The following is a 286,640-nucleotide window of genomic DNA, read 5'->3' as shown; positions in this document are numbered from 1 at the left end:
TTTGGTCTTGTTTAAAAGAGACAGAGATGGACTCTGGGGCAAGTTAAGCAGCAGAGCCTTGAGGTTCTCTCAGACTCAAGTGGGAACCTGACGCTGGCCTCAGACACGGGCAGAACTCAGGGGTGGCAGGCCAGGAGGAAGGGAGTGTGCGCTCGGGCCGGGACAGGGCGGGGTGGGCAGCTGGGACCCAGGCCACTCTCCAGCAGTCCTCTCTCGCTCCTGGTGTCCCTCCAAGAGAGAGATGCTCTCATCCTGCTCTCTGTTCCCCAAATCCAGGTGATATTAGGAACTGGGTCTTGGGTAATCAATACCCCACAAATGCTCATTGTGGCTCTTAGAAGGCCCACAGAGGAGAGGCACCTTCCCACTGTCACTAGTGACCCTAGTGCTTCAGCCCGGGCTCAGGATTTAATGACATGTCTCCCTTCCTAAGGGTCTGAGAGAAGGCACGGGTTGGGTGTGGACTGGTTTTGGATGAGCTGCCTTCCCTCAGAGGCTGTGCTGCTCATTGCATGTCCTCTCTTCCCTCCTCTCAAGGTCTCCTGGAAGAAGTCCTTTCTACATGGGGACTGGGTGGCCTAGCTTTGCCGTGGACCCTTGGGTGCCCCAGGCAGCCTGGGGGTAGCAGCAGCAGGGGCTCAGCTGTGGAAAGAGGTAGTCACCCAAAGTCTGGACTGGGCAGAGAGGACAGGTGGGAGGGAGATAGGAGGCACTGACTGGGGCTCCTTGAGCCTGCCCTGGTTCCCTGGAGCCCCCTCCCCTCTGAGCCCTGGTCCTGGTCCTGGAGCTGTCCTCTTGCCTCCCACCCTCCTGCTCTCCCTCTTCTCCCAAGGGCACAGGGTTTCATTTAAGCTACAGCAATATCTGCTCAGGCAATCATCTCTCCCTGTCTGCTTTCCTCTGGCAGCTTGTCGCTGTTCACTCTGTAGCCAGGACATATTTAAAAAAGAGAAACTTTAAATAAGTTTGGGAGAGTTAAATGAAAAAAGAAAAAAAAAACCCCACAAAACCAAAACAACAAACCCTCGCTAATATCACAGGTAAGAAAAAAAGCTTCTGGCTCCTGGTGGAGAATGCAGGCTTTCCTTCATCTTGGAGCTAGGAAGAAATTCATGAAGTTTTCTTCCTTCCCTCACCCCTGTCCACCAAGTGCCAGGTTAATCGAAGAGGAAGACTGTCTATCTCAAAGAGGATGAGTACTGGCCCAGCTCGGGAGGACAGGGCTCAGAGGCTCTGCAGGGTGAGAGGGAAGGGGATTCTTTCATTTCAGCATCCAGGCCTCTCCTTATGGGGAGGGGAGGTGGGCTTGGGAAGGAAGGAAGAAGGAGGCAAGCCCGGCATCAACTTGTAGGCTACAAGGGCCTGGGAGGGAGGGGCTGTCCTGATGGTGACCCCAGGTAAGGGATCTGCTGGGATTAGCCAGGCTCTAATAGGTCTTCCCCTGTGCTCAGCCCTGTCCAGGGTGCTGCTGAGGGAGCATGAAGGAAGCGGATAGATTGTATGGCTCACTCAATTTCTTCCTGTACCCACTGCCTTCCCCCTTCCCAGGGTGGGTGGGTGGGTACTGGAATACGGCAAAGACATTTAGCAGCTGGGATATGGAGCTTGACCAGGCCAGGGATCGAGCTTCAAGTCTGCCCCTTCCTCCCTTGGTTCTAGGTCTTTGGGAGCACACATCTCTTGGGCTCATCTCGGATGGGCGTCTATAGAGCATCCAATGAGGTAAGGTGAGTCTGGGGGCTGCCTTGTACTCAGGTACTGCCTCTCCCAGGAAAGCCCGGGGTGGGTAGTCAGGCTGGGTCTCCTCCAGGCATTGGGACAACGCTTATTCTCCTCTTCTTTCCTTGCCTCTTTTCCTGCCTGTGGTGAGATTTAGAGGGTAAGGATTTGGGGCATGCATGGGGCAAAACGTGCTAAACGTGCTGTTGGGCCAGGTCACTCTTGTGAGCCTGGGATGCGGACTGAGCCCCCGGAATCCCTCGTGTTCCACCAGGACGGGGTTTAGGGCTGAAGTTTTAGTCCTCGGGGAAGCGCCTCTGCACCCCCTCTTGCCAATCCTATGGCGGCAGCTGGCAGCTCGGGGTTTAGAGGTGGTAAACCTGCATTCTGTCTGAGACATTAACTCCCCAACACGAGCACTTGTGATGGGCTAGCTCAGGACTATGAGCTTCACTGATGTTGTCTCTCTCTTTTTTATCGAAGTGAAGTTTATGAAACATAAAACCTGCGATGATATATACCTCCTATCCTTTTGTCTAATATATGTCTAGTTTATTTTAAAGATGACTTTTAATTCATCTGAAGTTGGTTTTGTGCGTGATATGAGGTAAGAATCTACATTTATTATTTTCTGGATGGTGATCCAATTCTTCTTTATTTAAATGGCCATCTTTATCTTACACTAAACTCACATATCCCTTAATGTAATATACATTTATTGAATTCCTGCTCTTTGCCAGGCACTGTTCTAGGCATTGAAGATACAACAGGGGACAAGACAGAAAAAAGAAAACAGAAGAAAAGCATAAATAGTACGAGAATGCAAAATTCTGTGATCAGTTTTGACAACAAATACAACTAGATTCAATTTCCCTGATGCAAAACAAAAAACTCTTGGCTTGGATAAAAAAATGTCGATTTATTTAGTCTATAAAACTAAATAGTCAAATAAACCGGAGGAATCAAAGAGAAAGCCCAGACGTAGATCCTAGCACTTAAATTGTTGGAAAAATGCTCTTTCGAGTGTGCGGTTAAGAATGGATTAGTTACCATGTGACATTGGGGCAACTGGTTGACTATTGGAAGGGAAAAAAGTTAGATCCTCTCCCTCAGCGTCATCAAAATAAATTCTAGATGGATGAATTGTTTAAACTATTAAATTTTAGAAGAATCAGGAGGAAATATGGGCAAATAGCTATCTGATTTTGTAGGGAGGAAAGTATTTCTGAGCACAGTGTTTTGAAGAACACACAAAGAGAAAGAATGACAAATCTGAAAACATAAAAATCAAACCATAACGTAGATCAAAATAACATAAACAAAATTAAAAATCAAACAACAAACTAAGAAATAATATTTATAACATATATGATAGTTGAGGTGAAGAACTCTTACAGATCAATAAGAAAATCCAAAACTCTATTAGAAAAAAGAGCAAAGGACATAAATCAGAAATTTATAATAGAAAATGACACAGGCCAATAAATATATGAAAAATTTCAGCATCGTTAGCAATAAAAGAAGTTCAAATTAGAGAGGCAAAGTGGGAGGGTGTAGGGGGTTGGGAAGTTAAAAATGAAACAAGATGGGATCGAGAGGGAGACAAACCATAAGAGATTCTTAATCTCACAAAACAAACTGAGGGTTGCCAGGGACAGGGGGGTATGAGAGGGGTGGTTGGGTTATGGACATTGGGGAGGGTATGTGCTATGGTGGTGCTGTGAAGTGTGTAAGCCTGATGATCCACAGACCTGTACCCCTGGGGCAAATAATATATTAAATGTTAATAAAAAAAAGAAGTTCAAATTAAAACAATGAGACATATAGCTTGATTGTCATCTTAGCTAAGCTTTTAAAAAAATCGTAGCACTTTGGGCTGGCAAAGGTTTGAAGGAAAGGAAATTCCTCTGTCCTACGGTGGAAGTGTGAATTGTCACAACTCTTCAGTCAGGCAATTTATTTACATGGATCAAAGGCTTTAAAATGTCTAGACCCTTTGATAAAACAACTCCATTTATAACCATTTCTCCTAAGGAAATAATTAGACATGTGCGTAAAGATTTATTTCCAAGTTGGTTCCTGGTGGCACAGTACACAACAACAAAGAATAAAAATAAACAGAAAACGAAGAAAATTTACTTAGGATCCCCTACACTTGGGGATAAATTATGTGAGATTCATATGACAGAATGTTATGAGGTCATCAAAAATCAGGTTTCCAATCATATTTAATTTTCAGGTAGATGCCCAAGATATAAAGTCAAATGGAAATAGACTACTGGACTATACTGTTGTATGGGAGATAAATGTCCAAGTAAGTCTGCTCAATTACATGACCTGTCTCTACTTCCCCCCACCCCCCCCCCCCCACTTGTCTCCGCAGCTCTGCCTTCCCTCCTGGGGTCTCTGCCTTTCCCCAGGACAACATCAGCTTTGCTGGGCACCGCCCCTTTCACAGGTACCCTTCCCCTCCATGGGCTTCCAGCATCTCCAGCCAGACCCACTGTCAGTGCATTGGAATCACCCAGTACCAAAGCATAGCTGGGACTGTCAAGTTCAAGAATCCCAACCTGAAACATCTAGATGAGAAGTTATTAGTTCACAATCCATGGGGAGTAGAGAGATGTAGAAAGTTCAGAGTTCAGAAATGACCAGAGCGAGGAGTTTGATGTCCTCCAAAAACTCCCACTTCATTTCTCACCTCTGCTTCTCTTGATGTGTTGGCTCTGTTGTCTCTACTCAGACTGATCTCTCCCACAGGGTGGGAGGGGTTGTCACTAATAATTTCAAGGATCATGTCTCATGATTTGCCTTCAGAGAAAGATTGGCCCTTTCCCTTTGGTTCTGATTTGAAATTCTCAGAGAAGATGTCTGATTGGCCAGACCTGTGTGAGGCCCTCTCCCGTGTGGCCATAAGGTTCACTCCTGTGATTGTCAGCTCCCCCTTGAACCACAGGGTTGAAGGAGCAGATGAAGAAGCTCCCCAGAAGAAGGGAAGGGAACAGACAGGCAGGCAGGCAGGTCAAATTTCTCTTTCTCAGTCGAATGCCAAAGGATGATGTTAATGTCTCCCAGCTCTTAGAGGGATTTTAGTCAAATTGGTCTTTTTATTTTTGCGCAATGTCCCGGTCTCCTTCCCAGGAAGACAGATGGGAGTCCAGGGGTGGGGCCCAAGAGAACCACTCTTCAGGCTGAGGCTCAAAACTCACACACTGTTACTTCCATGCACCTACATTAGCTGGAGCTGCCCATTTGCCCAAAGCCAAAATCAGCTGAAAGGAGCATTATAAAATCACTTTTTTGTCACTTGTTTTAAAGAATCAACTCATAAAATGACTACCATATACTACTATACTCCTATTAGAATGGCTAAAGCCAAAAAACAAAACAAAACAAAAAAAAGCCCAACAAACCAAAACTGATGATACCAAGTGCTGGTGAGCACGTGGAGAAACTGGAACTCTCCTGAGTTGTCAATAGGAAAGCAAACTGATAGAGTACCTTTGGAAAACCGTCCAACAGATTTTTATAAAACTAAACATACATGGACCATGTGACCCAGCAAGTCTACCGCCCAAGACATTCACCCAAGAGAAATGAAAACTTACACTAAGCTAAAGAAGCCAGATTCAGGGGTGCGTGGGTGGCTTAGTCGTTGGACGTCTGCCTTTGGCTCAGGTCATGATACCAGGGTCCTGGGATCAAGCCCACATTGGGAACAGGGAGCCTACTTCTCCCTCTTCCACTTCCCCTGCTTGTGTTCCCTCTCTTGCTGTATCTCTCTGCAAATAAATAAATAAATAAAATCTTTTAAAAAAAGAAAAAGAAAAAAAAAGACTAAGCAAGCATGGGTTGGGGGAGTAGTAAAGCACCTGCAGCAGAGAAGCTCAGGGGTAGACATGGCTTCTGTCATGGTGGGGCCCAGGACTCAGTCAATGTCACTGGGGGCTCATACTCTCTCCCAGCACCATCTCCTGGAAGCTCTAGCTCTTATACTTCCAGCTCAGCCATTAGCCCCAAAAGAGAATATCTATTAACTCTTTGGTCCTCATAAGTCCTGGGCTGAGTCTCTGGACCGGCTAGTGTCCCTGAATCAGATACCGAAGGTGGGGAGACAACACAGTGCCTCAGTTGGCCTGGATCTTGGGTCACACACCTACTCCTGGAGGCTGGAGGTGTTGTCCATCCAAGCCAGTAGACCAAGAGAGAGGGAAGGGGGCTTCCCAAGGGAAAACTGAGGTTTTATTCACAGATGCTGCCCAGTAAGCCCCACGATGTCCACTCCTAGCAGGGACATTTCTAACCCTCTCAGTGTTCCATCAAAGCTTATTTAAGTAATCACTCAGTGGCTGTGGAGCAGAGGGCCAAGGAAGCCTAGAAATCCTCTAGAGAATCCTTTGCTACAGATGGAAACCCTCTCCAAGCCAGGAACATGGCCAGGCTCTGTTCTAGGCCCAGGGGGCACTGCCTACAGAGAGTGTCCATCTATGCGGGGGGTACACGGTCAGAGTCAGTGGGTCACAGCCCATGGGTACTTGGGCCTGCATGGTGGGGGGACATGTGGGGAAAGAATTCATGGTGACTTTATGCAGGGTGGCTAGAGGCTCCAGGGGCCGAGATAAAGGAAAAGAATGGGGAGGGATGGCCTTGCCAAGGGCTTAGACTTGACCTTGGGCAACAGGAAGCCAGTCAGGACTCTGAGTGGGAGAGTGATTCACACAGATGCATGTCTTCGCCTGCTCAGGATGCTGAGACAAAGGCCACAGACTGGCTGTTTAAACAGTGGAGGGTCTCATGGTTCTGGAGTCTAGGAAGTCCCAATTCAAGGTATGGCCAATTTGGGTTCTGATGAGAGTCCCCTCTTCCTGGCTTGTAAACGGCCGACTTCTCACTGAGACCTCACATGGCCTCTCCTTGGTGTGTGCACAAGGAGGCAGAGATCTCCCTGAGAGATCTCTCTCTCTTCATCTTCTTATAAGGCCACTACTCCCATAATGAGGCCCTCATACTCATCCACCTCTAATTACCTCCCAAAGGCCTTGCCTTCAAAGAGCATCACAGTGAAGGGATGGGCTTTGAACTAGGAACTTTATGGGGCACAGACATTTAGTCCCTAACAGGTGGTTTGGGCATGGGTGGAGCAACTGATGATCTGTGGAAGGTGAAGAGTACTCACAGGGCCACATCCCTGTCTTCCCCCACGTCTCCCCCTCCCGTGTCTGTCCTGTCCCCAACTGCCCCCCTTCCTCTCTCTCCTGCCTTCCCCCTTCTTCCCTCTTCCTTTTGTCTCCTTGGAAGATGGGGAGCTGCCTTCCCAGAAATAGAAGTTTATGGGGAAGTTTATCCTTGGCATGAGAGACATTCGCCTCACTCCAGAAAACCCCCGGTAAAATAAATCTAATTAAATCTGTTACTGTTCACAGAGACTAGTTTTGTGGGCAATTGACCTGTTTTATTTATTATGTAAACCATCATGAAACCCAAGCTCCATATTATTTATGCTAATGGAAGGGACTAGGTAATAAATCCCGCCTGAGGATATGGGCAGACCAGATGGTGTGGTGGCACTTTGATGGCTTGTCCCAGAGGAACCCGTGCCAGACATCTCTCCCAACCCTGGGAGGAGGGTTGGGGGCATGGGGAGGGGGCGGCATGGAGTCCTGAGGACAGCCTCACTCTCAACAAATTGCAAAGTGCTAATGAGAAGCGGGGGGCTTTCTGGGTCATCTCCCTCTCAGAGGAAACTCCAATCTGTGTTCTATCCCTTGGGGAGACAGGAATAAAAATAGATGGTGTTCCTCCCGTGTGCCAACGTCCTAGGGCAGGAACTGCCATCTCTGTAATCACATCAGAGTTGCACAATAGCCCCGAGAAGTGGGTCTTTTTTGTCCTATTTCACAGGCAAGAAAAGTGAAGCTTAGTGTCAGAACCGAGGTTTGAACCCAATGTGTTTGACTTGCAAGCCTCGGATCATCTGGGGAATGTGGCCTTGGATAAAACAGATCCAGGGAGGAAGGAAAAGCATGAACCTAGAGGGGAGAGAGGAAGAGAGGAGGAAAACAAAGAGGGGAGGGCAAGAGAAGGGGAGAGAGGAAAGATTGGAAAGGGGGCAGGGCAGACCGGAGTGGAGCAAAGGAAGGCAGGGAGATGGGGCTGAGTGCAGGCGGGGGAGGGCAAGGGACAAGGGACAAGGAAGAGGGGGAAGAGCCAGAGGTACTTTCTTCTGCCTTCAGAGTGAGAGCTGGCTCTAGATCTTCAGGGGAGACAGAGTTGGCTACATGAGGACGAGTGCAGGGACAATCCACGTACTGGGGGACTGTTTCTAGTTGGCAGGGCAGCTGCCTCTTAGAGAAAAAAGCAGAGAGCCTATTTACAGCTGAAGGCTGAGAGGATCAGCCCTTCAAAGAAAGGAAGAAAAGAACACAGTTCAGGGGGCAATGAAGAAGGATCTGAGTTTCCAAGAGCCTTGCAAGTAAGCAGAGCGAGCAACTGGCCCACAGCTCCTCCTCCCCCGCCTGCCTCCCCAACCTGCTGCAGGAGGTGTTGTTCTCTCCAACGCAGGACAGGTACAGATTCTTGTTTTCCCTGCTTGTTGTGGGTCAAGGGGACGAAAAAGAGGAATTTCATCCCCAAAATGTCTTGATTTATTTTCAAACAGTAAGGCACAATTAGAGCAACGCAGAGAGGAATAAAATCAGAGAAGAAAAACATCGGGGCTACCGTGGGGAGCAGTTTGCCCTGGCCACTCGAACTTGAACAAGTTACTTTGGTTCCGCAAGCCTTCAATTTCTCAGGGGACAGCAACGCCCACCCCCAGTGTTGTTGATGAGGACGGAACAGGGCAAGGCATGTGCCATCATGGTGCCCAGCACAGGGGAGGTGCTCTCCGAGGTGGGAGAACTAGGAAATTTACTTCACACTCTGCTTCAGAGTGGGGCGTTGCATGCAGACAATTGAGTTGGGGCTCTGGGGGAGGGCAGGACACTGGACTGGGAGGAAGAAGGAGCTGGGGAGTGATGATCTTACACCCAAGGTCTTGGCTCACAGGGAGCTCTGCGGCTCTGATGAACTTGCATCAAAGGGTGACCAACTGACCCAGTTTGCCCGGGATCTGCAGGGTTCCCAGGATACAGGACTCTTAGTGCTAAGGCCGGAAGAGTCCTAGGTGAACTGGGACACAGGTGTCGTCCTTTGGTGCTGAGTTGTCGTGCCTTTGTGGCACAGGGGCTGGACCATTGTATTCCAATGGATGTGGATTATCTTCAGGAAGGGGACTTAACCGTGGCCAAGGTGACTCTCTTTGACTGAGATCAATCCCTGGAGAGGGACGTGGCTGGGAGCCGTCAGTTGTCAACACTGCGGGCTGACGGGAATGTGGAATGTCTGGGAAGGCGGAATCTGAGCGGCACACTGTAGTGTCCACTGCAGTGGCTTGGTAAATGTGAATTTTCTCCTCGCTGCTCTGATGGAGGTCAGGGAATTTATAAAAAGCAAGTTCTTGGGGCGCCTGGGTGGCTCAATGGGTTAAGCCTCTGCCTTCAGCTCAGGTCATGATCTCAGGGTTTTGGGATTGAGCCCTGCATCCTGTTCCCTGCTCAGTGGGGAGCCTGCTTCTCCTGCTCCCTCTGTGCCTTCTCTCTTTCCTCTCAAGTAAATAAATACAAAATCTTTTAAGAAAATTATAAAAAGAAAGTTCTCTAAGGAGTCAAGACTGGTGTCAGCTACTGCCATAGCTTTTCTTTCTTTTAAAAGATCTCTTTCTTCCAGATTGTCCCATCTGTTGGCATGTAATTTTTCAGAATGTTTTCTTATAATCCTTTGTATTTCTCCTCCATTTCTCATTTTATCTGACTTCTCTTTCTCCCTCTCTCTCTTTTGATGAGTCTGCCTAGAGGTTTATCATTTTCTCTTTTCAGAGGACCAGATCCTGGTTTCATTGATCTCTTCTGTTGTTCTTTAAGTCTCTATTTCATTGATTTCTGCTCTGATCATTATTGTTTCCTTCCTTCTACGGTTTTAGGCTTCCATCGTTCTTCTTTTTCCAGTTTCTTTAAGTTTAATGTTGCGCTGTTTGAAGATTTTTTTTTCTTTGTTTCTTGAGGTCAGCCTGTATTGCTATCATCTTCCCTCTTAGGATAGCCTTTGCTGCATCCAAAAGGTTTTGGACCACTGTATTTTCATTTTTGTTTGTCTCCATGTATTTTATTTTTTGATTTCTTCTTTGATTTCTTGGTTGGCTCATTCACTGTTTAGTAACATGTTATTTAGCCTCCATGTATATGTGCTCTTTTGATGGTTTTCCCTTGTGATTGATTTCCAGTTTAATATTGCTGTGGTCAGAAAAGATGCATGATATGATTTCAGCCTTCTTGGATTTATTGAGACTTGTTTTGTGGCCTAACGTGAACTATTGTGGAGAATGTTCTACGTGTGCTTGAAAAGAATGATATTCCACTGTTTGGGGATGGAATGTTCCAAATGTATCTGCTATGTCCATCTGGTCCAATGTGTCATTCGAAGCCACTGTTTCCTTGCTGATTTCTATCTGGAAGATCTGTCCATTGATGTGGGTGGGGTAAGCCACCGCCATTTTTAAGACCCCAGGGGGACTCCTCCAGACCTAGGTCTTGGCTTATTTGAAAGGTAAGACCTTGTGCTTCTGCCATGATGTAGATCCTCTGAGGGTCTGCACACCAGAGCTCTGGGAGGTTCCCGTCACTGGGACAATATCATGGCAAGTCAACTTGGGGCAGTGGAATGAGCAGATTTCTCAGCAAGAGATCCTTTCACTTTTCTCATGGTGATTATTTTTTCTATCCTCTAGTCTGGGAGTCCCAGACCATCTTCAACTCAGCTCATTAAAAGAATTAGAAATAATAACAGCTGATAGCTGTAGAACCCTTTCTAGTGCCAGGCACTCTTCTAAGTGCTCTGCAGGTAGTACATAATTTTATCTTCCCAGCCATCCCGTGAGGTAGATACAGTGATCCCTATTTACCTGTGCAGACTCTTAAAGCCCAGACAGGTTAAGAACCAGCTGAAGGTCACACAGCTCAGAGACAGTAAAATGAAGATGTAGACACAAGTAGTTTGCTTTCAGGACCTGTGCTCTTATGCACTGAACAATGACACTGCTAGATTGAGACTGCCACATGAATTCAGACTGAGTCTATTCCTGCTGACAGCCTTATCCCTGCAACCTTTAATAAAATACTATTTTTTAAAATATAGGTGCAATTTGCCAGGCACTAATTCTGTATCAGAAATCATGCTAACTGCTTCACCTTCATCACCTCTTTAATTATACTCCCAAACCTATGATTCAGTTCTTATTCTCCACATTGTATACATGACGGTCACTTACCCAAGGGCACAAAGCCGGTGGGGCGTTCTGGTTACTTACTTCTGGGTAAAAGACTCTCACAAAGTTGGTGGCTTAAAAGAGTCAACCTTCTCTTTGTTTTATTTTGCAAAAATTTGTTGTATCTGGTCATTTTTAATATGAGAGATTTAGCTGGGTGTCTCTGGGTGATGTATCGAAACCATGTGCCATTGCCTGGGGTCCCTTGGTGGTATTCGACTGATTGCTAGGCCGGGCTGGAGGGTCCACGGAGGCTTCTCTCATTTGTCTGGTATATCGGTGGGCTCCGCTGGACCCCCTTCCTGAACCCGGAGTCTCCCTGTGTGGTCTCTCCATGCCAGGCAGATGCACTCCTGATGTGGCAGTTGAGGGCTCAAGAATGAGTGTTCCAGGGGGCAGGGCTGGAAACTTCTAGAATGCTCTATTAGATCTATCCCAGCTCACCCAGATGCTGGGGGAGGGGACTAGGACACCCCCATGGGAGGCAAGCCAAGGAGTTTACTGCCACCTGAATCTACCACAGGGAGCAGGTCTGTCCATCTCCAGAACTCTGCACACCCATGTCTCACTGCCTTCCTTTATTTGCTTCTCCTTTCCCTATGATCCCCCCACTTTGAAATGTTCAGCAACCAGCGGACTCTCCTCAGCCTCCAGGCCTCTGAGAGTGACCTGTAGGAGAGAATTGTTTGGCTGTCTGAGCCCGTCCCCCCATAACCTCCTCTTCCCAAGGCCAGCCCCGGTGGTGGCAGAGCTGGTCTGGGCCAGTGCTGATGCTGGCTAGGGGAAGCTCCACCCCAGTCCAGCCATGGTCATTCCCTGGTTGCCTCAGGATAAAGAGCTGCAAGTTCTGAGGGTCCTGCCCTGCAGGCTCATCCCTCAGCTCCTCTGCCTTGTCCTGACCTTTCCAGTTGCGCTTCCTTTGACCTGGGAGGCCATAGGGCTTGGAGCTACTGTGGCCATCTGGAAACCCTGAGAAACCTGGGGAGGGGAGCTACTGGGGACAAAGTGGAGCTAAAGAAAGAGAGAGGTATGCAGAAAGGCTTCTGGAGAGGCAAGCTCACGCATAAAGGGAGTGAGGCCTCTGGACTTCAGCCCCGTGGTCCCTCTACCACTCAAGATGCCTCAGCAGGGATGAGATTCCACGGCTAGGGCAGCCTCCTGAGGCCTCCATGTGTCAGTACAGAAGGCTGGAGGGCCACAAGGCTGAGGCCGATTAAGGGGGTTGGACAGCTCCTTTTCCTGTTTAGCTCACTATAGTCCAGCCACACGGGCCTACTCAGTTTCTGGAATGTGCCATCAGATTTTGTCTCAGGGCTTTTGTACATGCTGTTCCATCTGCATAGAATGCTTTTTCTACCCTCTCCCTTTTTGCTTTGCTATTCCTTTCTTATTTCTCAGACTTTAGTTTAAATATCACTTTCTCAGGGAAACCTTTTCTTATCTGCCTTCGAGGTTCAATAAACATTTATTGAGCCCCTAATAGATGCTAGCCACTTTTCTGGAGGCCAGTGGTGAATGAGATCAGTTAGAGATGGGTGAGTGGAACACCCCCCCCCCCAAATACACACACACACACACACACACACACACACACACACACTCTGAAGGAAAATGAAACAGGATAAGAGTAATGAATGCCTGGGGAAGGGGATGAGAAATTTCAGATTGTATGGTTAGAGAAACGACTCTCTGAGGTTACATCTGGGCACAAACTTGTAAAATGAAGAATGAGCCATTCAGAAATCCAAGGGTGGAGAGTTCCAGGCAGAGGGTGGGGATGCTGGCTTGAGGTCCAGGGGGAGCCAGGGTGGGGGGAGAGCACCCAGGGAAGGGGGGGCAGTAGGTGTAGATAGAGGAGCGGGTCAGGGAGGGCCTTGGAGGTCTCAGGATGGCCTTGAGATTCTATTGGGTTTTGCAATAAGAGCCACTGAGGGCTTTTAAGCAGGGGCTGATATGATCTGATCCCCATTTTTACAGGCTCCCTCTGGCTGGTGTGTGGACGATGGGCTGTGGGCAGCAGAGTGCGGACGCAGGAGACCAGCAGGGGCCATGCGGGTAGCCTCAGCAGATAGGACCCCGCTGGGGCCAGGATAATAGTTGCATCCACGGGGCCCGGGCTTGGATTCTGGATGTGGTATCAAGGTCGACCCAGGGGCATCTGCCAACAGACTGGATAGGGGGTATGTGAGCAAAGCAAGCAATGGCTTTGGCCTGAGCAGCTGGTTAGCACTAATGAGATGTGGAAGACCTTGGGAGGCAGGTTTTTGGGGAAGACCGAGAGTGGCAATGAGGTTATATAAAACTTGGAATGCCTCTCTGGCCAATGCGGGGAGGGTTCCAGTAGGCAGCTGTATATATGAGTTTGCTGTTCAAGGAGGGGGTTAGCTCTGGACATAAACACTGGGGTATCTTCTGTTTATAGGAGGCATCTAGGGCCATGTCCTTGGGTGAGGTGGCTGAGGGTGGAGGCAGGAGAGGGAACGTCCAAGGTCCGAGCCCCGGGACCCACCAGTGCTGAAGGCCAGGGCTAGTGGGGGCATGCATTAGCTTCCTGGGTGGCTTAAAATAATGGAAAGCTTCTCTCACAGGCACAAGTCCGAGGTCAGGGTGTCTGCAGGGCCGTGCAGAGGACCTGCTGTGTGCCTCCTCCAGGCTCTGGGGGCTCTGTCTTCACACAGTCTTCCTTCCTTCTGCCCTGCGTGGCCTCTTCCGTCTCTCTTCAAGACACTTACTGGATTTATCCACCCACTAGATAATGCAGGACGATCTCATCTTGAGGTCCTTAACTTCCTTTCATCAGCAAAGACCCTGTTTCCAAATAAGTACACACTCACAGCTTCTGGAATGTGGACCATTCGATCGTTTTGGAGGCCACCATTCGATCTACGCCAGGGGCACGGGGCACAGAGAAGGGGGTGACCAGAAAGGGGAGATCAGGTGAGAGTGACTTCCGGGAAGCAAGCAGAGAAGACTCTGGGGGGAATGGGGAAGTGACTACTGGGTCCACTGCTCCAGAGGGTTCAGGTTTAGGATGAGGCCCCAGAACTGACCAGTAGGTTTGGCCCATGGAAGTCATCCAGGGCCCAAGATGGGTGAGTGCAACACACCCACACCCACCTACCCACACACACACAAATACACAGACAGACACACACACACACACACAAAACTATTAAGGAAAATGCAACAAGATAAGGGTAATGAATGCCTGGGGAATTCATGCTCACAAAGCCGCCTTCACTATCCCTTTGTACCAGGCCCAAAACGACAGGGTTACTTGTCAGTGCCTACCTCCCCTACCAGACTGAAACCTCCAAAGGGACAGGAACAGCCTGTGGATTCTCAGGGCCTAGTTCAGTGCCTGGCACGTGATAGAGGCTCTATAGCACTTTTAATGGATTCGATAGGAGGAGGAGACTGGGAAGACTGACACCACAACTGAGAGCTGAAAAGGCAAGGCCAGCCCACCATTTTGCACAACATCTCCCTGTTTCTAAGTGATCTGACCTAAGGAACCTGCTCCCAGGGCGCTGAGAGTCAAGGATCATGGACCCTAAGGAACATTCAAGGGACATCTGGGATTCCCCAGAGACCCCAGACCATGGTTTTCAAAACTCCCCTGGAGCAAGACTAGGGCCTCAAAGGTGTGAGCTGCGGTGTGAGGCATGAGCTGACTTCCCTGCCCCCTGAGATGAGGGTATAGAGACAAACACAAGTCTCACTGGCACCCAGGGCAGGAGTGGGCTCCTGAGACAGAAGGGATGTAGGTGTGAGGGAGCTGGAGGGCTCCGTGCGGCAAGCTGCTCACCAGGTGGGGGGCGGTGGGAGGAGAGCTCTGGGCTCTTCCTCTTTCTGGATGGAAATTCACCCTAAATCCTTCCCTCACACCTGGGGAACGCTGCCCACCCTCTTCAGTCAGGGTGCCAAATGCTAATCCTGGTCTGGGCCGGGATAAGCTGCTATTTAAATAGTCAGAGATTAGTTTTCAAATTGACAAATAAAGCCCATCTGGAGTACTTGGAGGCAGCCCCTCCAGGGCCTGGCTGAGCAAACCCAGTTTAATTATCGTGGTGCTCAGCCTGCCAGGGGTGGGGACAGATTGGGGCAGGACAGATTGGGGCGTTCGTGGGAGGGGGTAGCTGCTGCTACCTGAGCCGCCAGGCTAGTCCCTGCCTGTCTGTCCTAGCCCTTCTCTCACTGCACTGAGCCATCAAGGGTCAAAGGACAGGACTGGGGTGAGCAGAACTCACTCTGCTTCTCCTTAAGGGAGGACGACTGTGACGTCCCTCTGTGCGTGGTGCATGGTTGGGTCCAGCAGCAGGGGACCACCTGCCGTGCCTTCCCTGCTTCCTGCTTCCACCTGTGCTGGAGCGAGCAAGCCTTTCCACTCATCTGCTCACTCATCCCGGCATCTGTCAGAGGGGCACCGAGCACCTCCTGTTTGCCGGGCATGGTTCTTGGCACGAAGGAGGTGAAGGCTCTGCCTCCCCGAGTTTTAGTCTAGAGGTGGGCAACAGGTACTGGCCAGATGATCCCGCAGATGGGTATTTAGTCACTGACGGCGAGATGTGCTCAGAGAGAGACGGGCGGTGTTGGGGCTTGATGTGGTTGGCAGGGCTGAGAGGAGGGTCCCGAGGAAATGGCATTTGAGCTGAGATTTGAAGGACAATGGGGAGTCAGCTGGGGCAGGGATGGGTGTGTGAGTGTGAGTGCACGTGCGCGTGCGTTTGTGGGAGCACGCATGCATGTCAGTGGTATTCTGAGCAGAGGGAACACCAGCACCCAGGTCCTGAGCGGAGGGAGCGCAGCACCCTTGTGCACCTGAAAGAAGGCCTTTGTCTGGGGTTGGGGAAGGAGTTAGCCTGAGAAGAGGTGGGGGCTGGAGGCAGGGCGGCCATCCCCAGCTCTGATCCAAAACTCTGGGAACGCTTGCAGGCTTCCAGCAGGTGCATGATACTTATATTTTTAAAAGATGGCCTGGCTGCTTCGTGGAGACCACCTTTCCCTCTGCTGGAATGCTGCCCCCACCCACTTGGCCCAGGGTGGGAAGGGCTCATTTAGAGTCAGCTGGGCTCTCCCCTCCCCTGTCTTCGCCTGCCGGCTGCCCACCATGGAGGCTACCTGGCTGCCGCTTGTTCCCACATCTGTGGCTCCCCTTGCACGTGGTCTCACTTTGTAGGGCCCGCATAGGAACGAATGAACGAATGAAGTCTTGGGTTCTGTTTTGCTTGCTCTTTCCTTCCTTCACTCACTGACCCTGCACAGACATCTGTCCTCTCCCCCACCCTCTGTGAACTGGGGGTGGCCTGGCAAACATTTACCAAAGGGCTCTTCAGGGAAGGAAAAGAACGCCTGGTCTGTGACATTTGCTGATTTCCATCAACAGACCCTCCATGGCCAGCTTCACTGGAGGCAGAGTCAGGAGGGATGGCCACCTCCAGAAGCTGTCTGAGTCCCTCCCTCCCGCCGCTGCCTGGGCACTCCCCTGGCATGGGAGCCTGGTGCATGGTCTGCTTGGGCCACCTTTGGCCCAGCTGAGCCTCAGGCCGATGTCTTCTGGGCCTAATGGGCAACTTGGCTCTTCTGACTCCCCCTGGCAAGTTTAAGCCCTATGCCCTGCTCTTCCCCCTCCCTGCTTCAGCTGTGCGGTTGTCCCCCTCCCCCATTTCATGCCCCTTTGACATTCTGAACCTGGACTCAGGTTCTGTGCAGCAGGAAGGCTGGAATTTGGGGAACACAATGGGCTGCCTTGTCCTCCTTCCAAGTTTGCTGCAAGTCCCGCTGGGCAGGAAGGTGGTGGGGGCTGGCTGGAGGGCTGTCACCCACCAGCCTGTCCTCTGCAAACGGACCTGGGCTGGGCTGGGACGCACACGTGCCCAGCTGACTGGCATGCCAATGGCCTGCAGGACACAGAGGGGAGGTGGCCTGTGAGCTGAGAAGGTGGCAGTTGGCACAACAAAAGTAGGGCCAGGCTGGGCGGAGGCCAGGGCTCCCTGACGGGTTTGCTTTCTGCCTGGTGATTACCCATTACCTCCCGTCAGTGCCTGATAAACCGTTATCATGGAATTATCCACCGCAGGCTCCGGCATCAGCATGAAATCCATTACTGTCCGTCAAGCCCTCTGGCTAATGGGAAAAACCCGGCAGCTGCCCGGTGCTCCAGGCGGGGCTCGGACAGATCTGTTATCTGTCTATTACTTCAGCAATCACGCCTCGTAATGGAATCTTGGATGGGAAATGACAAGAAGTCCCAGGATGTGTCATTCTGAAGGGCGGCTGGTGGGTGGGGCTGCCTGACTGGCTTGGAGTGAGGAGTGTGGCCGGGAGGTGACCCGAGGGGTCAGCCCTAATTCCAGCCCCTGAGCGGGAAGGAAGCCCTCAAGGCTGGGTGCAGGTGCCCATTATGGAGATACAGAGTTGGCTAAACACGGTGGATGGAAGGCTGAGTGGACAGACAGATGGACAGATGGCAGGGTTCCAGGCCTAATCCCAACAGGCTGGAGTCTGTGCTTCGTTCTGTCCCTACTAGCCCCCCTCTTCCTGGACTGGGGGCTGCCCTTGCCCATGATCCAGGATCAACCTCTGAACAGCTGGTGGGAGTAGGGCACTAGAGTTAGGCAGATGGGCTGGAAGCCCAACGCTGGCGCTCTCTGGCAGCATGGCCTCAGGCAACTGACCACCACTCTTGGCCTCAGTCTCCTAATCTATAAAATGGGGCCAATTCTAAAGTAATAGCAGCTGGCTGATATTCTGGGTGGCCGGGGGTCATCCCTCATCTTGTCCCTCCCCGTGTATGACAGCCAGCGAGGGCAGCAGCATGTCCTTGTTAAGTGCACTGACTTTGGAACGAGCCAGGGTTGAAATCTGGCACCACACAACCTGACCACAGCCCAGCACTTCATTCGTCTGCTCCTCCCGTGCCTCATCTGTGAGTGGGGTTAACGCTAAGTTCCTGGCAGCTTCGCAGAGGGGATTCCGAGAGGCACCATCACTTCCGTGACCTCATTTCCTCTTCTCACGCTGGTCTCTCTGGATCTGCCTTCCTGGCCTCACAAATCCTCAAACACAACAAGTTCTCTCCCACCTCAGGGCCTTTGCACTTCCTGTTCTTTCTGCTACAATGTCCTTCCCAGAGCTCCTTCAGCTGATGCAGCTTTTCAACCTGTGTCATCATCTCTGTGAGGCTTTTTCCAGCCAACTGATCTAAAACAACAACCTCTCCCTGTGCCCATTCCCCATCCTGCCTCTCTACTTTGTTTTCCTCCCCAGCACCCACTGCCACCTGACAGTCTACACATTTGGAGAAACCCTCCCTCCCTGTAGAATGGAATCTGCCTCAGGGCAGGGAGCTTTGTCTCTTTGGTTTGTTGCTGTACCGTCAGCACCAGGGACAGCAGCTCCATCCTAAGCACTCGCTAAATGTGAATAGCGATGAATGAGAGATGGATACAACTCCATAGCTCATAGGGAGATATTAGAACTGCCATCTTCTTGGTGACCACTCTTTGTTCACGTATCTCCCCAATTTTCCTTCCCTCCTCCTGTCCCTTTTGTAGGCCACCAGCCTCTCTCTTCCCTGGGATGGACCAGGACCTCCCCTCTTCCCCTTCCACTTCCTCTTCTTGCCCCCCAGGGTCCATTGTCTACACAGCAGTTGGAGTGGATTTCTTAAAATACAAATCAAAATACAAATCATATTTTTCCCTGATTAAGACCCTTCAGTGGATTCCCATTGTAACTAGAATCAATTCCAGCTCCTTCTAGGCCCTTCATGCTCTAGCCCTGGTAACCTCCCAAGTCCTCTCCTTCCTTCTCACTCAAGCACGCTGCCCTGTTTGCACCCTCTGCCTGGAATGCTCTTCCTCCAGATCCCTCCATGGCTGGCTCCTTCCCATCACTGGCTTCCTGCGCAGGGAGATATTCCCTGGACTCTCAGTCGAATCTCTTTCTCATTTTCTTTAGGGACTTATCACTAATTGGACGTGTTTTTATTTATTTTTTCACATTATCTCTCCCCCACCAAAATATGAGTGCCTCAAGGGGAGGGGACAATTTATCTAGTTCTGCTGGAATCCCAGTGCTCAGTAAATATTGGGTTATAGGAAGAGAGAAAGAATGGGAGAAAGGAAGTGAAGGAAGAAGGAAGAAAAGGATGGGAGGGAATCTCCTGATGACTTTGGCATCTGATCCTTGCCCTCCTCTTCTGTGAGTCCTGCTATCATCCCGGGGGCTCAGTGGCCACACGGGCAGGCAGTCCGGTGCCTGGGCTCTCAGTCACAGGTGTTGCCTGGACACTCTCCTTGCTCAAAGCAGATGCAGTCATCATTGCTGTTCCCTGTCTTTGTCTACAACCTCTCAGTCTTTCAGTGTCCTTTTTAGTAACTCAGTGGAATTAGCTGTGTGATCCCAGGAAAGTCCCTCTTTCCCTCCCTCTGAGCCTCCTCTTCTGTACCTCTGAAATGGATTGGCTGCCAGTAGCACTGAGGGTGTTCATGCAAATGAAGTGCTTAGTGCAGTGCCTATGCTGGGTCCTGCCCCTGGTGAGGCTGCAGCCACGGGCTCTGCAGTTCTGAGGGGTGTGAGCCAGCAGGATGGTTCAGACCCCTGGAGGAGGCCCAAAAATACTTGCAGGAAAACTGAAGCCCAAGACTAGGCTGGGGGCAGGGCCAGCAGTGTAGGCCCGAGGGTAGAGTTCACAGCCATGGAGCTCTGTACAAGGATCAAGTACCAGCAGTTGTGGTTTAAGGTTCATACCGTGATTCTCATTTCCACTTTACAAAGGAGGGAACTGAGACCTGAAGGTTAAGGGACTGGTGTAGGGCTGTAGGGAGCTGAGAAGGGAACCCACGTGGCCTGGCCCCAGAGCCTGATTCCACAGCCACTTCCTATCCAGGCGGCACACGTGTGTACTGGGGGCACGCCCACATGCACACCTAGACCCAAGCGTGTGCTTGGACCTGCCCCAATGCCTTTGGTCCTAACTCTCCGTCCTCCTCCCTGCCCCCACCAAGCGTCAAGCTGGGTGAATTCACAGCCACAGAGCAGGTTCAGTGTCGGGGGGGGGGATGGGGGAACACTAAGCAGCCCACAGCCTCCGCCAGGCCCCGTGGAGACACCCAAACCCAATTAGCGGTTTTATTAAGGACAATTGGATTAGACGTGTCTGCAGCAAACGTTTGCTTGGCTTGAGCTGAGGGAGTTTATTCATTTTTCATTAATGTGTCTGCTCTCCGCTCCACTGTCGGTCCTTGGAGCACACAGCTGGCTGGCTGGACACCCGCCCCAGCCCCCGCCACCTGCCTCTCTCCTCTTCCTTCACCTCACCCTCTTCTGCTGCTGCCTGCCCTTCCCTGCCTCTCTCTAGCTCTCCAGGACAGTGCCTTGCTTCTCTGTGTCCCTAACCAGCAGAGAGGGCCCCTGGCAGGTCTGGGGCTGGACCCAGGAGTGGAGAGCCTGAGGGACTGGACTCTTTCCACTGTCCCCAGTCCTTGTCCCTTGAAGCAAAGAGAGGACTCCACATCCTTTTGTCCCCACTCCCTGCAGGAAAATGGGCTGTGCCCATGACCACATCACCTTTATTACTCCCTCTTCTGGGCTTTTGCCCTTGCAGATCCTTCCACTTGGAAGCTCCTTCCCCAGCTCTTTGCACAGCTGCTTCTCACCCTCCAGCTCTAAACTCCTATGTCCCCTCTTCAGAGACCCTCCCTGACAACCTGACCACAAGTGACCTCCCCAAGTCATTCTTTAAACCATCATCCTGCTTTTTGCCTTCGAAGCTCTTATCCAGTCGGGAATCATGTTATTTCGTGTCTCTTGGGTAAGTAAATAATCCTCACGGCAACCCTACAATGTTCATTATTAACCCCACTTAACTGCTTGAGAAACAGAGGCGCAGAGAGGTTAAGTAACTTTCCAAGGTCACCCAGAAGGTTGGTGGTGGAGCAGGGAGTGAACCCAAGTTCAGTGAATGCAAAGATGTTACTCTTTCCCTGCCATTCCTGGGGAGTCTCTTCTTAATGAATATAGGGTCCCGAGGTGACACTCCTGCATGGACAACCGCATTCCCAGGGTCCCTGATAGCTGAATGAGTATGCCAGCAGGTGAGCCTCTAGGACCTCAGCCTTCCCACTGCTCCAAAGCAGAGGTCAGGCAGGCCATGGACCCCGATGCAGGAGGGGCAGCTCTAGGCCCCATGTCCTCGAAGCCCCAGCCCAGCAGGGCCAGAAGATTTGACCACATCCAGCAGCAGTATATTCCCTCCCCCTGCAGATATTAATTTGGGGGTTTATAGAAAAATCCATACAATGTGAGTTACCCAGGGCGGCGGTTGCGGGAAGAGGCACAAAATCAATAGTGAGAGATTGTCTTATTTCACGGCTTCTGTAAACGGGGCTGGCGGGCCACTCAGGGGTAGGGGCGGGCCAGGGAAGGTCAGTGGGCCGCCCGGCCCCGCACTGCTGGAGCCTGTGGCTACCAGACCCCGGGGGAGGCTCGTTTCAGCGCCTGCTGGGGCTGATTTGTATTCTCCCTCGGCACTGTCAAAGGGCTCGGTAAATATTTATTAACACTTCTCCACAGGCAAGAGCGCCTTCTTGGCTGCCGGCTCCTTGGGCACCAGACAGTGGCAGTGAAGCTCTGTGCCACACCCAACAGCTTGCCCGTGTTAAACAGCAAGGAGGCCCCCAGGCGGGCCAGGAAATGAGGTCCTCCCTCCCCCCCAAACCAGGGCTGGAGTAGAGGCTTCATGTCATCACGGAAGGCTCATGAAGAACCTTGTGGCTGAGCCACCCTACCCTCCAGCTCCCTCCTCCTTGGCTCCCTCCCCTCTCTTGGCCAGGCCACTTGACTTCATTTGTAAGCGAAGTCCTGCTCTTGGCCACATCCTTAGCTGAGATAAGGCATTGTAGAGCAGCACTGTCCAATAGAAACCCAACATGAGCCACAAATGTCCTCCATGCAAGTAGTTTAAAATCTTCTGGTAGTCTCGTTAAAAAGGCAAAAAGAAAACAGATAAAATTAAATTTAATAATATATTTTATTTAACTCCCTAGATCCTGAACAGCAACAGGTCATCAAAATTGAAATTACGAAAGAGACGATTTTAAATTCCCTCTGTCACAGGAGGTCTTTGAATGTGGCCACCTTTCAAGATGTGGCCGCCATGTTGGATAGTGCCGGTCTAGATAGTGCTGTTGGGATTCATGTCTATGTCCGGCGCCTGCATAGAGCGAGGTCTAGGGTGGGTATCCTGAACTGACTGGATGGTGGTCGTTAGTGTTGTCCATCAGCTATTTCCAGTTCTGGGCACAGGATAGGACTCTGCTTGGGTAGAGGTGACGACATGACTTGCTTTGGCCCATGCAGTTGAGTGGATGTGTCTCCAGGAAGAAGCTTGTAGAGCAAGCATGGGATTCACAATGCTGTTCTGTCCTCTGCATAGTGACCATAATGCTCCAGATGGTGGCTGCTCTGCCACCCTGAGTCTCAGAGGGAAAGGCCAAGGACCCAGATGATTTGTAATGAACTTACAGCATGACCAAGAAGTAGACTTTTGTGGCAGGCCCCTGACGCCCTGGGGTTGTTTGTTACTGTGTCATGTCCCGACCAATCCTTACTGGCATAGATGGATGGTGGAACGGAAGACTCCATTCATCCATCATCTAGCAACACTGATTGAGCATGTCCTAGAGCCAATGGCCCAGGGATGCCACAAAGACGCAGCCAAGTGAGGACCCTGCCCTCCTCACAGGGGGTCCCAGGCATTAAAGAAGCGCTTTCTCAGTTGTGTGTCTAATAAGAATTGAGATCCCTGATCTAAGGAGAATGTGGGGAGCAATGAGACACATTACGGGGGAATCAGGAAGGCTCCTGGGAGCAAGAGATGCTTAAGCTGGGTACTTGAGCTCGAGGGGGAAGGAGACAGGTAAGGGGTTTTGGGTGCAAGCACTTTGGTGGGTGTGGGAATAGCATGTGTGACCTCCCCAGGGTCCCAGGGAGAACCCTATTCCCCTGCTAGGGAATGGAGAGGAAATGTCTACTTGGGGGGAAGTAACCTTGTTCTTCCATCCCCCTGTTCCTCCCTCGTTGCTCGCGTCTAGGGAACTTGAGACACTCCTGTGTTTGGGAGACTGAGTGCTCCGTTAAGCCCTTTCTCACAAAGGAATCTGAGTCTGGACATGGAAAGAAAGACAATGTTATTTGTTCTCTTCTCAAACCTCGATGGTGTGTTTGGCGAGGTGGCCCAGTGCTGGGGGGCAGGTTGTAGAGATGAGGGTAAAGGGGCAGACACAGCTCGGATTCTGCTAAGCCTGGTAACCATGGTGAGGGTTTTAAAACATGATCATATTTGTGTTTTTAAATGTCCTTTAAGAAGGAGAAGGGGTTGGAGTATAAGCACAGAGAACAGTTGGGGGCCGAGGTAGGCAGGCAAGCATCCCGGCAAGAGAGCGCGGTGACCTGAGCAGGGGGAGCCTGTGGGGTTGGGGAGAGGCAGCTGACCTGGGAGATGTATTAGGAGGTATGGTCAACAGGACTTGTTGGTGGGTGGCATGTAGGGTAAGGGACAGAGAGGAGCCCCGAAAACATAGGTTCTATGCAGGGGACTCATCTTGAAAGGCCAGCTGGCTCTTCTACCCACACTGCCTTCTCTAAGAACTAAAGCTTGTGTTTTGGTCTCTGTCTAATTCTGGTGGGAGGAGGTGGTTGTCACTTATCAGGCATTCCTAAGCCTCATTGGTGTCCAAAAAATATCCCGTTAGAAAATGTAAAAAGGAAATGGTTATATATGTTGTAACGTCAGGGAGTTTCTGCAAAATGCTTGGTTTCAGAGCTAGTGCCCAGTGCCCAGTGTCCCCGATGCTTCACATAAGATACCCCATGGCAGTGGCCAAGGAAACTTTATCACAGTATGATAAGGCACAATAAAAAGAGCCTGAATTGGGGTGCCTGGGTGGCTCAGTTCGTTGGGTGTCTGCCTTTGCCTCAGGTCATGATCCAGGGTCCTGGGATCCAGCCCCACATCTGGCTCCTTGCTTAGCGGGGAGCCTGCTTCTTCCTCTGCCTCTACCTGCCGCTCCCCCTGCTTGTGCTCTCTCTCTCTCTGTATCAAATAAATAAATAAAATCTTTTTTAAAAAGTGCCTGACTCTGCTGAGCCATACATGTCACACAGCTTACAATTCACTCTCACATGACCTTGGACTAAGCACCTAAATGAAAGGGTGGGATGTGGACTTGGAGTCACAAAACCTGGGGTTGGACTGTGACTTCCCTACGCTCTGTGTGGTCTTAGAAAAATCACTCAACCCCTCTGAGCCTCAGTTTCCCTATCTACCAAATGAGAATAACAAGGGTTCTCCCTCAGCAGGATCAGCTAGCATCTCGTGGTGCTAGGCATGCCCCAGGATGGGTGGTGACCTTCACCGCTGGTACCAGAAGGGTCAGATGGATGGAGGTAACCCAGAGACATGGGCCGCGGACAAAGCTGGAAGCTCCAGAAATGGGCTTGTTTTTTCTTCCCCTCTCCTTCTCTTGCTTATCTGCTTAATATCCTTTCCAAAACCCACCCCACCACCCTCCACAGGGGCACGGAATATGTTCCACAGAGAACGATCAACCTCTAACTCAGTGTTTCGGGCTGATTCCGTGCCAACACGTCTTGGCGTTTTGACACCACCAGATCGAACCTCTCTATTTCATTGCGGAATTGTGGGTTTTTCTCATAAAGTGTTTACTGGGTATGTAAAATATAATCACGGCTTTATGAATATGAACTAGATTATTTTAATGATTGCAGGTAATTTAAAACTTAAGGGCAATCACATTTCCCAGCCATCTTCTGGTGCTTTAAAAGCACAAGCGAGTGGTTCTGAAGAGCCGTGGTCTCGCACGCCCGCTCTTTGCATCATCCCAGCTCCAGCCTGGTGTTACGGTTATCTGATTATTGTAATTGATGACATTAGGAATAAGGAATGCGCGTGGAATAATACTGGCGCCTGTCATGCCAGAGTGGTTTTATTCATTGTCAGAGAAGTTCATAAAGTTGAAAGAAGCATCCGTGTGGGCTAGGGCAGCACGAAACAGGTTTCATCCTTTCCTAATTTGTAAACAAGATGATTAATTCCGAAGCCCACGTTAATGGACAAGCGGAGGTAGCCCTGCGCAGCCCCTCCCTCCTGCGCTGCAGCCCTCTGGGAGTTCCTGGCTGTCCCTCCAGCATCTGCAGGAAGCCTCTGCCCTGCTTGCCCCTGGCCAGCTCTGGGGCCCCTAGCTTTCTTTGTCCCAAGACCCCCAGCTACCGCATTCCTTGTCTTTGATACTGCTGTCATCGTCTCTCCCTTGGGGTTCCCTCTCCCTGGTTTGGCTGCAGCACCAGCGCCTTTTGGGTCTGACTGCTAGTAACAGACACAGGAATCTGGAAGCTCTAGAACCCCAGGCTCTCTTTTCTAGGGGGCAACCGTAATCACCATAGATGTCTGGTGACCATTTTAGAGTTAAATGAGTACCCATCCTTTACTGCATGTGGCCACATGCGGGTGTGGTATATAAGGGAGTGTGGATCACTCAGTGTAATGCTCCACAGCCACCTCGTGGTGAGGATTCTATGGTGCCCATTTTACAGATAAGGGCACTGAGGTTCAGAGAGACTAACTTACTTGACTTACAAAGGGTGCTTTAGTTGGTGGCCATGACAAGATTCAATCCCAGCTTTCTTTTACTCTTACTTGCTCTAAGCAGTTTTTCCTTAGAGGGGTGAGGGAGGAGAGGTGGAGGGAGCGTGCATGCAGGAGGGTGGGGGTCCAGGGCTATAGAAGAGTGGGGATTTGGGGGCCCTCCTAACAGCTTATGACTTTTCTGGGAACTGGGAGGCAGGTTCTTGGCTGAGCAAGAGAGAAGGAATTTGTTGAATGATGGACTAGAGATTTGCAGAGAGCAGAGGCATTTTAAAAGGGGGGTGGGGTGGAGGAGGGTGAGAGAGTTTCTTGATCAGAAGCACAGAAAAGGAGTTGAGAGTGGAGGTGAGGGGAGAGGCCAGGCGCAATGGCTGTGTGGTGGCCTGCGGCTGTGCCGGTAACCACAGAGATGGAGAGGGGGTGGACAGCAGCGAGAAGACCAGGTATCAGGCCCCCCTCGTGTCCCTCACCTTGAGAGGCGGGAGCGAGAGTCACATGGGTCCAGCCCAGTGACCCTAGGGGACCATACCCAGGCTGCTCCCACACTCCCCTCCTCCGCCTCCCTGATCCACCCAGAGCCCCCGTTCTTCAAGATGAATGCAGACTCTAAGCTCGGGGACACTGTTAAGGTAGGATGATTTTCCTCTCATTCCTGCTAATTTGCTGCTTCTGCTTAAGCTCATAAAAAGTTTCCTAGCAAAACCATTCCGGCCTGAGTTCCTGCTGGAGCCCGCTGAGCTGCTGTAATTAAGCTTTGATTAGCCAGCTATAAATTCCCTTTCGGAAGCCAGCACTGCCCTTGGAGGGCCTCAGCAGAGCGATCAATGCCTGTGTGCCCTAGAACTTGGGTCAGTTTGCCCAACCTCAGTGGTCAGTGAGAAGGGGGCCAGGGATGGAGGCAGGGGGTGTTCTGCTGGGGCTGAGACAGGGACGTTCAGGGAAAAGACTCAGGCCTGCCGGAAGCCTGCCAGAAGTGGGAAAGCGACGGGCTGTGGGGTTCCAGGAGCCAAGGATGGCAACTCCAAACAAGAGGCCCTGGCCAAATATATTTTTCTACCATCACAGGTTTGTTGCAAAGTCAGTTTTATGGATGCACTAAACCTGCCTTTTAAATTATCGTCAAGTGTAATAAAACGGCAGAAATCATCAATTTTCCTGAGAATGTGAGTAAAGTGAGAGTTAGTTACATGTCGGTGTGGGAGCTGCGGTCCAGCTGTGTCTATGATCGGAAAGAAAACCCTGAAAGCTTTGTGGAAACAGCTGTTTTGGGAGACAGCAACCAGGCTTAGACCTTATTCTTCGAGATGAGGAGGAGGAGAACCGAGTCCTACGCGTCTGTACACTCATCGAGGCCAAAAAGGTGGGAATGGGGAGGGAGCGAGTGGAATGTTCCCCTGCCAAGGTCCCCACCTCCCACCAACCCCAGACCACCGACGTCCAGCTCTGAGCCAAGAAGGTCTAAGTTAGTCTGACGGTGTGATGGGGAACGGGCCGGGGTGGGGGGCTGCATTCAGGCACTGGTCCCTAAACCAAACCAAACCAGACCAACCCCTGATGTGCAGCATTTCACAAGTTCCATGGTAGAAATACTCCCAATTTCAAAGCACCAGTGTGATGCCATTGAGCTCAGAATTGGGAAGACAAGCTCAGCCACACACCATTGTATAGTCCTTTCCAGATTTGGTACATGCAAATAAGTTCAAGGTCATAAATAATGGTAAAGTAATGAAGGCATGGTGAGTTTTGAGCATTGATTACCTGTACTCGTAATATAGTTTATTTAGTTGTTAGTTTACATCATTCAATTTTTGGTGAGGGCTGGGTTTAACAGTGGGCTTAAAATTCTGAGCAAAATTAATTACAAGCCCTGGGTGGCGGCCCAAGCCCATTGCTGCACACCACAGGGGACAGGTCTGGGAGCATCCTGCTGGATCAAAGTCCCCAGGCAGGGCCACCTCCGTCTAGGGTCTTGGTTTTACTCACTGTTGGATCCTTGCCACTGAGCTCAGTGTTCGGCGCCCAATAAATGATTCTAAAATTTATGAATAACAGGTGGCAGGAAATGTTCCTTGAAAACGCGTTTCGTGGTGGCAGGACTGATTCAAATCCAAACAGCTCTTCGCACATCCTTGGCTGGGGGGTCGGCTCCTCTCACGGCAGCTAATGCTATGGAAAGAGAGTGGACTTTGGAGCCACATCACTGGGGCTCAAGTCCTGGCCCCCAGCTCTGCCCTGCTGTAGGACTTTGAGCAGGTCAGCTTAATTTCCCCGGGACACATCAGATAAACAGAAATAATATCTTCTTCCTTCAATGAATATTTATGGAGCACCTACTAGGTGCCAAGCACTGCCATAACTGCTGCAGGCACTCGGAAGAACAGAGCAAAAGGAAAGGTGGACGCACACACTTAGCAACCACTTATAAAAAGCATCATAAATTGTGATCATGCTATGGAGGCAAAGGAAATGGTTTATGAGAGAATGATGGGGAGCATGACACAAGGGGGTCAGGGACCTCTAGGGAGGAAACAGCACGCAGGAGGCTAGGAGTTTGTCCAATGGCAAAGGAATGGAAGAACGTTCCAGGCAGAGGGAGCGTCGAAGACACAGGTGGGTCAGAGAGGTTGGGAGGTCTACATCAGTAATGTGGATACCTGGCATACAGTAGGTGCTCAGTAAATGTGCCTTCCTTTCTCTCCTTTCCTCTTCTGGTTCTCAGACAGCGACTGCCCAGGATGAGAGGAACCAGTCCTCTCTGCTGGGCACCAGCTAGAAGGTCCAGGGAGGGATGCTGAACCTCTGGGGACAAGACCCAGGGCCTGGATCCCCGCCATCTCTCCAGCGAGGGGGTCGGGCTTCAGAGCGAGAGAGCACTCACTGCCAGCTCCCAGAGTCTGGGCGGGGATTTGAGGGTGGGATTTTGAAGCGGGTTCTTGTTGAGAGCATCCAGACCTAGAAACACTGTGCAGCCCGTTTGCTTGTATTCCGAGGACCCCCCAAAACCAGTGACTGATCCCATGTCCTTCTGCTTTGGCCTGGAGCCGAATTCTTTCTAGTGACTTACGGTTTGTATGTTCTATCCCGACCCCTGTGCTCTGAATTTTCTCATTTCTCCTTCCTTCAATGTTCATTTAATGTGTGTATTGTTTCAAGCTGTCTTAGATTCTTAACTTGAATGTGGGGGGGAGAGATGGGGTAGGGAAGGAAGGAAGAAGGGAGAGAGGGAGGGAGGGAAAGGGGAGGGAGAAGAGAAAGAGACAGAGAGGGACAGAAAGAGGGAAAGATTGAAAAATGGAGACACGCAGACCCTACATTGTAAAGTGTGGGGTGTCTTGAAGACACAGGGTGCGGTAGTCAGGGCTGCCCCCATACCCACAGGAACACCCCCATCCCTCCCAGGCTGGCTCAGCATTCCTGGACCAGCAGCTGATTCCTTTTTTTTTTTTTTTTAAAGATTTTATTTGTTTAGGGGCGCCTGGGTGGCTCAGTGAGTTAAGCCTCTGCCTTTGGCTCAGGTCATGATCTCAGGGTCCTGGGATCGAGCCCCACATCAGGCTTTCTGCTCAGCAGGGAGCCTGCTTCCTCCTCCTGTCTCTCTGTCTGCCTGCCTCTCTGCCTACTTGTGATCTCTCTCTGTCAAATAAATAAATAAAATATTAAAAAAAAGATTTTGTTTATTTGAGAGAGAGTGAGCACACAAGCTAGGAGAGGGACAGAGGGAGAAACAGGCTCCCCACTGAGCAGGGAGCCCGATGCAGGACTCGGTCCCAGGACCCCAGGATCATGATCATGAGCCGAAGGCAGATGCTTAACCGACTGAGCCCCCCGGGCACCTCCAGCAGCAGACTCTTGAGCACACTGGCCATTCCTGGTGCCAGGAGCAGGTGGGCAGCCTGGGCTGGGCATGGGCGTGGAAACCTGTGGACTGAGCCTCTGTGGCCCCGTCCTCACCTCCCCTGTGCCCCATGGTGCCTCTGAGACCCTATGGGCAAAGCCAGCCCTGCAACCTCGGCCTGCTAAAGCAGCCACTGGGCATAACTGGGCCCTGCCTGCTGCGTTGGCTACCTGGTCATCTCCTCACCTCCTGGGCTTGACCACCACCTCCTCGGGCCCTGCTTGAGCCCAAGTCCTGGCCTTGTGGTCCTGCACAGACCCCAACCCCGAGGACTGTGTCCTGGGTGCGGCACTGTGCTCTCTCCTCCCTGAGGGATCCCATTTGCTAGAGATCTGTAAATGCTAAGGCTCTCAGCCGATCTCCCACCTCCTGTAGTAGGTGAATAACGGCTTCTCAGGGATGACTGTGTCCTAATCCCTGAACCTGTGGATATTACCTTGTGTGACCAAGCCAGCTCTGTGCATGTGATCAAGTTAAGGGTGTTGAGTTAGGGATATTATCTTGGCTTATCTGGGTGGGCCCGAGGTAATCAGGGTGGTCCTCATAAGACGGAGACAGGAAGAGTCAGTGTCGGACAGGAGAGGATGACAACAGAGCGAAGGGACAGAGAGGAAGGGTTTGAGGAGGCCCCCATGCTAAAGACGGAGGAAGGGGACACAGGCTGAAGGATGTGGATAGCCACTGGAAGCCGGAAAAGGCAAAGAAATGGATTCCCCCCTAGAGTGACCAGATGGAACCAGCCCTGCTGAGACTTTGATTTTAGCCCCGTGAAACTCATATCCGACTTCCGGCCTCCAGATCTGTAAGAAAATGCAGTTGGTATTTTAAAGACCCTAAGTTCGTTATAGCAGTATTAGGAAACTCAGAGAACATGAGACACACAGGCAGCATCTCACTGCCCCCTCTGGCCTCTGAGCCAGACATGCCAAGGCTCACCTCCAACAGCTGGGCTCTGGGGGGCCCTGGAAGCTCTCCTTTCTAGGGCCCTCCACCAGCTCTGCCTGCTCAAGAGTCATTTCTGACCTCGGATCCTTGAAGCTCCTCTCTGACATCGTACCCCACCCCAAAAATGCACCTCTGATCTCTACCTCCTGAGGTCCACTTCCAAACTCTGACTTGCCCCTATTCATGCCAGCTTCGTACCCCAACATCAGGTCTTCGGGGCAGTCCTCTAGCCTCTCATGTCCTGCACTTACCTGGGGCCTCCCTGACCTGGACCTCCCCCAGGTGTCCTGTGGGCCAGCATGGGCAGAGCTTCTTATGTGTGAATGACTCTCAACCCCTTCTGCGAGGATGGGTGGAGGAGGTGGTGACCTCTGGTGACCTCTGTCTTCCCAAGGTCAGTATATGGTCTAGGAGCTGTCATCCACATAAGACCAGAGCAAGTGGCCCGAGGGGCCTTTTCACCAACCAGGAGAAAAGAAGTGGCTTATTTTGACTTGATAATGAATTCAACCATGTGGTCTGTAAGTATTGAGCTGAATTGACCTGAATAATCTAATAATAATCAAAGCTACAGTATATTGAGGAACTAATAGGTCTGACGTGTCAGTTACATTTTTCATGTAATTCCCATAGTAACCTCTGGGAGAAGTATTATTATTTGTCTTGTATTACAGGTGGGAAAATGAGGTCCAGAGAGGTCATGGGACTTGCCCAAAGACACACAGCTAGAAAATGGAAGATCCAGGATTTGGACCACCCAGGGTGGTCCAGTGCCCACATTTTTCACCCCACTCAACTATTTCTGCTCATCTGAGCCTCAGTCTCCCCAGCTGTAGAGAGGGGATAATGACAGTCCCAACCAACCTCACGGCCTGGCATGGTGGTTCCTGGAATTTCTCCAGGCTCTCGAAGAGAAAGGGGATGAGGGCAATGCTCTCTTGGTCTTTGATGCCAGGCCCCAGCCTGGGGTGGGCACTGATGGCCTCTGGATCCCCAGGGACCCCACTCGCCTTGTCCGGAACATGCCTTTCCCGGGAAGCAGCTACTCGTCTCCCACATCGCCCTGTGGGATTTTCTTTCAAGGGCCGCTCTGCCCCTAGACCATGTTCCCTGTGAGAGGCCATTTGTCTCAGAGCTCAGAGGAACCCGGCTGCCTGCAGAATGGGAGCTGGCCCACTAATCCCTGAGCACCAACCGTTCTCTCTCTCGTTCTCTCTGCACTCCACTCCCGCTGCCTCTGCACTTCTCAGAAATGCTTTTAAAGTGGCAAGTCCGCGTTTGTATTTCCAGTGCCAGCAGGCCCCGGGAGTACTCACAGTCCACACCACAGCCATCCTGGGATGCGGAGGCTACCTCCTTGGTCCTGGGAGATGCGAGTGAGTGCTTCGGGCAGAGCTCTCGCTGGGGGGAGTCAGGGACGAGATCAGGGAGGGGTCCCTGCTGATAAGCTGAGCTCTATGGGGACTGAAGGGCCCCACCTTGCCAAAATGCTCTCCCCATCCCAGTCTGATCCAATGCTTTTCTCCCTCCCTCCCCCACCTTAGTGCCCTTACAGTAAAGGGCTCCATTCCAGAAGGCAAGTCAGAATATGAATGGGGAATCTAAAATGGGTGAGATTGGCAGAGCAGGACCTGGCTCCTTTTGGGTCCTCCCAGGACTGGAAAGGCCGTGAGTCCCATCGAGGGAGACACTGAGGTAATGTCCAGAGCCCTGGCTTAGAGTCAGAAGTGACCCAAGCATAACAAGAGTCTGCCTCCCCCCAGCCGGTGACCGGGGGCAGCATCTTACTGCTGGCCTCCCCTCTCATAGGGAGCCACAGATGGAAACCATCTCAAAGAAGGTTGGGAAGATCTCGTGGGAGAATGTATGTCGTCACCTGCTTAGTGCCATGCCTGTCTCCTCCCGCAGGCTGAGACCCTGGGACCTCTGGCCCAGGGCCCCTGGGTTCTCTTCTGCCGGGACAGCCCAGCCCAGGGCAGAGTGGCCTGTCTGCCTCTGCTCATCTCTCTTGGCTCCAGGCCCTGCTCTGGCCGCTTTCCCTATAGCACAGGGGTTCCGCAGCCTTCCTGGCCCTCTTCTGAACTTGTAGCTCACCTCTCTGTCCTGCTGCCCCGTCCTGCTTCTTGTGCTTTCTTCATACTCAGTCCAGCGCAGGCCTGTACCCAACTCCCTTGCCCTTGGCCTTCAGGTCCTGACTCACTGCTGGGTCCCCAGCATCTCGTGGTGCCTACACCTCCCACCCCAGGGATTGGGGGTGTGGAATTCACATTCCACCTGCCTGAGGAGGCCCAGGAGTGCCCGGCCACTGATTTTCTTAGAAAGAGTCTTTGAGTATCAGAGCTGGAGAGGGCACTGTGCCCCGAGATCAGCAGGCTCAACTGGCTCATTGTCAGAGGGGCACGCTGGGGGCCTGGACAGGACAGGGACTCTCCCCAGGCTCTGCAAAGAGCCAGGACACAGCCTGGATCCCCTGCCTCCTTTATTTACAGGCAGAAGGCGTGGTTTGGGGGTTAGGCAGGGAGGGTATCTGAGAGGGACCTGGGCCTCCAGAGGAACTGCCCGGAGAATGAAGGAGTCTGGTGACTCTTTGGGGCCCCTGCCTCTAACGATGAGATTTCCTGGCAATCTCAGTAAGAAACTCTGCCTTCATTATTCCAGTTAGCCTCCAAGGAAATAAAAATATTTCACTCCTTTGACACGGTTTTTGTGCTATTTCACTTTTACAACTATTCCCTTTTAAGTGCATTTAGTTTTAAGCTCCTCAAATCCTTTTTAAGGACATGGGATAAGTCTGCAATGAATGAAGCAATAAATAGAAAAATCGGAAGGGTTGTGAGTTTCCTTTTCTTCCCTGCTTTGCCCCTTGTTGTCCCCAAAGCTCAACCAAGTACCCCAACCTCCACCAGATCTGGGCCAATACCAGATCCCCAGATAGGGGATCAAGTTTGACCCCAGAAGACATAGCTGTGTCTGGGCACAGGGCCTGTCTGGCTGCTCAGCCTGGGACAGCCCCTGGTCACGGCCAGATCCAACCCCCCCTCCCCCGCCAGGACCTTAGATCTCATTTCTTGCACCTCTGCTATGTGTCTGTCTGCTTCGGATTTTCTAGAAGCAGAGCATGTGATGGGGATCCCAGTGTGTATGATGGGCTGAGGGAATGCTCTCCGGGCAAGGCCTGTCTCCCTCTCACCAGGCTTCCACTTATCTTTGATTGAGGTCTTGCTGTGGGCCAGACCCCGTGCTGAACATTCCATATTCATCTCACTGCCCTTTTTAATAAGACACTCACAAGGCACGGCTTCTGAACGCTTATTCACTGAGGAGGCTCAGAGAGGTTGAGCAATGAATCCAAGGTCACACAGCTGTTGGATGGTAGAACTAGGATTCCAGTTTAATTTCCAAAATCTTGTTGGCACTGCGTTCTAGTCCCTGTGCTTGTTAGCTCTTCGGAACTCCACTCTGGGGGACCTTCACAGTCTCCCGCAGCCCCACTGTTCAGCCTCTTCTAAGTGGCTTCCCTTCTAGTTTGCTGGCTCCATTTCATCCACCGTCCTTCTTCCCCCAGAAGCCACTCATTTATGGTTTCTGGTTCCCCCTCCTGCAGCTTTGAATATCTGCCCCTCTCCCCTGGATCCTACCTCCTCCATCTCCAGAGCCCCGCGTTCTGCCAGAAGCTGGAAATACCTGACTTGCCCACAAATGACATCTCACTGGGGAGGGATCCCATTCTGTCACCACCATCTCTGCTGGCACCTCCATCAGCATAGATCTTCCTAAAGACAACAGACATTTATCCCTGACAGTCAGAGGTGCCACTGTAATCAGATGCTGGAAGCCCAGATTTTGTGCTGTCAACAAATTGACCAGGGCTCTTCCATCAGTGTGGAAAGGGGCCAGGGGAGAGGGGTGGGGTGTCGGTCAGAGATCGCCTGTGCTCGGCAAAAGCCACTTCCCCGGGGGCCAGGGCTGAGCGTCGGCAGCAGGGGCAGCAAGCTGGCTCACCAGACACATGACAGAAACGAAGGAGGGGCTCTGGCATCCTGACTGGCGTGTCACCGCTGGGTCCTGGGTCCAGGCGAAGGAAGACGGACATGGGGGCCGGAAAGGGGACAGTAACAAGTGTGGTGGAGGCCTGACAGGCGCTCATGAGGACTGTTCTTTCCTCCATCCAGGCTCCATGGGAGACGCACCATGACCCCTTCTGGTGGGTGGGTATGGTTAGGTCTCAGGTCTACCAGATGCCACTGGTATCCAGATGCATCTACCAGATGCGTCACTTCTGGGCTGAGGCAGTGAAAAGCCATGTCTCCCTCTGCTGAGCCAATGATAGGGAAGGACGCCTTCTCTTTGGAGGAGATGGTGGGGCCACACTCCTTCAGCAATTTTCACAGTGGAGCACAGCTGTCTCAGGGGGTGGCCGGACTGCAGAAAAAGAGACGTTGTTGGCCGACTCACCATGACGTTGGGGCCATTGCTCGTCACAGCAGAGTCTAGCCCAGCCTGGCCAATGCAGTTCCAGTCTGACGATTACACACCGAGTGCTGAGTGTGCGGGAAGTGCTGGACTCGGATCCTCTCACTACGTCCAGCGGCGCCCCCTCCAGGAAGGACCCGTTATTTACTCTCGTCTGATGGATGAGGGGAAACTGAGGCATGGAGAGAGTAAGTGATTCCCACGAGCTGTCACACAGCTTGTAGATGGCAAGCTGGAAGTCCAGCCCCAGATCTGTGCAGATTCCACAACTGGAATTCTTGACCCAAAAGCTCCAGAGAGGTCACCCTGATTCTTCTGTCCTTCCTGGGCTCCCCATACCAGGGCTTGGTAGGACCTGGGGGAGCATGTGAAAGCCATCTTCAGATTATCTTATCGCCAGCATTAGTGGAGTCTCTGATCCGGGCAGTCAAGGGCCACATGCACACCAGTCTCTGCTCCCATGGAGCTGGAGGTCCGGCAGAGGCATGAGCCAGGCACAGTGTGGAGGCTGGAGTGAGTAATGTGAGCGTGTGTGTATGTGTGTGAACATGAGCGAAGGTGGGACGGAATGTGTTTAGCAAGCAGATGGGCCTGGCTAGCCTGCTAGAGGAGGCTGTGTGGGATGGGGTGGGACGAGGGTGGAGCCCAGGCCAGAGACCAGACAGAACCCCCTGGCCTCCACTTGAGCTGTAGGTCTGCCCTCTATCCTTCAGTCCCTCCCAAGGGGACCCGGTCCCCACCCGGCCTTGTGTTTAAGAGGCAGGGGACTGTACAAGTGTACCTCTTCCTATTTCTTGGACTATAGAGTGGGGCTCATGACAAACCTGGGTGTGGATCATGGCCTACCTACACTCTTAGAAGCAGTGAGCAGCGGTGTGTGGCTCAGTTTTAGCTTTTGATGAAAAGATGGCTGAGCTCTGGGCTGGGGGGACGACAGCACGTAGAATAGAAAGAAGCAGATGGATGTGGGTATAAACCCAGCTTCCACTGCTTGCCCTCGAGTGACCTTGAACAGGTCTTATTTATCTCATTTCCCATCATCAGTATCTGCATCTGATAAGCAGGAATAATCGCTTTTCCCTTGGAGGCCACCCGTGAGGACTAGCCGGCATAAGGTGAGTTTCTTTCCCTTCCTCCTTTCCTACCCTTTCCACAATGTTCCCTCCAGCAGCCCCTAGATGACAGGGGCCAGGCCACTGGTCCTCTCCAGCTGGGAGCTCACCTAGGACCCTTTTCTGGACCATGCAGGAGGCCTGCCCCAGAAGGCCACCTGGGGCCCAGCGGCAGGTGGCCCCTGCCTTCATCTGGAAAAGAAAGATCAACTTGAACGTAAAGTACCCCCAACATCTCCAAGCATTATGTCCCCAGAGGGAGTTTGCAAGCAGAGTAATGTATGGCTCCATTTTTAGATGTTGCTGAATTCCATTTGCCGGAGATCTGTGTTTTATTGCCATATCAGTGTTTCTAAATTGCACTATATTTTCTTAGCTTGATGGGAATTTACAGCACCCGGATTGGAGCAAAATTTGGCTCTCCCCGAGGCTTGGAAATCACTGGGGTCGATTGCTATGGCTGCTGCCTCCCCCCTTGGACTGTTTCTGCTAATTATTTATATTAAGAAGAATCAGAATCTGAGAAAGGACACCCAGGAGATTCGCTTGGTGAGACAGTTTTGAAGACTGGGAGGTCCGCGGCTGCTGCCTATGGGGGATCTGGGGTGTCTTGGATGAGGTGGGAGGTTTGTGGCACGGGGTGCAGAGGCAGATGTGGATGGGAGGCTGGGGAGCTGGGAGGACCCAGCCAGCAGCCAGCCATGGGTCTGGCATTTCCCAGGAGGCACTAGACATAAGGTTTGACAACCAAGAACCCAGGCGCTATAAAGCTGCTCACCCAACATTCCTTCGGTGGCCTCAAAGCACTGTCGTGTCTTCTTGATTCTCCTGTGAGGAGAGGAGGACAGGGATGATCAGCCCCATACTACAGATGAAGAAACTGAGGGCTTAGGGGACCGAGGCGCATAATAGAGCTGGGATTGGAATCCAGGGCTGTTTGACCAAGAGGGTGTTTTCTCCCTGGCACAGGTGGCAGGTTGGTCCCCGTCTCTGTCCACTCTGGAGACTTGGGAGGGGTGCCGTCATTTACTGAGCCTGCTAGGTGGCAGGCACTGCACTCGCCATTCCTGGCATCCACTCATCAGACCCTCCTCGAGGTGGGTATTACTCAGCCCACTTCATAGAATGGCTTCAGGATGTGAAACCGTGTTTGCAAGCTCACACTGCACCTCGTAAATGGCAGAGCGGGAGATTCAGCCCCAGAAATCTGCATCCAAAGCTCATTTTTAGCCACCTTGCTTCACTGCTTCTGGTGACACCAGCTCACGCAGCTCCTGCTGAGAGAGGAACGACTGCCCGGACTCCGGGGTGGGAATCCTGATGCATTCTGGGAGTCAGATGGTGCCTGTCTGGCACGGCCGTTCTGTAGGCTGCAGGCTCCCGCGAGGGAGGCCAGGGTGCTCAGGCTGCACCTGCATTCGCAAATCAGTTTTCCCTGCCCCAGCCTCCCCTCGGGATGCCATAGCGCCTGGGGCACGGGGCAGGGAGAGGATGGAGTCCCGAGGACCCAGCTGGGGACAGCAGAAAGTTCTGGCTTGTTCCTCTGGCAGGTCCTGGCAGTTTGTCTCACTTGGCAGTGATCCTCTGTCTAAAAGCACGTCCGACGTTTTGTGCAATAAAGTTAATGGACTTCTCCATCTTAGAGCAGCTGAATTCTCTTGGAGCAGATGCTGAGGGTTATGGATGTCCTAATTAGGAAGCTGCCTTTGGCATCGAGGAAAGGAGGGGAGGCTCATGACGTTGCACGTCCTGCGAAGACCCCCTGCCAAACCGCTTTCCCGGAGCCTGCCAGGGCAGGCACACTGCGGCAGAGGAGAGAGATGGTTCTTTCTTCTCCCGTCTCTCACTTCCCTTCCAGCACCAACAGCTCTCCTCGTTTCCAGAAGGGACCAACAGGTCCAGGCAGGGTGGCCACGGCCTCCTGAGTCCGAGGGACTGCAAACAGGGTTTAGCATTGCAATCAAATAAAATGTACAACCAAGTTAATCTGACACATTTATTGATGTGCATAATTGTTATTGGACTGCACTGCAATTAGGCATAAATGGTAGGTCGTTCCTGTGAGTGACTGTAATTAGTAATTCTCATTTTTGGCCCAATCAAGTTCGGCTTTTTTTTTTTTTTTTTCTCCTATAAGTATAGATGTTCCCCAGTGTCTGTAAACAGCATTGGTTATCAACTGTTTTCCTATTCACTCGTTCATTTATTCACTTCCCAGTTATCAAATCTCTGAAATGGAGATCCTGGTCTGGAGGTCTCATTCTGATGCTTCCTGGGCGATTGTGGATGAGTTGTTCTACTTTTCTTAGCCTCTGTTTCTATATCTGTAAAAAGGGCATATGGTGTCCTCTAGCCCAGAGGGTTATGGGGAGAATGCTGGGAGTTGAGGTGAGCACACCACTCACAGAGTTGGGTCTGGACTTGCCACTCAGTTGGCTGGAAGCTAGTATTATGATGGCGATGATTTTATTACTGGCACCTTCTCCTCAAAGAGAAAGAGACCAGTGCGAAGAGCTCTCAAGCTTTCGGCCCTCTGATCAGAGGGGGATTCTGAGTGCGGAGCAAGCCTGTCCCTTGGACTTTACAGGCACCTGGAAGCAGGTTATGAAAGAGTGCCCAGAGCCGGTGACGTTTGGGTGACGGCACCTGCTGTGACCCCTCAGGCTCACCCACAGGTGAACGGGGCTGGGAAACTTTTAGTTTTCCACATTTGTGGTCTCACCACGGCCAAGAACTTGGGAAATGTGGGACCGAGTCAGACTTCCCCAAGGAGGAAAGTACCTGCAGACGGCAGAAGGCCTTTACTAAATGCTGGGGTCTGAGGCTGGACTGGGGAGAAACTGGTTCTTGGGGCAGAATAAAAGTAAAGGCTTTGGGCCAGAGGGGTTGGACAGAGGGAAACATTCTCTTGGAGGAAAATCTGGGAGCCTGTGGACGCCTGAGGGGGAACCTGAGCTTTAGCAACACGCTTCACCCTGGGAGAGATGGCCTAGGGGACAGGCTGGAGCGGGCTGGGACTGTGGGGCTCTTGGCCAGGCCAGAGCTGGGGTAAGGAGCATGGGAGAGGCCAGGGCAGGATGCCAGGAGGTCGCAAGGCAATGGTGGCTCCTTGAGCTGGCAAGGCAAACAGCCCTGGATTAGCTCTGGCCTGCCGCTTACCCCCTGGAACTTGGGGAAGTTACTTGGCTTCTCTGAACCCTAGGCTGCTCATCTCTACAAGGGGGTCAGTGCCCTCCACGTCCCCTGTCCTTACCACTTCCCCACAAATGGCCACATTTCCTACTGCCACCACTTGCCTTGCTGTCCCTGAGGCCTCATCCTGCCCCAGATCCCGCCTTGCCACCTGTGGCATTCCAGAAGTACTGGGAATTGACAACCTCTGGGGACTTGCCTGGACAAAAGATTGGTGTATACATACCCCTGCTCTCTCTCTGCTTGGATGAGAAACCAAGTAGCATCTTATAAGCTGCTCCCAGAGGTCCTTGGGGGGGGGAGGGATGAAGCTTCCTTTGTTCCCCTCCTTTTCCCTTATATCCTACTGGATACTGACAACTCAGTCTCCAAGGAGCTCCGATTGAGGAAAATCAGGGACAGTGGCCCGAACCAAGCTGAGCTGACACTTGGATCTTTGGAAATAAAGGATATGGGACTGAGGCAGGATGCGGGGGGGCTGGTCTGGCAGGCCCTGTGTGTTCTGGGCAGGTCGAATACTCTGGAAGTCATCTCCACAGGACCTCCTCATTCCAGATCTTGTCTGGAGGCCGAGGCAGGCAATAAATCCCCTGGTGGAGCTGGTCCAGCATGGGCCACCCTGCAGAAAGGCTTCATCAGCGGCCTCATTTGCATAAGATAATGAAACCGCAGTAAAAATAGTAAAAGAAAAAATGGCCTGGCAACTTGTTTCTATAATGACAGATGCTTCTTATACACTCGGCTTCTGTTTCTCAAGGAAGTGCCATCAAGGCCCCAGGGGAGCCATGTGTCCCTGCCGCCTGATTCACGGAATGGCGACCGGAAGCCCCAGGAGTGCCCAGCCCCTGGGCTCCTCCTGCTCCTTGCTCACTCTGGAGGGACCCGGAAGGGACAGACATGGAGAAGGGGAGTGAGCGAAAGGCAGAGAGGGACCCTCGCAAACAGTAAGCTGGCTCCATGACACTAGGTGTGTGCTTTCACGGAAGATCTTCCTTTCCTCTTGCCATGAGCTCCCTGAGGCACAGGACAGTGAACCAAGGCAGTGAGCAGACTAAGGCTGCCTGCTTCAACTAAGGGGGAACTTGAGGCTTGTCTCCAGTTCTGGTGCTTGTCTCCTGCCACGAGTGACAGGAGGACTGTGCCACGCGAGATGGCAGGAGGGAGAGCTGGGCCATGACCTCGAGGGGAGTGCGGTGAGAGCCAGCTCAACAGGTCTCAGATCCTGGTGCTCCAAGGGGTGAGACGACCAAGGTCAAAGGAAAGGGACCCTTTGACCTCAAGAGTATAGTTTTCTGGGATGGGGCTTCCAGGGAGAAGGAGCTAAAAGAGCCCAACCAGAATCTGCTTCGAGACTGTCTGGGCCGACCATCTCCAAGCCACCAGGACTCCACAGGGACTGCATAATGACAGAAATAACAACCACAACAGCAATGACGATGACGACGACGATGATGATGATGAATAAAATAAAGAAGGGGCTTGTTCCTCCAGCTCAGAGGGAATGTCCTAGAGCGGTCCCACTTGGCTAGGGGTGTGTGTGTGTGTGTTTCTTGCCACACCACCACCTTCCCTCTATGTGTTCAGGACAGGGGCCTGGTCCTGACTCTATGTGGGAGGGTGTGGCCACAGAGGGTGTAGGGGGACGGGGTCTGAGGGAATTCCCAGGGTACAGGGGCGCTTCAATCAAGCAAGCCGACCAGCAGGAGTCATCTGGCTGCTGCGGAAGTTGTCCTTATGGGGGCCCTAAGAAGGATGTCTAGGGGATGCATCTGCCCTGGACTCCTGCCACCAGAGGCTGGGATCCACTCCCTGGAGCTCTCTGGGGCCGGCATCTGAACGTGGACACTCAGGAAGGACCCAAGGGCTCCCTAGCACCTGACTCTGTTTCTCTCTGGCGGTTCTTCTCCAGGTTCCCTCCTCATCTGTGGAGTCTTTGGCCAGATTTGGTTGTTGGTGGCAGGGGTACAGGATCATGCATCCTTCCAGATGTGTTGGGTCTTGGACTGGGACCCAGACCTTTGAACTTAGAAACTGAGTATTTGGGCATCTTTGTTTCCTCTGTGCCTGGGCTCTGGGCCTGCGATGGGAGAGGGCTCCACTCATTCATTACTTTCCTCCACAATAAAAACTATCATCGGGGGCACCTGGGGGGCTCAGTGGGTTAAGCGTCTGCCTTCAGCTCAGGTCATAATTTCAGGGTCTGGGATCGAGCCACGCATCGGGCTCCTGCTCAGCGAGGGAGCCTGCTTCTCCCTCTCCTTCTGCCTGCCACTCCCCCTGATTGTGCTCTTTCTCGGTCAAATGAATAAATAAAATCTTCAAAAAATATCAATTGAACTGTATGAGTACCAGGTAATATGGGCTCCACTGCCTTCCACTGGGGGAGAGAGCAGCAAGAACCCTCTCTGAAGGAGGAGAACACCACCTCTTGTGCTTGGGATTGAGGTGGGGAGGGAGAGGCAAGGCCTAGGATCCTTTCCTTGGCTCCTTAAGACAGGGCCATGCAGAGATTTGTGCTGGGAAAGCCAGCCAGATAGAGACAGGCTCTGAGAAGTAGAGTCAGGGGCTCTCAGAGATGATGGGAGACTGGGGAGTTTCTGTCCTCTCCCTGTCCAATCCAGAGACAATCAGAGCCATCTCAGTACTCTGAGAGGCCTGGCTGGCCCTCATTGAGAGCCCCGAGTGTCAAACGGATCTCAGGGCCAAGCCCTAAGCCCCAGCGGGAAGGAGGCTTGTCTCACCACTCACCAGACTATCTCCTGAGGATGCTCAGTGTATAGTAGGCCCTAATTCTTTCCTTCCTTTCTTCCTTTTTCTTAATGAAAATTCCTGTCACTTCTTGTTGGCTTATGGCGTGCCCAGCCCATGTTAAGTACTTACCGTGCATTTTCTCATTTAGCCCGCATGATTATTCCACAAGGGTGGGTTTCATGACAACGCGTTTTAGATGAGGAAACCAAGGCTCCAGGACATGAAGTTGCTTGTTCAAGGTTACATAGCTAATAGGTAGTAGAGCTGGACTCACATACAAAATGTTCAAGTCTATGAGTGGATGGATGGATGGATTGAGGGTAGGCAGACAGATAAATGGATAGACAGTTGGGTGGAGAGTTTGATGAATCTGTAGCTGGTAGCCCTTTCCCCTGAGCATCTGAGGAAGATGCTCAGGGGAAAGGGGACGGATTAGTGGATGGATAGATGGATGGATGGATGAGAGGATGGATGGATGGAAAGATGAGTGAATGGATAGATGGGTCGGTAGATGGATGTATGGATGGATGGATGAGTGGGTAATATACCTGTTCTTTCATCTGTAATGTGGGCCTCATTCCTACCAGGTCTCTTTCCTCTCTCTTCTCCCACATTATCCTACTCCCTGCTGGACCTAGAGTCCATCCTGGACCCTAGTGTGCTCACTCCTTGGTGACGGACTTCACCTCTGCCTCCCAATGGCAGGCAGATGTCCTTCAACCCAGGGCCTCTACCTGCCTCTTCCCTGGCTTAAACCCAAAGCCTCTTCCTGGGTTTTGGCTTCAGGCTAGACCAGAGTTCTCAGACACTATAATCCCCTGGGTCCTGGCCTCCTCTCCCTTCTATAGGGATTTCTGGGGCCTTGACTTGGCACTTGCACTGATGGAATAAGAGGGTGGATATTTTAGAAGACCTGCTCAACCCACATAGCTTTCTTTGGAATTTGGGTTTTCTCAATCTTCCTAAAGTAAAGAGCCTGGGTACCATGATTGTATTATGTGATCCTTCACTCTCACTGGCCACAGCTTCACTCTCACTGGCTCACAGGTGACAAACTAACCAGAATTGGTCCAATAATAGTCACTCTCCAGGGAATGAGAATGGGGACATTGGGATACTGAATCAATGATGGTGGAGATTTGGACTAAAAGATCATAGAGATCTGGGTGTGAGCTGTGTCACATTCTGAGGCAAGCAGTAAAGGAGATAATGTATGTCAAGAGTTTAGCATAGTGCCTGCCATGTAGGAAGGCTCAATAAATGCTATGACTCATTATGATTATGATGGTGTCATAGGGGGGCATGGAAGCTTCTGGATGCAAATTAGCCTCTACCAAGCCAATGTTGCATGAGATCTAGAAGGCAGATGAGAGGCAGAGGCCATCTTTCTGCCCCTGTTTTGGGCTGTCTCTGTCATGGAAACATGAAGATTTTCAGCAGGATTGCTTCCAGGGTGATGAGAAGCAACATGATGGGGGTAATGGTGGCAGCAGCTTCCTGACCCAGGCAGACTGAACCCCGAATTGCAGCCCTGGGGTGTGCTTTTGCCTCTCAGCTCTTGTCCAAGACTCTTGGAGGTGGCTACTCCCTGGGTGGGTCAGCTCTGTGAGCCACTGGAGGCCTGGTTGGGCCTTGCTCCCTCATACCTTCCACTGTTTTGTAAGCATTGGTGTTCCATCCCTTCCTGCTTAAAGTGCCCTGTCCTGAGCCCTGGTTATGTGTACAGTTTCTGGCTCCCAGGAAAAACAGACTTAGAGCTCCCTTATTTCTACTTAGAAAAAGCTAAGGTAAGATCTCTGATCGGTCAAGCTTGGAGAAGAGACCCACCTGACATCCCCAGCTGTGGCCAAAAGGACAGGGTCACATAGGATGTGACAATCAGTAGGGTAGCTATGTGGATGATGAGGCACTGGGGACAGATGTGCCCATGAGAAGACAGAGATCAAGACAATGTCAAGGATAGACGCCTCACCCTTGATATCTGAAATGAGAATCGGGGACCTGAGCTGGAGCCCCCCACGACCCGCCCATCACCAGGGTCCCCTGCCTGGGGCACAGTCAGCCAGATGTGACTCAGCTGCCCAGCCTCCTCTGGTTCAAAGGAGAGAGAAGCGAAACAGAAAACGCACCTTAAGCGGACACTGTTTTCTAGAAACATTTCTTTATTTAAAATTTAAAACCATATTACTTCATACAGCAAACTGTGCACTTTGATATATCACAGTGTCTTAAAAAGGAAAATAATCAGATTTGTTTGGAAAGTTATTTACATCAGCCTAGAATGATTGGCAAGTAACACAGTTACTATGAAACCCAAATTGTTACAAAATGTTTACAAAAAACTATATTCATAGAAATTCTGCATGTCCACAAAGGGCATCCCCTGAATGGCCCAGAGGACCAGGTGTGGGAACCATGTCGAGGGGAGTGGGGGACATCCAGGCACTCTGGTCTGGGTGGGGGACAGGCCAGGGGTCTCACATGGCGCTGTCTGGGGCTCAGCCCTGGGGCTGGGAACCCAAGTCCCTGACAAGGGAGGCCCAGGCAGAGATGGGGTGGGGGATTGGAGCACAGTGGTGTGAGGGCCCCAGGAGCCAGGACAGACCCCTCCTCAGGAGGCTGGATTCAAATGTGCTCTGGCAGCAGGGGTAGGGGGTGCCCAGAGGCAGATCAAATGCACACCAGCCTGATGCATGGGGCCCAAGCAGAAGGCAGGCTGTCGACTACACAGAAGCTCACTCCAGGTGTCCTCTCCCCTGCAAGACTCCAGAGGTGCTCTGACCAATGACAGGGGCCAGACCACTAACTAAAGGACTGGGGTGGTGAAGACAGGAGGAGAGGGGCAGGGCAGGGCCCCGGGGTCAGCAGGGAAGGTGGGGGTGCTCCCTGCCCACTGCCCCTGCTGGGGGAGATGGAGCGGGGGAGGAAAGGCAGACAGATGGCTTGGGCTGTGCTAGGGCGGGAGGGGCCTTGCTGGCTTCTCCTCTTTCCCCCTGGTGTAACTGTGCCCTTCACATTTCTGGCTCCTCCGTCACTCACTAACAGCTGGCCTCTGGGTCAGATGGGCCTGGGGAGGTCATCTGCAGTGGGATGAGCCTGCTGGCGTTAGTGCAGCTGCTGCCCTGTAGCTGGAGGCCCCAGAGAAAAATAGAGACACACTGCAGGGTGACTGGATGTCTTCTAGAAGGCAGGCAACAGGGCCAGTAAGTAGGGCACGGGACATTGCACTGGCATGCGGACAATGCCTTTGGGGCAGTTCTCTTTAAAAAAAGCATTTCCCTAGCTGTGAACTGTGGCTTTGTGTGTGGGTGAGAATCTGAGATCTCTGCCACCTAGAATGTTCCAGACTTTTACAATATTCCAAGGGAAGCCTGACACCTACCTGGCCATTGTGACAAATACAGGTCTTGGAGCCCAGCGCCAGCATGACATAACTCCCTAGACACAGGCCCTGCTTGCTGTCCTGCCTCAGATGCTCTCAGATGGAGATACGGCCCCTGGATCTCTCCTGTCCTTCTCCAGGAGGCACCAGCTGGGCAAGGCCTGTCCACCAGCCCCCATGGTTCAGTCCAGAGCTCTGATGTGTGCCCCATCCCCACAGGGCCCCTGCCTCAGGTGGCCTCCACTCCAGATTTGGCTGCTGTCGCCCGATCCCTCACCTGGTCCCCACCCACACTGGCTGGGTTATGTACACTCTGTGTGCAGACGTGCGGGGGTGGGGGTGCGTATACACATGGGACTACAGGTCATATATACACTGTGCATATATATATATACAGCATATATATATATATATCTTTTTACATTCATATATATATTGTACAGAACATTAACCTTCCACCAAAAACAGTTTTGTGACTTCACGGATGGCCTCAGCTCTGAAATTTTAACTCCAGGGCAAATCCAGGACTGAAAAATGAGAGCTTGATCCAGACTAGCATGGGGACACAGGGCAGGGCCCTCCTGCTGTGGCGTGCAGCTGGGCCCGTTCCAGCTGTGTCCGTCCCGTCTGGGAGACTCTTCCAGATGTGTCTGTTCAAGTCCTGTCAACAGAATTGGGCTCATTCCTTCCATCTGGCCACGGGGCTGGGCCCATCCCGGACGTTTAAGTCCATCCAGCTGTTTGTCCAGACCACGAGGCCCTTCCAGATGGCCATCCACACGGGACCAGTCCAGACATGGGCGAGAGTTTGGCCAATTTCCAGATGTTTGTGCAGACAGCTGAGAATGGCTTGGGAAGGGCCCTGCTTCATGCCGAGTGACGAAGCAGCAGCTTGTACCCATCCACAATGCACCCCTGGAAAAGAAGGCTGGGAGGGAGCCTCTGTGCTCAGCGAGCACGCGCCCGGCTCGGACTCATGCTCCCCTCCAGAGTAAGGAGGGCAGGGACTTCTCCCTGTGTGGAACCTTCTTCCAACCCTGCCAGACCCTTCCCCATCCTCAGCCAGCACTTCTGTCTGCAAGTGCGTTGGGGAGGGGCCAGGATGTGCTCTTCTAGTTGAGGCTGTCTTGGCTGGGAGGTGGGGGGTGGCCCTCCAACCCCTCCAAGATTCGGCGTCAGCTCACCCCCCCATGAGAGCTTGATTCCTCTTGAGAGACACTCGCAGAGCGGGGCCACCTGAATGGTGACCAAGCAGTCAGGGTTTTCTTATCTGTCCTTAGCAGAGAGACCACTAACAGGTCAAGGGGAGAGAGGGAGGAGGAAGGTTCATCGTCCGAAAGCCTCAGGGCCTTGGTGACTGGCGGGGTGTGTATGTGTGGGGGGTGTCCTCACTGTTGCCCCTCAACTTGGCCAGTCTGAGCCGGCTGAGAGGAGGCACTGGCATTTCAGGTGGGAGATGGGGGTGAGAGGCGGGGGCGATCTTCTGTTAAGGGAAGGCATGTGGGGTCAGACAAGGACAATCCAGCACCTGCTCGGGCGAGTCCCATCTTCTGTTCCATTGAAACCAACTCTGATGGTTCCACAACCAACCTCGGTGCCACTGTGGTGGGTGTGCCCTTGTGCACCCCCCGCAGCTCAGGTGTACACCTGCTGGCACGGTTGACTTAGCCTTTAATTCCTCTTAATCTGCCAGGATGCAAACACCTTCCCCCTTGCTGGGGAGAGAGACAGCTCCTGTTTGGGCAGAAGCAATCTCCACTGCACTTGGAACACCAGGCTGGTCTCGAAAGCAAACCAAGGACACCAACCAGAGTTTGAACATGAGCCACACACATGGACATAAGGCTTGAGTGGATGGGGGGGGAGGTCAGGCAGCATGCCACCCCACTTTCATTTAGAAGTCTAAAAATCATTTTAGTACCTGTTGGGGGATTACCCTATTTGAATAGTGCCTCCAATTGCCACTAATCTTCATTCCACTGATGCAACATCTTCCCCAAACCATGCCACTGCCTTCTCCCCCATCAGCCTCTGTGCATGTACAACTTCAGTTGAACACGACTCGCTCACGGAGTGTCATACACAAAAGCACCCTGTCTCGACAAAGCCTTGTGACAAATGATCTCTCCCTACAACAGATACGCAAACAGACCCCGATTCCCTGCTGTCCTGATTGTCCATCTCTGCGCCTGCTGTGAGCTGGAACACAGGGGTGAGTTTGCACACCCGTGTGTGAGCATGCCTTCCCCCAAAAAAACGCCAGTGCCACATGGCTCCTTGTACACATGCACTGACCTGTACTGCACAGCTCTCTGGCTCTGTCCTCCGTCCTGCTCTCCGCTGCAGACGCACTCCCCCACATACAGGTGCACACATGCTCACATGTGGACCCCTCGATGACATGGCTTCTTCTTTTAAACATTTGGCAACACTGTGGGTTTTCTCTTGTCCTCCGCCCTCTGCCATTGGTGCATAAATATGCACCCCTGCATGCACACACACACGCATGCACACATAAACATACACACTTGTTCATGGGTGTATACATGTGTATACTCCCCAGGACCCTAGTAAGACATGGCTTCTCCTGTTTTCCTGTGTGTGGGGCTCTGCTGCTTGTCTAGATTTGTCTCTCTCATCCCAGATTCACACACGTGTGTGCACACACCTCAGAATCCAAAGGCTTCTATTATTGCATGTCTTGGACTCTCTTTCATGTCCAAATCTGTTCCTGACCCCCAGCCCCAGAACTCACACACACACAGATACACATATGTGCATCCACACGCACTCCCACACACAAGCTCACGACAACATGGCTTCTCCTGTCATTAAGTGTGTTGGCGAGGCTGCGCGTCCAGCTCTCTTTTCCCACCTCCCCAGCACACAGCCTGCTGGCGCTGCTGGGAGGATGGGAACCAGCTGGTTTGGTCCTGCAGCTCACAGTTTGGAGGAGGAATGGTATTTATCACATGAGCCTACTGCGCTCTCCTGCTTTGGGAGCCCCTGGAGTGGGGGAGCTAGAGATTATCCTTCACCCCAGCTGAGAAGGTCCTTGAGATCTAAATGTAGCTCTTCCCTAACCAGACTCCCCGGGCAGAAACAGGAGAGAGGTGGAAGGGGGATACAAGTGTCTTCTGGGTCCCTGTCCAGAATCTTCGGCCTTCCCTCTGCTGCTCCAAGACTGCCCTCTGCCCTTGGCTGTGGGAAGCCCTGCTGGTCCTGTAGTATTCTCTTTAAGGACACTTTGCTCCTAACCCTTCCATGTCTCATTCTTTTTCCAGAATCTTAGTCACAGACTTCTAGAGCATCCATTCTACCTAGCTAGAACCCACAGGTTATCTGGTCTGGCCTTCACTGGTACCTCATCTGGTACTATTTCTTTGCTGTACCCCCAAACCCCACTAGGTCCAAGCTGCTCTGGACAAGAGATCGGGACCTAGATGGCCTGTGTCTCTATGTGGGGTCTTTGGTTAATTCTCCAGGAGGCAGCTTTTCTTTCCCCATCCTTGGGGCCTCTATGAGCTCTGATATCCTGTCCCTGAAAATTTTCCTTTCTGGGGAACGTCTTCAGGTTTGGTAAGTCCAGGAGGCCAAGAGTTCTTTAGGGCCCCTCTGGCCTTCCCCATCTACCCACCAAATTATCCTGTGCAGTAGGACCTGGATCCTTCTTTGAGGAGGGGTGATGACTTTCACTTCAATCTTGGCTTTTCCTCTCCTTCCAAGGTGACAGAAGGAAGTCAAGGTCAACTGGCCAGGAATAGGGAGTTGTTGATGAGTAGATGGCAAAGAACCCAAGCTCTCAAATGCCACTAGGGTTTAGAAAACAGCTCAGTAACCGGCAAAATAAGACCCAATGGCTCAAGGGCCTACAGGATTTCCATGGAATCCACCATTCCTCTGGCTTCAAATATCGGCAAATCTCTGGTCATCCTTTGTGGCAGATTCAGGGGGTCTTTATCCTCTGTCCAGAAAATAGAAAATTTGCTCTGACCACTCCTCCACTTTATACTCCTGAAGACCTCCTTGAGGAATGGGAGCCACTGGGACATCATCTATAAGAATTCAAAATGGCGGCCTTTGGGCGTTTTCCTCTCTCCCATACCCCAGACTCCTCTTTTCTTCTATGGGGCTCTCTGCCTACAATTTTGCCAAGATGAAGGCTGCCACACATGGTGCCAAGTCCAAGAGACCAGGGTTACATGAGAAGCCCCTAAGGGATGAAGTCTTTCTTCTGCCCAAGACAAGTGGGGTGGCCATGCCCCATCTTCAGCTTCCACTGGCAGCCACACTACAATCCTTAAGGTGCCCAAGGTTTGTGTCTCTGGTCTCACGGCCATGGTCCAGGAGGCTTGGGCTTGTGGGGGAGGGAGAGACAACATATAAGCTGTTTCCCATTTTCTTTGGCCTCTGCAAGGCCATGGCAGAAACTTCTGACTGTTGAGGAGAGTTGAGGGGCAGGTGAGTTTGGCCTGAGAGAGGCATGTGCTTCCTTTGGCCTTGGCTGTCTCGACTGGCAGCTTTAGAAACCCACAGAAGAAACGAGAGGTGAGTGAAACCCAAGCAGCTGGCCTAGGGGCCTGCTGGTTTTCTGGGAGGTAAGGGCAGAGGGCTCCTGGCCCAGTAGGCAGGCAGCAGCTCTGGCCCCCAAGCACAGTGTGGGCACAGGGGAGGTGCCTTCCCGTCTTCTTGCTTTCCTCTGCCCTGCTCCCAGGCCTTTGGTCCCCACCCCACCTGTGCCTAGGGGAACACGGGGGCCAATGATGTGCTGCAGGCCATGCTGTCCTTGCCCGGAAGCCGGCGGTCATTGAATGTGTGCATGTTGATGACAGCGTCAGTCTTGACCATCATGGGAGGCTGTGGCTTGTGCTTGACCCGACGCTGGCAGGTAAGGGAGAAACGGATCTCATCGGCTACGGTGCTGCAGAAGGAACGCTGGGGCAGGATGGGAGGGCAAGGGGCACATGGGTGAGGCCCGGCCTTGCAACGCCAGCCAGCTCCTCCCCTTCCTCCCAAGGCTGATGCCAAGGCTGCCTGTCTTGCTCTCACCTTTAGGCCACCCACCCTCTGCCCACGTAAGATGACTAGTATGTGAAGCAGCCTATAGAGCGTTATGTTCTTGTTAGGAGACTAAGGTAGACAGGGCAGGTAGTAGCATCCTGTCCCCATTTCACAGATGAGGCATGCACATTATAGTTTGAGGAGGTGACCTATCTGATTTTTCTCCACTAGATGCTAAGGGTAGGAACTGGTCAGTTTCATTCCTGTAAGCCCAGCTCCCAGCACTAGGTCTGGCCCAGGGTCTGGCTTAAGAAACACCTGATAAATGTATGACTAACCTTTCCCCTGGAAGGGCTTCCCACTAAGGGCAGACTCCCCACGCTCCCACCCAGGACAGTCCGGCGTGTTTCTCAAGGTGTGCTAGTGGGAGGCAGTTCCCTGTAGGGCAGCTGGGTGGCAACAGCTTCTGGCCTGGGTCTCTACAGGTATCAGAAAGGGATAGCAAAATATAGCTTTGCTGGCTGGTATATGACGGCAGGGGCTCCTAGGAGACCCATGGCCAGAGGCTGTCCTGCAGCTTGTCTGGAAGGCAGTGGGGGCTCTTGACAGCCTCATTTACACAGTGAGGCTGGAGTAGGAGCACCCAGCTGCCGTGTGCAGGCTGTGCAGGGCGAGGGAGTTCTCAATTCTGGCTCTGCCCCCTACCCACTTCCCCTCTGAGCTTCCCCTTGTCTGCCCACTCAACGCAGAATGGCATCCCTCCTCACCTGCCATTATTCATTCTGAAAATATTTACGGAGGCCCTACTATGTGCCATGCACTGACCTAAGTGTCAGGCATACAGACGTGGAAAAGGCAGATAGGTCCCAGCCTTCAGGGAGCTCATGGTCTATGATGTGACAGAGACAGGTAATAAACATGCGAACAAATAAGGCATTTCTGAGCACAAACTGTTATTAAGAGAATAAAGCAGTGGAATGAGATAGAGAGGCATTGGGCATGGGGGCAGTTGGGGATGGCTACTTGAGAGGTGGCATTTCAGCTGAAACCTGAATGACCAGAACATGCCAATAATATGGTACTCAGGGAGGAAAAGCATTGCAGGGGCATGGAAGAGCATGTGCAAAAGGCCTGGGGCTGAAATGTTTTTGGTGCATTAAGGATCGAAGAGGAGGCCAGTGTGTGTGGAGGAGAGTGAGGGAGGGAAGTGTGGGAAGGAGGAATTCAGACTAGTGGGACGGGACCAGATTTTGTTGTAGGCTTTTGGGTGGATTGTGGAGCTCATTCCAATTGTAATGGCAATTCCTAAAGAAACTGGTTGTTCTTTTTTAAATGTATTGTAATTTTTTTTTACTCTTCTTTCTTACTGGACCCTGAGAGGGGTGTTCCCCTCCATTTTTCATGCACTCATTATCACTTCGGTGAATATCCTTGTTGGTAAAACTGTATCTGTTCTCGGCCACTTCCTAAAGGCAGAAATTCACTGTCAAAAATGTGTGGCCAATTTTAAGACTCTGTCCACACGGCAAAGTTGCCTTCTAGAAACGTTCACATGGACAGCTCCCACCGAGACAGGAGGCGTGTTCCTTTCCTCAAGCCCGTGAGAACTATGACACCAAGAATGATCTTTGCTGACTCTTTGCTGACTCTGGCTTACCTATTACAAAGGGCCCTATTTCATTTCCGATGGATGGAAAAAGTGCCTGTTTTGAACAGTCCCCTCCACATAGGACATACCTTCAATCTCCTGGCCCTGTGTCCCTTTGACCTTCTCCGTGAGAGGCACCTCCCTCCAGCCCAGTGGCCCTCGACTCACGTGCACATTGATCTTTTTAATTTTTATTTTTTAAAAAAGATTTTATTTATTCATTTGACAGAGAGAGAGAGAGAGAGAGCACAAGCAGGGGGAGCAGCAGGCAGAGGGAGAGGGAGAAGCAGGCTCCCCGCGGAGCAGGGAGCCCGATGTGGGGCTCGATCCCAGGACCCCAGGATCACGACCTGAGCCGAAGGCAGACGCTTAACCGACTGAGCCACCCAGGTGCCCTCATGTGCACATTTAAATCACCCTGTAAGTACACTTTCTTAAGATACCAATGCCAGGCTCTGCCACAGACCAATTAAAACGGTCTCTGGGCGTGAGGTCAGGGCATTAGCACTTAAAAAACTCTCTCCCTGTGATTCTAATTTGCTACCAGGACCCAGAACCACCGCTCAACCACACTGGAATTAATCAGATGGGTTGAGTAGAGTTCTACCGTCTGGATGCTTGGGCCAGACCTCTTAACATTCCTTTCTTTTTTTAAACTTTTGATTATGGAAATTTCCAACTATATGCAGAAGTAGAGAGAGCTGTATAATGAACCCCCACGTAACCGTCACCCAGCTTCAACAATTACCCTGAAGGGTTTTGTGCAGGGGACTGGCATGGTTTGAATGAAGTGTTAATCAGGGCACTGGCTGTGTTTGGGGAGCGTATGGGGTAGATGAGGCAGGAAGACCAGAGTAGAAGCTGTGGCATGGGCCAGCTGGAGAGGAGGGGTTTTGGCCTGGCCTGGAGCCACAGTGGCGGGAATGTGTGCTCAGAGTTGGAGCAAAGGTGTGGCAGGCAGCCCTCCTGCTGGAGCAGAGGCAGGGTGGGCTCCGACACCACGTGTGCCTGGGAGGTGGGCCCCCGGCTCACGCCCTGTTTTCCCCACTCCCTCCCTTCCCCACGTGGGCTCCAGTTCTTGAGGCTTACCTGCTCTCGCTCTGCTGTTTTGCGGAGCTTGTACACAAACTCGCCCACAGCCACCAGCACGGACAGGACCAGCCCGGCGGCCAGGACGATGAAGATGCCTCCAATCTTCTGGATACCCAGGGCACTGGCCTCTTTGTTCTCCTCCTCAGGACACCCGCTGCCTCTCCACCACTTCTCCTTCATGATGTGCAGCTTGTCTTCCTCCTGAAGCTGCAGGATGGCGATGGTGATCTTGTCCCGGTACGGGGAGCCTGAGTGGGGGAGCGGGGGTCTGGCTGGCAAGGGCATTCAGTCCCTGCGCATGTGCCCCTACCAGCACCCTGGACAGCGCCGGCCACCCTCACTCACCTCTCCAATAGCTCCCAAAGGCCCCTCTTTGAATCTTTGTATGGTGTCTGGGTGAGAGCAAGGTCCTAATTGGGGGTGGGGAATCTTGTCTAGGAGTCCCTGTCTCCATCAGCCCCTGGAAGGCTCTGTGTGTTGGGGCTGCATCAGCAGGGGTGAGGTCAGAGAGAGCAGGCATGACTTCTGAACTGACCCCCCCATCTCTGTGTTGGCCTCAGATCTCCACTGCTTAGGCCCAGGCTGATCTCTCAAGGTTGTGACTCTACTCCTTTGTCTCTGGGTTGAAGAGATGCCACATTTTGAGGCTCAGTGGGATGAGCTGGGAGAGGGAGCAGGAGACGGTGTGCATGAGTGGCTGTGGGGGCCCCGGCCATCCTCTGTCCCCCAATCTCCCCACCTGCCCGCAGCCCCTTGCTCACCCATGGGCGTGCCAATGCCGTAGCCCTTGGAGTCGATGAGGCCCCCGATCTGGGTAAGGTTGCAGTTCCTCTGGGTGACGTACTCGATGGTCGTGGACTCCATGAGCAGGGCGTAGTCGGCTGTCAGGGTCCTCTGGATGCCCTCCTCATTGTTCTTCACCAGTGCCGATGGCTTGCTGCTCATGAAGGCCCACATCTTCTCAAAGGTGGAGATCTTGGATTTCTGGGCCATGAGGGGAAGGGTGATGCACATGGTCACTGAGGACACCAGGGTGCCAAGCACCCCACACCCCACTTAACAGGGCTCTGGTCACCAATCTCTGTCTCCAACCCTCTGAGGGAGGGAAGGCCACCCCTGGCTCAGCTGTGGAAACTGAGGCCCTGGGAGGGGAAATCCCAAAACACACAGTTGGTAAGGGATGAAGCCAGGATTCAGACACCCCTGGCTCTTTGCCATGGCATGGTGGTTTTCAGACTGATTAAAAAAAAAAAATTGCATTCTCTTTCTTTCTCTAACATTTGTTAAAGGTTTCCATGTGCTGGCCTTGTTCTAAGAACTTTATTTTCATTAACTCCCTGATTCTTCACAACAATCATAGCAGCTGGGGGATTACCCTTAGCTCCATTTTATGGAAACTGAAGCCATGGCTAAGTCACTCACCCGAGGTTTACTCAGACACTAAGTAGCAAAGTTAGGCTTCCAACCCAGGCCATCTGGTTCTAGAGCTCATGTTCCCAACCATTTAGCTGCACTGCCTCCCAGGAAACTGTGAGCATAGAAAGGGAGAGGTGGATGCCAATGAAGGCAAAGCTCGGTGGGTTCTGGGACCCCACTCCCACTTCAACCAAAGAAGGGCCCATCCCGTGTACTGTGTTCCAAGGGAAGACAAACGTTTTTCTCTATTGGACTTCATTAACAAGAGAGGTGAGAAGTGGGGGCTGTCACAGCACGTGGTCTGCAGGCCCCTTATCTCCTTACTGTGATTGTCCCCAAAGCATCCTGGGCTGGGCACTGCTGGATGAGCAGAACTGTAAGATGAGGCTTAGGGGGTGGGCTGCTGGGCATGTTCTGCCTGGCTGGGGAGACTCAGAGGTGTTGGGGCTGGGACAGGGACAAGTGAGGGTGTATGGCATTCATGAGATTTCTCTGGAAATGATAGCCAGCCAGCTACCTGCTCCCAGCAGGGAATGACCCTGTCCCCACAGATCCCAGGGGAGCAGGTGGCTCTGCAGGCCCCATTGTACCCGGCTGCTTCCAAGTCTAGCTATGCCTGTCTGTGATGTCAGCCTGTCTGACTGGCACCCGGCCCAGCTCCGGTGTGCGTGACAGCATGGATGTGTTGAACAGGATGGTGCAGGGCTGGGGGATGGGTAGGGGATGGGGAAGAAGCTGTGTCTGCCAGGAGTCCCGGTGGTGGGGGCAGTGGCCAGGAGGAAAGTGTATCTACTATTCTCCAGGGTCTTCTCAGCTCTCTAAGCTTCAACAATTCACCCTCACCCATAGAATCTTTTACTAAGCTCTCTAAGGGTTGTCCTCTCTAAAACTGGCTCCTGGAGACCCAGGCATGACTGGGGGAGCAGGGAGCCCTGAAGCAGCAGGTAAGATCCCAGTTGGAATTTTATCAGGACCCAGAATCCATCAAGGGCCAGTGATGCCTCCTCTGGGTTTGGGGCACCTTCACAGACAAGCAGCTACTGTCCCACCTGCAAATTTATCTGTCTCGAAGCTGAAGGTCTGTAAGAGCTCAGATGCTTCCAGCTCCTCCCTCTTCTCATCCTACTTTCTGCCAGGTCTGTGTCCAACTAGTCTACCACCGGTTACTCCTGCCTCTTTAGGTCTTACCGTCAAACCTCTGCTTGCCAGCTACTCCTTCTTGACAGCTACTCTTCCCAGCCCAGCTCCTCCTCTAGCCCCGGACATGCTCCCCCCACTAACTACTCTTGCTTTTTTTTTTTTTAAATTTTTTCATTTTTTCAGCATAACAGTATTCATTATTTTTGCACCACACCCAGTGCTCCATGCAATCCGTGCCCTCTACAATACCCACCACCTGGTGCCCCCAACCTCCCACCCCCCACCCCTTCAAAATTCTCAGATCGTTTTTCAGAGTCCATAGTCTCTCATGGTTCACCTCCCCTTCCAATTTCCCTCAACTCCCTTCTCCTCTCCATCTCCCCTTGTCCTCCATGCTATTTGTTATGCTCCACAAATAAGTGAAACCATATGATAATTGACTCTCTCTGCTTGACTTATTTCACTCAGCATAATCTCTTCCAGTCCCATCCATGTTGCTACAAAACTTGGGTATTCATCCTTTCTTTTTTCATTTTTTTTTTTTACAGCTTTATAAACATATATATATATATATATATTTATTTGACAGAGAGAGATCACAAGTAGATGGAGAGGAAGGCAGAGAGAGAGAGAGAGAGAGAGGGAAGCAGGCTTCTTGCTGAGCAGAGAGCCCGATGTGGGACTCGATCTCAGGACCCTGATATCATGACCTGAGCCGAAGGCAGCGGCTTAACCCACTGAGCCACCCAGGCGCCCCATAAACATATATTTTTATCCCCAGGGGTACAGGTCTGCGAATCGCCAGGTTTACACACTTCACAGCACTCACCATAGCACATACCCTCCCCAATATCCATAACCCCACCCCCCTCTCCCAACCCCCTCCCCCCATCAACCCTCAGTTTGTTTTGTGAGATTAAGAGTCACTTATGGTTTGTCTCCCTCCCAATCCCATCTTGTTTCATTTACTCTTCTCCTACCCCCTCAACCCCCCATATTGCATCTCCTCTCCCTCATATACTACTCTTGCTTTTAAAAACATTCTGGATTTCCAGCTTTTCTGACCCCTCAGACATTTTCTAGATAATTTTCTAGATAATTTTTGACATCCAGACTCTCCTTCCCTGGCTCCTTTTATCCCTCAGTGCCTTTCTCACGCTGTGACTGTTCCTGCCTAGATGCAGGAAGCTTCTATCCAATTTTCCATCCTGCTCCAATGATGCCTGTCCCTGGTACTCCTGCCCTTATGTAATCCCCTCCCCTTGAGTGTGGGCTAGTCTAGAGACTTGTTTTTAACTGCCCCCTAGGAGTGATCAGATGTCACTTCTGAGATGAGGTTACAAGAGACTGCAGCGCTTGCTTACACTCTCTCTGGCTCTTCTTACTGGCTGCTCTGATGGCGCCCGGTCACCGTGCTGTGAGTCACCCCATGGAGAGGCCCACATGGCCAGGAACAGAGGGCATGCCTCCAGCCAACAGGGAGAGAGAACTGAAGCCCGTGGTCCAACATGCAGGAGGAACTGAACGCTGTCCACAAGCACGTGAGCGAGCTCGGAAGCAGAGCCCTGAGATGACTACAGGCTTAGCTAATACCTTGACTGCAGCCTGTCCCAGACCTTGTGCATAGCACCCAGCTAAGCGGTGCCGCTTCCCGACCCAGTTGGTGATATCAGAATGCTGTTGTTTTAAGACACTAAGTTTTGGGTAATCTGTTATGCAGCAAGAGGTAGCTAGTATATTCTCTTACCCACGTACACATACAAGCTACTTCTCTGCTCCCAAATGATTGTTTTTCAGATAATTGATTCCAATGATTCCTCTAATCAGATCATCCAAGTCCAATATTCCCTGGTGCCAGGGACGCATGCTCCTCAGATACTCAGCCCTCGTGGTCACTACAACTAAGTACTATGGCCCCATGGGTGGCTCCAGCACCTGAGCCCTTTTCCATCCCAGTCTCTCCTGCCTTCCAAATTCTCCAATGGGAACTAAGGATTGATGAGACTATCAGGGCTCCCCTTAGATCTTCTAGTGCACATATCATATAACCTTCCAGCCATCCATCCACCCATCTTCTTACTCATCATGTTCATGTTCTCACCCACATACTACCTACACACTAATGCATTCAGCTAACTACTCAACTATCCACCCAGACTTTTACTTATCCATCCATCCATCCATCCATCCATCCATCCATCCATCCATCCATACATTCTTTCATACATCATGTTCATGTTCTCACCCATACACTACCTACACACTAATGCATTCAACTAAGTTCTCAATTATCCATCTAGACTTTTACTTATCCATCCATCCATCCATCCATCCATCCATCCATCCATCCATCCATCCAACCATGCATCCACCCAGACTCTCCTTCTCTGGCTCCATTTATCCTTCAGAACTTTCTCACTCTGTGACTGTTCCTGCCCAGACTCACTGTAGTAGGAACCTTCTATCCTGCTCCTGCTTCTATCCAAACATCCATCCAACCATGCATCCATGCATCCAACTGTCCATCTTCTCATTCATTATGTTCATGTTCTCATACTACTTACGCACTACTTACACATATTACTTACACACTAATTTATTCAACTGACCACTCAACTGTCCAACTAGCCTTTTACTTATCCATCCATCCATCCATCCATCCATCCATCCATCCATCCATCCAACCATGCATCCACCCAGACTCTCCTTCTCTGGCTCCATTTATCCTTCAGAACTTTCTTGCTCTGTGATTGTTCCTGCCCAGACTCACTGTGGTAGGAGCCTTCTATCCTGATACTGCTTCTATCCAAGCATCCATCCAACCATGCATCTGTGCATCCATCTGTCCATCTTCTCATTCATTATGTTCATGTTCTCATACTACTTGTGCACTACTTACACACACTACTTACACACTAATTCATTCAACTGACCACTCAACTGTCCACCTAGCCTTTTACTTATTTATCCATCCATCCATCCCATTCCTCCATCCATCCATCCATCCATATCCTTTCATACATCATGTTCATGTTCTCACCCATATACTACCTACGCACTAATTGATTCAACTAACTTCTCAATTATCCATCTAAGCTTTTACTTATCCATCCATCCATCCATCCATCCATCCATCCATCCATCCATCCAACCATCTATCCTTCCATTCCTCCATCCATCCATATACCCACCCATCTATCCTCTCATACGTCATATCCATGTTCGCACCCATATACTACCTATGCACTAATTCATTCAACTAACTACTCAACTATCCATCTAGCCCTTTACTTATTTATCCATCCATTCATCCATGTGTCCAACCACCCATCTATCTGTTCTCTTACCCTTCTATCAGTCACCTAACCATCCATCCACTTGGCCACTTCACCCATCTTACCCACTCACTCTCCCATGAAGCCAGTCATCCATCAGTAAACCTCAAACACTGGCATAAGTAACTCGAAAATGAACCACTCAGGAAGCCCTGCCCCACTACTTCTGCCTCAGAAAGGGATGCAAACTCCTCCCTGTATCCTTTCCTAACACCCCATTCCTCCTTTACACAAGCATGTTGAGCAGAAACAGGGTTCCGACATTAAAACATAGGTTCTTTCCAGTAACACCCCACCATAAATGGAGACAGAAATTTCTTTTGGGGGTTGGGGAGCTATGGAGGCTGATGGGCTTTGAGGAAGACACATAAAAGCATCCAGAGGGTGAAGCAATGCCATGAGGAAGACGGAAGAACACCAGAGAGCTCGGGCCAGTTGACAGAAGAGTGTGAAGCTGGCTGTGATGCTGATTCCAAGAGGTTCTGCTCTCCCAGCTCTAGTGCCAACAAAGTCACACCTCCACCAACTTTAGGCAGGTGGCTCTGAAATCCACATTCCTAGAATGGCCACAGACAGTGCATATTCTGTATCTTGGGGATCCCATGCTCAACCACATCCATTCATGGTCGCTGCTTCCCTTTAAGTTCCCTCCTGTTTTCCAGTGATGCTGTGATTCTAGAACACAGCCCCAAAAATCTCCCCTCTAGCAGCGCTGGTCTGAGACAGGGAGGGATATAGCCAGGGCCCTGCCTGGAGCCTCGGGTCCCTCTCCCAACTCCTAGGCCTAGTCACCAGAGTTCTGAGTTCCTGTCACTGGACTGAGCTCTAATCACCACTCCAGGGAACGGAGTCCCACAGATCTGTGGCTCCCAAGTCATCCTGCCTGTCCCAGCTCCACTGGGAACCTTAATAAGCATTGCTTCAGGGCCAGTCACCCAAATCAATTAATGGAATCGTCTGGAGCAGCCAATACAGGGTGATGTGCCAGGATGGAGAGGCTTTTTTTATCAGTAAAATTGGCAAGAAAGTAAGTTTCAGGCTCACGACTTTCAATTCCAGCCTCCTCAAAGAAGTAAATTGATTTTCCCCAACTGAAGATACTTAATCTTGCGAATTTAACATTTCTGTACAAGAAAAATGTATATAGGTATATATATAAATATATATCAATTTCAAAGGGAGCTGAATCGCAGGGAATGTGTGCAGAGAGGCAGTGGCAATGTGATTCCATGCGAGACCTTGGGTATCTTCCATGGTGGAAAGGAGACTTTTCCTCAAATTAATTGGCTTGCTTATCCCGGGGTGTGGAGGTTTTGGCCTTATCAGATCCACATACTCAAGCAGTTAACCATGTCTCGGATTATTTCCATGGGGACCGGCAGCCTCCCTGAGCCTGCTGCCTCTGCCTGCCCTTGCAGCCCACCTTGCCAGGACAGACTCACCGACTCTCCAGTCCAGCAGTAACGCCTGCTATTGGCAGGTGCCCCTTGAGGCTTGTGTGTGTGCATGGGCGGGGGCAGGTGGGGACTGCGGACTGGCCTGTGCAGGCGAGTCTGGAGGTGAGGGCTGCAGGCTGGGGCTGGAAGCAGCCAGAGAGGTCAGCTCTGCTACTCGGACCCTGGTGTCATGCCAACCTGGGTTCAAAGGTCAGCTCCTTCTGCAACCGCAGGCCAGTGACATCCCATCTCTGAGCCTCATTTTCTGCATCTGTAAAATGGGCATTAGCTGAGCACAGAGCTCTGTCCTTAAGAAGTGCAGGACAAGTGGCTGGCATTGTTATTTCTCTCAAAGGCTCTGTTTTCTCACTTGGAAACTGGGCATAATCATTTCTACAGGACAGAGTTTCTACAGAAATTAAATGATACAATGCCCTGAGTAGAATGCCTGGGTAGTGTTGACAGGGGCTGGGGAGGGCGCCATAAATATGGAAGGAGAGATCACTGAGTAGAATTCTGAGAGCCTGGGGAAGCTGTTGCCTCTTGGCTTCCACAACTGTTGCTCAGCGGGAGAGCAGCTCCGTGATGCCAGATCCTTCACATTTTCAAGAAGCTGGAAATATGAATTTTTTAAAATGCAAAAATCTCTCAATTTTAAAAAGCTGGCAACTCACATAAGAAAATGTAAGCAATGTATGGTCCCCAAAACCGTGTCTGGGGGCTGAGCAGGCCTATGTATCACCACTTTCAACAACAAACAACAAGAATGGTTAACACTTCCTACAGTGTGTACTCTGTGTCAGGTGCTCGGCTGTGACTCTGTTAAGCTGTTTATGCGAATTATCCCACTTTGCCATCTTGATAACTCTGCGAGGTGGGTACTATTGTCAGACCCATTCCATAGAAAGGCACAGAAAGGTCCGCAGTCATTCCAATGTTCAGTCGCTTCCCCTCACTCCTGGCCCAGCCCTGCACCTATCCCTGCCCCTCTGCCTGCCCTCTCGGGGTCTCTTTTATTCTGAGGATCTCGGGGCTCCTCCCGAGTTTTTAGTTCTGTGCAGAAGTAGATGGTCATCCTATGAGAGGCACCAAGGTCCCTTCCAAAGCCCCTGGTCTCCCTCTAGAGAGACTCAGAGGACGGGACATTCTCCAGGTGTCTACTGGTTGGTCCCTCTCCAAAGTGCTCTAGTTAAGTCCTCTGGAGACTACTGGGTAAAAGAGAAAATAGTTCAGACTACTTCCTAGTCTTCTGGGTCCACCAACTGGAGAGGTATGGGAATCGAGTGCTCCTGTGTGCCTGGCACTGGGCTAACCACCTTACATCCAGCAGTGGGCTGGGTCCTCTCGCTGACTGCCGTGTGGTGGGAATCCATATCCGTATCATACAGGGGAACAAACTGAGGCTCAGAGAAATAAAGGGACTTACCCTAGTCACTCAGCAGAGCCAACACCCAGGACTCAAGTCCTGGTCTGACTTTTAAGACCGGTGTGACCTGACCGTGCCAGGCTACATGGCACTGAATATTACCCAGTCCCTGCATTTCAGGGGTCCTACTTCTCCTTGAAGTCGGGGGGTTCAAGGCTGGATTGGCCAGCAGATGTGCCAGGAGAAACTGGAAGCTGAGATGGGGTGAGTCTTCCTGCTCAGGCAAGAGTCTGCCGAGCACCTAGAAGGTGGAGTGTCGGACTGGAAGGCCTCTCCAGGCATCTTCCAGGCTCCGTCGCTAGGGCCTGACAAAGTTGCACAAGGGAATGGGGGGTTTGATGATGCCGGAGCCCTGGGGAGCCTGGGATCCTTGGGCCCCAGCTCTGGTCTCTTCCCTGAGCGGGGCTCCCCTCACCCACAGTCCCTCCCACTGTATTGGGCCCCCACCCCCACTGCAACAGAGAAGGGGGCTAAATCCTGAGAAGCCATCCTCCGACCTCTCTCCCCTTCAAACGCTGCCCACTGAACACACTTTCCCAATGTTCTCCTTTACATTTTGCTACATATTTTTTACAACCAAACAAGTGCTTTCAAAGACTTCCCTTTTCATCTCCTAATTAATTTTTTATCTTCCCGAACGGAGGAGGACAGCACAGGAGACGCTGTTTGTGATGTCGCTGCTCCCCGACAACTCTTCAAATGAAATTTCCTTTGAGCACCGGTGCTCCTGACGTTGTGCATCTCCAGGCTGCAGGGTGGCGTGAGGCTCTGGTCCACCTGACCCCCATGCCCGCCCTCCTCTGAGCCTGACATCCCCCTTCCCGCCGCTGCCTCTGGATGGAGTGGGTTCTCTCCCTCGAGTTCTCCTCTCAGCCAGGGACTCTGCCTGAGGGGCTGCAGCCCAGCCAGGAACACACGCTAACCACAGGACCGAGGTACCCTGCCATGCCCTCCAGGATGCTCAGGCCTCAGCCTGCTCGCTTCCTGTCCTTAACACACCTCCTGCATCTGCTCCCCTTGGCTCCTCCCACCTCTTGGTTCATCCTTTGATTCAGAGAAGGTGGCCACTGGACGGAATCCCTCGAGTGGCTACGTCCTAGGTGGCAGGACGGCTTCGGGTTGGGGCGACAGTGCACTGGCTGCGTGGCTTGGCTCTTCCCCCACTGACTCCCAGACCGTGGTTGACTCCTTCCCAGAAGCCACAGGCACACAGGGACAGAGAGCATGGGCACCGGTGCCAGACGGCGGGGGTTCGAATTCCAGCTCTGCATTTCACTAGCTGTTGATGGCAGGAAAGTCCATGGAAATCAGGTCCCTTCGGAGCCCACCTTCCTCAGGTGTCGAGGGAGATGAGTGATAATAACGGTCTCTAGCCAACCAATGTTGTGAAGATGAGATGCGTGAATGCGGGTCAAGTGCCCCAACGTGGCTGGCCCCGAGTCAAGTGCTGACAAAGATTACTATGACCGTTGACCTGGCCAATGTCTCCCGGACATCCTGTGGCTACTTCTGAAGCTGATCCCTTTCAATCCCAGTGCCATATCCACTCACAGGCTGCGGGAGGACTAGCCCTCAGAACCCCTAGATGGGTTGGCGAAGGGTGCTGCGTGTGCACACGGAATTATCTGTCCTTGCATCCATGCTCCCAACCACTGATCTGCTGTGTGATACATGGGCAGCTCACCCACCTTCTCTGTTTCTCTAGGTTAACCTCAAGGTTCCTTCCAGCTCTAATTAGAAAATGATAATGAGAGGCTACCACCTCGCTGGGGAGAAGGGCTGGGAGTGGAGGGGAAGTATGACTGGAAAGCCCAGCATGGAGGACCGGGGTGCGTGGGGAGGGTGGGGAGTAAGGAAGCTCGTCCAGGAACTTCTGGCAGGTTCCGTGCTTGTAGCTCATGATCTGAGGTATCCCCCAAATTCAAGCCCCTCTCTGCTTATGAAGCGGTCCCATTGCTGCGGTCCCTGAAAGGGAACCTGGCCTAGAAGAACGTCACTTGAATTCAAGCGGAGACATGGTGGCCAGAACTTCCAGGAAAATTAACTGCTGATTGGGAGAGCTGGAAAGTGGGGTGGTTCTGCAGCGGGATGAAGAGTGCTGATTCTGGCCAGAAGCCCTTGTGAGCAGGGGCCCTGTTTTCCCACATCCCAGCGGGTGACGCACTCCATTGTCCCTCCTCTGCCCTCCTTGCTTGCACTGTTTGCAGGGAAGGCGCGTGAGGGCGGAGCATCCGCTGAGGTGCTGCCTGATACTGAGGACAGCAGCTCAGTGGGGAGCTGGAAGCAGGCTCCTGGAAGCCATCTGAGCATCTTAGCGTGGAGGGAGGCAAGGGCATCCAATCCGCGGCAATGAGCCTGCACTGGGCTTATTTATGCTGCTTCCCTTTGATCGGGAGCCCTGCCTTGAGATGGGCCTCATGTGTAATGCATGAGATGCTCTGGCTCAGGTCAAAGGGCTGGGCCACAGCCTGGGGACAGGCACGAGCAGTCACACTCGCACCAGCGTGCGTGCGCACCACACGAACCGAACCATCACACCTGCAAACAATGCATGCACGGGCCATCACACACCACACACACACACACACCACACACACACGCATGTGCTATACACATATACATGCATGGGCTACGACACCCACGGATGCCCATCCCCCCCATATTCACTTGTTTAGATACACCCATGGGGACATTCAGGCAGATAGACACACATACAGTCTCCATGCACACATGCATTTAACCTGTGTACACTCACAGGCATATACCCATATGCCCAGAGCACAGAGACGCCCACACACACATGCTTGCTAGCACACATGTAGATTTTTGCAAATACTCCTGTCCCAAGCACAAAGACCACACACCCTCCCCGCACAGGGCAGACTTTGCACACGGGTCCCTGTGTGTACACATACACACCTAAATGCATGTTTCTGTGGATTCTATCCTGTGACATACACACACATGTCCATACACATACTGACATACTGCTCACACTCATGAACACACACCCAGGGTCCCGGAGAGCTCCTACCGTGCCCATGACAGTGCTTCTATCCGCCCCAAATGCATCACAGTGACCTCTCAGGAAGGCCACATTGGCTACTTCTCGGTGGAAGCAGCAATGTCATAGGAGGGTGCCCCTTTCCTCTCTCTCTCCTCTTCACTAAACATCTGCTTCCACCCTCCAGGAGGGTTACAGGGGAGGGGAGAATGCTGGTGGGGCTCTGGTGCTCAGGAGGGAGAGGCTTTCCCTCCCGGTCCTCTCCTCTCCCCTCTCCTCCATCAGGCCCAGCTGGAGGCTCCGTCCTTCCCTCCGAGGCTTAGCTGGAAGGAGACCAGAGCTGGGGGTTCAGAACCAGGGCCCCAGGCTTCCAAGTGACTAATAAATAATAAAGGGATGAGGGACCCACAGCCCCAAGTCCCTGAATCCTGACCATTTTGGATAAACCATGAGAGCCGAGGTTCTCAGGGTGGGCCCCGGGACCAGCAGCAGCAGCGGCAGCAGCAGCAGCGGCAGCAGCAGCACCTGGAACTCCCTAGAAACTTGCTTTCTTGGCCCTGTCCCAGACCTACTAAACCTGAACCCTGGAAGGTGGGGGCCCAGGAATCTGGGTTTCTCAAGCTTCCCAGGTGGATTGGGATGCACACTCAAGTCTGAGAACCCATGGCCTAGAACATGGGGCTTTGGGGGAAAGCAGGCCTTGGGCCCTTTCAGCTGTGAGTGCTTGGGACAATCTGCTTCATCACTCCGAGCCTCAGTTTCCCAAATGTGTCACGTGGAAATAATCACAGTGCGTACCTCACAGGACTGGTCTGAAGATTCAGTGAGGCCAAGCTAGTATGGGCCACTGTGAGCTCTTGGTGGTGGCTCTTGTGATTTTTACTTTCATTTCCAGAAGGACATTTACCGGTTCTCAGGGTCTGTCAGTCTCCTAACCTTAGCTACCCAACTGGTTGGGAAACCTTGGGGACCTGAGTCAGGACATTATAAAGCAGGAGGAGCAAGAAAGCCATGGCCAGATCCTCGTTGAAACAGTGACCTGAGCAGTGACGGGGGCTATATCCAGACACCAGCAGTCCAAGAGCGTAACATGTGAAGAAATGCTCTTAAAATGCTTGTTTAAGTTTAACCTCCTCCCTTCCTTGAAGGATGTGCTCCCTGCTGCCCTCTCAGTGATGGAGAGGTCCCGGCCAAGGGCAGGTCAGGCTCTTGGGACAACAGATGCCATTGAGACCTTAAGCCAAGGGTAGAGAGCCCCCTGGCTCCCACACCTGTCTGTGTGTGTGGCCATGCTTCCCCTTCCCTCTTTTCCAAGCCTCATCTTTCCACCTGTCCTCCTCTGAGGATTGAAGAAAACAGCACATTCACCCTGCCTGTCCCAGGTATGAAGATTTGTGCTGGGACCAAAATCAGGTGGCCACATCCTCATCAAAGCTCTCTAAAGCCAATTGTCTCAAACAGGGAGGGATGGCCTGAGCCCTGGGGATTCCTGGCCCATTGATGCTGTGAAATGAGGGGTGGACAGCGAAGGGCATGGGAGGGTCAGCTTGGGGGCACTGCAAGGGAGGGAGAGGCTCTCACCTTGAAGAAGGTCATGGTGGCCCCATCCTTCACAGCCCCATACTCGATTTTGGTTTGCTTGGCCAGGTCATCAGCAGAGTCGATGGTGATTCCTATGCGCTCCACGGTCAGAAAGGCAGCCAGGTTGGACAGTGTAGGACGAGATGATGATGAGTGTGAAGAACCACCAGATGCCCCCGATGATGCGGGTTGATAGGGCTTTGGGCATCAGTTCCGACCCTGGGAGAATGGAAAAGGCAGGTGGTCCCTGATGTGCGGTCTAGGGCTGCAGCGCCTGGGATCTTGTTAACAATGCACCTTCTCAGGCCCCCTCCCGGGGCCCCCCTGAACTGGTCCCTTGAGGGGTGGGGCCCAGCAATCTGGGTTTGGGAAGCCCTCCAGGTGGTTCTGATGCAGGCTGAAATGGAAAAACCACTGCTCTAGGACCACACATGTGCACATGTTTCACAGGCTGGTCAGCCCCGGTCACCCGCAGTTCAGAACACAGGGGAGTCGAAACCATGGGGCTCTGGAGGGATTCCTGCTCCCAGCCCTGTGTGATCGCCCCAGATGCTCTCCCTCTCTGGGACCCCACGAAGCCCGGAGAGTCGTCCTTCCTCCATCCCAGCCTCACACAAATACCGTGAGGCTGCCAAGGCATAATTGCAGGAGAAAGTGTGTTGCAAACACAGGCGGTATACAAACACGACATTGCCTGCTGGTGCTTTACAAGAGGAGAAAAAATCAACATTTTTGGAAGCTCGTTGCCGAAACAGATCCCTCTTCCTCCCCGACCTTGGGGTGTGGAGCACAATTTAGATGAAACCTTCTAACTGAAGTAATTACTAGGCGGCTTTCAAGAGATTTAAATAGCAAGTGACTCCTGAACTTTCCAGAATATTTGGACCTGCAATCTGAAAAGTGTCTGCTTTGATATGGATGATTTTTTTTTCCCTCAAAGAAATCACTCAAAGGAGAGTTTTTCAAATACAGAACTATTTTTCTCCCTCCTAATCAAACCTCGTGGGGGAATACATCAGGGGCCGGGGCTTTGAATATAGCAGCTGGAGGAGGCGAGGAGAAGCGATTCCTGAACTGGGGGGCTGTCAGGTCTTTCCCTACTGTCACTGAAAAAGGAAAATGTACGAAGAAGCAAGGTGAGCCTTCGGGACACTCATTAATAGAGGGGACAGAAAGAAACACTTCTGTTGAAAGCTGCCTGTCGCTTCCCAGCTCTGGAGACCATGGAGGCTCCTCAGGCTCCCCTCCCTCTCCAACCACATGCAACCTCATCTATCTGCCCCACCACCCCACTGCTACCTCCCAGATTCCTCCAAGCTAGGGCTAGAGCTGTCCCCCCCTCCCCCGCAGGGGAGAATGACTTGTTGGCCTGGTGGACTGTGCCAGCCTCTGCTGGACCCCTACCCAGGCTCCTGCCCTGGCCTCTGTCATGACTGGGAGATAACTTGAGTTGGGGGCAGCTCTCTCTCTCTCTCTCTCCTCTTCCTTCTTCATTCAAGTGCCCAGCCCAGGGCTTGGGATATAGTGGTCACTCAGGATGTTGGATAATAGCATTCATTTGGCATTTGCTGATGGATGTCTACTGAGGGCCAGGGTTTGGACTGGGCCTTGAGAACACACACAGGTGAGTGAGGGACAGGGAGTTTTTGCCTCCTGGCTCCCCTTCCCTTCCTTGTCCCCTTGTCACCCACTGCCCCTTAGCGGGATCCTAAGGGAGGCAGAGACTTTGGTTCCGTCCCCATCCCCCTATCCCATTCCCCAAGTTAAGAGGCTCTGGACATGTGACTCGACAGGCAGAAACAATGAGCTTTTGGCTCCTGATCAGCAAGGCTGGGGAGGAAGGGTCCTCCCTCGGCGGAGGTCTCCTCTCCTGGTACCTGTCCTTCAGCCCATGGTGTCTCTGCACCCAGTGCAGGTGCTCTGCTCCCTGAGACATTTGAACAGCTGCGGACTGGGCCAAAGGGCAGGCCAACTGGTTAGAGGCAGGTGCAGTATACCTGCCCTCCCTCTGCAGGTTGTAAGACAGCGCTGTCCTTCTGTGCATACCATCCCTGAAGCACGCATCCCCTTGAACATGACCCTTCTCGCTCCCACTCCCCCCATGGCCAGATGGTCACTGAGTCCTATTCCTGCTACACCCTGAAGCTCTCGGAGTCCATCTCTGTCCTTTACCCCCATGGCCACCACCCCTGTTCAGGTCTCATCCTCTCATTTCTGCAACGGCCTCCCACCCAGCCTCCCTGCCTCCAGTCTCCCCCTTCCTCTGTTCAACCTGACCCCGCTGGCATCTAAGGTGATGGAGCCAACAGTGGGGTTGGCCCCAGCAAGCAGGATGTTGTCCACCCACCGCAGCTGTAGCAGGAGAGGTTAGGGATAGAGCCCTGCCCGGCACGGGTGGGATGGCTTCTCTGTTTTAGCCTCAGACCCTGAGGCCAGTCCAGCCCCAGGACCGGTGGAGGACAGGGACCTGGGACAAGGGTACACACCCAAGTCCCCAGGTGTCTCCAACCCGCTGGCAGCTCCGCAGGTCTGAGGCTGTCCTGGAGGCTGGGTAGGCTCTGCCGACTCAGGAAAGGAGGCACCCCCAACGCTCTGAAGAGGGGATCCCTGGGGAGAGAGGGCACCCACCTTGCTGCATCAAGGACCCCATCCCGAACCAGAAGCTGTTCAGCAGAGTGAAGTTGTTTTCCACCACCTCGGAGCCGGGATTGCAGGGGTGAGCATCGTACCACTCGTAAGGGCTGAACCTGCAACAGGGAGAGGGGAGCGGTGGGGTGGAGCTGCGGGGGGCCGGGAGGGAAGGGGCGCCCATGCCGGGGGGAGCTGCCTGCTTAGCCAACATTGCTGGGCCATCACTTTAGCATCAATGTACTCAGTGCTCTGCTGGGGAGGCAGGGGATGGAAAATCAGGGCCATTTTGCTTCTTGTTCTTTATTGTTAGTGCCCTTTTCTGGTTGTAAAAGTAATTCAGCAGCATCTCTTAAAATTAAAAGTGCGCATGCCCTTCAACCTAGCAGTTCTGAGACTCATTATCCAGCCTAGAAAAAAAGCCCATACAGGAGCATAAAGCGAAGCGCGCAAGGGTGTTTATCAAAGCATTGTTTGTAATAGCGAAAAACTGGAAACAGCCTAAATGTCCTTCAACAACAAAATGATTAAGTAAACTCCATCAGAAGTGGGTTCTGCAATGTCATACGGCTCAGAGAGGAGAATGAGAGATGTCCAGAGGTCCTGACAGGGAAAGATTTTCTACCCGTACTGTTTGCTTAAAAAAAAAAAAAAAGTGATAAAAGATAAGAATGATATGATCACATTTATATAAATAGATTCCTAAAGATAAAGTGCTATGTCTCTTTAGATACATGCGTATACAAATACATTGGAAGAGTCTGGAAAGAGTCCTAATTTAAAAAATATCAGCGTTTGCCTCTGGGGAAGGGAGTTAGGAGGGCGGCAGGAATTTCTGGGCATCCTGTTGCTTTAGGCGGATTAGAGGAATTTTTAAAAAATGAGAATGGGCTTTTCAATTACTTGTATACTTAAAATGAAAAAAAAAAAAGCAAAACATATGCTTCATAAAATATTCCAGCAGTATAGAAGAATACAATGAAAAAACAAAAGTACTCCAGGATCCCACCCCTGGCGAGAACAACGTGTTACATAATTGTTCTGATTTTTCTCTCTGAATATACAAATACCTGTATGACAGGGAAAGATGGTTACTTAAAGCACCCCCACTGACTTCTAAGGAAGAGAAGTCCTGATAACTAGAGGGATCTTTGTTTGCTGCCTGAATTCCAGGAGGGGACATGGAAGCTGGAGGAAGCTAGAGCGCTCTGGGGGAGACGGGGAGACCCTGGAAAGAGCCCCCCGAGAGGCCCACGTGGCCGGCATGGCTGACGTGGCTGGCATGGCTGGTGTGGGGTAGGATGCTGACATGAGAGGCCCAGAAGGAGAGGCATGTCCAGTGGAATTTTGTTTTGTTTTTTAACGTATGACACGCTTTAAGTGTGATGTTGGGACTCTTCCATCCCCCTTTAAAAAGCTTTAATAAATTATACATTGATCATCAAAGCCCACGTGAGAAGAATTTTGTTTTCACAAAGTGGGAAGATTCTACACATATGAAATTTTAAAGTGAGGCTTCCAACCAAGACGGGGATATTCAAAGGGAGTGACCATGAACTGGCTCGAGGCTCTGCAAATCCATAGGCAAGAGATAAAGGCTGAAGAGAGGAGAGGCGGAGGCTGCTACGGGAAGCTTCTGGAGAAAGCCTCAGGAGAGCGGTGCATTTTGGTGGTCTCCACATTCCCCCTGTGATGTCCTGGGAGAGGAGTGTCCGTGGGACTGCTGAGGGAGCTGGCGGGCGGCTCTGTAACAAAGTGGGCCCCGCCTGGGGGTCCGGAGGGCAGGGGTTGGGCTTATACATGCCTCCCAGGTGCACGCAGGAGGGGGAGTCCCTGTCGCAGGGTACTGGCCTGCATGCCCAGATGCAGCCAGGTGGGAGGACACCAGGACCACAGTATTTCCCTGGACCGGATGGGCCCAAGCAGCAGAGAGATGCAGCCCAGCTCTACCCTGTGTCCTGTCCGAGAAGGGCAACGGGAATGTGACAGGGGAGACCATGGGGCAGGTCCTGATGAAGTGGGCCCCTGAGCAGGCCAGGTAAGAGGTCCGATGTGCGACCAAAGGCAGAAATGTTGAGGACTCTACTGAACTCAACCTTCTCATTTCTGAATGGAAATAGTGTTTGTGATTAGAGAGACCCCTGGGGTTTCTGTGATCTGGATATGAGCCAAAAAGTGACAGACCCCAGGCTGAGCTTTTACGGGGCAAGGAGAGCCTCAGCCCTGAGCACACTGGGAGGCTGGGGGAGGGGGAGACCCAGTGAAAATGATTCCGGATGAGACCTCACCGGTCCTGAGTGTCTTACACACGCACATAGCCACGATACCTGTGATGGTGTTTAAACACAAGAAGATATCACACCATAGTGCTACCTAGGACTTGGGACTTTCCTCATACTAAGTCACCAGCCTCTTTCCAGAGCGGTTCTTCCGGATCTCCTTGCTCTCTGCAACTACTTCAGAGGTGTTTTCAACCACTCCTCTGTTTCTGGGGCTTGGCCTGCCCCTGTCCCCCACTGTCTCATACTGTGCTGGAAGAAATAGCCCTGGGGACCCCTCCATGGGCACCCATGCCGAAGGGCGGCCCTATCCTCAGAGGAGAGACTTTCTAGATTTGGGGGCACTATAACGTGGGCTCAGTGGTGATTTCAATAGGCTTTATTCCCAGGGGTGGACCTGCTTCTCATGCTCAAACCACCCAGCTCTAGAAGGAGCCTCTTGGTCATCAAGTAATATAAGGGGCCCGGCTCTTCGCTGCCCCCTGAGGTGGACAGCGCAACGGGGACCCATTTTACAGATGGGGAGGTGGTTTGGAGCAGTCAGGGGAGGGCGCCCCTGCCATCCGGGAGCTGTAAGGTCTGGATTCTAACCCCCAGGCCACAGGAGAGAACAGGAGTGGGCTGGACGCTGGACAGTAAAGAAGGTGTCCCCGAAGTTAGTGATGGTTTTGGGTTAATGGCTTGCAGCTGCAAAGGACTGTCACCGTCTTGCACAACGGTAGGAGCTAGTGGAGGCTGACCTAGCGATACTCGGTCTCCACTCCTGGGAGAAGATGATGTCCAGCCCCAGTGACAGAGGTGTAGACGGAGCACCGGCTGGCTGGGACCATCTCTTCCCCGGATGTGACTGGAATGGGGCACTCAGGGCTGGACCTGCTGGCAGTTCACCCTTGTTCCTGCCTCCGATTTTAGGCATGTAGGGTTATCTTCTTGCCCCAAGTACCAGCTCTCCTGCCCTCTGTGGTGAGAAGGCACCCTCCCTCCCTTCCTCTCTCCTTCTATGTGTCCAGGCGTAAAGCAGACCATCCCGGTGGTAGAGAAAGGCCTTAGTCAAGGCATGGACCCCTGGTGCTGGATAGACACAGGCCAGGCCAGGCGAGTCTGTAAGACAGACAGCCCTGGACCATGCCACAACCACCCTGCAGGGAGTCTGGGGCTCTGCCCATGCTTCACGGACCCCAGCTCTCGGGCAGCGGTGTCCAGCTCTCCCGCTGCCAGCACTAGCGGTCTGAAGGACACATACCACATGGAGGGGGGACAGAGGGCCACGGCCACCCTAGAGATGTGTCGTGCTTGATCTTGACAGTCTTGGAAAAAAATCGAGTTAGTGGCTACCTATAAAAACCATGAGGTGTCACATAAAAAAATCTGAGTCTGTCTATCTAAACACCACGAACGCTGCTGTGCTGGGCCTGCATTCCAGCCCAGAGCAGTCTGTTGGGGGTGACAAGCTGCTGTCCCTCTGGCCAAGTGTGTGTCCTTTGGGCCGCTGCGGCCTCTCCCCTTCCCCAACTCCCCTCCTTCAAGCTTCCTGTCCAGCCCCATGGGCACCGGTGTTTGCCACCCCCATTTAAAATGGACGGGTCTTCCTCGGGGTCTGACTCTGTAAAAAAAAGCTTTCGGACCTCGGGCACTGGCTGAGCCTCCCTGAGCCTGATTTGCTGCTTCTGCAAAGTGGGGAGAATTATCCCCCCCTCACAGGCCCTTCGTAAGGATCAGGCGGGGTAGGTGTGAATTAAGTGACTGTTACATAATGGGATAATTGTACTGTGACGTGGTTCATGGCCCTGTGGCTACGTCCCTTGTCCCTCTCCTGTCCCCTCAGGTGTCCTGCGTCATTCCAGCAGCTGCAGAGGTCTCATCTCTTCCAGAAAGTCTCCCCAGGTAGGGGGCGAAGTGTTCCCCCTACAGGGGACAAAAAGCAGGCTGAACGACCGGGGGCTGGAGGGGGACTGGGCGCACATCGGAGTCATGTTGGAGAAGCCGGGGCTGTTTTCTAGGGGTAGGGAGCCCAGAGGGGGCTGGAGTTGCTAAAACTATGGTGAGAGCTCTGGAGAGTGTCTCCTGCTTTCTAAGTCTTGTTAGGCCGTTAGAGGAAGCTGCGTAATACAGGCCTCTCCTGTAGGCTGGCCGGCTGGGCTGGGTGGACAGGCGGCACCCGCCAGCTGGCAGCCGAGGGTTTCGGATGCAGGACAATTTCATCCCTCACATCCTTTCCTTTGGTCTCTCTCTGTGTGGGAGGGGGGAGCGAAAGGGAACAGGGTGGGAGGAAGGCTTTCAAAGAAGACTTAGGAGGAGAAAAGGCCCAAACACGAAGTCCTTGGATCTCAAATTGCCTCTCCAGAGAAGTCTCTCTTCATATCTTGTTAGGGTTTAGAGAAGAAAGAACCAGGGCAGGGGCGGGAGCTTGGAAGGAGGGGGTAGAGGGTCCAGGGCCCAGGAGCCACCCACTTGGGGCCGCGGCAAAGGACAAATGTCCAGGTGGCCAGGGATGTGGATTACAGACAGAATCCTAGGTGGTGAGAGTTCAAATGCCAGTCACTTGTCGCTAAGATGGCTTCAGTGACCCTCAGATGTCTTCCCTTCCTAGGGGTGGAGGGATGAGATAATTATGTCACATAATGCCTCTAAAGCACAGAGCACAGTGCTTGGCAAACACTAGGTGCTCAGCAAACACCGAGCTAAACCTGTGCCCTAGTCAGCTCCTCCCACCATCCACCAGCAAGTATGTGCTGTGTCTCCTTTGTGTGAACGACTGAACGCGTAAGGGGGTGGCCTGCATGTGTTACGGACGGGGGTGTACGTGCCAAATTTTTGCACATGTGCCCGCGTGTGCTTATGTGACACGATTCCTCCTGCTGTGTGGACCAGGAGAACACAGTCTGCCTTGCACATTTCAGTCCACTTGTTGGACCATCCAACACACCTAAGTCTGCTGTCCTGGGTGCCTGGCCAGGCGGTGCAGCTCTGGGCAATGGCTTAGCCTCTCCAAGGTTGCTCACAGGGCTGGGATAGCACTGCTGCCTCCCGGTCATGGACACAGACCAGGGGAAGGCCTGAGGAATACAAGCTTGGCATGGGGGGGGCGGTGATCTGTGGAATATTCCTCGAAGGATACAAAGGGATCTGAGCCTCAGTGAGGGAGAGAGGAGCAGGCACAGCAGTGGCCTGAACCTTAGCCAGTGGCTAAGGACTGCTGAGGTGGGGACCAGTCTGGCTCCCTGAAACCCTGACCTTGGGCCAGAGCTCTGGCCAAAGCATGGCCCTTACCTGGCAATGACAAAGAGGACACAGCTGACCCCTAGATAGGCGAGGAGCACGTACATCCAGATGTCTGGGGACAGGGGGTTGAGGAAGGAGAAGACACTGGGGTTGGTGCCATTGGGCTTTCGATACAAGATGCTCACACCGAGGGTCATGAAGGGCTTGGAGAAGTCGATGGCTTTCTCCCGGACATGGGTGATGGTCAGGGGGGCCACAGCCAGATCTGCCTTCTGCAATGAGAGAGAGAGACACACACACAGACAGATGTGAGTAAAGCTTCAGACTAGCAGGGGACAGGCACCTCTTCTCGGAGGAGGGGGGAAGGAAGGGAGTGAAGTGGAGTCATTTCCAAAGCCTTAGAGTCACCTGACTACAATGTTTATAAGTCCTTCTCCTGGGCCGGACCACCCACAGCGAGCTGCGGAGACAGTGATGAATTAGATGGAACCCCTGTCCTCCACGAGCCTCATGGCCTTCAGGAAGAGGACAGTGGCATCAACATGCAGAGAGGAATTCTAGGAAAGCTATACCCTCAAAATGGTGTGGTTCATCCTCAAAATGGTGCTCCGTCAAACAGATACAGTTCAGCAATCTACAAACATTTAAAAATAGCTCATGTTCTTTATTGGTGACTTTCAAACATCATGAAGAGGACACAGAATCCGGAACAGACCTTGCTTGAATCTGCTTTCCTCTCCTAGCCACTTCTTGACTGCTTCTCCCTATTTTGGATATTCTATACTTCCTAAAAACCTTAAAATCCAGTTGGACAAAAATAATACCCTCTTTGGAGGCAGAAGTGAGTCCAGAGCCCTCTTTAATTGGTGAGGGGAGGGAAGAGGGCAAAGAAGAGGAAGAAAGGAAGGGGGTGGGGAAGGCTAGGAATGTTCCTGTGCTGGTCAATTTTAGCTCATCTCAATTTTAATGAGGGTCTAATTAAAGGTCTATTATCTCCTTGGTCTGAGCTTTTCCTGATGAACAGTCTATAATCCCTCATTCCCACCATTTCAGCCTCCTCCCCACTGTTCTCCCGCTCCATGAGGCCCCATTTAATGGCTTCCTTTTCCCCACATTCCCTTTTTCACCTCCATGCTTTGCACACCCATGCCCTATTGAGAATGCCCTCTCCCTGTTGGCTCTTATCAGCTTTCCGTATTTCTTTGCACATGCTACTTCCTCCAAGAAGCCCTCCCTGATAACCTCCAGTGCTAAACCCCCATGAAGCTTGCTCTGCCCCACAGTAAGGTCCTAACTGGCTCAGTTGGAATTCAGGATGTGTGGCCATGTGACTTTCTGTCTTACCTGCCTATTTGCCTGTGTCTTCCTAAGGGCAGTCAGGGCATAGCTGATGCACTGCTTTGTCCATTCCCAACCCCCATCTCAGCTCTGTAATATTTGTTAATAGAGTTTCCTCTGAGATGGCTTCTGTGGATATTCACATATCAAAATGTGAACTGAGTTATCACTTCCCGGTGTCGGGGATGGGCTGGACAGAAAGAGAGGCCAGGTCCTGAAGACCAGCACTAAAGACCCTGTTGCAAAGGTGGGATGGCTGCTCTGAGACCCCTTTCCAAGGCAACAGTCTCTAGGCAGCTACCCAATGTCTTGGTCCAGATTCATTCATTCATTCATTCATTCATTCATTCATTTTATGAGCTTTGCTGAGTACTAGGGATACAGAGCTGAGCCATGAAGACATGGTTTCTGCCCCAGGGCTTGCAATCTAGTTGGGGAAACGGACACTAATCAAACCATTTACTAAATGGTAGCTGTTAATGCCAACTCTGACTTCACCAATCCTAGATTAGGAAACAGCAACCAACTGAAATCAGACTTTAAGGAAGGGAAGCCTGATCTGGGTAGACTCCGCAAGTGCCCCAGGCTGGGGGTGGGGGATGCTGGCAAACACACAACTTTGACATTGCCAAGCCAATGTTTTTCCTTTTAATAGAAGCCCCCACAGTTGATTATTGACATTCAGAGCCTAAGCGTTCAGTGAACCTTAGGACCTGGGATGGATGGGGAGGGGGAGCCTATTAAAAAGCATGCATCACACTGGGACCTTCCGTTTGTCAATTTCTGAATGTGGGCATTGGAAATTGCCTATCTTTGAAGGCAGAGGAAGGAGAATGCCCAGCTGCTGCCACCCTGGCCCCCTGGGGTCCTCAGGGTGTGTACAAAGGAAAGCAACAAAAAGAAGGGAACTATCAGGAAAGACGCAGAGAGAGTAACGTGTACCTGCTTGATACCAACTGTGCTCCAGTCTGGGACACAGGGCTGAGCAGGAGACCCAGCTCCTGCTCTTACAGACTTTCCAGTCAAGTGAGCCCCCACTGGGGGGTGCCCATAGGACTCAGTGGGGTGGGGACCTGGCTGGGATATCCTGGAAGGTTCTTTTGATTCCTGAGTTCTAGGATCCTCTATAATGTTGGCATTAGAGGGGTGTAGTGGGCTTTTGTTCTAGAACATGGCCTCCCCTGGTCCTGTCCCTTCAAAGCACATTGCTTTGGGAGAACCTCAAAGTCAATATGCCAATCTTCCTCTGGCTTTGACAGCAGGTTGGATGAAAGGACTAGCGACGGGAGGATCTTGGTGTCTGCAGCCACGTTTGTTTCATGAGAAGCGGTCCAGGACTGGCGAGGAAGCCAACTAACTGCAGGGCTGTGGGACCTCCTTCTTCACCAGCACTGTCCTGGAACCTTCTGAATCTTCCCACCCTCATCCTTCTCTCCGGTTCTCACAGGTCAGGAGGTCTCACAGGTCGGGAGGTGGGCGTCCATGGCATTCTGTACCTACAGCAGCGAGTCAGCTGGTCAACCTGCCCTTCTTCATGGGGAGCTTTGGTGCATCTTCTCCCTTAGGGTTCAGGAAGGCTGGCGTTCTCCACTTTGATTTGGGTTTAGGCAGGAAACACTGCATTTCACCGTTGGTTACGATTTCTCTGAAAAAGGCATTATTTTTTCCAGCTTTCCTTGAAAGAGCAGAATAGATGTCAAGTCTCTGCTGTGTCAGTTCATTACTCAGAATGAAAGGCCCAACCTTGGCAGGGTCTTCCCACTTGAGCAACTTTTCTCTGAGGACGACTCATGAAATCAGAGGCTATCAGACCTGGGCGAGAGGTCTTTAAGAACATCTCTTCCAACCCTCTATTTCTTATGGCAGGAAACTGAGGCTCAGAGAAGAGCCAAGGCCTTTGCTCTCATATTCACAGTAATCATGTCCTTGAACAAACTAAACTTCTCACCTGTCCAACACATTCATGGGTCTTACAGATGATCTGTTGGCCCTGTCAGCCTGAGGACCTTTCCATACCTTTTCTAAACCTCTCAACTGGGCAGGGCAATCCTTCCAGGACCTTACTTTATCCCCATAAGCAGATTTCCACTTCCCAAGAATCTGTCTGGACCCACCTGGCACCAGCCTCTCTTACTAAACTCCATACTTGCCTGGGGCCCCTTGAAGCCACCATGTCTCCAGGAACCAGAATGAAGGCGAGAAGGACTTAACCAGCTGCAACTCTGTATTTCAGCCCAGAGGTCCAGCCACCTTGACTTCTGGCTGGACACTAGCCTTGTCCCAGAAAGTGAAACCAGGAAAACCTCCTCTCAGATTCTAAGAGTGGACTTGTGACCATGGTCCCACTTCTGGCCACTTACCACCTATCAGCCTTCTCTTAAGCCTTCTCTCTCTCTCTCTCTCTCTCTCTCTCTCTTTTAAAAGATTTTATTTATTTATCTGACAGAGAAATCACAAGTAGGCAGAGGCAGGCAGAGAGAGAGAGGAGGAAGCAGACTCCCTGCTGAGCAGAGAGCCCGATGCGGGGCTCGATCCCAGGACCCTGGGATCATAACCTGAGCTGAAGGCAGAGGCTTTAACCCACTGAGCCACCAAGGCACCCTCTTAACCCTGCTCTTAAGCCAGAGGTCCTCCCTGAGAAAAAGTCTAAGCCCTGAACCCCAGCTTGCTACCTGAGTCTGGTGTCCCTGTTGGCCCCTGCCTACTTGCATTCTAGGCATAGTCTTTACCAGATTCCCCATCTCTGTGCTCTGCCTCTTGGCTGGGATTCCCCAGGGTGTCCCGTTGCTCAGACCGGGACCTGCTGCAGTTACAATAGTAAGAAGCATGGTCATTGCTGGATGAGTCCCATATGCCAAGCATGGTTAAGCATGCTAATGTACACCGTCACAGACGATCCTTCCAGCAGCCCTGTGTGGCATTAAGTGTTACCATCACATTCTAGATGAGGGTACCATGACTCAATCAGGCCAGGATGTTTGTTCAAGCTCTACTCCTTTGGGTGACAAGTGTGGGTGGCATAGGAGTGAGCATAGCTGCCTTCCATGTTGGTGAATGGCTGAGCCAATACTCGGACCCACTTCACCATGACCTCAAACCTGCCATGCAAGCCACACGTATGGGGTTGAATTGTGTGCCCCCTCCAAACAAGTTCAAGTCCTAACTCCCTAGGAGCTGTGAACGTGACCTTACTTAGAAATAGGCTCGGGGCGCCTGGGTGGCTCAGTGGGTTAAGCCTCTGCCTTCGGCTCAGGTCATGATCCCAGGGTCCTGGGATCGAGCCCCGAGTCGGGCTCTTTGCTCAGCGGGGAGCCTGCTTCCTCCTCTCTTTGCCTGCCTCTTTGCCTACTTGTGATCTCTGTCTGTCAAATAAATAAAATAAAATCTTTAAAAAAGAAAGAAAGAAATAGGCTCTTTTTCTCCCCCCACTAAAACAGTCTTTGATCCTTGCCACTGAGATTAAACAGCGTCAGATAGATTGCTGGGAGAATATCCTGGGCTGTGCAGAGGGAGGACACAGCCTATCTTCAGTGGGCGTGTTCACCTCCCCAAAGATCAGGCTCTCTCTGGCTCCTGCTGAGTGCCCCGAAATTCATCAGTGAGCTCACGGCCGCTCCTGGGCGTGCAGCACTGCGGGTTCTGACCGTGCGATGGCTCCCGGCGGGAGCCCGTGTGCATCTGGTCTCCGTGTCACAGTTGTTCCCTCACGTGTCCCCAGCAACACTCCCCAGGTGGTTTCAAATTCCCGTAATACCATTGCACACCTATCCCAGCAGCCAAAATTTTAGAAAAGGTACGGATAATACCAAGTGCTGATAAGGGTGTGGAGCGACGGGGTCTCTCCTGGGTTGTGGGCGGGAATGTAAAACGGTGCAACCCCTCAGGTCGCCGGCTTTTAGAGAAGAATGGAGCTCAGGACAGCTGCAAGGAAGTGGTGCATCAGGCAAGCTATGTGGGAAGGAGCACGAAGCTCCCATGTCCTCTCTCTCGGGGCGTGCCACCCCTCTCATTTCCATGGGTTCACCAACCCAGAAGCTCTACAAAAATGGTCTTTGCAGAAGTAATCAAGCTAAGATGGAAGTCATGCTAGATTTGGGTGAACCCTACATCCTAGGCCTGGGCTACTCATAAGCAGAGAAGAGGACACACAGGGACACACTGAGAAGGCCCTGTGATGCTGGAGACAGAGACCAGAGTAAGGCAGGATCAAACCAAGGAGCACCAAGGATGCCGGCTGCACTGGAAGCCAGGGGAGAGGCGTGGGACACATTCTCCTTCAAAAGGGACCAATCCTGCCAGCACCTTGATTTCCAATTTCTGGCCTCCAGAACTGAGAGAGAAGACATTTCTGTTGTTTTAAGCCACCTAGCTTGTAGTCATTTGCTGTGACAGCCCTGGGTCACTCCTACACCTGCCACTTAGGGCCAGGACAGGATGCTTGGAGTTCCTTCCACCACCCCATTCAGATGAGCAGGCTCTATGGCCAGGCCCGCTCTGCCTGCCCTGAACCTGGGCTGCATTCCCAGAGACATGAACCTGACTCTGGCTGCCCACCAAGGGTGCCACAGGATCTCCCCAGCATACACTTCGTATTATCTGGCTGGGCTGTTGAGCTCTACGGCTGCAGAAACATACACATTTACTCTCACTTCCCTCCAGATCCTTCTGCTTCTGTTTCCACAGTCCCCCAAAACCAGTCTCACTCCTGCTGCACATGCAGGACTTCTCCCCGGGGCTCTGTCTGCTGGCTCTCTGCCCACGTACATGCTATCCTGGAATTCCCCTTCCAGTCTTTTCTCAAAGTGGTGTTGCTCCAGCTAGAATCCCCCCCACTCCCAACCCTGCTTCATATACAGAAATTGCTCTTAGGATAAAACATTCTTATTAGGGGTTCCTTAGCCTTTCATGATCTACGAGAACTTTCTGTCCCAGAGAACGTTCTGTAACGGTGGGAATGTTCTCTATTTGCATTGTCCAATATGGTAACCATTAGCCACATGTGGCCAAGAGCTTGAGACGTGGCTATGTAATTGAGGAACTGAGTTCATACTTTAATTAATTTCACATGAAAGAATTTGAAAAAATATTTTTATTTAAGTTTTAAATTTAAATAACCCCCATGACCAGTGGCTACTGAGCTGGCAAGTGCAGACCTGGCCCTGCCCACCTCTCCAGGCTTTCCTTACCTCACGTCCCCTTGCTTGCTTTCATCTAGCTTCTTTCAGACTCCCTAACTCCAGCTCTCTCTCACCTCAGGACCTTTGCACGTGTGAGCTCCTCTACCTGGAACTTGTTCCTCCACAGACGCTTTGTCTAGCTAATGCCTACTTCTCTTTCAGATCTCAGCTCAATTAAATCAATTATTTAAAATCTTCAGGTGACGTCAGGTCTCCCTGGTGATTCATCTCATGGCACAAGTATTTTCGCTCCTAATACTGACCACAGTTGGGTTTTTAGAGGGGCTTGGTGATTTCTCCTTCACTGGACCATAAGCTCATGGGAGCAGGGTCTGAGCCCGTGTCTTTCCACCACCATGCGCCCTGGGCCTGGCACAGTGCCTGGCTCACAGCCTGCCATCTGTAGACTCTGGGACTGGATGAATGGGGATGTGTAGGGGAGATACCCAGTAAGCACATCTGCAGAGCTGCCTGGCTGAGCATGTGGTAGTTTACAGGGGGACAAAGCAAGTCACGGGGCGGGGCGGGGTGGGTGTCTGCCGATGACTCCCAGACTCCACCCTTAAGAAAACACAGTGCTCCTGGAAAGCCCATGGACACTGACCTGACAACCAGCAGCCTCAACGACCCACACATTACAACAGAGGGGAAGCGGTGCTGGTAAATTCCTCAGTGTCCACAGATGGGTCACCTCCCAACACCTGTAATCCACACACTGCCTTCCTGAGCAGTAGTGGCCTCACTACCCACCAGTGAGGAAGGATGCCCGCGCCTCTCTCTGGCCCAGGAGAGCTGCTGAGCCTCTCTCCTTCAGGAAGGAAGGGCGGGTGTTCCCTGCTTCAGGACTCCAGGGGCCCCAGGAGGGACAGGCCACAGCTCCATCTCCAACCACCTGCCCCTTTTCCCACCTCATGGGAGGAAGGTGGCATCAGCCTAGACAGGCCCTGCTCAGCAGGTTGCTGGGGGTAGTGACCCCCCTCTCCTTCCACATGCCACGAGGCCCTGGTGATACGTTCCCATAGCTCCCCTTGCACTGTTCCTCCGTGTCCTTATCACAATTAAATTCTTATTTGTAAGTCACTGTTTAATACCTCCCTTGCTCCTCTGCTGGTGTGTGAGCTCTAGAAGGGGGGGTACTGACCTGGATCTCACACTGATGCATCCCTCGGGTAAGCTCAAAAGCTGGCCCCAACAAGGGGCTCAGTAAAGTTCTTTTGCAAGACTGAGCAACGAAGTAGGCCCAAGGGTCCCTACCAACCCTGACCACAGCCTAAGGGGACTGAGCTCTGGCCTCCGTTTCCCTGCTCAGCACCCCCGTTCTCCCCGAAGCCACGTGACCCATGCCAATCTGCCTGGGTCCTGCACTCCCCGCAACCCAGGCCTGTCTCTCACCAGCGTTCTTCCAGAGTTAGGCCTCCGCTCCTTGTACCCTGGCCCTTGATGGGCCCCTTACTTCTGGTCTGTTCACTGAAAGCCCTCACCTGTCCTCATGGCTGTCCTTAGGTGGGTCCTGGTGACGTCTTTAGCTCCATATCCCTCCCCGGTCGTTGCCCGGGCTGCTTGGCCACCCTGGGGAGGGTCTACCCTTTGGGTTCATCTGTGGTCCCCCCAAGCCTGTCCTGCTCCATCGAGGGCTCTGCCCCACCCCAGGTGAGCTCCCAGCTGGCCTAGCTGGCACGCGCCTTGGCCCAGGCTTGGGGAGGGGGCCAGAGGCGGGGACAGGGGTGGAACCTTCCCTGGCCTTGGAAACAGGCCAGAGTTCAGGTCTGTTCTGTGTTTGGGAGAACATGGGACACAGTGGGGTGATGGCCAGTACGTCTGAGACTGGATCTTCCTGTCACACTGCAGCCTGCCTGGAGGCTGGGAGACCACAGCGCATGGGCTCATTGGCCATGTTGGGAGACATCTTCCCAAGTCTGTGTCCTCCTTCACTCACCCACATGCGCCACCTGCCACTGCACGCCAGGGGGCCGGAAATGACCCTGTGCCCTCCCTCAATTCCTCTGCATGCTGCCAGCCACAGGACAGGGAAGACATTTCAGGAGCTACTCCCACCTCTCCCAAGTCTCCAGCCCTTTCCTCTAGGGTTTCCTGGGATAGAGCAGTGGCCACTCCCCACCGGTTTCCGAGCCCAGGGCTCCCAGCCCAGGCCCCGGTCTGTGAGCCAGGGAAGCCTTTACCTGGACACACCCGTCTCTCAGGACACGTTCCCAGGCTGAAGAGTCACACAGATTCATCCGTCCATTCACTACTGTCTGCTTCCTGCTAGAATTGAGACCCAGAAGCTCAGGGAAGCGATCCTGCCTGTTTGTCCACGGTCCTATCCTCTGTGTTAGCATGGGGCTCCTACCTCAATACATGTAATGGCCAAAAGAATAATTTGATCACAGGGAACACTGGAAAGAGCCACCTTTGGAGTGGAAAGGTCACCCAGGAAGCACTTCCGCTGTCCTGCCACACTGCAGTTCTCACAGGGGTACCCTTCGTCACGGGTGGTACTGGCGAAGTCTCACCGATGTGTGTGGGACACATCGATTGGTGTGACACCGATGTCACACTTCATCAGCACTGTGGCCATGAACAGCCTGGGAAAACCCCTACATAACTCCAGAGCCGAGGCCAGGTGCTAGGAAATGCCTGTGTAGACGGAAGAGTCACCAACCCAGGCTTCACATACGGGTCCCTGAGCTGCTGGACGCCCAGCAGTGAGAAATGAAGTCTGTGCCTTTCTCAGGCCTGCGAGAAGGGTCTGATTCCCGAGTGCCAGCAAAGGCACAGCAGGGCGGGCGTCCCCTGCTTTGTGGCACACGATGGGGGAGGTCCGCATGTCTGTTCCCACCTCCAGAGGAAGCCCCCTTCCCCATACCGTGCGTGACCACAAGGCAGGGGTCCGCCCAGGCCTGGCCTAATGCTGCAGGCCTCCTGATGGCACGGGGACCCAGGGAGCTCTGTGAGCTCAGCTATCTGGTCCGTGCTCCGGATAGCTCTCCCTCGGTTTCTCCTCCTCACTCTCCGGTCTCGGCTCAAGAGTCAGTCTGGCAGGGAAGCCCAGTCATCTCTTCTGGTCTTACACCTCCCAAGTCTCCTACAGTGCTCTATGGTGCCAACTGCTGTTTTAATACAAGTCAGCTTGGCTGATTCACTGTTTGTTCCCATGGGTGGGGGCAAGGGGTGAGGGGCAAGGGCCATGGGCATCTACCTCTAGTCTCTCTAGTCTCCACCCTGTGTCTGACACATTGTGGGCTTTGGCCCTGACCACCCTCACGTAGGCACCAGTGGACACTCACCTCCGACCCGCCCGGCACGCTGCTGGGGGGTCCCCGCGGGTTCCCATGCCTGCCGTGTCAAATCCAGAAATGCCTAGAAATCAGGAGCCTGTGGAAAAACCTCTCTCCCCACCACGTCTCTCCTCATCCCGAGACACACTCTGCAAGTTTTTTCCAGGGTGTCGACTGAGGGGCTGGTCATACTCAGTGCCGACGGGCTCAATAACGAGTTCTTGCTTCGGCATTCCACACCCCTGCTCCATGTCCCTGACCCTCACTCGCTCCCTGGTACCACACCCCAGAACTAGGTGTTAGCATCTAAGCCTCTTCCTCAGGCTCTGCTGTCCAGGAGCCCAGCTGAGACTGTTCCAGAAAGGTCTGTGGAGCGAATGAAGGAACAGTTGACCCTCAGCAGGGTGAAACTCTTGCTCCCTCTGACCTTCGTTTCCCTCCAATCCCCCTTCACTCTGGAAGCGCTGTTGTACCTGTGCCTTGACTGTTCTGGCCCTGGGCTGGCTGGACCCCAACCTCCAGCCAGGCTTCTTCCAGGTTTTTCCCAGGTTGGTCCCTGCTGCCTGGGTCCTGGCAGCTAACAGTTCTTTGGTGAATCTCAGTGTGGCCCGGTCCTTCCCACATCCCGGGCCTGCTTCCCTGCTCCTTCTCACGCAGCTCAGGGTCATTGCCCTGGCAACCCGGCTGCCCTCCCAGGAGTCCACAATCACATGCCCTTGGGGAATCCCCTGCCCTCCACTGCCCTGTCCCACCCAGGCCTCCACCTGCCCCCAGAGAGCTCCCAGCACGTCTTGCTTTAAAGGGCATTGGCCAGCCTGGAGGAGGTGGTTTGCCAGAGCTTTTCCTGGCCATACAAACAGGGGCTTGGGGTTGCTGCTACCATGAATGCATAGAGGCCAGAGCTAAGATCTGATTACTGGTTGAATGGCAGGGGACACCATACGTGATGGGGCCATAGCCTTGACACCTGACCCTCCGCAGGCACAGGATGGGAAGTTCAATGCTTAGGACCCCAGAGCCGCAAGCCTGGGGAGGGTGTGTGAGTCTGTGTGCTCCCTCATACACCCTCATTCATCGACAACTGCTCCATGTGCCTGGCCCACGCCGGGTGCTCAGGCAGCAGCCAAGAGCTGTTCATCAGGTGCTCACTGTCTGGAAGAAGGGTGGGGGGGGAGGTGATGGGCCCCCGGAGCGATGCCATCCCCTCTGCTCGGCACTCAGCATGACCAGGAGGCACAGGGGATGTCCGGGCTCTGCTACTTCTCTCACAAGGGAAAGGATGATACGCCCAGGCTACCCACGACTGCTCTGTGTCTCCTCCCCGTTCTAACCCTTGTCTTGGTCCAGCCTCATCCACAAGCCAGGAAAACCTCCTCCCCTGCTCTAAGTGAGACATGACAATGGAGAGAGGAGAACCATGGCTTGCTGTGACTTAGAGGGCATGTCCGCATTCCCTTAAGGCCGCGCTCCTGCTTCGTCTCTGCCAAACCGGGCCCCTCTGATTCCAGGGCTTCGGAGAGTAGCCAGGACAGGATTCTGGGCTCACAGAGAATCAAGTTCCCAGCCTGGGGCTGACCCTGTCGCTTGTGCCAGCATGGATGCCATTCACGCCTCTCCTTTGAGCTCCCTGCCTGCCACGTGTGACCCTGTGCACACACCTCTCTAGGAACCTCTCCTCCTTTGGCCTCAGTCACACCTGCTCTCCTGGCTCTCCTCCTTCCTCTCTGGCTTTGGCCGTCTTGTGGAGTTCTCGTTTTCCTCTCTCCTTATGCTTCCTTGTCGTTTGGGTCCTCCCCCGGGTCCCATCTCTCCTCGGCCCGGCAGTCCCGCCTCCGGCTGCCTTCTGAGGTCCCCTCCAAGGCTGGGCTGGTGACTCCCAAGCCTTGAACTCCTGCCCCGCTGTCTCCTCTGACTGCCCAGTTATATGACCAGCCACCTCCCAGCACCTCAGTCCCAGCATGACCTCCGTGCCTCCTCCACTCCTCGATTTGGCCAGGAGGCTCTTTGTTTGGGGTGACACTGTCATCTTCCCAGCTGGAATTTCACAGCTGTCCTAGTGCAAAAATCTTCCCTGTCCCTCACCTCCTTCACCCAGCACATCAACAATCTTCTCCTTCTCCCTTCCCATCGCTGTCCCAAGCCACCCGCCTCCCTCCTTTCCCACCGCAGCGTTCCCTTCTTTCTCTCCACCACGCTCTCCTTCACTTGGGCCCCAGCCATGGCCTCCAGACTGGCTCCTGGGCAGCCCTACCGCAGTGATTTTCCTCCACCTGATGCTCATGTCACTCCCTTCCAGCTGTGCCCCCCGGAGCTCTCAGGATGAAACCCAAATGCCTCTGCTTAGCCCCCAGGACAGAAACTCTGGATGGCAGGTATCAGGAAAGGCCAATGCCCCCAAGGGGAGTAGGGGGATGATGCCTTGCTGTGTGCCTCCGCTCTCTGTGAGTCTGATCACTGTGAATCAGTTTCCCAAGACTCCTATTTGGAATCAGAGGGGTAAGGTTTAGATCCCGGGTCACTGTGGCCCACCAGGATGACCATGGCTGGGCCCAGCCACTGCGTTCATCCACGTGTGTACTTTAGACAGCAGGACTGACCCTGGAGGGAAGGCCATAGGACAGCTCTCAGGGGCTGCTCATGTACTGAGCACCAAGCCCTCTGTTAAGCATCTCCAGGCCATATCTCATTAAATCATCCTACAAATCATCATTAAATCATCCTACAAATCATTAAATCATCATTAAATCATCATTAAATCATCCTACAAATCATCCCATCCTGGGAGGAAGGCTTTTTTATTACTCCCATCTCATAGATGTGGAAAGAGAGGCCAGAGAGGTTGAGTACGGGCTAGACCCAGAATCTGAAGTCATCTCTATTGGATTCCAGGGTCATTAACACACCTGGGAGTAATTTAAGGCACGGACGTGGACGTGGGCAGAATACCTTTGAGAGAGGAGAAATGAGAGGAAGTAGGCAGTAAAGCTGGAGAGAGTGAGAGTCTGCGAGAGCCGGGGTGATGGAGAGCGAAATCAATGCTCCGTCCAATCCGTCTGTTGCTCGCACCGTTGGAGCCCACCATGCTGGGACAGGGGCGCGAGGAGTGTGTCAGCAGGAGAGGTCACACCCCCACCTGTCCCATCTTCCTCCGTGAGCCTGGCTCCCTGGAAGGCCGTGTGGCGTGGGACAGAGGAGAGCAAGAATGTCCGAGAAGGACCTCTTAAGTCCTGCTGGTCAGAGGCTCCACCCAGGGCCTCCAAATGGGCCTCAGGGGGCAGATTCTCACAAAGGTAGGCATTCATCACTTTTACGTCTGCGTTCAGATCCTTAATAAGGAAGTAATAATATTGCCAAGCCTTTACCACGCTATCTATGAGCTAGCGAGAAGACTAATTATCTGACGACACTAATAAATGGTTATGATGTTATTAAAAATGGCACCAAGCTAGGATTAATAGGCTCATCAATTGTAGGGAATCGGGTTTAACAAGGTCCCCTGCCTGTCCCGTCAGGGCCTGCGCCTTGATGGATACCGTGCCGCACGGAGGCCGCAGATGAGGCCACCTCCCCTCTTTTCCCCAGCAGAGGGTCAGCTGAGAAAGGTCTGGCTTACCGCTGGGTTTTTCTGAGCCTCCCCCTCACAAATGCTCTTCAAAGCCTGGAGATGGAGATGCTGTGGCCACCAGGACTGGCGCCGGCCCTGCTCCCTTCCACAGGTGGCCTCCATGCTCCACGGGACCCCCTCGACCTCCCCCGTCTGGCCTGCCTCTGCAAACAACAGGCACTGGCACCCACTGGGGCCCCGCATTCCAGAGCCCCGGCACCAAGCAGAAGTAGGGGAGCTGATAAATGGAGATGCCTCTGGGGCCTGCTGACTAATTTCCATAATAATTATAGTTATTACTAGTAATGGTGACAACACCACTCCCTTCCGTTTACACTGGATTCCACAATCTAGGAGAGCTTCCCCACCAGCTGTCTCCTCCCAGCCACTCAACCTGATGGGAAGAACACAGGGTAGGTAGTCCATATTCAGTGTTCGTATTCTCCATGTTGAGTTAGAACCTAGGAACCCGGGGACATGAAGGGATTTCCTCAAGTCCCCTCCCCGGCCTCGAAGGAATAACCGTACGATACAGATAAAAATAAGAAAAGGACCGACAGGGTGCAGAGGACATAACGCACGTGGGTGAGCTTAGCCCTTACAGCCTATGGGGCTGGCTCTATGACTGTCATTCCTGTTTTACAGATAGGGAAACTGAGACAGAGAGACGCCAAGAAACTTCGAGGGGCATGCGGCTAAGTAGCCGCAGAGTGGGAGTCAAGCCCAGCCCAAGTTCGTGCTGGTGACCAGAAGCTCTCCCACCAGCCTTCCACGGGAGCCTGAGTTCTGGGGGCCCTAGGAAATGAAGGTTTTGCTTGAGCCTTCCCGCTTCTCCCTCCCCTCCAAGGCTCTAGGTTCCCTGTAGAGCATCTCCCCTGCACGGTAACAATCCCCTGGCTGGTACTTTCCATGCCAAGATCTACACTACAGGACTACAGGAGCCTACTTTGCCCTGGCTCCTGGGGTCAGGATGGCTCTTCGCACGTGTTGGAGCACAGGGCTTCCAAAAGCAGAGAACCTCCAAAGACTCTGCTGCTTTGAACACCACTTACGAGCAGTGGGTCCTCACTGCTCTCTGCCTCAGTTTCCCCATCTGTAAAATGGGTGGTGGGAGCAGGACCTACCTCACGGGGTTGTTGTGAGGATAAATGAGGGGAGGAGAACATAAGGGGTCTGTATAGATCAGGTCCTGGCATTCGTTAGCAAGTCTTTGCTGACAGATGCCTCTGGAAAGCTGAGGGGCTTGGGCTGGAAGGCAGAAAACGTTTGCTACGGGCCAGCTGAGCCTGTGCAAATAGCTCCTCCTTCCATTCCTGCAGCAGCTGCGGGAGCTCTGGTGGTTGTCCCTTCCTCCTATTTTAAATGTGGAGACACTGAGACTCAGGGAGGTTGACGAACATTCCCGGTCGCACACCTATGAGGTGCTAACATGGGGCCAGAACCTGAGTTCCGGCAGATCGCATCTGGGCACCTGACAAGCCTCCCTCTTACTGAGGTCTTGCGGTGGGCGACGCCCTGCTCCTAGTCCTTCCATCCAGGGTCACAATAATCCTCCGAGGAGTGACGCCCATTCCAGAGATGGGAAATCGCTTAGAGAGGTTCCTCCTCACGGGCCCCTATTCACACAGCTGCTGAGTGGGGTACCGGCCCTTGAACCCAGGGCCCCTGCCTGCCCCCACCTGGGGCGACCATACACTATGGCTTCTGTCTTCCTCCCAGGGTCCCACAAGCCCCAGGCCCCTCCTACCAGCTGCTCCTTCTTCCCAAAGCCCTGCCTGTCTGCTTCCCCCTACTCTCCCTCACCTCAGGCATAGCGCTCCCAGCTGAGCCTTGCTTCTCCCCTCACAGAGCCCTCAGCTCCCTGCACCACCGGTCTCTCCCCTGCGGCCAAAGCCACTCAAGGCAGGGACAGACCTAGCTCTGCATCCTAGAGTTTGGGAAGTGTTTTGTACTGGCACCCACGTGACTGGGACAGCCTTTGGTCTCCCCTAAAGGACCGAGAGGCATCGAGGAGCTGGGGAAGTCCTCCTGAGCGAGCTCACCAAAGACACCAGTGGGAAAGACTCAGTCACACGGAGGGGGGGCGGTGGTGGTCACAAGGGCGGGACGGGTAGTGCACGTGTGCTTGTGTGAAGGGCAGTGTCTGGGAGCTGGGGAGCACGAGCAAGGCAGGCCCACGGGAGTGGGTCCTTCCCAAGGACCTTTGTCTCTATCTCCCCTGCCCCCAGGGCTCTCACCTGCTGGGATGCCCCACCCCGACATGCACTGGACTTGACCAAGCCCCCTAGGGCGTCCCTAGCCCCAGGGGGCTCCCTTCCTGCTTACGTGGTCGATGAGCTCCTTGATCATGCCGTTCCACTGGCCCTTGTCGTCCTGTGCCCCGTACTTGCCATCTTCCACCAGCCGGATCTCGTAGGAGAAGCCTAGGATATGGGCCAGCTCCTTGAGCAGGTCGATACAGTAGCCCTCGAAGCGGTCATTCCCGAACAGGGTCCTGTCAGACTTCCGAAACATGACGAAGGGCTCCTCCTGCAGGGAGAGACGGGAGAGGGGCTGACAAAGGCGGCGTGGGTCGGGGGAGAGCTTGGTCTGGAGCCTCTCCTCATCTGTACTTTGTCGTGGCCCCTGGCACGAGGCAGGGGCTTGGAGGGTATTTATGATGAACTGTCTGACGGTCACAGAGCTGGTAAGGGGTGGGACAGGCATTTGGACTCAGGTGATCAGATTCGAATCCCGTGCTCTCTACCATACCATCCGTGCAAGGCCGGCAGTTCTCCAAGTGTGATCCCCGATCAGCAGCCCCAGCGGCACCCAAGAACTTGTGAGAAATATACACTTTTCAGCTGCACATGGGCCACTGGGCCTGAAACTCTGGGGTTGGAGCCCAGCGTCCGACTCTTGATTTCGGTTCAGGTCATGATCTCAGGGTGGTCGACTGGGCCCCTGTTGGGCTCCACACTCAGTGGGGAGTTTGCTTGGGATTCTCTCACTCCTTCTGCCCCTCCCTCCGCTCACTCTCTCTCTCAAATAAATATATAGATCTTTAAAAAAAAAAAAAAAGAAAGAAATGCAGCCCTCCAGGGGATTCTGATGTCTCCTCTTGCGTGAGAACCCTGCCACACCGGACCCTCCATCCAGTACGCTCCCTGACTCCTCCCCCTGATACATTTCTGTCCTCCAGAGGTTCTCAGTCCCCAGCCTGAGGATCTGCTGGGTAAGTGAGGGATGTGGACCCAGGTTGCACGAGGAAATTGTCAACTGCCAGTGCCTGTGGAGGGCCTAGCCCACAGACCAGCAAGGGCGTGCTGGACAGACAAATGGCATTGCCTCATTTAACCTTGATGTCACCCTTCGGGGGGGAGGGACCCACAGTCCCACTTGACAGATGCAGAGTGAACTCACGAGGACGCATGACTGGTGCGAGCTGAGCTCACACCATTATGCTGGCAAGGAGAGCAAGTGAATTCAGGTGGGTGTAGCCCTGAAGTGCAAATTTGTAAGCCCCTCACTGAGCCAGAGGCCCCAAGATCCAGGGCACCTCTCCTGGTGGGTATGGGGCCCTCGGCAGGTAGCTCAGTAGCCAGGACACACATCCCGCTGTCCCACCTTGGGCTCTCTCCCTGCCTGGCAACAGGGAGCCAGCAAGGGGCTGTGATGAGGGCACAACTCGGTCTGATTTCTCATTTAGAAACAAGCTCTTCAGGGTGCCTGGGTGGCTCAGTGGGTTAAAGCCTCTGCCTTTGGCTCAGGTCATGGTATCAGGGTCCTGGGATCAAGCCCTACATTGGGCTCTCTGCTCAGCAGGGAGCCTGCTTCCCCCTTTCTCTCTGCCTGCCTCTCTGCTTACTTGTGATCTCTGTTTGTCAAATAGATAAATAAAATCTTAAAAAAAAAAAAAAAAAAAAGAGAGAGAGAGCGAAGCTCTTTGCCGCCCTGCAGAGAACTGGGGGAAGAGACGGGACAGACAGTGGGAAGTTGCCATTGACCTGGTCCAGTCTGAGGTCTACGGGGTGAGAACTGTGGGCTCTGACGGGGCAAAATCCAGGCCTACAGCAGGGACCCAAAGTCCAGGTCAATGCACAAGTCCGTGTTTCTACGGGGTCCACCCACCCAGCTTCACCGACAAGTCCCCATCCCCGGGCGACGGTGGATGGGTCACTCATGTTTTTCTGAGCTCCTACCATGCACCAGACACCAATTCAGGGTCTCACACAGGCCACTTGATTCAGGCCCCCAAGGCCGCAGGACAGGTGACATCACACCCATGCCGCAGATGAAGAAACACGCTCAGAGAGGGTCAGTAAGTTGCTCTATTCACACAGGAGTTGAACTGCAGTCTGATAGAATCTGGCTCCCCTGCTTCCTGTCTGTAGCTCCTGGCCTCCTCCTGTGCCTTAACCTTCCCCAAGGCCACTTTGGCACACCCCTGCCCCCTACCCATGTCAGAATGCCTCAGGTCCTCAGCTGACAGGTGATAAGCAGTAGCTGACAGAGGGCACAGGTACTGGGAAACCCATGTGCACAGGCCCACGAGAAGGGTACACACACGATTATGGAGGCTTCTCATCATCTGTCAACCAGTATGGCTATTCCTTTGACACTGTGGGCCCCTGGGGACAGAGTGAGCCATGGAAGGCCCTGAGAACGCCCTCACTGGAGATCCTCCGGAGCACAAACCCACCAGCATCCTCCTGCTGGGCTCCCGCTGTGACAGGTGGGCTCGATTCTCTGCTCCTGGTCCCCCAGTACCGCCCCCTTTCAAAATCCCAATCCCACCCCAGGACTCATTTACTCTAGATTTTCAACAATCCTTTGGGACGATTCAGAGCAAGGATGGGGGAGCGTGTGTGAATCTCCAGGGGTTCCTGCCTCTCCAGGGTTTCTGAGAAAAACCATCTCTCAGTCTAATTGGGTGGAAGATATCGGGCAACTGACCCTTGGTCCTCCCCCCGGCTCCACCGGATCCCTTTCCCTGGCTAGAGTCCATGCTGAATCTCTGTTCCTCCCATCCCCACCCTGCAACCAAGTGGGCAACTCACAAGGTTGCTGAGAAGAGCACAGGTGGGGCGGGGAGGGGCAGGGGCTACCTGGAGGGAAGGGGGCTGTGGTTAGCACACACACGTCATCGTGCAAATCTGTCTCTGGGAGGGTGCTGCCCGGAACCTTGGCATGCGGCCTGGGGGCAGGAGCCTCAGGAACCCGCCCCCTCCCCCTGATCCTTCTGGTTGGACATTCTTGTGCAGTGAACAAAGTATACCACTGTCCGAGTTGGCCCTGATGTGAGCTCAAGAAAGAACTGGAGAGAAGGTACTATCTCTCCCAGGAGAATCGCCAACCACACACACATTCCTGGACAAAATCGACCTCCTTCTGTAAAATGGGGAGAATCCTGGACCCCACCAGACAGGGTTGCTGGGAGGAGTAAAGGAGCCAATCTATGAAAAGCACTTACAACGGCTCCTGGCAAAGGTAAGCTGCCAATGTGATCGACGGATTGATTTTTGTTAATATCGTTACCGTCTTTCCGTGTGCTGGGTCGCCTGTGCCTGCAGTGCCCTTTCCAACCTAGAGACCATGCCCAAGGTCAACAAAGGTTAAACACCCTAGCCGGCCCTGGAAAACCATTTCAGGAAAAGGTCCCTGAGATGGCTTACTTCCTGATCCTCCCTCCACGCCCCTCCCTGGGCCTATTCTCTAAAATTAGCACTTCCTTTGTGAAGCCACCGTAGCCCCAGAATCTATACATCTCCATATAAATACGCTGCCTTCGGAGCAGCTGTAAAATGCCATTAATTTCGGGAAGTGCTCTGCGGATGGCATACATATTTAACAGCCAAAGCCCAGAGCATTAAAATGGTGCTCGCCTTAGTAATGTGTCTCTCGACCTGCAACATTTCCTAGGGGGTAATTCTGAACTCCGCCAACTACTTATTCATGGACTATTTCACAATTTATTACTGGAAATGTCCAGACAGCCAATTCACAAGCTCTCTCGGCTGCTAATCGATTGCTCGGTGAAGGTGCCCTCAATTTCATAACTTCACGCTCCCCTATTGCTCTGGGAGAACCGCCGTAGGAGCAGGGTAATATTTCTCTTCAACAAGTCACAGGAAACAGGGGTCCAGAAAAATAACCTTTCCCGACTTTTTGCGGCCAGAGCTCTCCGTCTGGTTTCTTTCTGATCACTTACACCGAAGGGAGAGCCGGGCCTTGGGCTAAGCTTCTCCCCTGGCCGCAGGACCTGTGGAGTTGGAAAGGGGTCTGTGGGGGGAGGAGGATGCAAGGGTGAGCTGCCCGGCACCCGCATTCCCAAGCCCCCCTCTGACGCACATTCACACAAGTGCACACCTGTATACACAATACTACCGGCACGGGTGTACCACATTCTCGATGTTGTGTCTGCCTGGCCCTGCTTGGCCGCAGAGGCTGAAGGCTCTGGACCCAAGACCTTGCCTTCTGCCTGTTAGAACCAAGACAGAGCACTGGGAGTCCTGCCTATCCCGGAGGTGGGGTCTAGAGCAGTCCCTGGCCTGGGACGGCCCTCCCAGCCCACACTCTGGCCTTCCTTGGCTTCTCTGCTTCTCCTGTTGCCCGGTGCTAGGGGTTCTGCCTGCCTGACCGTTGAATCTTACGAGGTCACTATGTGCACAGGGCACAAATACACCCACTGGTGTGACTCCAGATACCCGTGTGCGGCTGGGCCAGTCCCGCACCCACATGTGTGTCAACACTGCTGCTTTCTTCAGCAGCCTAAAGAACTCTGAACCTTCAAAGGCAGGGCCCCAGGAGTGAGGCAGGTGTGTTTTCTCGGCATGTGAGCTGAGATTGGAGTGGATGAATTTTTCATGAGCCCATGGGAGAGCAGAACCAGAACAGAAGCTGGGGCCGGGCAGAGAGGGGGCGAGAAATGGGAGGCTTCCAGGCTCTCGACCTCAGACATGGGGAAGGCCATCTGCAGCTCTGAGGGTCAGGGTGGGTGCAGTTAGGGCTCCTTCCATCTGTGTGCCCAGGGTAAGGCACCCTTTGTTCTTAACTCCAGGGTTAGGGATAGGGGAGAAGAGGAGGCAGGTTTCTGACAGCCCACAGGGAATTGCGGCCTTCCCCTGTGCCCAGACTCCAGGGAAAAGAAAGAGCAGAAACCCCTTTCATTAAGGGTCCAGCCCTATTCTCCGGGGACAGAGCAGTCGGATCTTCCTGAACCCAGCTTTGGTATCTGCCTGTCACTCAAAGTGCCGTTTCCCAGACAACACCCTTGCAGGCTGGCCCCCCTCACCAACCCCCCCACCCCACAGTGCTCTCAGCAAGAGGTGCTGGCCCTGTTTTCAGGCTGCCAACCGCTGGGCTGGGTTTTCAGCCAGAGCAGCTAGGGCTAGGCCCCTTTTCACAACTGGTGCCCCTGCCCCAAAGAGCCTCAACCTGAGAGCACCCCCAGGACCATGCTGAGACTTTCAGGAGCATCTGGACCAGCTCAAGGTTTTTGGGAAGGAGGCCCCAGGTCTGTCCATGGGGGAGTGGGCCTCTCTCTCACTTGGGAGACTGAGGACATTTTCAGCGGGGCACAGAGAGTTTCTCAGAGACCAGTGCAAAGGCTGTGTGTCATAGCCCGTCCCCATCAGGGATCCTCCAGATGTTTTCCGGGCCATTTCTCTTCCTCCAGGAAAGACTGGGCTTCTCTCACTAACCCACAGAGAGAAGCAAACCTTACCCTCCATGAGCTCTGGGCACCAGGGAATGCAGAAAGCAATCATGGGCCGCCCCCTGCCCATGTGAGTATCTGACACTGCAGGATGGGGTTAAGACAGTGCTCGGGACATGGGCTTGGGTGGGTCAGAAGCAATGTCAGAGTCAAGACCAATGGGGGCGGGGGTGGGGAGGTGGGGGAGGGAATAATTATGATGTCAGGCCCAGGAGCTCAGACTTTGAGCAAAGCAGATGATGAGGTCGTGGTTGGGTCTGGAGTCTGTCTTATCAATAGGAGACCACAGATATGAGGGACACAGAAGGTCAAGGTCACAAACCCTAATGCCTTCAGGGGCCCGTCAGGAAACAAGGAAGTGAGAGGCAGGGTAGTGTTGACCATGGTCGGGGTGGCAGGGTTCTGTAGAAGGCAAGTCTGAAGCCTCTGAGCTATCCTGTGCTGGGAAGAACCTCTGTGGTCATGGTCAAAGTCATGGTCAAAGGTCAGTCTTCAGTGAAGTTCAGGGCTCAGGGGTGGACAGAAGCAGAGGCTTTCTCTAGAACACTCTGCATACTGTACTAGACCTGAGCTCCCCGGGGCCTGGATTTGTGATCAATAACAGTCATGAGGAACAACAGCAGCTCTCATTCCACATGCACTTGGTGCCATTCAGATTTATTAATCCCCCAGACCCTCAACTCCATGAAGTAGATACAATTAGTACCACCTTTCTTTTTCAGGTGGGGAAACAGAGGCATGGAGCAGTTAAGCAATTTCCTGGGGTCACACAGCTAATTAACTGGGAAGCCAGGGCTCAGACCCAAAAGTCTGTGGTCACAGTCTTGCCCCTGCACCCCGGTCACACTGCATGTCCCTAGCGGCTGCTGAGCTAGTGTTCGCCCGGATGAGGGGCGGGGGCACAGTTAGGGCTGGGTGCGGGCCATGGGCCAAGAGGGGCTTCTCTCTTTCCCCATCCCCGGGGGTGCCTGAGAGCCAGCAGGATGCTGCAGGTGGGACTTCCAGCAAGGGACTGAGTGCATCAGGTTGGGACCTTTGCAAGAAGCTGTGAGTGTTGATCAAGAAGCTTCCAGAAGGGCATAGGATGTCTGCCCAATCCTGCCACTGCGGGTGTAGACACATTCCGTGCACCTTTGCAGAAGGGTTTCACGCCCTTGAAATCAGGCTGCTGCTGCCATTTTAACAAAATGCACGCCCATGGTCTTTCAAGGTGTGTGTATCCGGTTTCCTTCTGGTGTATTAGGTCTAGCCTGCCGCTCCCTTGAGGGCATTGTTTTGTGGCTCAATCATCTGGGCCCACGTCATCACCCTTCTTCCTAATCTCTCCGAGCACACTCGTTTTACCTTTCTTTTTTTTTTTTTTTTTTAAAGATTTTATTTATTTATTTGACAGACAGAGATCACAAGTAGGCAGGCAGGCAGAGAGAGAGAGAGAGAGAGAGGGAAGCAGGCTCCCCGCTGAGCAGAGAGCCCGATTCGGGGCTTGATCCCAGGACCCTGAGATCATGACCTGAGCTGAAGGCAGAGGCTTTAACCCACTGAGCCACCCAGGTGCCCCTCGTTTTACCTTTCTTAATCTCGTCTTGTGCGAAGTGTTTTATTTATATCTCACATTTTATGCAGCTCTGTTTTTAATCTTTTACCACCTTTTTATTATTTTATTTTTACCCTTTTATATTTTAGCTTTGTCACACTTTAATCCTTTTGCTTTCTGACATTTCGGTTTTACATTTTTTACCTTGTCTAGCTGGAGCTGTTAATTATTTATTTTAATTTTTCGTTTTCCGTGATGGCTTCCCTTTTCATCTCGTGTCTTATTTTCATTTTTCTCATTATTATTTTCCCTTTAACCTTTTTCTTTTGTTCCCTTTCAACTCTCTTCTTTTCTGTTTGCATCCACATCAATATCCTTTCAATGGCTCATCAGTCTCTAATCCCTTTGCTCTTTTTTGTTTGTTTCTTTTTAATCTTTCTAGATTTTTTTTTTTTTATAATTTCTCCCCTGTTCCTGATGAAATCCTTTGACTTATTGGTCTCAGCCGTCTGATTTTTATATTTTTTTTTAGTTAACAAAAATTCGGTCAATAAAGGCAAGTGTTGGTGTTGAGGGCAATGCTGGGGGAGGGGGCTCATGCCCAAACCTGGGCGGGGGGGTAGGCATCTCCCCAGCCCTCCTGTCCTAGCTCTGTCACCAGTGGTTCACCAGAACCATTGTGAGGGCTGCATCACCTTTGACACGAATCCTCTCAGTGGTACAACCCTGGACACTGTGGGTGAGGCCCATGGGCTACAGGTGCTCCCTTGATTATGTTGACTACACTGGTGGCCCTGGTGTCTGCTGCTTACTGGGAGATTGGGGTTTAACTACCATGCCCCTTCTTGCTCCGGGGTGCCCACCACTTGCCACCAAGCATATGTCTGGTGAGTCACACTAGAGGGAGGGCACAGGACCGTTCCGTGGTGCCCGGTTGAGCTGCCCCCTCAGTGGGAGGCAGGTGGGGCAACTGTATCCCAGCGCCCTGGAAGGGTCCCGAGCCCGGTGTGCAACCCTGCTCTCTGGGTCGATTCCAGGCAGCCTTACTTGGACTGAGCACTCCAAACCTGGCTGAGCCCTCCACTCTATACAGGATTTGCTCTATTCATATTCATGCATTTATTGTATTGTATGTGCTTAGTTATAAGCAGTTATAAGGAGAAGCTGACCAAAATTGCCCTCCAAAGGTCTTTGGTCAGAAGCTACTGGGTAGTGATCAGGCTGCCTCTCCCCAGCATGGCCCAGCGTGGGTCCCCCAAAACCGTGTTGAGTCTCTGAAAGCGCGGGTTCTGAGTCTCTGGACCCCTTGGAGGCCTTCCAGAAAGGGCTGCTGCACGGGGAGGGGGCACAACACTGGCCAGTTAAGAGGGCAGTGGCATGGGTGTGTCTTTCTCCCCATCCTGAGTTCCAAGGTACAGAGAGCCTCAGAGATGCCAAGAGCCACACCTTGGGGCAGAAGAAGGAGGTGCTTTTTGGTTTGGGGAATGGAGGGAGGACGGCAAGCTGAATGACCACAGAGCTGAGCTCTCGGGATGGGTACTGTGGCCTATGGCCTGTGGGCTCCCCACACTGGCTGGGCTCTCTGGGTGTGGCCACAGCACCCACCACAGCTGGGGGGACCACTGAGAAGGGCCTTTTCTCTGGGAGCTGAGGTGAAGAGGGGGGCCCAGAGTCCTGGGGCAGAGGGCAGCTACCCTGTCTACCCCATTGTGGTTTGTACTTGGGCTCAGGGGTGGGTGGCTGGTGGGAGATGCAAACACACAGGCCTCTGCAGGTGGGCTTCCAAGCAGATCTCAGACAGGTGTGAGGACCAGTCCACCCCGCCTTTCAGAGCAGGCCACTGACAGCCACCCCCTGGGGTCTTTGGCCTGTGACCATGAGCAAGTTGCTGTGTTCCAATGACTGCGGGCTTTCTGAGAGACCCTCTGTGTTTCCACAGCACCTCCCCCATCTCCCAGGCTCGAAGCAGCCCAGAGAGGTGCCCGGTCTGTGCTGCCCAGTCTGGGTCCCTCCAGCCCATCCCCGGCTCACATAGTCCCTCCTGTGGGGTGGCAGGCTCTTACCAGCACAGTGGTGACGATGAGCGATCTGTTTGTCAGAGAGTCTGTGACATTAGGGCCTCGGCCTTTGGCGACCTCCGTGATGTTGAGCCCTTCTGCAGGACTCCACACACCCACCTGGATGGACAGACAGACAGAGAACAGGGCCTTCCAACCTTTCTCCACACCAACAAGGCCTTCTGCTCGTTCCCTTTCCTCAGGAGCATCACGAGGTAACATGCTGGGAGCTGACCTTTCAGACCACCCTGTTGCCTCTCTTCTTCTGGGAGGAGGCCCTCAAGGTGTCGAGTCTCCTGAATTCTGCCACCTACCCGCCTTTGCTGGCAACCCCAGCACAGCTGATGGGAAAACGCAGAGAAGAAGGTAAGCATAGATACAGCCCGGAGACCTCAGCCCAGGCAGGGGTGGAGCAGGTGCACTAAGAAATCAGAGATCCTGGGGCAGAGGTACTCCAAGGCTGGTGGGCCTCCTCTTTCTGGGGAAGATGCTGGGCACCCAGTCACTCACTCACTGGGTCTCCACTCAGGTGCCATCTCCTAGAGCCACGCAGCCTCCATAGCCAGGCAGGGCCTGGAGCCAGGGAGATGTTCACTAAGCATTTATAGAATGGGTTAACAGCAGAGGAGTTGTGTCCCCTGCAGGAAGGCAGGCCGGACAGGAGTGGGTCTTTGTAGTCGTTTTGGGGATCACAAACCAGAGTGGAGGGCCCTCCCTGCGGGCCCGGTTGCCGCTGGGTTTGGAGGCAGTTTGCTTTGTGGTTTTACTTGTAAAGTGGGCAGATGGGGTGGGGTGGCGAAGGTGGCATCGTTGGTGTCCCCACAGTGCCCTGGTTGCTACGAGGCCTGAAGCTGGAGAAGACCGGGGAAGAGCCAGCTGACTAACCCTTCTAATATCCCAGTCCTTGGGAAGGTGCTCTGCTGCCCAGCTCCACTCCCCTCCCAGGTCCTTTCTCTCAAGGATGGTCTTGGCATGCCCACTCTGTCCTTGGCCTAGCTGGGGGGCACTCAGGAAACTTAATCAATTAAACAGAGAGGCCGAACGCAAACATCCCATTCAGAGAGCTGCACAAAGCAGATAGCAGGGGGCCTTGTAATTATGTCTGGGTAATTCTGCCCTAATCCTCCCAGAGCCATGGGCGGGAGCTGGTGGGATCAGCTGTGACCCGGCTTAGCAAACAGAAGCCAGGAGACAAGAGGCAGGTGGCTGTGTTTGGGCTTAGCACCCTCTCCAGGCAGGATTTCTGTCTGTGCAGACCCCCCAGAGCCCAGAGGAGGATGGTGTCAGAGAGACCCTTCTCTCAGGTGGGCTGAGCTCACGAGGGGCCCCAGCAGCCCACCTGGAGGCCCCACAAACATCTGTCCAGAGGTTCCTGAGCAGCTGGAATCCTGTCCCCCACAAGCATCTATATGACTTCCAACTGTGAGGCACCAGGTGCCCTGGGGACATAAGAAGGGCTAGGACAGAGGAGTCCCCAGCCCGCACAGAGACTGTCTGCCCTCGGTCCAGGTGGCTGTGAGCAGGGCCCCCGGGAGGGCTCTTCCTGGGTGTTAGCTGTAGTCTAACACCCAGGGATGGGCTCAGAGAGGGAGAGCTGTCGCGATCCACTGCCAAGGTCTGCTGCAGGCCTGGGAGCACCTAGCAGGGGTGTATGGGCAGATGGAAGCCCTCCTCAGAATTTGAGGCCAGCCCCAGACACCGACAGCTGACAGAGCAAAAATGAGACTCCATTTGAGTGGGAATCATTGCAGCGACACTGGCGGACGCGGAAGGGCCCCCCAGCGCGGCCAGGTTGAAGCACGAAGCACTGCCCTGTGAGAACTTGGACATGAGGAGGTTGGACCAACAGGTCTCCCTGATTTTAGGAGCAGAGGCCGCAGCCCCTGTGCCTCAGGGGCTGATGCTGTATGTGGCATGAAAGAGTGATAGAGGAGAGGTGGGGTTTCCCTGGCCGCCCCTACCCAGGGGCCCCCAGGAGTCTATGGGGAGACTCAGAGGTGAATGGAGTTAACTTGGCCATGAGGTACAACCCAGCCACAGCCAGGTGTATGCCTGAGGGAGGGAACCCAGGAGACAGAGGCCACTCCTACAAGCAAGGAGCCCCGAGGGCAAAAAAGGGGCCCGTGGGAGTGGGTGTGAATGGGCCATGGGGAATGTTCTGGGGGCCCTGGAGCCTAGGCCTGGAAAGGCAGATTGGGTTATTTCTTGGAGAGCCATAAAGGCCCAGGTGAGAGGCTGGGGTATCACTTGGCACTGGGGGACCACAGACACCAGCGGAGCAGGGCAGGGCTGTGCTCTGGGAAGCTGTGCACACATGCGTGTGTGTGTGTGTGTGTCCACTCAGGAAGGCGGGAGGCTCAGGGTAGAGGTGGAGAAGCCAGGGTGCTGAAATCATCCAAGGAAGAGGCCTGACCCAGGGCAGACAGCGGGGGACAGGAGAGTAATCAGGGCAATCCTGAAGGCGCAAAAGTATCAGAGCCGGCCCCTCCCTCTCTGGGCTTTTGCTCCTTGCACTTCGTACCCCCACTCCCAGGGCTGGACAGACGCCCTGGTGTGAGAGAGGGTGGCCGAGCCTTTGGGCCAAGGTCCCAGGGATGTGCAGAATCAGGGGCTAATGTGGACTCTTCTCCTCAACCCGGCAGCCTGACTCGACAGAATACGTGGATGATTCCCAGACAGCAGAACTGGCCTCATTATAAACATTTGCTGGTGGCCAGATGGAGGCCTCAGCCCCAGAAGGGTCTGCCATCCTCATCCAGACCCCCGGAATCACTGAGGCCTTAGAAACCAAGAGGAGAGTGTTCAGAATCCATACGCTTCAACCTGTCTTCAAGGATAAAAACCAACTCCGGTTCTCACACAAGCAATCATGTTGCTTAATTGTTGCTCAAATGCTTCCAGTGACAGTGAGCTCACTACTCCCCAGGTAGGCACCTCCAGTTGTTGAAGTTTGTTACCCAAAGTCAGGTCTGTCCTTCTGCCCTCTCCCTGAGCTTTACATTACTGTTCCCAGGTTAAGCACCCCCAGGGGCCTGTGCTCACAGGGTGACCGCTGGGGTGTCAGCCTTGGCCACTGTGTTCTGCACCCCTTCAGCCCAACCATGCCTTCAGGTTCTCTGAAGGGCCAAGGCACAGGCCACGCCAGGTCATGTCGAGTCCCCCAGGTCTGGTCCCTCCCTCTCCTGAGCACCACGTACCTTCTCCAGGCCGTCCTCCTTCAGGCTGATGATGTCCAGATCAAAATCTGTCCGTAAGCCACTGGTTTTGTTGAAAACAATCCGTCCAGTTAATCCTTCCCACTGAGCCTGCCGGAAGGGAGAGGGCAGAGCGGCAATTCCTCGGGCTCATAAATCATCATTCGGTACAACTGTACAATGCTTCATTTTAATTACTCTTTGCACTGATACTGTTCCCCCAAGACCATGATTAATTAATAATCACCTCCATCATTGCTCGGGCTGTGGTGCGAGCCAGCGATTTCCATAAATTCTATTATGCTCTTTAGCCAGCGTTACATTTGCACCTTCTCGTGTACAACATCGATCTCAGATACACTCAAATGAGCCCCCGCCTTGAAGCCATGAGGAGGGGGAGCCCGCGGCAGGTCCCCAGGGAGGGGCAGGGATGCAGGCGGGCGGCGTGGGGCAGGAGAGACCTGCACAGAGGCTGGAAAGCCGAGGGGCCAAGCCAGCCCCGGCTAGAGAACCAGAGGCTTGGAGGAGAGCAGGAGGAGACAGAGAAGTCCCCTTCTCCCCCGCTCCACGGGGTTACGGTTATGAATTCGGGGGACAGAATGCCAGGTCCAACTACAATTTGCTGTGCGACCTGGGGGATTACGCTCTCCTCTCTGTCTCAGGTTCCTCAACTACAGAATGGAATCCGTAATAGTACCAAAATGCCGTGACGGAGGAATGAGATAAATTCTGTAAAATACTTAGGACGGTGCACGGTACATAATTGCGCCCTGGACAAATGGCAGATTTTTTCATCTTTTGTTGTCATCAACATGGCTAACACAGAGGCTGGGTTCGGAGAACACCCTGGACCCCAGCTGAGGTCCGGATCAGAGTAGGCGATCTGTGGCAGACAGCCCCAATTTCCCGGCTGCCTGTTTCTGTTTCCATAAACAGTGGATTAGAACTCGACCACACCCATGTGTTTACTTATTGTCTTTGGTGGCTCTGGCCCAGGGACTGCAGGCCTGAATAGTTATAAAGAGACCATCTGGCCCACAAAGCTTCAATATTTACTCTCTGGCCTGTGACAGAAAAGATTTGCGGCCTCCTTTCTCGAAAATACCCTTCCGGGGGGCCCAGAGTTTACCTATGAAGTATTTCCTACAGCTCAGAGCGTGTAACCTGCTGCCTGGTGGGGCAGGCTGGGTGAGGTCACCATCCCCATGTCACAGACAAGGAAGCGGCCCGAGGGCAGAGCACCTGTCATCTAAGCTCGGATCCCGGGGTCCCATCTCCCTCTGAGGCTGGAGCTATGTCCTTTCTCTCCCTTCTCCGCAGAGGTGGGAGGCCGCAGGCACCCAGGTGAACGTCCGAATGCCACGGGCTTTCTATGTCTGGGAGAACAAACCCACGCATCCTGGAGTCCTTGGGGACCAGGGGAGCTGTGGGCTGATGGGACTGGGAAGGAGGCGCCAGAGCATGTGGGGGTTTTGAGGGTGCAGGAAGTCCTGAATATCGCAGTCCTTGCCTTCCCACCGTCCTTAGTCCTTGCCTAACCACACACGGGTCAAGATCCCCTGTGGGTTCTGAAAAAGGTTTCGGGGCCTCTCCTTGGCCGAACGCCCATGACACTCATGCTTACACTCACAGTGTGACAGACAAATTCATGGGATCATGGATCCCTGGAGGCCACAGTGATGCCCGTGGGGCTCTCCAAACACTTGGGCAGCTCCAAGGCAGCATGGGAAGACTGAGGCAGAGAGGGGTGGGGCCCGGGAGGAGTCCGGGAGGTTGTTCGAAGGAGATGGATAGAATGTGATCTAACCTCTCTGAGCTTCAGGAAGGGGAAATGACCTGTTTCCTAGGTGTTAAAAAAGATGCATGAAGTGCGTAGCAAGCGCCTGGCCTCCACACCCACGACTATGTGGCCTATACTGCTGTTTCTCCTTTGTGGTTTCCTTTCATGGAGCTCCCCTGGACCAGGGCTGGCGCTTGGCTGGGAGGAGGGCTGGTTACTTGGGCCAGGGCCTGAGGCCTCAGCGGAAATCCCATCATAGAAAGCTAACCTCCTTCCCTGAATGCACTCATTTCATCTCATGACATTCCTGCCTGGTGGGTGTCACTGTCGCTCCCATTTCATGGTCCTAGACACTGAGGCTCAAAGAGGGGCTGAGCTATACACAAAGTCCCACATCATGGTGGTGCAGGGCAGAAGCCTGGGCAGCAGGAACAGCTGAAGAGCTTGGCCTCACTGTGCCCAAGTTCTGAGGGAGAGGCTTCTAGAGCCCAGGCGGCCGGAAATGGGGCTGGGGACAGAGATGGAAAGATCAGAGAAGGTGAAGACCATTGTTTATGGCTTCACAGAGAGGCTCAGCTCCCTGTCACTGCAGGCTTCCTCCCCTTACTCTGCACCCTCAGGCTCTCTCCAGTCCCCCAGGGAAATCACAGCAGGTGCCTTCAAACCTGCATTCAGAGCGAGAAGCCTTCCCCCTTGTCAGCTGTGGAGGAATGAAATGCCAGCAAGGGCCCGGACTGTTGGGTGGGCGGGCAGGGCAGGGCAGGGTAGGGCAGGGGGCCGCTGGCAGCTCCTCCCCGTGACATTTCCCGGCCTGCCTGCTCCTTCCAGCCACCGCTCAAGACTCGCTAAATGAAAGATGCTTCACACGCTCTGAACTCCGGCCTGGTATTTTCCAGCTCCTCTCGGAAATGCCAAGTCTTTAAAATGATTTACTGTCACGCAGTCAGGTGGGGAGACGGGCAGCTCAGAAATGGTCTGAGGGAAGATGGTGTGCTGGGCTCAGGCGGGCGACTCGGGTCCCAGGCTCCGGCCGCTGTGGCACTGTGGGCAAGCACGTGGCTGCTCTGGGCCTTCGTCTCCACCGTCCTCAGATGCAGGCGACACGGAGATGTCCCTGAAGGGGGTCTTGTAAAGGAGCGTGAGTGTTGAGAGCCACTCGCCTGGCCAGCAGCCAGGAAACAGGAGGTACACCTGGGTAAGCCAGTCAGCCCGGGGAGGGAGAAGGGGGCCCCTTCCTCTGGTGTATGCAGTGACGAACCTGGTCCCCTCAGGTCTTCAGCACTGAGCCTCAAAAATTCCAAGAGGTGAGGGGCAAGCAGGGTGGGTGTTCCCCAAAATGATGTGGCCTGGGGAGCGTCGTTAGCTAGAAACCCACCTGGGAACGAGAAGCCACAGCGAGGCAGTCATAGTGAGAGAACATGGCAGTCGCCCCTCTGTTGAGTATTGACTCTGTGCCAGCCTCTGGCCTAAGTGCTCCACACACACCCTAACTCACTTCTTCCTGCAACAACCCTAGGAAAGTCTCCAGAGTACAGAGGCAGACCTAAGGCACAGAGAGGTTCAGAGCTTGTCAAAGGTCACACAGCTAAAAAGTGGGTAAAAATTCAAAGGCATTTTTGTGTGGCTCATAAGGGACCTGGGGTTGTGGCTTGGGTCACCAACCCCCTCACTCTGGCCTCTGGCCCCTCTGCCGGATGCCTGCCGAGGAAGGAGACACAGTGGGCTAGGAGTCAGGCCTCAGAGCTCCCGGAGAACAAGTGGGTGATCCCCCAGGGTAATCAGGCCTGCTCAGGTCACTGGACAATCAGCCTTCTTCTGCAGTTTTGAGGGGCTGGGTGAGAAGGGACTGTCATATTCCCCTTATGCCAACACAGCTGACACCGGCATGTCCTTCTGGGCATGAGGGGAGCCAGTGGCAAGGACTTCATGCCTCCCTCACCACGATGGTGAGAGGATGTTTGCCATGGGAGAAAATGGATGCTCGGGGATGTCTAGGAACACGTGTGAAGGCACACAGCCGGGAGAGGCAGAGATGAGCTCCACGGGCATGTGCGTCAGACTCTACAGCCCGTGTCCCATCCCCATTCCTTTAGGCTCCATTCCCAAGCAGGGATGGGGACCCCGGGACTTGCAGAAAAGCCCCCCTGTCTGCTGCGTGTAAGGTGGTGACTCTCTTCGCCATACACCCTCCTAGAGCTGCCTTCCTTTGCACGTGGGGTTACGTCCCTGAACGCGAGGACTCGATTCACATCTGCTCCCTCCCGGGGCTGTGAGCTCAGTGAGCGCAGGGGATCGTCCGTCTTGGTCCCACTGGATCCCCGGGCCTGGTGCCCAGCAGGCCCACAACAGCCAGCTGCTGAATAACGGAATGAGCGCTCAAGGCAGCCTGACTCACGGGTCCGGTGTGACGGCCACGGAGCCACCGTCATACACCCCTTTCCAAGGGCTTCTCTCCACGGCACCCGGAGTCGCCTGGACATGGTCACTCCTCTGACCCAGGCTAACCCTGCCCCGATCTCTTCTCCGAGCCTTCTTCATCCACCATTTACTGGGATTTGACTCTGCCCACGTCCTGGCAAGATGCTCTGTGGACAGTTTGTACACCGTCTTCTCAGCAACACCGAGGCCAGTACTCTTTATGCCCATTTTACAGCCAAGGAAATTGAGAATCAAAAGATTGATCCTCTCACCCAAAGTCACACAGCTTATTGTGATACTGCCGGACTGCTTGGTCCTGGCCTTAGCTTCCCCACCTGTAAAATGGGAACGATGAACTGCCATCCGCAGCTTACAAGGACAAGAATGATGGAGAGTCCTTCGGAATTATCGGCTGTGACTGTGCATGTCAGTGGCTATCTCACAGCAGGACAGATTTCTGCTCTCTGGTCTCTCTGAATCAGCCCTAAGGATGGAACTTCTCCATAGCTGCAGAGCTGGGTCCCGGGGGGGGCCCGTGATGTGAAGAGGGGTTTGGAGGGCTGATATCTGGCCAGCCTTCTCTGCCCCGCTACTGCCCTGAGCCCTGCCCCGCTTTCCACACAGGGGTCTCGTCTCAGCTTCCTGGCATGCTTTGTACCCCATTTTGCAGATGAGGCAACCAAGGCTCAGCAAGGTTCTCCAGCTTGCCCAAGGTCACACAGCCAGGGGCAGAGACCCTCATCTGTCACACTGGAAAGCCCACGCAGGTTCTGCTGACAATGCAGACTGCCCATGGCGACCCTTGGAGGCACCAGGGCCATAGCCTCTCAACTGCCCTGTGAGATTGGTCCCGTCCACCCCATTTTCACCCAAGGAAACAGAGGCTCAGAGATGTGAACCAATGTGCCCAGGTTCGTGTGGACTGGAATATGATTCTGCCTGCCTCCCACAGCTGCGCCTTGGCTCTGCAGCACCGAAGACCCCCAGCAAGGAGGCCCAGGCGGGGGCGGCGGGGCAGAACTCACCTCCTTGATGAAGTTCATGAAGCGGCCACCAAAGCGCCAGGCCTTGTGCCGATGGCACTGCAGGGAGTTCACGGTCATCTGCGGGGCCCGCTGGTAGCACACGGACACGATGTGGACGGCGTCGTACAGTAAGGCCGCGTCAGTCTGGAGGGCAGGGTATGTAGGGCTTGCCTGAGAGCAGCTCCCCAGCCACGAGGGAACTGCTCTGACCCCTCTCCCCTTCCCAAACAGGCACATGGGGTCCTGACGAGGGAAAGGCCCAGAGTGACCCCGCCCGTGCCCCCAGCGAAGGCCAGGCTTGGGCGTCCTTGCTGTCCAGCTGATACCCAACTCCTAGCCTGTCTGCAGCTCAGACCGTCTCCTTCCTGGTCCTTCTCCTTCATCCCATCGCTCCTGCTGCTCCCAGGCCCTATCCACACCTTCTCCTTCCCTGCCTCCTAGGCTCCAGCTGGTTACAGCTCAGAGCCCTCTGTGGCCAGGACCCACGGGTCTTTATCCTTGCACTCTGTAATACCCCATTTATAAGCATCCCCTCTATTGCCCTTGAAGGGGACTGTGTCTGATTCCTTGTGTTCCCAGGGTCCAGCTTGAGGTCTGGTTGATACAGGACAGGTCTTAGGAAGGGAAATGGCGGCAGGGAAGACAGAGGTAGGGAAGAGAGGACTGAAGAGGGAACGGAGTGGGGGTTGCGGAGGAAGGGGCGCCCGCGGATGTGGCCCGCCTGGCTGGGATACCATCATCACGCCGTCCAGCAGGCCAGACTCTGCCCGGGGAGCCGCCTGCAGCCGCTCCATGGACCACTTCTCCACGATGGCTGAGACATGCGGGTTGTCCACGTTGAGGATCCGGAACCCCGTCAGGTTCACTCCTGAGTAGCGGTAGGGCTCCAGGTCTAATGCATATAGATCCTGGATGGAAAGAGGTTCAAGTTAATAAAGGTGTGGCCTGCTGTATGCTCCAGCCACCCCTCACCCTGTCCACCACTGCCTGCCCCCGACTCCCTTCTCTGAGTGCCGGGAGCCCAAGGTTGCAACTCCCTGCAGAGCCCTTCCTGGCTCGAGGTGAGGCTTGGCATCGGTGGAGAGCCTGCAGGAGGGCCGGATGGGGAATCAACTAGAACGTCCTCGGATGGGTGGCTGACCTCAGGGGCTCACCGCTGCCCCCACCCCTGGGTAGGTGGCTCTGCTGGATTCTTCGTCTACAAAATGGGCCTCATACCTCCTTGATAGGACCCAGGACAACAGTTCACATAAAAGGCCCAGCCCAGAACATCAGAGGAGTTTGCTAATGGTCATAAAGGTCATGTCTGATGATGGGGACACCCACTTTGGGAGGACCAAGAGCCCTGGGCCTGGGCATCTCCCAGTGACCCAGAGAGAATCTGTTGTATGCCCCACGAAAGACTATTTTTAAAAAAATTCCTTTTCCTAGCTTTTGCACAGGGAAGGAAACCATCAACCAAATGAATAGGCTGAAAGGGAGAAGAACTTGAGAAGATGCTCACTGTCACTGATCACCAGGGAAATGCCCATTTCCAAAACCACAAGAAGCGATCACCTCCCACCTGCCAGAATGGCTAAGATCAAAAGACATCACAAGTGTCGGCAGGGATGTGGAGAAGAAGGAAACTTCATGCACTGGTTGGGGGAACGCAAACCCATGCAGCCACTCTGGAAGGCGGTACGGAGTCTCCTCAAAGAATTATTAAAACTAAAACTTCCCTACGATCTCACAATTCCACTTCTGGGTATTCATCTGAAGAAAGCAGAAAAACTAATTTGAAAACAGAGGTGCGCTCCTATGTTCACTACAGCACTGCTTACAAGAGCCAAGATATGGAAGTGTCCATCCACGGATAACGGATAAAGACCACGTGGTGTGTATGTAGAAGAATATAACTCAGCCATAAGGAGAACGACGTCCTGCCTCTTGTACACTGTGGCTAGACCTCCAGGACATTATGCTGAGTGAAGTCAGACAGAGAAGGACAAATACTGTATGATTTCATTTACATATATGGAATCTAAAAAACAAAACAAGATCATAGATACAGAGAACAAACTGGTGGATGCCAGAAGGGAGAGGGGTGGGGGGATGGGCCAAATAAGTCAAGGCGGTGAAGAGATACAAAGTTCCAGTTATCAAATAAGTAAGTCATGGGGATGTCATGCGCACAGAGAATGCCGTCAACAATAGGGTAATCACTTTGTATGGTGACAGATGATAACCAAAGCTTTTGTGCGGATCATTTTGTAATGTACAGAAATACTGATTGGCTGTCTGGTACTCCTGAAATGAACATAATATTGTAGGTCAATTATAATTCAATTAAAAAATGGTCTTTCTGCTTGGGACTCAAGGAATGCTGCTGCCTTCTTCTCTCCCCTCACCTCCGACATCACCAGCCAGGTCTCATCACCTGCTGTGTCGTGGGAGCAGTGGATTAACAATCAGGCTTTCTGTCCATAGTCAGGTGGTATCCAGTCTGGTGTAAGGAGTAGACCCCAGCCTAGGGGCCAGGAAGCCTGGCCTTAATGAAGCCTGGTCTTAATGCATGGGGCATTCGAGCTTCAGCACCTCACAGCTCCAGCTCTGGGGCAAGGGGAGCCTTGAGGCAAGGAGGCAGCCAGGGATTGAGGGGAGGGGTGTGTGTGTGTGGAGGGAGAAGCCAGGTGCTAAGCTAGGAGAAGTGGCAGTGGTGAAGAGGTAGGGCGAGCAGAGCAGAGCTCCCTCCTGTTAAGAAAAAAAACCCCAAACTTATAAAAAAGGCAGAAGGAGAGCAGCATCTCCATTCAATGCAGTATGGGAGCGTCCCTTACCAGGCCAGCCCAGCCCTGTGATCCTCCCGGAGAAGGGGCCCAGGTCTGACTTCACGGCCAGCTGCTGCTTGAAGGTCCAGACTCTGGGTTAACTTGGAGATTGTGGCCCATTGTAAAGATAAACCCCAATGTGGTGGCTTTATTACCCTTGCAGGACATTAATCTGTTTTGTAACCAACTGAGCCATCTTATTTGGTGTTTTTCCCTCCCAATAAAAACTCAATCCCTCCCAAGCTCTCTGAGCCTGTCTTACCATCCTACTGGCTCCCTTGTTAACGAGTTGGATGTACCTTTGATACATGTTCATCCTATATTTGCATGAGCCATTTTTTACTTTTTGAGAAAACATATTATTATGACGATCTAGATTGGTCCCTTCCTACTAGTGGTTTGGAAACTGAGTCCTAAGGTCCTCCTGGTGAACTCTCTATTCTTTTCTATGCTCTACCCTCATCAACCTGCTTCTGTCCTGGCCCCTGGTCCATCCTCTTTCCTGGGCCCCTCAACTCCTACGCAGCATCCTGTGTTGGGAGAGAGGCAGGACACCCGGGGGGCTGTACTGTTCTCTGCACGCCTGCAGCCATCAGGGCCATCACAGTCCAAACTTTGGTAAACTCGACGGTGGCTCGGGGAACGTTGAGCCCGTGGGGCAGCTCTTCCACAGGGTGCTGGCTTCCTTTGGTCTCTGAGATATTCCCAGCTGATGCTAAATTCCTCCTGTTCTAGCTGCACGCCCAAAATGGGTTCCTTCTGGAATGCACAGTGTTGGTTTCCTCTTGGAAGGTTTAGGGAACAGGGTGTCGGATAGGGATCTGGAGCAGACTCGAGCCCCGGGCAAGAAAATTTCATCCTAGCCTTGCTCAGACAACTAGGGCGCTGATTCCAGGCCAGGACTTGGGGTGGGCCTGGACTTGAAGGTGCGATCTTCAGCAGATGGGGAATTTCTTACTGAGTGGGCCCGAGGTTGCCTGCCCCAATCTCAGTGGGGAGGGGAGGGTGGGCATCGCGCCCAGCCCTGCACATGGAGGACACCATCCCATCCCGACACCCTTGCAAAGTAGCTGTTTGAACAGTATGCTCCTTCTACAGATGAGGAAGCAGCTCAGGGGCATGAGGTGAGCTGCCTGAGCTCAAAAAGCTCATAAAAGTCAGAGCAGAATTTGCATTCAGGTCTGTTTCAGTGGGTGGGGGAGCTGGCTCGTGCTGGCCTCGGGGAGCTGACTGTCACACTTCTTCCTGCCTCTGCCTCCAGGCACCTCTCCTTGGTTGCTTGGTACCAGCCTTGGTGGGAGTGTTTACACCATGGAAATTAGCAGCGCTCCAGATCCAGGGTTTCCCTCCCACACACTTGAACAGCGGGTGGCACACTGCCGTCTGTCTTATTCAAACACTCCTGTGTTTTATGCCCCAGTGATCGCCAAACATGTGACATGTACCTGATCAGTCTTTGGAGCTGTTCTAGGGCGTATAAGCTGCAGAGAGTCTGGGGTGCGGCCTGGCAACTCTGTGATTTGGGAAGCCCCTCATCTTAGTCATGACTCCTGACAGGCAGAGCTGGGGACAGGTGTGGAATCAGAGAGGAGCGGAGGGGTGCGGGGAGGGCATGCCCAGAAGGAGGCCTCATTCCCCACAGTGCCTTCCCGAGCGCAGCGCACAGAGACAGCCCGGGCAAAGCCGGGGAGCACAGACTGCGAGGCCAAGCCATCTGGGTCCCAGCTGCATCTACCTTCCTTACCTCTGTGGGTTCAGCTGCCAAAATGCAGACGATAATAACAGGACCTAGCAGGTGGGGTTGTCATGAGGAAGAAGTGGGTTCATGGGTGTGCTCAGAGCATGTGTGCCGTATGGGAGATGTTAGGTGAGTGTTTGACCGATGCTTCTCTTCTGCTTTCTCTGGCTGCCGGTCCTCTGCGTGACGGGCATGGGATATGGCCCCAGGGACATGCCCAGATGTTGGAGGAGAGGAGCAGACAGGAGCTGGGTCCTTCCTGCTTACCCGTCTTGGCAACATAGGAACAATCTCGATGGGCTAATAGCTATGAGCACCTGTGAACCCCAGAACAGCAGGCAGTGTTCTAAGTGCCTTTTGTAAATGAACTCGCTGAATTCTCATTTCCACCTTATCCAAGGAGTGTATTACCATCACCCCATTTGGGAGGAAAGAAATGAGTCACAGAGAGGTTAGGTTTCATGGCTAACCCAGGGAGCAGTGGAGTCCAACCCGGGCAGCCCAGCTCCCAAGCCCCACCTCTGTCCCATGACCAGCCTGCCATCCACACAGCATTCAGAACGGTCTCTGGGATCCAACCCCCTTACTCCCATGTTTATGGATCCTTAATGCCTTCTCAGAATGAGATGCAAGTTCCTTAGATTAGTTCACAAGGCTCTTCACCCCTCTCCAGCCCCACTTTTCTTCCCACACCCTCCCATGTTTGTTTTGGGAACCAAAGCACTTTTGTTCCCCTCCCTTTCTCCCTGACCACTGCCCATGCCCCCATCATGCAGCTTCTGTCGCTGTGCCAGCATTTATGCGTGTTCTAGCCTCCGGCTGGACCGTCTGTCTTCTCAACCCTCTTGGGTGGGCTATTCTCTGAGATTCAATTTAAGTGGCACCTCTTGCAGGAAGCCTCCCCTGACTTCTCTTTTACACCTGCACAATAGGAGGGGGGTCAGGGGGGCTTTCGCTCTTATCCTGGGAGTTCTTGGCTTTCACTCTACCGATAACAACTGTTAGTGTCTGTGTCTGTCTCCCCCATGAACCCCTGAGCCAAATACCCCTGTCACCCAAAGTGGAAAGAAAGGTCAGCCAGCCAAGTAGCTCTCTGGGGCACCTAAACAGCAGTGGGAGGGTCTGGGATGGGGGACTAATGTTTCACATCCTCCTCTCAGGGGGAGTTCTCAGTGAAATCGGAGGCTAGGAAGGGTTTGGTAAACTGCCCGGGGTGGGGGAGGGTGAGACCCTTAAGGGGCCTGCTTTAGTATCAAGAGATCTTCCCCCAAATCGTCTTTGAAGGCAGGTAAGGGGAGGTGGAGCCGTTTTGTTCTGCAGAATGGAGAATGTGAGTTTGGGGCCAGAGCTAACTTGTGGGGCCATGGAAGAGAAGTTGACTTCTGCCCCCAGGGGCGCCCTCCTCACTCCACCCCTGCACAGGATCCAGCCTCCTTTCCAAAGCAGGGCTGACCAATAGCTAAGGCCCGAAGGGCCAAAGCATCAGCCTGACCAGGGTGTCCGAGACTCAGTTCGCCCTCCTCTAGGACCAGAGGCCAACCGGACTCCATGGGGAGCGTGGCAGCTCTGGCCCTGGTGGGGGGCTTTGGGGGCTGGTGACAGCACCCTTCCCATCTCCAGATGTAGCATGTAGTCTGCTGACACTCACTCTGTGACTCTGTGTCCATAGCCATTTGAGCCCGGGAAGGGGGGCGGGACGGGGTGTCACTGCTGGGATCGCTTCCCTCCCTGTCACCCCGAGCCTGGGGCACAAAACGTCCCCACTCCCATGACGTGAGGGCAGCGATGACGGGGAGCTGCTAAAGAGGCTTCTTTGTCCAGCTCCAAGTCTGTGTCCACACTGCCCTGAGACCCCAAGCGCTGTACACAGTGAACCCTGGGCAACCTTGCCGCTTGGCAAAAAGTTGCTGTTCTCCATGCCAAATGTTGACACACTGAATTCAGTATCGACGAGGGACCTTTTAGAAACATTCAGCATAACATAATAGACTAATTCATTAGCACCCCATGGGTCTGACTGGGTAGAAGCTGAAGCTCGGAAAACATTGCCTTAAGGAATGACAGATGAAAATATCTTTCCCATGATATAACTGTTATTGCCGGGAAGTGGCATTAATTGTGATTGCTTATCTATTAATTTATTATAATTCTTCCTTTACCTCCAGGCTTTTTTACCTACACATGACATGTACCAGGGGCTCGGCTGGGCTGATTAGCGCGGGGTTGTCTGGGAAAGGCTCGAAGCTGGCTGCCGCAGATAATGGCCGCTGGGGTCATTAAAATGTCTCCTGTGTGAAAGGAGCAAGTTGGGAGAATTTTTTGGAGGCGATGCGCTGGTGACGTGGGTTTCCTAAAGGGAAGGAGAGAAATGCCAAATGCCACCGCCCTCCTGAAATACAGCCTCGACGGACCAACGGGCGCAGGGAGGCGGCATCCCGAGGTCGGCTGTGAAGCCAACGGGGGCTGGAGAGAGGATCGTGGAGCGGGAGCTGAGGCTGAAGCAGGATGAGGGCCGGAGCGGAGGGCCCAAGGGACACAGCTGCCGCCCTGGAAGGTGGGCGGGGAGGGGGCAGCTGGGGGAGAGGCTGGTGGACCCCTTCTGCGCCGGCACACGCAGACAGCAGAGCTGAGCGTGCTGTGCGGGGTGTCCCTCCCCGGGAAGATCCACTGTCCCTGACCCTCAGAGAGGCACGGGGAGGACGAGCAGGGGGCCAGGACAGCCATGCACAAGACCGGCGGTCGGCACCAAGGCCTCTACCCCTGATCTGCTACGAGACTCTGGACAGCTCCCTCAACCTCTCTGGTCCCTCGTTGCCCCCTCCATCAAAGAGGAGCAAAAACCCTGCCCTGGGAAGAGGAAAAGCTGCGATGTGAGAAAGGGCTTGGGAACCTGTGAAGTGTGGGCCCTGCTGAGATCTGTGGAGGCTCCATTCCTCCTCCCCACTGGCGTCAGTCACCACGTCTGGCCCATCGCTGCTGGGTGGCCAGAGGAGGCCAGCCCCCGCCTTGTGCGGGCTTTCAGCATGACAGCTCCCAGCGGAGGCCCTCGGAGCTGGACAGCTCCCAGCTGGTAAAAGCCCTCCCTCTGCCCCTTTCTTGCTGGGTGACCTCTCGAGCCTCGGTTTCTACTTTGCTATAAAGTTGGGCGATCATACCTCCCTTGGAGAGGCGTTCTGGATTTGTGGATGAGACGTTGTAAGCTGAATACAGAGAAGACCTACGCGGGAGCTACTTCACCCACCGAACTCTTACCTCCTACTCTACTCAAATAAACACCAGGCACTTGACACAGCGGTAGGGCTGTTACTGTACCCATTGTGTAGATGAGAAAAGGAGGCCCAGAGAGGTGAAGTAGCATGCCCAGGGAAATGGAAGGATCTTGACTCTAACTCACGCAGGCTGGCCCCAGAGTCCATGGTCTTAACTGTTGCCATGACAAGATTGTTGATAACTTCGTGGATTACTTTCTACTTTGTATGGTAGTCATTCGCTCATTCAAGCATTCATGAGCACCTACTGCATACCAGGCACTCTTGGGGTGCTGGAGATGGATAGGTGAACCGGGCACAGTCCTTGATCTCTATATGCATGAAGGAAGCCTGCCAGCTGGTGAGCATTGTTGGGTCCATCTCCGCACACTCTCTCCCACCCAGGTGCCCAGCTCAGTACCCTGAGGCCTTGAGAGGATCTGTACATGCCTGCTGCAAGTGAGTAAATGGATGCCTGAATTAAGGAAATGAAAAAGTAAGAGAAATGGATGCTGTCTAGGGCTGGAGGAGGCCCTGCAGCATTAGGAGCCTGCCCTGAGCCTCCCTCCAAGACCTCTAACCTTGACCCCAGGAAGGCAATGGCATTAATGAGAGCAACATGGGGGCGCCTGGGTGGCTCAGTGGGTTAAACCTCTGCCTTCGGCTCAGGTCATGGTCTCGGGGTCCTGGGATCGAATCCTGCATCGGGCTCTCTGCTCGGCAGGGAGCCTGCTTCCTCCTCTCTCTCTCTCTCTGCCTGCCTCTCTGCCTGCTTGTGATCTCTGTCTGTCAAATAAGTAAATAAAATATTTTTTAAAAAATGAGAGCAACATGGGAAGAGCCTTCTGTAGAGCCTTGCCTGAAGGTCCATAGGGCTAAGGGCCCAGATGTTGGTCTTAGTACCCTAGAAGCCCAGGGCTGCCATGCCTGGGGACAGGGCCTTGGGCCCCTGGAATGGGACCCTCTGCACCTTCCCAGCCTTGCTCCTCTACCTGGCTCCTAGCTCCAAAAAGAGGTAGAATATGGGAGATCTGGGGACCTTATCCTCCAGCTTCTAATGACTTTCCAGGATATAGCACGACATGGAAAAATCAACTTGGGTGGGCAGAAATCCAGGAAGAACTTGGGGAAGAAGGTGCCTGATCTTAGTCACCAGCTTCCAGAATCCCTTTCTCCCAACATGACTCTGGGCAGACGCCCAGAGCTGAGCCTTGGATCAAGAGCATGTGCAGGCAGGTCCTGAGCTCCGCCATGGGCACAGGGAACGGTGGGTGGGGAAGAAGCCACCGTGTGCTGGTAAACACTCAGTAACCAGCTCTCAGGGGAGGGGAGGTTGCAAACCCTTCTTCATAATACCCACCAACTTTGGTGGTATGAATACTCCTTCCACCACAGCCAACTTCAAGCTACCTCCATGCTATCACTGAACGTAGATTTGGGAGCAGATGACTACAACGGGTTCTAGAAGTCAGTCAGCTCTCCAGTGAAGCTCCAACCTGTCACTTGGCCTTTGCTTATGCTGTTCCCTCTGCATGGCAAACTCATCCTCTCTCTCCTTAGTGAACTCCTACTGATCCTTCAAGGCCCCAGTTAAGCATCTATCTTCCTGCCTCAAATTTCCCACTTTCTGCCAGCCCCTCTGCACCCGGTGTCTCCTTCCACAGTGCTCCACAGCCGTGTCCAAGCATGTCATGGCCCATGCCTGCCAAAGGAGCTAGACGCGGAGGTGGGGACGGCACAGGATGGAAGCTCCTCGAGGGTGGGGCCTCCACGCAGTCGTCCTGAGACCCTCACCGATGCCCAGGCACTGGGGAAGGAGGGTTCCTGGGTGCCAGACAGATGAGCGAACACAGAAGCCTGCTGGGCTGTCAGTGATGCCACCAGGTGCCCCAGAACCGGGCTGGGTGGAAAAGTCCTCCCAGAGCCCCAGCGAGGTGCTAGGACATCTACTCCAAGGCAGGGTGGCTGGGTGTGGATGCCCCTTTGCCACAGGGATCTCTTTATTCTGTTGATTTCAGGCCACAACTAATTATCCTAATGGGTTTAAATGGCCCTCAATGTTCTCCAAGTTTGGACAGGACCCATCTGGAGCCTGCAGGTGGGCTGGCCCAGCTGAGAGTGAGTGGGCAGACTTCAGCACAGATGCTGCAGGAATCCAAAGTAGTATTTCCTGTTGTTGCGTGAGGACTGAGACATCCTCAGGGAAGTGTGTGGGCTAGGAGCCGAGGGTCTTCCTAATAAGAGCAGCTAATACTTTTACCGCCTTCACACGAATCAGGGACTGCCCTCAGCATTTTATTTTCGGAGCTCAACATTCTAGGAGGTAGAAGCCATTATCGCACCCATTTTGCAGACGAAGAGGCTGAGGCCAGGAAGTTAATGACTGACTAGTCCTCAGAAGGGGTTGTGTTGACGCAGGCAGGTCTAGACTCCCTGTCCTGAGTCACAGCTCTGGGGTGTTTCTCAAAGTGGGTATGCCACAGAGATGTCTCTGGGCCCTTGCCTGAGACTATACCTAGAGCCTTTGGAAGCAAGGCCAGCCTGAGTCTCCTCTTGCTGTTGCAATGGTCCCCACCAGGCTGATCGTGTTCTGAGGGGGTCCCACCCCAGCCCGTGTCGGGACCCAGGGGTACGTTACCAGAGTGGTGAAAATGAAGTGGTAGTACTCGGTCATCATGCCCATGGCCATGGCCTGCGGGAGAGCAGAGCATCAGCGTTGTGCAGGGAGTACCCGGAAGCCCCCTCCCCTCTCCCGGCAGTGAGGACCAGACTGGGGTGGTGGGCTTGGGGGAGGTGGGCCACTCGGAGTGGATGTCCTCTGAGACCACCTCCCTGAAGTGATGACTGGCTGGCAGACAGCGGGGGGGCAGGGGTGGTGGTGTTTCCCTGGAGTGTGCTGCCAAGTCCTCGGGACACATTCAAATACAGAATTTCGGGGCTCCTAGGTGACTCAGTCAGTTAGGCATCTGCCTTGGGCTCAGATCAGGATCCCGGGTCCTGGGATCAAGTCCCCGCGTCAGGCTCCCCACTCAGCAGAGTCGGCTTGTCCCTCTCCCTTTGCCCCTCTCCCTGCTTGTGCTCACTCTCTCTTTCTCAAATAAATACACAAAATCTTTTTTAAAAAATGCAGAATCTTGGGCTGTACTCTGCATGCAAAGATTCAAAATTCTGCAGGGCTGGGCTGGGCCCAGTCTTCTGGCTCTTCCACGAGCATCTCTGTGCTTGCTACACTTAGAGAAATGCAGTTGGAATTAGCCCCAGACTGTCTTCTCAAGGGCTCTGGCTCCACCCAGCTGCACTCACAGTCCTGGCTTGAGAGGGAGGTATGTGAAAGCTTGCCCCTGTCCCCGCCCTGGCCCCAGCCCAGCCAGGCCCCAGGAGGAGAGGCTGTGCTGGGGTTGATCCTCCCTGGAGGGTGGAGACAACATAGCCCGGCTTCCCTGTTCCAGGTGACCACCCGGCAGGTCGCTCCGTTGCCATGGAATTATTACTAGGTGTCATTACGAAGCCTGCATTACCTACATTTACGTGTTTTATTAGAAACCTATAATCTATATTACTAATGACCATAATGCACTTTCTACAGAATTCTTCAGAATGCCAGGCCCCCTAAGTGCTCTGGAAGAAAATGGTTCCAGGTTCAGGTACACGTGGAAAGTGCCACTCCTTCTCTTGCCCTCTTGGAGACTTACAGCCCATGTCAGCAAGTTCAAGGCTCAAACCAGGCCTCAGCCAGCAGCCATGGTTACCTCTGCAGAGCTCGGGGTTTAGAGGGGCACACGGTCTCCAGTTTTAATTCTGGATGTTTTCAAGTCAGACAGACATGGGAGTAAATTCTCACTCTCTGGCTGGATGACCCGGGCTCCTTCCTTTCCCCAGGAACCTCAGGTTCCTCACCTGTAAACTGGGCATGATAACCATTGCCACCTGCCAGGGGGGCGCTGACTGAGGGGCTCCGGACACCTGGCACATGGTCCCTCCTCAGCGTGACCAGCCAGGGTTGTGGCAGTCTCTGCTACACATACCAGGAAGAGAAGGGAAGCACTAGGCGTGGGCCGTTGTCCAGGGAGGAGGGGTGAGGGTTCCCTGGGCGGCATCGGTCTCCTCCACAGTGACCCCACAGAGGCCCACACCCAGTGCCAACACTGGGCTACACTTTTTCCCTGCCTCATCTCAGAATCCTCCGTCCCCATCTGAGGCAAAGATCCCTGGTTTTGTCTACAGAGGAGGGGAGGACACTGGGGCTCCTTGTTCTCAGGCGCACAGAAGTGAGATTTGAACCCCCAAGTGAGCTATGCACCTGTCTCAGGGTGAGGGAGCCTGGGGGAAGACACTGGCTGCTGGGCTGCCTGCATACCCTCTGTAGGGCCAGACCGGAGGATGGGACTTGGACCAATGTCCCCACCCTAACCCGTCTTGGGACTTGAAAACTCGTATCCCCGCATGGCACCTAGCCCCCTGCGCTGTGTCTCCTCCTCACCAGCTCCACCCCGCCAGGTCAGGACTTAGAGCTCCACAGAACGCCTCCTTCAATCACCAAGGCCACTTTCTAGGACCGTGTAATTGCCTTTTACACAAAGCACAGGCTCAAATGGGAGCGTTCTGGGTTTCAGCTATGGCACCCTCCAAGGAAGCTGTGGGCGATTTTGCTGTTTATTTCTTAGGTAGCTGGCAGAGATGGCTCTGGTTCCCAGCATGCCACACTGGGCTGTGTCTGGAAAGGAACAGAGGCCCATCCAGGACCCAGAGCCATCTCCCTCCCCCACGGTCGCTGCAGAGCTGAGCAGATGGCATGGGGAACGTCAATAAACCTCACAGTAGTAGAATAACCACAAGTGTTCTGGGCCATGGGGAACTCATCACAGAAGATGCAGTGCCCCCCCCACCGGGGACTGTTCCTGCCACCCCGAGGCCTCCCAGGGCTTCCCGAAATGTTCAGTCCTGCTCCGCTTCAGACCCTGTCTCCCACCTGCAGCCATAGCCTGGAAGCGAGCACTGAGGCAAGAGCCACCAGGTACTAGGCTGGGCTCAGCCCTGGCATCGCTCCGTCCTCATGTGGGCTCAGACCTTGGAGACCACACGTGTCCATTCTGCCGCTGCAGAAACTCACGCATGGGGGTCAGTTCATGCAGCCAGACTGAAGCAGAGCTGGGCTCCCCCCACCCCCACCGGTTCCAGTCACCTCCTGCTGTGGGTGAATGGGGAAAGTGGGGGTGGGGGAAGGGGCAGGCAGGTCCCGCCCCTCCCTTCCATGCCCCGGGCTGGCTGGCACTCACACACCTGCTTGAGGATCTGGGCGGCCATGGTGTGACTGCAGTCGAAGATGATGCGGAATTCCCGGCCCCGCTTCATCTCCTTGAGTAGCGGGCGCGAGTCGTCCGAGTCAAGGGGCAGCTGTCGGATCTTCAGGCGGATATTGTACCTCGACGGGGCCATGATGAGCTCCTGCAGGCGGATGAGCCCTGGGAGGTCCCCGGGGTGCAAAAGACACACGTGTACACACAGGTAAACATGGCTGTCAGCCTCCACGGACTCGGGTTAGCACACGGCCTGTGGCTGCAGGTCTGTGCCCACACACAGACACACAGACAAGGAGGCATGGCCCACAGAGCTTTGGGCAGGTGTGTGGACAGAGCCACGTGGGTACAGACATGGCACCAGGATTCTTGGGTGTGGCCGTGTGCACCAGGCTGTACATGCCGGCACACATTCCCGGATATGTAGGCACCTAAAAACACATGCTTAGAGGGACATGTTTGCTGACACAGACATATGTTGGGACTTCCTTACACGTGCACATCAAAGCCTGTGCATACACAGACACACAGACACACGTACAGATTAGCAGTAGGTACAGACAGCATATTCCCGCAAACCACGTCTATGTGCTCCCCTCTACACTAGCCTTTATGGAGCCCAAACCAGAGGGCACCCCTCTTCGTCACCCCACGTATGACACTGGGAAGTTGGGAACCTGCCTCTAGGACATGGGCACAAGTGAAGGCTGCAGGCTCAGGTGTACCAACTGTTGGATTATGTAAGACAAAGAGGTATTTGTGCCCCCAACCCAAGGGCAGCCTACCTCAGTAAACCTGACTGATTTTTCCAGGCTCTGTGCAATCACCTCCTCCATGAATCCTGCCCCTACTGCTCTTTCCAAACAAGACATGCCATCCCTCTCCCTCTTCCCCTCAGCACTAGCCTCCTCTGGCCTCTTCTCACTCCCTCGTCCAGCCATGGCCTCCTTAACCTCATGGGCTGGGTCCCCACAGCCCCTAGCATGGGACCTGGCACTTCAGAGGCCCTCAACACAAATAACCATAATTGAACTGACTTACTGTTTTTTTTCTCCCCACACTGAAAAATCTATCCTCCACCTTGGCATTTTGCAAAGCCACTTAATTTGGGAACTTCCAGGGAAAACTGAATGTCACTTCCTGGAGACAAATGGCTTACTTAGGTCTAATTAAGTTTATTTCCATTGCTATTTCAAGGTCCATTCTTGCTGACTCCCTTCTGTTTAGCCTGGGAGTAAGCCTGCTGATACCCCCTCCCCACTCAGGGAGGGGCTGAGCCAGCAGGGGCCGGGGTCCCACTGGGCTGTCTTCCCACACTCAGGGCTCAGAGTCTGTGTCTCGACTGCATGCTCAACTCAGCTCTGCTCCGTTCCCCCATGAACAGCAGTCTGCTTCTCCTCTGGGGAGCAACTCCTCCCCCGTGCTTGGACCATGTGACTCCGAGGAGTCCATCCCCAGCTCTCAGGGCACAGCACGTGCCCCAGCCTGGCCAATCAGCACGCACATTCCTCTAGGCGTAGGGACGGGCTCAGAGATGGGTGGGTGATGCCAGTTAGTCCTATCAGATGACTTCCAGAAATGGTACCAGAGCAACTGGTAAGAAATATACCCTTTTCCACTTACCTCCAAATAGGGAGGCAGTAAGTCTAGGCATCACCACATAGAACCTGAGAAGGATTCCAACATGGCAGAAGTCAGGCCAAATAAGTCCTAATGATACCCATTTGAGCCTCTGGATCTAACAGTACCTGAAGCTGAAATGACTCTTGAGCTTCCCAGTAAAGGCAGCCAATCAAATCCCCTCCCCCTCCCTTTTTTTTTGGTGAAGCTAGTTTGCTCTGGATTAAAGTTACTACTCCAGTGTCCCCTATCTGGACGGAGTCCCCCTCACACAGACCGCCTACTTTGAAAACCTTGCAACAGAGCTTCCGGGTTTCCAAAGCCATTTCTGATTACAAATGCCTGGATCTGTTCAGCTTCTCCTTCGCATTCCGAAGGGCTGGACATGAGGAAGGCCATCTGGCGTACACCATTCCCCTTGGCTGGGGAGGACAGAGGTCTATCCCTGTGACCTGAGCTTCCCAAGGAGCTCCCAAACAGGCTTTGCCATGGCCACTGGCCTCAGGACTCCCCCCACCCCCCTGGAAGGTCCCATACCCAGGTGTGCGGGCTGGCGAAGGGCTCTGGTGTCTGGAGTGGTCTGGATCTAATAGGGGCTACAGGGCTTCCCAATACCAGACTTGAGATGGAGCCGGAAGGGGCCATCAGCTGACCTGCGCTGAGGAGGGAGGGACCACCGTCTCCTCTGGAACACACACCAGCCTCATCCTCCCTCCCCATCTTGCCCCAGAAATTCTCAGTGGGGCGGAAAGATGCTGCCCTCTCACACTTGTTACCCTGGGAGGCGCCCCGCCTTCACTTCGCTCCCACTCGCTCAGTGTTGGGAGCCATGCATGGCAGCAGCAGGCACGTGAGCTTTGGGGATCCAGGACGTGAGGACAGGGACAGCCTGCACGCTGGAGCAGAGACCACCGGAGTCTTCCTGTCAGCCAAGTGCATTGCCCCGTGTAATGCACAGTGACCCACATTCTCCAGTAGCAAATGTCAGACCTCCTTCTCATCAGTGTATTCCCGAAGGAGACCAGAGGCTCATCTCAGCCCACCCCAGCAGAGGACGAGGCTCTTGCTTGCCCGAGATGAGCCTTCCTTCCTCGCTGCTTCTCTAATCAATCTTCTCTCAAAATATCTACAGTGAATCATGGTTGTTAGAATCATGCTTTTCACTTACAAAGCACTTCTGCATTCATTACCCTATTTAAACATCTCCCTGTCCTAGAAGGCACGCCGACTGTTCCAGGGTTACAAAGAAACGGAGGCCCACGGAGGGTAAGGTTCTGCGGCACGCTAGCAGTGGGACTGGGATTTGAGACCCAACCTTCTGGCTCTTACGTTGGGGTCCTTCACCTCGGCTTTTTCTAAGACCCTTCCTTTTGCCCTTGATATCAGTTTGCCTTTGTGTGCAGATGAGGTTACAAAGGTGACCACTTGTCACAGGTCACAGGGCAAACCCTGCTGCTTCTATAATATAATCATTTGCCATATTCTCTCACTGATGTTCCGGCATCCTGAAATCATGCGCCAAACTAATGGCCAAAGTTGTTTCCATTCTTCTTGTCCCTGTGTTTTTGGTGGTTACTCAAGATCGTATTACAAGCCCTCCAATCAAACCCCAATTTCTGTTTTGCTTCCTGCCCCATTGAGGACATTCCCACCGAACAAATCCCACCTATCGTCATCTAGGCTATATTATGGTCATGAGGTAATCAAAGGGTTTAGAGTAAAGAAAGGCTCTTGCCCGTGCTTTACTCTTGATCCTGCCTCCCGACTAACCCCAATGTTTCTCCATGAGGCTGCGCACCCGCCCCTGCTTCTAGAAACTGTTAATAACTCTTTTCTCAATGCCATTTACCTCTCTGTGTCATCATGCGGCCATTGTCATCTGTGAGGCCCCAGGCACACTCAGAAAGAGTTCTCTTTGTAGTTGAGTGTAGGGATGACCCAAATTCTTCACCCCACTCTGTAGCTACACCCTTAGCCAGGTAACTTTGCAGGTGACCTCCGACTGCGGGCAGGTGACCCGCCTCACTCAGGATATTGGGTTCCAGCATGTAACCTGTGTTGGCCAATGGTGTATCAGCAGGCGGGTCACAAGCAGACAGTAGAAACGGAAGGGCACCCTGGGTCTCTTCTTTTGCACCTCTGCAATTGTCATGACCACGTGCCCAGGCTAACCTGCTGGTGCCTGTCATCTCCACCAACAGTTAAATGACCCCCGGGCAGGGGAGGGATCCAGCTGAAACCAGAACCATCACCTGGCCAAGCTCAGCCAATCAGGGACCCCACAGACTTGTGAGCTAAACACATGCTTTGTATTCAAAGCCACTGAATTTTGGGGAGTGGTTGGCAGACACAGCGCCACTAATTATAGAGATGGGTGTGCCCTCTTCTAACATGCTGAGAGAACCAGGATATGGCTCGGGTGGCAGGGTACCAGTGCCCAGAGCTGACGGGGGCTTGCTTAAAAGCCAGTCAGGGGGCACTCCCTTTCCTATCCCACTGTGCTCAGGGTAGTAACCACCGACTCGGTGAGCTGTCCAGGATGGTCTGCTGGACGGTTCCTAGACAAATTTTCCTCCTTGATAAGAGGCATGAGTCATGTTAAGAACAATCTCTTTGGCTCCTCTTTACTTCTATTTCTTGGGGTGTCAGCATGTGAGGATGGGCTGCTCGGAGCTGGAGCAGCTCTATTTTGACTGTGAGAGAGAAGCCAAGAGACCTGGAAGGATATGGAGCCAGCGCCCCAGCTCTATTGAGCTGCTAAACCAGCCCTGGGTAGGACCATCTCCAGACTCTTGTCCATCAGAGAACGAAGTGCCCATTGCTTGAGTCAGTGGGAACCGGGATGTCTGTGAGTCCAGCCTGAACATCCACAAACATGCTGCCCCCAAAGCAAATCCAGCCCAAGCCTGCTCTGAACGGCTTCCCATTCTGGGGGTCTTGATGACCCGCCACGTTGTCCCTTTGAAACATCCTGATACTGGGAGCATACCTCTTACCACCCGCCAGTCCTCATCAAAGTCTTCCTATTATTTGACTGAATCCCTAGTGCCCAGTGTGTTCTTGACCAAACCCGCTCCCTCCCAGACTCCCTCGTGTGTTTAAATGTTTGTTAAACTGAATTGAACCGAATTGAAAATCAAGTTGAATTAAACTCTAATTAAATCCTGCAAGAAAGGGTGTTCTGGGCACTGGTAAGAGTGTGGATCCCCTCTCTTTTGCGAAGTTAATCCTGCTGGAGGAGAGTGTGTGCCTCCCCCCCCAGAGGCGGCTGGGCATTTCAGGCCTTCTGAGCTGATAATTGAGAGGCTCGCTCATATCCTCAGGGCGAAGGCACTGGAGGAGAGGGAGCTCCAGGCGTTAGCATCAGCTCTGAGCAGCCTCACGAGCAGAGCATCCCTCCTCCGCAAAGCCTCTGCCCCCAGCCCCTCCGGTCCGAAGGCCCTAAGACTGCGGGGCTGTGGTCCGCTCCTGGGTCTCTTCTCACTGCTTTGTGATCCTCGCAGCAGCATCACCCTGTTCATGTCCAGTTCTTTCCTGCCATCCTGGCCCCAAGTTCTCTTCTAGGCAGCCCCTCAAATGCAAGCCTCCTTTGTCCCTGCCCACAACAAGGTGGCCACCCCCACGTGACTTCTGGCTCCTGGCTCTCCCTGCCACCCGTCCCACGAGATGCCGTCACAGCCACCTTCCGAAACTCTGCTTTCATTATTCTACTTCTGTGCTCAACAACACTCAGTGGGCCTTGGCTGCTCCCAAGATCAGGTGTGAACTCTGAAGTCAGACAGTGGAACCTTCGCACAGCCTGATACACTCTGTTTATCTGACCTTTTCCTCCCACCTTCTAAACTTGAATCTTCTCCCCCTGCCAGGCTGCGCTCTCGAGGAGGCTGCCACGCACAATCCCGCCTCCTTGGTTTCTGCTCAGGTTGTCCCAGCCACTGATGATGCCCTCATGCCTTTTCTCTGTCTGTTCACCCTCGAGGCCCCACTCATGTCTCTCTCCCTCTGGTAAGTCAGCCCAGATCAGCCAAGCCTGCCGGGCTTCCTCTCCCCGAGTGCCTTGGCACTGACTGTATGTACCCGTCACTTGACTCTCAGCTCTGATGGCCTAGAATGACCAGTGACCTCTGGGGATGTGCTCACACCCCTACCATAGGATTCACTCCTCCAAAAATGATGGGATTACGACATCCTCATTCTTCTCCCTTACCGGTGCCCAGGACTCTCTTCCTACAATATTTAATGATGACATATTTCATCCTGATTTTTAATTCAGTTCAATTCAGTTCAGTTCAATAAGCATTTAAAAACATCTCTGTTGTACCGGGCCTTGTGCTAAAGCCTGGGGGCACACAAGGCTCATGGTCTGGACAAGCCACCACAACCCTTCCCTGCATGTGCTAAGTGAGACCATCTAACGGGGCTCTTGGAATGCTGGCCCTGACCCGGAGTGGGGTCCTCACGCCCCTCAGTGGCAGACAGCTCATGCTGGGGGCGCCGAGTGGGGCTGGGGGCCCTGCCCTCCATGATCTCCTGTCTGGTACTGTGGGCATAGCAGGAACACAAAGAGGCTTGTAGAATCCCAAGTTAAACAGACAGCTTTTCTGAGGGATTCACTCCCTATGATTCCCACTCTCCATTAGAAGGTAATCAAGAGCTGACATAGAATCACAGGCTGCAGAACGCTGAAGAAGGCTTTTCTCCAGCTTGGATGCTACAGCTCTTGACTTGACATGTGGCCAGAGAAGGGCCAGATGGGTTAAGTGACTTGCCAAGGTCACTTTCTCTTAAGAGGCCAGGCTAAGAAATGTCTTGGGACTTGAGTCTTCAGAAAGGAAGAGGAAGAGAGGAAACAGCCCTGTGTTATCCAGCTAGCAAGTGTCAGAGCCAGCGCGAACCCCTGCCCATGGATCCAGAGCCTGTGTCCGCAGTCAGCATGGGGCCGCCCACATTTGCTGCAGATGGGACTGTGAGTCTAAGGGAGCCAGCGGGGGGGGGGGGGGGGCACGGTTTGTGCAGGGGTGAGTACGGGTGCTGGGTGGGTGCTGTAGGGGGGCGGAGGTGGGAGTGTGGGGAAGGTGTGAGGCGGGCTGTGGCGGAGTGAGGGGTGAGTGTGGCCGGTGGGTCCTGGACTGCAAGGCAGTGCAGGGGCAAGTATCTGGGTGTCCTGCTAGGCTTGGGTGTGAGTGTGCACCCTCTCCCAGGGGCAGTTGATTTGGGCGAGCAAATCCTGGGTCTCTACCTCCCTCACCCCCTACCATCAGCCCAGCCACGCCCGGCTACCCACCTGTACTGTCGTCATAGACCACGGTGGCCGATCGCCACTTGAGGTACTGGACCAGGTCGAGGATGGCGTGGCTGAGGGAGGCGTAGTCGGGGTAGAGGTTCACGTAGAAGGTGTCCTTGTTGTCTAGCGGGTGGTGTTTCCAGCGCAGCTGGATGTGGGGCACTTCCAGAGCATTGCAGATGGACTGGACGGCGTTGGTGCAGGAGCCCTGTGATGGCCCGAAGATCGCCACCACGCCCAGGGCCAGCTGGTCACAGGCTGCAACGGAGGTGGGGGGAAGGTGAGGGGCTTAGTGCTGGGCCTCGTCAGGCAGCTGGGGGCTGTGCACACAGGGGTGCAGTGATTTCCGTGATCCCATAAACACAGCGAAGGGAGACAGCAGCTAGAAACTTCAGGGGGCAGACAAGGAAGGGTCCTTCTGAATCTTGGCTTCCTTCTCTGGAAGCTGGGGTTACAATCACCCTGACTCATGGATATTGGGAAGGTTGAGTGAGATCACGCATACGAGACCCTTAGCACCGCTCATGAAACAGAGATGGGGTTACTTTTGATGCTGTCCTCACTGTGCTGAGCACCGGCCCTGGGACACTCTGGGACCGGCCCTGATCTGGGCGGTGGGGGGAAGGCCAAGAAACAGCTAGGATGAAACATCTCCCTGTGGCAACTGTGAAACTTTTAGCCCCAGTCTGTTCCCCAAAGTTCAACGTCCTCATCTCCCGTCTTGCAGGACACTACCATGTGCCCACATCCGAGATGCATTTCAGACCAAATGTGTCCCAAACACTACCCCCTCTCCTCCTCCAGGCTCCCCTCCTCAGTAAACCACTTCTACTATCCCAGGGGCTTAGACCCTGAACATTGGCTTCCTCTTGACTCCTCTCGTTCTCTGTTGTCCCACATCCCACTCCTGCTGTGTCACCTTCGGAATGTTCCAGAATCAGAACTTCTTGCCACTGCCACCATCTTCTGCTGGCACTACAGCTTCCTCAGGGACCCTCCCTGCTTCTTACCTCTCCCAGCCTCAAGTGGTGACATCACATGTTTGCTCCAGAGGCTCCAATGTCACTTGGTCTAAAAGCTGAAGTCCTCATGGTGACAGATGAGGCCCTGCTCGCTGCAGTTCTTCCCTACCCCATCCCACCCCTGTCCTCATCACCATCACCACTTTTCTGACTTCAACTCCCATCCTTCTCTCCCTTCCTCACAGCCCTCAAGCCCCACTGGTTTCCATGATGCTCTGCAGACCCGCTAAGCACACTCCTGCCTCAGGGCCTTTGCACTTATGGTCCCTTCTAGCTGAAGTGTTCTCTGCTCAGATATCTGCATGACTTCCTCCTTCCTTTCCCTCAGGTTTCTGCATCCATGTGGTCTTACTAAAGAAGTATCACTCGCCCGACTTGTAATAAGAATCCTCCAGCCAGAATCCAAAACCCCATACCCTGCTTTGTTTCTTTATTTATTAAATGATCACCAGAAGTCTTGTTTGTTGACTTTGTCCTCCCACTAGAATGTAAGTCAAGGCAGCAAGGGCTTGATCTGTGTTGCTTATTGGTCTATCAACAATAAACGGTACCTGAATAGTACCTAAACGTGCTCAAAGCAGTACTTGGCCTGACCAGGTGCTTCACCAGCCTCTGCTGTGTGAACAAGTATTGACTCCCTGCCCTCAAATAGTTTGCATTCTTGGGTGGGGGAGGAAGCCCAGGGGCTCCTAAAAGGTGCTCCCCTCCTGGGGAGGGGCTCAGGCAGGTCAGATGGCAGGTGCTTCTGGGGAGGGCAAACCCCGATAGGCACAGCAGAGATTTGTTTATTTATTTACTTATTTTAAAAATTTTATTTATTTATTTGACACAGAGAGAGAGGTCACAAGTAGGCAGAGAGGCAGGCAGAGAGAAATAGGAGGAAGCAGGCTGCTTGCTGAGCAGAGAGCCCGATGTGGGGCTTGATCCCAGGACCCTGGGATCATGACCTGAGCAGAAGGCAGAGGCTTTAACCCACTGAGCCACCCAGGCGCCCACAGCAGAGATTTAAATGAGCAGCCCCAGGCAGCTGGGGCTCCAAGGGCAGGCACAGGCTCATGTAAGGATTGTGCCTAAAAGATCCTTAAAGTAGGACCTTTCTGGGGGCAGTCAGGGGAAGGACTCCCCAGGAGCTCTTGCCCTTTCTTCTGGCAACTCTGATTTTCCTTCGGGCTCCCACCTCTCCCACGCCCTGGCCGTGAGGGCTAGAGCATGCCTTAGAAACAGGCCTTCTTCAGGTCCCAGACACTGGGTTGGAGGACGATCATGTGACCGGTCAGAGCCAATGGGGAGCCACGGGACCTCGCACCCAGAAGGTAGGACTCTCTCTCTGCAAGGGGACATGGAAATAAGATCAGGAGCTGCGATAACCACCCTGTGCTCCCAAAGAAAGTGCAGTGCTTGTCTGAGAACAGAGTCAGTAGGCAGGTGAGCAGAGCCAAAGGTGAGGAAGAAATAAGAACCCCTGGTCAAGTGCAACCTTGGACCTTGGGTACGTGAACCAGTATGTTCTCTTTTTGCTTAAGCCACGTAGGATTTGGTGTTTTGTCCCTCGCAACCAGAGGAGCCCTAACTGATCTATCCATAGAGCGTCCACAAACTCACCAGCCTGTGGCCGTGAGAATGGTGCCACGTGCACACTTATGAACGTATGGTGCATGTAGAAGGAGGCAAGACATCACCTAAGCATTGAGGGGCAATGGATTTAGACACATCCTGGCTGCCCCAAGGGCCTCTGGGAATGACCTACTGGTCTCAGGCCACCCCTAAGATTTGCAGGGCCCCAGACCAGTCTCCAAATGGAGGCCCACATATCATATGGCTAAATATTTAAACACTATAAGCCAAGCTAACAAATTGTTATATAAAACACACCCTTTCCTCCTACCCTAACAAACACACTTCTCTAGCAACCTGGAAAATCAGGTGGGCATGGAGACTTCCCATACACAGAGATGTAGGGAAGGGTGGCACCAGCTCAAGCTTGCCCCCCTCTTTTACTGCTGGCTCGCCCTAATCCATAAGAAGGACCTTGTTCTCCATGTGGATACCCCACTCCTATGTCCGAGCTCTGTCCATATCCCTACAAACAGCTGCCCTTTGCTCACCCCTGGAAAGGGCCTAGGAGTGTGCCCCTGGCAGTATGGCTCTCCCTCTGGAGAAGAGCCCAGGGAAGAGGCTCATGCAGGCCTAGAGGTGGGCTCAGGGCCAACTGGGTAGGAAATTCAGGGTTCTAGATATTTGAAGCGAAGGCTAAAATGGCAGGGCACAGGCTCCTGGTAAGCAAGTGCCCTTTGTCCCACTGACCCTTTGTCCTGGGAGGAGATACTGACCAGGAGAGGGCAAGGGCAGCCCCCTGCCCAAAGCACAGACCCAGAGAAAGGGGCCCTCTTGCCTGGGCTAATGGTGGTCCCAGTGGATGCAGAGATGTGGAGTGGTTTTAAGTTGATCAGAATGGGTGGTCTTTAGTGTATTTTCTCCTCTTCTTTCACCTTCCCTTACTGCCTCCTGGGACCAGGAGGAAATATAGACAGTATTTTCCCTGAAATTTGTACTTCCCTCAAGAACACCAGAGAATGCCACTTGTGCCTTGGGCGAAAGATACAGCGCTCTTGGTGGGGGGAAGCTAGTTATTGTCAGGAGGCTGCTGGAGCCACATGGAACATGCACCAGGACAACCATGTATGGGAAGCAGCAAGACCAACATAGGGAACATCTCCTGGGTGACTGGGATTCCTTGTGGCCAATACCAAGTGCAGGAGAAGACGCCTAGTGGGGCACGTGGCAGCTCCCTGGTGCTCCTACAGCTGTAGAACTGGAGTCCAAGTCAGGGAAGTGCTGCTGTCCCCACTCTTGTCACCCTACAGTCAAAAAGCCTGGAGCAGCACTCCGTGTGGGATCAACCCCAGTGAAAATAAATGCTTCCAAAATAGGACCCTGGGTTTGTTGATACATTGTTCCATTTCAGGAAGTCTTCTTTTAAGGGCCCTTGCCCCAAGGAGGCCAGGCCCTGACCTGTCCATTCACTGCTCATTCATGTTGCTTCCCTCTGGCCACTTTGTCCCCTGAGAGCAGGTGCTCCATGAGGAAGAGATCATGTGTGAGTTACTGTGTAGCCATGGAGGTTAGATAAAACATGAAGGAGATAGCAACAGTGAGTGATTGCTGTCCAGGCTTGGTCACTCCCCTCAAGCTGTGGACACTCTATAAAATCTGTAAGTTTCTCTCATGCACTATCTTCTAACCCTATTTTGAACCTTCTAGCTGTCCTCTGATATCCTTGGTTTCCATCCTTTGCCTCCTATCTCTATCTTTTTCCTTTTCCTCTGGGACCCTCTGATGGATAACTTGGTCAAACGACTATTATGTTTCATTCCCTCCACTACCACTTTCAAGAATCTGCCTTTTGAATTTCCCCCTTTGATACTGCCTGGAAACAGGCAGGCAAATTCTTCCTATGCCCTCACCCCCACCCAGCCCAGCCTCTTAGATCATGGTCCCCTGCCTGGGTCCAAGGTCTAGGTATCCAGTTTGGCTGAGGCAAGGGAGAGTAGACCAAACACAAGTTATGGTTCTGCAGAGGATTATAAGGATGATCTTGAAGGAGGCAATTTTGATTTTGACATCAATTGTGAAGACAAAGTTAAAGGTGACCACAGTGATGGTGGTGAGGGTGAAGACCATACTATTGACGATCATGGCCATGGCACCGACAAAGATGGAACTGATGATAATGTTGACATTGTGGTATAATGGTGTGATGATGATAGGATTGATAATGGTAAAATCTCAATGTTGTGATGTAATAGCAATGGTGATGGTAGGAATAATGATGGTGATATGCACATTTTTGAGAGAGGATGTAATAACAGTCTGATGGTGATGACAGTAATTGTGGGATGATGTTGGTGTTGATGAGGCTGGTGATGATGATGAATATTCTGGCACCATGACAATGGTGAGGATGAGGAAGATGATGATCATGGGGTGGGGATGTTGGCAAGGGTGTGATTGATGAGATTGGTGTCGATGAAGATGTCAGTGTCATGACTGCCACTGGTAGTAGGAAAGATGATAATGATGTTGGCACTGATGAGATTGGTGATGAAGATGTCAATGTCATGACTGACAATGGTAGTAGGAATGATGGCGATGATGTTGGCACTGATGAGACTGGTGATGATGAAGCTGTGGGTGTATGGCAGTGATGGTGATGATGACAGTAGTGACCGTGATGGTGGTGGTGATGGTGTGAAGAATGGAGGTGATACCGCTGTTGATGGTGACAACAGTAACTGGTGATGGTGCATTGGCATTGATAGTAGTGACAACGGTGGTGATAGGAGGATGATGGCCATGCTGAGGTTCATCCTACCAGAGATACAGTGATTATATCTCACGGCTGGGTGCCAGGAAGCACCTGTCCAATCACCTATTTCTTCTCTTTGGCCTCTCTCCTCATCCCTTTTTCTCCCCCCTCCATGTTCCTTCCACCTTCGGAAGCTCTTCCAGCCTGGAAGAGTGCTGCTGCCCCCGAGGGACCAGGGCAGGGGTTACAGCAGCAGCAGCAGCAGCTTTATCTCCAGATGTTTCCAGGGCAGCAGCCAACTCTTGTTCTGGCAGCCCTGAGCACACACTGCAGTAATTACATTATTTGTAGCTTCAATTTGGAATCCATTTTCTGGTCATTTTACAGTAGCTCAATGGTTCACAGTCATTGCAGGAGTCCACAGCCTGAATGCAGCCCCCCTCACTCCCTTTCCATGGCAATTGTAGTTATAGCAAAAATTACCCCAATCAATTTGTGTCTTAAAAGGAATTGAGCAGCCCAGAGAATAAGTGAAGGCAGAGGAGCCTGGGGAGTGCTGGGTCGATTCCAGGCCTGCTCTGGTCAGGCTTGGAAGAAAACACAGGCACTCTCTGGGTTGCTGGCTCAGACACCATTTGGCAGTCACTCATCTTTTAATTTTCTACAAAACAGTTAAAAATAAAGACAATAAGTGAAAGTCCCTTTGAATGGGGGAAAGGCCTCTTGGGCCTCCCGTGGAGGGAAGGACTAATTCGAGTGGAGCTGGTGGACGTGCCAGGCTCTGTGCATGGTGCCCACTCCCCTGACGTGGCCCAAGGTGGCTGGATCCAGCTGTGATGGCAGGATTAATCATTCTCATTGGGTTAATTAGAATTAAGCCCAAGGTCATTCCCCAGAAGAGCCCTAATGATGCTTCAGAGGAATACATTTACAAAAACCAAAGATCAAAAGAAAAATAAAGATCATGGGAACAAGGGACTCCCCAAGGGATGGAGTGTGCCTAAGGGGGAAGCAGGATCCTGCAGAAATGCCTCCAGGGTCAGACAGTGGTGGTTCCAATGACAGCAGGGGTCTGTCTTGGGTATGGTATCTATAGGAGGGACATTAAGGGAAAGTGATGGCAGAGAGGAGCCTCTTAAACTTTTTGTATTGAGATGTAATATCATATAGTAAAGTGCATCAGTTTCAGGTACAGACTTCCATGAAATTTTACATATAATTGCATCCATGTAACTACTACTTGGATCAAAATATAAAACATTCCCAGCACCTAGGAAGGTTATCTCTTCCCCTTTCCAGTTAATATATGCTGCACACTCCTCCCTTTCCCAGAAGTGACCACTGTTTATTCACTTGACATTATGCCTATGAGGCTCATCCATGATGTTTTGTGTAGGGAGAATTTTTTCTTTTTTTTTTTTAAATTGTTAACTTAAATTCCATGAACAACTATACCCCAATCTATCCATTCTCCTGTCGATGAACCTTTAATTTATTTCCTGTAACATTCAGCTGTTATCGATAAAGTGGACAGGAATTTTCTTGCAGGCATATGTCTCACTTTAGTGGACACTTCCAAACTCCCCTGAGAAGTTCAACCAGTTTTCACTCTCACCAACACTGTGTAGAAAAAAATAAACCTCAACTCCTACCTCCCACTATACAGAGAAAATCAGTGTGAGACAGGTCCTAGAGCTAACCATGAAAGACAAAACAACAGAGCTTCTAGGACGTGGGAGCAAATCTTCATGACTCGAGGATAGACAAAAATAGAACACAAAGCCATTAACTGTAATGGAAAATATTGACAAATCAGACCTCCTTAAGTTAAGAACTTTGTTCCTCAAAAGATGTTTCTAAGACAGTGGGAAGGCAAGCTCCCTTGCTGCAAATACAGGCAATGCACAAGTCCCACAAAGGACTCCTACCTACCATATGTAAAAGATTCCTACAAGTCAATAAGAAAATGACAAGCAGCTCCATTTTAAAAATGGTTAAAAGGCTCAAAAGTCACTCCAGGAAAGAGAAGATCTGAATGATCTATGAAAATTTGAAAATATGCTCAGGACCTCTGGTTCACCAGGGAAATACAAAGTGAAACCACAATGAGATATCCACCACATGACTACCAGAAACAAAACTGACTTTATCAAGTGTTCATGATGGTGTCGATGGTTCCCCACTGCCGTGAGCCCCCCGGGGGCTTGCTGTCAGGACTCTGGAAAGCCATCTGGCTGAACACATGACATCCTGTGACCTCATACTTCCACTCCTGCGTGTCTACCCACCAAAAAACATTTGTGCATGTTTGTGCACCAAAAGATATCTACAAGAATGTTCATAGCAGCACTGCTTTCTGGGCCCAAATGGAAACAACTTGAATGTCCAATGATACATTTTAGTTTAAAAATCGTGGTGTGGGACCCCTAGGTGGCTCAGTTGGTTGGGCAGCTGCCTTCAGCTCAGGTCATGATCCCAGCGTCCTGGGATCGAGTCCCACATCGGGCTCCTTGTTCGGCAGGGAGCCTGCTTCTCCCTCTGCCTCCATCTGCCAGAGCTCGCTCTCTCTCTCTCCCTCTCTCTCTGACAAATAAATAAATAAAATCTTAAAAAAAAATTGTGGTGTATTAGTATAGTGGACCACTACACAACAATAAATAGATTCCTATTATATCCAATAACATAGATGAATCTCAAGGGTATATTCTACACACTGCCAAAATGTACACACTGGTATTCTATTTATGTAAAGTTCAAAAACAGGCAGAGGAGCATATGTATGGCACTGGTAGTCAGAACAATGGTTCTTTAAGACAGCAGTGAAGAGGCAAAAAGACATAATATAGGAGAAGATGTGGACGATAATCACATAATCACACACACACACACACACACACACACACACACACACACACACACACACATCCAGGGATCACAGTTTAAGAGGTGAAGACTTGACCTTGTCTGGGGACTTGGGGTGGGCTCCTCTGAAGACCTAGACAAGTAGCAGGGCAGGGGAGGGATAGGGAAGGGGCATCACAAAGAGAATAGCAAGTGCAAAAGCCCTGTGGTAGGAGAAAGCATGGCACCTGGAGGACCGCAGGCAGGGCTAGAGCCCAGAGGCCAGACGTGGTTGGAAAGTCACATCTGGGCTGGACTGGACAGGTCCCCATGGGCTCTGATGATTCGGAGAAAGAACAACAGGACACACCAGCTGGAGTTTTAAGCAAACAAGTCAGGTGGTGGGGGATGAGGGGGTGTGGCTTTGGTCCCATGGCCCCATCTGGCTGGACTTCCAAAACTGGATGTTTCTGTCCCAGATCTACTCACCCGCTACCTGGCAGTTCCACATCGCATGGAACTCTAAGTTCCCACTGGAGGAAGTACCTCAGAAGACTCTGGGGTTCTGCCCTGGGCTCACTGCTGGCTGGGGAAGGCCCCTGCGCTCACTCGCAAGTGTGCTACTGAAGAGTCGTCATATTATTTTAGTGACTTTTAGAAAAAATGGACAGAATACCCAGTCTAGCCCTTTGGGGTCATCGTGCCCACGTAAACCTCTGTTCTGATTCCAGGCGTTTGTTCTGTGTCCTCACCTTTTCACTGAGCATTTTTGGTTGAGTTCAGTCACTTTCTAGCTGGACGAGGCCAGGCAGAGGATGCCAGCAGGGGCTCTCAGTGGGGAGGTGGATAGCTGACTGTAAGTGTTGGCCACAAGGCATGCGGAGAGAGAGCTGAGAGGATGCGGGTAGAGAGGACAACAGGCCAGCATAAGGAGAAGGGTGATGGGCAAAGGACCACTCTCCGAGGCTAACAGGGTGGGGTTCTTCCAGTTTGTGTGCAGGCTGGCTCTGAGACTCAGGGAAGGGTCAGGGGTATTGTGCTCAATGTCAGGGATCCTGTGCCCTTCAGTTTACAAGGCATGGAGGAACAGGGCAGGTGAGAGAGGGACCAACTGTGGAGAAAGTACTTGTAGATGAGGCCCTGAACCTGATGGCTCAGTGGGTAGAGAGCAAACCAACCAAACTAATAAGAGCAAAGTCAGTATAGTTACCTTGTACATGCCAGACACTGTTCTAGGCACTTCACAGAAATGGCTCCATTTTGTAGAAGAAAAAAAAACTGAGGCACAAAAAACTGAGGTACAAGGTATATTGTTCAAGGTCACAACTAATATCAGAATGGACAAGGTACAAGGCTAGGCAGTCTGGCTCCAAGCTCATGCTACACTGCTCTTCTATGCTAAGATGTTTACACACAATGGGGCTTTGGAAAACTGAGCCACCCCCAGGAAGCACTTTGGCAGGTCTATACTTGGGAGTCCAGGAGATCTTGATTAGCTACTGGGAGCCCCTTAGAAAGACCAAGGGGATATTTTGGATGAGCCTCAGTCTACCCAACATGCATGAAGGACACTGTCATTAAGTTCAGCCGACAGGGGCCCTGAGTAATGTTGCTCAGGCTCTCATGCCCCATTCTCACATCATTCATTCATTGTTTTATCCAATAAATATTTCAATGAGTAGTTACTACATACCAGTCTTTTAGATGCTAGGGTTTTATCAGTTAACAAGAAAGAGCCTTCCTTCCAGTAGTATTGGAGAGAAGGGGAAACACATCAAATACACAACATTATTTAACTACAAATTGTGGTACGTGTCTTGAAGAAGAAAAGCAAGGGATTATGATGGCAAATTGTAGGAAAAATGACCTTGTCTTCCCTGGGAGTGAGATTCCTTAGGTCTGAGATTTTTAAATGGAGTTCCAGGGAACTCTAGGGATATATGGAAGCTATTTCTAGAGTTATCTGAGCCTCTAAATTAATTTCAATTAAATGTGTGTGTGTATAAGTTGTATTTTTAAAAGAGTAACGAAGGAGCATATGTGTATACTCAAATGTGCTATATGTCACCTTGGAAACTGCTAGCTCATTCAGGTACTGACAAGTTGCTTTTTTTTTTTTTTCCCCCTGAGGATCTTGGAATAAAGTTCTCCCATCCTTTCTGTGCAGTCATTGGAGCTTATTGTATATGTATCACTAATAAAGAAGGATGCAACCCGACATTTGTTTTGTTTTATTTTGTAAAATTCAGGTGTGAGGAAAACTGACTGGATTTAGTAAAGCTTATTTTTATGACTCACAATTTTCCTGCTATCGTGCAGCTAAAACAAAATATGGAAATGTACTGAATGCTGAGGCTAATGTCAAACTTCAAGTGTCATCCATAGACTCTGGGGTCAAACTGTGTGAGCCATAGAAGAAGCTTCTAGAAGAAGCCATAGAAGAAGCTTGTTTTTTAGTAAGTCTTTTATGGCAACTCAATGTTGCATATTTTAATTACTGATATTCTGGGTAGGATTTCAATGAAAGGAAAACAAGTTTGAAAATTCCAGCTTCAGTTCAAAGGTGTTGGGGATATGGGCTGACCTCTACATTTCTACCTCTTCAGCCCCATCTCAGGCCTCATTCTCTACCTCCTCCCATGGCCCCTCATTCCCTCATGGCACCTGCCAGTGAAATTCCTGGTGGACAGCCTGGGGAATGACACAGCCTAAGCTGAAATGGAAATGAAGCAGATTCCCAAACCAGGAGACATAGACTCTGAGCCTCAAGCCCACCAAAAGCTGGAACCCGGCATCAGGACCCTGGACAGCAAACAAGGCTGCCTCTGTCCCCACCCTGAAAGATAACAGTCAAGACTGCATACTCACCCTTCTTGGTGGCCTCAAAGCTATCATGAAAGTGAATCCTCTGGATGTCATAGGTCAAGGTTGTGTTGGGCAGCAGAGTCCTGTTCCTGTTGATGATGTTGGCAGAAAATCGAAAGGCATGCTCCTCAGCATTCATGACCTGGGCATTGGGGCCATCCGCATACTCGAAGATTCCTCCTGTAAGAGATGGGTAAAATCGTGTGTGCTGTGGAAGGGGAAGGGCATGTTAACAAAGATGCTTGGCTCGAAGGTTTTATGGACAAGATTCCCCCTGCCAAAAGTGTTCAATATTATCCTAGATAATTCCATGCATAGAAATTGACTAGAGCGTAAGAAAATACAAAGATCCTCCTAGTTTATTTCACTCAGCCAGCAACAGAGACTGACACCACAGACTGACAAAACAGCCAAATAAAATGACCAACTTAGTAATATTGCTATGAAAATTCCCATAGAGTGCTGGCAAGTAGAATCTATTAGAATATTACCGGGAAAACATACCATGACCAGGTATAGTTATGTTCAATATAAAGAAAGGGAGGTTCAACATAAATCTATGAATATCATTCCATCAATAGCTCAAAGGAAAAAAATAACATATGATCAACTCACAAGATGTAAAAAGGCATCTGATAAAATCCAAACTCCACTGATGTTAAGAATGCTTAATAAACTAGCACCAGAAAAGTTACTACCTTGAAGCATCTTTAGCTCAAATCTGCCTTCAATATCACACTAACGGTGAATACTAGAGACATTCTCATTAAAGAGATAAAGGAGGGGTAAAGATTCACACCACACCATTAACCAACAAAACAAGAAAGAAAAAGAATTTAGAGACACACCTCTTGGAAGGAAAAAAAAAATCCTGCAAATTATATAAATATTTTCCTGCAAAACCTTAATCCCCAAACACAAAAACTAGTTAAGAAGTAGCAGGAGCAGGGCACCTGGGTGGCTCAGAGGGTTAAAGCCTCTGCCTTCAGCTCAGGTCATGGTCTCAGGGTCCTGGAATCTAGCCCCGCATCGGGCTCTCTGCTCAGCAGGGAGCCTGTTCCCTCCTCTCTCTCTGCCTGCCTCTCTGCCTACTTTTGATCTCTCTGTCAAATAAATAAATAAAATCTTAAAAAAAAAAAGAAGTAGTAGGAGCAGGAGGGTCGAGTTAAATAACCAGTTAGCACAAATTAATACAATTTCTTTATATCAGCAACAACTGTAAGAAAACTTAATGGTAAAAGATCTCCTTTCTAAGATCAACAAAAATATTACACAGTGAATAAGAAAACAAATAAGACGCGAGCAATCTCAGCACTGAAAATGACAAAAACTGGGGCGCCTGGGTGGCTCAGTGGTTTAAAGCCTCTGTCTTCGGCTCAGGTCATGATCTCAGGGTCCTGGGGTCGAGCCCCACATCAGGCTCTCTGCTCAGCAGGGAGCCTGCTTCTTCCCCTCTCTCTCTCTGACTACTTGTGATCTGTCTGTCAAATAAATAAATAAAATCCTTAAAAAAAAAAAAAAAGGAAAATGACAAAAACACTACAAGGGAGGGATGTAACAGCAGACCTCGATGAGGAGACATGGCATGGTCCATGACAGTTAGGCTCAAAAATAGAGGTGTCAGTTTATTCCAAATTAATTTTTCAGTTTAATGCAATTCCAATCAGAATCACAGAAGGGTTTTTTCTTTTACTGGACAAGATGACTCTAAAAATGCTCAGGAAGACTAACCAGGAGATAGCAGCCTAAAGAGATGACAGGTGATCTGCACTGCTGGATTTAAAAAGCTTCACAAAAGCCAAAATAATTAAAAACATGTCCTAATGGCATATGAAAATGCAGACAGATCAATGGGATAAGATAAAAAGCCCCCAGAAAGAGATTCAAGTAGAGATAAGTATTTAAGACATGACAAAGGTGGTTGTTTCCAATCAGTAGGTAAAATATAAATTATTCATTAATTGAGCTGAGACAATTATTCAATTATTTGGGAGAAATTTAAGTTAGATTCCAATCTTAAACCATATATCAAAATAAGTTCCAAATGGATTAAAGATTATAGAGCAAGAAATTAAGGGAAGGAAGGAGGAAAAAAGAAACAGTATAAAGGTACCAAAAAAGAAGAGGTACGTGAATATTATACAATATTGAGGTGGAAGAGCTCCTTCTAGGCATTATAATAAAGTCAGAAACCAAAGAAGAGATGCTGATAACATCACAGAAATAATATATATCAAGTAATAATATATCAAAACTCTCATGAACAAAATTAAATGGCAAACATCAAACTTGGAAAAATATTTATAACATATTTGGCAGTATAAAAGTTGATGTTTTTATTTTATAAAATAAATACTAAAAAGTCAACAAAAAAACACAAATACTCCAAGAGCAAAATGTGCAAAGGGCAAGCATGGGCATTTTGCTAAAGAAAAAATAATACAAAGCAGCTATTAACATATGAAGAAATGTGTGTCTCCCTAAAAATCAAATTAACTCCATTTCAGTCAACAGTGAGATACCACGTCTTGCCTGTCCCACTGGCAAACATAAAATAACTTAAGACACCCAGGTTTGCTGAGGGCGTTTGGAAACAGACACTTGCTTGACTGTTGATGGAAGTGGCAACTGGTATACCTCCCCTTCCTGGTGGCCATCAGCAAATACCAGAAGCTTTAAAAATGCTTAGGTCTTTTACTCTTCTCCTTCTCCGATTGACTTATTTTGCTAAGCATGATACCCTCTAGTAAATGAAACAAGATGGAATTGGGAGGGAGACAAACCATAAGTGACTCTTAATCTCACAAAACAAACTGAGGGTTGATGGGGGGAGGGAGGTTGGGAGGGGGGGTGGGATTATGGACATTGGGGAGGGTATGTGCTATGGTGAGTGCTGTGAAGTGTGTAAACCTGGCGATTCACAGACCTGTACCCCTGGGGATAAAAATATATTATATGTTTATAAAAAATAAAATTTAATAAAAAAAATGCTTAGGTCTTTGATTCAATATTTCTCCTTGATTCAATACTTCTGTTTCTAGGAATTGACTCTGATAGCAACAATGGACACACCGATCACGTATGGAGGGGAGGATCTAGGGATGTCCAACACCAGAGAAGGAGTCCATAAACTGTAATAAGCTATATATTTCCATGTAATAGCAAAAATTTAATGATTTGGGAAATACCCACGACATATTTTTAAGTGAAAAACAAAGGTTATAAAGTTGGAGATGCAGTGCAATTCCACGTTAGAAGAGGGAGAACAGAAGGAAGATAAGGAGGAATCTATACCATTGACTGAAAAATAGGAGGGGTTTCTAAACAACACAAGTGAACAGTCCTATTGTGGTAGATTTCTTATTTCGTTCTCTGTGCTTACTCTTTATTTTCCAAATGAAGCTTTATGTTAACGTCTTTACTCTTTTAAAAAATCGACTTCATGGCGGTATTATTTATGTTAAGAAATTCCACAAAATGCATCTTGTTTTAAGTGTACAATGATTTTTGGATAAATTTATGGCATTGTGTGACCATCATTACAATTCTGAACATTCCCGTTACCCCAGAGAGATCCCTTGAGCCTGTTTACGGTCAATCACGGTTTTCAGCCCCAGCCCCAGGCAACCACTAATTTACTTTCTGTCTCTAGAGATTTATCTTTTCTGGACATTTCATATAAATGGAATCATGCAGTAGGTGCTCTTTGGGTCCTTTTGCTTAGCACATTTTTGAGCTTTATCCACATTGTAGCACATCTCAGTGCTTCATTCCTTTTTAACTGTTAAATAATGGTACTTTCTACAGTATTTTATTTACCCATTCACCACCCAGTTAATGGCTATTTGGGTTGTTTCCACCATTAAGAAAATTTTTTTTAAGTATTTTAAAAAGTGAACAAATCAATGTGCCCCCCAACCCAGTCCTCTAGCAGGCTTACAATCTGTAACACGTAGTGTGCACGCATGGGAGTCTGCGTGGGTGTGCATACACAGGCTGGGAAAGCACATATAACAGGATGAGAAGAATACATCCCAAAATGTCAAGAGGGCTTCTCTCTGAGTGGCAAGATTATGGGAGACTTTAATTTCCTTCTTTGTGTTTTTCTGTATTTTCCAAAAGTTCTGCAGTGAACATGTGTTCTATTTCTAATCAGAAGAGCCATCGTGTGATGGTGTGTATGTGTTTAAAGGAAAATAAATGATCAAAATACCATATGATCCAGTAATTCTAGGGATTTTAATTTACTGCTCGGGATTTAGCATTTTTAGGGATATAAATTTAGAATAACTTAGAGATACATAAATACATTTATGTCGAAGGATATTCTTGACATAATATTGAAAAAATAGAAACAACTTAATGTCCCAAAGTAGGAGACTATTTGATGTATTAAAAGCCATCCATATGGCAGAACAACTTGCAGGCATTAAAGAGTGAGGGTACAAGATGGTATGACATGGTATCTGGGATTTGCTTCAAAATCATAGGGGAGGGGTAGTTGTGAAGGGGATACAAATAGGTCTGGAAAGGTCATGGGTTCCTGGTTGCTGGGGCCAGGTGGTGGGTACACAGGGATCCATTATACCATTTTCCCTAAATGGATATGGCAGACATCCTCCGTAATAAAATATTATTTAAATCATTGTATAAATAAGACAAAATGAACAAATCATGGTAGTACAATCAGAAAAGAGACACAATATTATTTGCAGACGTTTATTACTGTTTTCTTAACAACTCAAGAGAATCGGATGGAAACCTACTAGAAGCCAGACAGCTCCTCAAAGAGCCAGCATACAAATACAGAAAAAATGTACAGCCTTCCTATACATCAGCAATAAACAGTGAGAAATTATAAGGAAACAGAGAGACCCTATTCACAAAGGCAACAACGAAAAAAATAAAATACTTTAAAATAAATGTGCAATTCTTATATCAAGGAAACTACAAAACTTTACTGGAGGACATAAAAGGAGGCTTGAATAAATGGAGAGCCATAACTTTCTCCTGGAAGAGAAGGCTCAATATTGTAAAGATGTCAGTTCTCCTCAAATTAATTTATATATTTAATGCAATTCCAATTAAAATCAAAAAGGACATACCAGAAGGGCATACACCAAAATGTTAACAGAGGTTCTTTCTAGAAAGTAAAAAGATAATGGATTGCTTTGCTTAGTGCTTTTTTCCTCAAGTCCTCTGCACTGAGCAAGAGCTTTGGTAATAAGGAAAAAAGCTTTTAAAAAATGCTCTTAAGGAATACCTAATGATACAGAAAATGCCCCAAATGCCCCCAACAAAGCAACAAAATTATATTACAGTTTGAATTCTATTTATCAAACTGAAAACACATTATCTATATCTATAGAAGAAAGACTGGAAAGATTTGTACCAACATTTGACCAGTGAGTATTTCTGGATAGAAGGGGTTTATGGATATTCTAGCTTGTTCCTTGTATTATCTTGATTTTTCCAGGTTACTGACAATAAATATGCATTCTTTTTATTATTTTAAAATGTAAAAACAACAACAAAAAATTATTCAAGGGAGCCCGGGAAGAAGTGTAGTCATTACAGATCTCCAGCCTAAAAAGGGTCAAAGGTCAGGGGACAAGGAGACATTTCCGAGGGTTTTACTCCTTCCCGGCCTCTCACATCTTGGCAGTTGGGCTACAAAGGAGCAGGGCTGATAGCTCACTAGGGGACACATCTCAGGCACTGAGATCCCAGCTTGGGGGGTATGCCATTCAGTTCCATAAACACCCACCAATCTCTGCCACATTCCAACATGCCACTGAGTCCTAGCACATCAAGAAAACTTAACATCAGGCTTCTGCCCCACAGAAAAGCTCGGGCAACCACAAGCAGACAATAACCAGCCAATGTGTGGGGCTCAGCTGTTGGACGCAAAAAAGGAAATGTTCCCAACTCAAATTCTGATGACGATTATGCCTCAGTCTGAGCCTTAGCCCTTTCCACTGGGGAAGTTTCTCAATCTCTCTGAGACTCAGTTTCTGCATCTGCAAAATGGGGCACCTACTTCCAAGGGTTGACCATTGCAAGGAAGAAAGAAAACAATGTAATGAAATGCATGTCATGTGGTGAGAGCTTAATTCATGACAATTCTTAAAAGAATGCCATTTAGAAGAACAAAATCAATTTTAAACTTCTCTGTTCTAGGCCAGTGGTCGACAAGCTTTTTCTGGAAAGGACAAGACAGTAAATATTTTGGCTTTGTGGACCAGATGGGTTTACTTAACTCTTCCTTCGGAATGTGAAAGTGATAGACAATGGGTTTGCAAACAAGTAGAGCTGCGTTTCAATAAAACTTTACTTACAAAAACAGGGGCCAGCTGGATTGGGCCAGTGGGCTGCAGTCCATCCCCTCTCCTAGGGGAAGGGCAGCCTTTATCTTAAAGGGAAAAGTCCCGGAGGGCCTGGAGAAGGTAAGACTGTGATAGTACTAACTTGCTGGGCAAAGGATCCCAAGATGTGATGTTGAGTTTTGAATGGGGAGGAGGGGAGAAGGGCCTAAAAGGAAGGCAACAGCTAGGACGTGGACCCAAAAAGGGAGAAAGGAGGAGACGATGACTCATGGCCAAGGGTGGATGAGGCTGGTACGAAATCCTCCATGGCAGGAAGGGGCTAGGTTAGCACAGTGGTGCCCAGTGCTTCCTTTCCAGTGAGCCTGCACTGAGCTGTCACCTTCCTTCCTTACAGGAGACCTGACCCTGAGTTAATTCGGTCACAGAAAATGGACACCAGATTGTGCTCTTTGGGGAAAGTGAGGGCAGGGTCCAGCACATGGTGAACTGGGGCAGAAAGAAGATAAGAGGTGCAGGAGGTGGGATGAGAGAGAAGACAAGTCAGAATAAGCAGAGATTCAGAGAAACTGGAAACCCAGGAACAGTGTCAGAGATGCTGCCAGGAAGAGACTGCCCCTCCCCCACTCCCAAACCCAGTGCAAGGATAGGCATCATTCTACTTGAACATGTCAAGGGCCAGGTGACCCCAAACATTTCAGTGTCTCGGGACACCCCAGCAACAAATATTTGGGTGAACATAGAGGTTCAGAGAGTAGGTTCTGGAAGCAGCAGAACTGGGTTTGAACCTTCCATACATAGGTTGCACTTTTCTCTAGAGAATTGTTCTCAGCTGAAGGAAGACACCTTGCCCAGAAGGTTAGCCCACTCACTTTGACCCTGGGGGCAGTCTGCAGTCACTGATGACTCATGCACACTGGGGCTCAAAAGGGTGGTACCCTGGCCTCTGGGATGCATGCATGCCCCAGAGCCCCCCTAGCACCTCCATGCTGTATCAGGCAAATCCAGATCTCACCAAGGCGGCATCTTTACCTACCCTGTCCCTGTCTCTACCCTGCTTTGCTTATTTGCTGACAGGGTTTTCCTAAAGAACTCTCTTCCCCTCTATCAACCTTGTGTATCTCAATCCCTGCCTCAGGCTCTGCATCTGGGAGACCTAACCTAAGATGGGAGTGGCATGACTCCAGGGGAAGTATCAATCACACTATCTTTTCATGCTTTTGAAGGAAGGGAAAGGGAACAGTGAACCTCCCTAATTGACAAACTGTCAACGGTTCTTCTACCTTCTCCCTACCTACCTCTTGACCTCTTTCCCTTTTGTGCAGGGGTCTGTACAGATTCAGAACCTTTGGAAGCTCCAGGTCTGATGGGCTAGGGTTCTGATTCATGGAAGAAAAACTGCTTTGGGTCTTGATTTCCGGAGGGAGCACCCCGCCCCACTTAGAGACAGTTCCCCCACTCAATTGGCTCCTCTCCATTTTCTCCCTTCCCATACATTCCTCATGATCGTTATTTAAAGAGGCTAATAAGTAGGTTGGCACCGTTGATTAATGCATAATCTTAATCATGATTGCATAGTGTAATTGGCATTAATTTGAAGAGCCAGTTCATTATGAAAATAATTGTCACTGCTTTCTGCTTTAATAAAATGGAGCAGAGACACCAGGGCTGCGGAAGAACTGGGGTGGGTTGTGTGTATGTGTGTGAGAGAGAGAGAGGGAGGGAGAGAGAGAATTAAGTCCCAGAAGATGTAAGCAGGGGTGGGGCACAGCTGGAACAGGAACATTTTCTTCAAACAAAATCTTGAGTGGAAGTCCACTGGGTAAAAATAAAAATAATAATAATAATAATAATAAACTGATGTGTCAGAGATGATGTTGAGTGCTTTCCACACTCTTCATTGAATACTCACAGAACCTCTACAAACCCATTAGCTAGAAAGTATTATTGTCCCATTTCACATAAGAGAAAACTGAGGCCCAGGGAGGTTCGGGATGCTGTTATAACTATTCCATAGTAGATTCCCTTCTGCAACCAAAGCCAGCTTGTTAGAGTTAATTGTGAAATTTTCAAAGTGAGCCAGCAGCTTGAAATCAGCCACGGTGAGAGTATTTACACCACGGAAATAAGCAGATGCTGCAAATTAGGGCTTTTTCCCCTAGAAAGTGTGTTTAACCAGCATACCGCTGCCCAAGCTTCTTTCTACCATCTGGGCACTTAGAGACTTGACAGCATGGTTCCCGAGAAGGCTCTGCAAGCCTCCAGGGCTCCAGCAAGCACAGCGCAAAAAACACTAGTTCAAACCTCCCCTGATCTCCGGGGTGGTACTGAGGGCCAGGGGTCGGGGAAGGAGGGATTGAATTAGCTGTGCCAACCAGGACCAGCTGATTCTGATCCCTCTACCATGATGTGCTGTTGTATGTTTTGAGAAAAATTCTGAATACCTTAAGCGAAAATGCCCTCTTTTTTTTTTTAGAAGTAGGTTCCACGCCCAGTGTGGGGCCCAACAGGGGACCTGACCGAACTCATGACCCTGAGATTTAGACCTGAGCTGAGATCAAGTCGAGTCAGACACTTAACCAACTGAGCCACCCAGATACCCCCTAGACACCCGTATTTTTAAAAATTCCTTTTTCTATCTCTAGAAATGTGCCCCATGGTGGAATTTCCCTGCCTCCCAGGTGAGCCTAGGACCACCTGTGTGTGACCTCAGAAAACGGGAGGAAAGACTGTCCGGGCTGCTGGGCCAGGCTTCCTCCCTGCAACATTAAGGGCAAGGACCCTGGCGGTCCCCCCACCCCGCCACACACACACACATTTCCTCCTGTCAGATGGCCCTAGAGACACCCAGAGTTACAGGTCTTAGGACAAGGACGGTAAAAGGCTGAGTCCCTTTGCTTAAGCCCACGACCTCATGACTGTCTACGGCTGCTCTAGAGCCTGTTGAGCTTGTCCTTTCTCTTGAACAACTCTGTGCTCCTGAGTTTGGCCCTGGCAGAAGCAGCCCAGCCCTGAGTGTGGGGAGCCCGGGAGACTCGGCGGGGCCTGCGCTTGCTTCCCCCCTCTGTCTGGCAGCAGAGTCCCAGGAGACACCCACGTTCCCACTACCAGGCCCAGGCACTGTCTGTCCTCTGGGGCTTGAGTCTGCTCTTTCTTTTCTGGTCCGCTTTGTTCTTTTTCTGAAGTTTCCAAGGTGTCGTGGAGATTAATTGAGACGCTGATCAGTGAGATTATTGCTAACAGCCTCTTCACGGGGCCCGCCTCCCTGTCTGTTCTGATCAAGTTCTCTCCTCTCCCTGCCAGGGCCCCTGCGGCTCTGTGCAGCCTGTGCGTTGGAAGAAGCAGGCTCTGCTCTCTACTGTACCTTAGCCAGCCTTTGGGGGACCCTGACGGTGCCTCTGAACTTGGTTTTGGGCCTCTGTATGCTGTTGTCTCAGCAGGAGGAGGAGTCGGGGGACAAGTTTGATAGCTTTCCCTGCTGGGCATAATGTGGAGTTTGTAGAAGGCAAGCAGTGCCTAGCAGGAAAGGCCCAAGGATGGGTTTTCTGAGGTTATGGGTAAGGAGATGGGGCAAGGAGTAGGTGTGTCTCCCCTCATGTTCATTTGTTAGTTCATTCATTCATTCATTCATTCATTCCCCAAGCAGTTTATTGGCTACAGCTGGGGACACAGCTCTATGCTGGTCACTGCGTGAGTCAGCCAGTGCCTGGGCATCCTCCCAGCCCTTCAGAAGCTCACAGCTTGGAAAAGAAGATGAGAGGAGGGGTGCAAATCAAAACACTATATGGCTAAAAATTCTCCATGTGATGAGAATGTCAGAAAGCTGGTGAAACTCATAAGAGTGCCATGGAGGTCTTCATGGAGGAGGTGGCATCTGAGTGTCTCGAGAGCTAAGCTGTGGAGGGAGTGCAGCAGCTGACGGCAAGTGGGGCGACTGGCCCTAGATGGGCGTCCTGGGCAGGAGGAGGGAGGGGACCTGCCCAGAGGAGGGAGGGGACCTGCCCAGAGTCACACAGTTGGGAAGCCGTGGGGTCCACTGAAACCAGCCATCTAGCTGCAGCACCCACACACCTGACCATACGTCTGTCCTCATCCAGACCCTCTCCCAGACCCCGTGTCCCTTTGGCACCTCCTCACTGACCTCCTGCCTGGATCCCATTCGCCTACCCTCCAGTTTTGCCCTCCCTCCTCCATGTCTCCATTTCATCTTCTGAAAAGAAGGATATTAGCGGCATTTACAACACAGAGCTATTTTGAGGACTAAATGGCAAAAATCATCTCAGGGCCACAGTAAGCCCTTGAGAGGGGTAAGAAGTTACTATTGTGAGGGCCCAAGGAAGCTGGGGAGCACTTCCCGGAGACGGGGCATCCAGAGAAGAAGCAGACCCAGTAGGGCCCCAGGGGAGGGGCTCCTGATTGAGTCCTGGGGCCTGGTGGCAGTTGTTTTAATTGATCTGGTAATATGTGGAGCTTTGTCTGTACAACTCAGGGACATGCAAGTCAAATACTGTAGAATCGACCATGTCGTGAGGATGGCTGCAGGCTCCAATGCTGCCCAGAGATCCTGATGACCGATGGGCTGTCAGCAGGCAGAGGGACAGGAGCTCGGGCTGTTGGGGACAGGGCTAGCAGAGGGGCACAGCCAGCAGTGAGTGCCCTTGCCGGAGGGGCCGAAGGAATGAAGACCCAGAATCCTTGAGACGCCGGTGGGGCTGGCACGCCTCCTAGAGGGATAGAGCCGTGACGCAGCGCACCATCACGCACATGTGCCCAGAGCAGAAGGACTGGCCCCCAGCTGGCCTCTGAGACCCTTCCCAGTCCAGTCTGACCTCCCCAGCCTTGGCTCTTCTACATAGCATGTCCCCCACCCCCACAACGGAGCTCGCTGGCCCGTCTGTGCCTGTTCCTTCAAGCGTGCTTTTCTCCGCCTGCATCACCTTTCCTTCTTCCTCCGTTCCATCCCCATCCAAACCTGACTCCCACACTTCTCTTCTCAGCCTGTGTCGCAGGCACGGTTCTTATGCCCTAGTCCCACCCAGGGGCCGCCCGTAGACACATCCCTCTGCACAGCTGGGGCTTTCTGTGTCTAGAACATTCTCTGGCAATGGTGCAGCATGGCCAGCACAGGCCACAAGAGCCAGGGAATTAGGAACTCTGTAGTACCCCTGCCTAGGAAGCAGGGAATAGATGGGTGCATTTGTTTCCTTGCCCCTTCGAGGCATAATTCTGAGGTATGAGCTAGTTTCTTGAAGGGCCCCAGAGGGGCTGAGTCCCAGGTATCCACAGCATACCCACTGGTGGACGCATCTTCCCTGCCTGTCCTCCCTCCCCAACTTGCTTCCCTGTCCAGCACCACCGTCTGGGATCACCTCCAGAACTGGAACCCTTGCCGGGTCTGCTTTTGGGGTCCCTAAGACGTCTTCCCTGAGCTCCAAATTCATCCTCTGTAGGCTCACGCATATTGTGATGCAGCGGGTGCCCCCCACCCCAATTAGACTGTGGTCTCTGCAAGGTCGTGACAGACCTTAGCCATCCTGGCGTCTCATTCTCTCCCCCAGTGCCCAACTCACTATCTAGCACAGAGAGGATGTCAAGACCCATTTGTTAAATAAACGCATTTATCAATGCACATCACACACACACACACACACACACAGCACTTGTTTTAAAAAGCAAATTCCAGCTCTGGATGTTAATATTTCAGTGACAAAGCAAAAAGCACACAGATATCCTCAGACCACCCACTAGAAGATGCTCATCCAGGAGGGCACCAGTTCCCGCAGTTTCCAGGCTGCACCCTGCCCCGTCTGGCAGTGGCTGGCTCTTACTAGATGAGGAAGCTTCTGCAGAGGTGTTCTCTGGAAGCACGCTTGCCGCCCCCTGCCCCCTGCCTGGAGGGCGAGGCGCTGTGTGACTGGCAGCTTGGCAGGTGGCAGGAAAGGACCAGCTCTGCCCTGCGGGGAGGGGGTTGGTGCCCCTACCTGGGGATCATCTCCCCACCCCCGGGCCACCTGCTGCATGGAGTCAGCCTGTGAACGGCGGCCCTGCCTCCAGCAGCCCCTCAGTGCCAACCTGCCCACCCTCAGCCCTGCCCGAGAATGCCAGGAGGCCCCACAGAAGGCCACACCGGATGTGGAGTGGGCAGAGGTGAAGGGAAGGGGGCGCAGAAGCCACGGAAAGGAGTGCAGGAGACAGGAGCAGCCCGGTTCTGCGTTATTACTCCCATCCTCATCTGTTTTAAATATCAATTGCTATGCAGGTTAAATACTTATTCAGATGCCTTTTAGCTTAAAAGCAAGCTAATTGATCTCTGGAGATCCTGAATGAACAGTGAAGAAACTGCACTAATTATAGAATCAACTTCCACTTCTCTGTTTTGTTTTGTTTCTGCTCTGACAGCACCGCTAGAGTGACAAGGCCCGGTGTGGCAAGAGCACATGTTGTTTTCATTAGCAAGCGTGCGCGCGCGCGCGCACACACACACACGCACGCGCACACACACACACACACACGTGCCAGGCCCCAGACTCTGGGAGGAGCTCACCCAGATAGAGCTCCTGGGCACACCTCTCCCAGGTAGGAGCTCTCAGAGGGAGAAGCCACAGATGCCGAAAATACAAGCACACTTCACCATTGGCCCGAATACACTGAAGCTGGCTGCCCTCAGCCCAGCTACTCAATTGGCCCAATCCCCGGCCCCACAACACCCCCACCCCCCACCCCAAATTCAACCCAGAGTTCTGCCAAAGCAATTCCAGGTCCACTTCTTACAGACCCTGACCTCCTCAGCACTCTTGGCTGGTGACATTTTGCTGGCCTCCCAGAAGTAGATGGTCAGGCCCAGTTTTGCCCTGGGGTCACTCTGGTCCCTCCAATGGCTCCCTGCTCATCGCTGGTGTGGAGGTGGGGGGCAGGCTAGAGCCCCAGGGGGCTTCGACCTCATGAGAGCCTGGACTTCCTTTTCACCCTCTCTCTCTCCCCCCTGCTCAGGTTCTGAGTCCAGCTACTATGCGCACTGGGTGGAGGACTGACACTTCGGGCCTGGTTGGAGGGCAAATTCTATCTCTGCTATTTTGGTGACACCAGGAAACCACCCACTGCATGCAGGGAGGCTAAAGTCTCCTGTATGTTTGGGAAACTAGAAGTTCAATAAGGTCGAGCAGATTCCTTTCCTGCAGGACTTCTCTGGGCATTTATTCTGCTCATGTGCAGCCTCAGAGATAGGGGTAGCGTAAGCAACATTTCCCAAACTTATCTGACAGCCGTGAAAACCTTTTTTGGCAGAGCATCTCACTGAAAACATGCTTTGGGAATTGCTGCGTTACAGTGCTTTGGGCAAAAGTGGTCTTTTTTCCCCTTCTGAGGTGTGAGCTATTCGAGGTCCAGAGCTGGGCCTTCAGATCTCGGTCTGCCCCACACACCTGGTCCCCAGCCGTGAGCCCCACAGACACCCAGAAAGAATGAAGGAAGCATGACAAAGTATGACACTGAAGGTGTTCGATCTACTTAACACCAGGGACCCCGTGTGACACATTTTGTCTCTTCCTGGACTGATTCTGGGACACTAGTGACTGCTTGTTTTAACAGAGCTTCGCTGAGGTTCGATTACCCAGCCAGGCCCATTAGCCTGTGGCTGTGTGCGAGCGCACCTGGACAGGTGTGGGCAAACATCTCACCTGGGGAGGGATACAGCAGGGAGGGAAACCCAGGGAGCCAAATCATTAGCCCCATGCTTTGTGCCTCTCTCCCTGAGGGGCTGGAAGAAGAGATTCTGGCTTAATTATGATCATTAGCAAATGAGGCTGCTTGCATCTTTCACAAGCTCTAGGCTTGTACAAAGAAATCCCAGGCTCTCACGAAGGAATTTCAAGTGACCTCGCTCCCCACCGACTCTGTTGATAGAAATGTTCAACTACTCAGCCCTTCCTTTCATCCAGCACTCAGGGAGCACCTGGCATACAGCACCACAAGGGTAAGGGGGACCTCTACCTTGTTTCTTTCCCCAAAGCTCTTAATGCAAGCTGAAATGGTCCCCAGTATTTGCCATCTAGTTGATAGTCTGCCACCATTCGAATGTCAGCTCTTTGAGCCCATGGAGCTGGTTTCTCACATTCTCTCCAGTGCCCGCCACGGAGTGGGCACTCGGTCAGTATCAGGTGCAACTGAAGGTGAGTGAAACTTACAGGTATAAGCATGCATCACAGGACTGACCAACAGAACCCCAGGGAGGTAACACATGGACAGAGGCTTTCAACCAGGGGGGCTGCCTCGGTTGTGGCGGGGGCGGGGGCGGGGCACACCAGAAGAAGTCAGAAGGGGACACCACACAAATTCAGAATGTAATTTGGGGCTTTGAAGTGGTGGGGGAGATGGCTATAGGAGCATCTGGATCAGAAAGCCGAACGCTTCTTGCCAAAAGCCAGAAAGATACATCATCCCCTCTGGTCCCAGCCACTCTGAAAGCCCAAGGCTACATAGAAAAGGCAGGACAGCGGGTGCCTTTGAGAATGGGAACAAAGTTGCAATTTTAAAATCTGCATGGACCCTCAGCCAACGTGGAGAAAGCAGCTTGAATTTTAAAAATAAAGGTTTAAAGACACCATCCACGAAAACCTGCACTTTGAACAATTACAGAGATAAAACTTTCTGAATAACCATCTGGTGTGGATTAGCTGGGGGACCAAAAGCAGTTCAGGAGCTGTACTAACGGGAAGAAGCCCGTGTTCTCTGCCTTCTCCACTCATTAGCTCACTTAATCCTCGCAACGACCCCATGACCGGGATTCTTCTCTTAGTCACATTTTGTTTTTTTCAGAAGAGGAAATGGAAGCTCAGAGAAGTCAGCGATTTGTCCGAAATCATACAGCTTCTGCAGAGCCAGATCTTAGCCAGTGATCTGGTTTGAGTCAGGAGCCTCAGACTGCAAAGAGCGCACAGGTGATAAAATAGAGCATCTAGCTCCGAGCCAAGCTACAGTCTCCTCCCCAAGCCTCATCTAAGAAAGGTTAACACCAGCACCCACAGCGCTTAAGTCTGCAGCTCCATGTTGCTAGACGGATGTTTAACTATTGAGGAAATGGTGTGTGGTTCTCATTTCTACACGATGGGTCCAGTCGTTTCCCACTCACTCTTTCATTGCCTTATAAGGCTATAATTAACAGCACCAACAACAGACTTCAAGTATTTCCAAGCAGAGGGAATTAGGCCACGAGAATAAAACAGAAGACTCTTGTTTGCCAAAAAAGATCAAGCAAATGCCCCCTTCCAGATCGGGCTGTGTTTGTGCCGGGGCGGGCTGTCTGTTGTCCTCACCCAAGAGAGGGGTGTTTCCAAACATGTGTCACATTTGCCGAGAGGCTGAAGCCTCCAGGCTTCGCTCGAGAAGCAGGCTTCTGTCAGGGCAAGGCTCTCTGTCCTGGGATGTACCTTCAAGCCCCCCACGATAGCACTAACCCAACATCGCTGAAATCTAACACAGCATTTTCTCCCCAAACCTGCTCTTCTCCTGGGCTTCCCATCTCAGAGAAGGGGATCAGGGCCCTTCAGGGGTCCAAGCTGGAAACCAAGTCTTCACCTCCCAGCCGAAGCCCCTCCTCACCCTGAGGTCCCCAGATGACTCTGGGGTCTGTCACTGCTCTGTGTAGTGCCACCTGCCAGCTCACGCCCCACCCCAGGTTTCCAGCCTTCCCAGGCCCTCCCTCCCCTCCCCCTTTCTCTTCCCTGTCCACGCTCCTTGCATCTGCCCCATGGACCCCCAAGCCCAAACTCAGTGGTGCTGGTGCTCTACCTCATGCCCTCTGTAGCTTCCATCTTCCCAGAGGTTCAGGGCCCCAGTTTTTGTTTGATTTTCAAATGTCTTCATAAAGCTGGCCCCATCTATCCCCGCACCTTGTCTCCCACTAAACCTCTTCCACAATGTGTGCTTTAGCCCCATCCGACACTTTCTCAGCCCTGCCCCAAGAACGGCCACGTCTTCATGCCTTTACTCATGACATTATGCCTCTCATCAGTGGCAACAAACTACTTGATCCTTTCTGGTGTGCCACATCCTGGGCCAAAGGCTTTATGAACATCCTTCTGTTTAGACAATATCCCTAAATATTAGATTCTCACTGTGTTCCTCGGGAGGAAACGGAGGTTCAGAGGGAGTGTGACTTCCCTCCAGTTCACACCTGAAACCCAGGTGTGGCCAGGTAAACCCTCCCCATACACCACACTGGGGATGGGGAGTTTGACCTTCGTCACTGCTTCTGTGTTGGTCCCTCAATGGCAGGGCCCTTCAGGAGAGGTATTGTCCAGGGCCCAGTGCGGGGCCCACATACTGAGCTGGCGGGGAGAAAGCCCCCATCTTGGGCAGTCACTGCATACCTGCTACGTTGTAAAGGGCCATTCTAGGCATTGGGGAGATGGTGCTGGTCGCTGGTCTAAGCAAGCAAGCTCCCTGCCTTTGAGGTGCCAACTTTGTCATAAAAGCCAGAAAAGGAGTAAACACCATGCCTACAGGGGACTGGTTTTTCTGGCTCTCCTAGGGAGGTTCACTGCTGTCTTAATGTGAGGGGAACCTAAGAATGGATAAATCCGTCATCTCCCTGGGTTGCTCACAGACTAAAGCGGGACTGGATCAAAGAAATGAATCAATAAGCAGAAGGCTGGTGACTGCTCTGTTGTGGGAAGTACAGAGTGCATCAGGAGTGAAAATGACCAGGAGCAATCCCAGTAGGTTTCTTGGAGGAGGTGATGTTTAAGCTGGCCCTTGAAGAGTGAGTAGAAGCAGATGGACCGGGCAGAGGAACAGCAGGAGCAAAGCATGAAAGTGTCTGGTGATTTCAGCAAGCGGGCAGAGGCTGATGTGGTCCTGCCCAGGCCCCCGCCTGCCAGGCCATCTCCTCCCTGGCATCTGTTTTTCTCAGTCCCTGCTTCAGAAAGCCCTCCTGCTCCTCCCTCCAGCACTGCTGTGCTCTGCTCACAGCTGACATGCCGTGATGATGGGTCTCCACAGCAGCTCCCCATCGGCGCTGGGCCAGGGAGTCCAGCAGCGGAGGACCAGAGAGTCCACTGGACAGGCACAGTGCCCAGGGCCTCCCAAGTCCTGCTTGCTACGGGCAAGCATCCTCATCTTTAGGAGGGAGGAAAAGGATGGAGCGCCCCCTCTAGCCGGATAGCCAGTTCCACCACCAGCAGAAGCAGGCAGGCTGCAGCGCGGATGCCCAGGGCATGCTGCTTGGTTCCCGGTTCTCAAAGGCAAGGCCCTATGTACCCCCCCCACCCCGCTGCAACCCTGCACCCCCCCCCCCCCCACTGCACCTGGCTGATCCTGGGCACAGGCCTAGAACCACAGCTGAACAGTGCTGGGAGGGAGTTAAGGGGCCGTAGCACCCTAAGCCCCCGAAGCTCGTCTGTGCTGATGTGTGCCCCAGCTCTGGGAGCTCATTGCCCAGCTCACTTGTTGAAGGTCACAGTGTCCCCAGAGGGACAAGACCACAGCGGTCTGGAGTCATACTGTCATGCACAGTTCACACCCCAGCTCAGCCGCTCACTGGCTCCCCTCCTCTGCCTATCAGTTTTTACATCTGTGAAATGGGAATCTTGCCTTTCAGTGCCACGGTGCAGGTTAGAGGCCATGCTGCCCATAAAGCCTTTGGCCCCGTGCCTGACACACCTTGTGGCCTGATTCTCCCTTCCTGCGGCTCTCTGCCGGAGCCTTGGAATAAGCCCTGCTCCTGAACTTGACATCCCTGGGCCAGCCAGAGTCTGCCAATGCCGGGTTCTCAGGAGCTACCATCTACTCTGGGCACAGATTTGGGCCCCCCCCCCCATCACCCTGGGTCTAGCCATGTAGCACCTTCCCCTTCTCCTGTGCCACGTGGGTCTGGGCCCTCCTGTTCACCTGAGGTTCCCTGGGGTCAAGTGTCCCCAGCTCCAGGCCACTTCCCTGAAGAGGCTGAGCCCAGGCTGGCCCTTGGAGTCTCTGTGTCCTTCTAAAAGGGGGGCCCGGCTGCCCCAGAGCCATTCCCCACACCCATGCCTGAGTTTTGCTCCAACCAAGGCCCTCATGCTGCTTGCTTGGTAATGGTTGGGGAAGGGAGCTGACGGGCAAAATAGAGGCTCCATTTCTCTTTGGGACCAATTTATGAGTTTTCGACAGCAGCTCCGCTCTCCCCATTTCTGCCTCATCTCCGCCGGCCTGCTGCCCCCGCTCACTCTGGATTCCGAGGGAGGCCAGAGAGGTGGAACTCTCCCTCTGTTGGCCAGCCAGCGGGGAAACAAACACCCATTCTGGGGTACGGTGTGGGGAGCAGCCTCCAGGGCACTGGGAGGCCAGAGAGAGGCTGAGTCCCGGGAAGGTGGACCCCGACGACACAGAACCACCCCCTCCAGAATCCTATGAAAAGAAGCCATGAAGTCTAGTGGTTAGGAGCACAGCCAGGAGGCAGCGGGAGCTGGGTCGGAGCTCCGCCCCTGACAGCTGATAACAGGATGGCGGAGCTGTCAGTCAAACCCAGCGCCTCTGCCTCTTAACAGTCCGCCAGACCGCAGGCAAGCTCGCGGAGCTGTGTGTGTCTCCAAGTCCTTCCTACAGATTCCCAGGGGGATCTTGCTAGTACATAAGCATAGACAAATATCTTTTATTATTAGGATCGTCTGTGACCTTGTAACATTGCTTAACCTCTCTGAAGGCCAGCTTGACACCCAGGGTCTGTGAGGTTGGAGCTGCGATTCTCCGCTCTGCAGAGAACCCGGTACGCAGAAAACCCCGGATAAACAGCAGCGGATGTTGATTTTATTACCGTTATTTCAGGGATTCCCACTCACACATTTTTCCATGAAATGGGGATGGGTTTGTAATAGATGATAAGAAAGCACGGTGTCATAGTTTCAAAGCATGGTGTCATAGTTTCATCAGTGGCATTTTTTTTTTTTCCTGTCTTAGGGAAATACATAAAATTATGCATCTTACAGTCAGGGTGTTTTAGAATTGATGAAATCATAGCAGAGGAGGCAAGAAGGAAAGTTCGGAGGACCTGGCTCTGTAGTTCCTGAGGATTTCCCACCTTCTTGGGCACCTCCAGGGCCCCAGAGACAAATCTCTCTGGTCACCTGGGACCAGTGTCCCCCCGCCCACTCGCCTCCCAAATCCACACCTCTTCCTCTTCTCCCTGACATCTGCCTGCTTTTGCCTCTTGGAGTGAGGTCAGTGTCCTTCTCAAGACCTTAGGTAGAGAGAAAGGTGCTCTGCCTTTCTGTTGCTCCCCCGGGCCCTGCCGAGTGTGAGGCCTGAGTTCACGGCACCAGGCTGAGAGTGAGAGCTGGATGGTCAGGCTGTGGGCATGCCCTGGGACCACCAGCGAGGAGCACGGTGGCTCTGCCACCCTCGGTATCCCCATGACTATGGGAAGACAGGACAAGACCTGAGTCAGCTGGGTGTCCGTCCCTGAGAAGCAGCTTCAGAAGTGGGACCCCACACCCAGAGCTCTGGCTGCTTCTTGGTCTCTGAGGAAAGAGGAGAAAGCAGAGAACGCAGGAAAGCCACAATTTCGGGGAAGTCAGGTGGCAGGTCTGTCTTATGGCAGGCACCCCCTGACCTCCTCCGCCAAGCAGCATCCCCAAGCATTTAAGGTTACGCTTCTGCCTCAATTGCTCCAACCCCCTCCTTGAAATTCCCAAGACCCAGAACCTAAGTGCTTAACATCAGGCCCCACAGGGGGCTTTGATTGGCTGCTGCTCCTCCCCTCCCAGCCTGGAGGGTACCTCTTCTGAATATCACCCGGGACATCCCCCCAGGAAATTCAGACATTCAGCCTCCTTGGGATTGGTCCTGATGATATGGGGCCCTGGGCTTATTTAGCCTCAAAGGAGGAAACCTTCTTATAGGGGGCACCCACCTGATGGCTGGCTCTGTGCGTGATCTTCACACAGACCTCTCCACTGACTCTTTCCAAAAGATCCAAGAGGGGGACGAGAAAACAGAGGCTTGGGAGCTGCAGCCCTTGCCCAGGGAGCAGTAAGCCGCACTCAGAAGCTCAGATGTGTCTGTTGGCATCTCCCAGCGCACAATCCTCACCAGTAAGCTGGGCTCCAACCTCTCCTGCAGCCCAGAATCTCCCAACAAAGCGATGATCAAAGGCAGGGAGATGGTGTTAGTCTGGAGCCTGGGGGGAAGGCAGGCCAGGCAGCCACCACAGCCTGGGAGCCAATGGAGGGCAGGGAGCAGCAACCCAGGCCCTCACCCTTGGTCCACAAAGCCAAAATATATGCAGAATCTCATCTTGTTCTTGGGCAGCCGAGGGCTCTGAGTCACGGGAGGTGACATTGCTCTCCAACAGGTAAGTTGTTCAACAGATGGGCAGTCGAGTGGCAAAGAAATATATTATTAATGTTTCTGGTTAAATTAACTGATTAAAACCACCCCAGGTAAAAATGTACGTATCAGCGCTTTGCTCACAGCAAATGAGGAATTAATGGAATATGGCTGCGTCTTTGTAATGAAACACAGACAGGGGTTGTCTGGAAAGGTTCTCTCTCTTCAGCAGCAGCAGCGGGGGGTCTAGGGCAGGGAGGCCTGATCCATCTGTTAAAGGGACCTCCACTGATTGGCACAGGGGTGGTAGAGAGGGGAGAGACCCACAAGGGCTTCCTCCAGCCTGACAGGAGACCCGAACAATCTGGACTTTCTGGCCCCCCATTTGCTGGAGCCTCAGAGAGGGCTCAAGTCAGAAGCAGCAGGCCACTCCCAGGGTGGGGTTGGGGAATTGTGTGTGGGGGGGCATGCGGCAAAAAGTTGAAAAACACTGTCCAGGAAGCAGGACCATGGGATGTGACTCCAGCTCTGCCCCTGCAGACTTCCCATAAGCAAACTTTCTGGAAGGGCCTCAGTTTCCTCATCTGTCAAATGTAGAGGAGAATAAAAGTCTTCAGTGCTCTTTCCCATCATGGCTTCTCTCGCATCTCAGCCTTCTAGAATGAATCCCAGTGTTCACCTTGTCCTCACCCTCAGCAGATAACCTAGTGGGGAGCTGAATCTCATTTGGGATGTGTCTGGATAGCCCGGCCCTCACATGGCTTTTGGAAAACCCCTCTTTTGACACAAGCACAAAAAGGCGCTCCTTTGTCTATGCAGCTGGTGACATGCACGTGGATATCCATACATGTACTCCATGCACTGGAGGCCCCATTTGGGCACCTGTATGTATACAAGCAAGTGTGCACAGACACAGCCATACCCAGAGCTCCCACGCGTGTGTGCAAACCCATGCATACCCAGCCGAATAAAAGCTAAAGCCATATTACGGTCACGCCCAGACAGGAGGGTGGGTACTGGGCATGGGCAGCTTGGGCGCATTTCAGACATAGCACTGGGGGTTAGGGACAGGGAGGGCTCTGCTGGGGTGGAGGACCAAGGGCCACTTTCCTCATCAATGAAAGAGGTTTCACACCAGGGTTTTAGGAGTTCTCAGAGGCTATGACCCAGTTTAGACAAGAGTGAGGTTTTGCATAAATTAGCCCGGTAATCACATCCTTAAGAGATGTTCCCTTCATCCAGAGACCTGGAGTGGCTGGAGCCCCAGAGCCCCAGTCCTGGCTGTGCCTGGGCTAAAAGCAGGGGTTGGTTCTGGACCTCTTCCCCCCACCCCACCCCCAAAGCTCCAGGAGCTCTCCAAGGTGCTGATGGCTGAATGCGGGAGATTGGCTAAGAGAAGTTGTTTCTCTGCTCCACTGCTAGCTTGCCAGCTGTGGGGAGGGTGGGTGGTGGTGAGAATGTGGGTTGGGTCCTGAACCCCACTATCCTATCCCTCACCCAGCCGCCAGGTGCCATGCTGGGGGGGAGGGAGGGAGGCGCCAGCCAGAAGACTCCTAATGACTCCCAGCATGCGAGGAGGCCTGCCAGGGGTGGGTCAGCGCTGGTATTGCAGTATCATTAGCTGTTTACCCTGAGAAAGTTCACACTTCTTGGAGGCCGCGCTCGAGCTGTCAGAAACACTGCACGCAGCTCTGGCAGCTCTGCCAACTGCACTCCCCAGGGCCCGGCAAAACAAATATTTAGTAGGCGCCTGGTTCTTGAGCACACGTGCACACACCTACTCGCACAGGGCTCAGCATGCCAACACACAGATGCAAACAACCACACAGACTTCTTCCCCGGACACACACAGAGACCTAGAGACACACAACCCACCAATCCACAGACAGATACACACATGTAGACATGCACACACAAACCCACGTTCTCAGGTAATACGATAACAGCGTCGGTACTGAGCACCTACTCTGAATGCTGTTTGCAAGCAGTGACCACGCATTATCCTCTTTGGTTCTTCTGACAACCCTCAGTTATAAGCATGATCACAGTCTTATTTTTTAGATGATAAAATTAAGGCTCCAGCAGGCCAACTCCAGAGCTAGTGCTCTTACCATTCACTACATGGATACGCACCCAAAGGCAGACACATACACATACACAGACACAGACACAGATACGGAAGCACACAGAGGCAAAATTGGACTCGCACGTGTGCATTCACAGAAACATACTTGCACACGCACATGCACACATGCACACACACACGGAGTGAGACCATCTTCCTCCAAGCCAATGTACTGCCTCTGCCTCAATGCTCCTCAGGGGCCTGGACACACCACTCTAGAGAGCCAGTTCATGCCCTCTGAGCCCTTCACTTGCAAGCTGTCCAGCTTCTGGCTGGGAGACCTGGCTGATGTCGGGAACAGCCCTGGCAGCTAGCAAGAGAGAGTGGGCTTTGATTGGGAGCAAGTCCAGATGGTGGCAGTAAGCCCCAGATGTTGTATGGAAACAAACAAGCCTGCTGAAATTGGGAGCTCAGCTTCAGCCTGGCCCTGCAGAGTGGAGGCTGGGGCTCTGCTGAGGGTGAAGCCAGTGTGGCCACTACCCCAGGCTGAGCCTGGCACAAGAGCCTGGTGACAGATGGGCAGGGCTCAGCTTTGGGCTCTGGACATCTCCAGAGCTCTGGGCAGCTTAGCAAAAGGTTATTGGAATCTTAGTAGCTGAGAGGAGGAAAAGAGTGTTCGGTGCTGGTGTGGCAGGAGCCTGGCTGGGGAACCCTAAGCAATGTCCACAGTCTCAGCCCCTCATTGGCTTGGCGCACGCAGGCACCGGGGCCTGACCTACTGCCTCCAGGCTCTTGAACACCCTCCCTGGGAGCCATCAGGCTCTGATTCACCAGATCTCTACTCTGATTTCCAAGGTCACTGCATAATGATTTCGGTAGTCATTGAACAGAGATCTTTAAGACCCTTTCCTGTGGATTCCTGAGATCACAGTGATTCCTGGGGCCAGCCCCAACATTCCCAGGGCCAGCCCCAACATTCTTGGGGCCCTACTTCTACTTTAGGAAGATCCAACGCTGGCTTTTGCCCTGGCCCTTTGGGCTGGCTCCTGACAGAAAAGCAAGCCCTGTGAGCAGGGCAAACTCCCCGAATGGATGATTAGCACCACAGAGCTGAAGTGGAGGTGGTCACCGGGGTGATGGTGGTTTGTGCTTCAGGTGAACTTGGTAATACACACGCAGTGTACATACATGTACACCTCCTTCCTTCGCTCTCTCTCCTTGCCTTCTTCTCTCCTGCCACTCCCTTCTATTTAACAGAATCTCCCAGGCCTGTCAAGAAGGAATCTACTATCATTTCCCAGGTCAGAGCCAGGGCCTCCCCACCTCTCAGACTCCCCCAGTTCTTATATTCATGCCCACTTTTTGTTCTCAAGAAAAGATCTTATTAACCCTCCCTCTGATGGGGCAAGGAACTGAGCCTGTCTGGGTTCTCCTGGGGAATCTGCAGGAAAAGAGATCATAAGCCAAAAAAGTGAACCTGTAAGAGCAGATTCTCAGACCCAGAGCTGCAAGGAGGAGCTCCTGGCTGGAGCTGAGCCGACACATCTCCCTTCCCCAGGTACCGCCTGAATTGCTAAGCAAGGAAAACATACACAAATAAAGTGTCATGTCCTGACATCTGATAATTTAAGCCGAACGTCGAAGAGCATCTGCTAATTACACGCGGAGCTGTGTGTGGGCACCAGGAGACAGGCTCCGGGGAGGCAAAGACCCCCGCCACGTGGCCCAGGACCAGCAGACAGAGAGGTTTGTCTTTTGAGGTTAAATTAAAGCTCACATTTCATTTTTGACACAATCCGATTCTTCTGGTTTTCTCCTTCTACCTCCCCTTAAGTGGAAAAGATGCACTGAATAGCAAATGCAATTCAACAAATATTATGACATGCTGTTCATCACGAGCCCTAAATATTTAACGGTTCGACTTTATGGGCTTTTCATTTTGTTTTATTTTCCTTTTTTGCCAGACGCGATGAATTTAGCACTAACAGGCCCCGTGCCGTGGAGCTGCGGGCGCCCTAGTTTGCAAGACTGAAAAAGGCGAATTTCGTGCAGGTGTTTGTGACCTCAGTCCATTCGGGCCCCATCACCTCGTCTTGGCTCTGCCCAGCTGGTTTTCTATTAAAAAAAGAGTGAGATCGAGAAAGAGAGAGAGAGAGAAAGAAGGGGGAAAACGGGAGGCGAGAATGGAGAGGGTCTTAAAGCCTCTGTCGGCCAATTCATTTCTGTTTAATCCACCTCCGCGCTGCAGAAAGTGCCTTTGTGGTGATGAGACCAAAGGTCGGTAATAGATTTCAACAGGTTCCGAGAGGCTGTTGACTGCTTGGAGCCGAGTGGGAGAGTGTGAGGCTCCCTGAGAGGCAGGGGGAGATATATAATTGGAGACCCGGAGCCCCAATTTGCCCTCTGGTTCCTGATTTCACGGGTTTGAGAAGAAAAAGAGATTGTCTAGCATTCTGCCTCTGGAATCGTGTGTGCAAGAGAGAGAGCAGAAGTGGGGGCGCTGGGCCTCGCCAGGATCCCCTGAAGCTGCTGGCACACGGCCGCCATCCTGCTCAGAGCCAGCGGGCTGGAAGGGGAGGGGGGTTCAGGCACCTCCGAGCCAGGCTGCAGGTTGCAAACCATCTCTGGAGACCCCGGAAGGCCTTGGAGTCATCACTGAGACTCCGTCAGAGCTGTGGCTCAGTGGAGAGGCAGCTGCCCACTTGGAGGGGAAGGGAGGGAAGAGGTGAGTGGAGGCCAGGGCTGGGGTAAGCAGATACTGAAGTGAATTTACCAGTTGTTCTCTGCAAAAACCCTCTGAGTGGGCAATACAGCTGGAAAAAGATGAGAAACCCCAGCATCACGGTCTAGCTCATAGCTCCCTCCACCCCAGGGATGCAGGCCCCAGGGACCTAAGCAGGTTCCTTATCATCACTCAGTCTTCACTGTGGCTCCCCAGGGGAACAAAGAAGGACACTCCTTGTTATTCCAGACGTGTCTGAACAAAAGTGGTGGTTCCATGGGGTGGCAGGTGCGATGAGGTCACCCCCTGCCAGGCAAAACCACAGGCTGCCAACCCAGGGGTCAGTCTAACATTCTGCTCCTGCGAGCGTAGGGGCAGCCTCTCGAGACATCATTCCGATGGCAGGCTGAGCCACGCCTGGGGACGGAGGACCAACTGGCCATACCCTTTTCCCCAACCCTCTCTGGTTCCCCGTCACCCAGGGAATCCAGCCTAGACCTCACCCTGGGGGAAAAATATCCTAAACCCCCGTCTTCAGCCTCACTTCCTTATATCCTCTGCTTGGGCCATAGTGGGCCCCTCATTGTCCCCAGTTATGCAACAGGAAAATGCTGTGATGGGAGTAAGGGCAGGGTCTTCTCAAGCAAGAAGACATGGGGGTGCCTCGGTCAGCTTGGGGGGTATGGGTGTCAGAGATTACTCCCCAGAAGAGATGCACCTGTGTTGAAGTTTAGAAGATGAATAATAAGCATAATGAAAACAGCTCACATTTATTCAACACATAGTATGTGCCAAGCACCTATGTTCCCTTGATCCATAAAATCTTCCTTATGGGATAGAGACAATTAGTTTCAACTCACAGATGAAGAAACCTGAATCAGAGAGGTGAAGAGCTTGCCCAAAGTCATCCAGCGTGTAAGGGGCAGAACTGGGCTTCAGAAACAGGCAGTATGAGATCTGAACCCTCACTCTAACCCCTGGACTGTAAGCCTTTGAAGGCAGAAGCTGGAGGATGCATTTCTGTACTCCTGGTACCCAGCAGAAATAAGATATCCGTGATTGTTGCTAGATGGAGGAATGAATGGATGGATGAAATCCATTTGAAGTCAGATGTATTCAGAGACTAAAGAGACCCGCGGTAACAGGTACGTGAGATTACAGTACATTGGTACTTAAGTACATTAGTGCATCCAATCTTCCATTTGTCCTAGAACAGCAGTTCCCAGAACACATTCTATAAGGCATGAATTCCTAGCAATGTCAGCACAAAAGGCTGTCCACAGTCAAGTGAGTTTGGAGAACCCCAGGTTAGATAAAACTAAACAGACGTCTTTACATCAGGCCTTCTTAAGTTCTTTTGGGTGGTAAGCATCTCCTGGGACCAGAGCCCCAGCAAACCGAATTTGGGAAGCACCATCTCTGAGGCCCATTTGGTGGACTTCAAGGGACGGCATATTCCTTATTTACTGCTGTGGAAGAAATGCTCCCCAAAGTTGACAACCTAAAACCACAATCAATATTAGCTCACACCATTTCTCTAAGTCAGGAATTCAGAAGCAATCTCATTGGCTAAGGTTCTTGCATGAGCCATAGTCAAGATGTCAGTTGAGTCATCTGAAGGCTTCACTGATGTTGGAAGACCCAAGATGGCACGCTCACGTAGCAGGCTGGCTACCATCATGAGACCTGTGTTCTATATCATATGGACCGTCCATAGGGCTGCTCAAGTGTCCCCATGATACATCTTCCCAAGAATGAGTGATCCAAGAGAGCAAGAGGAAATGGCAATGTTTTCTGTGACCTAGTAGTAGGAGTCCCAGACTATTAGGACCACCATGTTTTATTGGTCACACCAGGCAATCCTCATACAATGTGGGAAAGGAACACATGAAGGCATGAATACTGAGACACAAAGGTCACCATGGAACCTTCTTGGAGGCTAGCTGTCCAGATGGCTTTCTGGTTTACACTTCTGGACCCCAGTGATAGGAACGTGTCTCCTCTCCTCAGGTCTGCAGGTAAACACAGACTTCTATTTTCAATTCTCACAGTCAAGCCCAGTGGCTACTATGGAGTGTTTTTACATCCCGTTCTCATTAGCTGCCTCTCTTGACTTCCTAAATCTCTTGACCTTGTGGAATCCTAAATCCCAAGTGTCAGAGCCAAAGCCAGCCAGTCCAAATTCATTTCACAGGTAAGGAAACGGAGGCCAGTGAAAGCAAAGACACCATCTGCCGTCACAGGGCAAGTCAGTGGCAAACCATCGCTTATAGGCTCTGTGCCCCTTGTCCATCACACATGCCTAACCAGATTTGAAGGTCCATCCACTGGCCTGAAATTCTGGGCGTGCTCCCTGTCCCTACTGAAAGCCTTGAACTTTCTGCAGACCTGACCACATGGGCCTAAGGTTCGGTGGGCTCCAGACCAAGGATGGTGTAAGTAGAGACTTTATGGAGGTGGAGGTAGGGAAGAACCGTTATGGGGTGGGCCCTGGGGAGCCCATTCCTAGTTGTCTGATCTCCGAGTGACTCTGCGACTGCCATCTAAGGGAACAACAGAAACTTGGAGCTTTCTCTCCAAACCCAAGCTCAGCCAACCACACAGGCAGCAGAAGCAGCTACCCGTGTAGGTGTGAGAGCTGAGCGTTAGCACCAAGACGCTTGCTGACCCTATATCTCTGGCCCGGCTTGGATCTGTGCAGCACGTTCCTGGGGACAATAGCCTTCCAGGCACGGAGTGGCCTCTCTAGTCAGTCACAAGTGGGTGGTGGAGCCAGTTCTGAAGGGTCTCCCCACCACTCTGCTGTTGGGACTCCAAGTATTTGTCCTGACTTTCCACAAACATGTTCTTTCTCTATAAAGTCTATTTGTCAGATGATTATAGTGAACCTGTGATGCCTCAATAAAAGCAGGATAAACAGAGAAACTCCACAAGGAGCAAGGCTGAACAGAAACAGAAGCACCTGCCTTCCCTCGCTAGCAAAGTAAAGCTCCTTATCCGTGCCCATCCCCACTGGAGAGAGGTGTGTGTGGGTCCTCATCCCTCCACGGGCCTCAGCTCAAACCTCACCCTCCGCAGAGAGGCTTCTCGGACCCCCTCTCTAAGGTCTCATCACCCTGTCCTTCCTCATCCTGAATCCTCTTTGTTCCTGCTGTACTCATCCAGGTAGTTATTTCCTTATTGTCTATCTCCCTCACTGCAAGGTTCATGGGGATACGACCATGACCCATGACAGGACCATTAGGTTCCCCACTCTGTCTTCAGTGTCCAGCACAAGGCTGGCATGCCACAAATGATTGTTCTTTGACTCGAGAGAAGACTGTTTTCCTTTGCCATCTGACGGATCACTGAAGACATCTGGAGGAGAGGCCATCCTCTTAATCTGGCACTGGGACCAGATGAGAGCTTCTCCAGCTCACTCCCATGGAGAGACGCATGCATCCCCTTCTGTCTGGGTCTCAGAGGCCGTGTCTCTGGCATCTGGCAAGGAGACCTGCCTGTTCCCCAGCTGACTGGCTGGGGCTGACTTGCTGACCCTGCTCTTGTCAACCCACACATCTCAGGAGTGGACTCTCCATCGTGTCTTCATCCTGTCTGGCCCCAGCTGGGTCCGATGTCAGCCTGCTCCTCCCTCCCCAGCACCCTGAGATAAGACCCATCTCTGACATCGATGCTTGCTTGGATGGCCTGGCTTCATCACTCTCTCCCTTTCCTGGATGAACCTGTTTTATGCTTGGGGCTTCCTTGGGAACTAACATCCTAAGTACCTACTGGCCTCCTAGTCGGTTCCTCTCTCTTTCACCCTGGCACAAAGTGTCCACGACTGTGAATCCTGATGTTGACAATTTCTCGTGATTGACTTTCACTCTAATTGGACTGATAATAATTTCTACATGACAATCTAATTCTTGGTTTAATTTTTAGCATGCATTAGAACTTCCAGGCATAGAAGGCATAGAAGGCTGACCCTGCGTTTTGGGTGGTGCCCAATCTCTAGAAATCCGATGAGCATCCCTCTTAAACAAGTGACAGGTGCAGTCTGCTCTGGCTTAAGGGACTTGGGTGTGTCACAGTCCTCTCCTCCACTGGGGAGGAGACTTTGGAGACACCTTGACACTCCTAAGTCTTGTCTTGCCTTTATTTATCCATTGGTATCCGAGTCACTTGGAATTTATGCCCCTTCCGGTCTGGGAAGAGGCCAGGGAGGCAACGTTCCGAGCACCTTTCTTTCCAACAAAGGGTTAACACCCATGATGTCCATGTCTCAGCCAGAGGCACCTCCTCCATTAAGAAGTTTCTTGGCTCAAATAAGATTCCTATTGTTTTCTAAACTCCCACTTTGTACCTATCCACTCCGCTTCCTAAAGGCACCCTCCTTTTCTTTACTTCTGGACATCTTTGAAGAGGAGTAGAGGCGGGTACATCTGATCACTCTTGCAGGTACATCCGTGTGGTGATTGCCTGTGAACATCCGAGGCCAGCTCCCACATCTGTTTGCTCCCCACCTCATCGCGAGCCCAGCGCCTGGCACACGATTCTATCTGGAATGAATGTACTGGGATAATGCAGGGGGAAAGAGGTAATGGAGATCCCCAAGTCACTGCTACCACTAATCACCCAAACATGCCAAACGAGACACTTAGTGTCAGCTGATTCGGTTACATTCACATCCAATATGTAGAAACACATTTACCATTCATTCCGCGGTCTGTTACATTGTCTGTTTCTATCTGAGCTATCTTTCTTGTGTGTGGATAGAGAACAAAGCCTACACTAACGTGGTTTGTCACTGAGCAGGCTGAACTATTTGCTTTCTAAACAGCTCGGCAGCCTGAGCAGGCCACGGAGACCACGCCCAGCAGCTTCTGGGGCTTGAGGTTGCCAGCGGCCCCTCCCCCACCTGCACCGTGCCCCCCACCTCTCTGCCAGGTGCCCTCACACTACTCAAGGTGTTAGGTCCCAGTGCAGACTCGCTCGGGATTGGGTTTGCTTCACTGTGCTCCCTGCTCCTCTTCCATCCACATGCTGCCTGAACAGGGTGCTGATGGGGGCACATTGCCATGTTGCCAAGAATACAATGTGGGCCTGAAGATAACTACGCCGATCTGAAGAGCTGTCATCTTCTGAAAGAGAGATGTTATTACAGATAGGTGATCAATTGGACTCTTTTTCACACCTGCCCCACCTCCATTATTTTCTGTAGTCTTCTGTGTTTTCCCACGGTGCAGCTGCAGGGTCCACCTGCAGATAACAGAGTGGCTCTATCATAATCAAAGGTAGAATATCTCCACATGCTTTGGCTGCCTTGAGGCAGCAGCAGTCCTTCCTGTGCCTTAAACTTTTCTCCAATAAGACTTCCGAGTTCACGGGCAGCAAAGCAAAGTAGAAGGGGCATAGCGCTGAGGGTCAGAACTCCCAAGCTAGGCCTTTTCTTCCCTTTCCTCGACTGGATAGAGCAGGGGAGTCCTGAGTGTGGGGGATGAGAAATTGTGACTCTGACAATTCCAAGTCCACTGGGCCATATTTCCCAGAGGGAAGGGATATGTGCCTTAGAGGTCAAGGCCTGAGCAGTCAGGGCCCATGGCTACTCTCCAGTCCTCATTTCCACCGATCTGGGTCTGCGAGTGGGTGAGTAGGTGGGGGCCGGTCCTCCTCGTGGGCCTGGCCACACTCAGGGAATGTGAAATGAGGGGGAAGTCTCACTCATTCCACAGGTATTTACGGAAACCCTACCCTGCACCAGGCAAAGCTCTAGTCATGGAGTTGACAGTCCAGTGGGAAGAGAAGCCAAAAACAAGCACAGGGATGTGTGGGGATGGGGGCGGAGAGGCGTGGTGGAGGGGAGGAGCTATTCCTATAGAGCCAGCAGGAGGGCCTTCATCAACAGAGGTACCCTTGAAGCAAAGATCTAGTTCACAGTGAGCCCATGCTGGCTCTAGGTGATCGCTACTTACTTCCTAAGATCTCTGCAGCTGGAACTCTGTAGTGTTTTATGAACTGAACCTGAAATTCTTCTATGATCCCCATCAAATACCTTGGAATGTAGAGACTCTATCTTTGGAAAGCAGAATGCCACCTCCTGTCTCTAACCCCTTCCTAGTGACTCCTCAGTCTCAGGGGGTGGGCATTGGTGGGGGGGGGGGGGGGCGCTCATTTGTGATTTTCTGTGCCCTGGGGTGGAATTCAGCCAGGACAGTCGGAGTTATTCTAGTCTGGACGAGGATGGTATGTTCTTACATTTTCTTCACTCATCCCAGGCTTTAATTCCCTCTCATTAAGGCTCGCTTTCCGCTCTTCAGTCTGAGGATGATTCCCTTTGACAAAGAAGAGTTGAGAGGTTTCTCTTTGCATTATTTATCTCTCCCTGTGGCCAAAATAGCCCCATTCCCATGTCTGGGATCTCTTTGTAGTTTTTTCTTTTCCTTTTTTTTTTTTCTCCCTGAGACTCAAGTTTCCAGGAGAGCACCTTTAGGAAGTGAAAACAAGAAAAGTGCATGGCAACGGCGTTTTCCTTTTAAATTTTCAGAAAGCAATCCGAGGGAGTCGGGGGTGGCGGGTCTCTGAGCACACCATCAATTTGTGGTTAATTGGTTTAAAATTCATTAACCACATTTTCCTGCCTGCCTCTGCCTGTCTCTGGAACGGTGCTTGAGTTCTCTGATTCTTTGAGTTGCCAAACTAATAATTCACCTACTTTATTTCCTGACTCGCAGTTAGTTTGTTTTAGTCTAAATAATGCATATTCAGCTTCATTAGCATATATTTGGATCATTTCCGACTTGAATGTATTCAATCCCATCAATTTACCATTAGCGTGATCATTCAGGAGGGAAGTTTCCATATCTTTCACGTTTGTTCAGTCACTCTCATCTTCACTGGGCGTGGGGGCAGGGCAGGGGAGAGAAGATGGGGGGAGGGGAGCTGCCACAGGCTCCCCAGATGATCCCAGATTCAGAGGCCCCCTGATTGAATAGGATGAGTGTAATCCACATGTGGTTGGGAGTCCTGGATGCTAACGTCTGCACCAGGAGATTAAGACCCAGAAAAAAGAGCTAGATATGGTCTAACAGTGATTTTGAAGGGTTTTTTCTCTACCCAACCCATTCTCTGATTCTCTGATACCCACGGGGGGGGGGTCAAACAATTCAATGCTGTTCTGGCATTGACTACCCAGAGTTAGTATAGTCCCCACACGTTACGAGCTCAGTCCCATGAGGCTGTCCCTACTTCAGGTGACAACTCCAAGTCCTGGGCCACCTGATTTTTTAACACACTGGCTATACATACACTCAGGTTCCATAATTTGTTAGAAGGGCTCGGAGAACTCAGGAAAACAGTTTACTGACATTTACTGGCTTATTGAAAAAGACACAACTCAGAAGCAGCCAATGGAAAAGATGCATTGGGAGACGTATAGCAGAGGGGCGGGGAGCTGCATACCATTCTCTCAGCACCCAATGTGTTCACCAGCCTAGAATTTCTTGTAACATTATTGTTAGAGGTTTTCTGGAAATTTCATTATGTAGGCATGATTAGTGGAATCACTGGCCATTGATGACTGAACTCAATCTCCAGCCCCTCTCCCTTCCCAGGAGCTTGGGAGGTGGGACTGAAAGTTCCAGGTTTCCAGTCAAGGCTTGATCTTTCTGGCCACCAGTGCCCACCCTGAAGCTATCTAGGCCCATCAAGAGTCACCTTATTCGACCAAAAGATGCTCCTATTTCACCCTCATCACTCAGGAGATTTCAAGAGTTTGTAGGAGCTCTCTGCCAAGAACTGGGGACGAAGACCAAATATCTTTCTCCTTAAACCACAGTGACAGTCTAACTGGGTCTATGAGCACCAAGGATTCGATACCCAAATGCTCTGGACATTCAAATTGAAATCAATAATGAGTTTCTTTAGAGAGACATGATACTCATTCATTCCATCAATATTTACTGACCCCCCTCCTATGTGCCAGGCACCACACAGTAGAGTAATGAATAAAAGCATCTGTGAAGCCATGTGTCACAGAACTTGCACTAAACTCATAGTGACGGTCATCAAACAAGTATACCTATGTGTGGGGGAACAGAATACAAACTGATCATCAAATACTCTCTTGCTCTTTTACACCTTTCATTGGGCTGGTGGGCAGTAGGGAGGAAGGGATTGAAGGACCAAGGGAGGCCCAAGTTACTCTAATTAAGATAAGGAAATCAAGACCTCGGAGGGAAGGTTCCAGATAGGGGAGAGAAGAAAAGGAGGTCCAGGAGCCAGGAAGGGAAGATAGGAAAGCAGCAGCACAAGGGGAGAGAGAAGGGAGGAAAGAGATGGTGGCTGCCAAAGGGTTGGAGCACTGGGGACAGAGTGATGCAAGTTCACGCTGGGGGACAGACGCCAATCTCCTGCTCTGTTCCCCACATTCAGTGTGTGGCAGGGGGGTGCAGCTTGGCACAGGGCTAGGAGAGGCTACATGCTTCAGAGTGGCCCCGGGTGAGGTCTGTTACCTTCGTTTTCATGTATAATTATGACTTGTAACACATTCTCCGGAAAAAAAGAACAAGGGACAGAGGTGGAGGAAGGCTTATCTGAAGACAGGACATGTGAGTTGAGACCTGAAGGACAAGAATGAGTTGAGATGGATGCATGGAAGAACATTCCATCCAAGGGAAGAGCACTATGAAAGTCCTTAGACAGGCAATGGACCTGCTTGCTCCAGAACTTAAACAGTCATCACAGCAGGGGCAGGAGAAAACGGCCCGCTGAGTCAGGAAGAAAGTGAGTGAGTTTCAAGGTGTTCAGGAAAAAAGCGTCATGTCCCAGGAGTCATATCCTGGGAGTCTGCAAGGACAGCAGAGGCACCGAAGCAGGGCAGGCACAGAGATCTCAGGGACATCTATCAGGCTGTGCACAAGAAAGGGAAGGTTTCCCTAAGCCCAGGGCAGCCCCAGAGAGGGGCAGGGGAGTTGAGAGGCAGCGGGACGCGGGACTGGCTGGGTACAGACTCTAGCCCAGGAACAGAGTCCTGCTTCCACATTTCCTTTTGTGCTTGCAAGAGAGAAGCATGCCAGCATGCAGGGGAAGGGGAGCCAGATCTGCACGCTGGCCGAGAGGGCAGACAGGAACTTGGGCTTGGGGTACAAGAATCAGCAGGACTCCCAATGGGGGGAGGGAGAGTGTGCAAGCCAGCAGAGCAGTCAAAGGAGAGGATGTACCATTTGTCAGGAAGTAGCTACGCCCGAGTCCCGTGCACCCCCATCCTTCCCCTTTCTAGATTTTTCCAGGCAGTGTTCTATTGGAAGCTATAGCTAGGCTGAGAGACCTAATCGAGGGTTTTCTGTTTCTCCCCCCAATCTGTTACAGAATGAAAGGCATGTCACAAGGTCCACAAAGTTGGAGGGATGGCGCTGTGAATCAGATGGAGAATCTGAGTGAGTTCCAAGCATGGACTAACTCTAAAAAGAATCCACTGAAGCCACATCCGCAGAGCACAGGGCAGGACGGGACAGAGACACACTTTCAAGCTCTCACTATGCCCAGGATGAATCAGCTCCCCAGGAAGTCAGGGCATCAGTGGTCATGTTAATGGAAGCAGAGAATCTAGGAGGCAAGAGGTGATATCTTGCTCCACTCCGCATGCACTGACAGAACTGTGCTCTGTTTTGAGTTCCAAAAGTTGAAGCCAGAAGATACAGATGTCCTCAGACCTTGTGAGCTCTGCCTCATCAAGAGAGGACTATCTCGGGGCACTGGGTGGCTCAGTGGGTTAAAGCCTCTGCCTTCAGCTCAGGTCATGATCTCAGGGTCCTGGGATCAAGCCCAACATCAGGCTCTCTGCTCAGCAGGAAGCCTGCTTCCTCCTCTCTCTCTCTCTGCCTGCCTCTCTGCCAACTTGTGATCTCTCTCTGTCAAATAAATAAATAAAATCTTTAAAAAAAAAAAAAAAAAGAGAGGACTATCTCAGACCTCACAGATAAACACACTCAGTCTGAGTTTATTGTGATTCACTGAAACAGAAATCCTGGGAGAGAAAAAGGGCCTGGAGCCATGTCCTGCCCCTCACTTCCCTGTATGACTAGAGTCGGGGTAGAGGTGGTGAGCAGAGGTGACCCAGGGCCACTTCCTGCCTTTGCAGAGGTCACAGTCCTGCTGAGGAGATAAGTCAGACTCCAAGGAAGGAAGGAAGGAAGAGAGGGAGAGAGAAGGGGGAGGGAAGGTGAGCAAGAGTGGGAGGGGAAAAAGGGGGAGGGAGAGAGAGACTGAGATGAAAGAAAGAAAAAGAGGGAACGAGGGAGGAAGGAAGGAAGGAAGGAAAGAAGGGAGGGAAGGAAGGAGGGGAGGGGGGAGAGGAGGAGAGAGAAGGAGGGAGGAAGGAAGGAAAGGAAGGGAGGGAGGGAAGGAAGGAGGGAGAAAGAGAGGGAAGGAAGGAGGGAGGCGGGAGGGAGGGGGAAGCGCTAAGGAACAGGTCTTTCAGCTGCTATCACTTCAAGTTTCTAACGCACAGTCAAGCTTCTCAGCTATCCATAACACCCCAGGGCCACAGCATGAACTAGTAGCTGAAGAACGATGCTCTGACGCAGCCAGCCAGGACGGTCCGAGTGCGCCCCGCAAGACACCTCGGCCCTCTGCTAACCTCACGTTCCTGCGTGCCTTCCAAGCGCAAATACATCCTTTCACTAATACATAATAAACGATCATTCCTGTAAGGACAGACTGGGTGCCCGGCCCTGGGTCATGTTTTAGGGACAAACCAAGGAGCAGGACCTAGTCTATGCCCTCCAGACTCTCGTGGATGGTAGGAGAGGACAGGCACGGTTCCCAGGTGGTCACACCTGCAGGAGAGCCAGTGCCGAGGCAGAAGGCGTGAGCTGAGGGTGGAGGACAGGGCAGGAAGCACGGTGGGTGGGGGGGCGGCTCTCAAGTGGAAACGGACGGGCACCGCCTCATGGGTCCTCTGCGGCTGGCTCCTAGCCCAGACCCAGCGGAGGGCGAGGATGGGGAGACAGGACCAACTCTGTGCCAGACAATGGGGGTAAACACTGGTTTCCTTCCCTAGAAAGAGCACTTGGGAGTTTTCTGCTCTGGACAGCCTCTCTGGAGCCCTGAGCTGAATTGCTGGCCATAAAGCAAGGGTTTGAAGTGATTAAACAGTAAAACCTGGGCTTGGTGCTGCCAGGGAAGGAATCGATAAAGTCAGTCAGGAAGTCCGTGGTACCTGCGTTTCTGTTCATTGGAGAAATGTGCTTTCAGCCCAGACTGACTCTCAAAGTTCTTCTCCCGCTGAAAGGCCAGGAGCTGGAGAACAGCCATCCTGTGCCTGTCATAAACTGGAATAATGTCGCCCAGCTCACCCCGTTCTCCGGGCAGCCAGGTCCCCATTACCACCACATGCGACCTCTTTCAGTACAGTGACCTTCCACACACCTGGTCCCCTACTCGTGACCTGTTTCTGACTGGGGACTCCTGTCCTCTGTCCTGAGCTGCCGGGTAGGAGAAATTGGTGGAGAGGTCAGCAGCCAACCCAAGCTCCGTCAAGAGTCCTCTCCTGGGGACGTTCAGACAGGGATGGGAGAGGAGACATTTCTTTCTTGACATAACCCTTGAATGAATGACAGCCTAGAGTTCCGAGAGGCTGTGGTTCTGACCTGATGGAGAAGCCAACCTGAGAGAAGAAGGCTGACTCAGGGAAAGGCTCACGAGCAGAGCAAGATGGCAGGGGTGGGGGGAGGGCAGAGAGATGGACTTGTCTCCGGTTCCGGTGGTCCTTAAGGCTGAGCCCACCCTGCCTTCCCTCACCTGGCTACCCGAGCCGGTAAATGTCTCTATGGACATGCCAAATGCTTGACAGGTTTCCACTGCCTACAGTCACAGCCCCGATGTCTCTCCAATACACAACACACATGGCAGAACATGCAACATGGATCGTGACCCATGACGGAGCCCAGTCCCTCGGGGGCAGCGGAAAGGCCCAAACGCATCCTCTCTCCTAGAGGGCTGCAGCAAAAGAAGAAGGTCTCCCAAACAAAACAACAGGAAAGATCGTGCCCTTGGCTTTGTGCACCTCCCGTGGAAGACAGACCCCTTCTGCTGCGAGCGACAGGGGCTGCTCCCTCCCAGGTGAGATGTGGTGGAACTAGAGCTGAGGGGAGCACAGAGGAAAGAGTTTACACAGGAGGGAAGACACAGGAAGAGGAGCGGTTTAGGTGGCTGGACAGAGCTCGTGCAAATAACCCACCGCTCAAGGAAGAAGACAAGACATAGAGATGAGTGTTTGGAGGGCCCCCCACCCTCCCTCCCCGCCCTCGGGGGAACCACTGTTGCTTCTCATAATGCCTTTTGAGTTAACCATTGCCATCCTCATAAAGCCCACCCCACCCAAACCTGCTGTAATAATTGCAACCAGGATTCTGCATCCAGAATTCTGCTTCTTATGGGAGGAAGGCAGGTAGAAGAATTCTATGTGAATCAGAAAAGGGGACCAAAAACCCAATGGCAGAGACCAGGAAGGAGCTCACTGGGGAGATGCTCTACCACCTTGTGTGTACTACACCTCCCCTGGGCCATCCTGACACACTCATCTTTGCCCTCCCTGGACGAGTGTGCAAAGAAGAGCCGTCACAGTCTGCCCCACGTCCGCATGCCACTTCCCAAGCGTCCACCCGTGCTAGGTGTTGTTCTGGGAGCTGGGGACAGAGCAGTGAATGACACAGGCAGGGCCTCCTCAGAGACTCCTGGGACAGGCAGGAGCACACGCATAAGAGTAAACAAATAAAGGAGCAAAGCCATTACAAACACGGTCAGCATAGGCGTCCCTCACATCTTCAGTAACCCAGAGAGAGGGTACGGAGGCCAGAGCAGGCGAGTGGCTTGCCCTGAGCTGCAGCCCCAGGGCGGGGGAGGGGGGATGGAACCCACCCTCCCACTGCTGTCCCCCAGCTGCTTCCCCACCTCCAATCTATGGCCCTGGCCGCCCCAGGGACGGCTCGTGGTTCTATCCAGAAATGTCCGATTCTCCTTTTGACAGCAGTTGGGAGGGTGTCCCAGCCCTAAGGCCCCACTGCCTATGGCACATGGCAGACTTGAGCCCAGACGTTTGCTTTGCCAGGAACAGTCCTGGAGTAATTACGAATACAACCCACTTTCACAAGCAAAAGCATCCGGATTTAGACCATAAATTATACCTACACTCTACCCCACCCCCATCCATGGAGTACCTAGGCTTCTGAATCCCTGAAGATCTCTTCTGATGGCCCTTCCTGCCTGGCCCCACCCGTGCCCCCCAGCTATGGCTCTGCCTTGTCCACAGACCCTCGCCCCTGCCAAGAATTTCTCCTGAAGACCAGAGCTCCTGCTCACTGCCACAGAAGCTTCGGGAGAGAATCAGCCATGCCCTGGGCACATGGGAGCACCACCAAGTCTTTGCTGAACTGGAGAGGAAACACAATAGCCTTAGGTGAGCTATATATCTCAGAGAGGAACCCGGGGTTCCTGATTGGACCCAAACATACATGCAATTGAAATACCCCTTTCTCCTAAGAAAACCTAATGACCTCAGACATGGGCATCAGACCTGGCCTGATAGAGCCCCTGACCTCCGAAACTTTGTCCTCAGGAGTGTCTGGCTTCTTGGCCCTCGGGCTTCTGAGAGCTAGAAACCCCACCCTGCCCCAGCAATGACGTGTGCGGCAGGGGCTGATCTCCTGCACTAGAATGATTTCAGCCCGGTGAGGACACCGCAGATCCGCTCTCTGGGGCCAGGATCCCCACAACCTGGAAGGGAGACCCCGAGCTGAGGAAGAGCCGTCCACCTGTACACATACGTGCTGTCAGGCGCCCTCCCCGAGCCCAGTTGGCACAGCTGGGTGGCAGCAGGCAGTCTCTTCATGCAAAATTAAATAAAACAACCTTTTTATCTGTTGGCTGATTCCCTCTTTTGAAGAAATCAACTACAAATTCATTTTTCGGGAGAAGCAATTATGATGATGGATGGAACGTCAAGGAAAGGGAATCAAACAGCAGCCTAGAGGCCCAGGCTGGGGGCTGCCTCATGGGGCAGGAGAGTGGGGCCAGGATCCTTTCAGCTTCCGTCCTGGCGGGCTCTCCCCAACACCCTACCCTCGCCCCCAGTTCTGTGGGGTAGGGATGATGCAGAAAGGGCCCTTCCCACCGTAGCTAATAGTCATCCACTCTGTCTCTGTGAGAAGAGGTCAGAAGAGGCGTGGTAAGAAACATGGTTTGTAGTCAATCAATCATGAGCACTTATTGTGCCAAATATCTTCCAGGTGGGACTTCCTTTCATCTGCACACTGGCTCTGCGAGGTAGAGATTAGCGTACCCATTTCACAGATGGAGAACCCAAGATGCCCTGACTGCCTTGCTCAAGATCATGCAGCTAACAGGGTAGCAGAGTCAGGGCGGGGTCTCCACTCCACTGTTATACGAGCCCTTCTAAGGAAAGGACGTATGCATAGCTCAGAGTCCTACAGACCAGATAGTCCACTCCTCTCCCACCCACCCTGTCTCCAGTTTGCCCATGGAAATGGAGCATGGCTTAAGACCATAGGGCCAATCACTGGAGGAATCCACACATTTATTTGATTCAGTTTTAGGCACCTTTCAAGGATGCACGGGCTCCAAGTTCAAAGTCAAGAGATTTAATTGCTCTCGCCAGTGGGTTGGGAGATTTGGGACAGAAAAATCCCATAGACTTTACACAGCACCCCCTCCCCCAGGAGGACCCCAGCTCCCTGGCACCACCTACGGTCACAGCACCCCTCTGTGCTGGAGAGGAGGACGCTGGAGCTGCCCGAGTGGAGGGGAGGCAAGGGGAGCCCCAGGATGCCAGCCCAGAGCCAGGAGCCCCAAACTCTCAGGGAAGGGCTGAGCTGGCTGCCATGGAGTCTGCCAGCCTGTCAGTTCTGGGGAAATCCTTCACAGAGATGGGTCTGGGCTTCCACTTCAAAGGCTCCTACAGTAAAGACCTGCTAATTGTTTGAAACACATTTTCAGTGAAGTGTGAATTCTCTCTCTCTCCAAAGCGCCAGCGAGTTCCAGGAGACCTCTAGCTGGAAGGAGCCAGGGAGGCAGCTTCCTTGCATGGATCTAGAGGGCAAGCTGGGTGTCAGGGACCAAAGCCCAACCCATCATTTCACCTCCCGGGGTGGGTGACAGCCTGGGAACTGTTAGCCCAGAGAGGGGAGGGCCAGTGCTGGTGAGAAGGAGCTGGGGACTGAACCCTGAGGGCTCAGTGGACCGAGGATTTGAGGCTCACCACAGACTGCCCACCGTAGGGTGATCACAGGTTACCAGCTCTTGAATATAATAGCCAACAGGGGTGCCTGGGTGGCTCAGCCGGTTGGGCGTCTGACTCTTGATTTTGGCTCAGTGCATGATCTCAGGGTCTTGAGATCAAGCCCCGCATCAGGTTCCCTGCTGGGTGTGGAGCCTGCTTGAGATTCTCTCTCTTTCTCCCTCTGCCCCTCCCCACTCATGTGCTTGCTCTCTCTCTCTCTCATTCTCTCTCACTCTCTCTCTCTAAAATAAATAAATTAATCAATTTAAAAAATAGCTAAGAATTCCATGAAGCTTGCTGTGTGGCAGGCACTGTTCTAAGCGCTGTCTGTATTTCACACCCCTACCCATCAGGATCCTCTCGGCAACTTGCGAAAAAGGGCCCATTATTTTGTCCCTGTTTACAGATGGGGACACTGACGTGCTGAGAGTTTAAGTAACTTGCTCAAGTTCAGGGTCAGAGAGAGAGGACCAGCCCCGAGGCGGTCAGTCTGTGCTCTGGGCACAGGAGACATAGTGCAGGAGGCAGGACACACAGGATGTGAGCGGCGGCAACTCGCCCTCCCTCCCGTGCACCAGGGCCCTGCTCTGAGGTCGGGCAAGGCAGGGAAACTGAGGACTGTTCAGAGGGAAGAACAAAGGCCCTGGAATCACACAGATCTGGGAGTAAATATTTCCCAGCCAGGTGACCAGGGGAAGTAAATTAGCCCCTCTCTGACCTCCTTTCCTCATCTCTGAAATGGAAATTACAGTACCTGCCAGCAAGGTTATTTTCGGGAGCTGAGATTAGCAAGCACTCCCATGACCCCCAGAGCGAGGGTCTCCTTAAATTTTGTGCCCAAGGCACCTCATTATTCTCTCCCTCATCCTGGCCCCAGAGATAATTACATGTTAAGAATCTGGACCAGAAAATTCCTGGCAAGAGCAGACGACGAATGAGCAAATGAATAAAGGGAAAATTGAATGAATAGTAGTCAAGTTAACGACAGCTACTGTTCACTCATTCCTGGTCTGCTCCCGCCGGCAGGATGGGAGTCATGGGGCCCCGGGATGAGAAGGTGCAGGCTCTGACCTCAAGGAGCTTCCCGTCCTTGGGGGCAGGCCTGTGAAGCCAGGGAGGCCTATCTCTGCCTGGTGCTGCTCAATCAGGGGCTGGTCTGCCTCGGGTATTGGATCCATCCTGTGTGACGGGCCCGGCCGGTACATGCTGGGTACCTGGCTGCAGGTGAAGGCTGCGCTCCTAGTGACCCCAGACAGGCCTACAGGTGCAACAGTTCTGGGGCTCTAGGCCAGCTCAGGACCCTCCCCCAGGGCATCAGAGCAAACCTGAGCTACTGCCCTCCCAGGGCTTAGGACCCTATCCTGTTCTACCCGGAATGCACACAGCCAGCCCAGATGAGAGTCTCCTCAAAGGGCTACAACTGTGACTTTTAAATCGTACCCCAAGGGAGGAAAGCCTGGAACAAAGATGGAAGGAGAGAAAGGAGAGAGAAGAACTTTGCCAGAGCTAGCCCCACTACTGATCGGAACCTCTGGAAGGCACGGGGGAATCAGCATCTGAGAATCATCTGGAGATAGATATGAGAGATGGCAAAGGGACATTCCTGTTGGAAGGTCCTGCAGGCTGAAAGGCTCACAGGCCCTCCATGGATCTCTACAGCCCCCCCCCACAGAGGAATCTGGGGGCAAAGCAGAAAACTGAAGGTTGCAGGATATCAGGGCAGGGGGAGGGAAGGCGGGACAGGGAGAAAAAAAGAGGAGGGGACAGGAGGGGAAAAGGAAAGGCAGCAAAGATTGTTCTAGGCTGCAGATAACCTACAGGATGGAGGCCATGAGTCAAAAGGGAAGAGGAGTGGGGCCTCCAAGACCTGGCATTTCCAGCAGGGACTCTCTGCCACAGCCCTCTTCCTCCTGTCCTCTTCCCCTGACCTCCACTGGCTTCTGAGCCAGACAGATGTGACCGTTATCAGTCTCCTGATCTGTAAAATGGGAGAGCAACAACCTCGACCTCATACAGTTGCTCCCAGCGCTCGGCCCGTGCTTGGCAGGGAACACAGGCAGAGCCTTGTAATCGGTGGCTGGTGCCGCCTTTCTCTTCCACCCAGGAGCAGCAGCTGAGCTGACCCCCGTGCTCTCTCCAACCAGAAGGGTCGTCTGCCGAGCACAGGGCGAAGACAAAGGCATGGTGAGGCCACCCTGCCTGGCCAGCCCGTGGGCAGGTGTGCCTATCTGCTCCCCGCCCCGCCCCCCGCTGGCCGCTGGCCACACTGTTCATTAAGCAAATGGCTCACAATGGCCAATGATCAGTGGAGCACGCGGGCGGCCGCAGCTCCCAAGCCGGCCTCATCAAAGGCCAGCGCCGAGCTAATTTAAAGATCTAAGTGGAACATATTTCTCCTGATGCGGCAGTTTCAATTGACTTGTATTGTCTCCAAATAAACACTGGAGTCACAGCAATTAGTTTTCTGGACAAGGTTCCAGGTTAGGGGGGCAGGGGCGGCACCGTGGGGAGGGGCCGGTGGGAGCCGACTGGGACTGAGCAGCTGGAGGCATGGTCTGAGCCCCTGGCCTGGGCAGGGATGGGCTCTCTGGCCTCGAAGTTCCCTCCAGGGAATGGGAAAGTCCAGGTGTCCATCACGGGCTTTCAGAGCTGGCGGAGGGCCTTGCGATAGCATTAAAATGGATCCTGCAGCATCATTTAGACAGATCCTTCATGCAACAGAGAGAGGCGGACACTGGGGACCCAAGAGACAGTCGGATGGCTCCCAGTTGTCCATCAAATTGGGCTCTGGACTCAGGTATAAATACATAACCCGGGGGCGCCTGGGTGGCTCAGTGGGTTAAAGCCTCTGCCTTCAGCTCAGGTCATGATCTCAGGGTCCTGGGATCGAGCCCCGCATCGGGCTCTCTGCTCGGCAGGGAGGCTGCTTCCCTTCCTCTCTCTCTGCCTGCCTCTCTGCCTACTTGTGATCTCTGTCTGTCAAATAAATAAATAAAATCTTAAAAAAAAAAAGTTAAAAAAAATAAAAATAAAAAAAATACACGACCCATATTTCCCAGCATGTTGCAGCTTCAAAGATGCTTCTGGTGTTTAAAATCTCATTTAATCGACACACTGGCCCTGAGGCATGGAATAACTTTTCTCACTTCAGAGTTGAGGAAACAGAAGCTCAGAGAAGTCAAGGGACTTGCCCAAGGTCACCCAGCAGAGTGGCAGCTTTGGATGTTCTGCTCTTCTTACCGCCCCATGCTGGGTGGGGGTGGGTCTTGCATTGCCCTGGGCCCCTGTGGATGAAGTCTTGTGTCCCAAAGAGTCTCACTATATGGAGTGCCCTTGTTTTCCTAAGGTGATAAGCCCCGGCCCCTAGGAAGTTCCTGTCTGATGGCAGAGGCAGAGTGGTGCCCAGGCTAAAAAGCCAGGAATAGATATGGAAAGGCTAGAAAGTGACAGAGGAGGACAGAACTTTGGGAGGCAGCCTGGGGAATGCAGCCAGGAGACTGGCTGGGCCTGTGTTCAGTGGGAAACCAAAACCCCATCATTAAAGCTATAGCCCAGGCTCCAGCAGAGGCCAGGCCCGGCCAGGGACCTGAGCTGAATCTGCACCAGGGCCACCTGCTGCCTGGGGCTGAGAGGCGGGGCTGCACCCTGAGAGGAAAGAGGGGACACGTGTCCTTTGCCTGAGGGACCCTGGGCCCTGGGGCAACACACTGCAGGCTGGGTGTATGGCCTTGGGACAAGGGAGGGTACGCAGCCCCAGCAAGCAGCAAGGAGTCTCCAGGCACCTGCGGGACCTGCTGCGGGGAACCTGGAGGTCTAGCATCTATTGTGCACTAAACAAAGGACAGTGGCTACTTTCTCCCTCACCAGGTGGCCTGAATGGACACTGGGACAAGCGCCTCATCAGGTGTCATTTGAGCAGATCGGTCTGACTCTAAACCACACATACTCCCCTGAAGGCGGCTCTGGGTCCCGAAGGACCTGTCGGGGTGAATGGCCTCACATGTGAATAATGAATCACAACAACAATGGCAACAGCCACCACCTTCTGAAGCCGTACTCTGTGCCAGGCAATGGGCCAGCACCTCAGTCGTCTCATTTTACAGAGAATGAATCGGAGGCCCAGAGATGTTCAGTAACTCACTGCACGTCACGTTGCTTGTAAACAGCCGCGCAGGGACTGAAGACCCTATTCCGTCCAGCATAAAACCCAGAGCTCTTAGCTGTTTCTGATATTATCCACATCCCATCAGGCTGTCAGAGACCCGGGCTAGTTGATTTTCACGCTCTCCTCCAAGAAGGTTTGCTCAGGAGGGTTAAGGAAGACAGAGAAGGAGGAGAGAGAGATGCATGGAAGGTAAAAGGCAAGGTATTCCTCGGGATTTGGATTGTGGAGTTTGCAGACAGTAGGGGAAGGTGCTGGAAGAGGAGAGAAGAGGATGGGGGGCTGCTGGGGGATGAGGGGAGGGAGAGAGAAGCAGGAGCAAAAACTGTTCCAGAAGGAAGGGACCATCTGCTCCCTCAGCCCACTCTGTGGCTCGGTGTTTCCTTTTCTCATCGTGAGGGTCCCACTCACCCTCATCTGCCTTTTTGCTTCTCCTCCTCCTTCAACCTCAGACCACCAGACAGTTCCACTGTTAATGGCCTATGGCATCTGCCCCTCTTGCCCACCACCACCTGCCTCTGAGCTCTGTCGTCCCCCGCCCAGAGTGGCCACCACCACCTCGCGGCCCCCAGCTCTCCCGGGCTCTGCCTCCGGAGGCTCTGATCACGTGCCTCCCTCTGCTCAAAAGCCTTCAAAGGCAGGCCACTGCCTAGAGAGTCAAGTCCAAGTTCCTCATGCTGGCCTTCGAGACCCTTCCCTATCTGGCTCCCACCCCGGGCCCTCCCTGCCTTCTGTCTACCTACAGTGTTCTCTCCCTGACACCACATGTGCTCTCCCTTCCTGGATTCGGGTTTGGCTCAAATGTCTACATATCATCGTATTGGGGTACCGTCCAAAGGATCCCCCCCCGCTGGGCTTTCATACCCTTACCCTGCTTTAGGTTTTCCGCAAAGCAGTATCAACAGCTAATATTCAACATACTGGATTTTTGATCCTCTTGCCCCCCACTGAAAGCAGGGATGGTTTTTATTCATGGCCCTAGCATCAGGGCGCAGAGCTGTGCCAGCCTGTCACGGGCATCCGGGGCTTGTTGAACAAATGAATGACAGCCCTGCCACCCCACACTTCAAACTCTTGGCCACAGCGACTCATGACACTGCAGCTGTCCTGATGGGCCCTACCCACTCTCTGCCACTCGCCTTTGTACTGAAGCTGAAGTGGGACCCGGGATCCATCTTCAGTGCCTCCTCTTCCAGGCAGCCCCCACCTCCTTTCACCTACCTGTCAGCCATATGATAGAGTCTTTATAAGGGCTAATATTTCATTGCTTGGTTATAGTTTCCTTAAATAAGAATGAAAGGTCTATGTCTTACCTACACTGTTCCCCCACAGAACACCAGGTACCAAGCCTGATATGTTCTAGGTACTGAGTAGTTATTTCTTGAGTGTAGCACAGAGATAGAAGATTTGATGCAGCAAGGATTTTCCTCCAGCCAAACCCTGGGTTGGCTGAGGTCCTATTATGTGCTGAACACCATGCTGGAAGACTTCTGTGTGCCAGGTCCTATACTGGGAGAGACCTACCATGTGCCAGCCTCCACACCAAGATAGCACCTCCTGCGGGCCAGCCTGAGATGGCCGAAAGCCTACTATGTAAGGATCTGGTTTGGATGAATTCCTCTGATGGCAGGTAGGGGCACCCGTGCTACCTGGATTCATGCTGAGAGGGCACCTACTGTGTGCTAGGCCCTGAACCAGGCAGCAAGATAAGGAAAACACAGCCCCTACCTTCAAGTGCCTCACCATCAGCCCGAGGCAAGCAGTAAATGGGAGAGGAAGGGGAAGGAGGAAAGCACAGGGGAGATTAATAACAACTATTTATTCTGGCAAATTATGAGTGTATGTAGGGCCATCTGTGCACATAGCTGCACGCCTGCTCGTCACCAGCAAGGCCCAGCACAGGAGCCCAGCACAGCTCTAGGGAGCAGCCTGGCCTCCCATCCACGTGTCCCCACCGAGGGGAAGAGTCGCCCAGCCTCCTCGTCTCCAGCCCTCCAGCCCACTGCCCACTAGGTGGACGGGCACAAGCAAGTCTAAAAATACAGCCAAGGCCTGGCACAGATGTGACAAGGGAGCCTCTCCCTCCTGCCAGAGCTGAGGTGGCCACTCCTGAAGCTGGAAGATGGGGGACCAGGACACAGAGGGTCGGTCACTCCTGAGGACTCCGTGAAGAGAATGGGAGTCACCGCACCCAACAGAGGGGCTCCGACTATTTAGGAAGGAAGATACTGTATGGCCACTAGGGAGGCTGAAATGGGTGCGAGGATGAATTCTCTGAGGGGTGCACTTGGGACCCAGGGAAAGGCCCTTCCAAAATGTCCAGCCGGCAGCATGGAGCAAACCCCAGACCCTGCCTGCTTCCACTGGAAAGCGAGAGATGAAGCTGGGCCCCTGCCCCAAAGACCTAAATCTTTCTGCAAATTAGTCTTGATTCTGACACCAGACTGAAACTTGACTTGGACCTTGGACCTCATCCTGACCTTGGACCCCAGCTCTATACTGAATCCCAATTTTACTTGACTGAAGCTGGAGGACCTCTGTCTCCCTTGACTCTGAAACAGACAGGCAGAAAGAATCCTCTTGGAGAAAAGCAATCCCATTAGCCACACAGGGCTCTGAATTCTAATGGTCTAGAAAGAACGTAAAAGAATGTGCCTGCAGTAATAAAATACGAAGAAGAAGAAAAATAGCATTTATCAAGCCCTTGCGGTGTCCAAATGCCCTTATTCCTAACAACAACCTCATTTCACAGACAAGAAAGAGAGGCACAGAGTAGTTAAGCAATTTCCCCAAAGACACACAGCTGGTAAGTAGCACAGTCAGGATTCGAATCCAGGCCACCTGGCACTAGTGCGCCTGTGTGTGCCTGGGATACTGGAGTTGTTCTAAATGTGCGCCAGCTCCTGCTTCGGTGCGTGTGTGCGCACACACGCGCACACATACGCGCACACACAAGCAATCTCCTTTTCCTTTTTGGAACAATGTTCTGAAATGGTTTTTATTACCCCAGTCCTAGAGGTGGAGAAATTGGAAGTCTGGAAGGAGAACTGGCTTGCCAAAGAGAGCGCAGCTGAGACTCAATCGAGCTGGCATTCAAATTCGGATTTTTAAATACACTCATTCCTGCTTACAAAATACACGCACACCCCATAGTATAAAGAAAAAGAAATAGCAGTACTTATAATTGCACTATTCAGAAAAATCACTGTTCATATTTTGGTTTGGGACTTTCCACTCTCTACCCCATTTATACAATAATACCTGTTTTCAATAAAATAAACTACTTTTCCATAAATACATGTGGGGGCTGCATAATTTCTTTGACCTCTCCTGACAGTTGGGGAGCTCGGTATCGAAGCCCTCCCCCACTCCCAGATAGATCAGATTTCCAGCAGATCAAACTAGAATGGGCTTGGCTGTGTGGTGGGCAGCCAGCACAGGGCCACGCAGGCCACGCAGAGGACGCTCGGCCCAGCTGGGACCCTTCATCCCACCACACAATACACTCCCGTGAAGCAAGGGCCTCCCTGAGATTTGTCTGTTGATTCTAGGGACCTTCTTGATAAACACTTGTTGGGAACCCTGCTGCAAAACAGAACTGGGCTGGGACTTTGGGGCCACAGTCTGTGGGAGCAGATTCTCACGAATGACTGTGTGCTCGCACCTGCCAATTACACACTTAGCCCTCTGGGATATCCGGGGCCCTAATGCTAGTGGCTGCCTAAGGTCTGGGGTGGGGGTGGGGGGTGCATATCAGAGCCTCAGCGACAGGCTGGGGTCAGAGGTTTTTCTGAAGCCAGGGCAGAGCAGATGGACTCAGGCCCAGAAGGAAAATGTCCCAGAGCAGGGCCCAGGAAAGGAGGGGGCTGGAGCCTGCAGCTGGGAGGAGGGGGCTTCACGGAGGAAGCTGGCTGGCGGGGGAGGCCAAGGTGCTCAGGGTGGCCCAGCACACCTGCTGTGGGGCTGTCGAGGCTCACAGCTGTGGGGCCAGACCCAGGGGGTCAGTGCCTGTGAGCAGAGGCTGGGCAGGTGACTCTGAGCCCCTGCAGCGCCCTCTGAAGGGAGGGAGCCAAGCAGCCCTGCATTCAGGGTAAGGAAGAGTAGACCACAGTCAAGGACACACGCAAGAAAGGGACAGCAAAAACCCAGGGGTCCTTGGGCCAGGAGCAAGGACACAGTGAGGAAGGGACAGCAGATACCCTGGGGTCTTTTGTCTCTCCTTCCCTCTCCTTTGTCTTCTTCCCACCGCACTCCTGGGGGGTGGCCATGTGACTGCTGGGGACCAAGTGGCCAGAGCCCAAGGCCCCTCTCCACAGCAGCAGGCTTCTGTCCTACTTACTTACGTCGGCACCGCCAATGCTGGTCTCGAGCAGATTAATGAGGCCATGGCTGAGGCCCTGCACCAGGGGACTGGCCTTGTTTCTAGGTGACCAGGCACTTGAGCCTAAATTAACTTTGACTACCCTTTGTGCTCTCCCCCTTGGCAGGACAGGAGGAGGAGAAAGAGGGAGGAGGCAGAGAGGGGGAGGAAGAGGTAGAAGAGGAGGAAGGGGTACATGGAAGGGGGCAGGGAGGAGGAGAGGAGGGGTGACAAAGCAGAGGAGGAGGAAGGACAGAAGGCAGGAGAAATGGGGAGAGACTGAAGAGGGAGGAGAGGCCATTAGAGGAGCAGAAGAGCGGTGTCCACCGGGCTGCCCCCTGCTTCTCCTACTCCACCAAACTGCCCAGCCAGGATCTCCCAGAGGTGGTCTCTTTTACGAGGGGGGAAGGAAAATGAACGTCCTGCCGCTCAGCCACTTTTCTTTATAGGTGTGGAAGCCGGTTCCAGGAGGAAAGGGACTTTCCCCAAGTCAGGGTGGGTGGGTGGTGGTACATGAGTGGAGCCCAGGCCTCGTGACTCCCCGCCAGGGCACTTCCTGCTGCGCAGTACGTACCACACAGTGACAAAGACCTACTCATCCCTCAAAACCCTCCTCAAAGAGCCCCTCCTCTGGGCAGTCTCCTCGGGACCCCCACAACCTGCAAGAGTGCTTCCCTCTGACCAACGTCTGGGGTCTTCTCCCCTGCGGGCTTGAGACGTCGCCCAGAGAGCCCTGTTGACAATTCGTCTTCCGGGCCCTGCTGCCCAGCACAGAGTAGGAGGTGAGGGGATGAAGGAATGAATGGATGGATGAAGGAATGAATGAATGAATGAATGAACGAACGAATGAATGAACGGCTTTCAGGTCAAGCAAATCTGGGTTTGAATCTCTGCTCTGCCTCCTGGTAACTGTGACCACTGGTGAGTCTCTCAGCCCCTTTGAACCTCAGTTTTCTCATCTCTGAAATGGATCCCTCACAGGGTTGGAAAATAAACTACATAATGCAATCCCCCATTCATTCAGTTGTACCCTTTTTGAGCACCTACTGCGTGCCACACAGGCTCTGTGAGGGGCCCTGGGTACCTGGCAGGGAGTAAATAGGCGTGGTCCATGCCCATGTAGAGCTTACAGTTTGCTGGGGGCAAACAGACAAGAGAAAGTATCTGAATGAATAACTACTTAACAGCAGAAGTGCTGGGAAGGAAAAGGCAAGACAACGATAGAGCGTGGGGGGGATGGGGAGCCATCGGGGAAGGCCTCTTCAAAGCCAACATCTGAAGGGGCACAGCCACGCTGAAGCAGGACTGCTTGGAGGAAGGAGAAGGAGGGAAAGGAGGAAGAGAAGGTGCCCGCGTGCGCTCCGCGTGTCCGCTCACTCAGGACACGTTTGCTGATCTCGCATGCACAGGCTGTGTACTACCCTGCTGACCCCGAGGCCACGGTTTGGGGGCTGGCCCCTGACCCCCATGGCCTCGCAGCCCACGTGGTGGGGAGGGGGGTCTGGACGCCAGTGAAGGAAATAATCCACCATAAGCACGGAGCTCAGGTTCTGGAAGTGCCGAGGGCTGTCCAGCGTGATCAGAGCAGGTGGCAGGAGAACCCCAGGAGGCACGACTTGGGGGAAGGGGAGAGACAGCAGTAGAGAGAGCTACGGACAGGAAGTCGAGCTGACATCTGCGGAGGAAGGGAAATCCATAGTTTGAGGGACCTGGTGGGCCCAGCAGAGAACTCGGGGCTTATTCTCAGGGCGATGGTGAGCTATGGATGGCTTTCAGGGTGAGGCTCCAAGACTGAATCTATAGATACCAACCATGGAATAGGATGGAGGGGTGGGGGCCAGCACAGATGCAAGGAGAATAGCGTCACTGCAATGACTGTGGCCCAGGGGAGCTGCCGCAGACCGGATGGAGAGGAGGAAACTGACCAAGGCTTGCTTGAAAAAGGAAACCTGCAAGAGAGTGAAGGATGGAGCCAGGGCCCCCTGCGATCCCGTGGGTTTCCAGCCTGTGGAACTGGACACGTGAAGAAACCATCCACTGTAGGCTGGGTGCTTTTGAGGCATCTAAGTGGAGATGCGGAACAAGGACGGGGACACGCGGGACTTGGAGCTCAGAGGAGACACTCACTCGGGCTTTATTACCTTAACATCTATGGGTGGCCCTAGCAGGAGGTACAGAGAGAGACCCCCAAGAGAACAGCTTGAATAAGAAACATTGCCTGGGGGCGCCTGGGTGGTTCAGTGGGTTAAGCCTCTGCCTTCGGCTCAGGTTATGATCTCAGCATCCTGAGATCGAGCCCCGAATCAGGCTCTCTGCTCAGTGGGGAGCCTGCTTCCCTCTCTCTCTGCCTGCCTCTCTGCCTACTTGTGATCTCTCTGTCAAATAAATAAATAAAATCTTTTAATTAAAAAAAAAGAAAAGAAACATTGCCTGGGGTGGGGGGAGCACAACCAGAGGCTAGAGGACCCCCAGGGTGGTGCTGAGGACACGGGAACCATAGCTGGGCCCCTCTCTGTCTGCAGTCTGACAGCCTCTGGCCTCCCTCCTCTGTGTGGGCTGCTGTGCCCAGCCCAGGTTCAGGAAACCTACTGTCCCTAGGAGCCAAAGGATGTCCCAGAATGTGAAGTCTGATGACGTTGGGTGGGCACAAGGAGGGCAAAGTGTACACCTTCCACTGGGGAATCAGAAAAGAATCTGGGAAGAGGGGCTGTGAAAGGACTCTGAAAGACAGAGGGCTTTTGCGGGCCAAGATGGAGAGAGGGACTTCCTAGAGGAAAGACCAGACTGTGACTGAGCCCTCGTGTGTCTGGTATGCCTTACATCCCAGGCTTGGACTTGTCACTGCACCAGCCTGACAGGCCCTGGGCACTAGGCGGGACTCACTCCTGCTTGTATCTCCCAGGGCCCAGCACACACCCAAGGACCTGCTCAAGAAAGTTCACAGATGCCCTTCTGTGCAGGAACTCACAAGTGAAGGCAGGGACTGAGAGCTCATCCGAGGCGTCAGGGGGAGGGAGCCTGGAGCAGCCTCGCCGGGAAGGCAGGTGGTCTATACTGAGTAAGCACTGGCGAGCCGTGGGTTTTGAGTGGGTCAGTGCTGAAAGGTATGCGGGGGCCTCCCAATGTTCAGTGGTGGGAGAGGGCCTGAGGCCAGAGGGAAGGAAAACAGAGAAGAACATGTCTGCGTTCCAAAGACAGGTTACCCTGGTTAGCGTAAGGAGGCCAGGAGTGTACACACCTCACCTCCACTCACAGGTCCAAGCACACATGTGTACATCTGCCCACACACAAGGACACACCCGTGCATACACACATCACAGATCAAACCAGATGGACACACAGGACACCCAAGCTCAGGCCACAGACACTTCAACCAACACATAAGCACAGAACGACAAGGGCCTGCAGGTATGCACAGAGGGACACACTCCTGTGTGAGCCTGCACGTGCACACACACACACACACTCACACATGCAGGGGCCCACAGGAGCAGGCAGGAAGGCCAAGCTGGCTCTGTGTGTGGTGCTGGTGTTTCCAGCACGTCCAGGCCCAGGCTTCAGCCACAGAGATCCCCAGGCCCAGGCAGCCCTAAACAGCCTCAGCAGAGCGAGGGGGTACCCAGCCTGGGCCATGAGCTTACCTGTTCTCTGAGACTGGGTTGGACATGTTAGTCCACCAGCCAGCTGTTCCCCTTGCTTGGACAGCTGCAGCAAGGAAGTGACAGCCCCATGGGCCAACAGCCCGATGACCCTGCTGGGAGGGGAGGAAGGGCAGGTGTGGGATATGGGGCTGGGCTTGGCCCAACACTGCCTTGACGGTGCCTCCCCAGCCCCGAAAAGCACACATCACGTGTGCACACGTGGGCAGACACACAAACATGTGGATGGACACACAGCAGCTGACAGAGGTGTGGATGTACACAGGGCACTAGGACCCACAGAGACACAAGTCCTGAGTCGTTAGAGACCTCAGGTCACCCACAGACAGAGGCACAGACACAAGGCTTGCACACCTGCACACAGATACACCCCTAGATGTGCATGTGTGTGCGTGCACACGCACATGTAGCCCAGATACTTGGAAGCAAGGGCCGCAGGCACACACATTCACACACAAGCACCTCAGCACAGACACACACACAGCTGTCACATGGGCTGCACGCCCAAGGGTCAAACATATCCACATGTACACAGAACACATGAAACATACACACACTGAAGGACACGTGTACACGGACGCCATGGCAGAAGGTTCAGGAACACCCTGGCCCGTGCCGTACAGACTCAGATCCATCAAATACGCCCAGGCATTCAGCACCACACACACACAAACACACGCACATACACACAAACGCATGCAGACGCACCTCGCACACGTACACGTGGGCACTCACACGCGCATCCTGAGTGCTTGCTGACCTTCTGCATGAGGGTCTCCTCTCCTCCCCTGCCTCCCAGCCAACAGGGCCAGGGGCTGGGGTTTAGGCTGGTCGCCTGAGTGGGGTAAACACGGTCAGGGCCACGGCCCCCAGAGTGAAGGGTCAGCATCCAGCATCACTTCTCAGAACTGACAGGTAACGGGGCAAAGCAGCAGGGCCTTGGGAGGCCACCTCCTCTCCCAAGTAGCCGGTCTCCCTTCGCTGCCCGTGGGCACGTGGAGGGCCTCGGGGCAGGAGTCCTGAGCCTTGGCACTCTGTTCACTGTGTCTGCCCTCAGCTCGGCAAGTGGTGTCCCTGGGGAGCTCTGACACGAGCCCTTCCCACCATCTACCGTTTCCCTCTCCAGGCAAGCCCGCACACGGCCGAGCCAGGACAGCAGAGCTGGGGAGAGGCCCCGGGAGGAGAAGGGCCAGGGCTGAGGCTGGGGCATGCAGGCGTGATCCGTGCAGCCAGCAGCCGCCTTGGCTCGATGCTGGGCAGAGGTGCTGCGTAAGCAGAGAGCAGAGGAGGAAAGTTACTTAGGAAGATTAAATGAGTCAGTGTAGCATCTCCCCAATAGCCATTTAAATGACTCAAAGCCTCGATTGTGAAATGGCCACAATTTACCCAGACAGCGACATTCCAAGCACACACCCGAGAGAGGAGAAAACACGGCTAACCCCTTCCATGCCGGCACACACGCAGACAGGCTCTGTCTTGGGAAAAGGACTGCCCGAGGCCACGTCCACTCCCACACCATGCCCTCAGCTGGCACACGGCATCACCATCTCTGCAAGGCCCTGAGGGGTTCTGAACGGAGCCCAGACCTGAGCGCCAGCCTTTTCAGGCAGGTGGAGTGGGCGCAGAGCATAGCTGGTCCCCAGTGGTGGGCAGGGACACACAGAAGGGCACCAGGTGGCAGCTGACCACTGATGACAGCCGGCTGATGAGCGCGTGACTTCCAGTCTCTCTACTTGGGTATATTTTGAAATTTTCTAAAATAAAGGGTTTTGTTTTTTTGTTTTTTTTTAAAGCTTTGGTTCTCCTCTCTTAGCGATGATATTCATTCATCAGTGGTTCGCTTAATCACACATTCATTCAATCTGTCGGCGGCTCGGGGGCCCTGCCCTCAGAGATTTCCCCCTTCAGGGGGGAACCGGCCTGCGAGTGGGCTCGTCTGTGACACACTGGCTGAGACCTGGCACCCATGGGGTTCAAGGAGCAAGACCCCTGTGCTGGAACTGGAGGCCTTGAGCTGGTCTGGGGTCCTGAGCAGGACATGCCTGCAGAGTGATGGGGGTGGTGACAGCTTCCCCCTAGAGCAGCCACGCTGGCTCCTTTGGGGACCTGATGCCGTTTGTTAGCATGGGGGTGAGTGAGGCTGAGTGGGCAGGGGGTCGGCCAGTGCAGTGGAGGCTGGGCCTAACAGTAAATTTCTAAATGGGTCCTTTATAAGATCTGGGCCCCTGGCACAGGGCAAGGAGGAGGGTGGTAGGGGGTGGGGGGCTTGCTGGTGGCAGGGGGAAGGGAGCATGGTTCTGCCACACTTTGAGCTCCCCAGTGTGCATCATCTCCCCATCCCCCATCTCGTATACATCGCTGAAGGCAGGGAGCACGATGTCCAGGGACAGGTATAGAAACGGAGGCTCTAACAAAGGGGCCCCAGAATAAAGCTGGGCTGGGTCCCAAGCCTCATGGGACTGATTGGGGCCTGCACTTGGACTAAAGAGGAGATGTTGACACTGCAGGGAACTGGGCAGGGCAGAAGTGGGGAGAGGTGTATGTTGGCGTGCTATGTGAGGGCAGAGACCCCATCTGTCACTCCAGGGCTTGGCACTTGCTCCATGCTGGAGAATATTGTTGAGCATGAAAGTGAAAGGCCAGGTGAGGGACTGGGGGCCCCTGGAGAAGGAGGGGACACCAAGGACAGAGGGAGGTATGCAAAGAGACCTGACTGGCTGGATGGTGGCTTCAGGGGCTCTGAATTCATTCCTGGGCTAAGCCCATGCTTCCCCGATCACTTGAGAATCGGAGAAACAGGAGAGCAGCCCAGACCCTCATGTCAGCCTCTATCCCCTCCCCATCTGCACCTCCAGGATTCCTGCTGCTAAGCTCGGCTCTTTGGGGTCACCACCCCCTATCACCCCATAGAACCGGCCCTCCGGTCCCCAGCCTGTGATGACCCACAGAGCGCAAGGAATGAGCACCCCGAAGCCCCTTCAAGCCACACTGGCTGGGGAGCTGCGGTGGGGGTGGGGGACAGTCCCCAAAGAAGAAAGCGTGCCAATTTGGCCTTGACCAGGGAACCGCCAGGCATATGTCACTACTGTTACTGCTTTGGGGCATCTCGGGGTGCCCCCAGAGCTGGAGCCAGACCCACGGAGATGACCTGCCCTCAACAATCACATGTCAGGGACAGCCGCTCTCTGGTTAGCCTCTCCGTGCTCTGCTGGTTTCCGCAGACATCCGGGGACGGCGCGTGCCCGTTCACAGAGGTGGGCCCTCGGCAGAGCAGGTGTGCGTCCATGTTTGTGCACACCCACACACTCCTCCCCACCCTCATCCTGCCACTGCCGCCCCCCCCGGAGTCCCCCACCGTTCCTGCTGCAGACCTGCCTCACTCGGGCCCCGCGCTGGGGACTAAAGGGCGAACAGAAGCAAGCAGGAAAGGGGTCTCGGCCTGAATTCCGAAGTCTGAAATAGTCCACCACAATTATCTTTGTTCTGACAGGCTGATTAGCATAATTATCCCATCAGAGGGAAGAAAAACAGGAGAGAGAGGATGAGGACAGTGGCAGACAGAGAGACAGTCTGGGGCAGACACAGAGAGAGACAGCAACAGGCACAGGTACCGGGAGACAGGGCATCTCAGCGGAAGCAGCTGCCCAAAAGAGTGAACAGGGCCACTGGCCCCAGCAGAGCCCCGAGGGGGCCTTTCCCTCCTCCGCTCCTGGCCAGGCCATGCTGAGTGTGGGCTGCAGGGTCCAGCTATAAGCAGAAAGGGCCAGACAGAGACATCTCTAAGGTCCTACCAGCTCCGACATGAGTGCCTAGAGATGGCAGAGCTTAGACGGGTGAGACACCACTGTTTCGCCAAAGGAGGCAAAGGAAGAGCCTTGCAGCAAGGTTGTCCTGCTTTAAGTCCAGTCATACCTGCTTACCTCTCAACCCCTCCTAGGAAGAGCCCAGAATGTGCACTTCCTGTGCTCCAGGGCCAGCTAGGTTCTGGGGACTCGGTGAGGACTAGGACAGCCAACCACTCTCGCTCCTGGGGAGCTCCCAGCCTGACAGAGGAGGACAGAGAGACCCAGCCCTATGATTTCAATACCCTGTTATGGCCGGTCTGAGAGTCTGACCATAGGTGACTGTGACTGCAGACTGAGGACACAGGGTCCAGCTTGCTGGGGGAAGGCACGGAAAGGTGTTTCAAGGAAGGGAGGCCCGAGGAAGGACTGAGTGACGGGAAGGGTGGCAGGTGGTTGTGGGAACATCAGTTCTGGCCCTGGTAAGTCCAGACATCGTGGTGGATAACGGTTGTTCCCTAACCACCCACGACCCACTTGTGAACCAGTTCATGCCCATTAGCTTCTCCTTGACAACCAAATGGAAAGATCCTTGGGAGCAGGCCCTCTCTCCTTTCTCCTACACCCCTCACAGCCCTGGGCATGCAGCGGGCTTCATCAGAAGCTCTGGCCAGGCTAGAGGAGGGCTGTGGGTGGGGGGGGTCCTACGCACAGGCCTTTGGTGCCTCCCACTCTCTCTCCTCCAAGGGGTTCAGGGTCTTGTCCAGGTACATGCCGCAAGAGGTCCGTCTCACCCCCAATGCCACCTTCCAGGGAAGAATCAAAGTGATGCTTTGGCTTGTGGGGGAAGGGGCAGGAAGGAGAAAGACAGCCAAGCAAACCAGCTCATCTAGAAGAGCTCTGCAACTCCCTATAGTGGAGGTTGATTAACCCTGGAGCAGGGGTCGCTGGAGAGGGAGGTAGTGCAGGGGTTGGGGGGGGGGAAGGAAGAACAGGAATATATTGGAGGATGAGATGGAGAGAAAGGAAAAGAAGGAGATACACACACATACACACACGGAGGCAGAGAGATCAAGAGACAGAGACAGAAGCCAATAGAAGGTCAGAGAGAGGGGGAGATACAGAGAGGCAAGGAGAGGGACCAAGCCAGATGGAGAGAGGGCTAAAAAAAGGAAGGAAGGAAAAGAAGCGGAAAAAGAACAGGGAAACAAACAAGCAGCCCCAAATGATCTGGGGTGGTTGGAGGTGGGAGGAGGGGCAAGAACAAGGAGAGAGAGGGATAGAGGGAAACAGGACCAGCGAGCATCAGAGAGAAGCAACCAGCCACGGGGCTGAGGAGGGGGAGCGTCCCTATCCAGGCCAGGCCACGCCTGGGGCTGGGGTCCAAGGCAGGGAGCCATGTGCCCAGTGTCCTCTACTCCTTCTGTCCACATGAGCCAGATCAGACCACAGTCTTCCACTCCGTCAGGCTGGCAGGTCTCCCTCGTGCCTCCTGCACACTTGGCTCCTCGAGGATGTCTGGGGGAGGCAGGCGGTGGAGAAAACAGCTCCGGGAATAAACAATCTTGCTCAGCCTCCTGAGACCAGGACACTCAGGACGCCAGGCTGAACATGAAAGTCACACCCGTCACGCTTCCTGATGGTCTCCCGCGGGCCCAGAAGGAGGCTGAGGACCTACATCAATAACCACAATGTCGAGGAACTCTTTCCTTGTGGCAGGGGCACTGTGCTAAGCTCTGTCCATGCAGGATTCCAGGGAGTCCTCCAACAGGTCTCTGAGCTATGTGTCCTTATCCACCCCTTTGAACATGGGAGGCCCAGAGAGGTTCGGGAACTTGCTCAAAGTTGCACAGCTGGGAAGTTTGTGAAGCGGGACCTGAACTCCTGCTTTGAATTTCTGTTCCTTAGGATCTATAAAGAGGAGTGAGAGGGTGCTGGCCTCCGTGGGGCAACCATCTACCGAGGCTCAGAGTCTTTTAGGAAGTGATCCTTGGTGAGAGGCCCCTGTATCCCCCTTCCTACTCTTCAGAGTTGGTGTGGCCCCCAGAACACCTTGGCATTGAACGGCTGTCATTGGCAAGGGCATCGCAAAGCATTCAGTGTATCAAACTGGTTCCAGATTGCCTGCCCACCACCCGCCCCAGCCCCGGGGACAAGGAATTAACTGGTGAGAGTGAAGAGACGATGTATAGAGTCAGAAGGCTTCTCCTCCCAAGCAGAAGCCCACCACCCCTCTCTCTGAACACCCTTGACCATGGAGGGCCCACGGGATGAAGCATGCGGATGAGGGAGGTGCTGAGAAGCTGTGGACTCAACCTGGGACGATGGGGGTATGTTGGGCTGACATACTTCAGCTCTCTGGACAGCACTGAAGTCATTCCCCAGAGAGTAATCCCCTTGTCTTGCTCGAGAGGTGCTGGCTGAGGGTTCAAGATTTGTCAGAGCTCCCGTGACCTCTCCTGGAGGGTGCCCATGAGCTCTGGCCTGGCAGCCTCTGTTAGCATGGCTGATGAAGTCCCCCAAGGACAAGAAATCAGACCACAGGCTCCCTATGACCAGGGGTGACCCCCATACCATAATCCCTCCTGTCCTCTTTATACACAGAGCATCTACAGGCAAGTTCAGGTCACTGAACACCAAGAGCCCCACATCTCCACCCTTTGGACATAGCCAGCATGGACCCCACGTGCAGACCCTGGCCTGGGTGCTTTCTCCCACCTCAACTTTATGGTGTCCACAGAAACCCTCCAAGGGAAAACTCCAGGTGCCCATTTGCCAGATGAGGGAATGGAGGCTCTGTGAAGTGACTTCACCAAGACCACACCCATAGTGAGTAGCAGAGCTGGGATCCAAGACTATTCGTGTCTTTTTTACTACGTCCTTCAACTACCCCACTCAATAGGACCAGGACAGATGCAACCAACAGCATCAAACTCAAGCCTCAGGTGCCTGCTCTGAAAAGTGGAGTCTAACATTCCTTCTTTCCTTCTGAAAAGAAGGAATCTAACAAGAGTCCTAGGCCAGAGCCCATAAGGAAAGTCCCATAGCTGCCAGAGACACGATCATAGCCCTCGCCCCTGGGTTGACTCAGTTTCCTAGGGAAGGAAATACGAATTTCCCCAGTTATGAGACACAGGCTTGTTGACCCCATTAAGATTTATCACACAGAAAGAGAGAGCTAAATCCAAAGGCCTGCATGATGGAGGGAAAGCGTGCAGCACCCAAGAAAGGAGACACCATTCTCATCCCAGAGCTGCCCTCACTCAGAGTGTGACCTTGGGCAAGTCACTTAACCACACCAGACTTCTATGTCCTCATCTGTCAAATGAAGGAGCTGAATTATGTGGTCCCCAAGGTCCCCTGAAGGCTGAACCTTCAAGGAGCCTGTGATTCGCAATTCAATTAAAGTTTACCAGGCTGCCTATCAGTGAATTTAATGACTCTTCAAAGTTGACCAAGGCAGGCAAAAAAGATTATAAATGTAATTTCATTGAAATGGGAAAAAAATGAGAAGAAGCCGGCAAATAGCTTCTTAACACAGAGGCTGCGCTTACCAGCATCCAGTGAGTCACTGCCTTTGCGTGGGGGAGAAGGAGGAATGAAATTGGATTCTCCGGAGCTCACGTGGGCTTGTCTTCCTCGAGCCTTGGAGACGACTGGGCACAGCCAGGGCCCAGATGGAACCCTTGGGGTTAATTCAAAATGGAGGGAGAGAGGGAGGAGGTCCCAGGAGGATGTGGATTAAGCCTGCCTCAAAGAGGAATTTATGACAACCGCAGTCAATTCTTCTCCATTTGACCCAAAGGCCTCCAGACTTGCTGCGGTGGCTCTGAGAGACTCTGAGATGGTTTATATTGAGTCCCAAAGGGAATTTTTGGTCCCAGAGAGGTTAAAGGTCCTCTATGGAACTGCAGTTCCCTAAGAAACATTGCAAACAGGGTAATTTAAGCAAAAATACTATTTGTTTCCCGATTTACAGGCAATTACCCATGATTTACAGCCCAGCCTTCCTCTTGCACAAGCGGCTCTGTAATTTACAAGACCATAAAGTCGGGGGCTCCCATGCTCCTGCCACCATAAATCTGGCCCGGATGGTGACTCAGGGCAGAAATGATTAATCTGCCCTTCCAGAGATGAGCCTTCACACTGCTATATTAGCTGGGAAGCATCATGCTGAGATGGCACTTCTCAGCCCCACCCATGGCACAAGTTTTGCTCTGGAAAGAAATATGGTCCATAGTCCCAAGAGACTGGGCCATAGGGCATTCTGGCCAGTGACAGGTATCAGCTAAAGGTGCAGGTCCAGTCAGCTGTACACTGATGGACCCTATCTTTTGTCCTCAGGCATCACCTGTGACATAATAAGAAATATAACATTTGGTCTCTGCCTCCAGTTCCTGCTAATATTTGATCTTTGAGTCTGGTTCCTGACACAGAGTTCCTAAAATCCTTGTAACTTCCTCAGTGATGAGGTGATAGGAGCATCTTATATAGTGCCCCTAAATCCTTTAGAATTTACAGTGTGATAGCATCTTCTGTTCTAATGAGGTGACTCTGAGTGGGCTCCTGGATGGGTGCTGGTCACCAGAAGGATCAAGCCAGGATTAGAAGCTTGGAGCTTTCAGTCCCACTTCAGGGCCTAAAGACTGAGTTAATAATCCATCATGTCAGGGCGCCTGGGTGGTTCAGTGGGTTAAGTGTCCGACTCTTGATCTCAGCTTGGGTCTTGATCTCAGAGTTGTGAGATCAAGCCCCGAGTTGGGCTCCCCACTGAGAGTGGCGCCTACTTAAAAAAAATAATGATTGATCATGTCTACATGATTAAGCCTTCATAAAAATTCCTAAACTGTGAGGTTCACAGATCTCCCAGGTTGATAAACACATTCATGTGCTGGGAGGGTGGTGCATACCAACTTCATGAGGACAGAAACTCTTATCTTTTGATCCTTCCAGACCTTGCCTCATGTACCTCTTTATCTGGCTATTCATCTGCATCCTTTATTGTATCCTTCATACTATGCTAAGCCAGTAAACATTGGGGTTTCTTCGAGTTCCATGAACTGTTATATAGCAAATTACCAAACCTGAGGATGTTCAGACAGGCCAAGTCAGACAAAAGCATGGGTAACATGGGAACCCACTGCTTGAGACTGGCATCTGCAGCAGGGGTAATTCTGGTGGGACTGAGCATTTAGTCTGTGGGAGATGAAATTATCTCCAGCAAGACAGTGTTAGAATCAAGTGAAAGGGTAGGACACCCCATTGGTGTCTGTGGAGAACAGGAGCATTGATTGGTGCAGGGGAATAGCTTCCAGATCTGGTGTCAGAAGTCAAGCACTGAGGACAGCACAGAGGAAAACCAGTGAGTTTGCCTGTCATTTTCCCAATCTGCTCTCCATAGACCCAGTCTACATCAGCTGAGGCAGCTTGTGGCAGACTTGTGACGTCTGAAGTAGGAGCTGAGACAAGACAGGCTACCAGACAAATGTCAGACAAGCCAGCATTTGGCATAGACTGAGCCTAAACACTTTGCCAAGTCAACAGGGGCCTTGGGAGATTCAGTGGAACAGGCTGGCTTGGGCAGGGTCAGTCTGGACCACAGCCTCTATGCCAGAACCAAGGTGGGGCTGGTAGGTCAGCACCGGGGACAGCTCCCAACAAGGCTCTGCTTGGCTGAGGCTGGAGATGACTGCAGCCTTTGACTTTCCACGTGGTTCAGGTCAGCACCCCCCCTTGGGAGAGCAAGTTAGAGACATCTTAGTTGAAAGGCCAAGACTGGGAAGGCAGATCCCAATCTTTGTGGAAAGGGTTCATCCTCACCCACACCAAGAGTCCTCTCTCCCCATCCCCATGAAGCTGGGTGTCTCTGGACACTCCTGGACCACTCTGCACACCACTAGTCCAGCATGATTTCAGTGGCAGCTTATTTCCCAGGATCCTCATCTTCAGGACCTTCTTCCTGGGTAGAGACCACCCCACCCTGCTCCCCCTGGCACTCACCTTCATGGAGGGTTTAACCTTTAGACTTGGGCCCAGGGAAGGAAGGGATAATATCCAGATGAGCTCTGTCTCTCAATTATTCATTCAACAACTGTGTATGAAGTCTCACTGCTTGCCAGGCAATGTGTTCATCAGGGGATACAACTATTTAAAAATGTATTGAATCTTTGTCTTCTTTTTTTTAAAAGATTTTATTTACTTATTTATTGAGAGAGAGAGAGAGAGAGAGAGAGAGAGAGCATGAGAGGGGAGAAGGTCAGAGAGAGAAGCAGACTCCCCGTAGAGCTGGGAGCCTGATGTGGGAATTGATCCCAGAACTCCAGGATCATGACCTGAGCTGAAGGCAGTGGCTTAACTAACTGAGCCACCTAGGCATCTGCAATCTTTGTCTTCTTGATAGATAAAAAGAACAAGTAAGTTAAAGATAATTACTAATACTTGATGAGTTCTAAGTAGCAAGATTTGTGTTTAGTGCCTCTATAGAGAGTATCTCATTTAATTTTCTAAGAAGCCCTATAAAGGAGGTGTCATTATCATCTAGTCACCCAGTTAGCAAAAGGAGGAGCTAGGGTTTGAACTCAGGAATCCTGACTCCAGGGCCTGCCCTTTTAACCTTGAGACAATGACAGTATAGTTTAATTCAAGCTGTGATAGAGTGGAAGAGGCCTGTAGGTACATACAACAGTCCTTCTGGTCCTTCATTCTCTTCCCCAGCCTCTGGTCCTCCTTTTTCCACTGACAGCTGAGAGACCAGGGCTCAGGCTCAAGTCCCTTCTGCTGGGCACCACAAAGTTCTGAGAAGTGCTTCCAACTCTTGTTTCCTCTGGCCTGTACTGGCCTGTACTTACCCATCTCCATACCCAGCAGGACCTGGCTAACCCCTGCCAGAGGTCACTCCACAATGCAGAGCTCAGACCCCTTGAGAATATAACTAGAAATGAGGGAGCAGACAATCCTGGGTCATCCATGGACAGATGGAAAAGCCAACACCAAGATGTCCAGCCCCCAGGCTATGATCTAGGAAGGTGGGAGGTGACGGAACAGGAAATGAAGAGGAAGCAGGATGGAAAACCAAAAAAGAAATCCAGCATGACAGAGTGGTGTGGGCAAGAGGAGGGTTCCTTAGGCAGTGCCAATAGAAGGTATACAATGAGTGGTAGAAGACAGAAGGGTAAAGAAGATGCACTTTGGTGCCAGATAGGCCTGGGTTCGATGCTCAACTGTGCCACCGACAAGCAGGTTACTTAAACTCTGGAAGACTCAGGTTTTTCATCTGTAAAATGCGGCTAATTCTAGCAAAAATACATCCTTCTTGTGAGAATTGAGATCACAGATCTATGACCCATAGTAAACACTCAATAAAAAACAGTAAAACCATTGATAAAAAATGACGGGCTTGTCTCCTGAGCTTGTTCTGAAGGACCTGCTCCCAGGCACCTGGGAAGAGATGCCCAGATTCATCTCCAGTCTCTCTATTGCACTAAAAAGCTGAGCTCGCAGAGTGCAGGCATTTTATGATGGTACAGACACCCCGCCCCCCTGCCCTAGCTGCCCCATCTTTATCTGTCTTTTGCAGTTAAGAGTATCCTTAGAAACTTCCACTGCGAGCCATGGGAGCTCTATTATTCACTTCCCCCACAGTTTCACCTGCTCTTGTCTTTCTTTCTATGACTCTGTGTTTTCTGTTTTGTCTCCATCTGTTCAGGCTCTCTCTCCAGCTTTATTTTTCTCCCTCTCTCTTTATTTTTCTTCTCCTCCACCCCCATCATCACCACTGTCCTGCAGGGCAGGATAATTGGTGGCCATTGAAATTGACACATGTTTTCATAAGGCAAGTCAGAAGCTCTTTGTTAAGGGTGGAGATTAGGTATTCTTCCCACAGGTATCGATACTCCTCCCAAAACAAAGAACATTTTAACCTGTTCCCAGTCAAGCTTTCGACAGCTTGGAAGATATCTTCAGCTGCCCTTTTAAAAGGCTCTGATTTATAGACCCTCCCCCCTCTTATATACACATCAACATTCTCCTAGTCTAATAGTATCGAGTCATGGTCAGAGTAGCTGCATCCTCTTTCAGCCCGGAACCCCCCACCTTCCCATCCCCCAACCATAGCTCCGCATGGCGCTGGCCAGGCCCTCATGGGACCCTTGCCAAGACATTCAGGCCAATAACTTGATAGCAACATGGCCCCCATTTCCCAACTGTGGGTGTCTCAGGAACAGACAGCACCAACAATTCTACCCAGGATGCACTCTTGACTGTAGTTTGACGGTTGACAATTTGAGCAAACACAATGACTCATCCCAAAGACAAAACCCAGGCAGAGAGCCTTTCCAACCCTCTCCCAAGGGAAGCGAACTAATTAAAAAGCCTCGTCAGAATGCCCACTGTGGAGCCAGCCCCCACTCTCCACTCCCTCTGTTCCCCACAAGGAGGCCAGATTAATGGAATTGACTGCAAATGCCACCCTCCCTTCTCCCAAATTACTCTGGCTCCCAAGACAAAGCATCCTTTCCAGAAAAACAGGCAAGCATCCTCTGGCCCATCTCCTCAATCAGCCCTTGCTGAGTCTCTCACCAAGAGTTTTCTCGGGGGCTGAGTTGATGGGATCCACCCATGGCAGGAGCCTGTCAGGACAGCCAAGGAGAAAGGGGAGGAGTGAATCCAAACAACTCAGAGAGATCAACCCTGTCTCTGGCAACCAATACAGGGGGCTGTGGCTGGTCATCTTCACCCCATGATATCCTTGGGGAGACCAATGGCAGACATTAATAAAGAGCATGGGACCTGTGTTTAAAATTGTTGCCTGGGAACAGACGTGGCTTTTGTTTTGCTAGGCTTTTTTGGGAAGAGTTTGCAGAGTTTTGATCGCAACAGCTTAACCTCCTCACATACAATTACTAACAGATAGCTTCGTTCATTCATCCATTCAACATTTTTTGGCACCCACCATGTGCCAGGCCTGTGGCGAGGCCTTGGAGGTACCGAAATGAAAATCCTGATGATGGAATTAGTCAGAATTAGGATGGAGTTATGTGCAAGGTGCCCTGGGAGCCTCTGGAGGGGAAAGATACACTATTTCTTGAGGTTATTAGAAAGGACTTCAGAGCTGAGGGACATAGGCACAGGTACTAGAAGGCTAAGTGGGCTCAAGGGGGAGACACTAATCTCACAGAGTTCAACAAAAATCATGGGTCCTGGCTTCAGGCTGCAACACAAGTCTTAAACCCATCTAGGGCATGGCATACCCAAGAATCACAGTGCTTTCTTGGGAACACTGTGAAAACATTATGAATTGAACTCTATTGCACGAGTTAAGAACAATTCAGCTAACAGACATGATCATATCAAAACTAACAATAGGAAGTACTGTTAAGAAATCCCATCTTGTGGAATACTATGCAGCCATCAAAAGAAATGAAATCTTGGCATTTGTGATGACGTGAATGGAACTAGAGGGTATTAGGCTTAGCGAAATAAGTCAATCAGAGAAAGACAATTATCATATGATCTCCCTGATTTGAGGAAGTTGAGAGGCAATGTGATGGGTTTGGGGAGTAGGAAAAGAATAAATGAAACAAGATGGGATCGGGAGGGAGACAAACCATAAGAGACTCTTAATCTCACAAAACAAACTGAAGGTTGCTGGGGGGAGGGGGGTAGGGAGAGGGAGGTGGGGTTATGGACATTGGGGAAGGTATGTGCTATGGTGAGTGCTGTGAAGTGTGTAAACCTGGCGATTCACAGACCTGTACTCCTGGGGCTAATAATACATTATATGTTAATAAAAAATTAAAAAATTAAAAAAAAAAAAAGAAATCCCATCTTGGCAGGGGGAAACACAGAACACCGATCTCACCAACAGCAGCGTGAAGGTTGAGGTCAGAAGGTTGAGTAAGGTGTGACATCTCAGAACTAAACAGCCCCTGCCATGTCATCTGGTATTGCTTGCTGGGGACCCATGTTAGCAGGCAGCAAATGTTTAATTTAAAAAATGTGTAAGAGTTGTGATGATTGAGAATATCTTATCAACTGACGACACAGTTTCTGTGATTTGGGAAAAGAACACTATGTTTAGAGCAGTGGAAGCTCACTCTGCTCATGAAACCCTTAACCCAACCTAGAAGAATGTCCTCATGGTGTCCATGGGTGGTGAGGAGGGTCAACTCCCCATATCAGGAATGGCTTCTCTCAGGGAAATCCTTACAACCTTGAGTCTGGTATTTGAGACCCACCCCATACCAGGACCCAAACTACATTTCCAAACTTTTCTTCCACTAGATTACTCTCCAATCTGGCTGGGACATTCTACTCATTGTCCTCCTTGAACACTGTATGTTCTGATCACCACTATTAGTTCAGTTCATGACACATAAATTGTACTCAGTAAGTATCTTGTAGAATGAATAAAAGGATGGATTGATGAATGAATGGTTGGGTAGGTACTACCACCATGCCATTTGCTTGGTCTGGAATGCTTTATCTAAATCTGGCCTATCCTTGAACTCTTGACTCATAAGACTTCTCCCTTTTAGGACCCTTCCCTCCCCCAGCTCATTCCCTCACACAGTGGTTACTTGTCACTCTTAACTCCTGGGAATGGGTCTGTCATGTTCCCCAGAATATGAGTCATGCCTTGATTCTATAGACTGACACTGCAATGTCTTATATTGCTCTTCGTCTTGCAATCTTTCTTCATGTCTGTTCTCCATGTAGCCTACCATTATCACAAAGGAAATACCCTGTGTGTTATCCCAGGACAATCCCAGACCATTGGGCAAGTCCCAGTAGGAACATAGTAGGTGCAGGAAGATCATAACAAGCCCTGACTGGGGAGCCATACTGAGGCTTGAGAAGCCACTAGCCAAGCCAAGTATAATTTCCTAATCCCAGCTCTGCTGCTGCATGATCTAGGACATGCATGGTCTGGGTCTCCTGCAGCTCTTCCTTTGGAGAACCACCTATTCCTTGTGGTTCTGATGGAGCTGTCGATCAGGGCTCTCCCTCAGGCATAGAGAAATGATTAGTGTCCAAGCTGGCCGTCAGCATTCCCATTGCCACAGAGATCAAGTCCAGGATGGGCATATGACCAAGTCCAGCCCAGTCTGGAGGGTTTATGCTAGTGCAAGCAAGGCAACATCTTGCCCGCACAAAGGGAGGGAAGCCTATGCTGCAGAACAGAATGAGGCCTCTGCTAGGCCTCAGAGAAGCAAAGTCAAGGAATGGACTGGCCTGATTCCCTAGGTCTACCCCTATCTGAAGCCCGTCTACCCTGAGATTATGGAGGGCTTGCCTCCCTAGGCCCAATTTGGAGGGCTTGGCAACTCCCCTTTTACCAAGGATGCTTTGATTTGGGCTTCTAAAATCAAGAGAGCTCAAGGTCTCAGTTCTCGCTCTATACCAGGAGGGAGATAGAGGATGAGCAATTTGCTCTGCTTTCATAGAGGGTCTGTGGGGGAAAGTTTACGCTGGTATATCAGAAGCCTCTTAGGAGCTCTTGGAAGCTCCTGGCCCATTCACTCGGTCTGGCCCCAATCCCATGCAGGCTCTTGAGTGGGCTCTCGTGACTCTTGGCAGCTCTGATCTTCTATCTTTGAAGACCTCCAGATGGGTAGCAGAGTGAAGGAAACCATTGCCTGGTGTCCCCTTCTCCAGCAGAGCCACCAGCACTCGTGTGCCCCTGGCGGACATGCTCCCTCCCTTCTGTTCTTCTTGCAGCTGCATTATGCAAATAGACCCACTACTCAACAGTGCCCCGGAGACACCTGTTCGGAGGAAGCAGGAGAACATCTCCAGCTTACCTCTCTGCAAAGTACGTCTGTGGCAGAACCACTCCCCAGGGCCAGGCACCATCTGTTGTTAGAAATCCCCTTTGCTAATTATTAAACTTCTCTGAACGGAAATGAATCACAGAGCCAGGCAGGAGGGGGCTTGAGGAGGCACTGGCAATTTACTTAACGGCAGTAATCATCCCAGCCGGGCCACACGCAGAGGCTCCTGATCCATCTCTGGCACGGACTCCACCACGTGCGCAGCATCCCAACAAGGCCATTATTTCTGAAGGGGAATTCACAGGGCTTCGGAGCCCTGGGAATTGCCTTGAGAATTTTGCTGGGGCTGGAGCCACTCTTTCTAGGTCCAAAGAGCCCACCCAAGTTGGAAGTAGATAGATCCTGTTGGAGTAGCTGAGCCTTTCCTGACCTCAGTACCTTGGGAGCAAAGTGCCACGCCCATCCTATCCCAGCCAGTCCCTGGATGAAGACACAATGCCCACTAATGGGGAGGACAGAAGGGATAGCAGCAGACTTTTGAGCAATGGGAGGTGGACCCTAGCTTAATAAGGGTTGTGCCTACCTCCAGAGGTTCCTTCTGCCACTGTTATATGACCTTTCCCTTGGGCAGGCTGGGCCAGGTTATGTTCACAGAACCAAGATGAGTGGAGGATACTAGGAAAGGAAACCCCCCTGTCTTGAGCACTTACTATGCTCCCAAGGCTCTCTGCTGTGCTCTCATAGAAAGTTTTCTCATGGAATCTGCCCAAGAACCAAGCAAGACAGACATTATTAGTCCCACTTAACAGACTAGGAAACTGAAGCTAGGGGAGGGGGAAAAAAACCCAGATTTTTTTCAAGGTCTTTCGCCTAGCTGGTGGCAGAGGTAGGACCCAGTTCCATGGAACCCCTTCCCTTCTGCTACACTGGAGGACAAAGGATGGGGTTGAACACATGTGTCCAGGGAAGGATTTGCTAACACTAAGGGAACTGCATGGGGGGGGGGTGTGTCTGACCTAAGACCCAGGGCCTAAGGTCCAAGATTCCACCAGACCTAAGACTCCACCATCAGCACCATCAACTCTGAGCATGCACCAGGTACCCCCTGGGCCCTGGGAGTGCAGAAAACTAAGAGGCTGCCACTGTAGTCCCTTGGAAAGGCAGTCAGGTCTTGTGAGTGAGTGACCCATGACAGTCTAGTCTCTGCCCCAAGAGAATGGAACAAAGACAAAGCAAAGGATTGTTGAAATCCTTTCTAGGCTTCCCACGGCTCTTTGAAAAGCATACAAACATCACTGGGGCACTCAGGACCCTCCACAGTCCATCACCTGCCCACCTCCCCTCTTCCTCCTCCTTTCTCTAGCAGCTCTGGCCTTCTGGAAATATGCCTAGCTGTGTCTGTACTCCAGACCTTTGTCTGAGCTGTTCCTTCCACCAAGAATGCCTTCCCATACTGTTTGCCTGACTAGCTCTTACTCTTTCTTCAGATGACAGTGTAAGACATCGCTTCCTTTAGGGGCCAACACTCCCAAGTGAAGTATAAGGAATGTTTGTAGATAACACAGCAGACATTTATGGTGAGTCCATTAGCTCACCTGATTTCAGCACAGCTGTCTTGGACAGTTCCCTGTCCATGTCCTACCTCAAGCACAGGTCCTGGATTCTCCCTTTCTTTTCTTTTCTTTCTTTTTTTTTTTTTTTTTAAAGATTTTATTTATTTATTTCACAGACAGAGATCACAAGTCAGACAGAGATCACAAGTAGACAGAGAGGCAGGCAGAGACAGAGGGGGAATCAGGCTCCCCGCCGAGCAGAGAGCCCGACGCGGGGCTGGATCCCAGGACTCTGGGATCATGACCTGAGCCGAAGGCAGAGGCTTTAACCCACTGAGCCACCCAGGCACCCTGGAGTCTCCCTTTCTTATTGAACTTTGAGAAGGTTGCTGAGCCCCCCAGAAGCCACCAGGAAGTCTGGGGGTAGATAAAGCAATGGGTGCTGGAGTTGCAGGTATGTGCCACACTCTCTTGTCCTCCAGTTGGATAATTCTGAACGGTGTTCTACTTGGCTTGTCAGAAGGCTGTAATGGGACGGACCCCCAACTGCCCACAATAAGCAGTTCATTATTTCATTGGCTTCTATCCCCTCCCTGTTTCATTTTCTCTGCTCCTTCACTCCTGTTTCCTAGAAGTACTTCCCAAATAAACTGTTACTCTCAAGTCTTTATCTTGGGCTCTGCTCTCAAGACAAGAAATCAAAGAAACTAGCCCTTTATTTTAATATTTATGTATATGTTTTAACATAAATTAAAATACAAAAAAGCACGTATCATATAGCTCACAGGTGAGAACAAGTTGAATGTCCATCACAGATGAATGCATACACAATATGCTATATACACTCAATGGAATATTATCCGGCCTTAAAAAGGAAGGAAATTCTGGCACAGGCTATAAAATGCATGAACCTTGAGGCTATTCTGCTCATTGAAGTAAGCCAGGCACAGAAGGGCAATATTGTATTATTCCATCTATATGAGCTACATCAAATAGGCAAATTCATAGAGACAGGAATCAGAACAGAGGTTACCAGGGGCTGGAAGGGAATGAGAAAGTAGAAATTTTTTTTTTATAATGGAGAATTATCGTTTCACAGGTACAGAGTTTCTGTGTGGGATGATGAACAAGTTGAAATGAACAGTGGTGATAGTTATGCAACATTATGAATGTATGTAAGGCCACAGAACCATAAATTTAAAAACGGTTAAAATGGTGAACTTTGTTATGTATATTTTACCACAATAAGAAAAACTTTAAAAACATATAAATAACACATTAAGACCCATGAGTTCACAGATAATATTGCTTAGGACAAGGCTATGAGGGTCAATAAACCTTTTAATGTTTATCTTTTTAGATGAGAAGTAAATAATAATACAGAGAGTATGCTGATACGGCAACAATTGCAAAGATGGAATTCCAATGATGGACATTTGGAAGCTCCCATGAAATCCCCACTGCCACATGGACCTAGAGCACCCTCCACTTTCTCCTTCTTATAACACCCATTACACCTGTAAATGCTTCTTTCCTTGTCTGATTCCTCACTGGCCTGTAGGTCACATGAGAGCAGTGACCCATCCCTCCTGCTCTTTTCTGTATCCTGGCATGAATCACATGAGAAGTCATCAGTAAATAAGCATTCGATTGAATGGGACTGAGTTAGAAACTATCTCAAGGGTCTCCCAGAAGAGGAGAGACTCCAAAAGGGGGCAAGATTCACCCCTAGCAGCAGAGGCACAAGAGCATCCTAAGCAGAATCCCCAAGTAGGGCAACCTGTGTTGTACTCCACAGACAACGAGCTGTCACGCTGGGCTGGCAGAGGATGGGTGGTTGGGATGTGGGACGGAGTGCATGTTGGGGTGGTTGGCTAGAGGATGTAAGGCCACATGAGCCCTCGAACGCCAACCTGGGGCAGTTGAATGAGTCCTTACAAGCCTGGGGAGGGCTCCCCTCCTCTTCCCTCTTGCCAGAGTCTCAAGTCTCAACTACTTCTTCCCCAAGACAGGAGGCCGTACTAGGGGATGGTCTTCAGGGCATCTGGGACCCTTCATTTTGTATGCAATTCATTACATGAATTTACATTTTTCTGGGGAAAGGGTCCATGGCTTCCAACAGATTCTAAAAGGACTCTGTGATCCGTAAAAGAATGAGAAGTTCCTAGCTCTGGGGAAAAGCCAGTTGGACAGAGTCCCACACTACTTGTCCCCCATTCCCACCACTTGGCCCCAGACTCTGGAGGCAAGAGTGGTGGGCTCATGCAATGATCTCAACCACTCTCCAGACCTCAGAGTCATCCAGATTGAGGACTGGGATTGGGGAGTGTGAAATCAACTGTATCTAAAGGGGACACTGCTGGTCACACTCCCCTCTCCATGGCTCCTAGATCTCCTGGCCCTTCCCTCCTTCTTGGGGCTCCAAATCACCCCCAATTCCTTCACTCCATACCAGCCCAGTCCCAAAGCACCAAGACACTCAAGTGCTCTCCTCTGTGAGCTCCACCTCAGGAACCAACCAACTTCCTCCCCGGTTACTCACATTTCTGAAGAGTATGCCTTTTGCCAGAAGGACCCCTGGCCAAAGGACACAGGACAAACATCTCTCTATCCTGACCTCAGCCCCACCTCTCCAGAATGGGCTCCCTCAGACAGTCAGGGTCCTAAGCAACTGAGTGGGTGTGACCAAAACCAACTGTAAGTCATCCTCAGTGTGGTCTCTCCCTCCAAAGGCTGGCTGTCAGTCCCCTCCTATCCCCTCAGGAAACCAGTCCATATCATCCCTTTAGTGTGGGAGGGATGTGAATTAAAATCCCACCTGGGCCATTTTCCAGCTCTGTGCAAATTACTTCTTTGTGAAGCCTCCATCTCCTTAGCTTTGAGATGGGGTTAACAATCCTTATCTCACTGAAGCCCTATAAAGCAACAAATGAAACCAAGTCTGTCTCTCTGAAACCAGGTTCCACTGTTTTAAAAGGTTTGATACCCTTCTATCTCCCTCTTAAGGGAGATACTGTTAAGGGAGATACTTAAGATTCATTATTACACTAAAGGTTCTGAGAAGTTCTGCAAAAAGAGAGAGGGAGAGAAATCTGTCTCACTCTGTTTAACCCAGGGCTGGACCATAAGACCCAGCAGCTGTGCACAGCTGGTGGAGAAGCTCTGAGCTAATAAAGACATCTCACTGGCAAGCAGTAAATGCTCAATTAGTAGGCTCTCTCTTCCCCAAACAACCCCCCCCACCCTGAAGAGCCAGATATGCAGAAAAATGAAGAAATTTAAGGTAATAAAGCCATCCTCCTCATGAGGTTTTTCTGTGACTGCTCTGAAGGCCCCTTGAGGGAAGGGAGCTAGAGAGACCAAGGTCCCAAGGCACAGCTTCCCGGGACCAGCTAGCTGATTCTACGGAGGGCACTGCCCTGCTGAGGGGGGCGGGTGAATCCTGTCAGATTTGAACACTTCCTAATTCTTCCGAGGATTTTTCTTCTGACAGCCAAGACCCACCCACCCATTAGCAGGACTCTTGGCCAGTACAGTGAGAAGAGAAATCAGTGAAAAAGAAACAAGCCAATAAACAGAGTTCACCCACTGCCAGAGCCCCCAGGACCTCCGGAGCCACGTCTGGGGGGCGGGACCTGCATGAGCAGGACCTCCCTTCCCTGGCCACAAAGACCCAATGGGACAGCTCTCAGAAGCTCCCAGGCCACTCTCTGCATATCCCGCCTCCCCCCCCCCATGGTGTCCGCTGATTAAGGCAGTGTTCCCTACTACAGCATAAACGAATGCATTATGTCTTTGTTATGCTAATGTCATAGCACGCCGCAATTTAAATAGCACTTCCAGAAAAATTAAGTATGTTCATTGACACAGTGAAATGTTTTCACCCTCGATGTAACCTTCACAGATTCTGTACAAAATCCATCAGTCAGTGAGCTATTCATTTGCGAATGCTTAGCAATTATTATGCTAATGCATCACAATGCATTACAGCAAATTCTCTGTAAGTGGCAGGAAGTGCAGCTGCCTGGCACACCCCACACCCAGGTTACGGGGCATCTATCAATATACCAGAGTCATCACTGCAACTTGGGTCCGACCACGATTCAAGTCTCGCCTTCAAGGAGTGAACCTCCCAGGTTCCGAGGCTGAGCTAGACAGCACTTAGCGACACATCCTCAGAGGACCTCCCAGCAAGAATGTGTATCAGCTAGCTATGGCTGTATAACAAAGCACTACGAAACTCAGTGGCAGAAAGCAATAAGCATCTGCTATGGCTCAAGGGTCTGCAGATCATGGGGATGGTTGTACTGATGTGGGCCAAGCTAGACAATCTAGGCTGGGCTTGCTTGTGTGTCTGTGGTAGGCAGGGGCTAGTTGCACTCCGATGGCCTCATGGCCTACTGGCAGGTGGCTGACTGTGTCAACTGCAACAATGGGGTGACTTGGCCACCCATTTTTCATCATGCAATGAGCATGCTGACTGTGTTTGCATGGCAGTAGCAGGATTCCAATGGAGAGAATGTAAAAGCATGCAAAACGTCTTGAAGTCTTAATGTTCCTTCTGCCAAATGCTACTGGCCAAAAACAAACCACTTGTTGAGGAGAGATGCTGCGATCATCTTAGGTAGATCAGGAAAACAAAGAGGAATGAAAATTTATAGCCATTTGCTATCAACCTACTACCAGAGATATGTGGACAATGCATATTTGAAGACCAAAAGGGGCTAGCATTGACCATCGTCAGACACCATCTCATGACGTAGGAATAGTACCAATTGCTAGATTGGTCAGGGACTGATGAATGGTTATTGGTCATGGTGACTTCTATAAACTGAATCTCTGCTCTAAGTGTGGTATCCAGCCCTAGTCTAATGGGTCTATCACTGAGACAGAAAAGGACTCCAGATCCCCTAGCCCTCACTAGAAGATGTACTCTGACCCTGAGGCTAGCCTGCAAGGAACCAGTCACACTCTCTTGCTGGAACCAATGGCATGGGATAGACAGCCAACAGGCCAAATTTTGGTCTTACTATGGCTGGGTATCTAAGTTCGATTCTGGTCACTCAGAGCTCAAAAGTTCTGGCTTCCCAGCATGACCGATTAAGTGGTCAGACACAGAAGGCCTGGAGTTCGGAGGTCTGGTGCAAGAATGCTCTACATCTGGAGAAAGCTGGTTATGTGCCTGCCCTATCCATGCCCTCTCCAAGGGAAGGTGCCTCATTCATAGTGCTTGCTGCCTTGGAGTCTGTGTTCTGGTCCTTAGACACAACCGATCAAAGGGGCAGACACTCGACAAACCACCAATGATTCGGCTCATAAAGAAGAGTTGATCTAATCAGATTTCTTCTCTTGGAAATCTGAGCTGAGAAACACAGAAAAGATTCGCTGGTCAGTGGCAGGAGCCACAGATGAAAGATGAGGAGTGGTCAGGCCAGAGAAGGCATGACGGGCCATGGAGGCCAAGGGCTCTATGGGGAGCAGAAACTTTGGACTGCAGAGGGTAGAGGTGGAGGGAGGAGAACAAAGAGGACTCCTACATGACAGGGCTGAAGCCACAGTGCCTGAGATGGAGTGGGAGAGAGGGGTGGGTGGGAGAGGGACCCAGACCAAAAGGGAGGCTGCTTCCAGAGGCCTCTGGATTCCCAAGGCTTGCCAGTTCAGTTCAAATCCACATACATCCTAATCATAAGTCCTTTTAAGTGGCTTTTATTCCTTGTACACCTGAGCACACACTCCACAGATACACATTCCTGCATGTCGGGGTCTCCTCATGTCCTTCTCAGTGTCCTAGCAAAACCCATTTGGAAGGGGGTGATGTGCCTGTGGCAGAACCAGCAGGACCAAACCATGGACCTGAACTATTCTGCATACAGCAGACAGAGAATATTTTAAAATTCAAACCTGATTAGGCGATAGTCTTGCTTAAAACCCTCACCCACTTCCCATTGCTCTTAAGATAAACCCCAAATCCTCCCAAGCCCTATGGAGCTCGGTGTGGGTTTGGCCCCTTCCCAGTCCTCCAGCCTACCTACCCCCACGAGGTGGGTCCCACCCAGGTGCCCAGCTTCCCAGACATAAGGGTGCTGTATTCCTTTTCATACAAGGTCCTTGCCCCTGCTGCTCCCTCTGCCTGGCACTCTGCCTCCTCTTGGGGTGCCATCTGCCCCCCTGACTAGTGGGATCAACTTGTGTGGTTTGGACACTAGACAGGCCTGAGGACACCTGAACCCTTCCATGCAGATCCAGGAACCAGCCTCCCACAGTAGGCAGGTGCTAATAACAGGCCAAGGGAGCTCAGGCCCCGCCTATGTGGGAGTTGGCACCACCCACCCCGAGTCCCAGGAAGGTCTGGATTCTCTCAGTGGGGCTGACTCTCCCATCCCAGGGAAAAGGGGTCAGGACACGCAACGGATAAAAAAGGGCCAAATTTAGGGTCCACAACAGCAAGAAATCATATGAAGGACAGCCCTGCTATTTTATTTATGGAAGAGGAAACTAAAGCTCTTACCATCCATCTAGCCCTTCTCCCCTTTCCTGTCTCATTGGCTTGGCTGGACGAATAACGAGCTATAGCCAAAGGAAATAATGACCACAGCTGCAGGAACTCAGTGTTGACCACACACCAAGCACTGAGTTAAGTGTCTGACTTGGATGATTTTATTTCATTCTTACAACATCACACGAACCAGGTGAAGAAACTGGGGCTCAGGGAGGTTTTAACTGCTTCCCACTCGCTAAGTGATGATAGGATTTAAACTCAGGTAGTCTTGCTGGAAAGCAAGTACCCACTCTACTATCCTGGGCTGCCTCAATCAGCTCAGGCCAAGTTGGGACTTCCCTATGGAAGGAAGCAAGCAGCTGGAGGGTGCCCGAAGAGAGGGGGGCCAGCTGGTGCTCCCCTGCCGTCACCACAGTGTTCTGAACTGGGTCTCACAGAGGGGGAGTGGGTCCCGCATCACCATGCCCCCTTAGCTGGTTGCCTAGTGACCAGGGAGGTGGAGTGGTGGAGCCACTAACCAGCCAGCCAGGTCAGGGGGGACCAAAGGGAAGGTAAAGGGAAACCCCATGGAAGCTCCCTTTAAACAGCGCTTTGAGACTCCTCACAGCTACAATGAGTTGGAGATCATTGCTCCCATTTCACAGTTGAGAAAACTGAGTTCTTAAGACAATCTGCCTAACAGCACCCAGCTTGTAAGTGGCCACGCTAGGGAGTGCAGCCAGGCTCATCTGATCAGAGTCTGCTTACCAACTGCTCCATTCTACCTCCCAGAAGACAGCCTGGTCTTTCCTCCTGAAGGTAATGGGGGGTGAGGGGCAAGTCAGCCTTGACTTGATGACTCTTGTTTATTCCTTCTAGGAGGGCATACAGGCTGCCCAGGGCACTCAAGCAGTAAATGTTTTCGAGCACCTACCCTGTACCAGGCACTGTTCTAGGCAGTGAAGACATTATATTGAACAAAGTCCCTCCTGGAGTCTAGAGTCTTGTTGAGGGGTCAGGCAATCAACCAATAAATGCAGAATAGAATGTCAAGTAGCCAATGACACCAAGCCCAGCTGCAAGGGAACAGCATGTCTGTGTCCCCCTTGGGGTGTGACTGCAAACAGCAGGGGTGTGGGGGGTGGAGGCACTGCAGGTGCTGGGGGGGCACTGTGGTGGCCAGGAAGGAGTCATCCCAACCTGCCCAGGCTCCCTGACCTACCCCTCAGTCCTCCATAGGCCCCAGCTTGTGTCCCACTCTTGCTGTCACCACCCCAGCCAGCTCAGCTTAGGATGCCCTGGAAGGCACATTTCCTATGATCCTGAAGGCAGCATCCCGAGCTGTCCAGGGGAACTGGGTGGGGCAGGTGGAGTGGGAAGGTGGGGCTGGTGAGAGGCAGCACCCCAGGGGAGGACTCCCGTGGTGGGTTCCCAGGCTGGCCAGCCAGAGACACACGTGTGCTGTCCCCCAGGACCAGGGTCTCAAGGGCAACCACTGCTCCTATAGTTTCCAAAGGAGCGGCTTGGCTAGGCCAGCCACCCAGAGAGGATGAGTGGGGAGGACACAGAGTCCTTGAGAAAGGCCACTTGGCACAAGCTGGCCCCTGAAGCCTCTGGTCCTCCTCCTGTCCCGTGTGGACCTCAGACCAGCCCAGCACCAGCCTAAGGGTTTGTTGGAAATGCTGGGTCTCAGGCTTTACCCCAGTCCACAGAGGCAGATATGCATGAGAACAATCCACGTGTGGAGCTGGAGAAGAACTGCATGAGGTCATTTTCTGAAGAAGATGGTCTCCAGGGAGCAGTGTCCTGTTCCTGGACCCTCGCTTGTCTCTAGACGGAGAACGGAAGGGAAGAGGGAGAAGAGGTGGAGAGGGGGTCAGACACAGAGCCCAGAGGAGGAGGAGGAGAAGCTGGGAGAAGGAGGGAGCCAGGAGGCGAGCAGGAAGTGGGGGAGGAGGGGAAGGAGGGAGTACGAGAGGAGAGGCTGCCAGCAGCGCTGAAGGATGCTGGCCTACAAGTAGGGCAAGGAGCCCAGTGGTGGCTCTCAGAGGGCTGCTAACAACTCCCCAGAGCCCCATCCTCTCCACGGACAATTAAAACCCGGCTGTCTCCGAGGGAGCCCTGGGCCCACCTGCTGCTGCGGCCATGCACGGCTCTGGCTCCAGCCCTCCCCTGGTCCTGCTCTGTCCTGCTCGCACACAGCCGCTCCTCCCGGCAGCCCTGCCACGGCCCAGCAGTGTGCGCCATGAGCATGCTCACCCGAGGAGCAGGCAACTCTCACCCACGCACACACACTGACGGCTACCAGCAGAATGGCTGCCTCTTCTGGCCTGATGTATACATGCGCATGCACACGCACACACATGTGTGCACACACATGCACCCCAGCCCTATCATACCTGCACTGTCCAATACGCACAAGAGTTCCTACAGATACACACACTGGGGTGTATGGAGCCACAAGCCCACACCTGCTCAGTCACATGCACCGTCACATGCGTGCTCCTGCTCACACCCACATATACACAGGGCACACGCACCCAGCCCTTCCAGGACACCTAGGATGGGGGAGACAGGAATCCCAGGGAACCCTGAGAGCTTCCCATAGGCCAGGCCCCAGCCTAAGTGCTTTCCGTGGCTTTACTCCTCACCGTGACTCTAGGAGGCAGGAGCCATCATCAGTCCCATTTCACAGATGTGGAGGCCCAGAGAGGTTAAGGCATTTACTCCCATCACACAGCAGATACTGGGCCAAGCCGGGCTGCAAATCCAAGCTCTTGACCAGGACTCTATCCTGCTCCATCCCATGATGCTTACAGTAAGAAACCTTCAAAACTGAGGCCCTCCTTGACCCACCATTTAAATTAGATTGCTCTAACATATGGTCTTGGGGTGCTCTGGGCTTTTCCTCGAAGCCAATGATCACAGTTAATGGTACATTTATGAGATTGTTTTAAGTTTTACTCGTTCGTTCTACAAACACTGACAGAGCCCTGCCAGGCCCTGATCTGGGGGGGTCTTCGTCTCTCCCAGCGGGTGCCCCCCCCTTCCACACGGGGGTCCAGATTCCACCCAGACCGCCCCGCAGGCACCTTTGGCCCAGAGCAGACATTCTACAGCAACCTGGCGGGAGAGGATGAGGAAGACAGACAACACCACAACCACACATTCTTGTGTCTGCACACACGGGCTCGCAGGCAACAGCTGGGGTTCCAGGCCTCACACACTGGCCACATCACACTCAGCCTCAGCACCCACATGCCATCACTCCACTTGTATCCTCACAGGTGCCCTGACACACGCACAGACACACCCACCACATTCACACATACCCACCCACCCTCACACTGGTGGGGACAGGGGGGTGACTCCAGGACTTCATCAGCTGACAGAAAGGAAAGTCATAGCTCAGGGCACCTGGTGCCAGAAAGTGAACCCTCAGGCAGCCAGAGTCTTGTCCCCAGCTTCCCGGTTTGTACAAACTCCAGGACACAGGGGCTCTGGGGATCAGGAAGATGGGCCCGTGTGGGTAAGAGGGGCTTTGTGGGTGGGAAGGGTGGGTGTGGGGTGGGAAGAACGTGGGGAGGCGGTGGTGGTGGCAGCTAGGAGGGAAGACAGAAGGCAGTGGGTGGCTGCCAGGATCTGCCCAAGGGTAGGGAGCAAACCCTTCCTTTCCACGGCACCCCCTCTTCAGCCTGGCTAAAGGGTCAGCGCCTCCACACCAGAATCATGGGACCATGTGTGTTACTAGGGTATGGGGCCCAGGCCAGGAGGGCTGCAGTGAACACGGGGAGCGGGCCAAGGGTTAATCAGGGTGATCCAGGGACATCTCAGGCAGAGCCTAGCACATACAGAAGGGGCAGAGGAGGGGGTGGCGGGACAGCTGGAAAGGAGGCTGGGACCTGGATTAAAGCCGGGCAGGGACAAGTGCAGTGGCCACAGGTTCCATGAAGCTGGGGAAGAAAGAACATGCTGGGCCCTGATGTTCAGAGCACCCCCTCTCCACAAACAGGGTCACCCCCACAGTGGATGTCCAGCACCCATGGGGTAGGGGCCACTTCAGGCTCTGGAAGATGGCCAGAGGGGTCAGAGAAAAGACTGGACTCAACAAGGACAGGATGGGGAGAAAGGAGCAAGGGCCAGGTGACAACAAGTGGAGCCTCCTCTTCAGAACTCTGGGGAGAGAATGGGGGCTTTGGGGTGCTGCTCCTGCCCTGCCTCCTCCCCATTGTCTCTAATAAATCAGCCGGAAGTGCTAAAAGCCTGGTGTGCCCCTGCAGCAGAGGCTCCCCACCAGCCACAAGCCCCTCGTGCCTGCCTGCCTCCCAGGGGCTGCCATCCTTCTGGGGCGGGGGCTTGAGGGCCGTCTTCATGGAAAGCATCTTGATGTCTGGGGCAGAGGCAGCGGGGACAGGCGTGGTGAATTTCAGACCCACGTGCTCAGTGCCGTGCACAGAAAGGCACACGCAGCCTGGGCGCGCACACGGGCGCATGTCTCCTGTGTCTTCTCTGGCCTCCTGTGTCACGGCTGGCAAGAGGTGTTGGTGTTGCCCCCAGAGGCAGCAGGGATGGGTCTCAGGTATGGCAGTGGGATGACCTTTCCTGCTGGGGCACCTTCCTCCCACCCAGTGCAACCATCAAATGGCAAAACGCAGCTTTTCGGAGTGCCCTAAGTCTCCAGCTGTCATTAAACTTCAAAGCCACTCTTGCCTCCTGCCTCTAGGCCATTGCTCAGCCACTCCATTCTGCCCCCTGAGCTCCTGCCACAGCCCCGGAGCTGTGTGTGGGTTCCCTCTCCACCTGCTGAGCATGCTACACTTGGGGCTCTTCCCTGGTCTCCCCTCAAGTGGGGATTCGGTAAAGGGTGCTGGCAGCCCCCTCCCAACTGAGTTTCCTCCCAGCTCCTCCCTGTGGTGTCTTTGCAAAGGGTCGGGGCAGGGATGACGGAGAAACAGGCAGGCTCTGAGAGAAGATGGAGGAGGGTCTCCCTGGACCACAGCTCCCAGCCCAGCTACCTCATCCCCAGGAAAGGTCCCCATCCTTCAGCCTAGAGGAGCCCACATACTACTCCCAAGGACCCAGACTTACTACCTTCTCCTCTCTGAGTTTCCAGGGAAAACCCTGAGGAGACTACTGCCCAAAGAATAGTCGTTGAAGAAAGTTGTTTCTTGGTTCTGAAGCTCAACTTGAACACAGAGTGCCACAATTTCCCAACCTCTCCCCCAACAATCTGCCCACCTTTCCATCCACTCACTCACTCACAAGCCCATCCCTCCCATTCTGCCTCCCTCTGTCAATCCATCCATTCATCCTTTCATCTCTCAGTCCACCTGTCCATCCATCTATCTATCCAACCCACCATTTATCCATCCCTCTTTCATCTATCCGTCCATTTGACCATCCATCCATCCATTCATCCATCCACCCACCCATCCACAACCATCCATTAATTCAAATCATATTTCCTGAGCTATGGCTGTGCCAAGCCCTAGGCTCTGTGAACAGAAAAGATGACTCAACAGTCCCTGCCCTCAAGGAGCTCGCAGCCTCATCAGGGACCAGACGTGGAGACAGATAAATGGCAAGACAGTGTAGCAAGTACAATTAGCGAGCCTTGAACAAAGGGTTGTGGAAACACATCAGCCGGAGCCTGGATGAGCTGGGGAAGGCTTGGCAGGGGAGGTGACATTTCAGCTGAGTCCTGAAGAATGAGTGGCAGTCTTCTCGCGGGAGATGTGGGGGAGAGCTCATTCCAACATCCCTCACAGGTATCTTGTGACAGTTATAGCTCCACAACTAATAACTCTGGGGTTCAAACTGAATCCTCCCCAGCCATTGAGCTCGGACCTGATGCACTCATTTGAGACCTTGAACTAGGAATCGGAGCCTTGCAGAAAATCGTCACTCACCCTTCCGAAGGACATAATCTTCCTGTGAAAATCCCAGCACCTTCATTTAGGGGGCTGTGCTAGCTGATCTCGGGCTAGCTAAGCGGTCCCTTCCTCTCACAGAAACCCTGATCGAGGTTGAACAGTCAGAGCAGAGTCCAAAGCAATGGGCATGCCATGTCCCAGACAGCAGGTTAGGGGAGCAGAGTTCAAGGATCACCATCCCAAGTCTATCAAGTGGGCAGTGGTAGGGGTCAAGTGCATACATGCCTAGTAAAGCTTGTAAAATTGGTCCCTGAGATGTGGATCTGAGTTCGAGTAGTTTCTTTGGGGGCCGAGGCCAGGAAACATTGGTGAGGGGCAGTGAGGGAGGGGAGGAGAGGAAGCCAAAAAAGGGGTGTTGATGAGTAGGCCATGGCCAAGGGCAGTTTGGGCTCAATCTCACTGGGTCGTGCTGGGAGACAGAACACGCTATGCCCCAGGATTATCCCACTAGAGGAGAAAAGAAGGCAGGGTACTTATTTTCCAATTCTTATCCAACACTAGCTGAAGGCTGCTCCTGCAGCCTCTGTACCCCGGGACCCTGGTTTGGGGGAGGAGTCTCGGGTGCTGGCCACCAAACCCTGCCAGGATCCCTGGAACAGTGAGTGCGTGCGCTGCGATGCCCGTGCCAGGACCCCCACTGCTCGCGGCCGGGAGGGAGGGCTATCGTCCAGCATGAAGGCAGTCTTAAGTTTCAGACACTCAAAAGAAATCTAAGTAATTGGAAGGTTCAGCTCCGAACAGCGATCGATGACAACTCAAGCCCATCAGTGACATCGAGATGAGCAGTGCCTGCCCTACTGGAACTCAAGCAGGTACAAAAGGCACCAGGACAGTGGTGCCTAAGAGCAATTGAAAACCTAAGCCTGCATGCCATGCTCCCAGAGCCCGGACTCCCGCCTGCATCCCCCACCTCCCGCATCACCGTGGAGCCCACAGACGGATGACGGCAGAGCCATGCTGTGATTGGCAGAGCCGCCGTTCCCTGCCCCCCTCCCCCCCGCAGGGCAGCAGGAAGCAGTCGGGCTGGTTTGGTGGCAAGAGGCACCCCAAAGCTTTGCAGAGCACCCAAGCCCGTCCAGAAATCCTGATGGCGGAGCGAGAAGCAGCGTGGCCAGATGGACAAAGATCAGAGAGCCCCTTCCGTGAGAGGACTAGCAATGTGCCCAGATCTCACGTCAGTTAAGTACAGAGGAACTTCACTCCTGAGTGTCGCAAAGAGAAACTCCACAAAGTGCAGAGTCACAGAAAACGCCAAGATTCTTCACACATAGAATAATGAGGCAATAAAACTCAACTATAAAGTTAAATAATTTACCATAAATATCTAAAGCTCTCAAATTATTCTCTACATTAACTGCCTATGTTTAAAATGATCTTTGCATTCACTATGTCACAGATGGCAGAAGCAGACAAGAGAGTCCTTGACAACTCTAACTGCAATTAGCCCATCCCAGCTGTGGTGATTTAAAGGCCTTTTCAGTTAAGCTGAATGAAACACCCGCGCTTTATAAATAAAGGCTTTACCAGGACTGACAATGAAGTATTTGAAACGTACAGGCCCGCGCTGGTGGAGAGGGGGTGGCAGGGAGCATACTGTCCCTACATCCTGAAAACGAAGCCCGGCGCACCCCTCAACCCACCTCCCCCTCCAAAGCCTCAACTCCCGTGATGCTCAAACCCACTCCCCACTCCCGCCGCCTCCCCAGGGCAGCTCCTGTCCCTTCAATGCGTGTCCCCCACTCCCACCCACCCGCCCCCGCAGACACATCCCTCATGCCCCCTCCACATTCCTACAAGCTCCATCCATGCTCCTGCAGCCGAGCGATCACACAGCCTCTCCCTTCATGCAAGAGGCATACAGGTGTCTCCACCCCTGCATTCCAAAGCACATCTTCCGTCCCTTCTCCTCCCCTTTGCACACACACACACACACACACACACACACACACACACAGCTGAGGATGCTGTGCATCTCCAAGAAAGGCACCCCGGACCAAAGCTCAATGAGGTCCACTGTCTCGGTGGGAGACCCAAGAGCCAGTGTCGGTGGCCCAGGAGCCCGTGCCCACTGCTCTGCTGTCAGAGGGGAACCAGTGCTCCCCGAGTTGGGGAGGAGCTGCCCTTCAACAACACCAGAGCACCTTGGAGACGGGGAGGTAGGAGGCGGCTTCAGCAGTGTGCAAAGGAGGTCAAGGTTACCCTCTGATTGCCGCCGAGCTCTCCTCCCAGGGGCCTGGCTGGTTAATTGCTTGGAGTCTGGTGTGGCAGAGGGAGCTGTCAGCAAAATCGCCCCATCCGAATCACATGCTCTGATCTCTATCCTCCGGGGGAGCCCAAACTGGGGCCCCCACCGCTTTCCTTCCCAGCCTCACCCACCTTGCTGTGGATGCCGGCCAGCTCCCCACCTGGCCCAGGAAAGCTTGGCTGCCCTCGTCCTCACCCACTTTGGAGCCCACGGGGTCCTCTTCCTGCATGTTCTGCTGGGACCATAGCATATCCTGACCGCAGTCTTGGCCTGAGGTCATCCTAAATCACAGTCTCTCACGTATGGCACCCCCAGCACAATGACAATGACAGCCCCCACAACCCCGAAGTCATCCCAGCCACCATGCTAAGCCTCATCCCGACAGCACACCCCCGAGCCTCGCCGAAGTTCTTCTTCGTGAAGCAGATACTTTTTCTCATCTGCAATTTCCAGAGGGGGGAGCCGACGACATCCAGGTGGACTCTGTAACTTGTCTAAGATCTTAGACCAAGTAACAGAAAGTAAGGATTTGACCCCAACAGCCCAGCTTCAGAGCACATGCCCTGGGGAACCAGCACATTTCAATAAGGCTGTCCCCGCTGGTCTGCCAGACCCATTGTGACTGTAGCTCTGCAGAGCCTAGACTTAGGGGCTCGAGCCCTGAGCTACCTGCCCAGCCCTTGGAACCACCAGTCTGGACACCCCCACTCCCCCCGGCCCCCCTGCATCCTGCTTCGTTCTCTGGGCATGTCCTCCACACAGTCACAGCTACCCTCTCTGGCTCTTCCATCACGAGATCCTGCCTGACACCCTAGCTGGGAAGACCTGGTCCCGCAGCACCAGGGCCAGCAATGGGCCCCCATCCCGGGTGGCTGGGAGAAGTCCAGGCATTGCTGGCTCCAGACGGAGGCCACTGGGAGGGCTGGCGAGAAGTCCCAGGGAAGCATTTGGACCCATACAGGGCTCCAGCCAGAAAGTTCCCATTAATTTGCTGTTTTTAATATTTGAGTTCCAAGGAATGGCCAGGGCTGGGGTCCAACTTAAAAAGGGGGAAAACAGGGGCAACTGGGCAGCTCTGTCAGCTGAGCGTGCAACTCTCAGTTTCAGCTCAGGTCATGATTTCAGGGCCATGAGATCGAGCCTGGTGTGGGGTTCCATGCTCAGCAGGGAGTCTACTTGAGATTCTCTCTCTCACCCTCTGCTCCTCCCCCTGCTCCCAGTCTCTCTCTCTCTCTCTCTCTCTAAAACAAATACATAAATCTTTAAAGGTGGAGGGGGACAAAACAAAATTCATTTTCTCTAATGGCAAATAAAGGCATTTACAGGCTCTTTGGTTCTGTTAAGGGAATGGATGTCACCATTCCTTCGTGAATGTGGACGTGGTCACTAGGGACAGCTGGGCAGCGGCACACCTCCAAGCCTAGGGCTGTGGAAGCCAGAGTCCCAGGGAGTGGGGAGGATGATCTCAAGGGCCACTGGGATCAGAGGAGAAGGCAAGGTGCTCAGCTGCATGGTCTAGTCTGGGCCTCGTTGGGGTCATGAGCTTCCTGGGAAGGGACAATGATTTGGCCTCCATAGTCCACGTGGGTATGGAGACTGGGTCCTGGGTCCCGACCCACCTGTCCTTCCCCCTACTTCCCAGCTGCCCCTTCCCGGGTGTGTGTAGGCAAAGGGGGCTGTAGATTCTCCTGAGCTACCTGAGGGAAGCAGAAGGGCCCCAGAGTCAGCACCTCCACTTCCGTGCTGTGTGACCTCAGGTAAGCCACCGCATCTCTCTAAGCCTGTCTTCTCATCTGTAAACTAGGAATAACAACCCTCAGCTCATCAGATGATCAGGCACAAAGGGCACCCAGCACAGTGCTGGTGCCTCATTGGTGCTTCTTAAATGTTAGTTCCTTGACTCTTCCTCTCACCTCTCTCAAATTCCCCTTTGCAGGAGTCCTAGACCATCACAGGTCAGTGGCCACAGAAACCATCATATTCAGTCCTGCATTTGGAAGGCCCAGAGAAAGGCAGTGAGCAGCCTCAAACACACAGAAGTCAGTGGTGGAAGGCCAGACTCAAACCGAGATCCCCAGCACCCCGGCTGCCCCCCTGGGCTCACCTCCACAAGAGGCTGCTTTACGAGCTTCCTGGCAACAGCCCTTATTTTACGGATGACAAAATCAGGCTTTGGAGAAGCACTGTGCCTCACCCTCGGCACACCCCCAGCAAGGGGAAGGGCTGGGATTTGAACCCCAGTCTCTCAGGTTCCCAAAGGAGCTCTTCCCAGGTATCCGCCTTTTCCCAGCTGAGCCTGAAGATCCTGGAGGGTTGTAGCATCAGGACGTCTGCCTCTCATCAGCTGAAGGCTCGGCCCAGGCCCAGGAAACAAAAGGGGGAGCGCAACAGCAAGGTTATCAAGAGGCCTGCCGTCCCTATCCCAGTGCGGTGGAAGAGGCTTGGCCCGTGTGGCCAGTGCTCAGCTGCTCCCAGCAGCAGAGAGTGTGCGGCTTGCCAAGGAGACAGACGGGACTGGAACAGGGCCTGGGGATCTGGAAAAGATGGGGCTTGATGGGGAGGGTGCCCAGAAGACAGCCTCACTCCACCTCTCCTTTGGACATGGCACCCCTCCCACTGTTGGCTCTTCCGGTGTTCAAGTTTACTAAACTATAACGAGTAGACCCCAAGACACAGAGACGAACAATATACCATTGTCCGCCCTTCCTGGAGTAGGGGGACGAAAAGGAGACTGACCTCCAGGACGGGCACCCAGATGTGAGAGGTCATGAGGCAGAGAGATGCCAGGCACTTAAGAGAGGCAGGATCGGGGGCCTTCGTGGGCAGGATGAGGCTGGTGGGGGGGGCTGTGGGTGGGATGGCAGAGAGCCACAAACACCCCCCTCAGGAGGCCGGACCTTACCCTGAGAGTGATAGGGAGCCATGGAAGGCCTGGAAGCTGAAGAGAGCCATGATCAAATATTGACATCAGAAAAGCCAAATTCTGGTACCTGAGTAGTTGGGGATGGGTTGAGCGGCCTCTGAGGAAATACTGAGTCCAGGTGCAAGATGAAGCCGGCCACCCCTGAGGCAGTGCTGATGGGGGAGGCCAGAAGGGACCTGCGCCCAAGACATGGGAGGCAAAGACCAATCGCATCAAGGACGCAGCACCTGCTCCGGCCTGGGACTCGGCGGATGGCAGCACTTGTAAGCACCATGGCTCTCACACTTTCAGACCATTAACTATGAGCTAGGCCCAGCTGTCAGCACTTTGCTTGCAGTAGCTCAACTGACCCTCACACCTCCATGAAGCAGGTGCACACCATGTTCATCCCCATTTTACAGATGGGAAAGCTGAGGCACAAAGAGGCAAGTAGCCTCCCAAGGCCATGGTGCCTAAGCGGCGAGCCAGGATGAGAACCCAGTTGAATCCCAGGGCCTAAGCTCCTGCCACCTCCCTGCCCTGCAGCCCTGAGGTCATATGATAAGGCCAGTGCCAGATATGGCAAGTACAAATACAAATTGTCTCTGGGATATCCGGGTGGCTTAAGAGGGAGAAAATGCGTGCCTGAATCTCAGCAGGGATGGGGGAATTCTGAAGACATGAGCACAGACAGGAGAGATGAAGCCCGACAGCGGGGGCGGGGGGTCAACAGGCCAGCCATATAGGAAAGCCAGCAAAGTGACCAAATGTGGAAGTCCAAGGTGCCATCTACACGTGTGCCATGAGGGAGCACCCGGGGCCTGGTGCAAGGAGGACTCCAGCTGGGGGCAGGGAGCCCTGCATTACTTCCTGCTGGATGCGCATCCTTGAGCCAGTATCTTAACTCTGAGCACTCAAGCCCATCTTCTATCAAGTGGGGGCATTAATCATACTCCATTCATGGGGCTTTGGGGAGGATAAGATGCAACAGAACATTGAAGAGCCTTTTGTTCACAGGAAATCTGATGGATATTAATAAGCACCCTCACGGTAATGGTGATGTGATGGGAGCCTGGGCAAGGTGTGTACAAGACAAGGAGGGGGTGTGGTGGCCGCTGGGATTATTAGAAATAAGAAAGATCATCCCCCACCGTGGGAACAGCCCCCAGCCAGCAGCCTGCTTCGGGGATCCTCTCCTGTAGAAAATGGCCTTGCCCAAGGTCACGCCTCCAGGGGTGGCCCTGTGCAGAATACCTGATCAGCACAAGGGTGTAGGGCCGTGGAAGGGGCGCCCCAGCTCTGGAGCACCTTGTGGGGCTCGTGGGACCCAGGCTGCCAATACACCACAGCAACACGGTTCTCAGCAGAGCCCCGCATCCCACCCCCTCCCTTTGCAGATGTGGGTCCCAAGCGCGAGTCCTGATAAATATCCTGCCAGGAGCTCACCTAGCCCACTCCATCGGTGACGGTGATGGAGATTCCACTTCCCTGGGTGGCCGAGCCCATCAGTGGCCCCGCCCAGGCAGTATCGGGTTCTTCCAACAGGCAGCTGCTCTGGACGCTCTGAGGGTCCCACACATCATCCAGCCGGGTGGTGAACACCCACCAGCGTCACCCCCTTTCCCATTTCTTAGCTCTGGGACCTTGGACATGTCAGCTTACCCTAGTGAGCCTTGGCCTCCTCCTCCATCAAATCAGCCAAGTAACCCCTACTGCTCATAGGTGTTAAGTGTTCTTAAGATATTCCTGCCCTGCCTCCTATGTAACCTGAGTTCTGCCTTCCAACCATCTGGTTGTTCCATTTTCTCATTCCCAATTTCTCAAGATAATTATACAAATGCCCAGGTTTCAAGTTATTTTAAGCTGAGCAACCTTAAGCCAGTTACATAATCTCTCTGTTCCTCGGTTTTAAGAGTTGCGAAATGGCATCAATCTCATAGAGAACCCAGAACAGTGGCTTGCATGCAGTAGGTGCTCAATAAATGTCAGCCATTATTTTCAGAACTCGTTCATCAGTTGGTACCCAGAATCAAGCACACTACTCTGGGCTGTGGTCTCTCCTGTGCTGAGAGGCGTGGGCCCATCACTTGCCTTTCAGATCCTTTACTTTGAAAAAGGATCTGCCCAGAATTTTTGGAGAATGGGGCTTTTAAGCCATCACACACTGAGCCTCATTCTGGGATTCCTGGCAGAAAACAGACACAGAAATCCAAGCCTCCTGTAACACTCGCACACTTTCTTTCATCGCGTGTCTTTGCCTCTGAACTCAGGTTGGATTCTGCACCTGCGTGCAAGGCACCATCCCAGTCAGACTTCTGCTATTTGGTTGGAGGAAATGACGGTGAAAGCCCTTCATGAACGCGATGGCGGAGAGAACCCACAAATGAGATGGACAGACGCTGCCGGTGACCTCAGCAGAGTGGTGGGGACAGACAACGTGCTGCTGGTGACAGGCGGTGCAGATGCCCCCTCTGGGGGGAGGACTGGTTATGAAAATGACAGAGCCATCAAGAGAGTCATGAATGTTGCTGCTGTCACCCGACATAATTGCAATTTCCCACGATTTCATGTTACGATGAGAAATTAACATCCTTGTACCTGTCACACCGCCATTAATGACAACTGATCACTATTGTTCACGGTGGTTTCGTTCAATCCACCACTCCTGCCAAAAAGGCAGCCCTCGGTCCCCTCTCTTTTGCATCCTGTGACCCCTCCAGCCCTCATCCCCCAGGGCTTCAAATGCTTGACTAAGGCTGGAGGCCGGTCTGCAGTGGGGCCAAGGCCCCCGACAAGGGCCCCGTGTGAACTGTTGACAGTCCCATCAGATTCCTTCTGATAGAAGTGTCAACAAGGCCGTGTTGAGCACAAAGCCGTTGCCCATGGGAGCTGAAAGGCCACCGGGTTGGACAGGAGGGTGAGGTCATGACAGACCACGCGGAAGTGACAAGCACAGGGGACCAGGAACAGCAAGTGAGCACAGGCTCCGAGCCAGAGAATAAGGGGAGGAAGAAATAGCCAGTCAGGAAGACAGAGCAGAAGCTGGGGAACCCGCGTCACCCCTGTGGCTGAGGTCTCCAGACCTTGGTCAGAGATCTGAACCACTCCTCAGTTTCTCCCCTGCCCTGAGCGACCCCTGGTTCTTTCACAGTTCCTGGGTCCTGCACACAGAACCTAGCAGCCCATGCCCTACGCCTGTGAGCCAAGGACAGAGCCCTGGGGCTCTCCAGCAGAAACCCCCTTACCTGTGGACAGAACCATTAATAAGCAAGCACGCTTGGAATGCAATCACCAGGCCAGTTACACACTCACCTAGCTGTCCCTCTTGATATCTGAGCCTCTCTGCCTTGTCCACAAGGACAGTTGAGAAGCCTATCTGAATGCTTGGGGAATTCAGACAAATGCCTGCCCCTGGTCTCAAGTTTAATGACTCTGCCCAGGAGAGCAAGTTGAGTTGGGCAGAACTTGAACCTACACCTGACATGTGACCCATGACAGGTCTTTAAGAAAGTTTCGTTTTGGTCTACAACTGTTCATAAACCTCAGCCTCGAGCAAGCTCCCTGATCTGTGGTTTCTGGAAACCGTTCTCCTTTCTGGGATCTGCCATTCCTGGTCTCCCAGGGCTCTCCCGTCCTCCGTTCTCCAGCCGTCTGTGGTTCAGGGATGTATGGGGCAAGTTGTCTCTGTGCCCGGGGCTACCCTGGAGCCCTCTCTCTCTGAGGTCTGGGTGACTCCTTCAGACTGACCATCCTTCCCCTCAGGGGTGTGAAGTGTCACCTGTGAGTCCCTTCTCACCCATGATCATGAAATCCTTCTCTTGCTCTGCACAGAAATTGGAAAGACTTGCATTCTCCTCCTGCCTTACTTTTGCTCCCTTCTTCTTCCGCCCCACAGCCCATTCAGGGCCTCCCCCTCGAGGCTATTCTGATATTCCCATGGCCCTTACATGGAAGGGACCTCCTATTTCCTGAACACAGGCTACAAACCCATCTCTGTGTTCACATGTCGACGTGGATGAACAAAAACCCTTGATCTAGAAATGAGACACTGCTAACTGAGTCAAGGCCACACAGCGTGTAAGGAAGTGACCAAATCGTAACTTGAACCCAGGTCTATGGGTTTGCAATCTTGCCTCCACCCTGGACTAGGCGTTGTCTGCCTCCACTTCCTCATCTGAAAAACCAGGTGGCCAACCCTTCCTGCCTCCTGGGCTGTTGTGAGGATGGTTCCAGCCATGACCCATTTAGCATCCTGTCTGACATGAAGTAAGCACTCCACAAAGAATGGCTGTTGTTATGACTTACGGTTACGTGTCTCTAAACATATTCTATACACTGCTTCAAGTCTCAGCATTTGACACTCCTCCTGGGAATGGCGGGTTCCAGGAAGCAGATCCGTTCTGATGTGCCTTCTCAATTAACCTCTCTTCTTTCCATCCTTGGGATACAACCACTGTAAGTCTAGCCTATCCAGAATGATCCCTAAGCCATCACACAGGTTTCCTTAGGAACGGCCCCAGACCCCTTCTACTTCCTTGGGTCAGTTTGCAAATACTGTGTCAGAAACAGGAGCCTGCAATGGTCCCAGTTCTCTGAGCACCCCCTCCCCACCCCGCCACCAACGGACTCAGGCCACGGACACGGGCTCATGTGTCCTCTGAGCTTTGATATGTTCCTTGCTGAAGTTCAGGCTGCAGTCTCCCCAGGAACTACAAACAGAGCTGGTCCCCATCACGTCCCTTCACCAGTCATCTTCTTGTGGGTGAGAATTTGGTCCCGCGTGGCTCTTCTGGTCACGTTCTTTTTGCTCCGGGAGCTGCGACTATCATAAGGCAGGTCTAGAACTGCCCCAAGGCTCTGTGCTGGACCAGGGGTTCACCCAGCTGATGCGGGAGGTCTGGGTCCCCTGTCCCCACCACCCCTGCCTCTGCATCAGTGGGCAGTAGCACCAGGAAAGACGTTCCACTTCCTCCATGGCCAAGGCCAAGGCCAAGGCCAAGGAGAAAAGCTTCGTGTATTGGAACCCAGAGTGTCCAAGTCCTCCCTTTCCAGGAACTTATGGCAAAGGCATGGGAGAGTGGCATGGGCAAGATCAGCCTGGTTCAAACCCTGGCTCTCTGTTGCTTACTGTGTCGCTGTGGGCAAGTCTTTCTGGGCCTCGGTTTCTCCATGCAGAAGATGAAGCTTGTAGCCCACCAGTTTGTGGGATGAAGGGAGCTGATGCCCGCAGGGCCCATGGATTCTCAGAAAGAACTCCTCCCTCCAGGGCAGTTCTCTTAGCCCCTGATGGGCCCCATGGTGGGATGAGCAATGGACAGGTCTTCCCCACTATCCCACTTGGCTCCACAGAGTCTCTGAGACCTTGGACTCTCAGGGCTAGAACTGAAGAAGTCACAGCAAACCAGGGCAAGTTGGTTGCCCGACCTTGAGGGTCTCCTCCGCGAGCTCTGGCTCAGTTTTGTCCCAAGCTGAGCATGGCATGGGAGAAAAGAGGCAGACGAAGAAGCTGTGAAGACAGGTTGGTTCTCCAGGCAGAGGTGTGTGTCTGTGGGCTCCAAGGCAGGGCCCTCCTCCTCTCTCAGCTTCCCCATGAGACCCTTTCCCAGTGTCCTAGAGTGGGAAGAGATGCACTTCTGTCGCCTGTATCTCCCTATTCTGTTAGCACTTGATGTGGGGAGAGTCGCCTGTATCTCCCTATTCTGTTAGCACTTGATGTGGGGAGAGGGGTGACAATGAATTTCTGGCAGCTCCCAAGCTGGGCCCTGGTTTCTGGGGATCGGTGGTGTTGGGATGGTCCCTCCCTTTAAGACTGCTGTTCTCAAAGGGGGATGGGGTGGTCTCAGTGGGGAAGGGTATTTTGCCCCCAGGGGACACTGGACAATGTCTGGAGACATTTTTGGTTGTCACAACTTCGAGGGAGGGTGCCACTGGCGTCCTCTGGGTAGAGACCAGGGAGGCCCCTGAACACCGTACAACCTGTGGACAGCAGCCCATCGTGGACAATCTGGCCCAAAGCTCAGAGCCCCAGCTCTGGGGCCGCTGGAAGAGGCTGAGTCTGGGGACTCTGGGTGGGGAACTGGGAACCAAGAGCTCGAGGAGCCCATCCTGCCGTCTCTAGGTCAGGAGCTCAGAATCAGAGCCCACCCACACCCTCTCCCTGTCCCCCGACAGGAAACTGGGTGGCCCCCTCCACCAAGACAAACCCGGAAGTTGCCAATGCCAACGGCAGGCCTGCCTTGGAAAGGGGTGGGGCGGGGGCAGGGACAGGCACTTTTGGCACGAGGCTGGCAAGGAGCAAGCTTTATGGCTTGTTCCGTTCAGAGTTTTAATTAAGCGTCTCAAATAAGGATTTAATTGGGTTGTAACAAGTCAGGCTATTGTATGCGAGAGAAACACCTGGGGATTATTAGAAAACATTTTTAAGGCAGTAAAGCCGCAGCAAACACTTGCAGTTGTTAAATCAGGAAATATAATTCCAGAGCTCAATGCCACACACAGTGAGGGGGAGCCACTGGCCCCCAGCGCCGTGGCGCTGGCCACGAGGGACTGGCTGCCACCATGCTGGGAACGGCGGAGGTACCCCTGGGCAGAGGGACTCAGTCCGAAGCCCTTGCCAGCTCCTGCCTTTCTGGCTACTTCTGCGGAAAAGAAGAGCTGCCAGACCCAGGCTGGGAGGGGCCAAGGGTACCTGTGCCCACTTACTGGCCATCTCTCCCCCAGCTAGAACAAACTAGAACCAACCTAAGCCAAGGTCCCCGATCTGCTCGGCTCCCTGCCGGAGCCTCGGAGCACAAAGCAATGCCTGGCACGCAGTAGGCATGAGCTGACCAGTCCAGGGAGGAGGCAATGGTGTCTGGGCCCATCTTATAGGGACCAGAGCCTGCCGGGCCACTCCCTTCAGCCCAGGTTTCTGACTGGAGGAGTCAAGGGCACAAAGGAAACAGGCGGCTATGAGCCTGATCCGAATTCAGGGCTGGAGAGCCCTGGCTGGCATGTCACCTCCTACTAGTAAAGCAGCCTAAACCCCACCATGAGGGACCCTCCCTCTCAGGTTCAAACAGGAGCCGTTCCCTGACCTCGCCCTACTGCCCATCTCCCCGGCACTTCTCCATCTCACTCCCAGTAGAACCTGAGCACACAGCCCTGGAGCCTTACACCGCCTCCCCAGTAAGACCGTGGTCTCCCTGAGAAGCGGCCCCGCGTCTACTTTACTCTCCCGTATCAGCGAGGACCTAGACCTTACGTGCCTGTGAGGGGCATCTGTAAGGACCCGACAGGGAAGGTGCACGGATGAGCAGCCTCTTTGCGGCACCTATCACTGGCTGCCTTCGCCACCGCGGGCCAGTCGCTGTGCGCAGAGCTTTCCTTGCCCACCTCACCTGGCTCTCCCGACAGCTTTGTGATGTCTGCTTATCCGTTTTTGTTTTTTTTAATAAAGATTTATTTATTTATGTGAGGTGGGGAGAGAGAGAGAAAGCACAAGGCAGGGAGGGACAGAAAGAGAGAGAGAAACTTCGGCAGACTTTGTGCTCAGCACGGAGCCCTATGTGGGGTTCAATCCCACGACCCTGAGATCACGACCTGAGCCAAAACCAAGAGTTGGACACTTCACTGACTCTGCTGCCCAGGAGCCCCCATCTCCATTTTATTGAGAAACTCCCTTTCCTCCTCCACTGTTCTTCCCAAATCTCCCCATCAAGCTGGTGGTGAAGGGAGCCCCTCCCCCGGCCTGGGAAAGGCAGCTTGAATGTCAGTTTGAGGAGGAGACAGGGCAAGGCAAGTCCCTAGGACCACAGAACCAGTGAAGGGCCCCTCCTGCTAAAGCCCCAGGGGTTTCTGAACCTCCTGCTGTATCCCTGGATGTCCCAGGGTCTGCCGCTCCCATCACACCTCCTCTATCCCCCAACCCCCTGGGCTTGCTCTGCAGAGTCTCAGAAGTGGGGTGTGTGTGGATGTGTGTGTGTGTGTGTGTGTGTGTGCTGGGGGGGTGGGGAGGGAAGGAGCGGGGATGAGGGCGGCTCGGGGGAAGAGGTAGGACATGGGGTACAGAGCTGAAGGCTCAGAGGCCTGAGGCTGGGGGGCTTGGATGCAGAAGGTGAGCCCATTACACATGGAGGGACCCTGGAATCACAGGGAAGCTTGGGAGCACAGAGCTGGGGGAATGAGGTGCACGGTCTGGGGAAGGGGCCCAGGGGCACCAAGGCGCAGGGGACAACTGCAGGGGCAGCTGGAGGTGCAGGTCACTCTCCCATACCAGGACCAAAGCTCCCATCTCGGAAGGAAGGAAACTGCAAGTCAGATGTGACAGACCAGATGAGCACCAGGGGCGGTAGGGAGCACAGCCCTCTGCATCTGACCTTCAGGGTTGCTTTCTGAACAGGGGGCCCCACATCGAAGTCAGTTTCCCAAGGAGGCTGGAGGCAGCAGGACAGGGGTCTTAGGAAGTGCTTTCTTTCCCTGCCCGGACCAGCCCAGACTTTCTAGCTCCTCCCCCCGACCCCAGAAGCTAGTCCTAGGCAGAGTCCTCTGGCTGGGCCTGGGGACTGGACTGACCCCTTGGCCCACACCTCTCAGAAGACATCTGCAGGGAAGGCCCAGCCCCCGCCCCTGGACCCTCTCCACCTTGAGGCTCTATTCTATGCTTCCTGTCTTTGCTCAGATAGATTTCTGTCTAGGTCCTGGGGGGCGAGGGGGCAGACCTTGATTTCATGTGACCGCCCCCTTCCACCTCCTAGTCCTCATTCCTGTATTATTTTGTCTCCTAAACACCTGATATGATGAAGCACACTCAGTATTTTACTGTAATTATTACGCTTGCGGTTAATGTCCCTGCTGGAATGTTGGCTCTCTGAGGGCAAGGACTTTGGCTGTTTTGCTCTTCACTCACTCCCCAGTGCTCAGGACAGGACCGGGCACAGAGTAAGCATTCAAGAGCTACCCGCTGAATGAATGACCTTCAGGAATTGCCGTCTCACGTGGCCTTCCAGCCTTCCTATCGTTAAGGTCAGCAAGACAGGTGTTCCTTTTATGACTGCTATCACATATAGGAGGGAATAATAATTACATATAGGAGTGAATAATAATTACAGTGCTAATAGCCAACTTTATTGAGCACTTCCTAGGTGCCAGGTCCAGTGATCATTGTTGTACACACATAAATCTCGCCATCCTTACAACAACCCTAGGAGGGTAAGTGCTATTAACCCAATTTGACAGATGGGAAAGGGGACTTCAGAGAAGTAAGGTCACTTGCCCAAGGTCACACAGCCACGTGCTGGGCACCACGCTAAGTGCTTCACCTGCATTACATCATTTAAGGCTTATGACTCTCTTACACGGCAATGATTGTATTTTATGGAAAAGGAAACGGAGGCCCAGAGAGATGCAGTGACCTGTCAAAAGGTCACCCACGTAGCAAGGTGCACAGCCAAGACTCAACCCCACATCTCTCTGAATCCAAACTCAACTCTACATCTCTCTGAATCCAAATCCTATCTCCTATGCCCACCCGGGCAGGAAGCTTCCCACCACAAGTGGGCATCGAGAGGGAAGAGACATCAGAGTGGGTAAGATGGTAAGCTTTGGAAATGATGGCCTCGATCCCAATTCCTTTCTTGGGTCACAATGCCCATGGGCAGTTGTTCTACCTCTAAAATCCACGTTCCACAAACATCCACAGGCACCCACCGAAGTATGGCGTTGGGGGGCTCCTGATTTCACAGAATCCCCAGGGAGGGAAGCTGGCAGCCTTCCCTGGCTGCAGAGGTGAACGAGTAAAGTGGTTTTGGCTGCAGCAGCGCCTACTTCAATTCTGTCCATAACCATCCAAGGGTTTTCCTGGGATTACCAACTGGTAAATTTCATTCCCAACTTCAAGAGTCAAAATACCTTTAGGTGTTAGAAAGGTATGTTCCGTGTCTCCTGGGGACCCCCGCCGCCCACAGTACTCAGAAAGATGAGCCAATGGCTCCACCATATTATCACAAACCAGGAGTCTCCGGACAAGGGGTCCTTCATCGGCCTATTGTCAGAAGGAATTGTCCGAGATCAATGGTTCTAAAGGAAAAATCAATTGCATTTGGCAGTTGTCCTCTCAAAATTAATGAGTTTATATTCAATAACTATGTAGGGCCGGGAACTTAACTTACTCACTTGGGCAGTGGTGGGGAGGGTGTCCTGCAACCGATTCCCCTGGCAGGAAGGCACAGGGCTCCATCGCCAGCCTGCCTTGGGAACGTTACAGAATTGCTCCCTGCTCATGAAGGGGGACTGGATGGCTGATCAGGAAATCTCCCAGGTCGGATTCTATCGCGCCAGCTTTAGGACTGTCCATTTGGGGGAAGAGACACAGGACTGGTTTTAAAGAAGAAAAACTCAGGGCCTCCCTTCATGCTGAAATAAGACGAGGAGAATCTGGATAGATTCCTCAATCCCTCAAAAGAAAGCTTGGAGGGGATCTGAATTTCTCCATAGGCAGAATCCAAGACACAGGGTTGAGTGCCAATAGTTTAGTTGGGAGGGGATCTCAGGCCACGCTGGTAGGGAGAGGGAAGTGACAGAGGTAGAGGTGGCTTGCATCGGATGCCTTCTCAAGTGAATTACCACTGTGGGCAGCTGGGCTCAACCCAGCCGCCATGGGGAACATCTGGGAGATGGCGGGGAACCCGCCTCGGGGCTATCCCAGTGGAGAGGAGAGGAGGCAGGGGTAGTGATCAGAAGCCCTTGCCTGCCAGTGGGGGAGGGTTCACTGCACGGTCCCGCTCCCATCCAGAGCTACAGGCATGGGTAAGCAGTCCGGCCTTGCAGAGGAACCAAAGGAGATGATGCCCAGACCAGGGAGGACACTGGACAAGGCACGGGGAAGAGGAACAAAAATATTAACTTCTAGTAGTGCCTGGGTGGCTCTGTGGGTTAAGTATCCAATTCTTTTTTTTTTTTTTTAAGATTTTATTTATTTATTTGACAGAGAGAGATCACAAGCAGGCAGAGAGGCAGGCAGAGAGAGAGGAGGAAGCAGGCTCCCTGCTGAGCAGAGAGCCCGATGCAGGGCTCGATCCCAGGACTCTGAGATCATGACCTGAGCCAAAGTCAGTGGCTTAACCCACTGAGCCACCCAGGAGCCCCAAGTACTGATTCTTGATTTCAGCTCAGGTCATGATCTCAGGGTCATGAGACTGAGCCCCACTCCTCACTAGGCTGGGCAGGGAGCCTGCTTAAGAGTCTCTCTCTCCCTCTGCCCCTCCTCCCCCCAACCCACTTGTGTTCTCTTTCTCTCAAAACTATATATATATGTATATATATATATATATACATATATATATATCTTTTTTATATATGTAAATTAGCTTCTACCTACATTGATCTGAATCTCATCCATTTCAATTACTTATTTCCACACGTAAGGTTTAAGGCCCATAGCATATGGAGCTGGGCGGACCCGTATACAATACATAAAGAATAAGCAACATTTATCCAGGTGCACACAAAAGTCTGATAGTAGGGGGTGATCGTGATCAATCAAAGAATCCTGGCGATCCCTGCTTGCAAGGAAATGGAGCAGCCCCCGACCAAACCACTGACCTGGCTGTCAGATCTTCCCAGGGACGGTGGCATCAAGGGTCTCTTGCCCAACACAAACCCAAAGCCTGGTGGGGAAAAACAGCATTTTGGAGAATAGGCTGGGCAGGCCAACCATCCATTCCTCCAGCCGTTCTAGCATTTCTCCTTGATCAAGCTGTGTGCTTGGAGCGTACATAGGCTCCTGGCTTCATCTTGTCATTACGAGTTTTATCATGTGGCTTCAGCGGACGTGGAGAGGGGTCAACACCCAGCCTCAGTCTTAGAAAATCTGCTACTGTCCTTTGCTAGAAGGATTTTGCAAATCTCAGCACCTTCTATATAAATCCCTAGACGAAGACATTACTTTAAAATGAAGGGTTAACAAATGCTTTATTTTGTCCTGGAGCTACCAGGGTGATCTTTCTATAAAGAAAAGGTAAAATTTTATAACCAGTAGTATTGGCCACTAGGAAGTGCAGAGTCAAATATTTGGCCCCACTGCGGTGACAATCATGGACATCACGACTTAACAACAGTATTTCATTATTCTTCCCAGGACACATCTAATTTCAAATTTATATCTTTCCTGGGCCCGGGTTCTTTGAAAAATAAGTTAGCTACCTTATTAAAGGTAATTCTTGTAAACAACCTCAAATTATTTCCGTGGAATAAGATGGACTAATTCCTAATTCATTAATTAAAAAATGAATCCCAGCTGATAGCCCAAATTGCACTTTTGGACCCAAGCATAAAATATCAACAATGCCCTCCTAGGTCAGCACCATGAAGTTTCAGACGCTGAGTCTGCCTTGCACAGGAGAAAGAGAAAGATGTTTGCTTAATGTCCATGGGATCAGCCTCAACAGGTGAAAAGGGCTGAGCTTCAGGATCTGGGGTGGGGGAGGGGCCTGGGTCTGGCCAAGGGGCACCCAGCCCCCACCTCGCTGCCCCTCCAAATAGAATTCTATCCAGATAGAATCCCCACTCACTTTGTTTTCATTTGTACCCTAAATCCACTCTTGGCCTTTCTGGGCAATTGACTGAAACCCACATCTCTCCAAAAGAATTCTAACATCTTCTTTGAAGTTCTCCTGGAATTTGTCCTTTGGGTTCCAAGACAGACCCCTACAGTGTCTCCTAGAGAGGGAGGCTGTTCTGCTTCTCTGCTCCCGCCAAACTGACAAATTCTGAGTCCGGCTCCACCAGCTGCTACCCTTCTAGGCTGAGGCCATCTCGTCTCTCCTCCCACCATCCCCGCGATCACCCCCCCCACCGGTTCACCAGCTCCCACTGTCTTCTTTCCAGTGCTGCACCCAGGGGCAGGGGAGGGGGGAAGCGAGGGTTCTGGGATGGGTACCTGTTGCCATCAGGACCCCCAAAGCCAACTTGAAGGAGGGGGGATAAAATACTTGGGAGAGCACTTAGCCCCAGCATAGCCATCAGCACTCCCTCGGGGGGAACACACACGCCCCAGGAAACAACAGCAGGGAAGTCTGCAGCCGAAGGAGGCGGCCCTCGGACACAGGCACGCATCAGAGGGCAGAGGCCAACTCGAAGGGGCAGAAAGGCCCACGCTCTTGGTTCTAATCCCCGCTGCACAGCCCACCCTCTGAGGGACCTCGTCAAGCCAGGCACCTTCTCTGAGGTTCGATTTCCTTATCTATAAAGCAGAGATAAGAATACCTGCCCACCTCGCGGCGGGGGGGGGGGGGGGGTATCAAATTGAAAACTGTGCACAAAAGGGCTTTGAAAAAGGATAAAGAATCACACAAAGAAGCAGAGAACGTTGCCTCTGAGAGCTAAGTGACCCCAGAAGAACCAGGGAAATATTGAGTTTTAGGATCTGGAGTGGAGTGGGGGCATGGGGGGGGCTGTCCAGGAGGCTCTCAGCCCCCTTCCCCACTCCCTTTGTTCACACTTGTACCCTGGAATCAAGAAGCTTCAGGGAAGGGGCCTTCAGAGGCATCAGCGGTCGACTGGTCCCTCCCCGTGCTCCATGCCTGGCGTCTCTTTGTTGTCACTGAACTATGGGGGAGGGGGGTGTCTGTGTGTGTGTCTGTGTCTCTCTCTACACGCGTACATGTGTGCGTATCTGTGTGTACGTAGATACACGTGTGTGTGTACCTGTATGTCCCCTAACGCCTTCCCATGGAGAATTCCCATGTGTGGTTTCGGTGGGGGGTGATGGGGGTGGGGACAGACGACCCGTATCTGCAGTGTCTGAAACCCACGTTTACAAAACACCTACTGTGTTCACCTGGGGCCTCTTCCTTTGCCTTCCCCTGTGAGACTCCTGGATCCCCTCCCAGCTCAGCTCTCTGGATCTCTGGGGCCCTCCCCAGCCAGCCCAGCACGGCAGAGGGAGCCCACTGCTGAGCCGGCCCTTTGGCCAGCTGGAGCGCCAACCTCCGTCGCTGAGCGTGACACGGGGTTGCTGCCTTAGTTCCTGGGCTTCAGGGCCAGTCTTGGACACCTGCCTGACAGTCTCTTCCCCCTAAGGACAGTTTCTCCAGTGACAGCACCTCCTAACCCTGGCCCACTTCTGTCTGTGGCCTTGAACCTCTGGACCTCACCTGCTTCTGGGACTCCTCCCCATCTGAAGTCTGTGGCCAACCCCTCTGGACAGCGCGCTCTGCCCTGAAAGGACCAAGCCCATTCCCCACCTGCGGCTGCCTCTCTGCCCCCATCTTCCACTTCTGCCCTCCTGGACAGAACAGGTCTCATCCTATCAGACCACCCTTCCCTCTCATCCGCTAAAAGCCATGCAGGAACTCTGGAAAGCACTGAGGGACAAGGATGTGGAGGCTCGTTCGCCCATCCTAGACCTCAGTGGTGTGAGACCAAGGATAACGGCAGCTGGGACCTCCAGAAAACCAGGCACTGGGTGTCTAACGACAGATGGTGCGAAAGCTACTAGGAGGGACCAAGGGACTGGGCTAGCAGGGAAGGGGGCTTGGAGGAGGCAGACCTGATCTGGGCTTTAAAGGGTAGAACACAGGTGGGCAATGAAGTGGGAAGGCTTGCCTGGCAACACATGGCTGACAGAGCAAAAACACGAGGGCAGGAAAACTGCAGATCATGGCCTCATTCACTCATTCATTTAGTCATTCACTCACTCACTCATTCATTCATTCTCATTCACCAAATATTTATTAAGCACCTCCAGTGTTCCAGGCAGTCCTCAAGGAACGAGCATATTGTGGTAAATAAAGCACATAAAAGCCGCTATGCCCATAGAATGTAGAGGTAGGTGGAGGTCAGATCATGGAAGGCCTTGCATGCTGGGCTGCGGAGGCTAGGCTTTATCGTGCAGGCACTGGGGAGCCCTCAAGGGTTTCTGAGTGAGGATAAGCTGACCTGCAGAGACACACCAGAGACTGAGAATCACTGACACAGAAGGCAACCTGGGTCGAGGCAGGGATGAAAACGGAGCAACAGAAGGGCGTGCGAATGAGTCAATGGGGAGGGAAAGGAGGACTCAGGAGGCCCATGCTGAGGGGAACCTCCTCGGGAAGACCATCTGTTTCCTTGGGGTCTGTGGCCCTCTCTCCTGTCTCTAAACACACACCTGTCGGAGCCAAGTGTGAATCCCAGACCTCCCGGGGCGAACTCCAGCTCTGCTCACGGGGGTGGGGCTCCCCCACCCCCGCCCTGTGTGCCTCAGCTCCAAGCTGCTTTAATAATGCAGTGGGGAGGAACTCAAAGGCCTGGCAAGGCCTAAATATAGCCAGCCAGGCCACGTGCACAAACGCTCCCCTGAATTTACTTAAGAGCAGAGGTTGGCTTGTTCCTCTGGGGACTGCACTTTGTTTCGGGATCACGGCAGCCAGGCTGAGCCTGATGGGTCCTCGGAGCTTTCTTTAAACACAGAGAAAACATTAAATGATTTTTCTGCAAAAGCCTCAGCATGAGAGGAGGCGGCAGCTAATGGAGGTTCGAGTCAAAGACCTTCCTGGTCAATGCCCTGCAGGACTCAGGTGAACTTCTTCGGGAAAAATCTAAAAATCGAAATCCCTCTGGATAAAGGGCGGTCTCCATGCAAACCAGGCACATAGGTCACACGTCGGTGCTCTGCTTATAGTCACCGGCAGGGTCCCGGTGAGGGAGGCAGGCAGTCGAGATGGGCCTGAGCCCAACTGTCTGCAGCCATGGAAAGGGCGAGAAGCTCTGCGGCTTTGCTGCACCGAACCCCCTCGGAAGTGGTCCGACTGCTTCTCCCAGTCATAGGAGAGGAAACTGAGGCCTGGGAGGGGCCACGGAACTAGCCCGAGGCCACAACAGCAGAAAAGCAGTGCAGGCCAGATTTGAACTCGGGCCTACCGGCACTGGAGCTGGGGTTCCACAGCCCTGACCCCACTCCCAGCCCTGCAGCCCAGGAAGCCCACCTCTTCAAGGAGAGGGCCCTGTGCCAGACAGAGGCCCCTGCCTCAACCCCTCACTGTGCTTGCTCCCCGCCCCCATCTATGGGCTGTCCTGAGTTCTGCCTTCTGGGGGAACATTCTGTCTACCTGTGGGGCCTCCTCCTCACGGAATTTCCCATAGGGTGGGGGTGGGGAGGTGAATGCAGAGTCAGCTCAGCTCTGCAGAGAAGCATGGGAGGCAGCCCCCGGCCCCCACTCCCTGGGGCCCCGGGCAAATGTTCTTTCACATCATTAACTCAGGCAGGTCTCATGAGGAGGGAGGGACTATCATCACACCCGTTTTGCAGATGAAGAAACTGAGGCAGAGAACAGCCAGGTAACTTATCCAAGGTCAGGCCACCACCAAGTGACAGAGCTGAAAGTTAAGCCACACAGCCCCAGGACCAGACTGTGCTCATTGTCATGGTGCTCAGGGGCCAGGGAGAAGGCGAGGAGGGAAGTCATTCGTGCCGGGGAGGGGGAGGGGGGACACTGGAGAACCTTCCAGAGGAGATGAGATCTGACTTTGGTGGTTGTCGGGCAAGGCATTCCAGGAAGGGAGGACCAAAGGAGCATAGGAGAGGAGGCCTGTGTGTGCGGGGCACTGGGGGCCTGGCTGGAGACAGGAGCATAAATCTCGGGAAGCTCCAGCCGGCCCCAAGAACAGTTCCCACACTGGGTGCCAGGCCTGGGCCAGGCACTTTCCACGCATTTCCTCAACATGCTCAACCACGTGCAGTTGGTCCAACAATCACTTCTTCACGTCACAGTTGAAGAACAGCTGTCCCAGGTAAGGGGCTGAGCATAGTGGGAGTCAGGGAGGCCTTCTGAGGAGGGCGGCAAGGGGGTCACAACCCTAACCTTAAGCCAAGCCGGCAGCTGTGGGAAGGTGGGAGAACCCTGGAGCCCCAGAGCTGCCCAGCCATCTGAGTCCTCGACTGCCCTCCAGAGCTCCGGGTCCCTCCGGGGCCAAGAGTCTCAGGAGAAGGAGCATCTGTCCTCGAGGGTGATGGGACCAGCACAAGCCTGCCTGAGAGGAACTCCCAGCATCTTGCCTCCACTTCCATTCTGCTCTCTGACCGCCACACATATGTCCTCCTGGCACCCAAAGGGGCCTGGGTGAGGACGGCTTAACCTGTCATTAGAAAGGGGACTTCGAGGGCACCTGGGAGGCTCAGTTGGTTAAGCGTCTCCCTTCGGCTCAGGTCATGATCCCAGGATCCTGAGATCGAGCCCCACATCGGGTTCCCTGCCCGGCTGGAAGCCTGCTTCTCCCTCTCCCACTCCCCCTGCTTGTATTCCCTCTCTCTGTCTCTGCCAAGTAAATAAATAAAATCTTAAAAAAAAAAAAAAGAAAGAAAGAAAGGGGACTTTGGAGTCTCATGGGTTAACAGACAGAAGAGTGATAAAGAGCAGCCATAGGGGGTCAGAGAGCTCTGGGTACGACTCTGTACTTGCCAGGCCGGATGGCACTGGACAGGCAACTTTGGCTGCCTGAGCCTCAGTATCCTCATCTGTAAAGTGGGTGTGAGAAGCCCTCCTCCCCAGGTCGTGCTCGAGGGCTGAAATGACCGTCCACAGTGGCAGCCACTGCCAGAGCACAAGGCAGACGATCACTAAAGAAATACCACGTGAGTGTCTGGCTATTCATTGTCAAACTCTTTCAACATTTCTGTACATTTTTATATATTTTTTCGTCATTAAAAGTTGGGGGAGGGGCACCTGGGTGGCTCATTGGGTTAAGGCCTCTGCCTTCAGCTCGGGTCATGATCTCAGGGTCCTGGGATCGAGCGGGGAGCCTGCCTCCCCCACCCCCCTCTGCCTTCTTGTGATCTCTGTCTGTCAAATAAATAAACAAAATCTTTAAAAAAAAAAAAGTTGGGGGAAAATCAATACCCTATTTTCTTCCCCTGACACTGCAAACCTAGGGTCAGCCCCAGACCAAGCCACCCATTTAGATGCATTTTTCTGGCTCTTCCACATGTGGGAAGGTCATGGTGAAAGCCTGGGGATGGTGCACAGTCCCCCTCTCCTGGGGACATCTGTGCTCTCACCGTACCTGTCCCAGACAAGAGAGGACCCAGCTTGCCCAGGTGGGGTCTGTGTTTCAGCACCTCAAGCACCTCCAAGGTGCGGTTGGAAAACTCTGACCAGCTGATTTCTGAAGAGCATCCGGGAGCTGGACAGTGACGGATCCCTTGCTCCCAAGTCAGGCAAGAAGGAAGTCATTAGCACAGAATTGGAACAAAGAAGCAATTGATTCTTTCCTTGGTGAAAAGGAGGAGGCAGTTGGGTGATAGTCAAGACCACAGACTATCTAGGAATTAATCCCATCTCTATCATTTGCTCGCTGTGTGACCTTCGGCAAGCCATGTACGCCTCCAAGCCTCCGTTTCCTCATCTGCCCAGTGGGGGTGTCATAATGACCCCAAGTTGTTACCACGAGAATTAATTAGTTAGTGCATGTGAAATGCTTAACATATGGGGAAGGCTGACCTCAGGGCACCTGAGTGGCTTAGTTGGTTAAGGGTCCAACTCGTGGGCTCAGCTCAGGTCATCATCTCAGGGTCACGAGATCGAGACTAGTGTCTGGCTCACACTCAGTGGGTAGTTTGCTTGTGATTCTCTCCCTCCCTCTCCCTCTGCGCCTCCCCCACTAAAATAGATAAGTCTTAAAATAAAGAAATATTGAGCTATTTATTACTTTTTTAAAAACTTACTTTTTAGGTAAGTTTTAGGTTCATAGGAAAAAATGAGCAGAAAACAGAGAGCGTTTCCACCTACCCCCGCAACGTGTCCAGCCTCCATGCCCATCAACAATGCCAGTTAGAGGGGTAGGTTTGGTACAATCCATGAACCTATACTGACATCACTCTTGGTGTTGTATGTCCTGTGGTTTCTGACAAATGTGTAATGACCTGCATCTATCATCGTAGTATCAAGACAGTCACTGCCCTAAAAAATCCCCTGTGTGCCACTTACTCATCTCTCCCTCTCCATCCCTCGCCCACCCCCCCCCCCCGCTACTTTATTTTCATTCGATTAAGGAAAAAGATTTCCACATATACTTCATTTCAGATTGCCTAAGTGTGAACGGGCAAAAGATAATGGTACGATGTGGACTTGAGATTTTTATCTTGCAATGATCTCAAGGAGAAGGGGAAACTGAGGCACGGGCAGGCACAGTGACTCTCTGAGTGGAGCAGGTCGAGGCTGAGCCGGAGCCTGGGTCCCCTCACTCCCCCAGCCCTAGATGCTCCGCAGAGCCCAGCTCTGGCAGCCTCTCCAGGCACAAGCCCCAGGGGGCTTGCAGAGATAAGTCTGCATACAAATCAACTTGGAGGAGAGAGACTTTTTTTCATTTTTCCCTTTTCATTTAAAAAAGGAATCTAAGAAAGGGGGGCCGAAATGGCAGTGTGTGTCTATGGCTGGAGGGGTATGTATGTGGGTGTGTGTGTGTGTGTGGTCCATTTGTGCAGAACCCATGTTACCAGAGTTCGGGGAAATGTCAGGTTCTTGGAGAAGGAGATTTTAATTAGGTTAGAGTTGCCTCCAAAAAGTACTAAAATTAAATATGAATCCATAATGCATGGCATCATAGCTAATGGTATGCAAATGGGGCTGGGCAGGGCCAGGCTGAATCAGGAACTTGGGTGATAGCAGTAATTGGGAAAAATGTCCCCTGGCCTGCAGCCACAGTCCCCAGGATGCAGATGGGCGGGGGCAGGGGACAGGGAGCAGGGGAGACAGAGCTTGGTGGCAGCCAATGTCCCCATAATGAAGAGGGGGCAAGAGTGGGGCCACCCACCCCTAGTGACAGGGTGGCGCTATGCCTGCAGAGAGCGCACCCACACTGGGGGTAGGGGGTTGGGAAGTGGCCTGGGAGACCAGCTTCTGGAGGAGTGTGCCCTGGGGGGTGGCTGGGAGCCTCTGTAGGGGGGCAGCTGCAGGCTCCTCTGCAGGCCTGCGGATCGCTTGAGTCTGTCCTCCCTCCCCCGCCAGCTGTGTGACCCAGCCCCTAAGCCCACTAAGCCGGACCTCTCGTCACTCAGCTACAAATTACCAAGGACCCGACAGTACCCATTCTATCTTCCAGAGCTGTCCGAGGGTCAGGAGGGGCTGTAAATGTTTAGAGCTGTACAAAGGGACGTTATTCTTGTTATTTCAGTGTTTATTCTTGAGACGAATAAAAATGAGGTAAAATCTACCCAGGGCTTGCTACATACCAGGCATCTTCTCCCGCCCGGTCCTTTCTATAAGCAAGGGAAACCAAGGCACGGAAAGCATGACGGATGGGAAGTGGTAGGACTGGGATCAAACCCAGCAAGTCTGATTCAAGAACCTACTGGCCTACCAGCTACGCTGGGAGCTCTCAAGATGTTCCTGGAGGGTAGGGGGCATGCCTGGCCATGACAGCCCAGCCCATGTCCAGACACACGGTCCCTGCTTACAATGCAAGCAGGAAGCACCCAGGAGTCACCCCCACCTCCCCGAGGGGCCAGTCACTTTACCCCTCTGGTTGGTAGACTCCCGGCTCTGTACCACGTGTACTCTGCTGGCCCAAGCATCTCCCAGGGGCCTTCCAGCCCCCCACAATAGCACACGATCACTCCACAGAAAAATGCCTGGAGGCTGTGGTCAGACCAGCCACGGCCAGATTCCTGCTCCAACATCCTGGGTTATCTACCTGGCCTCAGTTCCCTCATCTGTAACACAGGGAGGCTAACGGTTCCTGGTCCAGTGTGGCTGGGGCGATCGGATGAGACTGACTTTAGCTTACATGCTCCAAGCTCTATGTGGCAGACACTGTTGTAAGCACTTCTGCCGTATTAGCCCATTGAATCCTCATCAGCTGGGAGTGGCCAACACTTGCATGGGGCTCAGAAGTTCTAGGCACGGGGTGTTTACCCACAGTGACTCAATCTGTACTATAACCCTAGAAGGTAAACGCTTTCTCATCCTCATTTTACAGATGGAGAAACTGAAGCACCGAGAAGTTCAGAACGTGCCCAAGGTCAAGAGCCAGGATTTGAACCCAGGCAGCAAAGCCCCATGTCTGGACTCCTGCTTAGCAGGCCCCACTGCTTCGCCCAATGCAGGCACGCTTAGGACAACACCTGCTTTCCTTAAACATGCAATAAAGGTATTGTTACACCTAAAGGAAGGAGGGGGGTGCCAAGTCAACTTCCAACACCTGCCTTTAGGTAACGATTCAGTAAGATAACACAGAAAGTTCCCAGCTCAGAGCAGGGGCTCAAAAGTATGTCCCATGAATGAAAGAACGAGAGAATTAAAGGAAAGACCGTGGGTCTGCTCTGGCTCCTGGCTCTTCCAAGCAAGAAGGCTGATGCTGTAACTGGCTGTCATCCCCCCAGCAGGGCCACTAATGAGGAGTTTCTCACAGATGGGAGGACACCCAGCAGCAGGTGGCTGTGGGTACAACGTGCCCTGGAAAGCAAGACTGTTCTTGGAGGCCTAGGTGGATGGAGCAACGAACTCTCCCATGAGGGAGGCTCCTTGACACAGACCGGAGCCCAGCCAGTGGTCCCAGAATACTCGCTATCCTGTCTGGGTGCACCCTGGCTTGGCCAGTGGCCCTGGGAGTCCGACACGGAGAAGAGAAATGGGACAGGAAATGGCACCAAGGTTTTTGAGAAGTGAAAAGTGTGGAAAGCCCTTCCTTTGTATAGGAATGAGTGCCAAGGGGACACTGCCTACTGAGTTTTCATCAAAGTAATTTATTGATCAATACAGCTAACACAGCTAGTTCAGCGATTTTGTAAAAAATAACCATGTGTTCGATGCAAGGAGCACTTTACTGGATTGGGGGGAATGATGCCAGGCAGAACCGCCTGTGTTTTATGGCCTTCTGGGAACCAGGCCCTGGCAGTTCCGTCTCCGTGGCTTTATCTTCATGACACCAAAACATTGGGATGGAGAGGAAAAAGATGGGCCAATCTTCCAGATGTTTTGTCTACCTGGCAGCAAATATCAAGACATTTCTGTGCAAGGTCAACAACGATGAACCTAAAACCCTCGAGGCAGGGAAGGAGGGATGGGCTCGGAGAGGCCCAGGCCCAGAGCTGGGTCAGAGGGCCAGAGGGAAGCAGAGCTGACCATTTCCAAAGCCCCTACTCTTTACCGGGCCCCCAGCTACGTGCTTTTATGCTTAGCATGTCTCCTGCATTTACAGATGAGGAAAAATGAGGCCGACCTTGTGCTCCTGAGGTCACAGAGCCCCTAAACGGTGAAGGAGTGGCTCACTGTTCAGACCTAAACCAGGGTTTTTTGATGTTACTCATGTGACTTTGAATTAGTGAGCTGGCCTCACAGAACCTCCATCTCTTCCTAGCGATCTGGGGAGCCTTCGTCTTCCCCTGCCTGCTGAGCTCACTGCTGGGAGCACTGAACAAGACACAGACGTGCATGCACTTGGCAAGCTGGAGAGAATTCTGCTACCTTAAATGATGGACCCTCTTCTTAGGGTCCCCCAAAGCGCCCCCAGCCTGGACCCAGACACTAATATGTGTTGAATCATTTATCAGTGGCTTGAGCCAGATGGCCTGGTGACCTATCCTCAAAATTCCAGACGCCTCGAAGAGCATGGGGACTCCCAAGTCGAGGCATAGGCCAAGCCTAGGTACACATTCTGGCACACGGTGCATGGAATAAGCCAATCAGAGTCTTCAATGTTTAGCTCTCCCCCTCCCCCACCGCAGAGAGCCTGGGACTCTGTGGGCCAGTGCTGGCTCCTCCACTGCTGTCCCAGCAGGCCTGGGTGAGCCCCCATGCTGGGAAAAGTTGTCACTCTCCAAGAGAAACCAATGGTCTGTGGTATGAGGCCGGCCAGTGCTTCGGCCTAGAACTTGTACCAGCTCGGTTCTTGAGCATAGAACCTTGGAAACCACCTCCCTACTCTGTTCCCCACGGGCCTTCTCTCTGTTCTTTGGCCAGCCCACACTCTTTCCCACTCTCAAGGCCCTCATCCAGGCCGTTCCCTCTGCTGAGAACGCTCCCCTGCATCCTTCCCATGGCCGTTCCTCCCACTCTGCAGGCTTCCGCCTGAATGCAACCTCCTCAGGGAGGCCCTCCCTGCTTCCAGAAGCACAGAGTGGCCTCTCAAGTATGTTCCCGCAGAGCATTTGCTCTAATCTCCAACTGTGCACTTACTTGCCTGTTTACTTGCTTACTGCTCGTCATCCCAGATAGACTAGACAAGATCTCATGAAGAAGGGACTCTCGTCCCTCTAGACCCAGCACCTGGGGCACCTGGTGCATAGGGGTGCTCGACCAGCACTTATGGGAGGAAGGAAAGCTGTGGGGAGGGAGAAAGGCAGGAAGGAGCCAGGCGAGCAAGATGAGCTACAGACCAGCTTCTGAGAACCGACCAGCATGGGTGTGTTCTAGGCATAAGAGTTCCTTTTCCAGCCGACTCCCAGACATCTCTTCACACGGATCCCATTTAGAAGAACTGGTTCCCCCGGGACAACTCTGTCTGTAACCCAGTGAACCCCACCCTGCCAGGCTGGTACAACCTCAAGGATTTTGCATATGGTGCCCATCCACCAATAGAAGGTAAACCACACCCAGCGGCCTCTGCTGAGCAGCTGGAGATAAGCAGGGAAGCCTGAGGCACTGGTGGGGCACCAGAGAGAGGCAATCCCAAGTGGGCATCTAGACACTTGCGCCTGCCCTTTTGACTATGAGGTCGTTCTGACCCCACCAGGCGACTGAGAGCTTGTTTGTCTCTGTACCGAACGTGCTTAGTTTCCCTTTCTCCTCTCTGTCTCTCTCCCATCTCTTTGTCTCTCCCTGTCTCCTCTGTTCTGAGTGTCTCTGTCTCAAACACCGGCTTCCTCTTCCTGACTCACTCTTTGTCTCTTGCTCAGAATTCATCTACATGGGTTCATTCGGGGATGAAAACAGTGGGCTCAAAATAGAGTCTAAACATCCTGTTCCTGTCTTAGCATCAAGGGATCCTAAAGCCCAGGAAGCTCCTGCCTGGGTTTTATCAGGACTCTAGGTTCAGGAATCTGGAAAAATCCATACTCCCCAGTACCCCGGGTTTTCTCTAAGGAGGTAGCCATGGCCTGGCGTGAATGGCTGAGGGCCGGGGCTCCGAGGCTGATCTCCAGGACGCGACACACCCAGGCCCTGCCTCCTGCTGGCTGAGTAACCTGGGCCGATCCTTTCATCTCCCTGAACCATAAGCTCTTCACCTGCAACATGGGGATACTTGGGCCATCGCACAGGGTCTTGATGAGGACTAAAGAATGAGCACTAGGAATTGCTCTATACCACCCAGAGCTGTAAGCGCCCGGTAAGCACTAGCAGTTGTTTTTTCCTGGTCCTGGTCTATCAGTTCTCTTTTTGCTTCTTTGTTTTAAGTGGGAGCCTGTCCGCAGGGATGGGTCGATGACAGAGGCCATGCTGCCCACCCCAAGGGAAAGGAAGCCTGTCTCCCTGGAGACCATGAGCTAAAGCACAGGGAGGGTGGGGGGCTCTGGAAGGTCCCCTGCCTGGTCTCTTCTCATGTCCCCCCGAGGGGCTGGCATGACCCCAGGCAAGGGGGCTGTGTCTCACCTTTAACAGTGTTCCCAAGTCACTTCCAGCTGGCACGGGAAGTGCTGACCCTGAGGGAGGTGGCATGTTCCATGGTTTTCTCACTCCTCTTACAGGCCTAAGACCCCGGGAGGTGGAAACCCGAGATCCACTGACGTGGTGCTGGGGCGGACGGCCCCCGCATGACCGCTTAGCACTGGGAAGAAATAAGGCTACTCAAACAGACTTCCACAATCAGACCTGGAGGGCCACCACAATTTCCAGAAATGGAGGCCTTCAGGTCCCACCATGGGGTGGGGCAGGGCGGGGCTGAGGCCCTGGACTGTGCAGCCAGGAGACCTCAGGCGGGCTCCGAGGGGGTGGCAGGAATAAGGCAGCCATGCCTCATACCTGCTGTGATGTCTAACAACATCAGCCACGGCTGTCCTCCCCGTGAGGGGACCCGCTGCTGGACCCAGAAAGGCCAGATGTCTAGAATCTCAAGTTGAATGTGTCTGGTCAAAGCGAGATTCACAGACACTCTCCCAGGCAGAGCCGGCCCTTCATTCCTTGCTAAAGCTTCCCTCTGCCGCTGCTGCCTGACCCATGACACCAGCCCGCCCACCCTCTCCCTATAGGTACCCTTGCCAGGCTGTGGGCACAGCCTCTCCCTGCTCTCCCCAAGCCTGGCCGAGCAGAAATGGAGGCTGTGCGGGGCCTCCTACTTTGTGCCCCTGCTCAGAGCCTGGAGGCAGGAGGGAAAGAGTGGGAGTCTGCGTGGCCTCTTCTCCAGGCCTGGTTAGTGGCTGGGACTGTGTTGGCACGGTGGGCCTGTGGCCACGGCCAGGCCTACAGGGAGCAGGCAAAGACAGAGGCTATTAGAATGCTCCCCCCATCTCCTGGTGCCTGAAAGACACGGTAATGTGAAGGGACTCACAGCAGATTTTCTGCCTGGAACATGTTAACTTAACTCTGAGTAATGCTGCCTCGGACGCACAGCACCACTTGGAGCCATCCAGATGCCCAAAGAAGAGCCAGGAGCATCCCAAACATGCCACTCACCATCCACAGCTGGGAGGACCTATCCCAGGCTCCAGTCCATCCATGACTCTGGGATTCAGTGTGATCTGTGAGGCACTGAATTGTCTACTGTGGACCTTGCTTGGTGAGCTGCTGGGATCACTCAGGGGAATCAAGCTGGAGCCAGGCAGACCGGCATTCAAATCTGTCAACCACCCCTTCCCAAATGGGTCCTTCCCTGTGCTAGGCTCAGATTCCTCCACTGGAAAGACGGAATAATGGCACCGACCTTAGGAACCTTGTAAGGGTTAAATGAGATGGAGAGGGAAATGGAAAGGCTCTGAGAATGCTGGTTCTTACCATCATGATAAAGAGGAATGAGATAAGGTCCTTGCCTTTGAGAAACTCCTGGTCCTGGTGAGGGTCAGGGACCCAGTGCCTGCGGGGAGACAAAAGGAACCCTACTGGGAAGCAGGGCTGGCGAGACACAGACATTTGAAATAGATGGCCCCCTTGCTCTGCCTCTTCTTTGCTCCTGATAATAAAAACACAGTCACACAAAATGCTTCCCCTTTCCCTCTCAATGCTGCTGCACGCGAGCTCGTGCCTGACCATGACCATGAATGGCCCTATGTCAGGGGATGTGCTGTAAGGATAGGTGGGGGCTGTGGCATGTGGCAATGGGGGAAAGGAAGCCAGAAACCTAAACTGTTACATAAAACATCCCAATTTTGGAATGTTGGCTAACTCAACTTAGAAAACTAATTCAGCTTAAAATTAAATTGATGGGGGTGCAGGTGGGAGAGGGCAGAACCTAGAAAAAGAGTTCAGGAGTGGAATTCCTTGAATTTGAGGCAAAGAAGTTCATTTTCAAGAGAGCACACCAGCCAAAGATGTTGCCGTTGTTGTATTAATAACAAAACAAAACAAAACAGTTGGAAGCAAACACACAAGGTACCCACGCTTCCCTGTGAGCTCTGGGGCCACCAGGGGCTCAAGGGGAAGGAGATCATTTCTGTACCTGTAAAAAGGAGGCTGTAAAAAGGAGGCTGGAGTGAGGCTCCAGGAGGCCCAGAGGAAGTCGTGCCTCTGCCCAGGTGCATCAGAGGAGGCTTCCTGGAGGAGGTGACAGAACAGGAAGTATGAGAAAACAGAAATTTGGCAGGAGGCCAGAGGGGAGGGCATCCAGGTGTGAAGCACAGAAGATGCAAGAAGGCAGAAACAGCCCCACCTGCCAGGGGTAGGAGATGGGAGCAAGAGATTCTCAATGATCCAGAAAGCTGGAAAGACCCCTTTCCCAAGCTTTCCCCCTTTCCTGACCCAGACCACTCACCCCATTTTCTGCCCAAATATGTATAAGCAAATTCAAGAAATATCCCCTGAGTACCCACTTCATTCCAGGCTCTGTGACAGGTCCTGGTAGCTGTTATTTGCCAGCCATGATGATGGATGACAATGATGGTATCAATGAACACTTCTGAATGCTTTCTCTGCATGCACTCCGCCAGGCTCTGTTTCCTTGTCTCTAAAGTGGGAACAAAGTCCTTACCTCTTTGATTTGCTGTGTTAAGAGAATGAATGTCAGGAAGATGCTTAGCACAGCGTCTGGCACATCGCGAGCCTCTAACAGATCACTCTTGTTATGTCTAGGAGCACAGTAACAGTGTGTTAGCAACTGGGGCTGGAGATGGAAACCGTAAGGGAAGCACAGCCCGGCCAGATCCGTGCGGCTGTCCCTCCTCCCCCACCCCTGCCTGATGCTGCAGTCCTCAGGGGCACTGACCCCGGCGTCTGTCCTGCAGGTTGAGCTCTCCCTACCCCCATCTTCTGCCAAGAAGAAGGAGGGCTCCGTCCTCAGTGGGAGAAGGGTTTCAGCTCACCCACAGAGAAGCTCCCGGCCCCTCATAGATTTTGAAGAGGAAAGTGGAGACAGACGGGATTTCCTTTCTCAAGCCTCCTGGCCAGGCTGTCAGAAAAACCTAGGATTTGCAGAAGGTCTGGCCAGGCGACCACATTTCCAAGTCCTGTCGGCCTGCTGGAAGAGACTGTTTGCAGCCTACAGCCCATGGAGTGCTCATGGTCATGCACACCATGAGACAGAACACACCAAGGGTTTTCTGGTCCAACCAGGGAAACATGCAGTGGGGCTGGAGGCCCAGCTGAGCTGTCAGACAACCAGGTGTGATATCCATAGACAGAGGGCTCAGAAAACAAGTGCATAGTTCTGTGGAGGGTCCATTCATATGTACCATGGCCTGGTTTCCTGGGTTCAGACCTGGGGCCAAGGGAACAGCCGGCTTCTGGGGAGAGCCCTGGACCAGGAATGAGGACACCTGATCTCTTAAACAACTCTCCATCTGCCCACACAGCTCCCTGTCCTTTCTCACCTGGACTACTTAAACAGCTTCCTGATGGCCCCCCAGCTTCTACTTTTACACCCCCCACCCCCGTAGTCACACCACACAGCCACAGGGATGACTTTGCAAAGGAACAAATCTGATTATGTTGCTCCCTTCTGACAGTCCTCAATGGCTCCCCAGTACCCTTGGGATAAATTCTAGCCTTCTCATATGGCTTATAGAGGCTTACATGTGGCCCACTACTAAGGGCTTATATTTCCACATACCCTCCCTTTATTCTCTCCACTCCATTTAGAAAACTCTTCCTTGAGTTTTCTAAATACAAGTCTGGAACACAAGAAATGCTGCTCTTTGGCCACGTTTTGACCTATGAGCTGATTGTCTTGCATGGTACAACTCAACACAACTGTCTGTTCTTTGGCTGTCTACACAGGCTATGCCCTCCACCTAGAACACAGCCCTCACTTCTCCCCATCACCGTGATGTCACTGTGCCTTCCTCCTCCCTCATGTCTCAGCCCAAATATCACTTTTCCAGAAAGTCTTTCCCGATGTTCTCTGGTGCAGTCTGTGCCTCCCTTCTATAACATGCCTTGAACCTGCAGTGACTCTTTGATGTCTGTCTTTCCTGCCAGATTGCAAGCTCCATGAGGGCAAGGACCATGTCTATACAGCTCACCCTGATGGCCCCAGCACCTGGCCCAGGGTTGGCACATAGTACGTGCACAGTAAAGGCTTGAGGAGGAAATAGCCGCTGTGCACTCGTGTGAATGAGACAGAGCCCCACCCCCACCAGCTGTATGACCTTGGACCATCCATCTCCTGTAGACTTCGGTTCCTACCTCTGCAAAAGAAGGTTATCACACCTACTGCACAGAGACGCCAGGACATCAGGCGTGCCAGTGTGTTTGGCATTAGACTGCTCAAAATTGTTGACAGGTCCTTCCCGGAGCTGGCTGTAGCCACCAGTCTCCTCCTGACCTCTGGGCACTGCCAAGGGACAAACTGCTCCAGGAGACAGGCAGGACAAAAAGAGTCTGACCTTAAGATGACTCCTCACAACCACCCCTCCGAACTCAGAGTCTGTGAGTTCGTGGACTTTGTATCAACAGACCAGGTATGTTCCTTCCAGGCAACCTAGAAAGCCTGGGTTTTTATAGCCTCTCTAGCTGCCCAGCTGGGGATGCCTGCAGTTTCACAGTGAAAGGAATCCAGAGCCCCTCAGTAACATCCCTGGCCAATCTGTTCTTGATTACCTCCCCTAACAGGAAGCTCACTATCACCCTCCCCCTGAGGTTATCTTACTTAATCTTCAAATAGCCCTATGAGATGGCTGGTATTGAACCAAATTCTGCCTTCTTGGGCCATCCTCCCACTGGCTCCAATTCTCTCTGCTGGGACTTCTAAGACCAGGTTTGCTCACCCTCCTACACAACAGCCTTCAGAGATTAAGGGATGACAACCCTTGCCTTCACATCTCCAAGCTTTTGGTTTTGACCTTCCTCTCAGTCTCTGTACCTGTACTATGGGGCCAACGAGTGCTGGACCTTACTCCTCTCTAGGTGGGGCTGACATGGAGGAGGAGAAAGCGTTACCATCTGTGCTCAAAGAGTGGACTGCAGGAGCCCCAGACCTTCCTTTCTGCAGGCCTCAGATCCACACTCTGGGATCAAAGCAGCACACAGAAAAAGCCATCTTCTGCTGGGTGAGTCAGGCTCAAAGGCTGTCTGCCCTCTCCAGCCTCTGGAGGAGATGGATGCCTGTGCTGACGGATCGCTCCAATGGATTAGGTAGATAAAGAAATTGATTATTCCATAAATCATTGTCTCCATGAAAAAAATCCCAATTTTTTAAGAAAGAAAATATTATAAATCTGCCCAAGCCCCCATGAGGGCAAGTGTAGCCATTTCAACTTAATTGTTTGAGAGCTTCTTCGCTACAGTCCCCGAAGCTACCGGCTCCCAATCGAGATGTTCCTTCCCAAACTCCACAAATGGCCATATCATGTCATGGACGAGATGGATTTACATTGCAGCAGCAAGAATCTGAATCAGCCAGAAAGAAAAGCCTTTCTTTGGAGACAAAAATGGGATGCCAACCCCTACCCCTATCTCTCCTCCCTACTTATACATGCACCTGTCCCATCTAGAAAAGTTGAAGGTTCTGCTCTGACATGAGACAGAAAACTGGCCAAAATGAACCTTGAGTGGGTATCTGAGAATGGGGTGTGACAGCTCAGGAGCAAAGGAAGTCTCAGAACAATGGAAGGGGTAACATGCTTTCGAAGGAGCAAGGCGAGCAGGAGCATGGGCATGAACGTTGCAAGGGAAAAGACGTGGCTTCCCAGCTGGCTCTGCTGTGTGACTTTTAACTTGTTCCTTCTACTCTCTGAGCCTTACAGCTCCTCCCCAGCACCCAGGAGAGTGAGGAAGATCTTAGTGTGGGGCTCTGGTCTGCACTCCACGTATCTTCATTTTCAAGGAACCAGAGCCATCCCTGAAAGTCACCTACATGGACTTACCAAGAGGCCAACGAGTTACCACCAGGTCCAGGGAGGCTGCCTCCCACCCTCAGACCCTCCACAACCCCCTTCCCCATGCACGCCACAGCCCACGGAGTGGGCGCTCCATAAATATTTGGTGAATCAATGAGTCAGCCCAGAGTCCATGTGAAAACAGCAGGAAATAAACACTAAATTACAAACAGCATAAAAATAGCCGCATTTTCAAAGCAAATTTTTCTGATTCTGTGAATCCAAGCAGGAGGAGGGGGGAAAAAACCCTCATCCCCTCCATCCCTTCTCACTGAGATCTCTCCGGCCAGGGCCTGAAAGTAGTCCTGTTCTGCAAACACCTTAGCCCATGTCCCCTCTGCCTAATCCACATCAATCTGCTCTGACTGAAAGGGGCCATCTTGCCTCCTCGGAACCCATTGGCTTAAATGCCGCTCCTTGTTCAGAGGCATGTGCCAATTCCTCTGACTCTGTCACTCAGATATTCTCAGAATCCTGTGCCCTTGGGCTTCTAGGCCAGGTGTTCCAGCCAGCTCCCAGCATCTCAGTGACTGACAAAAGGTTCCCTTTCTTTGAGGCAGGTGGAGGCCACTCCCGGAGTGCCTTTCCTGTCTAGGAGAGACCTCTGTCACTACCCAGCCCCATTGCCAGGCTTCTCAGACACATCCAGGTGGCAGAGCACCTGGGACTTGTGGGGTTCTTTGGGGAAAACCATGAAGCTGTGACACGTTTAATTCCCATCACCTGAGCGAGGAGTAATTTTATTTACTAGCAGAAAATGTGGCTCTATTATAGGTATGCAGGGTTCCACAACTCAGAAAATAATAACACACAAAATACTTTTAAGGAATCACATTTAGCAGGATAAAAATACATAACACAAGCCTGCTTACCAAATGCAATGTGAAAGCTGACGCTGACAAGCTGAGCAAAGACGCTTGGTATCAGGTGTGATCTTTGACAATAGAATGTTCACTCGTTTTGTCATCTGCTGCTGCTCCCTAGCAGACAAGCCGTACAAGGCACCAAAGGCTTAGGAACAATTTATGTTGGGGGTGGGGGGAGGAGGGAGAAAATTCTATCTGTCCTCTTCATTTTCTTTTACTGTGAATTACTTGATTTAAATGACCACAAATAATCATTCTTACTAGCCTACTGTGTGCCTGCTAAACATCTCAGTCTGGTTTATGAACACCAGAGTCCTAGAGGAATAGCATTTGGAAAAAGAATGCCTGTTTAGCAAGACCTGACAACAACCACATCACCCCTGCTAGGAGAGTCAGTGGGAGATGACACCCACTCCATACCCCAGAGCCTGACTGCTCTCCATGGTGCTGAACCCAGAGGTTAGGGGTGATCTTAAATCTCCTGGTCTCTTGGGGAACTACATAGGGTGTATCAATTACCTAAGAGCCTTTCTAAACACAGATGAATCTGGTTTCGTATTTCCCCCTCAATGTGGAAAAATGTTTCGTAGGTCTGTTTCTCAGCACTGGAAAAACCGAGTCTCTATCTCAAGACTGCAAATTTAAAGCTTCAAATGTGTGCATGCCTATGTGCATGTGTGCGTGTGTGTGAGATAGGAACAGGGATGGAGTTTTCTCAATAGACTTGGGGGTCAGAGACCCATGTTTTCATCTGATTCTCCTATGGCTCCCCAAGGGATGAGGCACAAAGCATGTCCCTCTTTCAGTCCTCAGTTTCCCAATCTATGATAGGAAAGAGTAAAAACAGGTCCTATACTCTTCTAGCTCCAACACTTGGGGACCCCCTCTTTGTGTTCTGGATTTCCATGAACTCAGAGACTGTCAACAGGATGACCTTGCCTGGCCTTCTTCAACACTGAAAGATTTCCTGGAGCCAGAAGAGGATACAAGGCTCAGCCTCTCTTGCAACAAGCCAGGGATTCAATCTCTCTGCTCAGCTCTCCCCAGCCCTCCGTCCCCATGGACCAGCCATAATTCAGCTAAACCTGAGAGTTCACCCATATTTTATTTACTGATTTGATGTTATGAGACAAGTAAAACAGACGGCTGTCACCTCTATTAAACTGGGCAGGAAAAATGGCCATGTAGGCAACAGGCTCTTTCTGCTCATAATGTGTCATCTGTTTCCTTGGGGAAGGAAGCAAGAAAGGGGAGGGCATGGCCTCAGGGGAGAGCCCAGTGCTGTGCAGCGCAAGAGGGGAAGCCCAGGGCTCTAGCGCAAACCTGGCCCAGCCTCACTCTCGGCTACACAAATATGGCAGACCCATCGGCCCAGTCTGCCAGGAACTGGGAGCACCACGGAAGTCTTCAGTTTCCCACTGACACAAAGGAAAGTCACTACAGTTACTCTTTGGGCTCATTCGGATAAAGAATGGCTGTTGAGCCACACCTTGGGAAGTGTATACTAGAGAAACAAACCTTCAAGTGGTCATTTCTTCTAAGTACACAAACATATACATGTGTACACACTCACACTCCCAAGAACCCAGATGCCGCACATCCCCGGGCCCAGGCTGACTGTCTATATAGCCTGAATCTCCAGGTCAACTATTAACACCTCTGCTTTAACAGAGCTGACAAGGAGACCTATTATCCACACACACACCCTAGCAGGAGGAGGTGACGTGGTGAGACAGAAAACGGAGAGGCCTGATTCTGCCTGCCAGCCATCCAGAGTGACCTGCCTGGTTAAGGACAAACAGCAGAAGTTCCCTTTCTTGGCTCACTGTCCAGAGGGAGCAGGAAAGATGCTGAGGGGCTAGTGGGGAAGAGGGACAGGTGAGGCCGTGAGCTCTTCTTCAGTTTCTCCTTGAAAGAGGAGTTTTGTGTCTCTCTCAAGAGGAGAATCATGATGATACAAACCAGACAATGGATGTAAAGACCAGTCTAGGCCTGGGGAAAAGAAGGACCTGCCCCTCTAAATAGTCCAGTTCTGCCCAAGCTAACTACGTGGAAAAAGTCTTAGCGTAGAGGGTGCTGAATTAGCATGTCAGGACACCAAAGACTTCACTAGAACTTTGACTTAGTAGAAGAATCGAATGATGTCTTTCACACAATCCTGCTGACCAGATGGAAAAGGTGTGGAGCTGAATATCAGAGCAGGTGGGTGAACTTCTGTTCAAATGACTGTATCCACCCATGCGTTCATCTACTCAACAAATAGTTGTTAGTCATGTACTAACTAGAGACACTGGATAAAGTTGGGAATAAGCCATCTGGGTCCCTCTTGTATAGTAAATGCTATGACAAGGGAATGTAGGGTGCTGTGGGGACCCACAGAAGTGGGCAGGAGTCAAGAAAAGCTTCCTGCAGGAAGAGACACATTTGCTGAAATCTGAAGGATGACTAGGAGTTGCTTGGAAAGAACAGCAAAAGTAGAGGCCCAGGGTGGGAAGGAAGGCACAGTGACCCCTGAAGACCTGGGTGCTCGGTAGAGTGGAGCAGAGAGTGTGGGTGAGGCAAGGAGAGACAGAGTCTAAGTCTGCCAACCAGAGCAGGAGATGAAGGATCTGAAAGCAAAAAGCAAGCTAGTGGGGTTTTGAAGCTGGTTAAAGTATAGGATAGTGGCCCAAAGATCATTGAATTAAGCCAACAGACTCTGACATTGGTCATACCCTGCCTGGCGTGTTGCTGGCAGACACAACTGAAGGGAGGGCAGGTGGGTTCATCCCAGGTTCCAACGGCACAGAGCGGAAAGGGAGCCACAAAAGCTGTACCGCCCAGAGCACAGGATTCTAGCCCCAACAGTAGTGTAGGCCCACAACCACTCAGCCTCTCCCCCACCACAGACCTCTGGGGTGGGAGGACGAAGAGGGTGAAATTCATGTCTACCTTCCGAGGGTGGAGGGGCCAGAATGGGCTTTGGTGGTCCAGAAACAACAAGTGAGAATAACTGCCTGAAGGTTCAATGATAGGATTTACCAAGGATAAATGACAGGTCCTGCCTTTAGGCTCCAAAGATCAACTGCCAAAGGGGAGATGAGAGAAGTCATAGATCAGCAGCGATGCCTGTGCAGAAGACCAGGTGATCTCAAGAGACCACCAGCTCAGCATAACTGGGCAAGGCGGAATAACTACCGAGAGGTTGGAGATGGTGGTCCGGATCGTACAAGGAGACGTGGCAGCCGAGACCCCAGGAAGCGGTGCACTCACTGGGTGCAACTCACAGGCAGCACCATGGATAGCTCTCAACACCTCGGAGGAAGAACGGAACATCTTTTTTGGGGGAAGAACGAAGACTTTTTTTTTTTTTTTTTTTTTTTTTAGAACTGAGCATCTTCAATTTGGAAAATTTTAATTTGGAGAAATGCCTTTACATTTCCATAGGGTTGCATGGTGGGACAGGGAGCAAACACAAACCAGAATCAGTGGGCATGGGGATCGTAACATAAGATTAATGGACAGCATTTGTTAAGTGTTCACCATGGCTGTGGTCTAAACACTGTATAGCATTAACTCATTTAAGCCTTGCAACAACCCTGTGAGGCAGATGCTATTATTATTGTTGTTGTTATTTTATCATTACTATGAGAGATTAATTTGCCCAAGATCACCCGGGGCAGGTGGATGTGATGGAGGCAGGTTTTGAAGTCAGGGGCTGGCAGATTCCAGAACTGGCGAACTGACCCACAATACTGGACTGTGAAAGTGCACGGACAACTTCTCTGGTGCCAGGCAGATTCAGTCTCACAACGACCCCATGAGGTCAAATCTATTGTTATCCGCATTTGTCAGGTGAGGAAAGCTAAGGCCAAGAAGTTAAGTGACTTACCCAAAGTGTCAAGAGTCTGGAGGACAAAGAGGGTTTAAACTCAGACAGGTGGATCTCCGAACCTACACTCTCAACATCCAAGTTCTGTGGCCTTCCCCAGAACTGCGGGGAGATGAATTTTAGGGGGAAACTTGCAACAAAGATGATAATCAACCAAAACATTTGCAGTCAGGAACAAAACAGAGTCTGAAGTAGTGAGCTTCCTGTCTCAGGTGGTATTCAATAGAGACCAGAGATCCACCTGTAAGGAGGGGGTCCTGCAGTGACTTACAACAGTGGTCCTCACAGGGTAGGCCACAGATGAGCATCATCAGCATTATCTGGGGCCCTGTTAAAAATGTAAAATTCCAGGCCTCCCCCAGACCCACCCAATCAGAAGCTCTGCAGGTGGGGCCCAGCGATTTGGATTTTAACGAGCACTCCAGGTGATTTTGATGCATGCTGATGTTTGAGAACCAGAGGCCTAGAATGACCCCTGGGGTCCTTTTCAGCCTCAATCCTGTGGTTCTCCACCACCGACAGGAAATGTGATGCTGTGATGCCGTGGAGCCCTGGGAAGTCCTTGGCTCCCTGCTTCTGCTTTTCTGCCCAATTGGGCAGGCTTTTTGGAATAGCATATTTCAGTTCTGCAAAGCAGATGCAGGAAGGCTTTGCACAAGTCCCCCTCGTTCCCATATTTAAAGAGCTCATCCCTGCAGTTGTTCTGAGAACTCTATAAACCCCCTTCCATCAGCAGCCTGTCTACATCCGTCCCTTTAATAGCTCAAGACTTAATTGTCTCCTATGGATTGGAACCCTCTTCACACAAACTAGAATCTTAGCTCCTTCTCGCTCCCTTTTTTCCCCTGCCTTCCTTAGCCACCATTCAGCATGGCACCAAAGGATTTGGAGTCGAAGCTGCCACTCCCCCCGGATCTCACTCCATCTCATTATCTCCGATCTGTATGATCACCATGGGGACTCTCTCCTCCCCGGCTCTTGCCGTGGCCTCATTACCTGATGTCTCCCCGCAGAGACAGCAGTGTCTATCCCCTGACGTCCAGCCTTCAGCCGCAGACCCTCTCTGGGCTGCACCCACCTGCCCAAGACGCGCGATGGGACTTCATCTCCAAGAAAGATGGATCAGGACTCCCCGGGGTCAATTCCTACAGAGCATCCCACAACCAGGGTCTTCTCAACACTGAACACATGCAAAATGCATTTCAACGAAAAAGATGCAAATATGCCCATGGGCTGCAGGTATGTGATAAATAGCAGGCCAGGAGGAGTCTGGGAGCTAACATGCAGAAGCATCCTGAAGGGCACCTCTTTCTCTCTCTCTCCCTAATGCCGTGGATAATGGTCACAGGCAGCCAGATCCTACCATTTCCGCTGTGGGACACACAGGTGTGCAGGCAGTGGGTAAATGCCATGTACTGAGCTGAACGGAGTACTGGGCACCAGGGTTAGCCCCAAGGCAGAGGGTACATAAGCCTCAGAGCTCATAGTCTGAAGGCAGAGACATGGCCCCCACCCTGAGAGGATCCTTTCTCTCCTAACATTTATTAAACATCAGGCACCGTGCAAACAGCTTTAGACACTTTATCTTCGTTAATCCTCACACTAAGTCTGGGAAGATGATACTGTAAGGTTCCACCATATGAAATTTTTGCAGGTCAAAAACATCTGAATACGGTTCTGCCTAATAGTAGTATTTCTACCTCGTAGAGGAAGAAACGGAGGCTCCGGGGTCACATGACTTGCCCAACGTCACAAGGCGCAGACATGTCAGACTCACAGCCTAACTCAGATCCACCACATTTTGCCAAACCCCAGATGCACCCTGATGTTTTGAGGGGCCAAGAAAGAAAAAAATCCTGTACGTGATCCCAGTTACAACATGGGACACACAGTGATTTCAGGGAAGTGAGAAGGTGGAGGCGGGAAGTCCATCTTAGAACCAACAAAATATATTATCTGACTCCAAAACAACTCATCCCGCCTCTTGGTAGTGATGGTGGGAGAGGCGCCCTTCCACCCTTTGGGGCAGCTTCTTGTCCAATGGGGGAGGCAGGACACTCATGCCCAGGAGAAAGCCCTAGACACACCCACAAGCCTAACCCCAGCCAAGGCCGGTCAGCCCTGGTAAACAAGGCAGAGAGATCCAAGGAAGCAAGGCAGAGAACGTGGCAGAGTGACCTTTGGGGAGAGGAGACTGCCAGGCTTATAGTCAGAGGCAGGGGGACCCCAGACATAACTCCAAAGGAAATAAAACCAGGTGGGGAGGGGGGGTTGCTGAGCTGCTCTGGGTCATGGCTGCTATAGAATGGGGCCAAAGGTTAACAAAAGCAAGATCAGAAGGACCTGTGGTCCTCAAACCCAACACCTTGGGCCTCCACCCAGTCTCCACAACATTTCAGCAAGGGCCCCCTCTTGTGGTCAGGGGCCCTGGCCCAGGGTCACTATGTGAGAGCCTGCTGAAATTCTACCCCCAGCCTGCTCACTCACCTCCCCCTCATCCAGGCCCTGTGCTGCTGTCACACCCGGTGAACACCAGCAAGAACAAAAACCAATCTTTGGGCAACATTTAAGCTCTTCTGCAAAGACGTCCTACCTCTCTGACTCTGGGAGGCAGATGGTATCATCCCCATTTTACAGATGGGGAAAACCAGGTCCTGGGAAATAACATGACCCATCTGCTTGTGCCTGTTTCAAACCTGTCACCTCTCCAGGGGCTCTCAGCAGTGCAGTTTTCCCCCACTTTCAGAACCACTCCGTCCCTGGTGGTCACCATCACCCCAGTCTCCCTGCATCCCCCAGGAAGAAGGAACATGGTGGACGAGAAAGGTAAATTTGAATTTGCCTTTGCTCTTGTAGAGGTGGCCTGGGAGAAGGGCTGCACCCAGGTGCCCACACCCGGCCCAGAGAATCTGGGAGAGAGCTCAGGTTCCAGAACCCAGTGTCAGTGGGCCTGCCCCGCATTCTGTCCACTGGTCTCAATTCCTGGCAAGCGAGCTCTATCTAGAAGGTCGGAATGTGACTCTTGCTTAAATAAAATCAAATGACCATAAAACCTATTAGCCTGGAAAGGATGTTGGAAGGGGGAGGGGTTGGGATTGGGGAGGGTAAAGGGAGGTGAGGGGAAAAGGAAGAACAAAGAACAATTCACCGACCACCTGCTCTTGTCAGCTCACTGGCTGAAGGATGGAGGTGGGGGGAAACACAGCCATGGGGCCCTTTCCGCAAGGCTCTGAAGATGTCTGTGAGGACAGCCTGGTGGCTGCCAAGGGGGTGAGTAGGCAGGAGTCCCCAGAGCAGAGGGATTCCTATGGCAGGGGTTGGGGGGGGGACAGCCATCCCCAAGGGAAAGGCCATCCTTCATTTCAGGCTTGAACTGGAGCATTGGACAGAGTCCAGAAGCCCAAACAAGTGGGATGGAGTCCATATGAGTGTGTTGGTGGGAGGGGTGGCAAAGACCACCCATCCTTTCCTCTAGATGAAGCGAATCTGCCACACGGCCATCCGCAAAGACAGCGGGACTCTGCAAACCAGCACTGGCAGGGTTAAATGTCGCAGAATCCACACAGCCCTCTCCAACACCAGGCCAGACAGAGCCCAGCCCTACGAGGCCACATGCAGCACCCAGAGCCATGGGGACTGGGGAGCTCCGTTCAGCACCTCTGCCACCTGGTGCTTTCATACTTCCAATCATACAGTCAGACACACAGGACCTGGAGTCAGGCTGCCGGGGGTTCCCATCCTGCGTCTCTCTCTCTCTCTGGACCTGTGATCTCGGGCAAGTAAGTAAGCAACTTTGCCAAGCTTAGTTTCCTCATCTGCAAAAAGGAAACAATACCTGCGGGGCAGCGAAGGCTAAGTAAGATGGGGGAGCGGGGGGGTGGGGTGGCGGGGGGGGGACACTGCAGCAGCTGCATTTACTGAATGCTTATTATCCCCCCGCATGCTGGTCAGCGTTTGGAACCCCACGGTACCTGGAACCTTGTAAGTGCTCTGTAAACCGCGGCCCTCGTTTTGTCCCTGTTGTGTGTGATGCGATGTTGCTCCAGTCCCAGGTGGGGTCCCAGGCAGGAGACACACACAGATACCTCAACACAGGCACACTGCCCCCTGGTGCTGCTGAGGGGGAATTGGCACCTGGGAGAAGGGCTACTCCAGCCCAGGAGCCCCCGACGCTGTGTGCACCTGGCCCTAGGGCCCCTCCATCCATGCAGAGCTCCAGTCCAGTCACACCAGCATCAGGAGGACAAACCCTGCTCCTGGAACTTCACTCCTTGTTGTTGCTGGGCAGGGCCTGGAGCACTCCAGGCTCTTCTCTGCTGCTGCTGCTGCTGCTGCTGCCCAAACGGAGCCCTGGCTCTAGTTTCTCCACTGTCCCTCTAGAGAGTCTGGAGCAAACAAGGCGGGCCTCAGGCTTGAGCCCCAGGAGGCAGGGGCAGCTGTCTGTCACGGGATGGAGGAAGTGTGGCCTCAGCAGATCATAAACAAACCGAGTTGCTGAGCACAACTGAGTCTCCTCCCAAAAGGGCACCCCAAGCAGCCTCGGGCCACCTCCCCTGTATATGGTCTTGGAGCCCAGCCCCAAGAGAAGGGAGACTTCTAACGTCCACAGGAGACTCTGTGCTTCTTCCTTGTTGGGGGGGGGCTTTGTTTCCTAGAGCCGAAACACAGAGAGTCTGTGGAACACGGGGACTCAGGGAGGCTCACAAGCCCCAGCAAGGATCCTAAAAGCAGCTAAGCAGCCTTGCCTTCCTGAAGGGGTGGGGGACAAAGAGCTTCCCCTCAAAGCCCTTTCAAAATAGCACAGCGAGCTGGACTTCTGAAGTCAGCTGTCATGCCAGCAACAGGGGGATGCCAGTGACCTTGGAAGAGCCCAGGCAGGACACAATGCCTGACTCACCCTGCATAAGCCACCTCCAAAAACCCCAGATCATCCTGATGTCGAAAGACTGTTTAGCGCAGTGCGAGGCAGGCATCAAGAAGAAATTAAACTCCAGCTTGGAGGAGGAGGGAAGCCCGGGCTGACAGGAGCTGCTGGGCTAGAAAGTAGAGGCAGAAATTCCTCAAGTTAATGCTTTCCAAGGCCCCTCGGGCCACTCCCAGGTCTTGTCTGAAGCTATTTACTTCCAGGGGGGAAAGCCCTATTGATCTTCATTCAGCTCCTGTCTGCTCCTACAAGGCGGTAATGTCTCGGCGCATCACCAGTCACAGTAAGAAATTCCTCATTGTTTTACACACGGCTCCCAAACTCAGGAGATGAACGTTCAGGACCATGTGGGTGAACTGATCACAGAAGATGCGGACAGTGGACGGGGCTGGTGGGGGGATCTCTGGGGGATGGGATCTCATTCCCCAGGGACAGACTGCTACGCTTGGCCACTGGGCTCCCCAGCCCAGGCTTGGGGCTCGAGGCTCATCTGTCTTGCTCTGTCTGTGGATACTCGGACATTCCCGGGTTGAGCCAGCCCTTCCCTGCCACCCACACCCCCAACACATACATCTGCTTTATGTCTCTGCAGTCACTTGGCTCTGAACCTCCCCCTGCCTCGCTAGAAAGCATCATCATCCACTAGAGCTTCCCAGCTGCTGCCTCCACTGTCTGGTTCCCTTTTCAAGTCCCAAGCTGGCCCTCGATCCTACAGTGTGCATATAACACAAGGGAGCCTTAGGGAACCACGAAACCTACAATGTCACGGGCAAGGCAGTCCCCACCAGTCTGCTGTCAGAGGTACTTCAAAGCCGCAGAATATCTCAAACTGTCACAGCCAACCCAACGGGTAACAGATGAGGAAACTGAGGCTTGAGGCTGGGGAGAATAGTGTGATTTGACCAAAATGGCTTAGTAAATGGAAGAAGACAGAGCAGGAAACCCAGGCCTCCTAGCTCCCACCCTAGGGCCCCTCCACTTCAGCTTCTAGGTCACGTAACCAGGAGATCCAGATTCCCACGTGAGGTCAGTAAAGCCCGTCTGGCTGAGAGGACCCGTGCATTAAACTGCTTTCCATGAGTTAAGACCAGAATCCATCTCAACAATAATAACGATGATAACAGTAATAATAAAATGCTGAACAATATGCCTTGAAAACCTTCAATGAGCAACACTTGATAATCACACGCAGATACATCTTCCACATATTCATAAAAAATAATCAATGATCATTTTTTCCCGCAGACTACAATCCAATTACTCTCTCTCCCTCGCTCTCTCCCTCGCTCTCCTTTGTTACTTGCAAACCATCCAAGCAATCAATGCCTTGACCTCTCCCTCTGATAGACACAATTACAAAAAGACAGAGCAATGCAATTCATCTATTCAAGATGGATTGTTTGAACACTCTGTCACACTGCTGAGCTATCCATCTCCTTGTCTAAGAGGAAATTTCAGCCCCCAAAAAACGGCACAAAGAGAGGGGCGGGTATGCTGCTCCCCAGCCCAGAGAGCCCCTCAGACACCTGCAGGAAAACCCACTTCCAGGCTGGTGTTCAGGGATGCCTGCCTGCTGGAGGGCTCAGCTCCAAGCACAGGGGGCTCAGGCACCCGTCTGGGGAACCAGAAGCACCCAGCATGCTCCGGAGTCCAAGTTCCAGAACCTCAATTCCTGCAGCCCCAGCCAGAACCCTGGAATCCCAGGAGTGGATCAGAAAAGGAAGGATGGTGTCAGACCCAGCCAAGGTGGTGTGTTTGGGTTTCGGCATACAATTGTGTGTGTGTGTGTGTGTGTGTGTATGCGTGCAAGCACTGTGTCCACACGCAAGCACCATGTCCACTATGAATCCCTGGCTCCAGCTAAGGCTCCAGCCTAGGCTCAGAATGATGGGAGTTGAGCTCCCCAGGAAGCTCCAGAGAAGCCCAGAGGCCTTAGAGCCTTCCCATCCTCCGTCCAAGCTGGCACAGCGCCGGCGGTCACGTTTGGCATCTGCACAGCACCCCAGTCCTCGGGCTGGGAATCAAATGGGGCAGGGCTCTCAGATATAAATGGCTTGGGCCGACACGCTAATTAATCCTGGGGCTTAATACGAAGAAGATTAGAAGAGAGGAGGGCTTTGCCATCTTAATTGCATTATTACAAGCTGAACCCAAGAAAGGGCAGGCAGGCTGGGGCTTCCCCTCAGAGCAGGGAGGAGCCCCCAGTGCAAGTCAATTTCACAGTAAGAGGGGGCAGGTAAGGATACATCATTCTGCCCCTCCTTGGCTCATCCTTAGGGGCTGTCCTCATCTGCTCCTGACTTCCCTGGTCCTCAAAAGACCTCCATCCCTGAGGCAGGGCTACAGCATAGCCAGCTCCCCTCACTCCCCTGCAGAGGGAAGAACCACGGAAGAGGAACCTGCAATGCGTGGGATGGGCACACAGCACCTTTTGGTCTCCCCTCCCTCCTCCCAAGGGCACCCAAAAAACAGGGAAGGAAGGATGGAATAAAAGAAGTGTTGGCCCACTACTAAGGGACTGCTTGCCCCTGGAATGATGACCAGACTGGGAACTGGAGAAGGCAAAAGAACTGAAACAGAGGACGGTGTTTTTGTTTGTTTTGATTTTGGGTTTTTTTTTTTTTTTTTTTTTTTGGCTTGCAAGAGCAGCCTGAACTGCAAAGGGTTAAGCCTGACCGTGAGGGTTGTCCCCAGAGCCCCGTGCCTGGACTCCTCTGCCTCGGGGGGTTGGATTTGAGTGAGTCTGCCAGTCCCGTAGGCATGGATTGAAAGACCCCGGCGTGGGCAGCGCTTGGGAACTGCTCTGAACCCCCATCCCGATGTTGAGTTCAAGAGATTGTGGGGCCCAAGAGCAAGCCACGAAGACAGACCCCCACCCACAGATTCCTGACCACCTCCTAGGAAAACCTCAAATACCGAAGCCAAGCCCCACCTTGGTTCCCTGCACCCCCTCACGCCTCTAGCAGTCCGCGCGCAGAGAAGAGCCACAAGGGAAGAAGGTGGCCCTGGCTCAGCAGAGCTCAGCCCGCCCGGGGCCAGAAGCTGGTGGTGGCGCCTCGAGAACCCAGGCGGTCCAAGTGTCCGGCCTGGCGGCGGGCGCAGGCCCTGCGTGGCCGAGGCTCCCGCGTGGCCAGGCCGGGCCCAGCCCTGGCGGGCGGGGGCCTCGCACCCGGAGGGCCCCCCGCACGGCCCCCCGCACTGCCCAGAGCGCTGCCTACAGGGCGCCTGGGGCGGCCACAACAAAGTTAAAGCCCCGAGTAAGAGAAGAGAGCGGAGACGCCGAAGCCCGGGAAAGCCGCGCGCAGCCCTGCCAGCCGCCGCCAGCTGCGGAGGGATTTCGGCTAACTTTCAAAGCAGCTCGCATCCCTCCCGCCGCCTTCCCCGCCGCGGCGGGTAGGCTCGGTCGCTCCCTTCCCCCAGCCGCGGGCGACCGTAGGAGCGACCGGCGGGGGGCTGTCCCTACTCCGCCCCAAGCTATCTGGCCGGATGGGGCCCCCGAGGACGTGGGCGGCCGCCGGGAGAGGAAACCCAATGCCCCCGTCCTGCGAAGCCATCGCCCGTGTCCCCGCCGTGGCCGCTGGAGCCGTGTCCCCGGTGGGGGCGAGGGGTCTGCGGGGAGCCAGAAGGCAAGAGAAGTTGGTGCCTTCCCCAGGGTTCCCGCTCCGCGGGGAACCCGGGTCCCAGAACTCGGTCTGCGGCCGGTCGTGCTGGCAGTAGCGGGGGAATGCGCCCGCCACTCGCGTTGGGGCTGGAACGCTTCGCTACTCTCAGCCGGGTCTGGCCTCTCACTAGCGCGCCAAGGGCCCCTCGCCCGCCTCGGCCCGGCCGCCTCCTCCCCCACTAAGTAAGGCCCCGTGACCCTGGCTTTGGAACTTTGTCCTCACCGGGATGAGCTGCCGGTGGTCACCTGGCCCCGGCTGCCCCGAGAGGTTGGGAAAAGCTCTTGGGATCGCGTTCATTGGCCCCCCCATTTCCGCCCCCGCCCGGTCGCACGAGACCCGCGGCTCCGGGGAGCCCTTACCGATCCGGATGACGTGGGGCATCCCGCGCGAGTCCGGGATCCAGAAGGCGCACACGAGGAGCCCGGCCCAGTATTCCCAAACCAGACTCCGGAGGCGCCGCCAGGGAGCGGTCATCGTTGGGCGCCGCCGAGCGTGCCCGGGGCGCGGCCGTGGCGGGCTCCCTGGGGCGGCAGCTCTAGGCGCGGGCGCGCAGCAGCCCCCGAGGCGCCGCCTGGCCCAGCTGCCCGGCTCCGGAGCGCCGCTGCGAGTGGGGGGCGCCCCGCGGCGCCGCGCGCATCTTACTGGGGGGCCGCCCCGCCGGCGCCCGCCCCGCCCGGCTGCCGCCCACGGGCCGCCCGCGAGCGAGGCTCCTGGGCTCTGCCCGGGCTCCGCTCGGACTCCGCTCCGGCTCGCTTCGGCTCGGCTCCCGCGCGGGCTCCCACCTGCCCTGGCTGCCCGGCGCTGGCGGGCGGGCTGCACGCCTCTCCGGCCGCTCCTCCTCCAGCCGCCGCCAATGCTATCGCCCGGGCTCGCACAAAGCCCCGGAGTGGAGTTGCACGCGCGCACACACTCCCTCCCAGCCCCCTCCCCGCGCCCTGCCTCCCGCCTCCCGCGCCGCCCGCCGCCCGCGCTCCCTCCGCGCACTCCCCCGCGCACACACACTTCACACTCACGCCCGCCGAGGCGTACACTCGCGCGCTCACACCTGCGCAGGGGGCGGGGAAGGGGACCCTGGACCCGGTTTAGGGGGACGCCCGGAGAACGAGGACTCTCCTCGCTTCCCAGATGTCCCCATCCGCCCTGCCGCCCCCAGTCCCTTCATCTGCGAGGGCACGGAGCCTGGAAGCCGGGCGTGGAGCAAGAGAGCTGGCACCGTGAGCTGGGCGACGTCGGCAGCCTAGCGGCCCGACCAGCTGGAGGAGACGCGCCCGCCGGAGCAGAGGGACGCGGAGCCCGCCGTCTGCGGAGTCTCTCTTCCCAGCTCCCACGCAGCGGGCGCAGGCTGGACGGCGGCAGCGGGAGACCGACCCGGGAAGCGGTTGCCCTTCTGAAGCCCAGCCCTCGGGGAGGCACAGTTGGGGCTGGGGCTCCGGGGAGACAGATTTCGAAGAGAACTGTGCACTCTGGGCTAGGGGAGCTGCAGGATCTGGTACGGGTGGGACTGCCCAGGCCAGATCCTCTGCCGATGAAGGCAGGACTTGACCTCGCACTGCAGCCACAGACAGGGCTTTCGGAGGAAAACGGCTAAATCCTTGGACTCGGAGGGCATCTGAGATGCACCCTGGTACTTCCCATCCGTCTTTCCCCTACTATGCAGAAAGGGCTAACTAGCTCCCTTCGTCTTTACCCCCTGAGAAAAGAATAAAGAGAAACTGTCATTTCCGTGAGATGGAGCAAGACCCACGGGGAGCAAACTAGAAAGGGTTAAAAAGGGAAAAAAAAAAAAAAAAACCTTGTTTATTAGCAATAATAAATTTTTTTTTCAAGTGGCGCTGGGTGTCGAGGGAAAGGAAGGGCTGTGAAGCGAATCTGGAGCAGGAGGCTGGGAATTACGCAGTTAGGCGAGTTTAATGACCTTTTTGACAGAGACAAAGCGGGGCGATACAGTAGATAAATAAACGGATCTGTCACCGGGCAGCGGCTAGGCTGTGTGTGAATTTATTTTTCTCATTTAAATAATTTGATCTATTCCATCATTCCCAATCTCTCCCATTTGCCAGCTGTCTGGTAAGAGCGTGTCCCCCAACATCTGAAAAGCGAATCTTTAATTTTCTTACAAATAGCCCATCAGTCCAGCTTTATTCTGGCTATTAATTTCCCCGTCTTAACTTTCCCTTGCTTTCTGGAAGTAAGGGACGTTGGCATTGTGTGGCGATGTGAACATTCCAGCGTGGCCAATCCTGCCCATTGGAAGGGGACTCCTTCCCACCTGATGAGGGAGGCAGCTCTGGTGGTGGGAGGAGGATTTCCCTGGGGCTCTTGTGAGAAGGGAAAGAGGTGTACAGGTCTTGAGGCCATCCTTAAAGCCACCTTCTTTGCCAGACCTGGGCCTTCCTCACCCGTCAGCAGGAGCCACTGGTTCCCCCAAGCAGCCACTGGAAAATGTTGCCCAAGAGACCAGAAGGAAGGCCATGCAGACCAGAGCCAGAGAAGTGGCAGCTGCCACCTCTTGGTGGAGAGTAATGGGCCCCAGTGGGCACCAGCAAGGAGGAAGCACATGAGAAGCGAGCAGAGGGCCCCACCTTCCAGGACAAAGCCGGGGGAGCCTCTTCATTGAAGATGGGACACCCCATCCTCATCACTTGGGTTAGTTGTTCCAAGGAACCAAAAAATCCTGGCTCTTCTCTAAGGAAGGAGGAGATCCAAGTGTCCTAATGGGGGATGGGAATGGGGATTGGCAGGATCTGAACTTAAGGCAAGGGACGGAGGGCTCACAGAGCACCACCAACAGCGCCCCAGGATGGGTAGGGGTTGGGTAGGAGGGGAGAGCCTGGATGCTAGTTCTGTCTGTTTGTCCTGCAAGCAGCCTGTTGCCAGGAAAGGGGTAGGGAGCAGGGAAGAAGTGGCCTGGGGGGAAACTGCCCAAGCAGAAGGGGAGAGAGGGGACGTAGGGGAATGGGCAGATCTGCTCCCTAGATTAGAAGCCAGTGAAAGGCCAGTGGGAGGGAGGGAGGGATGAAAGCTGGGGAGCAGGAGAAGGAGCAGCCTCCAAGAAAACCAACACCAGAGAGGGACTAGAGAAGTCAATGGATAAAGGCAGAGGGGGAATCTGAGGACACCAGGGCATGATGTGCCCCTGGCCCCTGCGGGACCCTCCCTTGCCCCTCGACTGGTCCAGGGAAGGAGCAGGAGCTGGGCCTCACTCCTGCCGCATCCCAGAGTGGGCGGGTGTTAGCCAGCGAGCTCTGCGGAGGGAGGCTTCCCTCTGCTGCCACGTTGGCTGCGGTGGGAAACAGCCTCCAGCTGCAGAGGCTGTAGGGCTAATTCAATGGGGCCCACACCCCATTGGGAGCCCTGGGCTTAGAGGGAAGTCGGCTGTCCCTGACCCAGAGCTGGGCCTTATTGTAGACCTAGCTGCAAGCCCTTTGGTACCACGGTGGTCTTCCCAAACTGACAGCAGCCGGCTCCCTTCCGGTCTGGGAAAGGGTGGGTTGCATTATAACAACAGAAACAACAGCAATGGTAATCATGACTGCTAGTATTTATTACATGTCTTCTATATTCCAGACTACGTACTCACGCAACATACCTTACGTTTGTGCATCGCTCCATCTAACCCTGTCCGCAGCCTGGCAGGTTAGAATCCTTGTGATGTTTGCATTTTTCAGTGAAGACTCAGCCTCAGGAAGGTTAAGAGGTCCAAAGTCACACAGCTAGTATGTGACTTCCTTCTTCGCCCTTCCTCTCTCCTCCCTTCCTCCCTCCCTCCCTTTCTTCCTTCTTCCCTTCCCCCTTCTTCCTTCCCTCCCCTCTACCTTCCTCCCTCTCTTCCCTCCTCCCTTCTATCTCCCTCCTGCTCCCTCCTTCCTCCTTCCTCTCCTCCTCTCTTCCTCTTCCCTTCTCCCTCCCTTCCTCCTTCCCCTCTTCCTTCCTCCCTTCCTCCCTCCCCCCCTTTTCCACCTTCCTCCTTCCTTCTTTTTTCCCTCCCCCCTCCTTCCTTCCTCCCTTCTTTCCTTCTTTCTTGTCTCCTTCCGCCTTCCTTCCTATAATACACATCGGCCATCACTGCCAGGTACTGTGGGAGAGGAGCCTGGGTCTGCATGTGGTCCTTTCTGCTTCTTAAGCTTGTAGGATTAACACTTGTCTTGTCCTGCCTGGACTGAGCAGGGGACAGGCTCTAGCAGAAGATCCCCTCAGCTCTGCTGGAGGCCCACTAGGGCTTCTGGCTGCTTGAAGGAAAGGCTTAGAGTAGAATAGGATTTGGGCCCTTTACTAGAGGGAACTGGAGCTCCCCCAAGCTCAGGTGGAGAAGCCTGCAGCCCCCTCTCCCTGCTGTGGTGCCTCTTCCAGGCTGTCCTGCCACCAGCAGCCACTGAGGCTGGCGGGCTCTCAAGCTGCATCCCATGGGATTGGGAGCCACCAGTCCTGGCTTTTCAAATTGTTGGTAAACAAGTCTACCCACCAGCCAGGGCTCGGCTCCTTGCTCCCCCACGAGGCAGCCAGCGCTGGATTTATGAGGCCTCCAAACCTCATTCAGACTAATGCAGCTTTTCATTCCAAAATAAAAGGGGCCGCTGTCTGAAAGGACAAGTGCTCCCGCATTTCATTAACATCCCCGAAAATGGCTGAGCTGGCCCAAGTCCCTGCCAGCTAGATTCATGTCTCCCGCTGGCTCACAGGTGGGGGTAGGGGAGGAAGAAGCCCTACCCGCCCTGGGCCCTCCCGGCCCCTCCTGGCTTCTGCGGGAGACTCCCAGGGGTGGCCAAGCAGGCTCATTTGGACGAGTCCCCTGTGTGTGCATTTTGTTTAGACCGATCCACTCCAGCCCTCAATCCCCCCACAATCACGGTGAGTGATGAGGCCCTGGGCTCGAGTTACCGAGATTCATGATCTCCGCTTCCCAGGGAAACCACCGAGCACCGGCTTGCGGTTGTTGAGCGCAGATTCCTAGCACTGGAGTGCCCTCTGCTGAAGCCTGCCTCCCGTCATCTCCCTTCAGGTTGCCCGGCGGGCTGGCTGCTGGCAGCGGCTGGCCGCTGGAGACCCGGGCCCTCCTCCTGCCAGTGTCCCACTACCCACCCCTTCTGTGCACACCTGCCTTCTAGGTGCCTCCTGGAGGACAAGGGAACAGGCTGCCTCACCCCCTCTCACCCCAGAGGGGGCCTGGACCAGAAGGAGGCCACCGTCAGCCCTCCCCGGATCTTTGCCAACTGCCAGAGCAGGGAGGAGGAGGGAGATGCCCTCCTTAAACCCGTGCTTGGCTCGCCAGCATTTTCTCCACAGCAAAGTAGGTCCAACCACAAAAACCAAGCCTCCACCCTTTACAGGACACCGAGACTTGCCTCTGGGCCCAGGGACAGAAGACTCATTCTTCAGCCTGGGGCCTTCGGCCTTCGTCCCTGTCCCAGGAAGGGAGAAGCACAGCAGCGGCCCTGCTGTCCCCTGAGTAGGTAACAAGCCCCGCAAAGGTTGTATCACCTTAGATTTTTGTCAACAGTCAAGCAAGTTCATTCCCACTGAAGTCAATTCCTGTGTTTATTGTCAGCTTAACCCGCTGCTGTGAGTTATTTCTCAGCAGTGAGGGAGACAGGTAGACAAGCCACCAGAGATATGTTATTTTACTGACACGTGCGATTCAGGAACGAGGGCGCAGTGGGCGGAGGGGTAAATGACACACCGCGATCCTGTTTGTATTTGTACACAACTGCGTAGCTGCTGATGGGCCTGGACGCTCCGCCGATGGAGGGGGAGGGGGAGGGGAGCAGGGGACAATGCCCGCAGCAAGGGGTCACCTCCCTGTCCAGAGGGCCTGATTCCTGGTGAGCGTATAAGAGTCCGTCTGTCACTCAGTCGTTCTGGAATTGATTTATTCATGCTCTCAGTCATTCGCTTGTTCATTAATTTATTACCCAGTTCTTTCCCCATTCTCCCACCATCCATCCGTCCACCCATCCTTTCATTCAATCCCTCAATGCCTCGCTCAGACCTTCACTCGTTCGTCCCATTATTCCGTCGTCCGCTCAGTTACTTGCTCACGCCTTCACTCATTCATTTGCTTACTCATCCACTCTTCTCTTCAATCACTCAGTTGTCCACGCATTCATTCATGTATTTAGTCCTTTGCTCGATCACCCACTTGCTCAGTTACTCACACGCACACACACACGCCCACTCCTTCCCTCCCTCACCCAGTCATTCATGCACTGTCTGCCCACCAGCCCCGGGCAGAGACCCACCTGCGGCTCCTGTCCCCAGGCCACTTTTCAGGCTGGGTGTCCAACACCATCCAACCTCATGGGATGGCCCGGGGTGCCCCTGCGGTGTCCTGAGCCCTCCCTGGTCAGCCACCCAGGCTTCTTGGCCCCTACACGGCCCCCAGCTCTCCTGTCTCCTGCTGAATCACGAAATTTAGCAATCTTCAGAATCTGGCTCACACCTGACTGTGGAGTTGGTAGTTGGTCTTGGGTTTGGACTTGCCAGCAAATCCAGGACTCACAAAAACCCAGAGCCCAGGTCTGACGTTGGGTGTAATATTAGAGGTGTCACCTGATGCCACCTCCCTGGGCCACAGGCACCCACACTGGCTTCCACTCACGTGATGGCTTTGTCCTTGAAACAACCCAGGGTTGAAGGAATGGGCTCAGAGCATCAAGTTCCCACACATAACTTGCTAGGGGTGAGTGTGGCAGAAGCAAGCATGTACCTTGGCTCCGTGTGATAGGGAGATAGGGATGAATGAACAAATAAATGATGTGTAAGGAAGAATTATGAATGCATCAATGAGCAAATGAATTAATGAATGCACTTGCAAGAATGACTTGTGCCCAGCAAACAAGTGGCAAAACGGAGCTTCTGACCCAAGTTTCTGGACTCCAAGCCCAGTGCTCTCCCAGTTGCTCAACAGTTGTTCCCCTCTACCACACCTCGACCTTGCAGGGTAACAGCAGGGTTGCAGGGGGAGGCGAAGAAGAAAGAGAGCATGAGCGGGCCAGCAGTACAGTTTTTTCTGGGGAAGTGCCTCCCTCAGAGGCAGCACAGAGCCCTTCTTGTCTGCACCTGTCCCCCCGCGGGCAGGAGGCTGCCATCATCCTTCCTTAGAGAGAGAGAGAGAGAGTGCGAGAGAGCCTCAAAAACCCAATCACTGAGTGATAAGAAAATAAACAAGTGAACTTCTCCAAGTTTGCCAGACTTCCCTGCCCGAGGCCAGCTTAATTAAAGTTGATGTAGAATTTTAAAGTGGGAAAATAATTAGAGCAAGTGGTAGAAAAGAGAGAGGAAGGAAAACATTGTTTTGTTTTGTGTTTTGCTCCCTCTTAATTATGCCACAGACTGTCTCTCCGTGGATCCCATCCCAAGTCCACCCTCCGCCAAGATTCCAGCAGGTGGTACGTTGTGTGAGCGGCGCAGGCACACCTGTGTCTCTCTGGCACGCAGGTATGGCCCTTCTCTGCCCACAAGATAGACAAGGCGGCAGACAGCCAGGCTGGGCGTGAAGAGGAGCACGTGACCGCGACACTCAGAGGAGGACCCAGAGGGAGATGAGGATGACGGGCTGTCGAGAAGAGATAGTGCTTCCCTGCTCCAGGTCCAGGGTGGATAGTCCTAAACTCCCCATGATGCCAGTCCCGGGCTCTGATCCTGGCAGTCCCAGCCCCCACCCCGTGGTGGGGCAGATCCCCAGTGATATGGCCCCTACCCCACCTTGTTCGGGCAAGAGATTTTCCTCTAGCAACTGCCCAACATGGAAGAAGGTGTTGGTGTTTGTGCCGGGAACAGGGCTGGGGGTGGCCAAAATTCCATCTGCAGCAGGGGCTAAAAACAAGCTCATCCGGAAACCCAAAACTCAGAGTTCAGGCATGTCTTTGCTTTGTGGCTGTTCCTGCTGCCTCATCTGTGGACAGCAAGGACACGGTGACACAGAGCACCATCCTCAGAGAGCTGGCCCAAGGAAGGGGCAGCCTGGGCAGGGGAGAGCTATGGACTCCTCTGGGGGAAGGAGAAGGGACAGATCCCTCAAGGTTTCATTGAACGGAAATGGGTAGGCCTGTTTTACTGGAAAGCATGAACTCTGGAGCAGGGCGGACTGGCTCCCATCTGCCCTGTATCTTCTTAGCTAAGTGCCTTTGGGCAGTTTACCTCTGTTTCCTGTCTGCAGAATGGGGCCGATACTAATATCTTCCCTGCAGGGTTGTTGTAAGGATTAAATGAGTTAACACACATGATGTGCTTAGAATAGTACCCAACACCTGGTCAGAGTGTGTTGTTCTTAGTTATTAACTCGCTCTGCTGCATGGCCGTGGTGGACCTTGAATAGGCTGTGGGAGAAAACCCTCCTCTCTTGTAAGCATCTAGTAGAAAGGACGATGTATACACACACACACACACACACACAATCACTCATACTCCAGGTCTTCCAGGGTTCCTGGGGTGGGGAAGGGCTCAGAAGGAACTCTGTGTCCACCAGACCCTCTCCCCCTCTCCCCCACCCACCAACACTGCATGGAATGCCCATAAAAGCTGGGGTTGCCGGCGGTGGGGTTGGGGGATCTCCATGTTCTGCAGTGGGCAGACTGGCTGCTGTCGGGAGGAGGAGGGGTGCTTGTACCCCAAACCTGCTGCCAGGCTTGGACATTTCTCCAGGATCCTTCCCACCAAGCTCCCATCCCTACCAGCCCGGGCTGCCTCTTAGTCCTGACATTGGTCCTGACATTGATGACGTGCTCTCCCTGCATCTCAGTCCAGCATCTTCTCATCTCCAGGGCTATTCCCTGGCCTCTGGCCTGAGAAACAATTCGGGAGATCCTATTTAGAAAGAGAATGCCTGCCTCTCCCATCCAACACTGGGAGCCTTCATAAGCCTCAGGGAGGACTGGGGTCCCCTCGGTGCTAATGCTGAGGACAGAAGGGGTGCAACTGGGGGATGCAGCAGGGAGAGGAAGTTTGGGCAGTAACCTGGACCTGGGGTGGAGGAGGCCTGGCTACCAGAGGCAGCCCCAGCTCTGTGTTATCTCTGAGGCACCAGGGGGTCTAGGTTCTGCCCATCAGTTAATCCCAGGCTCCCACCCCCAACCTGGGTTTGGTTGGGTTGAGCTCATGGGGCTGGGCAGGAACAGGTGCCAGTGACCACAGCCTCATTTCTCTGATCTGACTTTGTGACATTCTGTTGACTCTGCCAACTGGGTCCCTTCGCTCTCAAGCATGCGCCTGCATCCCTTCCAAGAACCAGGATGCTCAGAGACACCCAGAGAAGCCCAGAGAAGCTCTCAGCAGCTTCAGGAGAGCTGGGAACCAGAGAACAAGGTTCTGATGCCCATTCTGGGATACGGGGGAATGTGACATGGCGCACAGGCTCTCCATGTCGAGGACAAGAAGGCTCCTACGTGTTGGGTCTTTAATGGTGTCCTTAACGCCCCAGGGAAGAGAGGAGCATGACAGAGCAGCTAAAAGGGCCCCAAATGGCTTTTTCCATGACTCCCCCTCCTTGGATGTCCTCAGAGAGAGCTGATATGTGGGATGTGCCCCAGGGAGTCAAGAGCCCTTAGCTAGGTAGTTATTATCTTGCTGATTCTTGTCCTGTGACCAGAGGCCAAGGCAGAAGGACAAGGGTATGGACAAGAATTCCACAGAGCATGGTGTGGTGTTGAGGCCCATGCTTGCATCTTCTCACATACCACTGAGCGAAAAATAGAAACAATTTTCCAGATAATTCAATGGAAAACCCTTTTACACCAGCCACACTTGCAGCTAGTTCCAAATTTCTGCCAAGCTGCTCCCCTCATCCCTGCATTTATTCCTTTCTGCTGGCAACCCTCTGTCCTAGGGAGGCCAGGAAGGGCCGAGGTGATATGGGGAGGGCTATAAGGCCAGAGGTGGCATTCATGGTGACAAGTGGCCAAGGCCCAATGGCACAGATAGGGACAGGAGAGATGCAAGTAGGGATCATAGGTCACAGAAGGGGAACATGTGGAGACTTTGATGGGACAGGTGAGAACTTGAAAACCGAAAGAGGGGACGAAGGGGCAAACAAGGAGCCATATCCAAAGCAGGAGCTCTTGGAACCCAGACAAGAGTTGGAGAAAGATAGCTAGGAATGGTGGTAACTCAGGAGAGAGCAGAGGGGACAAAGTTGGGAACTCAAGAGGGGACATCTCCCCCCCACCCCCCGTCAAAGCAGCTCCCGGCTTTGAAGAAGAGACACACCACAGATAAAGCTGATGGCCAGAGGAGAGTGGTTCTAGAGTAACCAGCATGTGAAGGCCACGTTTAGTGCCTTTTCCACCTAAGCTCTGAAGCACTATCCACACCCCGTACAGAAGAAGCCCGGGTGTCATAGGCGCGGAGACCCACTATGTGATAGGGGAACACCTAGTCTGTGCCCCCATGCACCTGACGTTGAGGAGCTCCTGGAACTGGTGGGAGGGGGACCAGGCCTGGAAGCAGAGCAGCCCACCAGTGGGGCCACGTGCTCATGGCAGGCGGACTTAAGCCGGGGCTGGAGGAACCCTGAGAATGGAGAGCCCTCAGCAAAATCCAATGGCTTCCTTGATAAAGATGAGAGAGCAGTTTAAGCCCAGCGAAGCGGCTTCAAATCCAGGAGAGTGCCGCCTGCAGGATTTCCGTGACCTCTCCGTCCCTTTCCTCCACCTCATCCACCAGCTCTGTGGTCAGGCTCTGAGTTTGCGCCCCGGCCTGCCCCCACCTCCAAGGCAGAGCTGCTTACAGAATCACCTGGGGAATTGGTTTTCAATGGCTTTATTACGGCATCATTGACATACCATAAACTTCATCCATTTTAAGACTATAATTCAATGGGAGGGGGGCGCCTGGCTGGCTCAGTGGATTAAGCTTCTGCCTTCGGCTCAGGTCGTGATCTCAGGATCCTGGGTCTGAGCCCCCCGCACTGGGCTCTCTGCTCAGCGGGGAGCCTGCTTCCCTGCTCTCTCTCTGCCTGCCTCTCTGCCTACTTGTGATCTCTCTCTCTCTCTCTCTGTCAAACAGATAAATAGAATCTTAAAAAAAAAAAAAAAGAATATAATTCAATGGGGCACCTGGGTGACTGAGTGGGTTAAGCCTCTGCTTTCTGCTGGGGTCATGGTCTCAGGGTCCTGGGATTGAGCCCCACATCAGGCTCTCTGCTCAGCGGGGAGCCTGCTTCCCCTCCCTTCTCTGCCTGCCTCTTTGTCTACTTGTGATCTTTCTCTCTGTCAAATAAATAAATAAATAAAAATCTTTTTAAAAAATACAATTCAACGGTTTTTAGTCAATTTACAGACAATCTAGTTTTAGAACATTTCCGTCGTCCCCCAAATATCCCTGGTGGCCCATTTATCTGAGGGGCATTGACTCAGTCGTTCTGGGGCGGGGTCTGGGAATATGGTTTTGAGCACTTCTCTTCCTAGGACAGAGCATCTTCCTCTCTCTTACCTCCATGCCTTCCCACTCCCCAACCTGTCCCCATCCCTCTCAACTTCAGCCAAGCTTGCCACCTCCCCTTTCACACCTCTGAGTCTTTTGCACCAGCTTTTGCTCATACCCAGCTCTTCCCGTACCCCTTTCCCTGCTGGGAATTCCTAGTTATGCTTCAAAACCTACCTTCAATATCAGGTCCTTTGGGATCCTTCCTAGCACTCCCCCAGACAAAATGGATGCTTCTGCCCCTCTGTTTTCCCGGGATGTGGCACACGTTTCAATTAAGGGTTGGCAGTGTTAATGCTGGGATTCATGCCGAGTCCTCGTCCCTCTCCCCAACTTGACTGTGAGCTTCTCTAGGTCATGGGCAGTGGCTGCTTCATCCCTGGACCCCCCCCCCCCCACAGTGCCTGCATATAGGATAGGCTTGGTGAACAACAATGGCCCTGCCAGGAATGAGGCACTGTCCCGCCATCTCCTTTTAGCCCCCACCCCAGGAGGGTCCCCTCCCCTCACTGGCTCAGAGCTGCCACTCTCAAAGCTGCAGAAGGCAACATGTATCAAATTGCAGAGATGATGCTGGTTCATTCTCCTCTGTGTCCCGAGCACGACCAAATGCTCTATTACCCAGTGGGCACTCAAATGCTTATATGAATGAGTGCCTGAGAGAGTGAGTGAAGCCTCAGCCTCCGGGTTCCCAGAAAAGGACTCTGTCTGGCTCACGTCCTCCTTCCACTTAAAGATGCCTGGATCTTTCCTAACTCCACTTATGCAGGAGGTTAATTCAAGTGCTTTCCAGCTTAGCAAGCAATAAACAATTTGGTGTTGCAGCAAGTTGTTGTGTGTGTCATATTTATGGATTGGAAGTGGGGGAGAGGTGGGGGCGTTATTAAGTTCAGTGTTACAGGGAATGTTACATGCCCTGCCTTAATTACTTTCCTCCTTTTAATTAGATCTTGCAGGGAGGGGTGACCCAGGGAGGGGGACTGAAAGTCACTGCAGACAAGAAAGGTGTTGTCGGCATTCTGCCACCTGAGAGGACAGCAGTCATCTGTGGGGGTCACGTGGAGGAGGGGGGCAACCCCTCTCCAGAAGGGACCCCACCACGCAGAATTCTGAGAGCATAGCTCATGCTTTGCTGTCTCTCCGTTGTCCTTCTCTGCAGGAGCTCTGTTTTCCCAACCCTGTCTGTCCTTCCCTTCCAGTGTCTCTCTGTCCACCTGCTGGGAGCTCCTCCGGTTTCCTGCCCTTCTCCTTCCTGACTCCACTCACAGGTCACAGGACGAGCTGTTGTCTGTGACATACACGCCCCTTTGCCACGTGGGGTGCAGCGTGGGGACCTGGCCGTGATCTGGAAGCTGAGGCCTCCTCCCCAAAGAGGTCTACAATGATGCCCTTATCCTCTCTGGAGCACCCCTAAATCTCCCATCTGGGGGGCATCCAAACCAAGTAATAATGTGTGCAGACCCAGAGTGGGGTGAGAGCCCTGGCCCCATGGAGCCTCTCAGTGACTCTGGGAGGCACCGGTTATGATCCTGGGAGAGTGACAGGCCCATACTGCACAGCTAGGAAGCAGTACCAGCCAGCGTCTGAGCCCCTTAAGCGTTCCCTGTCTCCACTGCAGCCTGAGCAGCCATAGAGTTCCTGCAAACTGTGAGCACAAGCCACTGCCTCCCAGAATGGACCAGAAGCCACAGGGGCAGCCAACACAGCTGCTCTGGCTGCAGCAGGCCTGTGACAGTGGGGAGGGTTCCTCCAGGACTCAGTTGATGGGGGCCCGGCGGGGCCCACCATTCCTCATGCAGGCTGGTTGCCTGTGCCAAGCCTCTTCCTCCTCTCCCCATTGCCTGTGGGGCGACGAGCTCCAAACCCAGCCCATCTGCTGCATTTTCCCGAGACTCCCGAGACGATCCAATTCCGCACACCAGATGGGAAATAGCATGTACATTTCGGATGGTGATTAGTGTTTTTGTTTTTTTCCCCAAACGCTCGCGTTAATGGAGCTCCTTCCTGAAAGTAAATTGGAGAGCCTTCCATTTGATGGAGTCTGGCCGACCTCCACCTCCCTGCCCTCCACAAAGGCAAGCATGGCTTTCTCAGGAAGGGTGTGGAGAGGGCCCTCACCAGCCCTTGGCCCCTTGGTGCTGGCCACAGTCTGTATGGACCGCAGCCTCTCCGTAGATGGAGCAAAGCAGGACAGAAGACAGGTTGGCCAGGTTCCCGAAGGGCTCTGTGGAGCCTGGTGATTTCCAAGACCAGGTGAGGGGCCCTCAGGGATGGAGGGACCAGGACGGCCCGCCCTCCCGGAAAACAGCATCACACCTCCTTGAACTGGGACTCATCAAGGAAAGTGAGATTTGACAGATGACTCTGGACTTTGCTCAGGGTATATGACTTGAGAGGAAGTTCAAATGTGGTGCCAAATTCTTAAGGGCTAGAGCTTGGGTCTTTGTCTATAGTTTGAACCAACACGTGGGACAGAGTAGGGTCCTGCTTGCATGCTGAATGAATGAATGAATGACAAGAGAGATAAATAAGCGTATTTGTGTGCATATAGTTTATGCAACCCTCATTTTCTTACATATTTGCAAACTCACACATACATGCATGCACACATGCACGCGCGCCTACTTCTCCCCCCAAACCAAGGAACTGGAATTAAGAAAATACGTATTTTATATAATACGTACACATATTTATACTATATATATAAACATATTTCTTAATGTATATATTACAGAAAAGACACTTTGCAGCACTTTCGTATGTTGCCTTGCTAGTTTTGACTGTAACTCTGAAAACCATGGTGTGGTTCAGAGACACCTGGTAAGGTGGATGGGGTCCCACAGGGGCAAGTAGCAGGGGGGAGATTTGGGTTCAGGTATAGCTGACTTCAAAGGCCAGAGGAACCCAGGTTTTCTATTAAATTAAATAGATTTTCTACTAAAAACCTACTAAAAAGGTTGTTTGGTTTTTTTAAAGATTTTATTTATTTATTTGACAGACAGAGATCACAAGTAGGCAGAGAGGCAGGCAGAGAGAGAGAAAGGAGGAAGCAGGCTCCTTGCTGAGCAGAGAGCCCGATATGGGGCTTGATCCCAGGACCCTGGGATCATGACCTGAGCCGAAGGCAGAGGCTTTAACCCACTGAGCCACCCAGGCGCCCCCTAAAAAGGTTTTTAATACAAGTGGTATGATCCAGACTTGTGCTTTTAAAAAGAGTCCCACTCACTACAACTGGGCATAGTGGGGCCACAGAATCTGGATCCCAGGAGACAAGTTAAGGGCTCGTGAGTGGATGGGTGTTTGGTGATACCGCCTTGGCCTAGGATGGCAGCAGGGAAATCAGAAGGTTAAGATTTCACAGGAAGGAGACACAGGCCTCTGTCACAAGGCGTGAGGGACAAAGGAGGCTGGGAGGGCAGCCATGCCAGTCCCTGGCATACTCAGGGCTGGAGGGAAAACTGGTTTGGCGAAACGAGTGATAAGAGACAGTTGGGGACCATTGATTTTGAGAGGTACACAAGTCGTCCATTGGAAACAAGGCTTTAGAGCTTGGGAAAGAGACTGGAGGTTGGAGGTAGGGATTTGTGAGTTTTATCCTCACGGGGGAGGAAAAGAAGCTACAGATCAGGATGAGATCCCCTATGCGAGTATAGACCCAGGAGAGAAGCAGCCTGGAGGTCCCCCTACCCAGGCAGGGAGAAGAGTCTAGGGGCAGGCAGGCTGAGAATGCACGCACATGTGCAAACACCCGGGTTTGTGCTTGTCTGCAACAACTGGTAGGCACACACACCTACTTCCATGTGTCCTACACACACACACCAGCCTGCCCACATTTGCACACACACACACACACACAAATAAGTGTATATATGCACATTTTCATAAATGCGCACTGGCTCATACAGCCAGATGTGACCAGATGTGTGCCTGGGGCAAAATCTCTGGCAAAGCGAAGTGAGAAGAGGCTTACCGGTGAAGCAAGACAAGGAGACTCTTGACTCCTCTGCTCTGGGGCCCAAGCAGAAAACAGTCGGGGAGCATCTGCCAGATGGTAGCTCCGGGAGGCCCCGCACTACGCCCACCCACCCCTCCCAGGGCCGTGGCCTCCCCAAGAGACTCAGCTTCGTCACTCGGCTGTGTCTCCCTGTGCCTTTGGCCCTCAGCACATATGTGTCTCCGTGTGCCTGTAACTGGGACGCCTCGGCGTGGAGCTGCCAGACAGGCGGGCTGGGCAGCCCTCCAACTCCACCACGTAGGTGGCTGAGGCTTCTTCGCTCGTGCTCAGGACGCCGCGAGGAGAAGGCTGCTGTTTGGAATGGGAATCTGCCGCCTCAGTCTTGTCAGCTCAGCCTAGACCTCGTGGCTTCAGCCATCACGGGAAAACACCTCGCCAGGACGCAGGAGAACTCAGCCTCCTGGCCATCCAGCCCTCTTCCCAGAAAGACCCCTCCTGCTTTCTTGGTGGCTGCGGATTCAGGGATGAACAAAATAAGTGTCCTTGGGGCACCTGGGTGGCTCCGTTGGTTAAGCGACTGCCTTCAGCTCAGGTCACAATCCTGGAGTCCCAGGATCGAGTCCCGCATCGGGCTCCCGGCTCCAAGGGGAGTCTGCTTCTCCCTCTGACCTTCTCGCCTCTCATGCTCTCTCTCACTGTCTCTCTCTCAAATAAATAAATACAATCTTTAAAAAAAAAAATAAGCGTCCTTTGCTCTAGGCCAGGGAGACAGCCCAAGACAAAGAGGGTTCCACGGATGAAGGCGGGGGCGGCTCCTCTATCTCCAGTGTGGGCCAGAGTTGGGGGGGGATTTTGCTGGAGGGTCAGCTGCCTCCGACCCCCTCCCCCTGGCTCCTTCTTCTGTCCTAGAGACAATGAATCAGGGAAGCCAAGTGGCAAGCTCACCGAAATTCATCCCCTGGAGTCCTTTCGGGCTCAGGCCCTGCCAAGACTGACTGGGGCTGCTTCTGGCACGTTCTTTTTCACGAGGAAAGGCAAGTTTCTCGAGTTGTTAGAGTGGAGTTTTCATAGTGAAAATGCTCTCTGTGATCTCAGACAGTCTGAATATCTGGCCTAGAATCTACTGTGCGTCAAGAGACTTAACAAGCTCAGTGTGAGGAGACG

At 52.7% G+C, this 286,640-nt stretch overlaps 1 protein-coding gene across 1 annotated transcript; it reads right to left on the bottom strand.

Moving 5' to 3' along the window:
* Nucleotides 1–46,835: 46,835 nt before the first annotated feature.
* Nucleotides 46,836–270,935, bottom strand: GRIK3 (glutamate ionotropic receptor kainate type subunit 3). Its single transcript, XM_047728335.1, is given in 17 exon segments — nucleotides 46,836–50,436; nucleotides 53,240–53,490; nucleotides 54,004–54,226; nucleotides 66,581–66,709; nucleotides 66,711–66,799; nucleotides 69,209–69,327; nucleotides 74,758–74,981; nucleotides 90,432–90,635; nucleotides 99,400–99,513; nucleotides 102,591–102,698; nucleotides 107,811–107,954; nucleotides 108,545–108,718; nucleotides 118,245–118,298; nucleotides 120,887–121,068; nucleotides 127,808–128,065; nucleotides 138,845–139,021; nucleotides 270,466–270,935. Coding segments are annotated over 17 exon segments (2,760 nt in total). The 5' UTR covers nucleotides 270,581–270,935; the 3' UTR covers nucleotides 46,836–50,241.
* Nucleotides 270,936–286,640: the final 15,705 nt, after the last annotated feature.

The sequence above is a fragment of the Lutra lutra genome, chromosome 4, assembly GCF_902655055.1.
Source record: "Lutra lutra chromosome 4, mLutLut1.2, whole genome shotgun sequence".
In the NCBI taxonomy this organism is placed as follows: Eukaryota; Metazoa; Chordata; class Mammalia; order Carnivora; family Mustelidae; genus Lutra; species Lutra lutra.
Note: the sequence above shows the minus strand (reverse complement) of the source record. Positions and strands in the feature narration are given on the sequence as shown.